The sequence below is a fragment of the Sciurus carolinensis genome, chromosome 7 (assembly GCF_902686445.1).
Source record: "Sciurus carolinensis chromosome 7, mSciCar1.2, whole genome shotgun sequence".
Taxonomy (NCBI): Eukaryota; Metazoa; Chordata; class Mammalia; order Rodentia; family Sciuridae; genus Sciurus; species Sciurus carolinensis.
The window spans coordinates 18,656,872-18,945,229 of NC_062219.1; the positions used below are offsets into that span (position 1 = coordinate 18,656,872).

At 33.9% G+C, this 288,358-nt stretch overlaps 1 protein-coding gene and 1 pseudogene across 1 annotated transcript; both read right to left on the minus strand.

Annotated features, from left to right (window-relative positions):
- Positions 1-4,718: 4,718 nt before the first annotated feature.
- Positions 4,719-177,928, minus strand: Stxbp5 (syntaxin binding protein 5). The gene is given in 27 exon segments (XM_047557634.1): positions 4,719-9,796; positions 11,519-11,739; positions 23,401-23,451; positions 23,454-23,511; positions 34,062-34,227; positions 34,523-34,892; positions 38,923-39,162; positions 43,578-43,628; positions 59,559-59,624; positions 67,674-67,825; positions 69,575-69,700; positions 77,778-77,956; positions 78,456-78,676; positions 79,680-79,720; positions 79,993-80,060; positions 80,354-80,501; positions 83,585-83,657; positions 84,938-85,092; positions 99,112-99,190; positions 110,746-110,869; positions 126,322-126,405; positions 127,858-127,921; positions 129,337-129,471; positions 139,811-139,911; positions 147,108-147,189; positions 175,986-176,083; positions 177,342-177,928. Coding segments are annotated over 27 exon segments (3,339 nt in total). The 5' UTR covers positions 177,486-177,928; the 3' UTR covers positions 4,719-9,754.
- Positions 177,929-201,946: 24,018 nt separating this feature from the next.
- Positions 201,947-202,449, minus strand: LOC124988081 (neudesin-like; annotated as a pseudogene).
- Between the last annotated feature and the right edge of the window lie 85,909 nt (positions 202,450-288,358).

Sequence of the window (288,358 nt, forward strand, 5' to 3'; positions counted from 1 at the left end):
AGTTGGCACTGTTTTTATGCCTATGTGACATTTGAGGGAAACAAGTGTTTAAAAAGATTTGTAATTTAAGGTCACATTGTTGGAAAGTAACACTAAGGGCTTTGGGTCTTGACCTGAAACCAAGTTCTCTTTTTCCTGCTAAATAAAAGCAGTCTGTTAGAAACTCCATGGAAGAAAAGGAAAACAACATTCTAAATTCAGAGAGTTTTTATATTTATAGACAATTTGTAAGTGACCTGTGTAAAATGTTAACTATGCTATGACCAAACACTGAAGGATATTTACTCTTTATAACCAGAGAGGAAAAAAAAAAAAAACTTGTGAATTTGAATGTATTTATTTAACAAAAAAACCCAACTTGAATGGCCAGGCACGGATCTGGTTACAGTTCTATGGTTCTATTTTGAAAGGCAATCACATGATGATTTTAATAAGATCTTACATCCTAATGATGGTCAGCAGTGAATGCAGGTTAAATATGCTCCCTGGAGTAAAACACAACAAAAATGAAATTTAAGTGGAATCAAAGGTGCTTATTAAATTCAGACACATTTTAATTCATTATCTTCACTAATTAGGACAATATATCAATGGTTTTAATCTCCATAATTGGATTATCAATAATTATCAATAATACTGATTTGCTGATCATGAGTATTTCCATATTCAAATATATTTCTGATTCACAGACTTTCCAAGGGACTAATACTTTTAAGATCATAAAGCCTTGTGTTTGTATGCTAATTGCTTTTCTAATGATTTTCAGGTTATTTAAATCCCTACAAGTACCGTGTGAAGGGGGTAAGGCCAATACTTAGATCCCAGTTTTACAAATAATGTGACTCAGTAAAGTAGAGGTTGAGTGATTTAGAAAAAGTAATTAGCATTGCTGGTAAATTTAGGGGCAGAATGCTGGTCTTGACATATAGCTTGATATGCCTGGCATCTGAAATGAGTTCTATACAATGCCCACTTTTAATGCACTTAAGTAAAACTCTAGGTGAACTGATTTTGCCTATTAACCAATAATCACACATTGAGTTTTAGTTATCAGGAAAATATGGAAGTTTCCAGTACACCATTAGCAAGATTATATAATACATTTTTTTATTACTTATGAGAATCTATGCAATTTTTATTGAGTGAATTTGTTGCTCTATTTATTAAGAGGATTTTTTTTTGTTGTTGTTGTTAGGAGGAACAGACTGGTATATCACCATTTGATTTGTGGGCTTTAGGCACAGAATTACAAAGATAAGTCTTGGCTCCTGCATTCACTGATTAGTTAGAAGACATGAATTAAATAGAGGATATGAATTTCCAAGAGGAATTAATGCAAAATGCACTCAAAATCCAAACTAGCATTTAAATATTTTAAACCTCTACACTTTCCGGTATATATGAGGGTACAGCATTTATGAACATGTATGTAACAATCCCATTGAATGCCAGCAGGTTCAAAAAGGATGGGTCCTTCTCCTGTTACACTCTGGCCCAGTGGTTCAAATGTTCAGGGGGGTGGGGCAGGGATGAGTGCTGAAAGGGAAGGGAGGTCAGAAGAAGGAATTACCCTAAAAGGAATGCTTTGGGAATTTGTGGAGACTCGCTTTTGTTCTTCTAGGGTGTAATCTCAGCACTTACATGTTGAAATACTTTGAAAGATTATCAATTGCTTTCATTTCATATATCTGGTATATTAGTTGACATATTGATTTTTAAAAATTAAATGCACCAGCAAACATTTTACCTATAATGTTCCAGAATAGTAAAGGAGACATCCAAAATATCTGTGAGAGGAAATGCTCCTAGGGTGGGGCTCTAGATCACAGTAGTCCTTGGACTAGCAGTTATCAGCACTGACATGGAACTCATTAATAAAACCCTCCAGGCTCACTGTACTAGACACACTGGGGGCATCCAGCAATCCACAGTTAACAAGTATTGTGTTACTAGATTTTGAGTCCAGAGCTAGAGAACCATGACTTAGTCTAATGGCATCAGTAGTCACATCATTGTTAAAGGGTCATGGAGGGTTTCACTTTCTGAAACATGATCTTCTAACTTTTACACTCATGCAATGCTGATTTCTTAGAATCTTTGATCTTGGAAGCTAAAACTCCATCTGGCTAAACAACCTAGGGAAGTGGGCTAGGACAAGAGCTTAAAGCTGCTGGCTGCGTGCTTTCTTACCCCATCACCCCTCCAGAGCTCCTTTTTAAGAATCACTGCCTCCGCAGTTCTTCCATGTGCTTTTTTTTTTTTTTTTTTTTTTTTTTTTTTTTTTTTTATTTTTTTGCTGAGATTTTGAACATCTGAGGTTACCAGGAGCAGGGGATGGCATTATTGTGTTTATAAAAATTATTTACAAATCCACCCAACATTTAGGGGAGGCCCTGAGAAAACATAACAATTCACTTTTTTTCCTCCCTCAATGCGCAGAAAGTGCTTGGTTGAAATAAAACTGAAGAGTAAAGAGATTTGCAGTGAGAGGCAAGGGGACAGGGGCAGAATTGAAATGGAGGGTACTAGGAAAGTGGGGAAGAGGTTCAGAGAAGAGCTGTCAGGGAGAGATGCTCAAGACAGCGGGTGGTCTGTTGGGTAGAACAAGCACATTCCTTAATAACTGCAGCTTGATAGTTAGATGAAGTTCTCAGACTTCTTTCCTTTGCTAGTAATATATATTCATTCCATCTTGTCTAAAACCTTGCTTTTATTAAATGTGCATCTTACTTTTATGTTGTTTTTGAAAGCAGTTATTTATAAAAAAAAGCTATGGGGTTTTGTTTTATAAACTAGTATAAAATTACATACAGTAACTAAAACCAAAGGTTAGAATGCTTCCATAAATTTTCAGTGATTAGAATGCAGTTGGGTATTGATGTTAAAATGAGGAACAAAATTTTTAAAAAAGTGATTAGTTTTCTTTCTTTAAAAGATGTCTTAGTCTCAACAATAAACATTTTATAAACTTTCATTAGGGTACCTCTGACAAAATACTTTTGTATAAAAACTGAAAACAGGACAGTGCAAACATTATCTTTAAAATAATGGAAGAAAATTAGGATTTTTCTATAAAATCCTGAGAAGACTCAAAATGACAAGTATATTTCTGTCTAAAGCAATGGAAGACACTGTATTATGTACACAAGACACACCCAAGGTAATGTTTTGAAAGGCATAACCAGACATAAAGACAATCTTTAGTTTTCAAAATGTTATCACTTTATGTCTATATATTTCTGAAAAAGTTTCTTTTGATAATAAACCAGATCACTCTTATCAACTGATTTATATTACTGTATAAAAAATTAGAATATATTGTTTCATATTTAATTGTTCAATAATTTTCTAGATAATGTATCTATCATGAAAATTAACCTTTGAAAGCCTGTGGTTATTCCCTTGTAAAATTAGATTTTTCTTGTTAAAGGCTCCCACAGTGAGACATGACTGCCACCGTGTGGAACAGGTATGCACCACAGCAGGAATGTGTGTGCATTTGTGTATCATTATTACAATTATATTATAAAATATATGATTGTATAATATGTAAGTTATATACATTCAAAGTCTAATAAACCTCAATAAGAAAACTAGCATAAACTTTATTCTAAAATACAGTGGAAACGACGACAAATAAATAGCTTGGTTTTCTTTCAGTTACATTATTCTAGATCCATTCATGGTGTTCATTTTTGGTGCAAGCAGTTGAACACTGCTACAGACATATCAACTATCAAAATGCTAATTATGGAAAGAATTTATAGCCTTGCTACTCAAGGCATGTTACAAAGACCATATATACTTAACCCAGATTTGCATTTTAACAACATGTACACATGGAAGGCCAAGAAGCACACATCTAGAACTAGTTGACTCCTATTCATCCCTTGTCCTTTCTACCCACCACAGTGGGAGGTGACTTAAACCAAAAGATGAAGACAGTTAAGAAAAATAGAGCTGGCCTGCTTGAATTACCTGAGTTACTTGATTTTCCCTTCAGAGTTGTGGAAATCTGTTATTATTTTCTTGAGTTAAATTGATGGGTTAATTCCACACAATGCAGAAAAATATTAAAACAAATTTCCCAGAAAAAGGGCTTGTTTAGTTTCAGGAGAGGTTAGAGTATTTTATTTTGCCCAATCAGAGCCCTTCAGCATAAAGAGACATACATATTATGAACATTTTCCAGAAACAATAATTTATGATACATTTTTTTAAAATACCAGCTTAATGGTATTTATTTACAAAAATATTTTATTACCTAATTTTAAACTTTTGATGTAATGACAGTTTTTTTTGTTTGTTTTTGCTGATAAAGTACAGGAATGCAAAATAACTACAAAGTTTTAACACATTGTTTAGTGTTTGCAGTAATTTTTTTTTTTAATGAACCAATACACAGATTTTTTAAAAAACTTGTTTCAAATGCATATTCCAGCAATTACCTTTGAGATAGTTACTGGGACTGAGCAAGATTTAAAAAAAAAAAAAGTGTAGCAACTGAAAACACCTGCTAGTACAGCTTAAGATACACACAAGCTAGAGCTCTATAGGAAGCATGCTTGCCCCTGACATGGACAATGTTAGAAATTAAATCTTGCTCTCTCTTATATTGTCTTTTGGTAATGCATTTACAAGGAACCAATAATATAAGTTAGAAAGCAAAATGTTTTTCTGGTTCTAACTACCATTATTGAGCAGAGATCACACCTAAAGAATCGCAGTACTGTTTATTTACAAAAAAATAAATGAAAGAAATTAAAACATGATTTATCTTCTTTGCATTGCTTTCCATTGATATATTGAGTCTGTTTCAACTCCTTACATTGTTTTCAGTTGAACAACACAAAACAGCAAAAGTATTTTAAAAAACAAAATTAAAATAAACAGAATTCCACTGCCATTAATATACATCCCTTTTCAAATGCCTGAGTCAAACGACCTACAATAAAGTAATACTGATGTATTTACACATATTATAAAATTTTAACTTAAACTATAAGCCTCACTGCAAAGTACTGGCAAAACTGACATTCATGATTTTTTTTTTTCTTGACGTAAAGAGAAAATTAAAAAGAGCACTTACAAGTAGTCCTAGATTACTCTATTCAATTTATAAATGAACCATGCCTAATAAAATTTAAGACTGTTATTAGTAACTAAAGAAAGCAGTATCATAACCCTGATATTTGGGAATTATGAAAATCATTTAATTCAATTCAGTTGAGAATGGTTAGTTTTCCCTTTTTTTTTGGTTGCAACAACTGTTTACTGTTCACAGAATCTTTGAAATTTCGGAGGCAGCATAAGATCATTAATATTCACAAAAAAAATAATCCTTATAGCACTTTACAAGAAATTGATCAGAATGATGAGAAGAGCAATGAACAAAAGCTGTAAACATATCTTCACATTCATTTTTAAATGAAAAAAAGAGACATTTTTGTGGGCATCAATTTCAATCAAAGAGTTCTCTAAGAGGAAAAAGAAAAAGAAAAAAAAGGACATTTAAGATACAGGAGTGTTCTTTTTCAAAGTAAATACAGATTTAAAAAGCCTAGGAATATTGATCAAGTATCAAACTGATAAGGAATAAATTCTATAAACTACAAAATAAAAACCTTCATTGACAAAAATACATAAACTCTGTTTTAATTTTTTGGAAATTTATTTTAAAAAAGGTAGAAGAAAATACCTGGAAAACTATTTTAAATATATATATATATCTATATATCTATATCTATATTTTAAAACAATAGGTAAAGTAGGCATCCAACAGCAAGCTGTAGCTATTGAGAAAGACCTTGAAATTATTGTTGTGGGCATTTTCCCCCAAAATAAAAATAATATTTGAAAATGCTCAATAGAGATTTGTTTTGTATTTTTAACCATAGCAATAATATCTTTCCTGATGTGTGAAGACTTTAAATGATGAATGATTTTTAAAATTAATTGTATCTCGATATGAGATATCAATATTTCTTATTATAAGCGTAAAACATAACTTTTTGTATGGATAATATACATACTTTTTAAGTACTTTGACTTAAAACTTAACAAGTTCACCATTTTTAAAATTAAAGAGTACATTTATAAAAATTCCATTTTAAAACTAAAAGTATATTCTCTAGCAGTATGTATAAATATAACATGTTACCATATGATTGTAAAACAAATCTGAAAGTGTTGCAATAATTTAAGACTAAGAACACTGAAACATACAGGAAATAATTTTACTTCTTTTTATCTTTAACTATATAAAACCCTATTAAATAAGGTTTTAAAACTGATCAGATTGTTTAAGGTGCAGTTAGCAGCATATTTATGATTTTGGTATTTTTTTAATATAATGGATTACTTGATTTAAACTGAGAAATGGATTAAATGATAATAAAAAATTTTCCTTACCTAAAAAAGTGCAGAAAAAAATTCAAGTTTAAAGTTCAGTGCTCTTTATTTTGCAGAAACAAATAAACAAAATCCCCAAAGTTAAAGTGTAAAATAAGTCTTTGCCACAAAAAATTTACCTTTGGATATAGCTTTTCTATTGTCACATGAGAAATGCCTTAAGCAAAACATATATGCAATATAGAACTCAGGGTAAAACTCTGAACTCTGTGGTATCTTCCACATATTCCTTTCCTCAGTTGTTTCTGCAGTATCGCCTGTAAGCTAAAAGTATATAACACTTTCAGACTTGTTTAAGACACATATCTTTACATGAAATAACTTCAGAGGAACCTACAAGAAGTTGTAAGTAAAGGAAATGCTTCTTTCTTTAAAGTACTATGCTTAATTAAATCACAACATATTTACACACATAACAGAGACATATAGCAGCATTGTTTCACATCCATTAAAAAATCAAATTAAGAAGTTAGTAATTAGCTTATTTGAATTTATAATGAATTTTTGGATACACTTCATATGATTAAAATGCAAACCAAGGGTGTTAATGCAAAATTTCAAAGGGATATATTACACAGAATTTGTTAAAAGAGTATAAGATTTTAAATGACTTTCTAAGCAATGTGTATGGATTTTAGTTGTGCAAAGTGAAACAAATTGGGTATGTGGTACTTAAAGGGGAAACCACTTTCTATTGACAAAAGCTCACTGATGAATACTTCAATGATTTTAGAGTCAAGGACAAATGCAACAAAACAATGTTGAAGACATGGAGAAAGCACACAAAAGTTTTTAATCTTTCTGTTGTTTTCTATTTTGACATTTTTTTCTTCTTTCTTTCCTTTCCTTCTTCATTTTTTTTTTTTTTGTTATTTTTCCTGAAATCCTGGCTTGCTGGTGACTACTACTTTTTGCATTAAAAAAATATCTCTCAAATTACAATAAATTCCCTGGGTTAGTTATTAATACAGACTCTTATCTACAGACTGAATCAAGTAGAACTCTGAGAAGTTCATTTCCTATACTTAAAAGTAGTTTATGCTTTCTAATGCTAAATGAGTCTCTAGTTTGCTGTGCATAATTTAAAAATAAAAAACTCAAAACACTGATTTAAGATTTTCTTATAAAATCCATCTTAGGTAAATCTATTTACTTTTCTAATTTGGAAATAATTACATGTTTGGTTCATTTTATATACAACAAGAAAAATAACAGTAAAAATGAAGCTGTCATACAAATAACGAAGAAAAACACAGCAAATAAAATAAAGTTAATATGACCTTCCAAATGGACAATCAACCAGTATATTAACTTACTTAATGCTTCTTAACTTTTTCAAATCTATAACTGATTTTATTGATGATATTCACCACCAAACTATACCTATAAAAATAATCTAATCTGTGACGTATGGTGAAACAATGGGTTTATTGAATAATATACAAATTAAGCAATTTGTAAACTGCTGAATGTTCACATACAGCTGATAGTAATTAAACAGAACTGTTATTCATCAGCACTTTCTACAAATCCAAACGCTTTTGAAAATTACTGTATTTTAAAAATATTTCTTTTGACTTGATTTATAATCTATATCACACATCACATATATTTAGTTCCTACCCAATGATATTTAAAGTAAACTTTAATGTAAACTTTTATATCCAGCAGTACATTATAAAATGTAAACAAAAGTTTTCTTAGTGAAAAGTGTAAAGAACATATGCATAACAGAGTGCATGAAAAAGATGTTCTACATATAGCTTTAATAATCATATGGAATAGAAAAACAATCATGTTCGCAGTCAATTTGTGCTCTGATAATCTCTTAATGAAAAAAATATTTAAAACATTTTTATAGAAGACAATATTAAAATTTCATTAACATTAATTTTAATGCTTCTATTTTGATCTTCCTTTGCCGCTTTAACAACCATCAATTATAATCTCAGATTAGTCTGTATTATTATATTACTTGCTTCCAGATCTATGGAGTAATTTTTTTCCTGTCTGTAATGCTATTCTATTGTCCACTGCTATCTCAATTTGCATTGTATTCCATTACAGAAATAATTTTGTTACCAAAGTGTAAGTATTTTCCTTTTCTTTGGCTTTTTAAAACCTTGAAAGGATATGTACAGATTTTTAGTATATTTATACAGCAAATATTTTGTAGGTCATCAGACTAGACTCTTATATAGATACTTATTGACAACAGATGCTTATAGTTTCCATGCGATAGCATGTGCACTAAGATTTAACTGGCTCATCACCTGAGTGTATTGGAACTGTTAGCAAGTAAAGGGCATTTTAAAAGGGGAGCTGAACATTTTACTGAAATAATGAAACTTTTTTTTTTTTTTAGCAATTTTAATTAAATAATGCAAAGGTACATTTGGTTAAACATTTTATAAAAATTCAAGCAAAATTAAAAACTTAGCCAATTTCAACTTTTCTACAAATTTAACCAGTAACTATTTTGGTCAAATCCACCTTTAGCTGAATTAATGAGAATGAGGACAAAGGACATTGAAGTATTCTCCTCACCACAATGGAGGTTTTTCTCACTTTCCACACTGCATAGCCACTACATGGAAACTCCCAGAATGATGAGCAATTCAGTCATGCTCTACACTTTTCTTTTCAATGAAAAGTGATGTATCACCTTGTTTTGCTTTTGACAAAGTATGAACTAAACACAAGTATATAATAACAAGAATCCAAGAGTAGCCCATACACAAGTCAAGTATGTGTATGATTTTATTATTTAAAGCCCACCATTCAGCTTAGTCTAAAGACAAGGAAACAGTTTGTTTCTTTTTCACTAATGATACTGATGACCAGTCAATTTAAGGGAGGGAAAGTCCAATACAGCTGTTTATAATCCAGTCCGATGACATAAACTGTTTCAGTTTCAGGACTTTGGACTTACTGCCTCTCCCCAAAACAGGTCAAACACTGATGGCAGATACAATGGCATGAAATCTTTTGGCATATGAAAGTTTAATACAGGAATGATCCAAGGAATAGTCCCTGCCATGTCTCCTCAGCTTCCCCCTGTGTTTCTTCATCTGTCACATGTGATCTGGTTAGAACCCAAATTGTCAACTCCAGTCTGCACACACCATATACTTCAGTTTGAGAGTGTGTGTGTGTGTGTGTGTGTGTGTGAAGACTCCTCAGTTAATGACAAGTGACTGAGATAAAACAGTGCATGATTGTGCTAGAAAGTACTCAGTGATGAACATCCCTTTAATGTTAACTTTCTTAAATCAATCAGTGAAATAAAAAAGGAAAATTTTTTTCCTTCTGGTTGAAGTTGGACTTAATTGGATTCTGGTTGTCAGAACTGGTACCACTTTTTATCTTTGTATTTCAACATCATCTAAAGAGGAAGAGAGAGAGGGGGAGAGAACATTTTTTAAATGCCATAACAATGGTATTTATAACAGGTTTCTATATTTTTCAAAAACATTATATCATTATGAAACATTCTCTAGTGTTACTATATAGGTTACTTCAAATCATTTCATTGAAAGTATTAAGTAAGAAATGTTCCATTTAGAGGAAAAAAGTGATTATAACCATTAAGAACTAGCCTAGAAGGTCTTCAAATTTCTTAAGAGATGTGACCCTAATTCGGCGACAAAGTTAGTAACAGTAAAAATAAGGTTATTTTCATGTCTCTAATTTGGACTAAAAATAATGAAAGGTTGAAATTCTACTACTATTGCCATTTCAGGTTTCCTGAGCACCTATTCTGAGCCAGGTGATGAATGGCAAACTTTCACTACTTGACTTCATTTGATCTGTACAATTCTTGGGTTACACATTAATTTTTTCCCCATTCAATAAATGAAGAACCTGAGGCTTCTAGGATTACCCAGGTTAATATAATGGTGAACCTGGGATCCGGGCTCAGGCAGTCTGATTCAAGAAGCCATGACTGTAACCACCTCAATGTATTATCTTCCTTAGACTCTCAAATATGACTGAAGAACATCTGGTAGAAGGGAAAAGCTATGAATTTGAGATTGAGCTTTCTGCTAACTATTTAGAGTGTGGATATATTATGAAATGGTCTGAAATGCTATGTGCCTTAGGGATCATATAGTCAGGTGGCAGAGCTCTGACAACAAAAATCTAGTCCTGGATTGAAGGCTACTAGGCTACATCTGAAATACATGTGGACACAGTACAAGTACTCCCACAAAGGACCTCTAAAACTCTTTGAAGTTCTGAACAAGTATTTCCCAGGTCAAGTTACCCCTTTCATGCATTCTAAATTTCAGCACTATTGAGGCAAAGAAGAGAAGACTTTTGATTGAAACATTTAAAAGAGAGCTATTATTAGAGATTTAGGTGCTGAAGTAAAAAAAAATAATTTTGATAAGGCTCCTTCACACAACAAACTCAAAATATCTTCAAGGGTCAGTCTAGAATTAAATATGGGAAGTACCACGTGTCAAAGCATGGAATGGCAGAAGTACAAAAATGAAAAAACTACACATTTTACATAATGGCTTATTTAAGTTCAATTTAAGGAGCACTATGTTAGTCAAAACACATTTCTCAGGAGGTCATTTAGAGATCCCTACTTTCTAGCATGTGTTTCTGAGCTCTACATGACTTCCAAAGTACATCAAGATGAGTTCATTGCAAAATGTATCTTGCTATCCCTCCATATTAATTGGTTTCCAGATAGACTTAGTATTGTTTATTTGCATCAAAATGTTTTCCAATTTTAATTATTTAGATTCACCTGGCAGAATCAAGGAGGCAAATGATTTCCTTTTCTAGGGCAAGATGAGAGTACGCTCTGAGGGATTAAGGAAAATTAGCATTATTATGCATTCCCTAAGAAAGAGCTGCAAAGATGCTGGCACTATTTATAGATTTTGAAGGTGAGCAGATATGTTTCAAATTTGTAAACTTTAGTAAGAAATCTAAGGTTACTGAGACATATTCTTGTAATGGTTCCCTCTGGTGGTACAAAGGATATAAGCAAATTCATGTGTGTAGAAATACAATAGCTATATAAAAACAATAATTCTCCTACTTGCTTTGTCTACGGTTTTTTGTTTAAATATATGTTGGACAGACATACCTCATGAGCATGTTTTGAAAATGAATCTGCACTTGATAACATAGCTGCCGTTCTTTCTTCTAAGTCACTGAGCTTCTGCCCTCTTTCATCTAAGGCCAACCTGGCTCGTGCTAATTCACCAACAACTCCAGAGGCTGCCCCTTTCACACCTTCAATGCCACCAGGGCCAGGGATATGCTGTGCAAGACTCCGTGAAGCCTTTCCTGAGGATGACTCTCCAACTGAAAGGATTTGATAAATGAAAGAGTCAATTCAAAAGCTGAAGATTTCTATTAACATAAAATCCTACAACATGAATTTTTCATTTGAGTGACAATATAACTGGAATATTTATATGTATAACTTTATCATTAATGTGTTTCTTTTATTATAAGTCATTTCTAGATACTTCTTTCAAACATGCAAAATACTAGGTATATTAATAAATACCATCCTCTATACTAGTTCATACAGCATGACTTGTGCAAAAAAGGGGTGGAATTTATCTGTTGAAATGAGCAATAGGCACACTGACACCAGTTTATACAATCAAATATTATTCTTAAGGTTGCAGAAAATTAGAGTATTAACTTACAGATATTTATATTCAAGTTCAAATATATAGATTATACATATACATATCTGATTTAGTTTACTCCATAATTCTTAGACTATCCTTAGTCTCAGAAGAAAAATGAATTTATTCAGTATTCTATTTCAGTCTCCAAAATTTGTAGATATCCTACATCCCTTTCTTTGTCTCCATTTTTCTTGTCATTATAAAACAGATCAAGTTTTTCCTTCAAAGGATCATTGTTTCCCTTTCCTTCATAATCCAGACCCTCATTATCTAATACTCAGATCATTAAACTCTTAAATTCTTAAAAGGCTTATTCAAGATTCTCTCCCTCTTCTTTCAGCTTACCTTTAAAGGTTAACAAATCAGTGATTTTTAGTTTATTCACAAAGCTGTACAACCATCACTACTATCTAATTTCAGAGCATTTCATCACTCCCAAAGAAGTCCCAGGCCTGTTAGTAGTCACTCTCTACTCTTCCAGTCCTTGTCAATTACTATTATATTCTTTCTCTATACATTTGCCTATTCTGAACATTTCATATGATGGATTCATATAGTATGTAACCTATCTTTCATTGAGAATAATGTTGTCAAGGTTCATCTATGTTGCAGCATATAACAGTACTTTATCCCTTTTAGAGTTGAATAAACATATTTTATGTGTACATCTTGCATACTGATCCATTAGTTAGTGGACATTTCGGCTGTTTCCACTTTTTGGTTATTATGAATAATGCTATCAAGAACATTTGCAGAAATTTTGTGTGAACATGTTTTCAATTCTCTTGGGTATGTGCCCAGAAGTGGAATTGTTGGGTCATACTGTAACTTGATGTTTAATTTTTTTGGGACCTTTAAGACAATTTTCTAAAGAACATCGGACCATTTCTCATTCCTATCTGCAACGTATGAGCATTCCAGGTTCTCCATATCCTTGTCAACATTTTTGCATGTGTTTTTTTGAGAGCCACTCCAGTAAGTGTGAAGTGATATTTCACCGTGCTTTGATTTGCATTTCTCAAATAATAAATGATGTTGAGCATCTTTCCCTATGCTAATTGATCAGCTGCACACTTTCTTTGGAGAAATATCTATTCAACGTTTTTCCCACTTTGAAATTGGGCTATTTGTCTTTTTATTATTGAGTTGTTACAGTTCTTTCTATATTCTGGATACTAGGTCTTACCAGATAGCAGATATATGATTTGCAAATATTCTATACCTCTCTGGATTGTCTTCTCACTGTTTTCTTGATATACTGTTTTGAAGCACTAGGTTTTAAATTCTGGAAATTCTTATTTATCTACTTTATTCTTTGGTTGCTTGTGATTTAGGTGTCACATCTGGGGAAACCACTGCCTAATCAAAGATCACAAAAATTGGTACCAGTGTTTCCTTCTGAGAGTTTATTGTTTTGCTCTTAGACTGAGGTCTTTGATCTTTTCTGAGTTTGTTTTTTATGCTGTAAAAGTGGGGTACAACTTCATTCATTTATTTATTTATGTGGATATCCAGTTGTTCCAATATCATTTGTTGAAAAATTCTTTTTGCCACTGAATTTTCTTGGCATTCCTACAGAAAAGTCCACTCTTTCACCATTGAATTTTTTTGACATCCTTGTAGAAAAGCAATTGACTAATTGACTATAAATGTTACAGGTTTACTTCTGGACTCTCAATTCTAGTCCATTGATCTATATATCTATACTTATGCCAGTAACCCTCTGTCTTGGTGACTAAATCTTTATAGTAAGTTTCAAAGCTGGAATGTGTAAATCCTCTAGCATTTCTTTTTTTTTTTGAGATATTAGTTTTTGTATGGCTATTTTGCATTCCTTGCATTTTCATGAATCTTAGGAATATCCTGCTTTATGCAAAAACTAAGTGTGACTTTGATGGGTATTGTGTTAAATGTGTAGATCAATTTGGGCAGTACTGATGTTGAGCATCTTTCCCTATGCTAATTGATCAGCTGTATATCTTAACAGTCTTCAGTATTCCAATCCATGAACATGAGATGTTAGTTCACTTATTTACATCTAACTTTCTTTAAATGATAGATTAAAGTTTTCAGTGTACGTCTTTTACTTCTTTTGTTAAATTATTTTCAAAGGGTTTGTATTTTTGATGATACTGCAAACGGACTTGTTTTCTGCTTTGATTATTTGCTGCTAGCATATAGAATGCAGTTGTTTAATATTGATCTTATATCTTTAACCTTGCTGAAGTATTTAATAGCTATAATTTTTTGGTGGATTCTTAGGATCTTCTTTATGTAAGATAATATCATTTGCAAATAAAGAGAATTCTACATCTTTCATTCTAATCTGCATGCCTTCTACACTTCCTTTTCTTGACTAATTGCCCTGAAAGACTCTCTGGTAAAACATTGAATAGTTTAATGGTGAGAACCCTTTGAATTTTTATGTAAAAGTTATGATCAGCCACACATTTTTGGGAGAGTATTTTGGTTAGGACTTATTATGTGTATATGTACATGCATACATGTGTATATGTATACACATTCAACCACATACATGCATATGTGTAGATACATATCTTACACTGCATTTTTCCACTGCATGAATATAGTATATGGATCCATTTATTTTAGTCTTCTTTAATTTCTTTCAATAGATTTTACAATTTTCTATATTCTCCATGGAGGTCTTAAACATTTTCTATTAACAATCCCTTCCTCCCTTTCCCTTTCTTTTTTTCTCTTTCCTTTCTTCCTTCCTTATTTACTTTTGGTGCTGGGGATGGAACCTTAGGCCTTGTGCATGATAGGTAAGCATTCTACCACTGAGCTACCACCATCTGCCTGATTTTTAAAATATAAATATTTGTGGTAAGCAGGAAAATGGTACCCTCCTTCTCAAAGATAATCACATTCCAATCCCTGCAATCTGAATATGTTACCTCTTAATAGAAAGGCAGCTTTACAGATGTGACTATGAGAAGGACCTAGAGAGAGAGAAAGAAGTTATCCTGTATATATTAGGTAACATTTGAGAACATGAGTCCTTAAAAGCTAAGTGCTTTTCCTACATGTGGGCAGAGATAGAAGTGCCTTCAGAAAATAGAGAAATGTGACATTGCTGGCTTTGGAACATAAGCCAAATATACAAAGCTGAAAGAGGCAAGGAAACATTTTCTCCTAGATCCTTCAAAAAGGAACTTGGTCCTGGCAACACCAATAAGATCCATGTTGACTTCTAACCTACAGAATTCTAAGATAGTAAATTGTGGGTTGTTTTAAGCCAATAAGTTTTTAATTTGTTACATCAACAATAGAAAACTTGTACAAATAGTAATTTTTAAAATTTCATTTTTTGATAATATAAATTTTACTTTTCTATAATGATTATATCCAGTAAGTTTGCTAAGCTTTTGTTTCTAACAATTATAGTGGAAGATGTTTTTGTATTTTCTAAACATATCATTTTATCAATTGTTTGCAAAAGGATTGCTTTGTTTTTCCTTCCCAATTACTAAAACTTTTTTTCCTTCCCTTCCCATACCCTCTAGGAACTTTAATACAAAGTTAAATATATGTAGTAACAATAGGAATAATGCCTCATTCCTGACATCAAAGTAAAATTTTTATTATCTTTTAATAATATGGTATTAAATGCATATTTGCTGTAGGGTTTTGGTAGCTAAAAATTGTACTATGTCTTGTAGCTACAATTTGTCAACTTAATTGTAGAAACCTGTGATGAACTGATAAGAAATTTTAACAATTTTCTTTTTTGCATTTTTTGGGTGGTCATTATTTTCTCTTTAATTTCTTAATGTGGTGAATTACTGATTGATTGTTTCTTTTTAAAAGAACAAATCAACTTAGAATTCTTCTGCTTGATATATTATCTTCATTGGTTAATGCTGGATTTATTACATTAACATGACATTTTGAATCTTGTGTATATATTCACAAGTGACATTTACCTTTATTTTTTCCTTTCTCAGATTGTTTAGGTTTTTAACTAGAAAGGCTGTGCAAAAAGAGCTGATAAGTGTACCTTCTTTCTTGATTTTTTTTGAAAAAGATTTTGTGGAAGTAATTTTTCCCCTAAATATTTGATAAAAGTTACTAGTGGAGCCCTTACTTGTGGAAGTTTGAAATGACAGTTTCAACATCTAAAATAAGTATAGTGCTATTTCTATTTTTTATTATTTTTGTCCATCTTTGTAAGGTATCTTTTTCTTAGAAATTTATTTCACCAAATATTTTCAAAAATTTCTCATAAAATTACATTTCATTTTCTCACTTTAAATTTTTACTTAAAATGTTTTATTAGTGCATTATGGTTATATATGATAGTGGGGTTCATTTTGAAATATTCATAAATGCATATAATATAATTTGCTCCGTTTCAATCTCCAGTACTTTTCCTTACTTTCCCTTCTTTTTCCCCTAATCCCCTTCCCTTTACTCTACTGTTGTTTCCTCTATTTATGTTTTTGAAATTGGTGGATTATAGTTATATATAAAAGCAGAGATCACTGTGATATATTCATACATGCAAATAGCATAATTTGGGCAATTTCATTTGAAAATGGTAATAATAACTGCAAAGATAAGCTGTTTTCTCCATCCCCTAGAGTGTACTTTTGCCTTTCTATATTCTTGCTTGGTTTATTCAGGTTTATCATCTTTAATACTTTTTTTTATTGTAAACAAATAGGATACATGTTGTTTCTCTATTTGTACATGGAGTCAAGGCATATCATTTGTGTAATCATAAATTTACATAGGGTAATGTTGTTTGATTCATTCTGTTATTTTTTCCCTTCCCCCCACCCCTCCCACCCCTCTTTTCCCTCTATATAGTCCTTCCTTCCTCCATTCTTACCACCCTCCTTAAACCTAATCCTAAACCTAACCATAACCCTAACGCAAACCTCTCTCACCCCCCATTATATGTCCTCATCCGCTTATCAGCGAGATCATTCGTCCTTTAGTTTTTTGAGATTGGCTTATCTCACTTAGCATGAAATTCTACAATTTCATCCATTTGCCTGCAAATGCCATAATTTTATCATTCTTTATGGCTGAGTAATATTCCATTGTATATATATGCCACAGTTTCTTTATCCATTCATCCCAGGACATCTAGGTTGGTTCCACAATCTGGCTATGGTGAATTGAGCAGCTATGAACATTGATGTGGCTGTATCTCTGTAGTATGCTGTTTTTAAGTTCTTTGGGTATAGGCCAAGGAGTGGGATAGCTGGGTCAAATGGTGGTTCCATTCCAAGCTTTCTGAGGAATCTCCATACTGCTTTCCAGAGTGGATGCACTAATTTGCAACCTCACCAGCAATGTATGAGTGTACCTTTTTCCCCACATCCTCGCCAACACCTATTGTTGCTTGTGTTCTTGATAATCACCATTCTAATTGGGGTGAGATGGAATCTTAGGGTAGTTTTGATTTGCATTTCTCTTATTACTAGAGATGTTGAACATTTTTTCATATATCTGTTGATTGCTTGTACATCTTCTGTGAAGTGTCTATTCATTTCCTTAGCCCATGTGTTGATTGGGTTATTTGTATTCTTGGTGTAGAGTTTTTTGACTTCTTTATAGATTCTGGAAATTAGCGCTCTATCTGAAGTATGAGTGGCAAAGATATTCTCCCACTCTGTAGGCTCTCTCTTCACATTGCTGATAGTTTCCTTTGCTGAGAGAAAGCTTTTTAGTTTGAATCTGTCCCAGTTGTTGATTCTTGCTTTTCTTTCTTGTGCTATGGGAGTCCTGTTAAGGAAGTCTGATCCTAAGCCAACAAGTTGAAGATTTGGACCTACTTTTTCCTTCTATAAGATGCAGGGTCTCTGGTCTGATTCCGAGGTCCTTGATCCATTTTGAGTTGAGTTTTGTGTAGGGTGAGAGATAGGGGTTTAATTTCATTCTGTTGCATATGGTTTTCCAGTTTTCCCAGCACCATTTGTTGTAGAGGCTATCTTTTCTCCATTGCACATTTTTGGTCCCTTTGTCTAGTATGAGAAAATTGTATTTATTTGATTTTGTGTCCATGTCCTCTATTCTGTACCACTGATCTACCTGTCTATTTTGGTACCAATACCATGCCGTTTTTGTTACTATTGCTTTGTAATAGAGTTGAAGATCTGGTATTGTGATACCCCCTGCTTTACTCTTGCTACTGAGGATTGCTCTAGCTATTCTGGGTTTTTTATTCTTCCAGATGAATTTCATAATTGCCTGCTCTATTTCTGTAAGGTACATTATTGGGATTTTAATTGGAATTGCATTGAATCTGTATAGCACTTTAGGTAGTATGGCCATTTTGACAATATTAATTCTGCCTATCCAAGAACATGGGAGAGCTTTCCATCTTCTAAGGTTTTCTTTAATTTCTTTCTTTAGTGTTCTGTAGTTCTCATTGTAGAGGTCTTTCACCTCTTTTGTGAGATTGATTCCAAGTATTTTATTTTTTTCGATGCTATTGTGAATGGGGTAGTTTTCCTAATTTCTCTTTCTGAAGCTTCATCACTTATGTATAAAAATGCATTGGATTTATGAGCATTGATCTTGTAACCTGCTACTTTACTGAATTCACTTATGAGTTCTAAAAGTTTTCTGGTGGAATTTCCAGGTTCCTCTAAATATGTAATCATGTCATCAGCGAACAGGGATAGTTTGAGTTCTTCTTTTCCAATTTGTATTCCTTTAATTTCTTTGGTCTGTCTAGTTGCTCTGGCTAGTTTCAAGAACAATGTTGAATAGAAGTGGTGAAAGAGGGCATCCCTGCCTTGTTCCTGTTTTTAGGGGGAATGCTTTCAGTTTTTCACCATTTAGAATGATATTAGCCATGGGCTTAGCATAGATACTTTTAAAGAATCAACATTTTTAGTTTTTGTTATAGACTAAATGTGTGTTCCTGCATAGTGCCTATGTTGATATTTAATCTCCAACGTGATGCTGGGTGTGGGGCTTTTGAGAGGTAATCAGGTCATGAGAGTGGAGTCTTGACGAATGGGATCAGGGTCTTATAAAGATCAGAGAGCTAACTTGCTTCTTCTCCCCCATGTGAGGACACCACAGGAAGACAGCTATCTGAAAACCATCAAGAGGACACTTGTTTCAGTCAGTTTTTCACTGCTGTGATCAAAAGAAGTGACAAGAACAATTTTAGAGGAGGAAACATTTATTTGGTGTTCATGTTGCCAGAGGTCTCAGTCTTTAGAAAGCCAAGTCAATTCCTTGGGGACTGAGGTGAAGCTGAGCATCATGGTGGAAGAGTGTGATAGAGGAAAGAAGGTCAGGATGTTGCACCCAGGAAGCAAAGAAAGAGCTCCCCTTACCACAAACAGAATGTATACTCCAAAATCACACATCCCCCTATAACCTACCTCCTCTAGCCACACCCTACTTGCCTACAGTTACCGTCCAGTTGATCCCTATTAGGAAATCAATGAACTGATTAGGTTAAAACCTCCTAACCCAATCATTTCCATCTTTAAACTTTCTTGCATTGTCTCACAAATGAGCTTTTGGGAATACCTAATGTCTAAACCATAACAGACTCTCATCAAGAACCTGGTATCAGATTTCTAACCTTCAGAACTATGAGAAATAAATTCCTATTGTTTATAAGCCATCTACTCTATAATATTATGTTATAGCATCCTAAACTAAGACTGCTTTGATATATATTTTTTGTATTTATCATTTCATTGATAACCTTAATCTTTTTTTACTTTCTTTGATTTATCTTGCTATTTTCTAAGTTTTTTGAGATGAATGCTCAGTTTAATCACATTGATGTTTTCTTTTTCTAATATTTAGTATATATTTAGGGCTATAAATTTCACTCATAAGTGCTACTTTGTATGAATACCAAAATGCAAAATGGTTATGAATTCTTTGACATGAGGGTTATGCAGAAGGATATATTTTTGTTTTCAAACATGAGGATTTAGAATTATTTTGTTATGGATTACAAGCACAATTGCAAGGTGATCAAATCAAATACTCAATAGATTTTAATATTCTGAAATTTGATTTTTTATAAAAACCAGCCTAACACATACATGGTCAACTTAAAAAAATCAACTTTTAAAATTGTGAGTTACAAACTCACATTATAGAAAAGTAAAGAGAAATGCATAAATAATAACATCTATACATCCATTATCTAATTTTGGTAATAGGTAAAACTGCTTCTATTACAGGAGTATCATAATGATAATTTACTCCAAAATATTAACTTGTATCTCTTACTTTCCTATAAAGAGAAGATATTTTATGAACATTCTGTATGTTTTTGAAAAGAATGTATATACTGTAATATCCTATATCTCTTCATTAGGTTTAAGTTCATTAATTGTGTCATTTATGTCTTCTATATATCCTTACTTGTTTTGTTTTTTGTCTGCCTGTTAGATCAGTCAATGGGTATACTGATTGGGAAATTATCTTTTCTAATAGTCATCGCAGTATTTGTTTTTCTTGTACTTTAAAGCCAAAATATTAATTGTACTCAAATAGTGCTTTAATGTCTAATTTTTTGACATTAACAGAGTTACACCAGCTGATTCCTCATTTGTATTGATGTTTTTCCATCTCTTAAAATTTCAACCTTTGTGTCCTTAAGTTTTAAAAGTGTCTCTTCTATGCAGTGAACATTTCTTTCATTTTAAATTCAATTTAACAATCCTTGTCTTTTAACTAAAACATTTATTTTACCTATATTTGCTACCATTATTTATTTTCATTTAAGTTAAATCTATCATCCTTTATATGCTTTGCATTTATCCCTCTTATTTTGTGTTCTTTCCTCTTTCTTGTTTTTCCTTTGGAACAACTGGTTTTCCTGTTGTTCATCTAGAAACCATGGTCCATTATTCTAGATTCAAGAAGCTACCCTAGAAACTATAACTAGTTATTATAACTAGTAAATTTTATTTATGATCTTATATGTCAATTTTTTCCCAATCATTATTTTCTACATCTATGACATTCCATTGAGAATAATTTTCCTTCTCTCTCAACACACCCTTTAGAATTCTCTTTCATGTGGTGGCAAGTCTTACTTATTACTCATTGGCCTAAAAATGTCTCATTCTTGAAGGCTATTTTCTTTGTGTACAGAATCATAGATTAAGTATCAACTTCTGTCAACATAAAGAAGACCATTCATTCTATCTGTTAAGTCAGGTATCAGTCTATAACTTGTTAATGGGTACCTATTATTTTTCTCTATCCAGTTTAAAGATTTTTTTTCTTTATCTTTAGTGTATTACATAGTCATAAGTCTATCTAGTTGACAATTTTTTAAAAAAAATAACTGGAATTCATTAGGCCTCTTGGATTTGTGGATCAGTATCATTTAAGAATTTTAAAAAAATTCTCAGACATGTCTTTACATATTGATTCTTCCTACTTCCTACTTGAGGTTTAAATATGTATTAGATTTACTCACTGCAACTTGTATTTTGGTAAGGCTCTCCTCTGTACTTTCATGTTTTTATTTCTTTGTGCTGTATTTTGGATGGTTTCTTTTGACCTAACTTTAAGTTATGTAATTCTTTCTTCACCTGTGCCTAATTTGCAACTTATGCCTAGTCTGAGTTTTTCATTTGGATTTTTCATCTTTTGTTCTAGTACTTATAGTTTTTTTTTCTATCTATGGCATTTTTATTTATCATTTTGAACATGATATAGGTTGACCATCCATAAGCCAACTATCCAAAATCCAAAACTTTTTGAGAGTTAACATGAGGCTCAAAAAGTTGCAGATTTTGTAGTTTTCCGCATTTCAAATTTTAAGATTAAGTGATATTCAGTTGGTAAAAATCTATGCAAACATTCAGAGACCCAAAAAGTTCTAAAGTCTGAAACACTCTGTTAGCAAACATTTCAGATAAGGGATATTCAACATGCATAAATACTTACTGCATAGTTTGTGTCTGATAATTTCAGTATTTGAAGTGCTATGATCCTATATGTTTCTTCTGTTTTACTTTTCAATGTTCTTGGTTATCTACGACTATATACTTAAAAACGTATATTTAAGGATTTAGACTATGTTACTTCTTTCAGAGAAACTCAAGATCCCTTTCCCAACCATTTGCTTCTGCTAGGTGCTGAGGAGTCTAGCAATCTGGGAAAATCTTAATGAACACTGAAAGTTTTTCAAGTCATTGAAGCTGTGCTGAAGTCTGTGTGTATAAAGGCTAGTTTGCTCCCAGTTCGCCCTTACTCTTAAACAGCAGTCCTTTGAGATCTTTGCAAAGACAAATAGTTCCGGGAGACTATCCTGTAAGCCCTAGCACAATTATATATCTCAGCCCTACTCCAAATAAGCAAAGTATTCCTGGGTAGATATGGCCCAGTGTTGCCAGGTTTAGCACTCTGGATTCTCATCCTTTCTCACATATACTATCCTTCCTACTAGAATTTGGAAAAGTTTGGAGAAGTGGGCTAGGGAAAGCCTATAATTCTGGAAGTGGAGCTTAACAGATGATTTTGGTGGGGGCTTGGTAGAATAGAATGCTGACAGAAATGCAGAGAGTAAAGGCTGTACTGATGAGATTTGTGATGGAAACGAGGACTCTCCTAGTAACTGGACTAGAGGCCACTGTGTTATATACATTTTGGCAAATATTTTTTCTACATTTTGTCCATGCCCTGAGATTGTGTGAGGTTGGGTTTTAAAGGTGACAGACTATTTAGTTTGGTGGAGGAAATCTCAATACAGCACAGCATTCAGTCAGTGCCATAGGTATTGCTGGATGCTTTTAGTCAGATTTACATTATGAATCAGGAGCAAAGGGCAGAGTAGAAAGAGTTAAAAAAGCAAGAGTTATGGAGTTATGGAGGTTTCTATTGAGATTAAAAAAAAAAAAAACAAACACTCCCCCAACCAATTAAAAAAAAACCCACAAAATCACTGCCACCACCACCACAACAATGACAAAAAACAAAACAAACCAAACCCTGGGCAATAAGGCAATGTGTGGCAGTTTTGCACAGAAATGAAAATCTGACTAACAACAGTTATCAACGAAAGGCACATTTAATGTAAATAAATACTCTTTAAATTATTCATGTAATTTGTGAATACTTTTTTTTAGCCACTTGAAACTATTTTATATTTAGGTTCCCTAAGAAAAATATTTCCTTGATTTGGGACAAAGTTACAAAATAATTTTATGTTTTCTCTTAAACTATGGATGTATTATTGTGACAAAGAAGAAAAGAGTGAACATAATTTACAAATGTAAGAAAAATTTACATGACTTGAATGTTTCTGTATTACAAAGATACATCATCCAAATTAAATAAATCGACTTACATAGTTCTTCTCTATCAAGGGACTGTGCACCACCTCCAAATAAGCCTTTAAGAATCCCCTGTTTGGTGCTTCAGGTGTTTCTACAGGAGTGAAGAGTTCACCCAACATTTCCTTTAAAAATCAAAACAAATTGTAATTGTTAAAGCTTCAGGGATACTAAAGTCTTTAATGTAAGCTTACAGCATTACCTGTTTAGGTTCACAAACAATCAGAACATTTCAAATGATCAAAGTACATACTGACTTATTCAACAGTAAGTTTCTAGGACTAAATTTACTAAGACTAAATTGCAGCTTATTCCTTTTACTAGAATACCTTATTTGCCCTTCAGGCAAAGATAATATTTCTGCTTATACTGAATGGAGATTTTAATCTTGAAGACAAAATTTTCACATAATTCTTATCAAGAATTCATAATTCAGTTTTCTTACATTAGGAAGAACATCATTTTCTACTAGTTGGTCAAAAATTCCAGTCTAAAAATTATGAAACACAGTTTTAGAATTACAAACTTGAGCTGAGTCAGAAAATTAGTAACTTATACATATTGGCTTCTTTTTTCATGAACAAATACTAGTAAGAGAATTATGCCAACATACACCTGGAATTTTAGAAAATTCTTCCAGGGAGATGAGAAGAGTTCCTTTTACATTGTGAGATTTTCCTGAAATTTCTGTCAATATTCTTCAGGGAACATTAATGGTAAAAGTCAGTCAGGAAGAGAGGAAAGACTGCTGACATGCTACTGATTGTGCTGATAATACATAAAGAGGGAAGAAGAGCTTCAATGAGAAATGGATGGTTCAACATTATTTACAGGGCAGCTATAAATGTGAATTAAAAATACACTGAGGTTTTGGGATCATATTTTTTCTCCATTAAAGAGAAGTAGTTACTTTATAAAGGCCAAGTACACTATGGCACCAGGCAGGAGTTTTGCTGTATTCTGGTATTACATTACAGTCAGGTTCAAAGTATGAATTTTCATGGTTTCCTCCTTAGGGTTAGGCTGAACAGTTAATAAAGGATGTACAAAAGTTTTTCTTTCAGACATACTCACATGAATGTTGTCTCCCAAGCCAGATGGCAAATGGGAGGAGATAATTATTAACAGTACATGGCATAGAGTTTCATTTATAATAGTTAAGTGGACTGAAGGCCTTCCATTTTAATTTTTTTTCCTTTGGAATTGAACAGATATTTCACAGAAGAAATATGAATGGTCAACAAATACATGAAAAAATGTTCAACATCTCTAGCAATTAGAGAGATGAAAATTAAAACTACACTGAGATTCTGTCTCATACCAGTCAGAATGGCAACAATAAAGAATACAAGTAACAATAGGCAAGGATGTAGGTGAGGATGTGGAGGAAAAGGTACACTCATACATTGCTGGTGGGACTGCAAATCGGTGCAACCACCCTGGAAAGTACTATGGAGGTTTCTCAAAAAGCTAGGAATGGAACCATCATTTGACCCAGTTATCCCACTCCTTGGTATATAACCAAAGGACTTAAAATCAGCATACTATAGTGACACAGCCATATCAATGTTTGTAGCAGCTCAATTCACAACAGCTAAGGTACTGAACCAACCTTGGTGCCCTTCTACAGATGAATGGATAAAGAAAATGTGGTATGTATACACAATGAAATGTTACTCAACCATAAAAACATATGACTTTATGACTTTTGCCAGTAAATGGATGAAACTGAAGACTATCATACTAAGTGAAATAAGCCAATCCCAAAATATCAAAGGTTGAATGTTCTCTCTGATATACAGAAGCCAACACAAAATAAGGTGGGAGGAAGAATAGAATTTCACTAGATTAGACAAAGAGGGATGAAGTGAAGGGAGAAGGGATGGAAATAGGAAAGAGAGTACCATGAATGGGGCATAACTTTTCTATGTTCATATATGAATATACCACAGTGAATCTCCACATCATGTACAACCACAAGAATGGGATCCAAATTAGAATAAGATATCCTCCATGAATGTATAATATGTCAAAATATACTCTACTGTCATGTGTATCTAAAAAGAACAAATAAAAAAGGAGAAATACAATTTTGTTTCCTTTGGATTTTTAAAGTAGAACAACACTGGAATAAAACATCATGAATTTAATAAATCAAACTTTTTATACACTACCATAGATATACTGAACCTATTATTATATGGAATTATATGTTAGACTCTATCAACATAAAGGTAATTTTAGGCCTATTTTCAACCTTTTTAAAATTCTGTTTTATAGATCCTAATTTACATTTAAACTTTTATACATCCTTTTAAGATTTTATAGATCTTAATTTAAATCCATTGTGTTGATATAACTATAGCAGCAATAATGGCAATACAACTGTTACTTGAGAGTCTAACATTAAATCCAGAGTAATATGATATATAAATAGTGATGTGCTTATATTTACCTTACTTTAAAATTATGGCTTATATTTCCTAACTTATTTGTGTTTAATGAGCTCACAATTTTATAAATGTAAAGTAGGAAATATGAAAAAAATTATAATTGTAGAGTCACTGTATTCCATGTAGTAGAATGAACATCAACTTTGAAAACAGATGTGGGTTGGACTCTTTGCTTTTTACTAGCAGAGGAAACTTAGGGAAGTCAGTTTCTTAAGGGAAATAATACCTGTCACTCAGGAATGTTAACAGGATTAAAGATAATGAACACGTAAATGCCAAAAACAGACATCAATGACATAAATACAAAAGTAGAAAAAAATCCTTTTGTACAGAAAGAATTCCTTCTTTCATGAGAGAAGAAATAAACTAGAAAATATACAGGTCATTTTTCAATAGGTAACATGAAAAGCAGACATCTTTCAATGAAGTTGGAAATTAAATGTTTTTTTGAGTCTATATTGTCCACAGTCTGAGAATTTGGAGCAAAAAACACTAAATAACATGTGTTTTCCATGAACTTAAATAAGGATTTTAAACTATGATTAGTAAATGGTGGAGAAATCTAAAATAAACTTGTCTTTTCTGTGGTATCTTCCAACATCTACACATAGTAAACTACATTTCCGGGACTTTTTAATTAATCTAACATATGACTTTATAGAAACAAATACACTTGTCCAATTTTTCACTCTTAGAACTTATTTGTGTAACATGAGCTAACAAGTTTATGTAGTAAAATTTAGGAAGAATTTCATGAGTGGATCAAAGTATGGGCTTTGGTTATCATTATATACTTTTTTCCTAGTACACTAAATAACATCAATTTTAATAATTTTGATTAATAAAAACCTATGTTATAAGAATATTGCATCTAAAAAATAAGTATCCCAGAGATAATCACAGGTATATACTTCATACCAAAAGTTGGTTTCTTTTTTGGTACGGGGGATTGAATTCGGGGCATTCGACTACTAAGCCACATCTCCAGCCCTATTTTGCATTTTATTTATTTATTTATTTATTTATTTATTTATGTATGTATGTTAAATTTTTTTTAGTTGTCAATGGACCTTTATTTTATTTATTTATATGTGGTGCTGAGAATCAAACCCAGGGCCTCACACATGCCAGGCAAGCGCTCTACCACCACAGCCACAACCCCAGCCCCTGTATTTTATTTAGAGACAGGTTATCACTGAGTTGCTTAGCACCTTGCTTTTGCTGAGGCTGGCTTTGAACTTGAGTTTTCCTGACTCAGCCTCCTGAGCCACTGGGGATTACAGGCATGCACCACTGTGCTAGGCTCAAAAGTATATATGTTTAAGAAAAGTTAATAGTTCAACTATAATCAATTTTTTATACTGAGTACTTGAGGTTTTATTTATAAATATTATTTTGAGGTACTAAGCAAAGGTACTACTTGTTTAATTAACTGATGTTTCACCTCTATGATTATGGTTTCATTTAAATTCAAAAAGGAATCAAAATAGTCTCAAAAAAAAACATTGTAAGCAGTCTTTGTGTTTTTGCTTTAGAACATTTCAAGTTGTCTTTGTGTTTTTTGCTTTAGAGTACAATTAAAATAATGCTACAGAAAGAAACTTAAGCATTTCAGTCTATAAACATGTACTTTGGTTAATTCCCTTTCCATGATAAAAATTCCTGAATCCATTATTTTTAAAAATATTGGGCTGGGGAGATAGCTCAGTTGGTAAAGTGCTTGCCTTGCAAGCACAGATCCCTGGGTTTGATCCCCAGCACCGCAAAAAAAAAAAAAAAAAAAAAAAAAAAAAAATATGTTTTAGTGGTAGATGGATACAATACCCTTTATTTTATTTATTTATATGTGATGCTGAGGATTGAACCCAGTGCCTCACATGTACTAGGTAAGTGCTCCACCGCTGGGCTAAAGCTTCAGCCCTCTGAAACCATTGTTTTTTTTTTTTTTTTTTTTTTTTAATGTTTTTAGTTATAGGTGGACACCTTTTATTTTTATTTATTTATTTTTATGTGGTGCTGAGGCTCGAACCCAGTCCTCACACGCACTAGGCGAGCACTCTATCACTGAGTCATAACTCCAGCCCCTGAATCCATTATTTTTTAAGCAGTTTTTTTTGACGTATTTTCAAAGTACAAAAATTGTACATATTTAAAGTGTAAAATTTGGTAAGCTACTTTATGTGCCCATGAAATCACTACCACAATCAAGATTATGAATATATCTGCCATGCCCAAATTTACTTGTATTCCTTTGTGAAAACTCCTCTCACTCCTCTATTCTCTATCCCCAAGTAACTGCTGATCTGTTTTCTTCACAACAGATTTGTATTTTCTTGAGTCTTCTACACAATATCTAACCTTTTTCTTTGCTTCTTTCACTCAGCATAATTATTCTGAGACTCATAAATATTGACTGTATCAGCAGTTTAGAAAACAAATAAACCCTGAACAACTAGGATTTTTAATAGGTATTTAATGGCATTTCTGTGAGGTTTTAATTTGCAGTTCCCTAATGGTGAAGGATGCTGAGCATCTCTCTGTGATGAAATGTCTTTTTGAATATTTTGACCATGTTTTTAATTGGTTTGTTTCTTTTCCTTCTGTTGAGATTTAGGAGTACCTTATCTATTCTAGAGATTCAGATATATGCTTTACTAAGATTTTATTCTAGTCTATGGCTTATCTTTTAATTTTTTTAAGGGTCTTCTAAAGAAAGACATTTTAAATTTTGTTGATTTATCAATTTGCTCTTATGAAAGCACTATAAAGATAGTGCTTTTAGTGCTGTAGCTAAGAAATCTTTGCTTAACTCAAGGTAAAAAAATTTTCTCTTAGGTTTCTTATAGAAATTTTATAGTTTTGGGGTTAACATGTAGGTCCACAAGCCAATTTGAGCAAATTTTTGTGTATAGTATGAGGTATGCATGAAAGCTCATTTTTTTTTTTTGCATTTCAGTATTCAATAGTTTTAGAATTGTTTATTGAAGAGGCAATCTTTTTTCACTGTACTGCTTTTCCAAAAATTAGTTGTCCATATATGTACATACACAGGTTTATTTCTGGATACTCTATTCTGATCCACTGACCTAATATGTTTATCTCGATGCCAATACCATGTTCTTTTGATTACACGGCTTTTTAATAATTCTTAAAACAAGGCAGTGTTATTAGCTCTTCAATTTTTTCTTTTTCAGAAATGTTTTGCCTATTTTTCCCTTGCATTTACACATAATTACAGCATGAACTTTTCAATTCTTAGAAAAAAAATTCAACTAGGGTTGTGATTGGATTGCCTTGAAAATATAGATCACTTCTGGAAGAATCAACCTCTTAATATTTAGTTCATGGTCAGAATCCATGAATGAGGTACATATCTCTAGTTTGGTTTTTAAAATTTTTCTTTCATTATTATTTTGTAGATTAGGTGGAGATCTTTCACATTATTTGTCAGTTTTATAAGTATTTCATATTTTTTGTTAATGAAAGTAAAAGCAATAATATCCGAATGTTCACTACTGATACACAGAAAGTCCTTTTTGCATAACTGATCTCACATAGTGCACCCCTGTAAAACTAAGTTATTAATTCTAGTAGCTTTCTGGGTAAATCTTAATAGATTTTCTACTTAGATGATCATGTCATCTATGAATAAAGATAGTTTACTTCTTCCTTTCCAATGGGGATATTCCACTCCACACATCTCACTTTCTGTTCCTTGCCTAAATGTTCAGGTTAGAACCTTAAATATAATACTGAATATAAATTCTGAGAGTGAACATCTCTTTCTAATTTTAGGAAGACGGAGTTCAGTATTTCATCACTAAGTATTATAGTTGGGTATGGGTTTTTCTTAGATGTTCTCAAAATCTTTCTATTACTTGTTTGCTGAGATTTTTATCAGGATTGAATGCTGGGTTATATCAATTGCTTTCCTTTTTCATTAGTTTTTTTATATGATGAATTACAAAGGTTGATTTGTGAATGTTAACTACTTTCCTGGGAAAAACCTCACTGGGTCATAATGTATTTTCCTTTTGAAATATCCTTGAATTGGCTAATAACACTTTTAGTATTTCACATTTACATCTGTGAGAAATACTGATTTATGTGTAGTGTTCTTGTTATGACCTTGTCTAGCTTTGGTGTCAAAATAATTCTTGGAAATTATGTAGAAATTATGTAGAAATGCCTGAAATGTTGACAACAGTGAAGTATTTAGGTAGGCCTGAAATTTTCCTGGTCCAAGGTTACTAATCTCTCTATTTCTTTAGTTGACAGATACAGGACTAGTCAGGCTATATTTTTCTTGAGTGAACTTTGATGATTTTTATCTTTCAAGGAGTGCACCTAAGTTTTTGAATGTATTAACATAAAGTTGTTCATCATATCCCATTACTCAGTTAATATCCATGGACTGTAAGTAATAAAACTTCTCTCATTACTGCTACTGAAAATTTGTAAACTCTCTCTTTGTAAGCAGTCTAGCTTGAGATCAATTTTCTCGTGTTGATCTCCTCAAAGATCTTGGTTTCAGTGATAATTTTGTTCCCCTGTTTTCTGTTTCACTGATTTCCAACTGGATATTATTTTAATCTGTGCACTTGAAGTTCTTATTTTTTTTTCAGTTTATTAATGTGGAAACTGAGGTCATTGCTTTAAGATCTCCTTTTATTAAATAGGTATTTTAATTCTATAAATTTGTCCCAATGTTTAAATATTCAGTTATTTTTCTATTGCTGTGCTTTCAAGTTCACCAACATTTTTTTCTGCCATGTTTAGTCTGCTGTTAATACCACTGGCATTATTTTTCATCTCAAATAACAGTTTCACATTTCCAGAACTTTGATTTTGGTCTTTTATTTCATCCATGTCTATAAGTTTCTAAAATATTTGGACAGTTTTAAGTACATGTTTTAATATCCTTTTGTGATAGTTCTAACATCTGTGTCTATTCTTTTGGTTTCATATTAATTGATGAATATCCTTATTGGGGATCATGTTCTTCTCTTTGCAGACTTGGTAATCTGGATCAGAGACCTTGTGATTTTTACCTTTTTGGTACTGGATACTTTTGCTTTCCTCTTAAGTTTTCTTGAGCTTCTCTCTGGTATATCAGGAATCATTTTGAGTCTTTTGGGTCTTGATTCTATGATTTATTAGACAGGTCTGGAACACTGGATGAATAAAGGCTACTCAAAGATATCAGGTCCTAATCCCTAGAAATCAAAAATGTTACCTTGTATGGAAAAATGACCTGTACAGATATGATTAAGTATCTTGTCCTGGGGAATTTATTCTGGATTATCTGGATGGGTTGTAAATCCAACTACAAGTATCATTTTAGAAGGGAAACACAGAGGAAATTGTGACACACACACACACACACACACACACAAAAAAAAAAAAAAAAAAAAGAAGACAAAGTGGCCATAGAAGCAGAGATTGGAGTGATATGGCTGCAAGCCAAAGAATAGCAGAAGCTACCAGAAGCTAAAGAAGTAAGGGATGGATTTTCCTCTAGAGTCTCTGGAGGTAGCAAGACCCTGCCAGCACCCTGACTTTGGCTCAGGGAAACTGACTTTATACTTCTGGCCAGAAGCATGAGTAAATAAATTTCTACTGTTTTTGGCTAGTTTTTGGCTACCAAATTTGTGGCAATTTGTTAAGCAGCAGGAAAAAAATGTACCCATGAACTATAAGTTTTTCCAGTCTGGCTGTTGTGAACAGGCCCTGTTCCTCGCCCTGGCACCAGGCATATTTTCTGCTAATCCCTTATTCCTTTCAGGTTGTTCCTTCCCAGGTCAGAGAGTTTGGATACATGCATAGTGACTGAACAGTACTCTACTGAATACTCTTAGAGGACTCCTTGCAGATCTCCAGGATTTGCTCTGTAGCTCTTTTCACTTTAACTTACTTGGTGCCCCCAAACTCTTAGTTCTGCCTCCTTAAATAGAGAAGTCTGCCAGGCTTTGCCTCATTATCCTTTCTTGGTGCCATGTCCCAGAAAGTCCATTAAAGTATTAATACAAAGGGATACTACCTTTGTTTCCTGTCTTTCAGGAACTATTTTTCTTCCTTGCCAGATATCTAGGATCTTGAAAACTATCATTTTATGAGTTGTACCAGGCAAGGTTGTTTCAGTAAGGTTGTTTATCTTGGCAGGAAATTCCATTAATATTTGCAAATGTCTGCATTTATTTTTATGCTTTTTGGGTAAAGTTAAATGAATGCACAGTATAAAGGAACATTCAGGAAACCAAGAAATAGTGTTTATAAAGTTCATAGGAGTCTTCATTTGACAAGTCTTACCCAAGGTATTTTTTCTAGGTACTGAAAATTTAGAGGTAAATAAAATGTTAATATTATCAAAAAAATTCGATTGTAATTCCTTGAAGAGAGTCCATTTTTCATTTCTCTTGTGTGTCATGAAGGCATTTAGAAGGGAGTTATTAAAAATGTAAGTTACTACTGAAAAAAAAAACCACTTCATTAAATACATATGTTTACTATGGCTGCTACTGACTTTAATTAAAAAATAAATAAATAAATAAAAAATGACCAAATAAGAGAAGAAATTATCTCCGGAAAGTAATGAAGTTTAGAATTTTGTGTAGTTAAGACACAACTCAGATAGAAATGAATTGAGAATGTATTCAATTGTTCATATTACTTCTTAATATAATAATGTTTTACAGATGAAAGAAAACATTAAAAGGAAAATTTTCTCATAAAAAGCAAAATTTTACTTCAAAGCTTTGTAATCTCTAAAAAAAAACAACTTTCACTCAATGTAAGTGGGAATTTAAATCTAAAACGTAAGCTATAATTTTCTTTTACTCTCAAGGTTTACAACAATATCATTCAGTATGAAGTTCTCAGTTAAGTACAGCATACTGAAATAATAACACATGACATTTATTAAGCACGCTATACCAGGCACCATGATAAGTACTGTATGTGTATTATTTCCTATAATCCATACTATACTGTCTTGGATACATACCATTTTTATCCTGATTTTAAAGATGAAGCTCAGAGACATTAAGTAACATGTTTAAAATCACGTAACTATTTAAAATTCAAGGGTGACGCAATGAAGAATGATAAAATTATAGCATTTGCAGGCAAATGGATGAAATTGGAGAATATCATGCTAAGTGAGATAAGCCAATCTCAAAAAACTAAAGGACGAATGATCTCGCTGATAAGCGGATGAGGACATATAATGGGGGGTGGGAGGGGTTAGCATTAGGTTTAGGGTTAGGTTTAGGGTTAGGGATAAGGAGTGTGGTAAGAATGAAGGAAAGAAGGACTGTATAGAGGGAAAAGAGGGGTGGGAGGGGTAGGGGGGAAGGGAAAAAAAAATAGTGAATCAAACATCATTGCCCCATGTAAATGTATGATTACACAAATGGTATGCCTTGACTCCATGTACAAATAGAGAAACAACATGTATCCCATTTGTATACAATAATAATAAAAAAAAATTCACGGGTGAACTTGAATTTAGTCATGTTCTAAAAATAGTAAGCTGCAAACTCAAATTTACTTTTGAGTAAGCTATGGCTAACTGCAAAGGCATTTTTGTAAAGTCCTGTTATACAGTATTGTTCCCTAAATATTAAATATCAAGAAATATTTAGCTTGATATTTCAAGACTTGTTTTAGAACATGAAGCTATATTGATTATTTCTAATAAATATGCAGACTAATAAGGCACACAAATACTAAAAAAGACAGTTTCTTACTTAATGGATTTGTTCACAGTCTCTCATAAAAAGATCAGTGAAATCACTCAGAGGAAAACTGATAGTTTTCTTTTACATATAAATATTGTTATATATAGAGTATATAAGAAGAAATCATACAATTGTCTTAAAATATATAATTATTTTCAAATTGAACTACTTCTTTAAAAAGGACACGTGTATGTATAATAGATATTAATTCTATGTGGGGAGCGGGTATAAAATATATATATTTTAGTATTTCTTTTCTATCCCTGGAAAAAGAAATATGGATCAATAACACGAATTCTCTGTATAAAGATGGTTTTATCATAGGTGTTTGAAAGCATGTGCTCTGAAAGTCTAACGAAAAGGTTTTGAACTTTCCCATGTAGGCTCATTTGTACTCCCATGAGAAAAAGGAACAGACAGTACAAGGGCCTTTAGAGAATACTTTATCTCTGAAGAAATCACAGTAAAATTTCTGTTATTTACCTGAAGATTTTCACAGGTCTCTTGACTATATGTAAGCCTCTGAATTTCTGTAGGTGAAACCAGATATAATGCTTGTCCATTGTTGGTGAAGCAGAATGTTCTGGCTATCCGCATATTGGTGAGAGGCAAGTAATACACATCCAACAGAGGCCTTAAACTTGGCAGACTTGAAAAAATTAAAAACTTATTAACAGTAAATACGGCAGGTTTTAAGTCATGAACAAAGTATTATAAAAGTTAAAAATGGCAGGGACTCGTAAATCTTATGATTTAGTTTATAAGCCTTGGCGCGAGTAAAGAATGACTTGTTTTCCTTATATACTTGGTCACTATTAACTGAATGAAAATAGTCAGTGTATGAGACTACAAACCAAAAAGCATTCCTTTTAAACTAAATATAATTCTGAAACATGATTTGATGAAGGAAATGCTGTATGTAGGTTCAAAAAAACATTTCTTACCTAAAAGTCATAATATGGCCATTAGCACAGAAACATGCAAGGCAGATGCTGTTATTCAATGCTACAATATCTCCACGAAGCACAAATGAGGTTTCTGTAATGTTTTGCTTATAAGCACAGTTCTGGGTTGGCAGTGAGATTACTTTTGCTTGCTTTTCAGAACATATCACTGCATATTGGTTTTCACTAATTTCCTGAGAAGAGGAGGGAGAAACTGAGACAGGCCGCCGTTTTTTCAATTTTTCTTTTTCATCCTTTTCTTCAGGAACATTATGTTCTTTCCAGGGTTCATATGCAGGTGGCATTAAGCAGCCTGTTGTATCCAGAAATGCCATTCTCAAGATTGCACCTTTTAATCTCAATATAGTACCTAAAATAAACAAGTTTAGTAAATAATTGAAATATTTTATTCCATAGAATAAATATGCTTATTCCAACTCAGTAGCTAAGAAGACATTCAAGAATATGCTGAATGAATATTAGACTGAAATTATGTACTGGGTCAATGATAGGATTCAAAATTCAAGTATGATATTTACGTTTGAAAAAAGATAACACTACATGGAAAAAGATAACACTATATGTCCCAGATAGATAAATGCCGCTGATAATTTATAATTTAATTAAACATGATGGATTTTGCAAACATACTTCTAACCTACAGATTAATAAACAAGGGTATGCTGAGTATCTGGAACTGTCTCCTTTAATACTCAGGTACGTGCACTACCAATGCATATGAGAACATGTTCACAGCACATGGCTTCTAGAGCTGTGTTGTCCAATATGGCAGCTACTAGACACAGATGGCTTCAGAACACCGGAACTGTTCAAACTGTGGTGCATAATTGTGGCTGTGCAGTGAGAATAAAACAGATGCCAGATGTGATGACTTCAGTACCAAAAAAAAAAAATCAATGCAAAATATTTCAGTAATTTAAAAATACTGATTATATGTTGAAATGATGGTATTTTTGATACACTGAGCTATATAAAATATTGCTAAAATTAATTTTACCTGTTTTTTAGTTTTTATAAATGTGGCTTCTAGAAAATTTAAAAGTATATATGTGGCTTCCCTTTCATTTCTAACAGCAATGAGAAAAAAATTTCACATATTTCTAAACATTATATATAAAATCATATCTTTTTAGATTATTTACCAGTAAGTGTCAGATATACTCAAAGTTTTATTTTGGTCAATTTATACTCTTAATTTTGGGGTTACACTGACTGATTTGTTTTAATTAGTGGCATCCTTTCCCCCACCTCCTTAAAAATGTACAGATTCGCTTTATGCTCATTTATAAGTAAGTTAAATGACAGCGTAAGTCCAATAGAATGCAGGATGTAGAACTGATTTAAGCTTTCTAATGTTTTAAAAAAGATTTTTCATATAGTATTACTTGTATTTGTTTTGTAGTCTGCAAAAATTTTTTCCAAATATTGTTTTCTATTATTTTTAGGAGGAAGAGCTCCTGAGCTTCTCTCTTTTTTTGGTAACAACTATATGTTAGCTCTGTAGTAGAGCTGTCAGTAGGTAGTTAAACTTGAATTCCAGACAAACAAATACTTTAGAAAAGTATGTTTCAAATACTACACAGGATTTGTAAGCACAGGAGCACACAAAGGATGGAGGTGGGAGAAGGGAAGCAAACCTCTGATCAGCAAGCTTTCCTTTATTCTGCAGTGGAGTCAATTCATCAGGCACTGGGAAGGCTCATTTTCTGGGTATGGAAATGGCCCCAGGTTACAGAAGGAGTCTGGGTTTTACAGTTTACAATGAAGGTGAATTAATCATTGGAGACTGCAGACAGTGCTGTTTGGATAATCAGGGACCTAGTTTTTCAGGTTAAAATTTTAACTCAGAAGGTAGTTATAAAAGGTTTGAAACTCATTGTCACTGGGAAAAGCTCACAACTTGGTGTTTACTGCTTATCTTCCTTCCTCTGGGACCCATTTTTACTTAAAGCTTCACTATTTGCTTTTCTTCTTCCAGAACTCATCTGCAAAGGGAAAGGGAAAAACTTCAGGGCCTGGCTTTTCAGTATTTGCCTTCTCCCTTCAGGACCCATTGTAGTTGGGAAGGGGTAAATGTTTGCTTTTAGTGGAGATGCTGGGGATGAACCCTGGAAGGGATGAAGGTTTGCTTTTTCCCTGGGGGCCCACTGCTACAGGGAAAGGATGTACTGGGAGAGGTTTAATGTTTGGCTAATTTCCCCTTCCTCCTCCCAAGTCATACTTGTCCCTCTTTTTCCCCAAGGAACTGTCTTGTAGGAATATTGTAGGAATATTATTTTCCATAACCCTTCAGGATTTACTTACATTAAAAAGGCATTTGTTTTTTTTAAAGTAAAATTTGACTGGGCATTCTATATTTTTATTTGCTAAATCTAGTGAATACAGTTTCCAGTCCGGGTTTGGTAAGTAGATAATTTAGTTGATTATTTTAAATAGTGTGGTAGAAAAATGAGAAATACAAAGAAGTTACAATCTTATAGTTTTAATCACTATTAACTAAAAGTATATTCTAAAGCTAGCTTTCTCTTCCCCAAGACCTCTCATTATTTACTATTGTTTACCCAAGAGTTCTTCCAGCTTTAAAGCCTTAATGAGGTCAGCTGAATTATCCATGTTAATTTGGGATCTGTTTTTAGCATATACATGTTTCTAGTATGTAGATTTTCTAGAAATGGCCCCAAATAACATTTAAATGGTTACTGTATTTGGCAAGAGTTTAGCACATTTCACAGCAAAGTAATGGACCTTTCTCTTAAAGAAAAAATGTGGGGAGGGGAAAAGCAGACCATTTTAGATTCATAATCATGGAAACCCATCTGCTTGAAAAATACTTCTCTTCACTGTTCTAATACAGAGAAGATGAGATGAGCATCACTAATATATTTAGAAATAGGCATCTTATTAAAAATAAAACAAATGGGAAGTAATGGAGAATGAATTGGAGCAAATAATGTCATGTGCATACATGAATATGTGACAATCAACCCCACTATTATGTATAATTATAATGCACTAACAAAAACATAAAGTTAAAAAAAGAAGAAATTTTCAGTTTCCTTTTTACACATGCATATAATTTTTGTATCAAAGAAACTTTACAAATAATTCAATTTTATTGCAAGTTGGAAATATATTGAATACTTTTGTATAGTTAATAGTAAATTATCTATTTTTAATCCCTCTCCTTGATTTGTGTTTACTGGAAACAGAAACAGATAATGTTTGCTATAGAAAATTTATTGAATACAAATTAGTAAAAAGAAAAACATAAAAATTATCCCAAGTTCCACTAACCAGAAGGTAATTCCATCTTTCGAGGTTTTTTGTTCCTGCATAAATATTTGTCATTTACTAGTAATTAGTAAAAATGCTATTATTATCTAACCTGTTTTCTTCAATCTGACAAGTATGTGTACATTATATAGTCAAGTACTTATTGAATAAATAAATCAAAATACTTATTCAATGTAAAGACAGTTTGGATGAACATTAAAATAACAATTACATTTTAATTCAAAATTCCAAGAACTGTAAAATCTGCTATAAAAATGAGATACATAAATTGGCAAAGTCATGATAGTCTCTAATAAGGTGAGCATTAAATAAGCAGTTAGAGAAACCAGATTTCTCAGTTTTTTCTAGACATAATAAACTACAGATATATTTGATAAAACCCAAACTAATTTTTAATACATAAAGATCAAATTTTTTTAAACAGTCTGTTATTAAGTCACTATTCCCCTAATTCTTTGAAGAATACTTCTCTAATTTTCACCTACCTTCTCTGTGGCCAATCCCATACCTGTCCCAACTCTTTGTCCTCATTTCTCTTGGAAATACACTTCTAAATGTTTACTGGACTTTCCCCCAGTATGTCACACTATGTAAAATCAAACCGTGTCATTAAATAAAGCACTAAGTTCTTCTCATGACACTCTATTAATGACACCTCTGTTCTCCTAAGGAAGAACACTTTAGAACAAACCGCAGTTCAGATTTCATACTTAGTGATTAAAAACAGTCAAGTATAGGACATTCAGAAATACACAGTACAGTTTTTTTCCTCCAAATATATAATATCTTTTTGCTTGTAGAACAGTATTTTAAGGTTTTAGAAATATCTTACTGTAAAGACATTTTATTATATACTAATCACTTAAAAGATGACCTTAGAATTTAAAAAATGTAAAACAGCTATATAATGGTATCTGAAATCTTGTTCCATGTATTTCTTTAGGAAAAACATAAGACTATCACTATCCCCATTTACTTTATATTTCAGAATTCCTAGATCAATAAGGTAAGCAAAAACTTCTAATTAAATAATAGCAAATCACACTTGTAATATAATTCTAAATGCGGCCTAAGAGCATACATACCACTTGGAGAAACAATCACAGGCTGAAGAAGTCTTTGCTCTCCTCCTGGGGGAAGGTTCAGTGCAATGACAAGCACCGTTCCTAGTGTTGTTCCAACCCATAGACTCGGGGAAGGGGATGAATCTGTCTTTCGAGTAAAAGTTTCACAGAAATGAAGAGCAGAGATTGCTTCTCGGGATTCTTTGTCTATGCTTGTTACACTTGAACTCCGTGATCTGCTGAAGGAATTATCTTTTACATCTGAAATGATTTAAATATTGTTGAGACTTCTTGTTACAAAATATCACACCTTTTTGTTACAAATTTAGTCAAATAGTTAAATCTTCAAAAAACCAAAACTACAACATATTTAGTTGTTATTTCCTTTAAATAGAAAGGAAAATAATTTACTTTATATGTTTATAAAATTTCCCTTTTGCTTAAATATAAAATATAAATGAATAAATCCACAGTTTTCAGAACGGAACTGGGTGAATCCCAATGACTTTCTGAATGTGATGTCCGGCACACCAGTTGCTTGTATAAGCTTAGCTCTCACCACTTCTGTTCTCAGGACTGTCTCTTCCTTTGGTAACGATTCATGATTAGGCAGAATCAGAAAAGTGAAGGTCTTTTCAATTTTCTAGATATTAGAAAAATATATTTAGAAGCACACTGAAGGTGAGCCTATTATTTTTTTTTTCAGTCTGCCCACATGAGTGTCTTTAATCAATAAAAAATTAGCTTCCATTTTTCTTGAAAGCCATGTTAAATATAATCAACATTCATCTATGGTATTTTTCTTCAAAATATAAACTTACATCTGGATCATACTTAATATCAGGCATATGTCTTTGACTCGGCTCTGTCTGTAATGATAGGAATATGTGAAAATGATACAAATAAACCCTCCCTCATCTTCAGCTCCTTTCTCTGTGGTCCCTTGGAAGCCTAGGCCTCATTTATAACGAAACTGCATTTACAAACTGGAAATCCATATGTAGCAGAAGGAAATTTAACTCCTATTTCTCACCCTGCACAAAATTCAACTCAAAAGTGAATCAAGAACCTAGGCATTGGACCAGAGAACATGCATCTACTAGAAGTAAATGTAGGCCCAATACCCCATTATGTTGGCTCAGGTACCAATTTACTCAATAAGACTTCTAAATTCAAGAAGTAAAATCAAGAATCAACAAATGGGATGATAACAAACTAAAAAGTTTCTTCACAGCAAATAAAACAATCAAAAGCACGAAGAGAGAGTCTATAGAATGGAGAAAATCTTTGTGGCTTTCACCATAGATTCAGCATCAATCTCCAGGATATATAAAGAACACCAAAAAACTCAAATAACCCAATCAACAAAGAGGCAAAGGAACTAAACAGGACCTTCACAGAAGAAATATAGTGAAAAAAAATAAAAATGTTCAACATCTCTAGCTATTAGAGAGATGCAAATTAAAACAACACTGAGATTCCATCTCCAGTCAGAATGGCAATTATCCAAGTAACAATAAATGTTGGTGAGGATGTAGGGAAAAAGTTATCCTCATACACTGCTGGTAGGACTACAAATTGGTGTGAATACCCTTGAAAGCAGACTATGGAGATTCCTTAGAAAACTTGGATGGAACCATCATTTGGCCCAGTTATCCCATTCTTGGTATATACCCAAAGGACTTAAAATAAGCACACTATAGTGACACCGCCACATCAATGTTTGTAGCAGCTCAATTCACAATAGCCAAGCTTTGGAACCAACCAGAGGCCCTTCATAGATGAATGGATAAAGAAAATGTGGTATACATACACAATGAAATATTAGTCATACAAAAGTATGACTTTATGACTTTTGCCAGTAAATGGATAGAAGTGAAGATTATCATGGTAAGTGAAATAAGTCAATCCCCCAAAACCAAAGGTCAAATGTTCTCTCCGATATGGGGCTGCTAACACATAATAAGCAGGGGGCAAAATAGAAGTTCACTGGATTCAACAAAGGGGAATAAAGGGAAGGGAGGGAGGATGGGAACAGAGAAGACAATAAAATGAACTGGACAAAACTCTTCTATGCTCATATATGAATACATGACCAGTGTAACTCCCTATCATGCACAACCACAAGAATGGGTATTTATACTCCATGAATGTATAATATGTCAAAATACATTCTACTGTCATGTAAAACTAAAAACAACACAAAATAAGAAAAAGTATGGTGCCTGAATCTGTTTGGCTTTCTGCCTTACCAAGTGATCTCTCCATCTTCAACACACTTCTGCCATGAAGCCATCTAACAGGTTGTGATATAACCCGAAGGCCCGTACCAAGCCAAGGAGACACTGGTGCCATGCTCTTGAAACTCTGGCACTTGAGCTAAATAAGCCTCTTTATAAAGTACCCAGTCTTAGACATTTTGTCATATAAACAGACAACTGACTAAACTACCTAAATAAAATGAAAAAAACTCTCCATAAATGGCTCATTACCAATTGAGTTTGCCGTATTGATTCCAAATATTTATTCCTTATATATTCTAAAGCTATTTAGTAAAATGATACAAATTTTATATTTATTTTCCAATGATAAATATATTTGTTACGTAAATAAGCATACGGACAAAAGGTAACTAGATATGTAGTTTTAGTTGTGACCTAGTGATTACAATGTAAAGTAATGATACAAGAAAATGTGATAATATAAATTTCAATGTAACTAACCTGTGGAGAAACTCTTACTGACCTTTACTAAGTAAATTACAACAGGTAATTTACAACAACCTATACTTTGAATGTTAACTCATAGGCCAAAGGAGCAATGTTTTAATTTAAAGAACTATTTTGACTACATAAAATCATAAACTGTGAATGTACTTTTATTATATGAATTATCTACAAAAATTAGATTACCAAAGAAACTCCTAAGGTTAGTTCAATATGGAAGGATATACTGAATAATAATTTAGACTTGGTAGGTATCAGTTGGTTATTTAATCTTCTATCTAAAACTGTTTAAAAGCACATCAGAATTTTTAGTAGTTCATGAATTACAACTTCCATTTACTCCTATTAAGTTAGATATTGTGAATCTGTGAATTTTAGCAGTTTGTAAGCTAAACAAATAGAATAGCATGCTTAATTTTAATAGTTCAAGGAAGCAGAACACAAATGAAAACAGTTACTCTGGAAAGCAGTGTGGAGATTCCTTAGAAAACTTGGAATGGAACCACCACTTGACCCAGCTATCCCACTCCTTGGCCTATACCCAAAGGACTTAAAATCAGCATACTACAGAGATACAGCCATATCAATGTTCATAGCTGCTCAATTCACAATAGCCAGATTGTGGAACCAACCTAGATGTCCTTCAATTGATGAATGGATAAAGAAACTGTGGTATATATATACAATGGAATATTACTCAGCCATAAAGAATGATAAAATTATGGCATTTGCAGGCAAATGGATGAAATTGGAGAATATCATGCTAAGTGAGATAAGCCAATCTCAAAAAACCAAAGGACGAATGATATCGCTAATAAGTGGATGATGACACAAAATGGGGGGTGGGAGGGGTTAGTATTAGGGTTAGAGTTAGGGTTAGGGAGGGGGGCAAGAATGGAGGAAGGAAGGACCGTATAGAGGGAAAAGAGGGGAGGGAGGGGTAGGGGGAAGGGAAAAAATAACAGAATGAATCAAACAACATTACCCTATGTAAATTTATGATTACACAAATGGTATGCCTTGACTCCATGTACAAACAGAGAAACAACATGTATCCCATTTGTTTACAATTAAAAAAAACAGTTAAAATTAAGTAAGGCTTAACATGTCAGATAGTGTCATCATATTTTATATTTATCATTTTATTTAACATACGTAATCATCTTGAAAAGTATTATCATCATAATTTAACAAACAATTAAGTAAAGAACACAAGAAGTTAAATGACTTGCCCAGGATGACAAAGCTAGTAAATGGTTGAATCAGGATCTGTGTCACTAAGTCTAAAACGTTCTATTGGACAACTATGCACAGCATATCACCAATATCACATTAACTGGAAGGTTATGGTTATTTTTGAGCATCAAAGTTTAGTCTTTAGATGCGAGAAAAGTACTTGAATATGTGATCTTTCTGGCATATGTAAAATCAGATTAAATTCATCATTAATAACTCTATCTAGTTCTAGTTGATAGAACTGATATCATAAAATCATTGCTTTCATGCTACCTGCCAGGCACTGAGAGCAATCTATTTGTATACATCACTCTCTCCTCCCTACACGGAACTTTATGCAACAAGATTTTTAATCCCCAAGTCAGAACAGTGCCATATGCAATAAGGATAAATAGGATATAATTATGTTTAATAAAAATTAACCTGGAATTGCACACAATTTTTTGTTTTATTTATTTCTGTTTAGATACAAAGTATGAAGGAGTGAGGAAATACACTATCTAGGTTAGACTGTATTTGTATTATAATGGTCATGATATACAGAGAGTACTTTGAAGATCACTCCATAAGATGCTTAATTCTCAAACATCTTACCCATTTTAAACTTTATTTCCAATGAAAATCTCAATCACAGTTTTTTAAATTTTTAAATCTTCTGATTTCCCTTTTTCCATTACAGAGAGTTCAGTTTCTTCAGATATCTATTTTACTTACCTAAATCAGGCTTCAGGTCAGTAGGCAAGCTTAACTTCCTTGACATCTTTGCTAAAAAATAAAATGCATTTTTAAAAATCTGAAAAATATTTGTTCTTCAATTAATACCAACTGATTTTCAAGATAGAAGTGAATACTTTTGTTACTAAGTCTAGATGCTACAATAATTAAAATAAGATTAATAATATTAGGAGTGGAAAGTAAATCTTACTTTCGACTTTTTAAAAGTTTGTACTTACTTGATGTAATATTTTTGTGTCCTTGAAACTCTTACTTCAAGGATAAAGCCTTTTAAATTTCAACATTTATTTATTGCTTAGGTTTACAGGAAAAGGTCATACTTTTCTAAGAGCAGAAATTCATTCCTCAGAAGGAAGATGTTGCAGATAAGGACAACAGAAGCATAAGACAAATCTTGGGTGACAGAAAATCTTTTCAGTTTCTCATCTTCATAGCTATTGAGCTCATTTTTTATTAAGGTTAATTTCCAGTATATAGGACAAAACTATATCTACAATCAAATTAAAGTAGTTGATTATATCATAAAATATGATTCAACTATCACTTGATATAAATTAATACTTCCATTCACATTTTAGTGAAAACCAAAAAAACCCAAGTTATGCTAAGTCTAAAATTATGGTATTTACATTTTATAAAATGTAAATTATAGGTATTTTATATAGTAATATAAAAATCAAAAGAAAGCTAATGCATAAACTTAGTGGAATTCACTTTCCATCCTCAAAATCAGTTATCTTAATCTGGGAAGTGGTTTAAAAGTTAGGAGTTGTCCAACATTATGTCTATTATGTTAGTGGTAGTGCATGCGTAACAAAATAGTGCTCCCTATGTGAAATTTTGAAAAAGCATGTGTTTGTTAATATATGAATGCACATATTGGGTTAAACTTTGGACTGTTAGGAGATATTTAAAGCACAGACCCTGCTAGTCCATAAGGGCGCCATGTAAACAAAGAGAAATCCAGTCATAGTACATAACTTCCACATCTAAAAAAATGACAAATCCAGTGTTAGGAAAGAGGCATTAGGCAGACTGGAAAGGAATGGGGTGGGGTGTGACATCACCTTTTTACTTCTAAACTTCATAATCTATTTAATATCCTTTAACAAAGAACAATGGGTCCAACTTATGCATCAGTCATCCCATTTTCAACAACTTAGTACCTTGCAGCTAAGGTAAAATGTAATATAAAGTTATAATAGCCAAATGAAAACTATGGTTAGTTAATCTCACATACATCATTGTTATTGTATTTGGCATACAATATAAGTTAAAATATTTGATATGTAATACCAAATTGTAATTGATATACAATATAATTTTAAAAAGATATACACCACAACAGTTCTTAAAAAGGCAATATTGAACACTGAAAGAACTCAGAGGTTTCTATCAAATGTAACAGGCCCAATATACATAGACTGATAATGTCTGTACAATGTATATGGCAGTTGAAGTAGAAAATCCATCTGGCACAAAGAATTTAGAACCAAATGATATGATGCCATCTGTGTAAACTCCTCTAAGCCTTTCAAAGTTGAACACGCATACCAACCACCTAGAAATCTTACTGAAATGCATTCTGATTTTGGACTTCTGGACTTGGGGTTGCGAGGCATTTCTACAGTTTGAGAGGCAAAGTCCCTAGACTATAAGCAACGTCAGCTAAGGAACCAAAACAAATTCATGAAGCCTAGTATGTACATATAGTAAGCCCACAAAAACCATTTCTTGAATAAGTTTTAACATCTATCTTGTAAAAATATGAAGTGTGGTGGTTAGAACTGGGTTTGGAATCAGCTGGCTGAGTTCAAATCTAATTCAACCAATAGCCCTAGACCAGTTACTTTGTTTCTCTAAACCTCAAATTTCCTTTTCTGTAAAATGAGGATAGTGTAAGAATTATATGAAAAGATGTAAGCAACTCAACATAATGTCTGGCACATAGAATGATTAATAAATGTTGGCTATATATTATTAATGAAATGAGTATGGATTTTTCATAAACTGTAAAACACTATAAAAAAGCTATTACTATGTTTGCAAATAAACTAATATTCCTTCATTTTAATTCTATGGTAATGCTACAAGTAAAGATAACAAGAAAATGGAAAAAAAACCCAAACATTTAGGGCAAAAGTACAGAATGAAATGTATCACCCTAAGTTCAACCTTTCAAATTTATTTCAAAAGCTAAATTCAGTAACTAGCGAAACAAAGAGATTTAACCTGAGTAATTTATGCCATAAATAGATTAGAATATGTCAAATGAATATTTTATCAATTAGATGCTTTGATTAATCAGATGTATTTCTGCCAAAAACAAATCACTAGCACAAAGTTTCCTTTTAAGTTTTGTAAGTATATACTTTTGATCTTTGTTAGGATTTCAACTGAAAACTTTATATGGATGCCTCCCAACAGAATAAAATTTTGTCTAGCAGTATATTTAATTTCATTATTGTATAAACATATTGAACACAAATTACCATCCTTAAATAATAGTTGTTCTCATTTCAACATTTCATTTATACTGAGAAGTTAAAAGCACACATATAATGACTAGGAGGATTTTTGGAATATTATTTCATTATGAATGTCACAAACAACATGTAGCATATTATTTCCTCCTGAAGTACTCTGCAATTAGAGACCTACAACTGAAGCCACTAATTCAAACAGTGTTCAAATGACAGAATTAAGCCATATTACAATTATTTGGATATAATTTTAAGGAATTTCCTTGAATACAGAACTTGAAATGGTAAATAATATTAAAGAATTCATCTTTGTTATCTTGTGTTAATTCTAGCAAGTAATGATTTAAAAATCGAACTGTTTTGATGAGGTGAGAAAAATTTTTGTTATGTCAAGATATGAACTTAGACATCCACATTATTAATTCATCCATTAAATATTTGTTGTGCCATGCCAACAAACTGCCAGAGGGCAAGGATATGCTTCCTCCCCACCAGGAGCTGAGTCAAATGGAAGAGACAACTCCAGAGAACTACAGTAAGTGCTACTCACTGAGGCAAGCACAAGGTCAGTGCACTGCAGTTTTTAATCTCAGTCTGGAACACTTATCTGAGACTGTGATGGGTGAAGGAGAAGCCACCTACAGTCTCAGCTAGAATTAATGATCAAAAAGAAAAAAATCCCATGTGGTCACAGTACACACTATGGTCACACTATGTTCAGATAGACCATGCTACTGGTGAAAAAATGCACTGTTCTTTTGCATTAAAAAAGATTCTTGCTGTCAGCATTTTTCTAAACATTCTTTTGCTGACATTTTTGTTTTGATGTAAAATTTACATAAAATATATAAATCTTAAATATATATTCACTGTTTTGACAACGTATATACCTGTGTAACTCAAGATTCTTACAGAATACACAGCATGACCATCATCCCCAAAGTTATGCATGCTGCTTCCCTATTAATTCCTGCTCCTGTCCTCCAAAATAAACTTTTCCACCACAGATCAGTTCAGCCTGTTCTATGACACACACACACACACACACACACACACACACACACACACGGAGTATAGCTGAGAAATCTGAAGCCAGAATGATTATTCCCTACTCTGAATATAATTTGCCTATTTCGCATGGATGTTTTGAGGGGTGAGAGAGATAAGGAAATAGGAGAAAGGAGGATATGAAGGAAGGGGAGATAGAATGGGAGGACACTTATATTCCTGGAGTTAAAACTTCTGCTAGGATGTGTTTGTAAAGGTTTTCCTTGAATGATAAGGCATTGAACTAAATGCTTGCTAATTGACAGGCAGAACTGTGCGGTATCTAACAGTCCTGTGAACGGCACTGCTGACTTGCACCTATCCTTATGTGATTTTATTACTGAAACTGATTGTTCTCTTTTTTCATTGATCTCATAAGTATTTAGTGTGAAAAACTTCAGGCAGCAGTTATAAATTAGACATGCATTAATTAAAACTAGATTTAAAAAAAATGTTTTTGTAAAAATAATTCTTATTAATCCCAGTAATGCAGAAAAATGCAGGTTAAAAAAAATCCAACATCCACCAACCAGAAATAACCATTAAAATCAGCTGAGCAACCTTCCGATATCTTTCTTTGTATAGAAAGAGAAAGACAACCACTGATAAATATTTGCAGAAACTGCTTCATTCCTTTTATTAAGTTGGAGTTTAATTTTCTTTTTCCAACTTCTTAAGATGAAGACTTAAGATCATTAGTTTAAATTGGTACTTTCCAAATACACATGATTAAAATATATATTTCCAGAATCTGGTACACAGATTTCTAGGAATTCTCTGAACAGTTCCTTTTTTTCTAGTACCCTGCCCTACAAATTCTAGTCACATCAGCAGCCTAGAATAGCTAATCTGCCTCCTTAGTGAGATTTCAACTCTACATAGGCTATATGCACCCTATACTGCAATAGGAAATGCTCTGTGCCAGACAGCTGGGGAGACTGTGGTGCTTACTTCTTGTTTCTCTTTTTTCTCAAGGATAATGTTCTAGAATACCTGTTTTTCAATATCTGAAAATGAAAGGTCTACATATTTCGAATAGTTTTTGCTGTTTTCTGCGGAAAGCTGACCTAAACTTAAAGTCTAAATTGAACTCCAGGTTAAAAGTTTATATCTTTTAATTTTTGTGACTTCTGGGAAATATACCTATTTTCAAGCCTGTTGGCAAATCTAGAAAAGACAGATCCACCTCTGGTCAGCCCTCATGGCTCATTCCCATACTTGGGTATAATTTTATCCAGTTTTATGATGCTCAAGAGCTGCCAATTCAGTTACCCTGCCAGCTGATTTCAGTGCATTTGTTAAGAAACTTCTGTGCATGCCTTGAAACTACTTGGGTTCCACTGTGACTTTTGAACGAAAGACTCAGGATTTAAATGAGTTCTTGGAAGATGAGTTATCTGTTTTTCTTTCCTTCAATGGTGTATTCTTTGACTCTCATCCCTGACCCTCAATATTTTCCTTGCTTTGAAATTTTTGTCACAGGAGAAATAAACTAGATCTTTTTTCTAAGCTTTTATCCATAGAAACAATGGGAATCACAGCAAAGAGGTTTCTTCGACCTGAGGAAAACTGACGTCAAGAGATATGTCTAAGCAGGTTACTAATCTGAGTCTCTGACTTCTTTTCTTATAAACCTGAACGAGAAGATCAAGTTGGTTGGTTGAGTAAAGAGTTGCATTTTCATAGCAGAAAATATGAAGTTATAGTTGATCATAATCAATCATGTCTGTAATGCAAGTTTCAATACTGCATTAGTCTGCTTTTTATAGCAATAACAAAATACCAGAGCCTGGGTATTTTATGAAGTAAAGTGGTTTAATTGTCTCACATTTTTGAAAGCTGAAAATCCAATATCAGGCAGATCCAGTGATTTGGTCTCTAGTGAGGGCGTTTGTGGCAGATGTGAGAGAAATATCACATGATAATTAAAGAGATTCACGGGTCATTCTCACACTTTTGTAACAACTCAATTTTGAGGGAACTACCCAGGGTCCCAACAAAACTATCTTTGTCTCTTTGGAGGGTGGCACCCCCAACAACGTACTTACTTTGCATTAATTAATATCATTTAAAGGTTCCACCTCTCTCAACATTGCCACACTTCCAACACATGAAACATTGGGGATACACTGAAACCATATCCAAACCACAAAAACAGGGAAACATGTATGATGTATGATGTCCAGAAGAAGCAAATCCCCAGGCCAGGGGACTGCTTGAATGATTATACTATAAATGGCAATATCATTATAGTTGATGCTTCTTTGTCCTTTACAACTGGGGAAAACTTTCTAAGCTTTCTCAGGTATGGTGATTCTCATTGTTTCTTTGAAATTAAACATATTTTATAATTTTCCTTCAGTTTTTCTATTCATTGTGTCCACATTTTAATTTTTTAAAGATTTCTCAAAATAAAGAAAAACAAACAAGAAAAACTTACTACTTTTTAGAATGGTACTGATAGTAAGAACATATTTTAACAACTACAAAAGGTAAATGGATATTATTTTGACAGAGTGATGAAGCTGTCAAAAAAGCAAACTAATTTTTGATTATAAGAGAGATTCAATAATTAGAATAAAACAATATCACTTTTCTCACCACCAGAGATCCAATGCTATTCTTTTCAAAGGGACAATGTTGAGAAGCACATGCATTCAATAAAACAAACAGGATATTAACAGGCCTAAAAAAAAGTTTGTAGGATGGCAGGAATCCCAGGGGGAAAGTGAGACCAAGAGGAAGAAGTTATTTTACCACTAGCCACACATTATTTTAATAGATAGTAGAACTAATCATATCAGTGTCTATTTCCCATGCTAGAAGATAAATTCCATGTGTTCAGAAATAGAATTCATTGCAAAACATTGCATGCACTTATTGTATGTTCAATAAACACTGCAAGGAATAAATAAATAAATGAATGATCAAAAATGGTCACTGGACCTTTATGTCTATGGAAAGAAGCTACCTTTCTTCACAAATGAAATAAATAGAAATAGAGTAAAAATTAAAAACAAATCTGCTAAATAAAAAGATGGTTTTTCAGAAATATTGAAAGAACACATCCATTTTATGAATTGGAAAAAAATTTTAAAGAGATAGCAATACTTGTTTGGTAAAAAATTAGCTATTAACAGTTCTTTTCATTCTTGTACTCCTAGAGCTTTATCAATTTCCTTTCTGCAACTTAATGTCTACTATAATACCATAGTTAATCTCTTTGCAACACCTCACAGAGAATGTTCTATAGAATAAAAAACATTATGTACCTCTTTGACATATTAAGTACCAATATTCCAAGTATAAGGGCTGAATTGTGTCTCCTCAAAATTCTTTTTTTTTTTTTTTTGGTACTGGGGATTGAACTCAGGCACTTGACCACTAAGCCACATCCTCAGTCCTATTTTATATTTTATTTAGAGACATGGTCTCACTGAGTTGCTTAGTGCCTTGCCATTGCTGAGGCTGGCTCTGAACTCGCAATCCTCCCGTCAACCTCCTGGGCCGCTTTACATAGAAGCTTTAACTCCTGATTCCTCAAAATGTGACTATTTAGAGATTGGGTCTGTAAAGAAGTGATCAAGTTAAAATGAAATTGATAAACTGAGTACTAATCCAATTTGACCATCATCCTTAAGAAAGGAAATCTGGGTAAACAAAAGACACCAGGAAGAAGCAAGGTACCATGTGAGAATACAATGAGAAGGCTACATACTATAAGTAAAGGAGAAAGATCTCAGGAGAAACTAAGTCTGATGATGCCTTGATCTTGGATTTCTAGCTACCAAAACTGTGAGAAAATAAATCTCTGGTGTTTAAGTCACCCAGTCTATGGTATTTTGTAATTGCAGCCCTAAAAAACTAATAAAAAAAAGTCAAAAAATAAATTATCATATTTATAGTTCTGCTTAAGTGATAGCTGATAAAAATTTATTTTATCACTAATATTAATTCAGACTAATTTTGTTAGGAAGCAAGCAGTAAGTAATTTCTAGGAAGATCACTGTACATTCTTATGTAAGATGGGTCTACAGAGAAAGTACATACACGGTAAGTATCAGAATATGAACAAAAAGATTTGAGCATAATTTATTAAGAAATTTAACAGAAAATATGTTCAGATATAAAATTAAAATCTGAATAAAAAATATGCCAATACTCTTCAGAGTTTAGTCATCCTGAAAAAGAAAAAGGAGTCATTAGAGGAAGTTTGATTTATATGATAGTTTTAAAGCATCTGCCTACAAAATTTAGTTCTTGACCAATTAAGGGTAATAATTTTCTTTCAAAGTCTGAAGTATCAAAGTTACCTGTAAAACAAACAGTATCACTGCACGCTTTATTCATTTTTTTCTTTCAAGATGAGTTTCTATTCTTTTAATTATATATGTTGTGGACAGAATATAAAGGTAAATTCTATAAATTTAGCAGCCACCTTTTGGAATGAATATTGGGAAATATAATATTAAAATATCAGCATTATTCTGAGTTTTATAATGAATTAATTATATAACCTAAAATAGGAATTAATGTACTAGTACATTCATATTGGCAACACATTCTAAAGGGGTCTCTCTGAATTTATTTTTCAACTTGTAAATATAAAAGAATTAGGAAAAGTGACCACAGAAAAAAGAAAAATCAGAGGCTTGAGTATGGAGTATGAAACATGACCTAGGGACATGCTCTTAGAGAACAAGAGCTAAAGCACCCACATTGGAGTCCTGAGTAGTTCATCACCAGAAGGAATTAATTTGGATATGCCACTTAACTTCTCTAAGATTCAGTTTGCTTTATTGAAAAATAAAGGGATTAGAAATGCTTTAAAACTGTAATTTAATGAGATAATGATTTAGAGTAAACTAACAAAGAAAAGGTGTGAGCTGTGTTAGAACACTTTAATTTTAAAAAGGAATCACTGAGGCTCATGTAATGAAAACTAACAGCATTTAGACTAATGAACAATATTATCTTCATTTAATCTGACTTCAAACATTACTTTAGTTTTTGTTAAGAAATTAATCATTACCTAAATAACTATCCTCTCAGAATTGGATAGATAAAGAGATCTTGGAGGTATAATCATCCCCATATTAACATATTTTTTTTTTTTTTGCTTAACAGTTAAGTTAGTATAATTTGGAATCCTTATTTATTACTTTCTCATATTATTTTCCCCTCATAGTATCATGTAATCAGGTGATTCAGTTATCATCCCTTCTACATGAAAATCAGTAATAAAAAGGAACATGGGCCAGATCAAAAGACTATGGAATCCAACTAGAAATCTGCTTTTGGCATGAAACTTATCATAATGAAATAGAGTAAGTCAGTAATCTTTAGAAAAAATTAATCATGTATTTCAAATGTAACAAATGATGCTAAAATCTAGACCATATTTTATTCATAATTATATCATGAAAAATTTGATTAATGCTTTAACAAATGTAAACATTTTAGAACTATTTTTATATTAACAAAATAAGAAACTTAGCAGAATTTCATTTTCACATTTTTATAAGTTACAAAAGAAGGGGTAAAAATTGATGTCCAATCTTACTTTTTCAGTGATTTATGGAAATTGCTAAGCATAGTTGAGAAGTTCCTGATTTAAAAAATATTGGTCATTAAGATTTTACTAAGAAATTAATTGTAAGGTATAAATAGGCAAAACAAATTACTATGTGTGTATCCCATCTATGTAAACTTTCCCTGTAGATGATGTAATTATATTATCTTCCATGCTTTTGCTATAAAACTCAAAGGACTAAAGTTTATTCCTTTATAGGCTGTTCTCCTCAAGTATGAGAAAGGAAGTCACTGTCAGACTCATTCACCTGATTTAGCCGTCCATCCGAAAACTAATGGAAGCCAGGCCCTTGGGTAGATGGGTTAGGATACTTCACAGTTTGCTCCAGTTATCTGTCTTAAGTCTGGTCTTTGAGGAAGGCAGATTTCTAAGCATTATATACTATGAATGGGTAATGGGTACCAAAGTGGATCTGAGATCTGATGCTAGCACAGAACTTAGCATAAACCATCTTTTTCCAGGTTACCACAAAGACAGAGCAGGGCCATACCAGATTATCTAGTTATGAAACACATAATAGATTTATTTTTGAATCCTTAGAGCTTTAAATTATATTAGGAGGTACTGTAAGAGACTGTTGGAGAGAACAGTCAGTGGAGTTAGACTACTTGGGTGTAAATTCTACTTTGTCATTTGCCAGCTGTATAACAGATATATAACTTATATTTAGTTCCCTGTTTGTAAAATAGGGAAATAACAGTAACTAGCTCACTGAAATTACTGAGTGACTAAGTGAGAAATATTATTTAAAAAGGGCTGGTACAATGCCAGAAAAATTATAATGACTAGGTATATAAAAAAAGAAAACAAAACTATTTTCCTCATCTATTCATTGGCTGTGGGAAACAATGAGGGGCTGACTGTGAAAGTGTAAATGGAATCTTGCACCACCAAAACCTCTTTCTCTCTCTGATAGCAGTAGTAGTTACTTTCAAAGAACAGGTGAAACCAAGGGACGAAGCCAGTTCAATCAGCCATCCACCCAAGGTGGTTCTTTTACCAATGCCCAATTTGTCATTTTTAGATCTAATTCTTATGCTCTCCTTAGTAAAACTCTTAAGTAAATGTTTGCATATTGAGATAGAGAGAGGGGATACTTTTATGAGGTTCAGGATATTTTTTAGCAAAAATGAGACTGATGATGGGGTAATAGAGAGTTCGGAACACTCAAGCATTCCTAGTACTTTACACAACATAGCATATCACATAGAAAATTCCAGTCTTGACAGAGGGCCTCAGAATAGCTATGAATTTTCTTCCAATATTTCACTGACACTCATGATTCTCAATAGCATATTTTATGCTAATTCTAATCACAAAATTAGATACTAACAGAGAGAGATAAATTAATGTGTCATTTTTTCCAACAACAAAAAGTTAAGTGTTCATTCAAAAAAAAAAGGAGAAAAATTCGAGGTATTTAGTTTTCCTATTACATACCAAATCATGAGATGAAAAACAAACAAACAAACAAACTGAAAGATTCCAACTGAAAACAAAATTACACAAAAAATTAGTGGTATAACATTGTTAGTGAGCATACCTGTTTCACTAATCTAATTTTGGAATAAGTTGGCATGATTCTCAAAATATATAGTTACAGAAGTTGCACAACAAGAAAAATCACCAATAACGTAAAAAAAAAAAATCAAGAATGCTATCAAAAAACTACTCTTCTAATAATATTCTCAGTTCTAACAAATTTGTTACTGAAGTCTTTCAAATAGTCAAAACTCAAGAATTCCAAGTTATATGTTCTATTTAAAACACACAAAAAATGGGAAGCTGGTCAATATATTTAAAAAAGCAACAATAACCTCCAGACTAAAAATCAGACAGATTTTTATTGAACAAATTCAATTATGCACCAAAGTCTCATTCATGAAAGATAAAACTCCTAGCTAATTTAGTTCTAAAAATTGTTTAGTACAATGTCTCTAGGAAAGCCCTTTCTAATTTTTTACATTATGTAATAATAAAACATCCTCTAATGTGTTTTTAAGATAGAATATACTAAAAAGGAAATTTGTTGAAAGGTACTGTGCTACAGTGCTAGCACATAATTCAATTATTATCAACAGATTCACGAAAAATACAAAGAGGTAAGTAATTTATTCCCCTTTGCCCACCTTATTTAGAAAATGACCAGAGGCCTAACATTCAGCCACCATTAATATGACTAAACAGGGTTCAATTTATAGCATGCAGATAACATGGGTATTAGTTCTAGGAATTTTTGAAAATTTAACCATGTAGTAAACATTACCAGTTGAGAAAAAGCAAAGATATTTCAGCTGCCTAGATATTCCTCTAATTTAACTGAATTCAAAGAAAGTAAGTAGAGGTCTTGAGGGGAAAATAATATAATAATTGTATAATAACTTTAGTTAAAATCAAAGATCAAATTTATGACCTATTTTTATAACTATTTTTTTCAGTCTTTAAAACTCTCCAGAAAACATTCAATTTTTGTTACCAAAAACCTCTAATTTGATTATGTCCCCCTAAATTTGATAATATATTTTTTCCTCAGTTTAAAATTTTGAGAACATTACACTGAGTAATTTATTTCAAAGTATATCCACAAAAACAATTGGAAGGGGTAATAAAAATCTTTTTACTTGTAGTGGGGGATAAGTAGAGGGGCAATAAAAAATCTCATTTAAGATTACAGGCTAAAAAGAGTCAATCTTTAGAAAACAATTTACTTGAACTTAGGGTCTTGAAAACATAAGGAACATGCTATAAAGGTAGAATAAAACACAAATGAAACCATGAAGAAAAACTACTTCAAAGCTTAACTTAATAGTATAAAATCATGCTATTTATGACATAAATTGAACCCTGCTTTATTTTAAAGTAAAGCAAAAAAAATTATTAGAATAATTCACACTGTAAGTTAGAGAAAGAACTGTAGCCCCAATTTAACTGATTTTTAATAATTATTGCCCCAATGAGTTTAGAAAAGACACAGCCCAAGAGATTATTATTTAGAATAGGAATAACAATTAATATATACAAAATGCAATGCATTGGATAATTTTCTGCTGTTGGGTTAGCATTGCACATAGCAAGGATTAGAAACAAAATAGAAATTTCTATTTCCTACCTATATCACTGGCTACCATCTTGGAAAACTTTCTGCTTTTGGTCTTCACTGAAAATAATATTTTGATATAAAATGTCAAAATCTATTTAAATTAAACTAAATGAATTAAACATAAGTAAAAGAAAAGACTATAAAATAAAGATACTATACCCTTTTCTATAAAATTATTCATTTTTTGTTCTTCATCTGAATTGTGTGGTGATGAAGAACCTACACAAACGAAGACAATGGAAGGAACAGGCACACAGTCAGTCAAAAACACTGAGTTACACAAGAGGAAAGCACAAATGAAAAAACCTAGCAACCTATAAAACAAGTTTTTATGTCAGTTACCATAGAAAAAGGACATTTATATAGTTAACAAGTCTGATAATATTACAGTGCAGCAATCACTAGTGCATAATGTTCCATGTAGGTCCATGTATATGTAAATATTAACTCTATAATCATTTTTCTTTCAGTAATAACAGTTTGGCAAAAATCTTGACTTTTAGAGAAAATAAGTCTCACTTTTAGAGACCTATTTTTTTATAGGTGCATCTCAAATGATATTTTCCCTATTAAATTTTTCACAAGTTTCCCAGTTTTAAATCACTTCCCCTCTTTGAAATCACATGATTTATCTACTTATTCTTCTATGATATTATCATTTAACATCCTATATTTTAAATTTACACACATAAGATCTTCTTCACTGAAATGAATTTTAAAAACAGTATCCATATCTGATTCACGTTTGTATCCCCTTTGTCATCAGTGGAGTGCTTCTCATGTAGGTGTCTCTAAGTACAATATTTCTGAATGAATGGAAAATAATTAGAGGTAAATATATAGGTTTCCTTCTGTGTTTAAAATCATTCCCAGTAAAAGTAGTGAATCTTAATGAATTAGGCCAAAATTTGACATCCTGTATGTTCCTCTTCCCCAAATCATACTTCCTCCTTTAGTCACACAGCAAATATCCTTGACATTTCTTACCAGGTAAAACCTGCTAACACTAGTAGGATTCAATGACTTCTATAGTGGTTTTACGTGATTACTTTCTAACAATCATATTATTGTTGCAAAATAGCATTTGTAGATCCACATATGTTCCTTATCAAAAAATACCACAAGTAACATTGAGCTCAGTGTCATTGCTATGAACAGAAATAGGAATAGCTGTTTTTCATGTACACATAATTCAGATTTAAGCATATTATTGTCATAGTATAGTACATGTATTTTAAAATAATACTGTCATCTCTGATAACAAATAGTCACTTGAATATACAAAAATGTATTACTAATGATAGTTTTATCTGATATAAGTCATTCACAGATAATAGCAGGATAACAACTATATATGATAATAAAAGATATAAATGTTTGATTTTTAAAAATATGAACAGGTAACTTAGGCTTGAAATGTAAATAAGACTAGCAGACTTATTTTTTTCCCTAACTAAAAATGCCTACTACTGAATGCCATAACCCCTATGATAGCTTATTAAAGTTCCAAATGGTATTCACTATATCCTACTTGAACAAATTTATTATAATTAAATAAAAACATAGAGCAATATCTACAGTTTGTTTTTTCTACAGCACACAAAAACTTATCACAGCAACAGTCATATAATGGTATATGTGGCCCTTCAGTTGAAAATAACCTGACAAAAGATTTTTTTTAAATGATTTTAATATGATTAATGTATACACACACACATACATATTCCCCTGCACACATTTATACACACATTTTAATGCATTATAAAAAGAAATCTGGGGCCTGGGTTGTGGCTCAGTGGTAGCCTAGCATGTGTGAGGCACTGGGTTTGATCTTCAGCACCACATAAAAATTAAAAAAATAAAAGGAATTGTGTCCATCTACAAATGAAAAAATATTTTAAAAAATCTATCAATACTACTATGTTCAGTGAAGCAATCTGAATCCTTTGAAATTCTTTGAATTAAGCCCATCACCTTTGTTTGCTCAGGGTGTATGTTTGTTAGGCAGAATTAACTTTCTATTTCAGAGAGACCACTGGTTTAGTTTTAAAAAATGGAAAGGAAAACTATATTTATTAGTGGTACTTTCTCATGATGTTCTGAAGAGAGTTTTGATACTGATTAAACAGTAAAAATCACAAACCCTGATTATGGGATTTAAAAGCTTTAAAAAAATGTTTCTCTTCATTTATATGAGTTACTTTTAAGTAAATACATTGGTTTTGATAAAAGGCATTATGCCTACTCTACATTTCCACCATACTTCTCTAATATTTATGAAAGACTTATTTTAACTTACAATGTGCTTTTATACATTTCTTCCTTATCCATAAATACCTTAAAAATCAATATTAGTTTTAACAATTATTAAAACACATAATAACTATTTTTATTTATTTATATCCTATCTCACTGTGAAAAGTATTTGAAGTTGGTAATTTAATTTCTAAGTTTCAGTTCAGGTTTTTTTTTCTTTTTTCTTTTCAGTACTAGAGATTAAACCTAGGGGAGTTTTACCACTGAGCAACATTCCCAGCCCTTTTTATTTTTTTCTTGAGACAAAATCTCACTAAGTTGCTGAGGCTGGCAATATCATAAAACTTTTTACAGTCTTAGATCTAATACAGTGCTAAACTGAAATTTGAGGGAGTAAAGATAGCCTTCTCAATATTTCCCATCTTTACAATTGTTTCTAATGTAAGAGAACTAGTTACAGAAGGACAAAACATATCTGAAAATAGTTACTTATATTAAGAACAATCTTTCCAGAGGAAAGCTATTGAAAATTTCTACTCAGAATAATTTAATAACTGTAACAGTTAAAATTAAGAAGTCAACTTTATTAAAGATTAGCAGTTTCAATACACTAAAATATAATAACAAATTCAAGATCTCTTTAATCTTGAGGGGTCTCAAAATATACTATAATTAATGATCCTTAGAAATATTAATATACACAAAGGTCACATGAAGATCCATTTGTAGATAAGAAAGGTGAACTGCTTTAATAAAACTATAAATATATCAGAAATTACTATGATCAAAAAAAATCTAGTTTACAATTATTCTAATTGTTTAGAGTCACCACTCAATTTTAAGTATCAAAAGTCTTTAATAATACTTAGGGACGGGCATGTAGCTCAGTGGTAGAGTGCTTATCTACTCTATGTGTACAAAGCATGTACAAAGACCCTGGGTTTGATCTTCAGGACTGCAAAAACAAGAGAAAAAACAAAACAAAACAAAACAAAAAAACCCAAAAAACCAAAAGCAAAACACACACAAAACAATACTTTTCATTACATTTAAATAGATATTATTTAAGGAATCCAGAGAAGCATATTACATTACTAATTTTTCTTTGATTCTACTCTGTTATTATAAATAATGCCAAGAGTACCTAGAGCCAAAAAAAAAAAAGATCATAGGAAACTGAAACATGTGATGTAATGGTAAGTAATAAAACATATTTTCTTTAAGATTATAAATATTAGAAAATCAAATAAACAATTACACAACTTTGACTATGTAAAAGCTATGGATATTTATATAGTAATATTTGTATTTATTCCTTTTTACTTAAAAAGAATGTAAAGAATACTTATGATTTTAAGAACAAATACATGAATAGTGTGTTTTAGGTATATTTTAAACATTTATCTATGAAAAGATATACTGATATACTGTCTTCCTTTATATAAAATCAAAATTATTAATTCAATAAAAAGACAAATTACCAGAAGTTGGAGATTTGCAGCGATCCTCTGGGACTACAGTCCCTTCATTAATATCACAGAGACCTGCTAAAAGAAGAAAACAACAACAAGAAATCACACCACGAATTTATATAAGTGAGCTTATCATCTATTTACAGCATAGATTTTACTACTATCTGTTTAAAAGAACTCAGTAAATTAACAGATTATCAGTAGTAATACTATGATTATGAAGTTTGAGACAGAAACACTTTGATATTAAACTATCTCAAAATAATATAGCAGTCATCAATTAAACAAATAAAAATATAGGCTAGAAACAGAATTTCCAATTGAGGTAATTTGTTATTCTTAAAGGACAGTAACACAATGCATGACTTTCTTTAAATCTGAAATGTGAGAGCATATTATGTAATTATTTTTTAATTCCTCAAGAGAGAATACATATATTCAAATAACTTTGGTAATTTTTACATCATAAGGACCTTCGACTCAAACCTCAACAATGTTTCCCCTAGGTATGTCTCAAACACCTACCTTAAATATTTCTGAATGAGAACTAAGAAAACATTTTATATCTCTAAACTTGCTAAATTAAGAACATTGCACATTACTTATCTTGTAGGGAATACCTCCGAAAAACTAATATCGTGGTTTTTAAAAATCTTTAACAAAATATTTTCTTTTCAGATATATATCTCTCTCTATATATGCAAGTCATCCATTTTATAGGATGGCTTAAATTCTTAGAAATTTTAGCAAGGTATTTTACTCTATAGACAAGAACTAAAAGCAATGGTGAAATATAAAATAAAAAACTAGTATGAACTTGTCTGATGACTGAAATGAAAAAAATTCCAGCAAATTGTTTAAAAATTACTTATAAATGAAAACACATCAAGAGTTTGAAGTAGCTGGAAAAGCAACAAGGGGCTTCATTAAGCCACACAAGTCAGGTGTCACATTAACCCATGGACATGCATAACAGGTATCCTTCATATTACACTGGAAAAAGACATGCTGTTACAATCTCCATGGTAACTAAGAAAAATTTTTACAGCAACATTTTCACAAAACCAAGTATTGAATTGGGTTTATAACAAATGTTTTCCAGTCTGAATTAATTATTATTAGTTTTCATTAGGCAGGAAGTTCTGGAATGAGAATCAATGAATTGGTAGTACATGTTTTTTTCTTTTTTAAAAAAATCTTTTCAAACTAACGGTTCTGAGAGAGACAACCCCCAGTTCTTACAGTTTTCAGATGATAGCTGTAAGAGATTTGCATTTAATATTTGATAAGATATTTGCTTATCTAAATGTACTTTCTTTTGAAAGAACACTAAGTTAGCAGGTATCTAAACAATAGTAATAATATACTCTAGTGATTACAATGTACCTAGTACTGAATATTCAAGAATAATACAGAATTTTTGTTAATACTATGCTAAATGTACTATAAATCCTATGAAATACTATAAAATGTACCATATGGTATGGTTATCATTCTTAAAATTGTCCAGGAAGAAATATTTAGGAAGCTGTATTTAAGAATGTGGTATGAGGTGACTTAATTTAAATATAAAATGTATTATAAATGAACATTAAATCAGTTTAAAAAAACCCCATTCAATGCCTTCTATCTCATTCAGAATAAAAGTCAAAGTCAATAGTACATGGCTGGTTCATGTAAATAATCCCACCATATATGCTATCCTCTCATTTCCCTGACTTTATTTTCTGTCCCCCTCCACCTACTTTTCCACCACTCTTACTCTCTCTACTCCAGACACACTAACTCCACACTGTCCTTTGAACTCAACATACATACTGCTTCAGAGCAATTTGTATTTGCTGCACATTGGCTATTCTCTTACTTTTCCCAGACATCCTCAGGTAATAACTCTCTCAATTTAAATCTCCATTCCAAAGTCACCCCATTACTCTGTCTTAAATTTAACACCCCCATCATGGATATTTCAAATCTTCCTTTATTTATTTTCCCCTTGGCATTATTATGAAACCTACTACACACTACTTATCTTCTTATTGCCTGCACTTTTCACTAACATGTGAGTTCCTTGAAGACAGAGAATTTTGTCTGTTTTAGTATCTATAATGGTGACTGGCACATGGTAGGTGCTCAAATATTGTCGAATGACTGAGTGAGTACGTGTAAGATAATTTCACAGTATGTAATCTAAACCATCTATTCTGTTACTGCTAGGATTCTTTCAACAAAAATTCCTAGTAGTAGTTTTCCAGGCTCTGCTCAAATGTACAGCAGCCCTACTTAAATAGCTATTTATATCCAGCACTCACTGATTGTTTACTGGATGCCAGATTCTTTTCTAAGTTCTTAACTCATTTAACCCTTAAAGAAACAAATGAGGAAGACAGTATTATCCTCATTTTATAGAAGAAAAAGCTGAAGTACCGAATGTTTAGGTATCTAACAAAGGGATAAAAACTTAGTTACTTCTGGAGATAGTTTGCTTCACTGCCACTATTATCTGGCAGAAGTTTCCACATATTATGCAAAAATTTACTTTTACAAAATGACCTGTTTAACAATGGAGAGGAAATAGAACATAAGCACATAGAAGTATTAATTTTAAATATTCTATATTTCTTACTTTAGCGTATTCAGCAGTTTTGTCACACTGGCATGCATTAAGTTGTAGTCAATAGAAATAAAACTACCACTTGAGCACGAATAATGTTCCAGTCACAAGATTAGATACATGGATTTCATTTAATGATTATATTAATTTTATGAGACAGTGATTTGTCTCTATCTTACAATTGAGGAAGGACATAGAGCCTCAGAAATAACTTTTCTAGTATCAGACACTTAAAATGAGGACTCAGATTTAGATTCAATTTTGCCCAACTGAACTAAAAAAATCTCCAAGTATGTTTCACAAAAAAAGCTATTCTTGAGCTAATTTTCTCTATTCTATACATATATAGTCAATTTTAATATATTACACAATGTACTTTATATTTGCTGATAAATTTCATTTCATTGGTTTAAGTTTACTGTTTCTACCTATAAATAACATTTTGAATCTATTCTGCCATCAAATTCAAGAATTACCCTTTAAATAGTGACAATTTTAGTAAGCACACCTTCTCTTTCAAATGTTCAGATAGGAAGCTTGATTTACTATTCATGATATTAAATAATCAAGTGTTATTCAACATAATGTATCTATTATCCAAGACACACAGATCAAAGTTAATGTTAAGCCACAAAATGACCCAGTAGATACCGTGGTTTAACCTGGGGGTGATGGCAAGCATTTTCTATAAAGGTGCAGATAGTAAACAAACAGTTCAGGTGCTTTAATCTAAAATCTCTATTGAAACTACTCAGCTCTAATGCTGCAGCACAAACACAATCATAGGTAACACATAAATTAGCATGACACTGCTCCAATAAAACAATACTTAAAAACTCAGGCAGTGGGCCAGATCTGGCCTGCAGGCAGTATTTTGCTGACTCGTGGTATAATCTATCTTGGAATCGTCAAACTGAACTAGGTATTTACCACCTGTCTGGTTCACAAAAGTATCACAGAATTCCTTATCAAATACCTATTAACTTCAGGAACTATTATGTCCACAAGCTGCCACAGCCATTAATGTAATTTATCAGATTTAAAAAAGTGATTTTGGTATGAGTTACTTTCAGTGAATGCCTGATTTCTACTGATCATCTCCACTTTTTATATGCACACAAGGCCTCAGTTACATAGAAACTTATTTTAGAATTCTGATAAAATGGTATATCAAGGTAACTGATTTATAAAATATGACTTTCACCCAGTTGAGGGTACCTTTTAAATTTGTGATTTTCCTTTATATCCTTTTATCATTGCTTAGTTTGTCTTATTTACATAAAGTAGCTTAGGCTTTAATTTCTGTTTTGTTCATACTTTCCAAGGAGTATAATTCATTTTAGTGGAGAACTGTGAAACAAAGTTATTTAGTTCTACCTTCTTTTTTTTTAAGTTTACTTCAGTTTTATTTATTTATTTATTATTTTATTTGTTCTTTTTAGATATACATGACAGTAGAGTATATTTTGACATATTATACATATATGGAGAATAATTTATTCTAATTAGGATCCCATTTTTGGGTTGTACATAATGTGGAGTTTCACAGGTGATGTATTCATATGTGAACAGAGGAAAGTTTTGCCAGTTCATTTTTTTAACCACCTTTTAACATCATCCCTAAGTCACAGTTCTAATCTTTCCATCACCATGTTATGTGAACAATGTTTTGTTATATTTCCCATTATTTGGAAATCAGTCTTAAAATTTGACATAGCACTTACTGATTTGTACAATACTTTTATACATTCTTGACTGTGTCCTTTATTTCACATAAATATACACACACAGCAGTCCCTCTCTGCCCACTTTCTAGGGTTTCAATTACTTGTGGTTAATTGCAATCTGAAAATTTAAAGGGAAAATTCTACAAATAACTCATAAATTTTAAAAGAGGTGCTGTTCTGAGCAGCATGATGAAATATTACACTGTCCTGCCCAGACTGTGAATCATTATGCCCGTGTAGTATATATGCAATCTGCTAGTCAGTCACCTCACATGTTTCTCTGTTATCAGATCTACTGCCTCAGTGTCACCGAGCTTGTGGCCAAATAACTTGCAAGAGTAGTGATGCTGGTAATTCACATTTGCCAAAGAGAAGCCACAAAGTGTTTCCTTTAAGTATTTATATCATCACAAGAAGAAGGATGAGTATGATAAAATAAGGTATTTTGAGAGAAAGAAACCATATATACATAACTTTTAATATAGTACACTGTTAAAGTCATTCAAGTATTAGTTATTATTGATAATCTCTTTCCATGCCTAATTTCTAAACTAAACTTTATCATAGGTGTGTATGTATAAGAAAAAAGTATTTATAGGGTTCAGAATAATCCATGGTTTCAAGTATCCTGCAGGAGTTTTGGAATGTATCATTGGCAGATAAGTGGGACCACTGCATATTTCTGCATATTTTTTCATTCTCTCTCTCACAGTCTCAATCTCTCTCTCTCTCTCTCTCTCTCTCTCTCACATTCTCATACACATACACACAAATTTTTAAATAGTAATACTGGGCACCAAAGCTATTTCTCCTATTCTATCTTACTGAAAATACTGAAAACTTGAAAATAATTTCCATTGTAGTTAAAACAGCAACAACAAAAACAAAAAGTAAAGCAAGAACAACAATAACAACAACAACAACAAAAACCCTTTTAGTTTCAGAGCTTTCTACTTTTTTTCAAAAAGGTCTTTGCAAAATACAGATACAGCATTTTGCTTCTACTGTCATTGACTTCAGAGAGTAAGAGCATGCACTTTTCCCCATGTGTCTGTCATTTCCACCTTACTGAATAGATCTTACTTGGGTTATAGAGATGTATTCAGAAGAAAGATTTCCCTAGTGTCCTTCACTTTCTGACTGATAAAATGAGCAATTAAAGAAGACATATATGATCCTATGTTCCAGTTTTAGTAGAATCAGAATTGTAGCGGACATACAAGTAACTGAAATTTATCATAAATTGTTCCTTTGATAGTTCTATAATATTTATCATGAAAACCCAGGCAACACTTTAGCCAGTAGTTCAACTGTACTGTATTATAGCTATAACACATTCAAACTTAAATAGTAATGTTTTGTCTTATAAATTAAATTCACTGATTCTAGATTCCTAATGAAAATACCTCAGTACCTATTAGCAACAAAAAAAGTCTTTATTCAATCAGACCTGTTAAAATAGAATGAAGGGTAGAGGTGGTGGCACATGCTTGTAAATCCTAACCACCTGGAAGGGTGAGGCAGGAAGACTACAAGTTAGAGGCCAGACTCTGCAAATTATAGAGATTCTGTCTTAAACTTAAAAAATTATAAGGGTTGGGGATGTAGTTCAGTGGTAAAGTGTCCCTGGGTTTAATCCCAGTGCCAAAAATAAATGAATAAATATTAAAAAATTTAAAGAAATAGATTGAAGAACAAGTTGATGCATTTGGGCTACACCTCAAGAAATACTAAGCAACATTTAATAAGAATATTATTTTTTAATACCAGTGCAAAGAATTTTAGTACCAATTATTCTACATTTAACTTTATTTGAAAAATAAATAAACACCTTTTGAAATTAGGGATGCAAATATTGTTGTAATGTTATTTTAAAATAATTCTTCAAATCTTTATTGAAAAAAGCCAAAATATTGAAGAAGTGAGGCATAATAAAAATGGGTAAATGTCTTAACACTAATAAGGAAAAGCTCTTAATAGTTGTTCTATGGCTAATACCTAATTCTTCAATATAAAATTAAGTAAATAATAAGTAATATTATGGAGTTTACTAGAGAATAAAGCAGAATGTGGTGAAATTTAAGAAAAGCAGATTTTAACTGCATGGTGAAAATGGCATTATCCTTGGATCAATTTAGACATTTAATTATCAGTAATTTTATGTAAACTACTAGACCATCTAAAGAAGAACAAATTAATTTTAGGACTAGTAAAATTTTTATCTGAGATTTAAAAAGGATTATTTAAAGTTTATTTTCCAAAAAAACCTTCTGTGATGATTATGTTCTAACTTTTTAACATTAAATATTATTTTCTCTACTTTATAAATTGGATTTAAATATAGCATTTAAATAGCTGTTTTCATATACATTTTATTGATGTGAACTAAGTAACAAAGATAGTGGTTTTGATAAAAAATGTTTTAATAGACTCTTAAAAATAAATAAATTAAAAAAAAAACAATGATTTTACAAAGAACAGACATGCCAAGACAAATAACTTACTTAAAAAAGAAGAACGGAGCTTTCTCACAGACTCAGAATATAAGCTAGATACGCCGCACATGCAAGAAGTCACAATCAGCATACCTTAGTGAAGCAAGAAAAAAGGGAAAGGGGGAAAAAAAAAAGGAGATAGAGATACTAGAATGGTATGGTTTAAAGAGCAATGTCTGCTGAAGAAATTATATGACAAAATGATTAGGCTCACAAACATGCAAAAGAAAAAAAATTTAAAAGGAGAAATTCAACTGTCAAGTCAAAATGATAGCAAGGCGTACATCCCTCAACCCCACTTTTATTTTTGCATAGTAAAATTGGCAATTTTAGCTGAATTACGTAATGAGAGCAACTAAAAAGTATATCTCAGGAAATGTTTTATTTATTTATTTTATTTTTAAAATTTTTATGGTGATAGAGATGAAATCTTGGGCCTTGCACATTCTAAGAAAGTGTTCTACCACCAAGTTATACCACCATCTCAGGGAGAATTTTAATTCAGAAAGACTGAGTTAGAAAGTATAGACCAAGAGTTTCTCAAATAGTACTCCAATGCATGGGGGTATTCTGCAAATGAATAAACATGCCTCAAAAAGGATTCTTCTCAATCCCTGGTCCTATGGACAGGCCTACAGTAAACTGAAGCCCACAGGCCAATTACAGCTGCAAATCTCATTAGTATATCCTGTGTATCATACTGAATGCCATTTACTGTGTGTTGTGAAGTTAAAAAAGTCAAAAAGTACTGAATAGTTAACTATATATATGTTCTATGAGGTATTAGTGTCAAAACTTATCAAGTACAAAAAAATGCTATAAAGAATTCTAAATGAATCTGGGCTTGTACTAAATCAAGATTCTCTGTGAATGTTATCTTTTTTAGAATTCAAATCACTTTTGCATTCAAGTATTTTTTTTCCACACGGAAAGGATTCCTGTCAATTAAATAAGTGAAACAATAAATTATTGGTCAAACAGAGACCAAACAACAAAAGGGACAAAATTTTGAAATTAAGTTTTTTCCTATAATAATGAGACAAATATTTGTTATTATAATTTATCTGAAGAAGTCTGTGGTTCTTTTTCATCATTAAATAAAATCCTAGCATATTAAAAGCAATGGTAAAACCTAATGACCATACAAAACAAAAACAGCACTGATGCCTTTTGTTTGTTTATTATATAGTCTAAATCAGATAATCTATTCACATCACAGAAGCAGTTATATAAAAGTAAGCCAACATTTACAGAAATCCTAAAACTCAGGACTTTTTCCTTTTCTTTTTACCTCCTGAAGGTTGACGAGATTTACGAGGAGATCGGGGTTCTCTGCGGTAAGGATCATTAGAGCCATATAATTCAATGGTGCCCAGGTTCAGCAGTACTGCTTTCTGGAGGTAGTCAATCATGGCAATGCCATTACAGTTGCCAAAAACCACCCTGGAAATAGAAAAAGAGCAAACATTTTAGCATAAAAAATTACTTACAATAAAATGTATTGTCATCTATAAGGTTGAAGGAGGAAGAATAATAGGTCTTTCAGAAAATTATTCTTTGAAACAAAAGAAAACTATAGGTATAGAAATACAGGTTACATGTGCCTTTTCCTGGAATTGTTCATATCTTCTGTGGACATTCATGATCCAATACCATTAAATCAATTATTAATATCATTTATAAAAAAATATTTGGCACAGGAGTTGAAATTTGTTCAGAGATATAAATCTCCCCATGAGGTAATGTTAACACCTATTTTTTCTGCCTTGAGGGTATTTGGAAGCTCTCAGAGGAAGACATCTCCTAGAAAAACAGGGGACCTTCACAGTGGGTTAAAAAAATTGGTAATTCTCTGTAGCCAAGAATAAAAAAAATTGATAGCATTAAGTCTTAGAAGACTTTCTCTTGAGGTGTTGAAAATGCTTTCTCAATTATGTCAGTAACTACAAACCAATCAACTATGAATAAAGGATTATTATTTTTTTAAAAGATATCTTAAGCCAGAAGTTGAAACCTGGTATGTACAAAAGAGTTACATAAGTAGCATAAGAGACCACCCAAGAACTGAAGAATATATGATGCATCTAAAGAAGAAAAACTCTAACTTGAGTCAATTGACTATTGCCATGCATGAGTGGACAGAGTTACCAGATAATTAGAGACTTTTCAGTTGAAGTTTTAAATATGAATTTAAAAATTATACAGTTTTGGCAACTAATTCAAATTTCAAAAATACACAGATGCCAAAAATGCCAAACAAAATATAACTAGTAGTACAGCAAGGCCTACAATCAATTAATTTGCTATTGTTTCTTTTTTTATTCCCTTTTTGTTTCTTCTTTGGGTGGGCAATAAAGTACTTAAAAGGATGAGGTTTGTGCTCTTAAAATTTATGGCAACAAATAAAAAATACCAGACAATACTAGCTCAGACTATAGCTAGTCTTAGTTGGATGTACAACTGCAAGAAATAGAAAACACAGTGGTAGCTCTAAGAACAAAAAAGATGAACAAATCTCTAGGGATAAAACCTAGGAAAAGACAGTAACCTGAACATGATAAACAGTTCTGGGACTGAATAGTTAGTAACTAGTTTTTTACACTGCAGTGCTGACTTTTGAAACAAATGAAAAATAACACATGCTTTATAAGCCTTCATTGTAAAAAAAAATTACATATAATAATTAATACTACATACTTGATAAATAAAACAAATATACATGAAGTGTAGATGAACACTTTATTAACCTATTCCTATCCCTTTCAAATTTGTAAAACTAAACTTTGGAAGTAGAAAGAGCAAATGACATAGCTACGGTTTAATATTTATAAAATCAGTTTATAACAGTTTTATCAGTTCATGCTGGTAAACTTCCAAATTGAGAATTATAAAAAAATATTTTTGGAAAATAAAGGAAGTTCTTCAGGAGCATATATAGGAGATGATACGTTGACTTTAATAATATAATTCACTGGTCCACGAGATATTTTCTTTATATAGGAAACCAAGTATGTATACCAGGATAAATTATCAGAACAAAATTATGCTCCAAATAAACACTGAGTTCAGTATGAAATTAAAGTTATATAACGACATTCCAGGTGACAAAAAAAAGATAGCCCTTTCTATTTCTAAAAATAAAATGGTATGTGGAATACAATGGAGAGACTAAGAAAAGCATTTTATACTTACAGTCCATAGGAAGAATTGACCGCCAAGCTGGTTATTTGTTGTGGTGGTTCTCCACCCACCCATACCAACTGAATAACTAGTTCTGTCTGATAACCTGGTGATTGTTTAAGTGGTGAGTTTTTAACTCTGAAAAAAAGGAAAAAATATTATACCTTTTTAACCCATTTTCAATTAACTTACTACCCTACATAATTTAAAAGTCACAAAAAATAATTATATAAAAATAACTACAAATGAAACTATAGTATTTTTTTAATGTAAAAATGAGAGTCCTGTCCTCTAGAAGCACTTAATCCAGTTAGAGAGACTAAACATGTACATAAATAACAAAAATTAGAAATTATATGTAAACTCTACACATAAAGTTAGGGAGGATGGCAAGGATCAAGGTGAAAGAAAACTTAGGGAGGAAGGAAAGGGAGAGAGGGAGGGAAGAGTTTCAGGTACGGGTGGGAACATGGATGAGGAAAAGCAGCAGTGCAGAAATAAATAGGAAAAAATAACATTAGAAAAAACTACAAATTCAAAAAGCAGACTTAAAACTTAAAAACATGTTTTCCCTAAATGAAAACTGATCAAACCAGATAAGAACAAATTAAAAGGAAATATGATGTATTTATTTGTGTGAATACTTTTCTATCAAAAAAAAAATAAAAAATAAAAAAACAAAACTTTTGACTGTGAGGTGACAGTACTTTCTGACTGCACATACTTTGCTGGTTAGTGTGAATACTGCCCTTGCAAAACATACACATACAAGATAAAGAAGCAGGAAACTCATATTTAAGGATTAATAAGTGTAAACTTGGTCACACTGGTATAGGTATGTACAGTAAAAGTGGAAATTAGTACAGCAAGATAGACGAGGGTTAGACTTTAGAGGGTCTTAAGTGGTAAAGGTTTTTTGTTGTTAGAGAGAACTCCCAGCTCTTGGAAAACTGAGTTCTGGCTCTTGCACATATCAGATGTCTTCTCAACTAGAGAGTGGGAAGAGTACTACATAATCATGGTCTAAGGAAACTGAGGTATATGAAAGCATTTTGTAGAAGGTCAAATTGCATAAAGTATATTTTCATTACTAAAAAATTAAAAACCAATGATAGCTTATAAAAATATTTTGGGAAGATTAAATTGGTGGACATATACAAGATGAAGTAGAATAGGGATATCAATTAGGAAACTTTTTTCTGATGTGAAAAAATTCTATAAGAGATAGTTGAAAAACACTATTAAATAAGAATCCAAAAGGTTTGCAAGTTTCAGGAAGACAGAAACCCTGCAGCTATTTTTAGCACAAAAAGGAAGTATTCAATATTGAATACGTGAATGAACTGAAGGCTAATTAGAGGTAGGGCAAGGGACAAAAAGAAGTCAGTGATTCTATAATCAAAAATAAATAAGTAAATAAAGATGTCAGGATGAAGAGATGGTTTTAGGAACTATGAAGTTTCAAGCACATCATCCGAGGTGATGGTAGGGACCTACAAGTTGAACTATTCAGCAGGCCACTGAATAGTATTCCGAAGTTCACCAATACTAAGTTCACGTTAAACTTATATTGGTTAAATTTGTGGTAAGCCCGTGAAGAAAAGGTTGATAAGAGCATGGGACTTTCTGAGGACTAAATACTTTGATACAATGACTATAATACTTGTATCAGCAAACTTTGGGTGGAATTGAAAAACACACTTTAAAAAATGAACAATTTATTTTTTGCATGTGATTACTTTTATTATAATCTACTATGATTTTAAGCAGAGTGCACAGTTTCTTTCCCCATGATTGTTCCATGAAAATGTGTAAAGGCTGGTATTTCAATTCTTCAACCTTCAGTTGTGGGGTGACAGAGTATAAAGAACAGCAGGAAGACTAATCGATGTTAATCTTCTCACACTGAATTCAAAGGTAAGAACACATTCGATTCAACTATGTACTTCTACAGTGAGGATGTCTATGACACTTCACCTTCTGATGACATGTGTACTAGCTCAGATGTGGGTTGTCCAGACTCCAGGGAAAAGGTGAATTGTTGATGTACTCCTAAGATGTGTTGAGCTACAGACACTTTTTGTTGTGCAAGTTTTGCCAGCAATGCAGTCAGAACTATACTGCAGTTGATGTGGAATTTCTAATTCTTTTCAGAGAAATACACACTGATTAGCTGCAGTTGTTGCTCTCAAGAGAGAAGTAATAACTGAAGCATTTCCTCTCTACCAGAGACAGTTTTGACATAGCCACAGACTGCAGAGTTGGAGTGGGCTGGTTTTTCCTTATATGAACTAGGAATAGAAGATAAACTTGAGAAGTGCTCCTGTCCTAGCAGATGAACTGTGCATATCAGATTAGGTACTCAAGAGCAAAAAAGGCCTTGCAGGCCTTTTTTGAAATTTTAGAAATGTATGTAAAGGCATATTTAAGACTACTTTTAAGTAGGACATGTAACTCATAGAATTTTCATTTTAATTAACAGAAACAAAATTCTCTTTAAAAAAAGTAAAAGAAAAAAGAAAAAATTCAAAACTGATGCAAAATTCCCCCCAGTTAGAAATGTCATAATATAGTTTTAAAATAGAAAATGGACATTGTTATATTTGATGTTTACAATGGTATATATGTAAGTTATCATTTTAACATTATTAACATATTCATTTACTTGTTGAAGAGAAGTTGTTGAACCTTTACAAAGAAAACCCTCTATTATTTGTACAAATATATTTTAAATGTTAAAATGTTGTTTGGAGATCTCACAGTTTCAAAATGCTCTTTACAAAATGACAGATAAAATACCTAAATGAAAACATAAAACACCTAAATAAAACAAAATGTTTTGGTAAAAAGAAAAAATAGCTGCTCTAAAAATGTTTCTTTAATAACAAAACCCGTGTCATTTGCAGGAAAATGGATGGAACTAGATAGAGATCATAATGCTAACTGAAATAAGCCAGACTCAGATATATTTCATGCTTCCCCTCATATCTGGAACCCAATGGAAAAAACAAATGACATCGAAGTAAAAGAGAAGCTATTAGAAACCAGGAAGGTGACTGGGGGAGGAGAGGGCAATGAGGGGTGAATATGACCAAAGAACGCTATTTGCATTTATGAAAACACCACAATGAAACCCATTATTCTGTATAATTAAAAATACACTAATAAAAATATTTCTTCAAAAATACAAATTATGTATAAAAGCATTTTATATAAGAAAATCTCAGTATTACATTTTTAACATCAATTTTTGTTACATTTATAACTTTTAAAAAGTTGCCTCTGGGGATACAGATTAAAACAATATAAAATTAATGAATACCTGCATTTACCTGAAGACTGCTAAAAAGTAAAAAATAAGGTATAACTCAATCTGTTTGTATAATATTAAAAAAATGTAATGATAACAATATTTTAGACAAATCTCTCAAAAAGTTTTATTTTATATCTTTTATTGATGATATAAAATTCTACTAAGACAAATTTCCCTCCCTGGTATGTCCCTGAATATAAGTTTCTTTTTTTTTTTATTGTAAACAAATGGGATACATGTTGTTTCTCTGTTTGTACATGGAGTAAAGGCATACCATTTGTGTAATCATAAATTTACATAGGGTAATGTTGTTTGATTCATTCTGTTATTTTTTCCCTTCCCCCCACCCCTCCGACCCCTCTTTTCCCTCTATACAGTCCTTCCTTCCTCCATTCATCTTATAGAAGAAAAAGTAGGTCCAAATCTTCAACATGTAGGCTTAGGATCAGACTTCCTTAACAGGACTCTCATAGCACAAGAAATAAAAGCAAGAATCAATAACTGGGATAGATTCAAACTAAAAAGCTTTCTCTCAGCAAAGGAAACTATCAGTAATGTGAAGAGAGAGCCTACAGAGTGGGAGAAAATCTTTGCCACTCACACTTCAGATAGAGCACTAATTTCCAGAATATATAAAGAACTCAAAAAACTCTACACCAAGAATACAAATAACCCAATCAACAAACGGGCTAAGGAAATGAACAGACACTTCACAGAAGAAGATGTACAAGCAATCAACAGATATATGAAAAAATGTTCAACATCTCTAGTAATAAGAGAAATGCAAATCAAAACTACCCTAAGATTCCATCTCACCCCAATTAGAATGGCGATTATCAAGAACACAAGCAACAATAATTGTTGGCAAGGACGTGGGGAAAAAGGTACACTCATACATTGCTGGTGGGGTTGCAAATTAGTGCAGCCACTCTTGAAAGCAGTGTGGAGATTCCTCAGAAAGCCTGGAATGGAACCACCATTTGACCCAGCTATCCCACTCCTTGGCCTATACCCAAGGGACTTAAAATCAGCATACTACAGAGATACAGCTACATCAATGTTCATAGCTGCTGAATTCACAATAGCCAGATTGTGGAACTAACCTAAATGTCCTTCAATTGATGAATGGATAAAGAAACTGAGGTATATATATACAATGGAATATTACTCTGCCATAAAGAATGATAAAATTATGGCATTTGCAGGCAAATGGATGAAACTGGAGAATATCACGCTAAGTGAGATACGCCAATCTCAAAAAACTAAAGGAGGAATGATCTCGCTGATAAGCGTTTGATGACACATAATGGGGGGTGGGAGGGGGTTAGTGAATATAAGTTTTGATTCTCCCTCTAAAAACTGGTCCTTTAGTGCTGGCAGAGCACTTTGCCTAGCATGTGTGAGGCACTGGGTTTGATACTTAGCACCACATAAAAATAAATGAATAAAATAAAGGCCCATCAACAACTAAAAAAATTGGTCCTTTAGTAAGTTATAGAAAAGAATTATCCAGACTGTAAAATAATTTTAAGAAAATGGCCAAAAACTCCAGTAAATAGAATTCTCATGAAGTCCAAATATTTATGATGTTACAACACATCCTCATGCTGGAATTCTAGTGAAAACCCAAAATAAGGGACTTAACAACCAAACTGTGTAAGCATAGTCATTATTTTATGATATGCTTCATTATGATTTATTTATACTGTTGTTTTACAAATTCAGATTTTGAGATTTTGAAGTATTATAATTAAAATTGATGACTTGATATACAAATAACATCATATATTAAAATCAGTATGAATTTCTACTCATATAACCATCAAAAAAATCAGACATAGAAAGCTTAGACACACACACACACACACACACATACACACACATACACACACAAAGTCAAATCAGTAGCATTGCTTCCCCACATCTGCTAGCATTTTTTTCTTATGAGTCAGTGGGACTTCTAAACTTCTCTCTATCCACTCTCTAACTCTGCCCTGGACAAGGTGAAATGCCTTATGAATCTGGAAAAGAAGGAAAAAATTAATGAGGCCCACTTATTTTCCCCTTGCATCTTGTCCACTTGAGAGCAAGTCTGCCCAGGGCTGCATTTCCTCCTCTGCTTCTGCAAAGGCGGTGTGCGTAAGGCTGCAATGACTGGCAAGACAAGGCTCTTCAGGATGTAGGTCACCTGACGTCAGCAAGCCCCTGGGGCTCTTCTGTTAGCTGTTATCATTCACCTTCATCAATAATTAAGGTAATTTTAGTCACTACCTGAAAATATTTTATTTTTTAATGTGCTAAAGAATATAGATTTGGAAACAAAAATATTATTGTAAAACTCCTGTAAGAAATTAAGAGTGATGAGATTTTGGCCATTTTATGTCTGTTTTTAAAGTTTAAACTGGTGGCTTTACTTAAAATTCCATTCATCTCATAATACTCTTATCTAATGTTAAATGCTGCTTCCAAAAAGAACTGTTAAAAAATTAATAATCTCAAAAATGAAAATGAATTTATATAATTGAACTACATAAGATGTTAATGTATAATAACAGCAATAGAAGAAAAAAATTGTAACAAGCTACTAAAAACTAAGTAATTGACCACACATCATTAGAGAGATGTGCTTCAAAGTTTAGGAGAAAAATGCAATACTATATTTTACTATTTGTGTAGTAGTTTTATCAAGTGGTAATTTTAATATTCATTTTGAACTTATTTTTGTAAGTAAATAAAGACAGAAATAATTTCAAGTTAACCAATTTTAGAAAAGTGATTGGGGAAGAAGTTAAAAAGTCAATTGATTACATTACAGAGTAATGTGAACATTCAATAAAAACTAAAGGTTTTACAGCTTTTTTCTTTAACTTTTTTTTCTAGCTCTTGTCACTGAGTGAACTACTATAACACACTGCTTATTAAAAATGATGTTGCACACATTTCTAGAAATCATATTTTGAACTCCCATTCTCTACAAAAAGGAACCAGGGCTTCCTGAAGGAAATGATTGCATGTGTGAGGGCAGAAAAATATGGAGAAATGCCTAGATTATCTATCTTCTTGACAGAAATCATGGATGGTCACACAAGTACTGAGGTGGTGTTGTAAAGACTCAGGCAAAAACTTGAAAGAAGCTCTCTCCAGTCAGCTGTGACATAGTCACAGGAATTTAACCAAATTCAGTTATGTTAAAACAAACTGCCCATCATACTCAAAAGGGGCATCCTATTCAAATCATAGACACATTAACTTTTTTAGGATTAAGAAAACTTTGTTTTTATGTAATTGTGTGTATATCCATGTATAAAAGTTAACAGTTCATGCCAACAACAAAAAAGAATCCTTCTCCCCCAAAATATCAATGGACTAAATAATGAGACTTTGTGGCTATCAAGGTTTCCTTGAAATGACCAGCTTAAAAGACATTCCTACATTAAGTGACACTCTACTTAATTATTACAGAAGGTTATCAGTTTGTCAACACTTTCCATCAGGTATGAAATGTCCTCTCAATAAGATGGTCATACCATAATTTTACGTCCATGAACAGTAAAAGAAACTCATTAATTCCAGAACTAAGTTGATATTATCTTTATATTGATTTGGATACTGCAGATTGGGCTTGCTGGCTAGTGGTTTTAACAATTGCTCTTGGTTGCTACTATAATTGTTCTCCTTGTTCTTTAAGTCGATTACAAAAAAAAACCCAACAAAACAAAACTGGAAAAATACAAGAAGAGAAAATAGAGATTCACCCACTGTGCCTGCTTTTAAACTTTTATTAGGATGCCAAGATAAGGGGCCTTGTAACTCTAATCTAATAGTACTGCTTGTCTTGTCGGTCCTATTTCCTCAAACCTATCTCACCATGGAGTAACAATGCATTGATGGTGCTTACTCTTCAGGTGGGAAAATCATTTAGTGTGTTCAGGCTGCTGGATCTGTAGTCACAAGCTTACAGACATTTGGAGGCTATGGCAGTTTGGATCTTAAATATTCCCCGAAACATGTTGTAGACTTATTCCTCAGCTGATGGTACTATTAGGACATATGAAACATTAGAAAGTGGGGGTTTAGTTGAAGAAGGTTGAGTCATTAGAGGTGTGCCTCTGAAGGGGATATTTGGACCCTACACCCTTTCCTCTCTCTCTTTCTTGCTTCCTGGTCACCATTAGGTAAGCAACTTTTTTTTACCTTGTGCTCTTGTCATGATGTTCTTCCTCACTACAGTCCAAAGTTATAGGGCCAAGCAACTAAGGACTGAAATCTAGAGTCAAAATAAACCTTTCCTCCTTTTAAGTTGATTATCTCACATTATGTCATAGTGATGGACAGATGACTTAATCAGAGACAGAAAATATAAAGTACAAATTAAAGTATTCTAATTTTGTAGATAATACATATTTATATGGAACTGTTATGTTAAATCATTGGTTCTGTAGTTAGTAAAACTGCTAAGGAAATATAGAAATATGTCGCAAAATAGTCAAAACACAAATTATACTTTACATGTTCATAAAATTACATTTAGCAAAGAATTGGAGAAAAACACATCAATATCAGAAGAATGGTCATTAATGGAACTTATACAAATTTAAGTTTAAATCAGTAGTGACTATGTAACAAAAGGGAAAAGTGAAGAATCCTGTATTTCAAGACTCATACTAGCTAAACATATGCTAAAACTGTAGCTAAAAGGACTATGTCCCTATGTACCAGTGGGAAGGAAGAGGAGAAAGAGGAGGGGCAGGGGGAAGTGAGGAGAAGTAAAACACAGGAAAAGTCATTCTTAGGCCATTTTCCTGTACCACAGGAAAATGTTACTGTAGTTCTAATGCTTACAATTTATCTAAATTAAAAGAACTCATGCAAAACAATTCTGCAGTTGTTTTTATAACTTACTTTAAACAAGGTACATTATCACGAAGTCCATCAGATGAACTGCTACTGGTAGATGGATGAGACTGAGGAGGAATGGGTTGAGGATTAGAACTTCCTACAGGGGTTGACAAAGGTGGTGGCTGCTCACCCTCTGGAGAATCCACATCATTTATCTCATATAACAATCGAACTTCAAGCATCTGTTGTAAAAGTAAGGCAGTTTACCTATTCTTAATAACTAATATACATTTTATTACAACTTGCACACCCACACCTAAAATCGAGTAGAAAAAATATTTTTAAAGGTAGAAGTTTAGCAAGATGTCCAAAGGTAAAGGAAAAAAAGTTTTCTGATACAGTTTTGATGTTTGTTTAAATGTGTATATGTGGAAAGCACACACAAAAATACACATATACACATATACATCATGATTTTAGACTTTATGACAACCCTGTTAGTATCAAATTAGAGTAGATCATATTAACAGTAGCTTTCCTTAAATAAAACTTGCAATGTAGTTAAGGATTTATGTATTCAATTAAAAGATACACAAAGAAAATGGTATTTTTCAAAGATGACAATGCAAACACTGAGGTGTTTTCACAGATTCTATACAAGCCTGCATATAGTCTCCTAAATCATTCACAACTTTAAAAATACTGGACACCTGACACTGAAAATAATTAAGAAACTATTACCGGAATAACTTCTGTAATCACTTCCTGTTTGCTGAATCTATAAATAATGACATGAGCTGAAACTCCAGCTATGCACAGCATTCTACTTTCTGGGCACCAGGAGATGATCTGAATGGCATATGGATCTTCATCTACAATGTCTGTATTTGGTCTGTCATCTTTATTTCTTGACTTTTCAAATACTTTAGATGTTTTTAGTTTATATAATACTTGTAGAGTTACTAGAAAAAAGAATATATAGTCATTGTAAACAAAAAAATCAAATATAACATTTAATTAATCATATTGCATAAGGAAAATAAGCCTATATTTGCCTAAACCATACTTTCATTTTTCAGTCTGCATTATAGTAGTTATCATACATTTGGATAATGAACATATTTGGTCAATGACTGAAAAGAAGATTTACTTGTTTTGTTCATTAAAAAAATAAATCCAGCTGGGGTGTGGTTCAGTGGTAGAGCGATTGCCTAGCACATGGAGGCAATGGGTTCAATCCTCAGCACCACATAAAAATAAATAAATAAAGGTATTGTGTCCATCTACAACTAAAAACATAAATAAGTAAGTAAGTAAATAAATAAATCCACCATCAGGATAGATTTAGATAAACTGAGAAAAATGAGTAACAAAGATATTTTTGGGAAAAAAATGTATAAACACACAAAAAAACCACAGGCCTTCTAAAATGATTTTTTATATATCTACATATTTTCTATAGAAAAGGTACCAGTATTATCAGGCATTCATACATTATGAAATATAACAAACCCTGCATTAACCGGATTCCCATAAATATTTGCCATATATGTTCTGCAAACATTAGTCATTAAAGGCATTTTTATCTTTTTTTCTACTATGCCACCATTAGACATATTTCATAAAGACAACACAGATTTTTGTACTAAGAGTTTAGAATCAGCCATTGAACCTGCTCTAAAATTATCTGTTTGGAATATATTCCTATTTTTTCTATTTCTGACTAAGTAAGAGAAGGTTTGAAGATACTTTGAAGAAAAAACTATCAAGAATTATTCTAATTTACTAATATCATTAAAATATCTTTACTCTTAAAAATTCTAAACTTATATACTTGATAAGTAGTAAACTAAAGTTATAGCCTACAAATGGCAAATTAAATGTTGATTTCACTTATTATGAAAGAGCATGTACAAAAGCAATAATGGTATAATATAACAAATAATAAACCTTCAAAATACTTACTTGCAGAGGCATCCCAGAACTTAACTGACCCATCAGCATGCCTATGAAAAGCAAATGAGTTAAGAATGTGATGAAGAAAAAATAAAGTTACATTTTTACTCTTCTTTACAAGTATTTATTTTAATAAGGTAGGCACCAAAATTAGTAAAAGGTAAAAATTGGGGTAAATTTGTAGGTTCTGGATAATGATTTATTTTTTATTATGTTGTAACAAAGTTTTAAAGCTCTACCTGCCCAGTAAATTACAATTCATGTAGTCTTAATTATATTTAGATATTATTGATTTACCTGGTGAAAAGAGACTTTTACTTACCCTGTAATAATTATTTCTGGGTAACTTTGAGCACCCAAGCCCCAATTACCTCCATTGATGGGCCATTCCTATAAACAAAGATCATGTATAAAGTAACTTGCAAGTACACTGCATATCTTCATATGTGTGTGTGTGTGTGCGTGTGTGTGTGCATACATATATACTATGTATTATGCAATACATATATACATATATAGAGACAGACAGATGTCTTATACAAAGCATATATGAAAACTTTGAACATATTTTGCTTCCAAAAATGATCTTCTACAGAAAGGACAGCAATATTATCAAACACAGCAAAGTGATAAATTTAAAATACTAAAATGTAACATTAAATAACGAAACTCATGTTCAATACCTTTTTGCTGTAACCTTGACGTTTCTGTCTAACTCCAACAGAATAAAGTGCAGGAATAAGATCCACAGGACAATCAGCAAAATATTCACAACATGTAACAGGGGACTCATGTATATTCAAAGGGTAGGGGTTTTCAAATATAGGATATCTTTAACAACAGGAAAAAGAAAAAAAAATTGTTAATTTAATGAATTATAATGTATGATTAAAAATGAAAACTTTAAAAAATATATTATTTTATTAGAGATTGAGTTGATTTTTATTCATTTAAATATGTAAAAATTGAGGTTTTGTATAATAGAAGATGCTAAAAATAACAATAAATCGAAAGGCTGCAGTTGCAGCTATATACCATCTGCAGTACACTATACTAGGTGCTATATATATATATATATATATCTCATTGACTTCTTGTACCAAGATATACTTCTTATACCTAGGATATAGACATTTTTCTGAAGAACAAAGGTTGAGACACAGTAATAAGTCGAAGGAATACCAGTTAGGAAGTATCTAAAGCAGAATTTAAATTGTGCCTTTAATCATTAGGCTATATGATTTTCATAACAAATACCTCATCCTTACATCAGCAAAACCAATATAAATTTTCAGTTCTTATTCTCTCCATCAATGTGATCCTTAGTCCAAAATTAAATCCGGAATGTTATCTTGTTTCAGTGACAATTTAAAATATAATTCCACCTTAAAAGTTTTCTAGATATGAAATTATTTTACTCAAAAAGCAAAAAATGCTTTTAAAATTAATGAAAGTAAAAGCCTATCTAAACACAGAGAGAGACATTGCTTATATTGAGAACAGTTACTTAAAAATATCTGGAAAAAACAGAAATTGGATAAAATATCTAAAATGTACAAAATGATTTATAAATACTAGTCTACTAATCAGCCCTACCTTGACAGTAAGTTTTTTAAACAGGAAATTTAAGAAAAGTCCTTTATAGACTACAGAATGAACCCTCCCCCAATAAGAAGACAAAACACAAATAAAAATGTGCAGTCAAGCAACTTTCATCTCTTTACAATATAGGTCTTTCTTCAGTTCAAGACTCTTCTATACATTTAGTCAATACTTTAGCTAAATAAAATGTCTCATCACAGGTTACTTGCATAATGTTTTCTTTGATTTCACTATATTCCATTAAGAGCTCCTGTGCAAAGTCTCAATTATTTTAAAAAGTTACCTAAGAGGGGGAAATAAAAGAAAATCATATTGATATGAAACAGACAGATGTAAGTGGTGGGGACATGAGGTTAAGGGAATAATTCACTTAATTGGGTTCTTGGGTTGACCCTGACATGCTTTCTATTTTTTAAAAAGTAATTTGCCTGCAGCCCTCTCTGGTTTAAGTCAACAGGATATGTTCATTCCTCAGTAAAAACCTGTTTTCTGCAGGAGAAATTCAGGCCCAAAAATACTGATCAAAAGAACACAAGTTACCCTGATGTGGGAGACTTTTGTGACACTTACACAGACTAGATCCTAGAACTTTGGGAGATAAAGATAATTCCCCTTAACCATAAAATCTGTAAGAACAGGTTCCAATTAGAACGGGGTGGCATGAGTGAAAGAGAGCTAGAGTGTCCTGCACAATGGGACCTTGAAAGCCTGATGATACCCTGCTGCCAGTCAGAAGTCAAGAGGTAGACGTGGGTATGACTCTGGAAATTTCCCTGGAACCCCCCAATAAAATCAGAGCACAGGAGGGCATGCCATTCTTCTCTATGAGAGGACCCCCTCTCTCCTTGGAGCGTGTCCCTTATTCCTTTTCCTACCTCTTTACTAAATTTATGTCAGCTACTCTGAGTGACATGTATGAAGGGAATGCCTTGGCTGTTCAGCTGAGCAACAGGCCCATGACCTGTAACAATATTAACAGAAGTTATTCTAGGACAGTTATATAGAAAAAATATTTTCAAATGGTCTTATTATTTCAAAAAAGAAAAATGTACTTTATGATTGATGTAACTATTACAAGTAGCAGGTACTAAACTGATGTAAAATTAGAACTGACTAGAAAATCAGATAAATAGTACTGTTCACCTATTTCAGGAGTTCCCAATCTCAATATTATTCACATTTTAGACCAGATAATTCCTTATCGTGGGAAACTATCCTGTGCATTGTAGATGTTCTGCAGCATCCTTGTCTTCTACCCACTATATACCAGTAGCACCTCACCTTCCAATAAATGTATCTTCACAGACATTGCCAAATATTTCCTGGGGAGCAAATTCACCTTTGATTGAGAAACACTGAAATACTTGATGAGTAAACTCAATCAAAACCAGGATTAATGATAATTTCTCCAGAGAAGTAGTAAATAATACAATGTGTTTCCAAAATCAACAAATGACCATCTGAGACAGAAAAAGTAGAATACAGCAAATGCCAGAAGAAGTTAAAAAGAAACTATGGTGGGGGACTTAAAAATCAGATATGATATATCTAGTAAAGGGAGGATAGAAAAAGATTTAAAAAGAAAAGAAGGTTGATTTTCAAAGTTATAAGTATTTTTTTTTTTTTTTTGTACCAGGGATTGAACTTGGGTACTCAACAGCTGAGCCATACCACATCTCCAGCCCTATTTTTGTATTTTACTTAGAGACAGGGTCTCACTGAGTTGATTAGCACCTCACTGTTGCTGAGGCTGGTTTTGAACTTGAGATCCTCCTGTTTCAACCTCAGTTATATGGATTTTGATGGTGGTAGAACAGGTGGAGCAGTTCTGTTACATAAGAGAAGATGTGAAGTGTGATATGTGTTTAACATAGAGCTCAGCTTTCCCCAGAAATAAGGCACCTGTGTTGAGGACAGAAGGATAACAGACTAGAAAAGATCTGACAATGGTATGAAAAATTGCAACAGATAGAAACAGAGACAGGGAGACTAAAAGAGATGATTTATTTAGACATAAATTGTGATGGAATCAATGGCAGGCTGATTTTGTATTACTTCAGAATGTAGAAGTGTGAGATTAAAACAAATTCAATAAACTTTGAATTAAGTGAAAATTCTATAAGATTAAATATAATAGAAAATTTGGCAGTAATTAGAAATGTGAGGCTGGACCTTTAAAGAGATCAAGGTTATGGAAAGAAATAAAGAGTTTTCGAAGAAATTTTAAATAGTATCTCTTTTAGCTAATCCTATACTAAAAGTAACCTTTTTTTGACCACATCCTGATGGAAATGCTCACTCAATTGTCTTACCCATTTTGTGCAAGGTCTATAAGTACTAAATCCTTTTCTAGAAGAACAACAACAGCATATGGTTCTTGAAAATCTGGAATAGGAAAACAATGCATGAATGATAGTTTTAAATATGCAAGAGGACAGCAAATAGGATATAAATATTTCTTACTTGTTTTTGTTTTGTTTCTTACTATTTAATATTCTGATTCTATGATATTTCATATAATTTAAGCCTTGTATGTTATATTTTAGATGAGATAAATCTATTTAATGATCAATTCAAAATTTTTTCACTTTTGGGGGCTGAGCATGTAAACCAATGATAGCTCCCTTGTCTAGCATGTGCCAGGCACTGAGTTCAACCCCAGTACCACCAAAAGACCAAAGATGCTTGAAAATTCTTTCACCTTTTTTAAAAGATGAATAAGACAAGGAGTTCACAGCAACTTACAGGGATGGACAACAAAACAAATATTTCAATCTGAATACCCAAAAAGAACAATTATCATTATCAGATATCCAAGTTAGCCAATAAAGTTCTACTATGATATATAGTTTAATATGTACCTGTTAATTATAAAATGCATGACTTCTTTACACCTCAAAGAACTTCAAATGAAGTAAAAAAGATCCAGATTAAAAAATTTTCTTCAATCATATATACTACTTGTGATGGTTAATTTTATGTGTCAACTTTTCTCAGTTGTGGTACTCCCAGCTATCTGATCAAACACCAGTCTAGATGTTTCTGTGAAAGTATTTTTAAATATGATTAATATTTAAATCTGTAGTCTAATCAGATGTAGGGCTTAAGGTTTCTGACTGATGTTTCCTAAAAGAGAAGTCTACCTCAAGATTTACACATAGAAATTCTGCCTAAGATTCCAAGTTGTAGGTTTCAGACCCAAGACTCCAACTCTTTCTGGAATTTCTAGTCTGCTGGCCTGCTCTACAGATTTTAGATTTGCTAGTTCCACAAATCCTTCACATATACAAATACTTATGTAAATGTGTTTGTGTGTGTTATTTCTTATTAATTCAGCTTTTACACACACACATCTTCTATTGGTTCTAGTTCTCTGCAGAACTCTGACTAATCCAACACACTAATATTCTAGAGAATTTTAAAATGCTTCTTAATATGGATAGTGTAACTTTCCAAGGCACTTACTACTAATGTACAATACCAAGCTTTTAAAGTTTGTTAAACAAAACAAACTGCTGAAATAAAATATGCAAGGTAATGAAGGCAGCATCTCTTCCTCAGAAAAATTAAGCAAAATAATTTAAGAAAAGTACTTAACAACACAGAGGTCTTTGTTTTCATTATTAATATTTTTGGGTAATAAGTTTTAGTGATGCAAAGTTTACCATTTGGGTATGGTGTTTCACATAGTGTTAGGAAGTCAACAATTGAATAGTCCATCTCCAGCACAGCAGTACTTTTCCCATGCATTACTGTTAAGCAAGGTCTTCTTCCCACAGTATCGTATGACAAACCTCCTGATAAAATAATAAAAGGTTCCCTGGAAATAAAATACATAACGAGGATTACAAACAGCATGGGGACTATTTTCTTGCTACCTCATAAATTTTATTTAGTGAAATATCAAGATCATAAATTCTACAATTTTTATTTGTCATATAACTGAACAGTCATGTGGCATTTTAAAAAGGATTAGGTTTAAGACCCAGGTAAATTCCAGAAAATTAAACTATAATAAAAATTGAACAGTGACCACATTTGACTCTTCTAGCTCCCCTGGGTACCTAAAAGATTTTTTTTTAATCCCCTATATAAAACTGTTATAAAAATCTCCTCTGGGTTTCAGTCAAATCTCTTGAGTGTATGGCTTTTATTTCTAGTCCTAACCAAGTTTACTTAACAGAAGTTCCCAAAGAGAATCTTAATGCCTTGATGTATCCACTTTAAACAATGAATCTACTTTTTAAAGATGTGTCAAGAATTGTACTAGCTATAAATCACCCCTGAGAACTGAGAAGAGTCACTCAAATAATTTCCTATAGGCCTTAATTTTCTTCTGGAACCTTGGCAGATGTACTTTCAAACCTTAGCTCCCATTACTCATTCTATCAGTTTCAATTTGCTACATCTAATTAGACTTACAAATCTATAATTTACCTTTTCTCTCTTTCTGCTAGTTGTTAGTAAAACTAACTTTTTTGGGGGGTAGAATATGTTTCTGGACATTGAACCAGGGGCACAAAAACTGAGCAACAACTCCAGACTTTTTTATTTTTTGAGATGAGGTCTCCCCTAAGTTGCTCAGGGCCTTGCTAAGTTGCTGAGGCTAGTTTTGAACTTGCAATCCTCCTGCTTCAGCCTCCCAAGCCTCTGGGATTATAGGCATGTGCCACCGCACTCAGACTATGGATGATTTTCTTGCATCTCTTTTTTTAAAAATTTATTTTTATTGTAAACAAATGGGATACATGTTTCTCTGTTTGTACATGCAGTAAAGGCATACCATTTGTGTAATCATACATTTACATAGGGTAATGTTTGATTCATTCTGTTTCTTACATCTCTCTTTTATGACTTCTTAAATTGGTCATGTTTACACTAAGGCCAGTATGTTTATCTTCCTCCTAGCCTATTTTTCATGTTATCCTTTTCTTTCCCATTCACTGAATTTTTAAAGTTCTTACATTTACAATAACAGTACGTAATAATGTTAACTAGAAAACCATTTAAATCTCATCTCTAGCTACTTTCTGTGTGGTTAAGTTTTTTTTATATCTAGCTTCCACACATAAAATGGAGACAGAGATAATTAACTTCAGACAATTCTTAAACTGAATAGTGCTTGGCCCACAGTCAGTCATCCTTAATAAGAGTTATCTTGGTTATTGTCAATATCACAGTCACCAATTGTAAAAATTTCCCTTCATGGTGTGTAGGGGGAAACACTTAAAAAATTTAAATTGTTTATTTTTAAAATAAGAATAAACTTCCACAAAATCAATTCATAGTTGTACAGATTTGTATTTTATAAGCAAATATAAATACTAAGACAAAAATTGAAATGATTTTAATTGTTAAATTTTCATCTTTTTAAAATATATAAAACAATTTTTTGATATTACAGTTTTGTAAACTATATTGCCATTTATCCTACATTCCATCCTTGCTTTATTTTTTCTACAAGATTTATCACAGAATTAATTTATCTATTTTGCTTAGTGTTTTTCTTCATCAAAATGTGTCCTCCACAAGGCAGGGTTTTTGTGTGCTTTATTTATTACTGTATCCAAAGCACTGCCTGCTGCATGGTAAGTACTAATTAAATTATTTTTTCATATGAATGAACAGAAATGTGTGTTGCACTAATCATTCTCTAGTGTATTATCATTTAGATTTTTCAACCCTAAATGCATTTCAACCCTTATGTTGCCAGCTAAATTGAAGTAAGGGTTTACATTTCATCCTCAATAAAGTGAAATCCATATATGTTCAGTGTTTCAACCTCTCAGCAAATTGTGATGATAAAGACTACGGTCAGGAAAGTATATTTGATTTAATTCAAAATTTTATTACATATAATGAACAAAAATACAGTTTTTCTATACCTTCAAATAACAATATATAACTGAATATAAAATATGAAGAGGGTGAGGAGTCCAACAGGGAACTAAACTTTTACAGAGTAGGATATCTGGGTCAGGTATTTTATATGTTAAATTTTTAAAAATTGATGTGTGGTTTTACATAGAAACACTGAAAAATAAACCAGTATTATTAATACCAGAACTATGAACAGAGTATAGCTGAATTATATAAAATGTCCAAAAAGTACTCATGGAGATCAACCTGGGTGAGAACTTCATACATTCTTAAACAGTGCTATGGCAATTAGGTAGATATAACTCAGAAGGTGAATTATTTTTGTTCTATGGCTCTACAAGCTGCCTGTATTTCCTTTTGAATGTAAATGAATAAAGGATATAGACTTAAAAAGGAAAAACAGTTTGAAAGAAATATCAATTGACATGTCACCAAGGTAATTGTTGTTTGCATAAGTTTGCCAAATCCAGCAACAAATACCATTTTTATACATATTTTTTAAACTTTTGTTAAATGCTGTTTATTTCAAACTGAAATGTCTGATTGAAGTAATAGTCACCTAAACTATGAACCTCCATATGTCTTTTTTTTTTTTTCATTAGAATGACCCAAAACTTGGAAGAGTAAACTTGGAGAATATTTGATGTTCTTTTTTAAAATAAAAAGGTCTTTTTTAAAAGATTTGTTGTTTTTAGATATACATGATAGTAGGGAGTAGTTAAAAGGTAAGCCTGAGGTTATAAGAAAGTATGGATGTAATACAGTTTTTACTCTATTACTTTAAAGTAGAATCCCTTTTCATAATATTGGATGTTAACTAAGACTCTTAGTTTGGAAGGCATCTAGGTTGGGGAGAAGTCACTTTAGAAGTTTTGTAATTCCAGCGGGTTTTTGAAGAGGCTAGGCACTTCATGGCATATAAATGCTTTCAGGTTCTGGTTAACCACAGTCTGGCCTTGAGAATTTTGGTTGAAGCTGGGTTTCTCCATGAAGTGTTCCTTGCTTAAAAGAACCACCTCTATCTAAAAAGCCATTCATAAGTAATATGCATAATTCAGTTCCATAATACTACTTATTTGTTCACTATTATTTCTTGAGTACCTTTGTTCCTGGGAATAAACAAATGCTCTCATGTCTAGTCTAGGCAGACATCAGCACACTGTGATAAGTACTTCAAAGAAAATAAAACAAGAACTAGTTATGGGCCGACTGCAAGAGTGGAGCCAGAGGGATTAGGGTAAAAGCATTAGATCAGAAGATGCAAGATGCTCTCTAAGTGATGACAGGTGAGTTGGTGACAAACGAACAAAAGGCAGTCATCAAGGAGCTTGGGGTGGGAGGAAGAAGAAGGTTCACAGCAGAAAGAGCAGTTCCTGCAAAGATTCCAAGTCAGGAATAAGCAGGGTGTGCCTCAGGTACTAAAAGGTCTGTGTGACTGCAACAGCAAGCAAGGTACACATGGTAATGAATGATGGACTCCAGATCTTATAAATACATTTCATCTACTCTATCAATTAGGATCTGCCGAGTTGATCTCCTCCTTTCCAACTCCACAATTACCTTAGTACTGGCCTTACTAGAGCATTTGGACAAAATGTTCACCTAGCATTTTCCTTTGCTTTATGTTCGACTAATCCATACTCTTCCTTAAAAATCAGTTCAATCAATATTTCCTCACAAAAACCTTTTCTAACACACCCACACTGACTGAGGTGGGGGTCCACTCCTCCATGTTTCTAAGCTCCTTCCACCAAACTCTATTCTGTATTTACCACAATGAATTGTCATTGCTTTGTCTATTTTCCTTCTGTAGATTTTACCTTTGTAGCTCCAGAGCCTAGCTAGGTGACCAAAATGGTAGAATGTTTGTCAAATACACATGTGAAATACCACTAAGCCTATAGCTGAGCTGGTCACGGCACTGCTAGACTTAGCGAATTAGAAATATTGGAACCTGGGCCCAGAATCTCAGGTGATTCCAACACATTGTCTAAGGTAGTTTGAAATGTAGCTGCAGCTCTATTGTAATACTCTCTCTGCATATTAATACCCCTACATGTATTATTTACTATCTCTGCATATATTAAAAATTGGAGATTAAGCTCTAATTGTCAATATCATATGCCACTGTCTACATTACTTATTGTTTACATTACTACTCTTTTAAATCTTCAACAATTTCTTTCAATTGCAAAGATACAATTCTCTTTTAGAAGGAATAATTACATATTGGATGAGTGAAACAGTATGCACTTTAGCTCTTGTAAGCTAACTGGTAACCAAAACCTAAATTTTACCACTCTGATCACAGTACTAACTAGCACAATGCCCAAAGACATACATATTTATTAAATGAATAACTACTTCATTTTTTAAAAGTTCTGTATCAAACTTCTAAGAGTCTCAGTTCAAATTTCTAATGTAAATATCAACATCTAGTTTGAATGTTCTAATGAGATCCATGCCCTTATATTTAGTATCATATTGTTTATTTTTCACAAAAACTAAAAGTTTAGATTTACTTTGCTGACCACATACCAATTATAGTAGATTCATGTACATACATGATGCTATAGTTTAGATAAGTGGCTCCAAAGGCTCATGTATTAAAAGGTGTGGCTCCCCAGCTGTGGCACTATAGGAGGTGGTAGAACCTTTAAGAGGTGGGGCTGAGGTCACAGGAGAGGCATGCCTTTGAAGGGAATATTGGAACTGATCTCTCTCTCTCTCTCTCTCTCTCTCTCTCTCTCTCTCTCTCTCTCTCTCCCCCTCTCTCTCTCTCTCTCTCTGTGTGTCTCTATCTCTCTCTGCTTCCAGGCTACCATTCGGTGAGTGCTTTCCTCCACCATGCACTCCCACCATGATGTGCTGCTTCATCACAGGCCCAACATGCCAAATGACTGGAATGAAACCTCCAAAATCATGAGCCAATATAACCCAGGTATTTTGTCACAGTAATGGAAAGTTGACTAACACACATGGTCTGAATAAAAAACAAACTTGTGAAGCGCACTAAAAAAATATTAATGAATTCCTTTTACTAGGCTTTGTGAGTTATAAATAAAATGTAATAATAAAAAAAGAGCTTAAAAAAACTGACTTTAAGAGCCAAGAAGAATAAAATAAAATTTAAAATGTAAGGAGAGGAGTTAAAAATACTTTCCTAATCATGTAATGTTACAGTCTTAAACACTGCTTTTCAAATTCTGTGGTCAAGAACTACTTCTTAAAATTTTTAGTTCATTGCAAATCAATGCTTTTGTAAAATGAACAATAAGTACACACGTGAACACACACACACACACACACACACACACACAATGAATATGCACGTAAATGTTGCAAGAATTTTAGACAATATTCAAGTTTCTACACTTTCACTCTTGATTTCTGTATGTATTTTGTCTCAGATCAGTTAGAATACTGTTCACAGGCCACACTTAGAGCACCACTAGTCTAGTACACTAAAAGCTGAGCCTTCTAATAATCTAATATGACCTGACTTAACCATCCCTATGGAGTGGTAGGGGTGAAGAAATGTTAACTGAAGATCTCACTGCAAGCCCCATATTCCCTTCACACTCTGTGGAGTTCAATCTGAAACCATAAAACTTTTTAGCTGGGAGCACCTGGGCAGGGAGGCTGATCCCAACAACAATTCTTTGACAAAAATAGAATACTGCTTAGTTATGATAAGTGTTCATCAGGGTCTGTTTTGAGTTGAAAGGGGCAATAACAGGTTAGCCTTAGAAACCATTATGAAAATAGGAGTGCAGCATGGAGAACATAACTGTTCAAATCCCAACTCTACTATTTCAAGTCTATGAGGACTGAACAACTTGTTTTAATGGTCAGCACCTTAGCTTTCTCTTAAATGATATTCACCTCAAAGACTGTGAGGATAAAATGCTATATTTATTACTGTTTAGTTTATTATAGTGCTCAGTAAAAAAAAAAAATTCTCAAAAAAGTACCTAACATTGTACTTGTGTGATGATAATATTTCAGTATCTTTTTAGTTCAGCTCTGTACCTCTGTGTTAGGAAGTTCATGCAGATTACTGTTGCTATCTTCAAAGCATGTTTCCTAGTTATCAACATTCATTAACACAAATAAAAGAATTTTGGTTTGGGGAAAAAAATAAAGGAATATATTTAGGTAAGTTCCTGTTCATTTAAAGACTAATTTTAAAATAATATTAATAACTTTGGTAGAGTAGATTAACATAAGTAGCATTTGAGTAAAATGTTAAAATTTTAATATAATCTTATGTTAAATGTTTTGTCAATATTATTTTCACTATGCTAAATTAAATTGTTAGTAGCAACTGGTCCTAATATGTATCTTTTAAGAATAAAAGAATTGGAATCTCAATACATTTAATTTTGCATTGCTTCTTATTGCTCTGCAGTATGCTATAGCAATGCTTAAAGGTCCATGAACCTCTACAGATTGCCAGGATCTTTTCCAGAAGTCTGTGAGGTCAAAAACATTTTCATTACGAGAGTAGGACATTTCTTGACTTCTCAGTTCTTAATATCTGCAATTATGGTCAAAAGTAATAGAAGGTAGATGAAAAATACCGGCATGAAAATGTGAATCAAAGCAGAGATGCCTAACTAAATTGGCATTATATTCTGCACTGCCACAGATTAAAGAGGTTCCCCTTCACACACACTTTAAAATGCCCCTGATTAAGAGTAACGTGACAAATTTTAAATCTTGACCCTGGTGTGTATTTTTAATATTGTGTTGGCAAAAAATATATGCATAAAACACTTATGTATAAGCAAACAGTTATTTACAGACCAGCACTTGTGCAATGATTTGGCTGAATCAAATGAACTTTTCCTTGAAAAAAATGAATTTGACAGATAAACTATCATTATTTAGGTGTAGGTAAATGACATTTTCTCAAAAATAAATGAAGAGAATCTGTCATTAAAAACAAAAACTAACATTTGTTTCCAGAGCTAAAATCTAGGCTTTCAGGTAAAAATCACAAATGTGGAAAACTTATCCACTACATTGAGTGTGATGGCTTCCCAATAAAGACTTTTAATAAGAGTGGTTGCAGTATTAATAACGTGAATTAATATTTATATCATATATGGGCTGAGGTTGTGGCTCAGTTGTAGAGCACTTGCCCAGTACATGTGAGGCACTGGGTTCAATTCTCAGCACCATATAAAAAAAAATAAATAAAGATATTATGTCCATCTACAATTAAAAATATGCAAAAAAATTTACACCATATAATACAATGTATCCTTTGGAGATACCGATTCAGTAAGTCATTCAGATTTTCCAATTCATAGTAACAACAATTAATATTAGTCCATTAGTTTGGGTTCATCTGTATCAAGAATTTAATTGTATAACAATTAGGCACAGTTTAGGAAACATAAAAGTAAAGTCTTGGGCTGGGGATATAGCTCAGTTGGTAGTGCTTGCCTTGCATGCATAAGGCCCTAGGTTCAATCCCCAGCACCACCAAAAAAAAAAAAAAAAAAAAAAAAAAAAGTAAGCTCTCTAATATAGTCTTTGCCATATAAAATTAATTTCTGATTAAATGGACTATATATGGTCTTCACAGTGTTACAGATATGATTTCAAAGTGCATCTTTAAGAACACATAGTTTTCAAAAGCATTTTACTGCAGACATTGTTTATGGATTTGACCCCTGCCTCTTTCTGACACAATCAAAATCATATAAACATATTAACATATATAACAAACAGTTAAGTAAAAGTAATAGGATAACTAGTGAGTGTTTATTAAGTCATTCAGTCTATGCACAGATCAAAATGGAGAGTTTTTTGGAGAGAAATGGGAAAAATGTAGATAAGATGAATAATGAGGGGGAAATTATTCTTAGATTAGTTTGAACAATAAAGTTTTAACAATATGCCAGAGGATCAACATAGATCATGAGGGAACAGCTCTAAAAGAAAATACAGGAAAGCTCAGAATGAAATTCAGTAGTAGAAAAAGTAGGATAATAAACCTGAGGTAGCATAAGCAGAAGATATTTGAAAAATTTAACAAAAAAGTGACAGTTTTGGAAACAAAAAATATGCTTGAATAAAACTCTCTTTTGATGAATTATATATATTTGAAAACTGTAGAAGGCTTTTAATTATATTTTATGATTTCAGAAATGAAAGAATTGTTACCAAGTGACTATCAACTACTACTCTGTTAATATATATGTTAAATTCATTAGTAGTTTCTAGACACAGAGGCACAAACAAGCATGTGGGTAATTTTTAGTTATACCAAAACATAAATGTTGAGCTGAGTGTTTGCCTGCAAAAAGTAAATTGTGAAGTTCCTTTGCATGCAGATACAAACAAACTGAACTTGAACCTGTATTTTCACACCAGGTTGACTTCTCAGGAAGAGCAGTCATTGTGGAGTATACAATGTAGTTGTAGTATTTAAGATAATTCTACAATATAAATACCGACTTTTGGGTAGTAAATTAACAAAATAAAAATAATCCTACACTGAAGATTTTGTGAAATCAGTATACTTTCAATATTCAGTTCTTTAAAGTATACAGATATTGTTGAAAACCAATCTGTCAAAGCCATAAAACTTTTTTCTTCAAAATTTCACCACTGGAAATTTGATCTTAAAGGAATAATTCCACAAAAGAGTTTCACTATTATACTATTAATAATATCAAAAAAGAAAATATGTTCACTACTATATTTTTACCTAGAATATAAAACAATGATTACCTATAATATAAAATATGCCAAATGTTCAAATCAAATGAAAGGGAGGAAGGAATATGTGAGCAGACTCACAGCTCTTAAGTTATTAAAAAAAGTAAATGGACCAAAATTGATAATAATTGAGACTTATTAAGTAGAAGAAAACATGTAAGTGAATATCTTATAAAAATATAATAAATGAAAATAGATATGCATCTGAAGAAAAGACTCAAGGAAAATAAACAATGAAAAAACTATTTAGAAAGGTGGAATTACAGGCCTTTCAAGAATAACAGTATAAACCAGATGCAGTGGAGCACACTCGTAATCCCACTGGCTAGGAGACTAAGGCAGGAGGATCCCAAGTTCAAAGCCAGTCTCAGCAAATGAGTAAGGCCCTAGGCAACTCAGTGAGATCCTGTCTCTAAACAAAGTATAAAAAAGGGTTGGGGATGTGGCTCAGTGGTTAAGTGCCCCTGAGTTCAATCCATGGTACTAAAATAACCCCACTCCCGCAAAAATAAGAGTAACAGTATGGATAAAGGTGGAATATAAATACCATTCATTCATTCAGCAGGCATTTACAAATTCTCTTTGTGCTTGTCACCACAGCAAAGGACAAGAAGCCTACTGTTCCACTATTCAATTCTTCCTGCTTCACTCCATCCATTCTCCTGCACACTTTCCCCTACTTTTTATTCTTATCATCTACTTTACCTACTTCAATATTCCATGCCAGGACCTAAAAACCTTAAGATTTTGGTACTATGGCCAGAATTATTTTCTGGAATATGTATATTACATGACAGCTCCTTTTGTACTTAAGAAATTTATCTTCTCTATCATCTGTTCTTTGGATTCACTCAAACTCTTTCAAAATTATTTCATTTTCATTTTCAGACTATACAATTCCAATGGCTCTTCCTGCCACTAATCATACTGAGATCTTTACTACTTTTAAAATAAAAATTAAAACTCATGTCTTACTCTTCATATGACACGTAATTTATATGTACCGTTGAACTCATATTCTAAACCAGCATATTATTTTGTGAATCAACACCTTTTTCTTCCTTTTAATGTTCTTACATTCTGGTTCATGTTTAAAATTATGCTAATAAAATACTCTCATGATTCAATCTTTCCTATAATTTATATCTTCTAGCCTTTCTTCTGTAATCAATCTTTCTGTAGCACCAAAGGATGCTTACTTATTCTCTCCTATGATCACTGTTTACTTAGCTCCAAGAACAAGATATTATGTTTAGTTAGTTTCTTTCTTGCTTTCTCAGAATTTTCTAGTCTTCCTTTATACTTCCTTATTTTGGTGCCTTTCAAGATAAAATACTAATGCTTGGGAGTTTGGGCTCCAAAGGGCTCTGAGGTGTCAGGGAACCATTTTTTCTGTAATTTTTTTTGTCTTATACTCAAGCAAACATAACCACCATTTTAGTAATCACTATTGTTTAAGTGTATTTCAAAGGCTTAATACATGCCAATTCCCAAACAAGTAAACTCTGCAAATGGTATCCAAATGTATATTTATGTGATTAATTAAATATATAAGAGTAGTTTGAATTTAATACTTGTTTTACTCAGCTTTTTCACTGTTGTGACTGAAAAAACCAACATGAGCAATTTCAGGGGAAGAAAAGTTTATTTGGGGGCTCATGGTTTCAGAGGTCTCAGGCAATGGACAGCTGGCTCCATTCCTTGGGGCTTGAAGTGAGGCAGAACATCATGGTGGAAGCATGTGGTGGAGAGAAGTGCCTCACAAGATGATCCGAAAGCAGAGACTTCACTCACCAGATACAAATAAATACCCAAAGGCATGCCCCTGATGCCTCAACTCCTCCAGTAACTCCCCACCTGCCTTCATTTACCACTCAGTTAATACCATCAGGTGATTAATTCACTGGTAAGGCTCTCATAACACAATCATTTCTTCTCTGAACCTTCTTGCATTGTCTCATGTGAGTTTCTGTGGGACATCTCACATCCAAACCATGACAATAGTAAAGATAAATTGCCTTATCCTTGGCTGGGGATATAGCTCAGTTGATAGAATGCTTGCCTTGCAATAACAAGGCCCTTGGGGTTCAATTCCCAACAGTGCTCCAAAAAAAAAGAAATAATCCTTTATGCTTAAAAAAGCAATATAGAAAAAACCTTAAAGTAGAGGGGTGGGATCTTAGCACTTGAAATTGTTAGAAGTAACAAAATCTAATCTGGGGTATATACTTATATAACTTCTACACAAGGTATTCCAATGTCAAGGATGGAGTTATCCATCTATTAAGATAGTTTTCTAGCTATCTTAATAACAAAAAAGTGATTAAGAAAAAGCAGCAGAAGTTCTGAATATCACTTTATGAGGTGGCCTGTTCTCTACCTTTGACCATTTACTACACGCAAAGTTATTTTCTAGTTTATTATATAGTGTAGAAAGAGGACTTTACAATTGTGCTAAGAAAATGTAAGTTAAATGTTATCTTAAAAACAAGAAAGTAGCCAGGTGGGTGCAGTGGTGCACATCTATGATCCCAGTGGCTTATGAGGCTGAGGCAGGAGGATCATGAGTTCAAAGCCAGCCTCAGCAAAAGTGAGGTGCCAAGTAACTCAGTGAGACTCTGTCTCTGAATAAAATATAAAACAGGGCTGGGAATGTGGCTCAGTGGTTGAGTGCCCCTGAGTTCAATCCCCGGTACTGCCCCTCTCCCCCAAATACAAGAAGGTGCATGGAACTTTTCCTAGATAGGTATGATGTTTTCCTAGATAGGTTATGAGTAAGGGTGGGATAAAATGTTCCAATTTTGAATGAATAAATATTATAGGTAAGTCTGGGATGGATTACAGTATTTCTATCACTGAAAATAGTGATAAAATAAAAATCAATCAACTTAAGATCAAAACCCTTTAGTTGACATAGTAAAAGTAAGAAGAAACAGGTGGGAAGGTTAACTAAGGAGGCATTTCAAATTTGAAAAGTTTAAAGACTCAAAGAGGTTATTATGGAGTTGGAGAATATCATGCTGAGTGAAATGAGCCAATCCCAAAAAACCAAAGGCTGAATGTTTTCTCTGATAGGTGGATGCTGATACATAACAGGGGCTGAGGGGTGGAGGGGGTAAGGGAAGAATGGAGGAATGCTGGATTGTGCAGAGGGGAACCGAGGGGAGGGGAGGGTTCAGGGGAAGGAAAGAGATAAACATCATTTCCCTATGTACATGTATGATAGATTACATGAATGGTGTGACTCTACATTGTGTACAACCAGAGAAATGAAAAGTTGTGCCCCATTTGTGTACAATGAATCAAAATGCATTCTGTGAAAATAATTAAAAAAATTTTTTTTTTTTAAAAAGAGGTTATTATGGTTTGCAGTATGAGGTGTCCCCCAAAAGCTCTTGTGCTAATGCAGGAATGATCTGAAGTGAAATGATTGGATAGTGAGAGTTGTAACCTAATAAGTCCATCCTGGTTTGAATGGACGGACTGGGTGGTAACCATGTATGGGGAGAGGGCATAGCTGGAGGAGGTGGGTCACTAGGGTTTGCTCTGGCAGGGTTTATCTTCCCTGTGATCCCTCTGCTTCCTCTTTCTCTGTTAGGTCACAATACCCTGCCTCATTTTCGGCCTAAAGCAATGGAACAGACTTAGCATGATCACAGATGAACCTCTGGGACCACAAGCCAAAATAAATTCTCCTTTAAGTTTTTCTCATCAAGTATGTTGGCCAGAGAGATGCAAAGCTGACTAGAACAGAGGTCTTCTCTCATTAGGTGCAAATAATTACAATATATTTGTGGATTTTTCCCAAATAAGCATAAGACTAAATGTTATAACTGCAAAGGATATCATACCATAAAATCTGAACCTAGAGTTCATCAAATTAAATTTAAATGTATAGCGTAGAAGTGATAAGAAGCTCTTGAGCCCTGAGAAATTGAACTAGTTATACTAAATTACCTGGCATGTTACAGGCAAAGAAAGATTTCTCATTTTCAGTTCACATTAGTGTGATTGGCTGTATATAATATGACTACAGTTACATTTAGAATGATCTGATTAAACAAATTTTAAAAAGTATTCAAGTTTTGACAAACTGAGTGACTTTTCAATATTAGGATGATTCTATCTCTAACCTGTGTTATCTATAAGAATATTCTGGAGTCAATCTGGGCTCAAACTCCAGTCCTGGCACTTCTTATTTGAAGTTACTTTACCTCTCTAAACTAAGTATACATATCCATAAATGGAGAAGATAAAAGTACCAATTTAACAGTGCTATTATATGGTTTATGAAAGATAATGCAGTGTTAGTAAACCGATAAGCCAAAAATACACCAGATACACCAGCTGTTCTAAACTTTAACGGCACCAGGATCTCCTGCAGTAGAATTCTGGTTAAACGGGATTGTTGCTCCTGCCCCCATGCTCCAGTTTCTGATTCAGTAGGTTGGAGAGAAGTGTGAAATCTGAGAATATGCATTTCTAACAAGTTCTTAGCTAAAGCTATTGGTCCAGGCCTACAATTTGAGAACCACTGCACTGTAATATACAAATTCACTCTCTTACACAGATATAGTAAATAAAACCACACGAGGACATAAACAAAAGAATTTCTCTGGGGTCACAGATATGGAATTCTATAGATTTTAAAACATTTTTTCCTATATATTTTTAAATATAATATTTAACACATACTGTGTATTTAAATTATAAAAATCACCTATTTCTCATATCAAATTCATAGTGACAATGTCTATAGTAATAAACTATAATAATAAATGTCCTTTAATAATAAACTCTATTTTCATAATGGTCAAATAGTCTTATTAGATATAATTCCTGAGGAATACACATAACCTTTGTAATTAACATATAATATAGATAGGTTAAATTTTAAATATTTTTTACATTGCTTATTCCACAATTTTTACTGGCAAATAAACAATACTGTTTCCAAAGACTAATGTAAGAAAATGTATGACATTTGACAAGAAAAATAATTCAAATTTTCCAGGACACATGGTAAAGGTACTAAAGATAAAACACAAAGTATATTATCCTAACATCATCAATTTTAATTCTTCTATTAAATAAAGAAAGTATAAAAATCTAAGACTGGAATAGACCATCCCCAAAAAAACTTTTGAAAACAATGACAAAATAGACTTCCATGGTATTTAAGTGATTATATACAATGAATATTAGCAAAGAAATAAAATCTTACCCAGATCTTGTCGTTTTGAACTCCACCTTGAGGATAGGTTTGCAAGGTTCTGGTTTCTTCCCATCCTTTAACTGTTTTCCTAAAATATATTTTCCTATATTTAATTTAAAGTTCTAAGTTACTCTAAATTCTTACATTGACAATTTATGAAGTGAAAGTGAAACATAATGAAATACACCATCAAACATTTCAAAGTGATTTTGAAAGACATATTTAATACAAACTAAGATACTTTTCAATGATCAGGCAAAATTGTTTGAAAATCACTGCTGAAAAGCAAGTAAAATCACATTTATGTAATACAATTCAAGTATGAAAAATGACAGTCTTCCCAATGTTCTTCATTATAGATAAGCAAAATAGAACTTTTTGTTAAATGAATAAAATTTAAAATAGCAAAATTTGAGAAAAAATGAATCTGTATTACATTTTTATCCAGGTATAGCAGGCTACAAAATTTAAAGTTATTTTAATAAATTCATTTATATTTATTCTCCTAAGTAAAATCTATTTACTGTAACATACAAATGCTGCTAAAATACACAAATCTCTACAAAATGTTAACTCATTTGATAAAATAATTTTGATATTTAAAAAATGTTTGAGATTCCAGTTATCTATTTGTACATGTTCATTGTAGAAATCATAGAAAATCATAGAAAATTCAAAAAAAAAAAAGAAAGAAAGATCTACTTCCCCTTTTTTCAGAAATACTCTCAACACTATTATACCTTTGGCAAATCACCAAACTTGGGGATTGCCTTGGGAATCCCTGACACATACTGCTACACTGACACTTCTTACTCTCTTTCATAGTTTTTTTTTCCTACCATAGCACTTATAACATTCTAAAACACTTTATAATGTTTACTCCTTTATTTTCATTTATTTATTTTTCTGTTGTTTGGCTAACCAGAATGTAAATTCTGGATAAGCAAAATGTTTTAGCATTGTTTTCCCTTGCTGTATCTCTGGTGGAATACCCTCTTTGGCATATTGTGGGTACTCCACAAATGTCTAATGAGTGAATAAATTAATGATTACTTTCTTGGGATAAATTCCCAGAAAAAGGATATTTGAGTAAAACTGTATTCCAGAAATGTGCCTATTTATACTTCCATTAGCAGTCTGAGAGTATTTTGCCAAGGGCCAATATATCAGAAAGATACAACAGTTATGAACATAATATGCACCAAAAATCATGGCACCAAGATGTATGAGACTAAAATGGACAAAAAGAAGAGGAAAAATAGATACAATGATAATAGTTGGATACTTCAACACCTTACTTTCAATAGTGTATAGATAACCAAACAGGAGATGAACAAAGAAAATCTAAACAACTTAGAACACTTAGATCCAACAGACACCCATAGAACATTTCACCTATCAAACACAGAATATAATCTTCGCAAGTACGTGTAATACATTTTCAGGATGAAATATATGCTAGGCCATAAAATAAATCTCAATCAAATTTAAAAGACAAACATATACAAAATAAGTTCTTCAACAAAAACAGAATGAAATTAGAAGTCAGTAGCAGGAAAAAATAACAGATTCTAAATATGTGAAAAGTAAACAACATATTAGTAAATAAACAATGAGTTAAAGACAAAAATCAAAAGAAAAATTGTGTTAGGGGCTACGGCATATGGCAGTAATTCTAGAAACTTAAGAGGCTGAGACAGGAGGATCCCAAATTTTATGAGAGCCTCTGCAAATTAGTCCCAGTCTCAAAATAAAAAATATAAAGGGCTGTGAAGTAGTTCAGCATTAAAGTACCTGAGTTCAATCCTGAGGACCACAAAAAGAAAAAAAGAAAAACAAAAATCAGGAACTACTTTGAAATGAAATAACAAAACTGACAAACATTTAGTTAAACTGACCAAGAAAAGAGGCAGAAAACTCAAATCACAGAATAAGATCAAGAACTGTAAAGAAATCTATAAACAACTGCATGTCAACAAATGAGATGCTTTCAAGGAACAAATGCACAGAAAGACAAAATTACTGAAACTGACTCAAAAAGAAATAAAAAATATGAATAAACTTATAACAAGTGAAGAAACTGAGGAACTAAAATAGTTTTGAGTTTTAACTGATCTGAGGAAGTGCATACATTTAAGATACAAAATATCATGAGTTTTGACATAACCATGTACCTGCTAGTTCTATGTATTGAGACTTAATTTTTTCCCATTGATATGAAATGTCACCTGTTTTATAATATTTTTATAAATATGTCTATACTCTGTTAGTAGGACATATAATCTTGTCTTAATTTAAGATCCTAGGAGATCACCACTTTCCTTCCTTCTGAAGAAATGATTGTTCAGTGGATCTTGAATATCCAAGAGGCAGCCCAATTTTCGAGAACCAAGACGTGATTAGTGGCAGCTAAGATGTAAGGATTGGAAAGGACTATAGGAGGAAAACTTGATTACTGAGGTGGGAAAAAAAATAGGAAAAAAGGTATAAAAAGAGAGAGATTGAAATCTGAAACGTAGTCCCTTGTGCTATACAAGGAACAAATTCTTTCTTTCTTCTTCTTTTTTTTTTTTGGTATTGAGGACTGAACTTAGGAGCACTCAACCACTAAGCCACATCCCCAGCCCTATTCTGTATTTTATTTAGAGACAGGGTCTCACTGAGTTGCTTAGTGCCTTGCTTTTGCTGAGGTTGGCTTTGAACTTGAGATACTCTTTTCTCAGCCTCCAGAGCCACTGGGATTACAGGTGTGCACCACCGGTCCTAGCCAAATTAAGAATTTCAATCTCTAATCTGTTCAGAAATGTGTACCCTTTCAGTAAAAGAATTTTAATGTTTGCTCTGAAGAATTCCAGCAGGCTTTTATCCTCCCTCTACCATACAAAGGTCTAACGGAAGTGTCAGGATGGTATAATTTGGAATTGTGAGCTAGGCACAGTGGCACATTTCTATAATTCTAGAGACTCAGGAAGCACAGGCAGGAGGATCAACAGTTCAAAGCCAACCTCAGCAACTTAGTGAGACACTGATTAAGACCCCATTTCTAAATAAAAAACACAAAGACCTGGGGATGTAACTCAGTGCTAAACTACCCCAGGTTCAATCCTCAATACCAAAATAATAATAATAAAATAATAATTTTAATTATTTGTTAATTACTATTATTTGGAACCACAGATCCAATTGTACATTTATTTTCAAAATTGTTATGTAAAATTTTGTTATAAAGTAAAACAATTATTCAGAAATAAGTCAATTTATTTTAATATTCAATGTTTTAGTAGCTAAATTTTAAGAAGGTCATTGAATGGTGTATTTACTAAACTCTTGCAAGTCTAACACTTGCATATCTTGAATATAACCTGCTAGGTATAAAATTCTTTTTTCTTGCTCAACAGTCTTCATGTTGTTCCCTTGTGTTCTAGCACTTAGACTTATAATAAAGTTGAAAGCCAGTTTTATTATTATTCCTTTAAAGTGAACATTTCTTTTTTTTTTCACTAAAAATATTCCAGTAATTTCATTATCTCTATAAATTAAAAAAAAAAAGTTGTTGTTTTAAATAGTCATCATTCTTTGCTAATTTTGCTTGGACAACAGTGAGTCCTTTAGATTGGGATACTCTGATATTTTTTCAACTCAGATGTTTTAAAAATCTTGTTACTAATTACTGCTTCTGGCCAGAAAGATTAAATTATTCATCTATATTCTCACACTAGCTATTTTGTAAACCAAATAATAAGGCATTAGTTGTGATTTTATAAGGCACAGATAAATAAAACAATATTTGGAAAATTATCAGATTTCATTCACCAGGTATCATTTTACTTAAGTGCTATGCCACCAGTGAAGCAAAAAAGGTGCTTTTTCTACCTGAGAACTGTCTCAACAAGTCACTGAAAAGATCTGATAAATTTTAAAATCTGACTTAATAAATCACAGAAATCTTTATGCCTCATACAATTTCTTCCTATTTTACAAATACCCTTTTCCTATGCCCATTTACCATCCACATGGGTATTCTACCACATGAACTGGTCTGAGTTCTATTAATTCCAGAATTTCAGTCATGAATATGCCTTTCTTCCCATTTCCTCTGTTATAACTGAAATCTTCAGTATTAACTGTATATTAATGTAAGAACTTCCTTATTGTACATCCTCTTCTGCCTTCAGGTCACCTGATGTAGTACCATTACAGTGATATTTTCAAGATGGTAATTTTGTATTCCTCACTGCAACTTCATTTACTAGGCTTCCATCATGAGGTTCAAACAATTTAGCATATTTTGATGTATCATCTTGCCTCCATGCATAATTCTGTTTTCATGTCCTGCTTTTTGCTCAAACAAATTTTAAACTCTGGTCATATTAGTAACATTTTCCCAAAACACCCTGCTTTTGGTTATATCTTTGTGCCTTTGTATCTTCTCACTAAAACAACCTTGTTCTGCTGTTTTCTATCAAATAACATCCCTAACCCCTTTCCTTAAGACCATTCATACGTCCTGAATTTGTGAACTATTACTATGCCCTTCACTCAAGCAGCAGCCATTACTTCTTTATTTCTACATCATATTACTCATGACCTCATCAGCACTTATCACAAAAGTTAAAATTTTATAGATCATTTTCATTCATTTTCACTTGACTATGAACTCTTCAAGGGCAATATACTTCCAGGATTTAATCTCTGGTACATAGAAAGTACTCAGTAAAATGTCTCTTGAATAAATGAAGATTGATTTAAAAAATGAATGAAGATCAATGACAAAAGCAATTACTAAGTTTTTTATTTTGCCAATTAGAACACAGGGCATTTTCTAACGGATACTGTTGTTATACTGTACTTTTGCTCTCAGTCTAGAGCATCTGTCCAAATGGTAGCGACCAGTCACATAAGGTTGTTGTGCACTTAAAATATGACTAGTCCAAGTCAAAATGTACTGTGAATATAAAATGTATACGAGATTTCAAAGACCTAATACAAAAACATTGTGAAACACTTCACTTTGTATGTTTAATTTCATGATGAAGTAATATTTTTGCATACTGGGGGTTAAATAAAATTTAAAATAAATAGATAATATCAATTTTAACCATTTAATTTTACTATTTTTAATATGATTACTAATAAATTAAAATAGCCTATGCAGTATATATTACATTTCTACTGGACAGTGATTTTCTAGAAAATATAATGGCAAATTGGAGAACCACACTGTTGATGTTAATATTTGTCTGAAATGAGGACAGGAGGGTGAACTTCTCTTAATGTACATGGAGACAGAGTTGATTTAAAGCTAGGGACTGGAGATAACCTGAATATCTGGTTTTTGACTCTCAGTTAAGATTTAAGTATGGTAGGATTTTTGATATAGTGTTCAAGTTTCAATACTCCCTCGGTAACTCAGGGAACTGACTGGCAAAGTGGATGGATCAGTTAAAACGCCTTGCTGAGTTTCTCCTGGAGCTATTCAGAAGCCAGATCTTGGGGATTATAGCTGGAGACTCAGCATAATTCTGGGTGTCAATAAGTGCCCATGGGGAGCCTGCATATAGGGGATGTTTCAGAATGCTTATCTGCATTCCTTTCTCTTGCTGTAATATATTCTTTGCCTTTAAATAAAAGCCTAATTTAAGGGTGCTACAGAGTGCAGTAAGTCCTTTCAAATACATAAACTGGCGAAAACTTTAAATTATATAAAGAACTAAGGTATGGATTTACTTTTATGCTTCAGGTGAATCTTAAAACTAGATGAACAAAATTCTTTGTATATTTCATCCTCAGTTGAATTTTTCTTAAATTTTCATTCTATTTTTTTCTTCAGTGACTCTTAATAGAATAAAACATTCCCAATCTTGGTTTACTTACTGATAAGTACATTGATTGTGCTGATGAATAAGCTCTAGAAACTAAATTTAAGATGTCATTTTCTATTCTGGACATGTATTGATTTTGACTGCCTAGCATCTTCATTTCCTTAGGGAATCATCAGATTCTGGCGAAGCTGACAATCAGAATAGCTCATTCTGCAACATATCATCCTCAGCCCAGGGCTTCAGGGGAGATCTTGTGGGGCACTGGCCCAACAAAACACATAACAAGTTGACAGCTTCAGGGTTAACAATAACCATCAAGTTATTCCTTCCTAAGTAATGAAAGTCTAACATCACAGGAGAAAAACAGACCAAAGGAAAGAAGCAGAGCCTAACCCTACAGAAATACAGAATCTACAGTACACCAAGATGAAATGACTTTGCAGAATCTACAAATAGTCACAAAAGTTCAAACCTTAAAATTTGTCTTTTTCAATCCTGTCATTTAACATATATTGAAACTAAGTCCCAGAAAACAGAAATTATCTCCACAATGTATTTCATATGTAACAGGTTAGAATTAGGTTCCAGGTTTCAGGTTTTCTGGTTGCCAGGGAAATGTTTTTTGATATTCATGGAAACTGTAATTAAGAGAGCTATGACTTTTTGTTTAAGTAGTCAAAAATTACCTATTGCATTTTATAGTGAAGAAAAATGTTCAACTTCAATTTATCATTTCTAGAACATCTTTGACAATTACATACTTCTTAGATCAAATGATTCATCAATAAGCAAACATAAGTAATATTTGTGAACTATATTTTTGGGAAGCACTAATCTATCCTTTCAGATTTATATTTACTAGAATCACAAATGTATAGCATCTAATAAATTCCAGGTACTTTTATTTACATATCACTTATATGATCCATACCTAGAACAGTACCTATCACATAGTAGAACAAATAAGTATTTGTTGAATGAACATATAAAATCCTCAGAACCACATGAAGGACTAGATTAACTTTCATTATTATCTCTATTTAGAGATGAAAATAAAGAGGTTCAGAAACATTAACCCATTTCCCAAAGGTCACAGAACCAAAAACTATGGAAGTAAGGCTGTAACTACATGTGTGTCTTTTGGCTTTAACATCCCTTTAATGTAATGTATTAATACATCTTGTGAACTCATTCTTCAAGGCTATCTTGACCTATTAAATATGAAACCCTGTAACAATAAACATCAAAGTAAAATACTAGGAGGAGTTTAATCAGTTCCTGGCTATCAAGGTAATACCATAAATGTTTTTCAAAACTAAGATACTTGAACAACCATTAGGTAGTTTAAATAAACAAATGAAAATGTAAAAAATTTTAAAGGTCTTATAGATTTAAAGTAACTTGCCATTACTGTTTGACTAAAAGTTAAGAATAGGAGATCACAACAGAAGATAGCAAAAAAAAAAAAAAAAACTAAATTTCAATTCATCAACACATAGTTGGTATTCTGAAAATTCTGTATCAAAATTATTATAAAGAATAGATACACACACCACAACAAGATATGCAAAACATATCTCTATACTTTACCATATCAAAAAAATGAACTTAGATTTGCCATGGAACTTAGTGTGAACATAAAATTGCTTTGGTAGGTTATATACCACTAGGAATAAGCTAAGAAATAAGTAATAAACAAGAATACAACTCTTAGGTTTTTCTGTCAACAAGTAAATTAATGTCTGCTCTGAAATTTCAGTTATCAACTTATACTTCCTTGGGGGGAAAAAACACAAATATCAGTCCTAGCAGATGTTGCATGTAAATTGGTAGCAAGTAATGACTACAACTCAGATGATTAAGAATTTGTAACAGAAAGTTCTGCTGTTTTAATTTTTCATATACAATTATGATAATTAGCACATTGTAAGACTAGAAACCTTTGTTTTTAAAGTTTATTTTTACTATATCTTTATCACTGTTTATCATATCAACATTGGTATCATAATGTAAATACTATACATTGAACAAATTAAATGTCAATTTTTTATTACTATAGTTCATGTTAATAGTGGGGTTTTCAGGTGTTTAGGAATTTCTGTGGTTAACATTCATTGCAAAAGACTAGATTGTGTATAAATCTAGAGTTGAATTTTAAGGGAGTTCCTAATATGTATACTATCTTTTTATCTGAAATAATAAACAAACTATGGTCTTGAAAGTGCCTGAAAAAAAAAAGAATACAACTCTTGGAAAGAATTCATATTTTAAAAGTACAATTTATATAAAATAAACACTATTTTATTTTATTTTTTTAGGATTATAAAAGTTATATTTATTCACCATGGTACATTTATCACATTCCTTTAGGAAAAAGAAGAACTGTTTTTGTACTCAATTTGTACATATAAAACTTTATACAAATTATGTGTAGCACATAAAGGCCTCTGGTACAACTAATATCCAGACACTACTATTTGGATATTCCTGCTTCAAGATCTCTAGTTTATCAAGTCTGTTCCATAGAAATAAACACAAGAGTTGGGCATGATGGTGCACGCCTGTAATGCTGCTAACACTTAGAAATTATTTTAAAATATAATAAAAATTTTCATTTACTTTAAAACTCAAAAAATTCTATAAGCTGGGAGTGAATACATATTGTTAACAATTTTAACAGACAAATTCACAACTTATTGTAGTTGGGTCTTTCTAAATTAAAAAAAAAAATCACCTTAGTTGTGACACTATCTTTCTAACTTGTGGCTGTTTCAGAAGGTCTTTATCAAAATATTTACCAAATACTTTCAAAAAATAATAATAATATTCCTCTTATAAAATAGTATAACAACTTAACGAATGAGGAAACTCTAAATGTCTTTGGCTATGCAACTAAAAGGCCATTCTTCCAACAAAATAGGGCATATTCACTTCAAAATCAACTATAAAAAAAGAAAGCATAACAGAAACATGCAAATAAATTAAACACTATTTTTATATAAATAACTAAATAATATAAAAGAAATTCTTACCGTCTACATTTATACTGCTATATTGAACAACAAAAGCTGTACTATGCTTACATTTTGCTTGGAATCTAATTCTGAGAAAACTTAGTAAGTAAAATATTCTTTCTCTTACTGATTTAAAAGTAATTTTTGCTAATGACTCTATTCTAACACACTATAAACACTGTAGAGACTGTTTTATATGACTTCCTATAGTCTGCTCTCAGAGACCTGTTTGTAGTATAAGAACAAATTTAGATAAAAAATTATTACTTGGCAATACTAGAGTAACAATTGAGCCAAAAAACACCAATAGATACCAAAACTAGAAGGAAAAAGTCTGATGAGCCTAGTATGCACATAATCTCAAAGAAACTAATTCATATCAAAATACTTATTGATAAATACAAATCAAGAACACTTAATTTCAAAGGGAAAAATAAGTTTCTAATAGAGACATAGCACACAGATCCCTAATCAATGGATCAAGAGATGAGTTACTGCCAACATGAGACAAAGAAAAAACAAGTTTGGGGGCAGGAGGTGGAGCTCAGCGGTAAAAGTGCTTGGTTAGCATGAGTTAAGCCTTGCACGCGCGTGTGCACACATGCAAAGTTCACTTAAGAAGATGTAAAAATAACACATTAATCTTTCTAGGATATGCTGCCAACAAAGTGCAATCTGAGTCTAATCATGAGGAAACATCAAACATATTTATGTACAAAATAATTCTCTATAATTTTTATAATTTACCAGATATGAAAGTCAAAAAAAGATTCAGTAAATTCCAGTTTTTAAAGATTGAAGAAACCAAATGTAATTACTATATAATCTCTTCTAATAAAAGGCAAAACTTGTTGATAGAGGAAAATGTTTGTTAAAAAAAAATAAACAGGGGCTGGGGATATAGCTCAGTTGGTAGAGTGCCTCAGCCCTGGGGGGTTCAGTCCCCAGCACCACAAAAAACAAACAAACAAATAAATAAATAAATAAAATAAAATAAACACGCACACACGCGCACACATGTGCACACTATGGAATACTTGGGGGTGATTGGGTACTATGAGAAATATTTACTCTCATGTGGTTTCAAAGAGAAAATACCCTTAGTACTTTCCTTATATTGCAATTCTGGGGATTGAACCCTGGGCTTTGCAAATGCTAGGTTAAGTGCTCTACTGCTGAGCTATACCTCCAGTTCAGTACTATTCTTTCAAAGAAAACCAGATCAACTTCAAGATGTAATAGCATTATTATATATGTCTACCATCTTTGATACTAGTTACATTTTCTTCTGAATTTGAAAGGAAAGGTGTGTTTCATATAACTGCCCCTTATTGCTACTTTTTGGGTCTTCGGGATTTGCAGGTCCAAGTGTGGTTGGGGAATTCTAAGATTTATGGGAATTTTCAAGAGTACCAACAGGATTATGGACATAGGCATTAATGAAAGAAAGAAAAAAATGCATAAGAAAAACTAGAATGCACTATCATAAAGGATATCCTCTAGATTCACTTATAAAAAGACCTGATGCAAATTTATAAAAGTAAGTGCTTTTCCCACAGATGATTGTTATAACATATCAGTGGTAAAGTATATCTTCCTATGTGAAATCAAGAATTGCTATTCTGACCAGAAAAGAAGCCTAAAAACCCATACTGCCACAGATAGATTAAATGTTTTTAATTTTATTGTTTAATATCTACATTGCAATAACTCAGAATTTTTAGACAGTGGTTATGCATATTTAAAGCAAGCAAATATTAGCAATAGCTACAAGGATTCTCTTTGATTATCATCAGTACATAGTAGTTTCTTTAATGTGATTTCTCTTCTCAGGAAGTATTCTCTTGGATTAAGAATGAAGAATACAGATTGATGCAAAATATACAGATTCAAAGTGAAAAGAGGAGTTAATTCAATTTTAATAAATAACCTAATAAAAATTTCATATAAGTTTTACAAATACTCTTTATACAGAAAAACAAGTTAATATAGCAGGCCAAGACTGCTATCCCTAGAAAACTCTACTTGCAACTTTGCCTTCTGGTGGGTGTTTGGGAGTTTGGTTTTTGAGACAGTTCCCATTATTACCTGTCTGATAAGGGTGGATCACTGTGCCTCAATTGTTGAACAAAGAATGTAGTTTATGTTGAACCCTACTTTCCTCCCAAGACTCTGGAATTTTCGTACATGCTAAATTCTACATGATGGACCCCAATAAAAATTCACAGGCTCAGGTGACTTTCTCTGGTAGACAATATTTTACACATGTAGTAACAACAACTCATTGCTAGAGCAATGAAGTATGTCCTGTGTAACTCCATGGGGAGAGGGTATTTGGAAGATTGAACCTAATTTTCTCCATACTTTATATATGTGACTTTTCTCGTTGCCCATTTTGCTCTATGTCCTTTTGCAGTAATACATCTCGGGAGTCAAATATGACTATATGCTGAGTCCTGAAAGTCGTCCCAATCAACAAACCTGGAATGAACCTGGGGACACTCAACACAAAACTTTAATGTACGAAATTCATCTTATAGAGGTACACATTTCAAGCACACTGTTACATATACATTAACAACTTGCAAGTGACAGCTTTAAGATGACAACAGCTTAAAAGTCCTTCCTCACTCAAAAGATCATTTACTTTTTGGGTTACTGAAGAAAAGATATTCAAAAGATGAAATAATAATACATTAAATAAATACAATAATCATTAAAACTAAACAAATCCAAACACAAACTCAAATAAAACAGTTTACTGTATATTATAATTTAAGAAGTGTTTAAAATCAAGGTATTCTTACCATGTGGTGTGATTGTCTGTACAGGCTTAGCAGGGGACCTCACATTCCATATGGTCAAGGTGCCATCTGAATGACTACAAATAAACTGTTTTCCTTCATGATGCCAAGCAACTGAGTGAATAGCCTATAGAAGAAGGGTGAAGAATTTAATTTTTCAAATTTATTTAAATATCAAACCAATAATAAATGGTTTGTAATGAATTTTAATTTTAAATTATTTTATATTTTCCAAGATGAAGTCAATGTTAACTTTACATTCCCATAATAATTTAGCCCTCTTGAAATAAAAAGAGATTTTATTTCATATTGACAATGTTTGAATTCCTTTCAATTATTTCACTTCTTAAGGAACATACAACAATGACATGTAGACTACTGACAAGTTCAGGAAAACAAAATGTATTCCTATAGTTTTTCAGAATAAATTGCCAACTAAATATAAACAAAGTTATTACAACAAATATCCCATTGCAAAAGGAGCTACATTGATATTAGAAATTGTTTTTAAAGTAACTAAAATCCAAAGAAGCAAAATGTAGATTTAAAAATAAGAGCAATAGGGGAGGGATCCAAGATGACGGACTAGAGGGAGGCTGTATTCCTTGTCGCTCCGTAACTCCGGTTTCAAGCAGAGGATATCTGTTTCTTTGTGAGGCAGTTTTTGATGCTTATCAATTCCCTGGTGTTTACCCCATCTGTCTGCTGTGATCACGTGCAGTATGCCAGCATATCGATGCCTTTTTTGAGTGCAGACTGCTCACTGTCAGGTGCCTATTATCCGCCATTTGCCTGCCTCCCGCCTGTCCATCGCCTGCCTTACACCTATCCATCACCCAACGCACAAGGTTCACCTACCGATCGTCCAACAGTCAGCAAACTGAACTAATCACCAACCGCCCGTGGAACACCAGCTGCCTGCTGTTGCCTGGAAGTTCTCTGTCACAGTACCTGCAGGTTTGGTTACACGTGGCTGCCGCCATTTTGAGACAACAGCCAGGCCCCGTAGGACCCCTGGCTGGACTGACTGAGCCCCATCTCCAGGATCCCTCAGCCCGACTGATCACTCCCTGCCTCTGGGGCCCTCACATCCACTGACTGCTCCCTGCCGCCAGGACCCCCAGACCAACTGACTGCGTCCTATAACCCCGACCCCAGACTGACTGATTGCACCCGGCCTCCAGGATCCCACAGCCACACCAAACACACCAGACCTCCAGGACCCTTGCCTGACCAATTGCATACTGCCTCCAGGACATCCAGCTGAGCACGGCCACACCCTGAGCTGCAGCTCACCATTTGCCAACACATTACGAAGCCAGAGCGGCCATCTTGGATAATCCTGGAAGCCAGAGCTCCAATCTTTAGGTGGGGCAAATCCCATCCTGAGATGCCTGCTGGAGGCTTAAAGCTCATCATCAGGTACCTCTCATGCATCAGGCTAATGAACACTGGGAGGCTTCATTACTATATGACTGTTATACTGTAGATTTTCTTTTTTCTACTTATAGAAAAATTTAAGTTTTTATTTCTTTATTTTTCTTGCTGTCTTTTCCTTTTGTTTACCTGTTCCCTCAGAATCTCTTTCTCCCTTTTTTGCATGCTAACATCCAATTTCTTTTGATTACACTCTCACCCTATTATCTAGAACTTATGTATAATCTTTTCTTATCCCATTAACAGCCACATTCTACATCCTTCTGCATCCTCTTTGTCCTCCATTAGAAACTGCAGACCTTATTGCAAATGTTTGTTTTATTGAAGATAATATTTTAACTCATTCTGTTTATTATGAAAATTTTGTTATTGTCCTCACAGGGGCTATTTGGTCTAGGATTGCATAGTGTCTGAATTGGGCACTGCTAATATTGATCTCCCTTTAAAGAAAGGGTTTTGGAAACCTATAGGGCCACTATACACCTATAGGGGAAAATCTGCAATATCCCAGATCTGCACTGCTGGAGGGGAAGATACATGAACAACATGAAAAAACAAGGGAAGAAAATGATCCAAACAAATCTAGATTCTATATTAATAGAATCCAATGACAGTATGTTAGAAAAAATGTTAGAAAAGGACTTAAGATTATACATGATTAAGATGATTCGCAAAGCAAAGGATGAGATAAGAGAACAAATGCAGGCAATGAATGATAATACCAATAAGCTGAAAGAGCACCTGCAGGAAGCAAAAGATCACTTCAACAAAGAGATAGAGATTTAAAAAAAAACAAAACAAAACAAATGGAAATCCTTGAAATGAAGGAAATAATAAACCAAATAAAAAACTCAATGGAAAGCATCACCAAAAGACTAGACCACTTGGAAGACAGAACCTCAGACAATGAAGACAAAATATTTAATCTTGAAATTAAGTTGTCCAAACAGAGAAGATGGTAAGAAATCATGAACAGAATCTCCAAGAACTATGGGACACCAAGAAAAGACAAAATTTAACAATTATTGGGATTGCGGAAGGCACAGAGATACAAACCAAAGGAATGAACAACCTATTCAATGAAATAATATCAGAAAATTTCCCAAGCCTGAAGAATGAAATGGAAAATCAAATACAAGAGGCTTACAGAACACCAAATGCACAAAATCACAACAGATCCACACCAAGGCACATTATAATGAAAATGCCTAACATTCAAAATAAAGATAGGATTTTGAAGGCTGCAAGAGAAAAGCATCAGATTACATATAGGGGGATACGGATAGCAGCCGACTTCTCAATCCAGACTCTAAAAGCTAGAAGGGCCTGGAACAACATATTTCAAGCTCTGAAAGAACATGGTTGCCAACCAAGAATCCTATACCCAGCAAAACTAACCTTCAGATTTGAAGATGAAATAAAATCCTTCCAAGATAAACAAAAGTTAAAAGAATCTACAAATAGAAAGCCTGCACTACAGAATGTTCTCAACAAAATATTCCATGAGGAGGAAATGAAAAACAACAATGGAGGTCAGCAAAGGGAGGAACTGCCTCAGAGAAAAACCACTCAAAGGAGAAACCAAGTCAACTTAAAAACCAAAAATAAGCCAAATGACTGGGTATACAAATCATATCTCAATAATAACCCTGAACGTTAATGGCCTAAACTCATCAAACAAAAGATACAGACTGGCAGAATGGATTAAAAAGAAAGACCCAACAATATGCTGCCTGCAAGAGACTCATCTCACAGAAAAAGACATCCACAAACTAAAGGTGAAAGGATGGGAAAAAACCTACCACGCATATGGACTCAGTAAAAAAGCGGGTGTTTCCATCCTTATATCAGAGAAAGTGGACTTCAAGCCAAAGTTAGTCAGAAGGGATAAAGAAGGACATTTCATACTGCTTAAGGGAACCATAAATCAGGAAGACATAACGATAGTAAATATTTATGCCCCAAACAATGGTGCATCCCTGTACATCAAAAACATAGACCACAACACAATAATTCTGGGTGACTTTAATGCACCACTGTCACCACTAGATAGATCTTCCAAACAAAAACCAACCAAAGAAACCATAGAACTCAATAACATAATCAATAACCTAGACTTAATAGACATATATAGAATATTCCATCCATCAATGAGCAGATTCACTTTCTTCTCAGCAGCACATGGAACCTTCTCGAAAATAGACCATATGTTATGCCACAAAGCAGCCCTTAGGAAATGCAGAAAAACAGAGATACTGCCTTGTGTTCAATCAGATCATAATGGACTGAGAATAGAAATCAATGACAAAATAAAAAACATAAATTACTCCAACATCTGGAGACTAAATAATATGCTATTGAATGAAACATGGATAACAGAAAACATCAGGGAGGAAATAAAAAAATTCTTAGAGGTCAATGAGAATGACGATACAACATATCAAAATCTCTGGGACACTATGAAAGCGGTACTAAGAGGAAAATTCATTGTATGGAGCGCATTCCAGAAAAGAATGAAAAGTCAACAACTAAATGACCTAACATTACAGCTCAAAGCCCTAGAAAAAGAAGAACAGAATAACAGCAAAAGTAGTAGAAGACAGGAAATAATTAAAATCAGAGCTGAAATCAATGAAATTGAAACAAAAGAAATAATTCAAAAAATTGACAAAACAAAAAGTTGGTTCTTTGAAAAAGTAAACAAAATAGACAAACCCTTAGCCACACTAACAAAGAGATGGAGAGAGAAAACACAAATTACTAAAATTCATGAGGAAAAAAGGAAATAGCACGACAGACACCACTGAGATACAGAACATAATGAGAAGCTACTTTGAAAATCTGTATTCTAACAAAATAGAATCTACTGAAGACACTGACAAATTTCTAGAGACATATGCTCCTTCCAAACCGAACCAGGAGGACATACACAATTTAAACAGATCAATATCAAGCAATGAAATAGAAGAAGCCATTAAAAACCTACCATCCAAGAAAAGTCCAGGACCAGACGAATTCTCAGCCAAGTTCTACAAGACCTTCAAAGAAGATCGCACTCCAATACTTCTCAAAGTATTCCAGGAAATAGAAAAAGAGGGTACCCTACCAAACTCGTTCTATGAAGCTATCACCCTCATACCCAAACCAGGAAAAGACACATCAAAGAAAGAAAATTTTAGACCAATATCCTTGATGAATATAGATGCAAAGATCCTTAACAAAACATTGGCAAACCGTATCCAAAAGCATATTAAGAAAATTGTGCACCACGATCAAGTGGGGTTCATCCCTGGAATGCAAGGATGGTTTAACATCCGTAAAACAATAAACGTAATCCATCATGTCAATATACTTAAGGATAAGAATCATATGGTTATTTCAATTGACGCAGAAAAAGCGTTCGACAAAATACAACATCCCTTCATGCTCAAAACACTAGAAAAAATAGGGATAGTAGGAATATACCTGAACATTGTAAAGGCTATTTATGCTAAGCCCATGGCCAACATCATTTTTAATGGAGAAAAACTAAAACCATTCCCTTTAAAAACAGGAACAAGACAGAGATGTCCTCTTTCACCACTTCTATTCAACATTGTCCTCGAAACTCTAGTCAGAGCAATTAGGCAGACTAAAGAAATTAAAGGGATATGATTAGGAAAAGAGGAACTTAAGCTGTCACTATTTGCTGATGACATGATTCTATATTTAGAGGATCCAAAAAACTCCTCCAGAAAACTTCTAGACCTCATCAATGAATTCAGCAAAAAGCAAGCTATAAAATCAACACGCATAAATCTAAAGCATTTTTATACGCAAGTGATGAAACAGCTGAAAGGGAAATGAGGAAAACAACTCCATTTGCAATAGCCTCAAAAAAAATAAAATACTTGGGAATCAATCTAACCAAAGAGGTAAGAGATCTCTACAATGAAAACTACAAAACGTTGAAGAAAGAAATTAAGGAAGACCTTAGAAGATGGAAAGATCTCCCATGTTCTTGGATAGGCAGAATTAACATTGTCAAAATGGCCATACTACCAAAAGTACTATACGGATTCAATGCAATTCCAATTAAAATCCCAATGATGTACCTTACAGAAATAGAGCAAGCAATCATGAAATTCATCTGGAAGAATAAGAAGCCCAGAATAGCTAAAATAATCATCTGCAGGAAGAATGAAGCAGGGGGTGTCACAATACCAGAACTTCAAGTACACTACAAAGCAATAGTAACAAAAACAGCAGGGTATTGGCACCAAAATAGACAGGTAGAACAATGGTACTGAATAGAGGACATGGACACAAACCCAAATAAATAACAATTTTCTCATACTAGACAAAGGTTCCAACAATATGCAATGGAGAAAAGATAGCCTCTTCAACAAATGGTGCTGGGAAAACTGGAAATCCATATGCAGCAGAATGAAATTAAAACCCTATCTCTCACCCTGCACAAAACTCAACTCAAAATGGTTCAAGGACTTGGAATCAGAACAGAGACCCTTTATCTTATAGAAGAAAAAGTAGGTCCAAATCTTCAACATGTCAACTTAGGATCAGACTTCCTTAACAGGACTCCCATAGCACAAGAAAGAAAAGCAAGAATCAACAACTGGGATAGATTCAAACTAAAAAGCTTTCTCTCAGCAAAGGAAACTATCAGCAATGTGAAGAGAGAGCCTACAGAGTGGGAGAATATCTTTGCCACTCATACTTCAGATAGAGCACTTAATTCCAGAATATATAAAGAACTCAAAAAACTCTACACGAAGAATACAAATAACCCAATCAACAAACGGGCTAAGGATATGAACAGACGCTTCACAGAAGAAGATCTACAAGCAATCAACAAACATATGAAAAAATGTTCACCATCTCTAGTAATAAGAGAAATGCAAATCAAAACTACCCTGAGATTCCATCTCACCCCAATTAGAATGGCGATTATCAAGAATACAAGCAACATTGTTGGAGAGGATGTGGGGAAAAGGTACACTCATATGTTGCTGGTGGGGCTGCAAATTAGTGCAGCCACTCTTGAAAGCAGTGTGGAGATTCCTTAGAAAACTTGGAATGGACCCACCATTTGACCCAGCTATCCCACTCCTTGGCCTATACCCAAAGGACTTAAAATCAGCATACTACAGAGATACAGCTAAATCAATAGCTGCTCAATTCACAATAGCCAGACTGTGGAACCAACCTAGATGTCCTTCAATTGATGAATGGATAAAGAAACTGAGGTATATATATACAATGGAATATTACTGAGCTATAAAGAATAATAAAATTATGGCATTTACAGGCAAATGGATGAAATTGGAGAATATCATGGTAAGTGAGATAAGCCAATCTCAAAAATCCAAAAGGCGAATGATCCAAAAATCCAAAAAGTCAATGATGACACATAATGAGGGGTGGGAGGGGGGCAAGAATGGAGGAAGGAGGGACTGTATAGAGGGAAAAGAGGGTGGGAGGGGTGGGGGGGAAGAAAAAAATTACAGAATGAATCAAACATCATTCCCCTATGTAAATGTATGATTACACAAACGGTATGCTGTTACTCCATGTACAATCAGAAACAACATGCATCCCATTTGTTTACAATAAATAAAATAAAAATAAGAGCAATAAATAAACTTCAGAATGAATTTCAAGACATATTCTCTAATTCTCACAGTAATTGCTGAGACAAATTGTAATTCAAAGTGACCATCACTGACCAGAAACTTTTACACTATTACATCACTATTTGGAAAATATTTTTATATAACTAAAGTAGACTATTCCTCCAGTTTTGCCCTATTATCATCATCATCATCATCATTATTATTAGTTTGCAAACATTGTTTTAAAAAATTACTTCTCCAAATCTCATTTAAATTACTTGTCATGTCAAGCAGATACATTTTCATTCTTAATAGTCAACTGACTTTAAAGACTGCCCTACTAAATTATCAGAACTGCAAAGTGCAACACAAAAACCATGCAACTGATACTTGATAGTTCTGTCTTGTATAAAGTCAACATTTTCTATCATCTTGTTCAATATTCATTTATTTGGATTCTTCATTTACTTATGGATTACATATTACTTAGATATATATTATAAAATATTTTACATTACAGATTAGACAGAAAATTTAAATGGTAAGTACAGAGAATTAACTATATTTCTTAATGTCAGTATTTAATATAATGTTTTTGATTTAAAGTATTTCTAACAAAATTCTAAATAGAATCTTAATAATTATCTGATTCTAAAGTATATACATATAATAGTCTAAAATTTCAGTCTTAAAATAACCAATCCCTTATCAGCTTTTACTTTTCTTTCCATAAAAAATATGTGCAGTTCTGAACAGCTACAAAGAAAACTCTTTAAATATTATTTAAAACCAGTGAGATAAATACAGGAGAGGCTTACAGGGCTGTCTGGAACCTATAAATAAAATCATTCTGATATCATATATGTAAATGTATATCATATACATAAATTTATAGATACAGAACTGATATTTCAATTTTGCCAAAGAAAGCAATATATTCTTTGTTTAAAAGCACCTTTTGTTTAAAAAATAATATAAAAGAATCAAACATGAACACTTAAGTACAATGAACTATTTTTTGTTCCTATTAATTATAAAATTTCCTCATCACAAACCCAACTTGGTACAAGATGTCATTTTTTTCCTAGGAGTCTCTAACACCAAGTACTTACTATGTATGATACATATAGTATTACATATATTTAAATTATACATATATAAAATATGCAATTTGGACTTTTCTTTAGTCTTCTTGAAAAAATGAAGTAGATATATGTAGAGAAAGTGGGAACAGTAATTTCTCTAATCAAATCTGCTATATCCTCAGAGTCAGAGTAACATAAGTTAAAAGCAAACCTGAATAATTCAAAGAAGATGTGAGACACAAAGTAGGAACATAAATTGGAGTTAAGGAATTTTGTATGTAGTTTCACTTATTTATTTTTCCAAAGAAAAAATAAAAAATTTCCAGGAGAGTAAAAGGTGATTTCAAAAAATTGAAAAGTATAGGTAAAATCAAATAAGAAAAACACAAAGGAAGAAAGGACAGTATCAATGGAAAACAGAACAAAAGCATAATAAATGAGAGATACACAAAAGTCATGAAGAACAAGATGAATTCAGAGTAGAGGCGAAAAGGAAGAAAGGAGGAGAGATAAAGAGAACCACTGGCACAATCCCAGAGGAACATTCTCTAAGGTGTTTAAAAGATGCAAGTTCTGACAAGAAACAGCTTTAAAAAGTTCATGAGACAGTTAAAGGATTGAGTTCAACATTGGTATTTTTCATTTTTGAAATAATTAAAAGAAAAGCAAAAGTACTTCCAGTTGTGGTATTTTTTTCTTTTAAAGGAGTAAAAGGGTGTGGTGGGTGTGGGTGTGGTGGAGCGCGCCTGTAATTCCAGCAGCTTAGGAGGCTGAGGCAGGAGTTTCCCAAGTTTGAAGTCAGCCTCAGCAATTAGCAAGGCTGTAAGCAACTTAGTAAGACCCTATTTCAAAATAAAAAATAAAAAAGGGATGGAGATGTGGCTCAGTGGTAAGGTACCTCTAGGTTCAATCTCTGGCACCAAAAAAAAAAACCACAAAGTAAAAGGAGTGACATCTAATTATCAGACATGGTAAAAAGTTTTAAAGTTTGTGATATCCTTACCAAATAAGAAGGTATCTTGGAAAGTTATTTTCTAGAAATATAGAACAGACTAGCTGTTTATCATATTTTTACACTAGCTCAAAATAGTGTGGAAACTGAATATATCACCTAATGGTTTTGGAAACCAATCAGTATTATTAGAATCACTTCACAGTAAAAGCTGTACATAAATCTTAGTCCAGCTGTTCTTACATTACACATATACTAATTAACATTTTTAGCAGACTTACAACAAATAATTTTTTCCTATAAAATATTGTTTGTTAAAAAAGCAGTACTGATTTCCAATGTAATTACCTATTATTGTCTTAATATTTAGAAAAATATCAAGAGAATGGAAGAAAATTTATAACAGACTTTGATTTTAAATGGTAACGACTGCCAAGTACACAGGAAGGAAGTACTAAAAATACATTCAATGTAGTTTTATTATTCTCATGCAAATAAAGTGAATACTTAGAACACTGAACAATTTATTTTAGTTCATTATTATCTATAAATAATATAGTAATAAGTAATAAATAATACAATGATAAGTAATAAGGCAGTTTCTGCCTTAGTATTTTAACTTACTGACTTTGCAGTGTTAGTTCCAATTCAAAGGGGAGACAACAGTAACACTGTACAAATGAATAAGGTAATTATTGAATCATAACATTTTGTATGTAGTTGATAAAAATTATTATATATTGGATGAACTTGAAATGATTCATAATGTTTTTCTCTCTAAAGATTTTAAATAACCATAAACAGAAAACACTGTTGTTTCTATTTTTATAAGGTGACCAAATTAATCATTCTTTTAAGTATTATTAGATCTTTGGGGGGAAGAGAGAGTGAGTGAGTATATATGTGTCTAAGTCAGCAGAAAATTAAGCTGTCTTAAAAGCACCAGTCTCAATATGGAAGATAAAGATGTTAAAAGAATTAATGCTTCCATTAATACCTGTATTATAAAAAAATTGTTTAAAATAATATTTGATGCCAATATTGCGAGCTATAAACATATTCTTTCAACATTCTTTTTTAAAACGGCTTTTGATAGTGTTGAGATACAAATGCACACCCAAAGCAAACAAAACTTAAACTATTTTGAATTTATGTTTTCTGAATAATTTTTCTGTTATTTTTCAGTCTACTAGGAAAAAACCAACATGAAATCAAAATATAAAAGCCACTGACATATAAGCCTAGAAATATGATAATGAATAACCACTAATAAAACATTCATAGCTGGGCATGGTGGTGAACACCTGTAATCCCAGACGTTCATTAGAATGAGGCAGAGGGACTGTAAGTTCAAAGTGAGACTCTGTCTCAAAATAAAAAAGAAAAACAAAACAAAAAAAAAAAAATAGAAAGGGCTAGGAGTATGGGTAAGGCTTCCCTAGGTTCAATCCTTAGTACCAAAAAAGAAAAGAAAAAAATATTCATAAGTATTTAAAACTTTCTTGCCTGCTACTACTGATTTCTACACAAAAAATTCTGATATTTTAATACTGTTATAGCCTAAAGGGAACAGTATATACATTGAAGAGATCTGACTGCATAGGATGAAATATCATATGTAAAAATATCTGTGAAATATTAAGAATACTATCCAAATATATTCAAAATCTATCACTTAGAATAACAGGGGAGAACAGAGTTTGTCAAATAAAGAAGTACTAATGATGATTACATAGCAAGAAAATCTCAAAGGCAGAAAGATGAGTTTCTGTTCTCTTTACTACCACCTATCTAAATCACCCCCAAGAAGCCAAGTGAACAACTAAAGCTTTAACAAGGAAGAATTATTTTTAATTTGTTTATTTTATTTTTTATTGTTTAGATTCATTGTACACAAATGGGGTACAACTTTTCATTTCTTTGTACACGATGTAGAGTCACACCATTCGTATAATCATAGTGTACACAGGGTGATGATGTTTGTCTTTCCATTGTCTTTCCTTCCCCCTGCCCCCTCCCCATAGTTCATTTCCTTCTACAGAATCCAACTTGATAACATAATGCCATTTCACACACTTTTGTAAATGTAATAAAGTGAATCTGACTAGAATAATATAACATTGAACAGAACATAAACATTGAGGAAGAGTTTAGGTAGTATTTTGATAAAGTTTTAAATTTTTAAGTCACTAATAATGAACAATTCTATATATAATAATTTCTAGAATGTCTAAAACTATACCCCTGGGTACACCTGCACTAAAATTCAACTACAAAATATTTTAACATGAACCAAGAGCAAAGACATAATAGCAAGAACTTATGGAAGTAAAGTCAGTTTCTCAGTTTACTGAAGAACAAATCAATTTAGAAGTTAGATCTTTTATCTTCAGTATTGTTACTTAAAACACAAGACTTATGTATATTTATATTTGTTAAGAATAAGATTACTTTTATGAAGGATACTGATCTGCAGTTTTCTTATAATTTTTTTCCTGGCTTAGTTTAAGAGCAATGCTGGTCACATAAAATGAACTGTCAAGTGTGTCTTCCTTTTCTGTTTTGGAAGAGTTTGGGTATGACTGGTATTATTTGTAATATTCACCAGTGAGCCTTCTGAGCCTTGAAATTTCTTTTTGGGAAACATTTTCAATACAAATTTAATTTTTTAATGATTAGAGATATATTCACATAAAGTATTATGCCATATATGACTATTTCTTTATGAGTCCCTGTATATTTTTTTAAAAAATGGAGTGATGCCTTCTTTCTTATGCCTAGTATGGGCAATCTTTGTCTTTTATTTTCCTCATTATTTTCACTATATGTTTATCAATTTCACTGATCCTCACAAATACTCAGCTTTTTACTCAATTTTCTCTATTGTTTTTATTTTAATAATATTTAATATTATTAAAATAAAAATTTTAATAATTTTTGCTCTTTATTATTTCAGTTTGATGGCTTATTTTGAATTTAATTTTCTTTTCTGATGTCACTCATAGGACAACTTTCTGGTTTTCTAATATAAGCATTTAATTCTGCAGGGGTACTTCAGTGGCATCCCATGAACTTCAATGCTAATTTTTTTCCAGTTCAAAATACTTTTAATTTCCCTTGAGTTTTCTCCTTTGACCTGTAGGTTATTTGGAAGAATGCTGTTTCACTTTCAATTACTTGTAGATTTCCCAAAATCTTTTCATAATTGATTTTTTATTTAATTCTATCACAGTAAAATAACATATGATATAGTTTAACCTTTTGAAACTAAATGAAATTGATTTTATGGCACCGAATATGACCCATGTTGGTGAATGTTCCTATCTTAGTCTATTGTTAATTTAGCCCTTTCATCCTTTTTTAAAATTAGTGCTAACATTATTTTTTCTTTCTTTCTAACATACCTGTCTTTAAAAATGGATTTCTTATAGAGTATATAGTTAGATCTTGCTTTATCTCATCAAATCTGACAATATCTACCTTTTAATTGGGGTATTTAAACTATTAATATGAATACTGATATAGCTGAGTTTAAATCAACCATCTTGTTATTTGTTCACTGTTCTTCCCATCTACCTTTTTTACTTTTTCCCTCTCCCTTTGCCTTGATTTGAATATTTTTAAAATTTCATTTCTTTTCAGTTAAACTTTTGAGTTGCTATTGCTGCTTTAGTTATTTCCTTTAGGATTTGTAATACATTTTTTTAGCTTGCCAGTCAACCTTTACATAATTACTATACCATGTCAAATACAGGATAATAATCTTACAATAGTATTTTGTCTTTTGACTTTCACGCTATTATCAATGTTTTAATTCTACATATGTCCTAAACTCTCTAATGCGTTAGTGTGGGAGCAGGATTTACGGTGATTGAATACAAGGATGCTTCTACCATTGAGCTTCATTTCCAACCCTTTTTATTTTTAACTCTTGAGAAAGGGTCTAAATTGCAGAGGCTGTCCTGGAACCTGTGATCCTCCTGTGTCAGTCTCCTGCATCACTGAGATAACAGGAATATGCCACTCTGCCCAGCTATAATGCATTTTTTTTTATATTTAATTTGAAAAATAATGACCTCCTGTAGAGATTTTAAAACTAAAGGAAGTTTTCACATTACCCACAATTCCTTTCCAGTGATTTTTTTCCCAAACCTTACACCTATTCACTAATCAAAAATCAAGACTAGGTGTGGCAAGCCTTCTGTCAATTTCTAAAACTCTCTATGCAGCTCTTTGCTCTCTGGTACCTTGCTTGTTTCCCTTGACTACAGAATCCTGTTCTACACGACCTGCTGTAAAACTGCTGAAAACTATAGTTCCACATACTGAGTTCAAGTACTTTGTTTACAAAATGAGAAGGTAAGTCTAGTTCCCATACTCAATAATGGGTTAAGAGATCACTATTTAAATTTATAAAAACCAAAACCAAAAAGTCAGTTTTAAAAATATGCTTTCAATTCTACAAGAAACTTTCAGAGAAATAATAAAAACTCTTTATTCAAATTTTTGTTTAAAATTTGAAGATCTTAATTCATGAGAAACAAATGACACTATGAATAAAAAGAGAATTACTTTTAGTCACCCATATTATGCTTAATATGTAAGCATTTAAAAAATATTCAAGGTACTGCTGTAATTACTCAATACAGTGTGTTTGTGCAACAATGTTTTAATATGAAAGCATAACACATTTTATCTTAAAATAAACAGATAAAACCACATACACATTCCTAGCAATAGCTTTATTCACTAAATTGAAAACCATAAATATTCCCAGTACCCAAATCAGGATGCTAGCTACTGCTTCATACCAAAAAAACAAACAAAAACACCAAACAACAACAACAACAAAAACCCCACCATATTTCCAAGGCAAAAGACCTTACTTTAAGTTTGATTGAGAATACACAAGATCAGTAGGTATATTTTATTAAATCAGAGAGCAAGGAAGCTATCCAAATATATAGAGTTATCACCAAGACAAAGCTTCACTAGCACAATTTGAAAAGCAATATGGATAATAACGTCAATGGACTAAAGTACATTATATGGCTAGATCATTAAGAACATAGTGAAAACAGAATTAAACTGCTCATCACTGAGATTCCTAGAGAATAATCTCTTTAGGGCAAATATATGTTGCTTATATTTTGTCTGAAATGCCTGAAACCAAAAGTGTTTCAGATTTGGATTTTGGAATATTTGCACAGATTTACCCATTGAATATCCCTAATCCAAAAATTCCAAATACTCCATAATATTTTGAATGGTGCTCAGAAAGCACCATTTTGGAGTAATTCTCTGGTAAGTGCATGACAATATATAATGATGGTGGGTGGTGGGGGGAAGAGAAGAATGAAGGAACTTTGGAAGATGTAGAGGGAAATGGGGTGGAAGTGGGTGGAGGACAGAAAGATAGTATCACCCAATGTATATGTATGATTACATGAATGGTGTGAATATACATTGTATACAACCACAGAAATGAAAAGTTGTACCCAATTTGTGTACAATGAATAAAAATGCAGTCTGTAAAAATAAAAAAGATTTAAAAAATTTAGCATTTATTCTAGTTCTGATATGTAAATTGTATCACTGTATAACCAAAAAGCATAAGAAGAAATGTCTTGTTTACTAAAGTGTCAGAGCTATAGAAAGAAACCCATTTTGTAACTGGTTATACATTAAAAGATATAGGTTTTTAGCACCACAGACTGCCAATATCACTAATGGTTTATTAAGGATCCAACTGATGGAAGAGTATGAGCATCATCAATGAAGCAGTCTTGCTAAAAATGAAAACTGAACCTGAATTTGATCAAGCTTCATAAGCCATTCAATTTATAGGTAATTTGAAAGGAAGAAAAAAAGTCTTTAAAAAAAATGTTAAAGACAATGAGGATGTAGACAGAACTGAGCATTTGGGAGACTAACTCATCAAAATATAAATGACTAAAAAGGAGGAGCAAAGGAAGGAAGGAAGGCAAGGAGTGAGCGGAGAGGCCTACAGATTACTGACTTAATTTAAAAGGCTTATAAATCAATCACAATCTTTATTCTATTTTTTATCATTCCGTTTTTGAACATCTACCATTTGCCTTATTTGGACTATAAAGCAAGCAACCTGTACAACAGAACAATTATTTATATAAGCGAAAAAATAGAATAAATTTATGAATTTACTTTTAAATACACATAAACTCTCAGGAAGAACACATAAAAAACTTATAATATGGTACCTGTAAGGGAATTAAGTCACTAAATATAAGGAGTGGAAGACTTTTATATCTTCTGATTTATTTGAACACTTTTTTTTTTTTTTTTTGCGGTGCTGGGGATCAAACCCAGGGCCTTTGAACACATTATCAATGGGAGAACAAACTGTACTTTAGTGCAATTATATAGGTTTTCTAAACTAAAATCAACAAGTTCTTAGAGGTGTTTTGAATTAGAGAAATGACAACAGCTTTTATTGCAAAAACAATGTTGTTACCTCATCATATGTGTATCTATAGTCGGCTTTCTTTGATTTGAGATCCCATAAGACTACTGTTCCAGATTCAAAACCAATCAAAAGCTATAATAAAAGAAAATGCCACATTACCCAGGGATGATTACCTATTATATAAAATATTTATTCATTGATAATAAAAGTAACTATAATCATTCATATCTTTCAAGTACAATTTATAAAATAACTACATTCCTTTATCACCATTTACTAATCACATAGATGGCAAACGAGAACACTGAATTGCATATTTATATGCCTTTGATAATTAGGAGTTTAAAATACATTTTGAAAAAGAAAAGAGTACATTTTTACTAAAAGCACACATTTTCACTAATGGATTTTAATAAATTGCTAAGAATAATTAACATCTGTATGTGCTTTAGAAATTATAAACTCTTCAAATTCTGCACATTATCAGGCAGTCTCGCTAGATCAATGTATTGATTAGTTCTACATCACACACAGCCTAGAATCTCTTCACGAGATTCAGATACTTATTTCCAATGATGACATCATCACTGATCTTCATTAGAACCTCTAAGTAAACATATCCAAAGTGAATTAATCACATCCTGCTCTTCCTAGTTCTCTGGCATTCCCTGTTGTCGGGTCTCTCACCATTCCTTATCACAACATTTATTCAGATGTTCTGGCCAGAAACACATGGATCATCTTTAACTCTAGTTTCTCTCTTAGCAGGTAAAATCACCAAGTAAATTTAGATTACATTCTATTATCTTTCTAAATTATATTCCTTCATCACCAGTATTTCCATCCTGGTTCAAGATACACAGATCTCCTTTCTGGTCTCCTCAACTCTTGCTCCTATTTTAATCCATTCCATATTGGAGCTAGAATAACAGTTAAAAAATGCAAATCAACACAGTAATGTATGCTTCTACTTCAAACCTTTTAATGGCCTTATTATTATTTTTAGGATAAAGTTCAAACTCAATAACATGATCTACTATAATGGTATGTCTGCCTCTTACCTTTCCAGCTTCATCCCTTAGTACACTTAAAAATTAAATACATTTCAAAAAACTCTCCTAATTACACAAAATTTAAATAACATTTCAAAAACCTCTCCATTATTAACTGGAATTATAAAGAAAATTTAAGGGAGATGAGATAAAAAAAATCAAAATAAAAAAAAAAAGCTTTTTTCCAACTTATCAGAAAATTAGGGAAAATATTTTGAATAAGTCAAATATGAATTAATAACTTAAATATATTAAACTATTAAAATCATTAAAATACTATTTAATAATTATTTGAATTTAATAATTATTAAATTTTACATATGCTTTAGTGTATCCTTGCTTTTTCAAATTACAAAACATTCTGATTCTTTTATTGTTTTCATAATGAATAACAAGCTCTTAAGTGCATATGATACACAATCTTTATTGGCAATCTCAACTCTTCAGTGTGTAGTCCTAGAATAGTTTGCATATTTAACAACACAGAAATAGTGCATTTAAATAATAAAGAATTTTTAAGATAAAATTCTACCTTTCCCTCATCCATTGGATTATCACTTATGTGGACAACAGGTCCTGGGTGAGATTTAGATGATCTGAGAAAAAAAAGAAAAGGTATGTTTCTCGAAAATTTCAATACAGTTACATATTCATTTAAGAATAAAGATTTACTTATAAAGTAAGAAAGCATTTCACTAAGTAGTCAGTAACATCCACAGAGTTCTTAATATGGATCAAAACAGGAACCAGGGCAAATATGCCATAAGTTACATTCAAGTTGATATAAGTCAAGAAAGTTTACAATTATATACACTTTTTATGTAGGAAAGAATTTTCAATTCAGTCAATTGTTATAAAGTTTATAATTAAATACATTTTTAGATGGGAAAGAATTTTCAATTTAGTCAAAGATTTCAGCAAAGAAAATCTATTCTCCTTAGAGAAACCTTAAAGCTAATATTTTAAAATAGTGCAGCATTTAAAACATTTTATTTTATGAGCCTCTTGTCGAGTTCCAAATTCATACCAGAAATTCTATTATATTTTTAAAAATTGACAAAGTAATGCTACCTATAGTTCTATCAGAAAAAAAGGAGTCATACAGATAAGAATACACCTGAAATGTTGATACATTAGGAAAAAGTATATCCCTGTTCATAAATTCTGTAGACTTAAGAAACCACTACACTCCACTGAAGTCTAAGAAACTGCAGACACCTGAACGAGGCCTGCCCACTAGATGTCATGATCAACTCAAAAAACCACCCTCCCAAGAAACTGATAAATGCTAATGACATTCCTGCCACAGGAAGGAAAACCAGTCTTAACACACTATTTCAGCTACCCAGACACACTTAGAGATATGTCACAAAATTATCCTTATATCAAAAGACAAATATTGTGGGATACAAAAAAAGACCATTTGTTTAAAAATGAACAATAAAAAAAATCTTGTTAATATCCTTAAACATTTATTTTCATGTCCAAACAACATAAGAAAAAATCTGTAGAAAGAGATAAGATACAACAAAAGCTTTAAGAGAGAAAATTAGCATGAAAGATTCTTAGGAACACACAGCTCAACCCAGTGATTTGTTAACATTGGTGAATTTAAAAAATCATCACTGAATCAACATTAAGTAAAACTAACCTCATAATTAACTCTGTAATACATTAACTTCAGCAAATATCTGCATTATAGTTACTATTAATAAATCCTTCATTTAGTAATAATAATGATCTCATTAAACTTGTTTTACAGTTTACATGTATGTGAATATATGTACATATAATGGTGTATGTTTATCTATTTAAATATATAAAGCATCTAAATTTACAAACTGCCATCCCAATAGGGTAATACTTAACAAAAGATTAATAAATTCTTATTTGATGTCTAGAAATCTGACACACACTTAATTTCATATGAATTTACTGACTGGCTATTTTATAATGATATTGTCAGATACGATACTAATACTTTAATATATTGAACATGTGCTAAACTCACAGTTCAATGGCTTTATTCCACATAATGACGTAGCCTGAGAGTGTGAAGGACTCCACATTGACAATATGTATATTACCTCGTTCAGTGCCCACATAGAGCCACTTACTCTGGAAAGGCAGATGGCAAAATGTAACCCTGCAAGAGAAAACAAACACAAAAAAGAAATAAGAAAAATGTCTGGCAGGTTTTACTGACTGCATTAATGAGTTAATTATGATGTATGCAATTCAAGAGAAGCAAAAATGACATACAACTAGATTTATCTACTCATTGTGATTAATATTTAATTATGCTAATTCAACTTATACAAGGCCATATATGAATGGAATGATTGAAAAAGGGGAGTTTTGAAGTTACAATGTTTCAAATCTGGTTACATCACTCACTGTGTAACCTTGAGCACATAATAAATTTAACCTTTAACCCACCAGCTTTAATTTCAGTACCCCTGCTGAAAATTCATAAAGATGATAATACAAACAATATACAATAATAATAATCGCTGTAAGATTATGAATACTAATACTATGCATTAGGCAAGATAAAATATACAGAACATACATATGACTGGAATTCTATTGGATTTATAGATTAATTTGGGGAGAAGTGATATTTTAATATTTGATTATTCTTTCCTATGAAGTCCTGCACTTCTTTAGAACTTCTTTCATCCTTCAATAAAACTATTTTCTCCACAGAGACCTGATGTATATTTTTTTCATGATCTGCATTTTCACCTTTTTCTTTCCATTTCCCTTCAAATTTTGTGTAATTATGCTTTAAGTTTATATATTACAGACATACATAATAGCTATACTTAGCAGTTTTATTTTATTAAGTTGTTAAATCCAATCTGAAAAATCTAAAAATTTTTTTGGGGGGTGGGTACTGGGGATTGAACTCAGGAGCACTTGGTCACTGAGCCACATCCCTAGCCCTATCTTGTATTTTATTTAGAGACAGGGTCTCACTGAGTTGCTTAGCACCCTGTTTTTGCTGAAGTTGGCTTTGAGCTTGCAATCTTCCTGCCTCAGCCCCCTGAGCTGCTGGAATTACAGGCATGTACCACCACACCTGGCTAAATCTCAAAATTTTAGTAGACAAATTTGGCATATTAACAATGATCTTGATTACTGATATCCTTGACCTTATTTCTTCCATTTTTTTATTCTCATTATTATATGTTTTGATGATTGTTACTGATTGATTTTCTTCATTTTCCCCCTCCTCTCTTGGTTCTAATATTTTATATTTTCTTTTAGTTGTTATTCTTACACTTTAAAAACACATGTTTAACTGGATAGTTTTCTAAGGTCTGAAAAAATAATTGGGAGTAGGGCATAAATGTTAGGTAAATGCTCTATTTTCTGAGTTCTTTCACAGGTGACAAAGTTGTCAGTGACTACAAACATAACAACAGATCCATAAGATTATTGTCTAGTGCCATCATCATTTAATATGAATGCTTTATGATGTTCATATTAGAATGAAATCACCTAATAAAACATTTGACATGACATATCCTTATCAATAAGCAATACATGACTGTATTTGTTGCAGTGATTTTCAGATACCAAATATGTATTACTTTGTTACTGCTCTGTAATAAATCACCAAAAACTTAGTGGCTTAAAATAATACTCATATATATTATTTTTTTTAAAATATGTTTTTTAGTTGTTAATAGACCTTTATTTTCTTTCTTTATTTATTTATACGCAGTGCTGAGAATTGAACCCAGTGCCTCATGCATGCTAGGCAAATGCTCTATCACTGAGCCATAACCCCAGCCCAACACCCATATATTATTCCACAATTTCTGTTGGTCAGATGTCCAGACACTACATGTCTAGGTTCTATGCTCAGGGACTTACAGGGCTGAAATCCAGGTACAACCAAATTCTATTCCTATATCCCTTTCTGGAAGTGCTGAGAAAAAATGAATCTATTCCTAAATTCATTCAAGTTGCTAGTAAAATCCAGCTTCTTAGTTATAGGGCTGAAGTCTTCATCTTCTTGCTGTGTTAGAGGGCACATTATCAGCTCCTAGAGGTTATTTTGTATTTCTTACTATGTGATCCTCTCTATCCTCAAGGTCAGCAAGGTAATATTCAGATCCACTGAATCCCTCTCACACTCTGAAACTTTTACTGGGAAGAATCCAGGACCTTTTGAAGGATCACTTGATTAAATCAGGCCTACTAAAGATAATCTCCCTATCTTAAGATCAACTAATTTGGGGAATTTACTTGCATCAGCAAAATTCTTTCACTTAGATGAGTGTTTAAATTATGAGGAGCAGTTATATGTATGCCAGGGGCAGGTACCTTGGGACTCATCTTTGAATTCTGCCTGGATATATGTGTAAGAGTGGAATTATTGGGTCATGGAATACAAGAATACTACCAAAAGATATTCCAGAGTGATTTTAAACTTCTCACCAGTAGGCTATGAAAAATTTGATGGCATTACACAATCTAGACAATATTTTAGTCACTTCTGATGTGTGGTTGTGGTTTTAGTTGGTATTTTCCTGAAGACTCACTTTTGTGTAAAAGAAAAAAAACTGAAAAAATCATTTTTTATCAATAACCTGTAAAATAGCATTCATTCATATTGTATATATCTGAGTCTTTAACTTAATGTAAGCTGTTCAAGTCATTTATCATCATAATCCCTAGTATTCAGCCAGTACTTAATGTTTGGTGAACTGAACTTAATTGAACTTCTAAAACTTTTTCTTTTCATTTTCAAATCTGAAGAACTACTTCCATTTATATTTCTTCTAAGCCAGGAAATAATGGTATAGGAATCAGTCCTTTCAGTAATCTAAGTCATAATTTGTCTAATAATGTATTAGTACAGGTGGAAGAATTATATATGCCCTAACAGTACCTACTAGTAATCTACTTCACTTTTTTGCCCTAAACATAAGAAAGTGTTTTCATTTATTCATTCTTTTGTTTGTTTTTTATAGGACTTAGCTTCTTAAACACAAGAAAGTGTTTTCATTTATTCATTCTTTTCTTTTTCAGGACTTTGCTTATTCTGTTCATTAGTAGAATTAAATTACTACCATATTCACCTTTGTTTAGATATCCCCTTTTCCATATAATCTTCTTATACTGTTAATACATTTTAAGGACCTTGAGCAACTAGTCCAGTCCTCTGTCCTCTTTGTCTGAATTTCTCAGTTATCATGGTTAATTATTCTAGAAAGTTATCTAAAACTTCTTGATCATCTTTACTTTTACAGTTGCAGTCATTAAATTGTAATTGTCCTTCCTCTGAATACTAAAAAAAAAAATTCTTTCTCCTTTTTAAACTTTGTCTGAATAAGTGCTTCTGTACATGCACAATTCCTTAAATGATTCATCATTTCCATATCAATAACTAATTCTCTTTCCAGATTAGAATAAGGCCAAGTGTAGTAAATCCTCTGTCTTCCTTACAGCCCTAGGTTTCACTCCACTCCTGTGTTTTGGTCTTTAATTTTGACTCATCACATCACTCTCACTTCTAATGCTTATACACTTGTCACAAAACTGCTTTCAAAGAAAAGTATTTTGATAATATAATTATTACCACAGAAACTGTAATTCTAGTTCTTAAATTTGTTCCAGTACTGTATTTAATTTTCTGCTTTCTTAATATGTGCAGTGAATTAATTCAAAATTTTGCTAAGACCACTATAGATTTTTTTTTTTTTAAGATTGGTATCTGGCCAAATTCTCTTTTATACCTATCTTAGTTTTGCCTTGTTTCATGCATATACTGGGCAACTTATAAGCTTTATAAAAATGCAAAGCACAGTATTTAGGCAATATTATAATAAAATAACAATATAATATGATCAATGAGTTTTCTTTCTACACTAATTTATTTATCCTACTAAGAAAAATCTGATGCTAAGGCAATTCAGCTAGTTCCTAAAGTAAGTTATAAGAACTAATTCTCCCATTATTGTTTGGTATCTGGATAGATTACTCCATTTGTCAATTGGCTGTATTTTCTTAAAAGAACTGTGAGCCTGGTGTGGTGGCACACACCTTTAATTCCAGTAGCTTAGGAGGCAGAAGCAGGAGAACACAAGTTCAAAGCCTCAGCAACTTAGGGATGCCCTAAGCAACTTAGTGAAAACCTGTCCCCAAATGAAAACTAAAAAAGGGACTAGGGACGTGGCTCAGTTGTTAAGCACTCCTGAGTTCAATCCCTGATACCAAAACAAAGAAAAAGAAGACTCAGAACATGAATGCTCCACTGACATTTAAATTATAAGGAAATTTTTATTATTAATAAATTTAAGGTAATATTGCATTTTTCTTTCCTTTAGAATATATACGTCCTTATTTATTCTCTAAACCTAAAATATATTATCTGTTATCAAATGAAAGCATCATATATAAACTTTAAATTACAGTATTATTTTTAAAAAGTCTTTAGAAATACATAAGACCTAGCTATTCAGGTGTTTTAATAAATTTACAGCGGAAAAATTCATTCTATAAAATTCAAAAGGAAAGTTTTTATGACCACTGAGAATAAATAAATTTTATGTGAAAGGATCTCATCAACAATAAAGAACTATATGATCAAGAGCTATAAGTATCAGACAATAATAGGTCTTAAATAGGAAAGTCTACATATATAATCTAGCCCTCCATCTTAAAATACTTTATATTGTTATTTCAAAACTTGTGCATAAATTTAACAAGGTTAAGAATATTAGTCATACTAACTTAAGGTGATGAAAAAAGACCAGCAGAGTTGTAATATCAATCCATGTCTTCTCCCTAATTAAATGTCCTTTAAAGGGAAAAAAAAATACAAGCCAAATGGAACATATTCTGATACTGCAACTACCAGAAGTAATTTTATTTATCAAATTCTCATTTTCAACCAAGTCAAAGAACTACTACTTCTTTATACATATAAATCCAGTAGGGCATAATAATGAGGTCCACCAAGATCAAGCAAGAAGAGGATATATTAGTTTTCTAGGGTTACCCATAACAAATTATCCCAAATGGGGTAAAACAACAGAAATTTATTCTCCCACAGTTCTAGAAGCTACAAAAAGAAGTTGTCAGCAGAGCCATGATCTACCTGAAGGCTATAGTGAAGAATCTGTTATAGGCCTCTTTACTAGCTTCTGAAACTGCCAGCTATCCCTGGCCTTGCTTGGTTTATCAATGCATTACTACAATCTTTTATCTATGAGGTTACAGGGTGTTCTTTCTGTGTGTTAATGGTATGTGTCTTCATCTCTTGTTATAAAAACACAGTCAGATTAGTACCCACCCTAATAACCTCTTATTAACTTGATTATATCTGCAAAGGACTTACTTCCAAATAAAATTATGTTAACAAGTACCAGGGGTTACAACTTCAACATGTCTTTTTGGGGGACAGAATTTGATTCAGAGCAGGGGACAAGGCAGTAAAGGCCAGATCTCCAAATTTCTCCACTAAGACAACCCTTTCAAACCATGAGGATTTAGATGCTATAGGTACTATTTATTGTTGGCAAATCAGTTCATGTGGTAAAAATTATATGACTAGCGGATCCCTAATAGGAACTGAGCCTGGCAATTGGCACAAAAAGCTACATGAAAATTGAGGAAATATAAACTTTTGTGTCTTTTGTCGACTTTCAAAATGTTTAGTTTTTCTTCTGTTTGCAGATTTAAAAAAATGATTCTAGCTTATATCCTGGTTGGTTTTAGCCTATTTCTCTTTTACAGCTAATATGTGCATACACACAAATTAAATGCTAAAGTCCTAATCACTAGTAACTAAGAATGTTACAGTATTTAGAGATAGTACCTTTAAAGAGGTAATTAAGTAAAATAAAATCATACAAGTGATCCATAATCCAATATAGTTTGTGTTCTCATAAAAAGAGACTAGGATACACACACACACACACACACACACACACACACACATGACTACATAAGGAGACAGGGAAAGATAACCATCTAACTATGAGCTAAGGCAAGAGGCCTCAAAAGAAATCAATCTAGTAACTGTAGAACTGTGGCAAAATAAATTTCTGTTATTTAAGCCTCCCAGTCTGTGGTAAAATTAACTAACTTCTAATCAGGGACAACTGGTTGGCTGTTAACCAAGGAGTAAATTCATAAGTTTGTTATTACTCAAATCAAAATCATTCTAGCAAAGTTGATACTGATCATTTACTTAGTATGAACAAATGTCATTTTTATATTGGGCATCTTAAGAAACTCAACTTGTCTTAGTTTTGACCAAGGTCTTAAGGGCAAGGTCCACATCTTTCTTGTTTATACTGTCAAATATATGTTCAACAGCCAGCACCAAGTTGTACATAAGTCATTCTATAATTATCTACAGAAGAAATAGGAAGAAGTGAATAAAACTGTCCTAACATGTAACAGAAATAAAATGGTAAAAATTCTAAATTTTAGAGGAAAAATTTCTGCAAATTAGAAAACCATCATATAAAGTAGTAAAGTAACTTACTCAAGTTCACATATTTTCTTCTTTTTTTTTTTTTTTTGGTGCTGGGGATCGAACCCAGGGCCTTGTGCTTTCAAGGCAAGCACTCTACTGACTGAGCTATCTCCCCAGCCCCAAGTTCACATATTTTAACCAAGATTTGAGACTTTTGATTCCTATATTTTTCCTTGAACATTTTAAAAATGAAATCATATCAAAATAAATCCATATTATGGGGTTGTATGTGAACTATATTCACATTACTGTATGCTTAAAAATTAGAATGGTAAATTTGATGTGTACTTTACCACAATTTTAAAAAAATCAAAACTGGAACAAAAAAATTCATGTGATTAAAAAAAATACAAATTTAAATCATTACATATATTTTTCTGTTACATTTATAGAAATTTCTACCAAAATAAAATCTGATAACATATGAAAATAAGACAATGAGTAAAACTTAAATTTAACAATTCTTCAGTTTTATTAAAAAACATGTTATAAGATTTTTCTACCTTATCAAGCTTTAAAGGTAAAAATGCAAATGGCATAAAAGTGAAACAGTAATTTAACCAAGTTAGCCAAAATCTATTCTGGAATGAGGGGAAACTATTTAGGTTATTGTTTATTGTCTTTCTATATCAACAACAAAAGTAAGCAGTGTGGTAGTCATTACAACCACTCAAAAATAACCCAGTGTTCTCTTTTCTTGTGTAAATTGCTGAAATCAGGAATGGTCATGTGATATGCTCTGGTCTTTGAAATAAGAGAGGAAAAGATGATCATCTCCAAGAAGAAATTTTAAGAGTCAATAAGTACTTTAGCATAATCTCTTTTTCCCTCTACTATGGTGACTTGTAATAAGTTAAAGATTGGCTGTTCCTCAACTAGGATTCCAGAGCAAAGAAGACAATGAGAAGAACAGTGTTCCTAGCAAGTCTAAAAGGACACACAGAGAAAGCAAAAATAAAACATTGTATTAAACTATTGAGATTGTGAGATACTGACACAACACAACACAGAATACTTCCTAACTGAAAAAGAATATAAACACTGAATATAAAGCAGTTGTATAAAAAAGGAAAATGGATTGCCACAAATAAAGAATGGAAGGATGGGCACGGATGACAGGATTCTCCCGTCCTTCTACCAGGGAAAGCTGCTCTGACACAAGGTTTCCATCAGACTTAGACTGCTGGGCATTACTCAAAGCCCTGAATGTCACAGAGCTCAGGTTAAGGGGCAAAACAAGTAATGTTACTGCAGGCAGGTTTGCAGAGCTGGGAGAAAGTCTTTATTGTACCCTTCCCCTTCCCACCTGCAGCCAACTACTGAGGAAACTAGACTCCTCTGAATGCTGACTTTATTCTTTCAGCCATGTAAAGAAATCATCAGTCTTGAGAAAATTTAACAATGTTTGTCAATGAAGTACCAGAGCCCATTCCTTGGCATTTTAAATTCGACCACTACCATACAATTTTCTATGGAGCCTCATAGAAAATTTCACCCAGAGGAGTTATTTAAGAATCAGTTATTACTGCTACAGTTTCTTGTTTCCTACTGCCTTCATGAAGACCAAAGGGGAGTTGAACTTTGAAAAGGACCAACTATTTGGTTTCTGCTGATCAGTTAGGTTACCATATTACAGAGCTCAAAACTGGGAAATCCATGAGCTCATTTCATTTGTAACTTTTAGGACCAGTACAAATAACAGCAGAGTTGTGCCCTAGCTAAGAGCAAACTAACCCCAAAGGGAAGTGGTGGACACCATGAGGCTTCATCCACTGAGAACAAGAGCCACTTTCCTACACTTCACAAAAAGGCAGCTTTTGTTTGCCAAGATGTGCTTATAGGCACCCAACAGACTGGATTCCTATTCCCCATCCATGTTTACTAGAATTTCTTGGAGATCATCTTTAGAGGTATTATTAAGAAGTACTCAATTTCTAACCATTATCAACTCTTGACTTTGGGTCTCCTTGAGGTCTGATGCTTCCTCTAAGAAGGTATACCATGATAACCTGCAGTGAGTAAGTTTATGAACTTGGACAACATACTGCAACATTCCTAGGCCCAGTGAGAAATATGGATATGTCTCTAAACAAAGAATCAAGAGTATTCTTTTGCTGCAATTCTGGCTCCTGGCAGAATCTCTACAGTGAAAAATAGTTTAAGAGAACTTCTACAGCATTACACTAAACAGATAACATCACTTTGATACTAATCATATTTAGAATCAAATAATTCTTTGTTGTGGTCACTATCCTGTGAATTGTAGCAAGTATAGCAGAATCCTTGGTCTTTACCCACTAGGTGTTAACAGCATCACTTTTGCTTCCCCAGCCTGTGACAATGAAAAATGTCTTGAGATAGCACCTGAATGCCCTGGAGGTAGAGTGCAAAACCACACCAGATGACTACTCTGCTAGACAGTCAGTTCCATTTCAGCAGGTGGTATGACACTGACAAGAGGGTGTGTACTAGGACCAAGAAGCCCATTCCATCCCCACATGCTCTGCTGCATTTGAGACTGGCATAGAACTTGCCCTGACATACCACTGGCAAACAAATTAAAGAACTCTGCCCATAAGTTGAGAAGCTGGCCTGACTCCCAGCAAGTAGAAGACAATTGAACTTTCTGCTTGCTTTTCTTCCCATACCACAACAATCTCTCCTTCTAATACTTCCCTTTCACTTCTGCCTTTCTCCTAGAAGTAGAAACATGATTCAACTAAACTCACTGAGATGATTTATCTTCCAAATCAAGATGTAAACCAGTAGCAAACTGCTACTAACCTGACTTCTTGCCACCACCCCATTCCCATAATATAAACATGAACTGGTGTTAACTGGAAAAATCTGAACTAGTGTATTTCCAAAAGTCTCTTTAGCTAGCCTAATTTAGAGGGCCACTGGAGGCAGAAGCCCATATTCACAGATTGACCTGACAGACTAGCTTATACTTTATCAAACTTGGAACATAGTCTGATTCTTAGCCAAAAAAGAAAAAAAGAGTGTACCTTTAATGCCAAATACAACTACGGAAGTATCACCCCCCCCACACATTAAAAAACTATGTCTCATAAACTATGGGGGGAAGGACTATATCCTTACTCTATTTCATGACAAAATAAGTTCCATATGAATCAATAATGAAGTCTAAAGAATGAAAACTTTAAAAGTTCTATAAGAACACATGTGGGACAATGCTTTTAAAAACTGAGTTAAAAAGTCTTTTAATCAATGCCCAAAGTTCATAAGTTATATTTGAAGAAATTTCTTTGACCAAACTATTACCCTCCTAAAAATTTATCTTATAGATATATTTGTATATATGGACGAAGAAATATGTTTAACATATTATTACAAAAAAGCAAACTGAACTGCAAATGATGTAAATGTCCACTGATGAAGACTGAATGAATAAATTATCTATACAACAAAATAGTACATAGTTGTAAAAATGACTACAAAATGGAGCTGGGGGTGTGGCTCAGTGGTAGAGCACTTGCCTGGCATGTGTGAGGCCCTGGGTTCAATTCTCAACACTGCACATAAATAGATAAATAAAATAAAGGTGCATGGATAACTAAAACACAGACTATGAAAGATTTAAATGTCCTAGTATAAGAGGATCTACCAGATATGTTGTTAAATGAAACAAGTTACAGAAAGACTGTAATGGCTTCCCTTTCATGCCAAAAAAAAAAAAAAAAAAAAAAAGGGAATTAAAGGGAGTTTTTTGCTTTTATATACAGACAGTATTATTTGAAGGACACAAAAAGAAATTTAAGTGCTTGCTTCTAGTAAGGAAGATGGATCTGGAAAGGAAGCAATCTAGTTTTCACTGTACATCCTTTAAAGTTTTTAAATTAGTTTTTAGATTGTGCACAAAGTTCATCACAAAAAAAATTGAAATGTAAGATTCAAATAAAATGCATCAAAATAGAATAGCAAATATCCTATATTCTCCTTAAGATGAGAGAATCCTTACCTTTCTCGGCAAAATTTAAGTGAATGCAGTATGGCAGGTCTTTTTTGACGTAAATTCCATAAGTGTAAGGTGTCATCAGCCAAGGCACTCACAAGAGCTCCCTTAAAAAAAAAAGTATATTTTATATATAAATACATTTTATAAACATTAATACTACCAAACAGTTGCCAAAAAACTCTCCTTTCACAACATTTGCCAACAGATTTGCTTCTAAGAAATATTTACACCACCCAAATTCTAAACAGCAGATGTTAAGAGTACACTACATGTGTGTGTATGTAACTTAATGTTTCAACTTCAGTAACTTAAAGTATAACAATATGTTACAAAACAAAAGTATAGTAGTAAATAGGATATATGATTTAAGATTTAGCTATTTAAAATTAAGAGACTGGATCATAAATTGGTGACTACAAAAAATATTTCTTGGAATAATAGAGCAAAATTTGTATGAAATAACCTTATTCATTTGGCTTACGGCAAATCCTTATGACCAGATCACAATACTATTGGAACGGTAGGGAAAACAAAAAACAGCATTTAGCATACCTTAACTTTAGTGTCTGGGTGGTTGATAAATGTTTTAATTAGAAACTTAAAACATCTGATGCTATTAAATACTACTATTTATGAGAAAGAAAATAACTGGCAGTATGTGAGATTCATCCAGGTCGTTCAGTCTCACCCCAGACACAACAAATCAGAATTTCCAGAGTAAGAACCTCCGCAGATATATTTTATAAAATTTCCAGCAATGATAGTGATGTGTAAAAGAACTTACCTATCTCTAGACTAGGGTTAAGACATGTAAATATTTTTTTCTCAAAGAAGAGTAATGGGTAGCTACCTTATCTGCTCTCACACTCTATGATCTCACAGTTTAGTCTTCTTTACTTGAGGATTTCAGAACTCTCCCATTATTTAAATACCTTGGCTAACTCTAATCTGATCCAAAAGTGCACTTTGATCTGCTAAAGTTTTTTTTACGCATGCCCTTTCCAGAGTAATTATAGCCATGTCATTTTTTTGGTCTTTGTATTTTTCTGAGCTCAAGTTTAGTTTTTATGATAAATTCACCTTTTCTCTTGAACCGATTTGTCTTGTTTTGTCTAACTTTCATTGCCCTCTGTTTTTCTTTCTGCTGTCTTTACTCAAAGGTCAGATGTTCAAGGGTTAACACTCAAATACACTAGAGAAAGAAAGAGATCATCTCCTTTGAAGAGCCCTAAGTGGGAAAATAAATACTGGTAATGGTAGGAGTAAATCTGCCTCCATGAAAGATGCAAAAGGTCAGCTAAACCTTTGACTTCAGCATCCACCAGAACAAGACTTTATTCCTAATGTTCCCAACTTCACAGGTTCTATTTTAATTTCTAAAGGGTTTAATCTGACAGTTTGTATAATAAACCCTTATAGCTCTTTTGTATCCTACTGGGAAAGTTATATCGAGCAAAAAGCTGTAAAATCTTTGTCTTCTGCTAGTTTTCAAGTATGTGTGTGTACACCTATGTATTTTAAGTTGTGTCTAAATGTGCTTCTATGTATCATGTACATGGAACCAAAAACTGGCATATACATAAAAAGTGCTCATACAATTAAAAACTGGATCCAAATACCTTCCAGGTTGCATTATTTAAAATGGTTAAAGAGATAAAAATTATTTTAAAAGGTGTTTAAAGTTACAAACCCACACATTTTTTTTTCCAGGTAATCAGTCAATGAAGGCTGTTGTTTTCTATAAAACGTTTAGAGTGTAATGTCCATTCTTTCTTCAACAAAAAAGAACGGCTTAAAATATTAACTGAACTTAGTTTTCATGGGTAACCTAAGTTAAAAATGGGTAAATGAGATTTAACATAAATGGGATAAACATTATAAATGTGTTTAATTGATGGGCAATAGAAAGAAGTTTAAGATTGCCTTGTTTCTGGGTCTTCACTAAAAGCCAGATGACAAAGGGTTAAAATTCTACTTTCATGTATGTTTTACACATAAGGATTAGAAGGAAAAAATAATCCTCAAAAGATAATAAAATACTATTGTTTTATTTGGACACAAGGAGCCTTCAATATTCTGACTCAAACTTTAGGCCCCCTCAAGGTCAACAGTCCTGGACTTCTGACTCCAAGAATGAAGCCATCCATGAGGGGAAAGGAGACTCTGAGCCAGCTGCAGTGACTCCACTCCTCACCTTCCCTGCATCCTTCACTATCAAATCCAAGAAAAAAACCTGTATGTGCAAGTTTGCCTGTTTTAAAGATTCCTGCCTGTCAGTCCTGGTTCTGGTGATTCTCTCTTGTCTCTGTTTTTCCTTTCTGTTACTGGCTCGTTAGGAAATGGGCTATATTACATTTATCTTACCAGTAGTCTCAAAAAAAGCTTGGCTAAATGGGCCACCTATAGGTATAGGCCTGTTTGAGAAAAGATGTTTCACTGTAATACTATCTCACTGTTCAATGGGTTTCTGGATAATTATACAATCTTACGGTTAAGAGTTTGTCCATCAGGGGTAAAGTATATAGAAGATTCTACATGTACAGATATTTATACAGTTATATGATAAGAAGTCTGAATAGTCACAAACTATGATGAAGGTGCCAAAAGGCACTGCCTCTGATATGCAAGGATGGCAGGACATCAAGAGAAAGGGTTAGAGAGTTAAATCCTTTTAACCCATTGCTGACGGTCCCAGCACTATTTCTCAGCCTGGCCCCAGGCAGCTGCAGATCACCTCACTGGGGCCTCCTTCATTGAATATCCATATGCCTTAAAGAAGAAAAAGGCCCAAAGAAGAATCTGGGCACAACAGACAAGGGGGAACTCACTCAAAGTTGATGACATTGTAAGAAAGATAAGGGAGATAGGCCAGGCTCAGAAATATCCTGTGGTCCAACCCTGACTGCATCCTGGGAGAAAAACATTAATAAGAGTTTTTGTATATACTAGATTGTCTGATCCTTCTCCTGGGATGAAATTTGATGTGTAAATTAAATACACAGATAACATTCATAAGGATTGTTTTATAACGTAAATTTAAGAAAGGGTCTGAAACTAGAAAAGATAAAGGAAAGTTATAGGTATGGAAATATATGTTTTGGAATGGAAAATCTGAAGGTAAAGGAAATGTTCTTTGTAAGAGAGTGTTTTGTCTGGTAAAGTAATATTCTTGTGCAAAAGTTCAAGATGAAAGAGAGGAGAAAATTAAGTAAACAAGCTGTAGAATGTCTAAGTAAGTTATGCAAAGTTTGTAGAGAGTGAATCTCAAAAAGTCTGTGTGTAAATAAGTTGGCTATAATTAGCACATCTCAAAGTTCGTGTGTAATTAAGTTAACTATAATTAGCATAATCAAATTTATTTAACTTTTTTTAAGGTCAAATATTAATGTACTGATATAAACCAAAATTTAATTCTCTGTGTGTTGAAGTAACAAGGGTTTCTTAAAACAATGGTCTGGTCTTCTATCAGGTTAATTTCTTGTGTTTGTTGGGTTTTATTATTTAGGGTAACTAATGTTAAAGGGATTAAGGTTTGTACAACTCTGGTTAAAAAAACAACTGTCATTTTAGATTATTACACTAATACTATGAATTTTACATTTTTCTTAAGAGTTAAACTTGGTTAATATAAGGACATCAGTATAATTGTGAAGCCATTACTGGCTTCTTTGTATATTAGGTGTATTCATTTCCCTAAAGAATACAAGTCTTTAAACATAAGGTTTAGGAGAGCACTTTACCAAGCTGGTGTTCTCCAAACTAAAGTTCTCTGTAACAGTGGTCTCTTGTAGACTTATATAATAATAAATTTAGTTAAAACTTACTTATGTCATTTAATATTTTGTAATTAGATAAAAATAATCTGTCATAAAGTTATAAAATTTTGTTATTTAGGTTGGGATGGGAACTTTAATGCATTTTGAAAGACAATAAGGAGAGACTGGCTTATTTAAAGGTTGACAATATGGGATATGAAGACATTTTGCCACTTTTCCACAAAAGGGTTTAAAAGTTCTCTAGCCTGTTTGATTCACGTTTCAGATCTATGTTAAATTATGTTAACTGATTCAATAGACTCAGGACATGATATATGAAAACTTTACAAAATAATATTTGAGGAAGAGATAAAGGTCATTTTCAGAAGTAAAACACCTTAACCTAAGATTTATCAAGAGGCCACCTCACCTGAATTAAGACTCTGCCTCTCACCTTAATTCCATGTTAGGATAACCACTCAAGTTCATTTGAAGAAAGTTCAAAAGATATTTGCTATAAGGATTTCTGTGAGTTTAAAATAAAAAGGAAATATAATATATAGCTAACTAAAGGTTTGGGATTACAAAATTTATATTTCTTGGTTCATAACTATTATACAAACTAAATATGTTTTTACTCTTGTTAAAAAAAAATCGATGGTCTCTATCTTCATCATCATATTATTTATTTTGTATTAATCTCATTCCAATACTCATGTTTTCTTATTTCTCCCACAGAAGCTCCTACCTCCCAGATGACTTTATAACCTGTTCTTTCCGAACCAGGCTTTTACCACAAAACCCTCAACTGACCCAAAACATTACTAAATGGGAAACCCAAATTGCTTACGCCATGTCACCCCCTGTCAGCCTGAAGCAGCCAGAGCAGTCATCACCCATTTCCTCTTGCAGTAGTAAAGGTTCCCTTACTCAGAGGACAAAGGACAGGTAGCTGATTATATATAATTTTTTTTTTTAAAGGAAATGGGGTAGATAGCACTCCCCATCACCAACGCTTTGACACAAAATACTTCAAGAGTCCTCCAAGATAGACTATTGATAATAAAGTTAAAGCTAAGTCAAATGCCTCAGAGGCTACTGTAGTAGTCTTGGGTGATTAGATATAAAGTCTTAAGGTCAGGCAACAATTACAGTACCATTTCGCTTATTAGTTTTTATTTGTGTAACACCTGTTACATACTATAGTTCCTAATGGGATTGGGAAAAGAATAATATGCATCTATTAAGAATGTGGAATCATGACAAGGTTAGTTGAGATGTTTTACAACTATACAGTGACATCCAAGTCATGTAAAAAAATAAGATTCCTATGTTATCACCTGCCAGTTTTACCAAAAAGCTATTAGATAATCTGAATGGTTTCAATCTTTAAAATATGCTAAAACATATTGCATGGCATCTCTTAGGACTTATTTCCTTCCTCTTTATTCTGTGTTGTTTTCTTGCAGTCAGCTATAAGCTCGTCCAAGCCCAGTTCCAGCACTTCGGAGTAGAAATGCATTGGTTACATTTAAAAAATTAAAAAGGGGAAGATGTGGAAAGCGATGACACGGATCATGTTCTCTGCCTGCCTCATGGCTGTGGCTGTGCTTGCAGTGGGAACATTCTATGTAAAGGTGCAGCATAAGATGCCCAGTTGCTATGGTGATGCCTTGCCTGAGGAAGCTCTATATGCCAAGGCATGGAACTATTATCAGTCTTGACCTTGAGCTCAGATACCAGCTGGCGGGGATAAGTATTCTGAGCATAACAAGATAACCACGATGTCTCCCAAATGCCTCGACCTTCAAGTCTGTTTGCTTTGCAGAAATTTTCCCACAAATAACCTTTTGAAAAAACCTATATAATAAACGTGCTATACTAGCTCTGGGTCTTTGTTCTTCCATCAGAGGACGGTGTCCTATCTAGTCCTAGCTTTCTCTTTGTAAGTGTTTGTGTGTCTTTCTTAACTCCCCCACTGCCATAGCCCCTCATCAGTTTCTAAGATTCAGCAGTGCAGGTTGAGGCAGAGTTAGATAACTTTTATATTAATTTTAAAAGATTTGTAATCCCAATCCTTTATGTTATTATGAGAAATCTTAAAATCTCCCCCATTTAAAACAAGAGTTCCTCATCCAATCCAGGAGGTTTAAAACAGCTATCAAAATAATATATACATCAAACCATCTCTCCTAGTCCTTTCCACTGTCAAAAAACTGAGGGCTACTCTATTGCTATAACATGACAACGGGAAAGCTGTCTGACATACATAAAGTACACACACTCTCCTTTTTACTCATCCTCTTCTCATTTTTTAACACATTTTTTAGTTGTTAATGGATCTTTATTTTATTTATTTGTATTTTTATGTGATGCTGGGAATTAAACCCAGTGCCTCACACGTGCTAGGCAAGTCCTTTACCACTGAGCTACAACCCCAGTCCAGACACTGAAAAAAAGTATACAATTACAAATTATTATGATCATAGTTTTAATTGTTTTTATATTTTCATCTTTAGAATCTTATTTCCATGATGCCTTTCTTAAATTGTGATGTGACTGTTTATCAAAATCTAGAGGTATTTAGTTATATGTTTTCTTATATATTACAAGTTTATTCCACATATCTTAAGGATTTAGGGGGAAAACAATGTTCACAAACTACCCTCATATCTAAGGAGTTCATCAGAGCCCTTTCTGGAGCAATTTCTCTTCCCTCCTTCTATGACCAGCTTTCCTTACCTGTTGCCACTTACCTTGAAGATCTATTCTCAGAGTTACTCATGTTTTGTTTTAAATCTGCAAGCACTGTGTTTCCTGTACTAATAAAATATTGTTTGCTCTATGTTTTTCTATATATTATATTCTTATCAAAAAGAAAGGCATAGGTGGCTGGGATTATACCTCAGTGGTAGAACACTTGCCTAGCATGTGCAAAGCACTGGGTTCAATTCTCAGTACCACATATAAATAAATGAATAAAATAAAGATCTATCAATATCTAAAAAATTTTTTTCAAAAAAGGCATTATTGATTACTTCAACAAATAAGCAGTACAACTTGAAGCAATAACCACTTTAAAATGAGAACTGGCTTTTTCCTGGTTGTATTTCATTAGGGATGGGGATGCAGCTCAGTAGAACATGGTCTAGCATGTGAGAGGCCCTGGGTTCAATCCCCAGTACCACAAAAAAAAAAAAAAAAAAGTCAAAGCAATCCATTAAAGTAATTCTGTTATTTATAATAGGCATATTAGTTTATAAATATTTAATATAGATTTAGTTATAAAACTTTATCCCTGAAATAAAATTAAATGCAGCCTCTAATACCAAAAAAAATTTACCTTATTCCATTCTGCTTGCAACTCTATTTTGAGAAATAGTTATGCAACTCTCCATGATGACTAAAAATGATGAGTTACCTCCAACCCACAAGAAATTAATTTTTGTTCAAATATTTAAATGTGAATGCATGCAAAAAATCTGAAAGACCAGATGTAGCCCAATTTCAAATATAAGTAGGAAAGATTAAAACAATTCACTAACCTCATTAATCAGGAACTGGAGCTGAATAACAGCAGCTCCACTGTCATGTTGGCAATAACATTCTACTCCCGGACGACCAAAGCTATGATTAATTCCATTAAGGAGTTTTTGATATGTGTGGGCCTTTTCCTTTTCTTTTTTTTTTTTAAGAAACTGATAAGTTATAACAAACTAATAAATATTCTGATAACCTGATATTTAGTAGTACAGGGCACTTCCTGAAGTGGAGATTTAGAGAGAGGTTTATTATACATTAATTAGTTTCTGTCAACAATCAGAAGTCTCACAGAATACAGCTCTAAAAGAAATAAGAAAACAGTTCCTTTTAGAAAAAAATGAAGTATTAAAGTCAGCAACATGGAAAAATAAAACAATAAATAGTTAAAATACCTTACTATGGCCCAAATTCTTTTTTTTCCTCTAAAAATAATAAAAGAACCAAAAAATGGTAATTGATTATACAACAATTTTGCCTAAATCAGCAAAGAACCTTGTAAGTAATTACATGTCACTTTGGAATACTACTTTTAGAAATAATAATCTTTTAACTGTTATTTTTCATTTCTGCAATGTCATCTTTAAGTAAGGGAAAACAAAAACAAAAAATACAAGAGGTCCACAATTGTGTTTCCAAATGCAGCATGATATATCTATCACCAATGAATGTTCAATACTTTACAACAGGAGCAGATATTATTTCAAATTTTTATATAATAGCAAACATTTATATAACATGCTTATGTGTCACCCTGTACTATAAACAAGTTACATATATTAGCTATTTTAATCCTCATAGCCCATGGAAGAATATATTAATATCCCCTATGATAAGGAAACTGAAGTACAGAGAAATTACATAACTTGAAAGTAGAAGAGATGGAATGCAGAATATGCAATATGGATCCAACGTGTATACTTTATTTTTTCAGAGCTGGGGATCAAACATAGAGTCCTTCTCATGCTAAGCACAAACTCTACCACAGAGCTATTCCCCTAGACTTATATTCATAATAGATAGGCTAATGAATAAAATGGAACAAAAAAGCCTATATATTCACAGAATTCCCTGTGTGCCAAGCAGTTAAATACATTTTACCTTCATAATCTTGAAATAAGAAGATGGTCATTTTAACATGTTAATACACTAATCCAATTTTCATTACTTAATAAATATTAATAATAACCAAGAAGACAAGTATAAAAATCTTTGATGGGATTTAATAAAATTATAACTATATATATAAATTCAAATCTAGAAATAGAGACATGTCATATGGTTCTGCTTAATGAAAAATTAAATTATAGCATAGATTCGATTTGTGTTTTCCCCTTTGGTTTCTAGACATTTTTCTGGGTAATATTTATTTTCAATGGATTTTTTTTCTATTTTACACAATTAACTTCTATTTTATAAACTAACAGACTAATTGAGTATGCTTAGCTTATACTAAAACCTAGAATTATTATTAGTCGTATTAATAAATTGTAGTAGTATTTGCCACACCAGTTGCTCAAATGAAACTACAGAAACTAGATTTCAAATTGCAAGTATTGGAACTATGCAAACCATACCAAAATTCAAAGATAAATATCTACATGTCTGTTCACCCATTTCTTTTCTCAGGTGACAAGACAAACCCATACAGTAAGTCCAACTCTAACCTTTCCAGCTAAATTATTTTTCCACCAATTACCATATTTTATCATTCTTTTTACATGAATCAAGTTAGTTAAATCTTATCTAAGCAGATCAGGATAACTAACATAAAAATTGTGAGCTATTGTGGAGAATCACAAAAATTATACTTACTTTAATATTATCACAAAATATACATCACCTTACTAATCTTCTGATATTTGCCCATGACCTTTCCTTTGCGTATGAATTCAGTTATTTCTCTTGAATAAAACATAGTTGTAACTACCTAAGTTTAAGATTTCCAATTTATAAGGAACCAGTTTAGGTGTCCATCAGTGGATGAAGAGATAAAAGAAAATGTGGTATACACACACAATGGAGATTTTTTCAGTCATAAAGAAAAATTAAATTGTCATTTGCAGGAAAATGGATGGAAATTGCGAGCATTATGGAAAGCAAAATATGCCAAACTAGGTGGTCAAGGGCCATGTTTATTTCACCTATGTGGAAGCTAGAGAGGAAAAGGAAAAAAAGGTTGGGCAGGGATCTCATGAAAACTGAAGAGTAGAGGAAAGGGACCATAGAGGGGGAGAAGTATAGGGAAAGGGAACATGCTCAGGGATGATACTGGCCATATTATATGATTATGCTGTATGCATGTATATGTAATAATAAATCCCATCATTATATAGAACTATAATGCATCATTAAAAATACAGAAAAAATAAAACACCCTGTATAAGTGGGAAAAATGATTTCCAATTTAATTTTTTAAATAGATCTTAAAAGATACTGACCATGAAATATGGGTTTGGCATTCAGAATTATGAATATACAGTTATGAATTAAATGGGAAATTTTAAGAGGCTGACTTTCATGAAATTTTCCAAAGTTCTCAGATTTTTATTTTAAAAAACATTTATTCTGGCATTTATATTTTCTCAGTTTACACAATATTAAGTTGAATTACTTGACTGGAATACCAAACATAACAGACAAAATAGATTTATTAATAAACAAAACTTGTAAAACAAAGAATACGCAAACAGCTCTACTAGTTTGGTCATTGTAGGAAGGAGCCCAATGATCTTGAAACTTGGATTTACCCAGCAATCAGTATTTTATCCACAGAGAATGTCTATAAGTCCAGGAAGTAAATCATATGGAAGTCAAGATAGATTTTTATATATGGACTTAGTCTAGACAAAATTATACTTGTATATGACATAATACTGTCACTTAACTTATACCTAGGATGATAAACATTTCTTACAACAAAATAAGAATCATAAGAATATAACAATACGAATTTACTGAGTATGGTGGAGCCCACCTATAATCCCAGCGGCTTGGGAGATTGAGGCAGGAGGATTTCAAGTTCAAAGCCAGCCTCAGCAAAAGCAAGGTGCTAAGCAACTCAGTGTGACCCTATCTCCAAACAAAATTCAAAATAGGGCTGGGGATGTGGCTCAGTAGTCCCTGAGTTCAATCCCTGGTACTTCCCCCACCGCCAAAAGAGGAATTTAGTGCGTATCTATTAAATTTTAGGCACTGTGACTTAAATACATAATTACATTTAATCTTCATAATAACTCTAAAAGGTTGATATTATCTGTATTTTACAAGTGATAATGCTAAAGGGTCCAATCATTAAAATGGCCCTGAATTGGGGGAAATTTTTCATGATAAATGATCTCTTCATGATAAGAAAAAGTTTAAAATTACATTTTAAAGAATAGATATTGCATGTAGTCATAAGATAGGCGAATGGGAGAACAAATTTTAGAGTACAGAGGTTTCAATCTTGGTATTATGTCAGAATTCTAGTCCCACTGCAAATGTAGTGAAAGTCATATTGCCAGAGAAGATGCCTGAGTCTGTAGGACTCTTAGTTGATTTGCTTATTTATTTTAGGTGCCACAGGAACATTGAGGCACAGTGAGAACTGAAGATCTCTAATTTCAAGTCAGTTCATATGCCAGTTCTGTCATTATCTGCTGTGATGTAAAAAGAATTATTGTAACTTTCAATTTTGTAATATTTGTAGACTTATTAGTCTAATTGCAAACTAAAGAATAAAACCACATAGAATGTACTCACCACTCACCTGATGGTAACCATTATTTATTAAAATAACAAACTCATTATATTAGCTAAAACTGTTACAGTACACGTAACTTTATAAGAAAATGTCAATTTTGAATATGTGATCATCAAACAGCATGTCACAAAACAAACATTCGTATCCTTTCACACTTATGATGATTACTGCTTCTGGTACACATGGTTCTTCCTAATATTAACATTACTGAGATTCAACATTCTTATCGGAAAATGATCAAAAACTATAAGAAAGATCTGCTTGGTATATTATTCCCATATATTATGGCTACATTCACAATTAAATGAAGAAAGAAAATGTCTTACATTAAAATGAAGACAAATCAAAAGAAGACTACACACTGAATAATGCTGTAAATGTATTTGTTAAATGAAGAAATATTATTCTGATATATGCTTTTTATTCACGTACAAATCAATTACAAGGGAAAGCTAACAATAAATCTTACCTTAGTAGCATTATCTCACCTTATAACTCTGAATTCCAATATATTCTTTTCAAAATAGTACCACCATCCTAAGATAACTTTGTATCCTCAATTTTTCTACTGCTTGCCTATTCAGAACTATGACATCTACCTAATCTTATTAGTCATCTTTGTTTCTGGAAACAACCAGTTAATTTCTCTGACCCATGACACATGGCAGATACTTTTTGCACAGGTAATATTTATGGTCCTTGTCCAGACAAGTACCAGTGATAATAGTCACATTTATGAAGAAGACATGCAGAAGGCAAAGTTAAAATATACTAGGAGAAGAGTCTTTGAATGGGAAAGGTTAGTTAATTGAGACACACAAACAATAGGGGAAAAGGAAATAATCATAGAAGTAAAAACACAATGAAATTAGCAATTAATTAAGAATCATCAGGAAGAAGTACACAGAATGGATAAGCACAAACAAAAACCAAAGCTAGTAACACCTTTTATTTACAGTACTACACAACAATTTAAACATGCATCTAATTGCCTCAATTGACTTTTATTGTTGCTGTTATGATGGTTGTCTGGTTAGGAAGGGAGGGATAAAAGAGGAATTAGAATATCCTTATATCCATCATCCACTATCATCATCATTGAGATTTAAGAACCATTTGCTATGTGTGAATAAACACAGATGTATTACTTCACAATAGGACCTCTGTGATGAGCTGTTTTTAGGAATGAGAAGACTCAGACACAACAAGTTTAAATGAAAAAAATGATTTGTACGTTAGTTAAGGAAGCTGGCCCCAGGTAATCTAATTTCAGAACCTACTGTGTAAATCACCAAGTCTTATATGAAAATGAAATGTATGTTAAGAGCTGAATTTCACATGTAAATGTCACTTCCTTATTGTAAGTCCTCTTAAAATTGGAGAATGAACAGAGGAAATAGATTTAAAATCCATATTTTATATCTGAGTTGTTAAAAAAGTCAGATTAGTCTAATGCTATAAAGCTAGACCAAATGTAACTTCCTAGTAGCACGTAAACATGGTAAACCAATTAAGTGATGCTAGAGTTTAGATGCTGAATGTTCTCCAAAAGACCATGTGTTAATAAAGGCCTCATCCCAGAGTAGCACCACTGGGAGGTGATGGGACCATTGAGAGGTGAAGCCTACTGGAAAATCCTTAGGTAACTGGGAACATGCCCTTGAAGGGGACAGTGGGACCTTTGTCTCTCAGTCTTTTTATTTTGTTTGTTTCCTGGCTTGTAAGATGAGAGGTCTGATCAGTCACACTCCCTGCTACTGGCCCACAGAAATGTGGCTTCTGAACTTGGACTAGACCCTTCAGAATCATGAGCTAAATAAACCTTTTTTAACTTAAAAGGCTCAAGTATTTTTTTATTGTACCATGAAACTCCTATGGGTGGTAAACAATATGCCAATCAAAAAATGATAAAATATTTTTCATATTAGTTCAGGGTATAATATTAAATGTTAATTTTAATAGCAAATCTATGTGTTCCATTAGGTTAAGTAAATGGAATTCTATAAGTCTAGTCCTAATTTTGAAACTACCTTCTTGCATATGCCTTCATGTCTCAATATTTTAGAGACTAGAGTCATGTGAGAGCAATAAGACTTGGCAAACAAATGTAGGTGGCTGGGGTTTAGTTCAGTGGTAGAACACATGCTTAGTATTTATGTAGTTCTGGGTTCAATTCTCTGCATCAAAAAAAAAAAACAGTACATCGTACATCATCTTACAAAAGATAATACAATATGTGTGTGAGAGAAAGAGAAAGAGATATGGGGGGTGGAGAGAAAGAGATATGAGAAAGCAACCTGATTTAAAAAACTCACAGGATTAATGAAATACACTATGTTAGCAGAATAAAGAACAATCTTATCATCATTTCATAAAAGAAAATTCTCAACAAAATCAATCCTTTTTCATGGAAAACCACTCAATAAAACCAGAACAGTAGGAAACTTCAAAGTAATAAAGGGCATCTATAAAAAAGTCACAGCTAAGCTAACATCATATTTAATGGTGAAAGACTGAATCACTTATCCACTAAGATCCATCCTATAGGCTAGTTAGCTTCTAGGGTAGTATCAGGTAACAAGAACATGGTAATCTGCTCTCTTTATTCTCCAAGAGTCTAGAAGTATATGGCACATAGTAAAGACCCAATAAATATTTATGAATGAATGACCTTTATTAAACATTAAGAAATATGTTTCTATCTAGTCACATCTTAGGTCTAATATTAGCACACTTTTCAGAAAAACAGTGGAAAGATGTTCCATCCTGCCTCTAACAGCAGATTGATCTAAATTGTTTCTAGGGCCTATTATATCTCCTTGATATAATACGTTTCTAAAATTCCATGAATCTATTTTTCTAACCCATTCATTTTATCTTCCAATCATTTGTCAGATTGCTATTACTAGTGATAGTTCCTCTTATTGCTCATTCTAGCTTCTGGGATTTACACTATACTGTCAGCAAGGTAGAATCAAAGAGTACTAAAAGAAGCAGGCAAAGGGACCAGCCAGTGATAGGTTCTGAAAGTACAGCTCCTGGGCAAGTTTTCACTGCTGTCACTACCACTATGTGTTATGAAAATGGATGACACACATATTTTGACAACCTCTACTTTTCTGCAGAATGTGATAATACAAGAGTGGTATACACTTAGTAAATTACTAAGATTTTTAAAGATTATATATTCAGAGTGTCTGTTCATCAGTTCCTGTCAATTGAGAAAAAGGCAATGAAAGCAATGGCATTATTCTAATCTCTACAGAAGTGACATATCCAATTTTTTTCAACCTAGAAATAGAAGATTCTAGTACATAAAAGTAGAAAGTAACTAGAAAACTTCTAGGCAGTTTCTAAAAATAGATGTTTTTACCCTGCAAAGTTTGAAGTCTAAGGATGACTATATTTTCCATGAATTGTCAAGTGAGTAATAAGGAGGGGGCAGGGGTATGAAAAATGGTGGAATGCAACAGACATCATTACCCTATGTACATGTATGATTATATGAATGGCTGAATCTACATTGTGCTGCACAAATATAAAAATGAAAAATTATACCCCATTTGAGTACAATGAATCAAAATACAGTCTGTAAAAATAAAAAATAAATTAATTAATAAATTATCCTACAGTATAATTCTATGAAGGTTACTTTGAAAAGATATTCTGTTTCCAAACCAAGGATTTTTAAGGGCAAATTGTTCCCTCCTGCCACAACCCAAGGGCATAATTTTAATCCATCGGAAACAAAAGTAGCTTCTGTTACTATTTCCTTCAGTACATTCTTATACTTTTAGCAAACTGGGTGCCTTATGCCTATTTAAGTATTCTAGTAAGCCTTCAAGGTGTTACTACTCTGAACTCCCTTACTACTCTGTAAATAAAAAGTCAGTGAATTTTTTTTTTTTTACTTTTAATGGTGTAAGTCTTGAAGAAATTTAACCATGTGATTATTTTTAAATTACAAAGTTAAAATAGAAATACCACTGTATATGGTCAAAGAATACTATAAAATTCTTTGTGAAGTCAGAAGAGGATGATGTGCTTTAGAATAGGACTAATGCTCTCATTTTGTGTGGACATAAATTACTTTAGTATCTAAAAGTTTTTATTTCATCTGCAATTTCAGTTATGAGAAATAAATTTAAAAAAGGGTAACACAGCATACATTACCTTACTTACAATCTGTTAAAAAATAAAACACTATAAAGCAGGTAGCCAGGAAAAATGTAAAGCAAAGTGATATGTAATAACTAAACAATCTATATGTGGTATAGTTTTCTCCACTGGTAAGTGACATCTGCCTTCTTCACCTGATCAGTATGATGATCACCTGCAAGTTTAAGACTAGATTTTTCAACCTCATAATAAGTCTACATGGTCATTCTGCTGCTGGTTCCCAGGCCGGCGATAAATTGCTAGCTAAGGGAAAACACAAAAACACAATCCTGGAACTCAGTTTCTTTCCAAATATTCCATACATCAGAGTTTCACAGTTCTGTCTCCTAAGGCAGTACAGAATCAGAACAAATCATCAGCATATTTCCTCACTCACCACAGGTCTCAAGATGGTGTAACTGCTCTAAAATAACATCCTTTCTATATGCACAATAATGAATGTGTTTCTTATCTACCAATTGCCTCACCAGGAATACTGCTACCCAGACTAAAACATTTAAACCAGTATTTCTCAATTCTGGTTCTATATTACAAGTATTCATAGAGATCTAAAAACAAAATATTGCAGATGTCATACCCCATGCAGACCCACTGAATCAGAATTTACAGAAAAGAAACCCAAGTACATGTTTGGCACTGTTTGTCAGCTTTGTATTGTTTTTCCTTTAAGTTCCACAAATGATTGTAATGTATGATGCACTCTGTTCTTTAAATAACACACACACACACACACACACACACACACATGAGATTCATGAAATTTCTGATTTTCTTTCTTCAAAGAAAATAATCATAAATTTCACTAATATCTCCTCAAAACTCTTTAATTCTCAAACTTCTAATAGATACCCACTCTTGACTTAACAGAAATATGCTCAAAACCATGGTTTAGTTAAGTCTTTGCCAAAGATTAATGAAGTGAAGATCATTTCATTTTGTGTGCTGAAATACTTGCCACACAAAGCCTTTGTGAAATAACATTTAGATATCATACCCCTATTGTATAGTTTCACCTACCTGAAAAACATCAGTTTTAAAACCTCTTTTGAGGTGGGTGTGTCAGTCAACTTTTCATCCTGTGACAAAAAATCCTAACCACAGCAACCTAAAGTAGGAAAAGTTTATTTGGGGCTCATGGTTTCAGAGTTTTATTCCACAGTCAGCCAACTCCATGCTACGGGACCAAGATGAGACAGAACATAATGGTGGAAGGGCATAGTGAAGGAAAAGCTGCTCAGTTAATGGTAGTCAGGAAACAGAGGAAGGAACAAGGGACAGATATAGTTCAAGGTCATACAACCAGTGGCCTAGTTTCTCCATTCATGCTCCACCTACCTGTAGTTACCACTCAGTAGTCCATTTAAATTACTAATCCACCAAATGGATTAATCCATTGATGAGGTTACAGCTCTACTAACTCAAACTTTTCACCTCTGAACACTGCTATACTGCCTAAAACATGAGCTCTTTGGGGGACATTTTTAGTTTTAAACCATGACATCAAGAATGGTGGCATCAGCCTGTTATTCCAGCTACCTGAGAGGCTGAGGCAGGAGGATCATTACTCTGAGGTCAACCTGGGCAACTTAACAAGACTGTCTTCAAAATTTAAAAAAAAAAAAAAAAAGAGGAGGAGGAGGTTAAAATGATTAATGAACTGAAAGAAGATCTAAGGAATGAACTAAGGGAGAAAATGAAGAATATGATAGAGCATTTCAATAAAGAGATAGATTCTGAAAAAAGAATGAAACAGAAATCCTGAAAATAAAAACTCAATAAGTAAAAAAAATTTAAAAATTTAGTTGAAAGTCTCACCAACAGATTAGATCACATGGAAAACAATTTTAGGCACTGAAGACAAGACATATGAATTTGAAAACACAGCCAGCAATAAAAAAAAAAAAAGAAAAAAAAAAGAAAGTACCATTATCAGAATATACAAGAACTGGGCCAATATTAAGTGGTCAAGCATAAGAATCATTGGCACTGAAGGAGGACCCAAGACACAAGCTAAAGATATGGAAAACCATTCCAGTGAAATAATTTCAAAAACATTTTCCAAGCCTTGTGAATGAGATAGACATATAGATACAGGAGGCATTCAGAACCACAAATATGAAAGATCAAACAAGAACTTCTCCATGACACATTATAATTAAAATGCCTAATATACAGAACATGAATGGAATTTGAAAAGCCTCAAGAAAAAAACATCAGGTGACATTTAGAGGCAAGCCAATCAGAATAACTTCTGAATTCTGAGTGAAGACTCTAAAAATCAGGAGGGCTTGGAACAATGTATTCCAAGTCCTGAAAAAAAAAAAAATGCAAAACAAGAATGCTATATCTAGTACAGCTATACTTCACAATTGAAGGAGAAATAAAAATCTTCCAAGATAAGCATAAACTAAAAGAATTCATGACTACTAAGCCAGCACTACAGAAAATATTCAAAGGAATACTACACACACAAGAAGTTAAAAACAAACTTCAGAGCTCCTAATGAATGAATTTCATTAGACAAGTAGCTAAGAAAATGAATCAGGATTGAAATAAACATTATAAATGAATCAAAATTGCAGGAAATAATACATAACTCTCTATAATAACACTGAACTTAAAAGTTCTCAACTGTTCAATTAAGACAGACTATCTAAATGAATTAATAAAAACTATCACTGAAGTAAATGTTGCTTGCAAAAAACAAACCTCACAGGCAAAGACAGTCAGACTCAAAGTGAAAGCATGAAAAGTGACATTCCATACAAATGGAGCCCAAAAGTTCATATTCAACAAAATTAATAAGAGACCAAGAAGGTTATTTCCTAACAGTAAAGGGAACAAACAAGGAAATGTAAGAATATTAAATATGCATGCCTCAATCACCAGTGCACCTAATTCCACAAAACAAATACTACTCAACATAAAGGTTCAAAAAGATTTCAACACAATAAAACCAAGTGATTTCAACACTCTCTATCACCAATACATGGGTACTGTAGATGTAAAATCAACAGACACTTTGTCCCTAAAAAATGCTATAAATCAAATGGATACAACAGACATTGACAGAATACTTCATCTAACCACAGCTGAATATAATCTTATCTCAGCTGCTCAGGAAATTTTCTCCAAAATAGAGCTTATTGTAGGTCACAATGCAAGTTGTAGCAAACACACACATACACATACCAAATTTTTAAAAAATCAATATAATTTCTTCATCTTATCAGTTCATAATGGAATTAAATTAGAAATCAATAGCAAGAAAAACTATAGAAATTATACTGACACATGGAGTTAGAACAGCATACTCTTGAACGATGATTAGGCCACAGAAGACATCAGGGGAGAAATTTTAAAATTATCACAATCAAATGAGATTAGAAATACAACATACCAAAATCTCTGGGACACAATGAAGACAGTTCTAACAGGAAAATTTATAGCTATGAATTCTCACATTAAAAAATAAAAAGAAAAAAAAACACCCCCTCAACAAAACACAACAATGAAAAAAAGAAAAGAAAGATCTCAAACAAACCTAATGGTGCATCTCAAGATCCTAGAAAAAAGAGAACAAACAAATCAAAACCAGTAGGAGGAAGAAAATAATTACGATATGAACTGAAGTTAATAAGTAGAGAATTAAAAACCACAAAGGATTGAAGTAACAAAGAGATTGTCCTCTGAAAAGATAAATAACACTCATAAAGCCTCAGTCAAACTAACCAAAAGAAAAAGAGCAAAGATTCAAATTAATAAAATTAAAGGTAAAAAAGGAGAAATCACAACAGACATCACTAAAATCCAGAGAATCACCAGGATTTTCATTTTTTGAATACTTACATTCCAATAAATTGGAAAATCTAGAAGATGCAGACAAATTTCTGGACACACATGACCTGTCAAAATTGAATCAAAAGGATGCAGAAACTCCAAACAGAACAATAAGAAGCAATGAGATCAGAGGAGTAATAAAAAGTCTTCCGACAAAGAAAAGCACAGGACCAGATAGATTCTCAGATGAATTCTACCAGACATTTAAAGAAATACTAAAAACAATTCTCTTCAAATTATTTCATGAAATAGAAGAGGGGGGGAGGACACTACCAAATGCATTCTATGAAGCCATGTTCACCCTGATACCAAAACCAGATAAAGATGCATCAAGAAAAGAAATCTACAGACCAACAGACTTGATGACCATAGTTGCAGCAATCCTTAATTAAAAATTAGAGAACTATATTCAACAACACATTACGAAGACTCTATATAATGATCAAGTTGGTCTCATTCAATGAAGGCAAGAATGATTCACCATTCATAAATTAATAAACATAATTCATCACATAAATAAAATTAAGGATAAAAATGAAATGATCATCTCACTAGATGTAGAAAAAGTCTGTGGTAAAATTCAGCACTCATTTCCATTAAAAACACTGGAGAAACTAGGGATAGAAGGAATTAAGACCACAAAGGCTATACATGACAAACCCAAAGCCAACACCATATTGAACGTGGAAAAAAAAAAAAAAAAACTGAAAGCATTTTCTATAAAATCACAAACAAAACAAGAATATTCACTCTCACCACTTACATTTAAACCAGTACTTCAAATTTTGAACACAGCAATTGAACAAGAGCAGGATATAAAAGGGATATAAAAATGAAAGGAAATCAAATTATCACTGTTTGCACATGACAAGACCCTAAAGTTAGAAGATCCAAAAAATTCCACCAGAAGACTACTACAGCTCATAAACTTATCAGATTATCAGGATACAAAATCAACAGCTCTTCTATACACAAATAACAAATCTGATGAAAAATAAATCAGTAAAATAATTCAAATCACAGTAGTCTCAAATAAAATGCCTAGGAATAAATCTTATCAAAGTGGTGAAAGACCTCTACAATAAAAATTAAGGAAACTGAGAAAAGAAAAAGAAGCAGACACTAGAAGTTGGAAAGACTCCCATGTTCATGAACACACAGAATTAATGTTAAAACTGCCAAAATTAATTTTAATTCATTAATGTTGTTAAAACTTACCAAAAGTCACTCAATTAAATTCAATTCCCATCAAAATATCAATGCTTTTCTTCACAGAACTAGAAAAAGATCATTCTAAAATTCATATGCAATAAAACACCTAGAATAATCCAATCAATTCTGAATAAAGAGTAATGCTTGAGGTATCACCCAATTTCAAATTATAGTACAGAGATATAGTAACAAAAACAGCATGGTGCTGGCAAAAGAACACATGGATCGATGGAATAGAACAGAAGATACAGAGACAAACCCATGCATATATAATCATATAAACTTTGAGAAAGACACGAAAACATATGCTGGAAAAATATAGCCTATTTAATGAATGGTGCTGGGAAACTAGCTATCCATATATAGAAAAATGCAAGTAGAACCCTGTCTCTCATGCTGCATAAAAGTCAACTTGAGGTGAACTGAAGACCTAGACATAAGACCAGAAATTCTACAATTACTAGTGTAGGAAAACACAGAGGCACTAGTTCAACATACAAGCATAAGAAATGGCTTCCTCAATAGGATTCCGAAAGTTCAGGAAATAATTCCAAGAATTAATAAATGGGATAACATCAAATTAAAAACTTTCTGCATAGTAAAGGAAACAAGCGTGTGAAAAAAGAGCCTACAAAATGGGCAAAAATCTTTACCAGTTACTCTCTCTACATAGGATTAATATTCAGAATATAAAAAGAACTCAAAAAACTTAGTATCAAATAAAACTAATAACCCAATCAATAAATGGGCAAATGAAGAGACAATTCTCAAAAGAAAAAATTCAAATGGTCAACAAATAACATGAGAAAATGTTCAATATCTTTAGCCATCAGGGAAATGCAAATCATAATTACACTGAAATTTCCATTTTATTCCAGTTATAATGGTAATCATCAAGAATACAAGTGATAATAAATGTTAGAAAGAATGCGGGGGAAAATGAACAGTTTATACTGGTGCAATTGTAAATTAGTATAGCCACTATGGAATTCAGTTAGGAGGTCCCTCAAAAGACAAGGAATCTTACTGCCATATGACCCAGCTATACCATTCCCCAGTATTTTTCTAAAAGAATTAAAGTAACACACTATAGTGAAATATACATACTTGTTTACAGAAGTACAATTTATAAGAACCAAGTTATAGAATCAGCATAGGTATTCTTCAACAGAAGAATGGATAAAGAAAATGTGGTATATAAACACAATGGAGTTTTACTCAATCATAAAGAACAAAATTATGTCATCTGCAGGAAAATGGATGGAACTGGAGAGCATCATGAGTGAAATAAGTCAAAATCAGAGTCAAGGGTGTTATGTTCTCTCTCATTTGTGGAAGCAAAAGACAAAAATATTTAAAAAGGGACCTCAGGAAAAGAGAGGTCAGTCGAGTTGAGAAAGGGAAACAGGTGAGATTGGATAAGAGGAAAAGAGGAGGTATTGGAGAATGCAACTGATCAAATTATGTCCATGTACAATATGTCACAAAGAGTGCCACTGCTATGTATAGTTATATGCACCAATAAAAAAAATATTAATTTATATTGCAAACTCTAGGGCAATTCCTAAAAAAGAAATAAACAAAGAAATGTATTAACTGCTATACCAAGAAAAGAAAATCATATAAAATGCTAGCAATCAAACACACTACATGTAGTCTGTGATGGCCTTAATAGCAGACCGAATACAGCTGATGAAACAATCCCTGAGCTTGAGGATATATCAACAGAACTTCCCCAAACTGAAAGACAAAGAGAATAAAATTGATAGAAGAATATCCAAGAACATGGGACGACAAATAACAGAACTTAAAAGCAATAGGAATACAAGAAAGAAACAAACAAATGTTTGATGCAAATGAGAATTTTCTCAAATTAACATCAGACACCAAATTATGGATTCAAGAAGTTCAGATAATATGAAGCAGAATAAATGGTGGGGGGTGGGGGTGAAAGGAGGGAGAGTAGCCCCAGACGTTTCATTTCAAATTACAGAAACTCAAAAGTAAAGAAGAAATCTTGAAAGAAGTCAGGGGGAAAAATATCTCACCTACAATTTAGCAAAGAAAAGAATGATTTTTTACTTCTTCTCAGAAACCAAGCCAGCAAGAAGACAGAGAAGTGAATATTTAAAGTGCAGAGAGGGTGAAAAAGAGACTTATCAAACTGGCACTCTACCCTACAAAATTAACCTTCTAAAGTAAAGCAGTAATAAAAACTTGTTAAAACAAAAATTGATGAAATTTGTTACCAGCTGATCTGTCTTATAAGAAATATTTTTTAGAGTTCTTTAGAGAGAAAGAAAATCATATAGGTCATAAGTTCAGATCTATATAAAGCAAGGAAGAACATCAGAGAAGGAATAAATAGAGATAAATAAAAACTTTTATATTTCTTACTCTTAACTGATATAACAGGTAATAGTTTATTCAAATTAATATATGCTTGCATATATATTCACTATGTATGTTTAAGTAAAATAAGAGATAGCAATGATAGAAGGAATAGGAAAGAAGAATTAGGTACTCATAATATCTCTGAAGCAGTACAGAAGTGGTGACAATGGATATCCTTACCTTTTACCGATTTTACAGGAAATGCTCTTAATTTTATCCTATGAGACGTGATGTTGGCTTTCTGGGCTCAATGGTGAATTATGCTAAGTCTCTATAATCTCCTTCAGAACTTATTTTATGTGGCCAGCATAACCCCCATATCAAAACCAGACTAAAGACATTATAAGAACACTATAAACCAATACAAATGCAACAATTATTGATAAAATTTTAGCAAACTGCATCCAACAATGTATGGAAAGAATCATACAGCATGACCAAATGAAATTTATACCAGGTATGCAAGACTGGTTTAACACGTAAAAGTCAACTAATGTGTCCTATTACATCAATAAGCTACATAAGCCAGGTATAGTGGTATGTACCTGTAATCATAATTACCTCAGAGGCTAAGACAGGTAGATTATAAGTCCAAGAACTACCTGGGCAACTTAGCAAGAACCTGTCTATGAAATTTAAAAATATATATTTTTAAAGGGTTTCGAGTGAAGCTCAGTGGTAGAGCTTTTGCCTAGCTTTTGAGGGCCCTGGTTCCATCCACATATTGCAAAACGAAAAACAAACAAAAAACCCTCACATCCTAATATCAACAGAAAAAGAAAAACCATTTTGACAAAATCCAACACTCATTTTCAAAGAAAAATTCTAGTAGTCTAGGAATACACAGGAAGATGATAAACTCAACTTTAAAAGAACATTTACAAAAAACCAACCACTAACATTCAATGATGAGCAACTTTATTCTAAAGTTCATCTGGAGACGCAAAAGACCCCAAAAGAAGAGCAAAAGTGATCTGACACTATCCAACTTCAATATTAAACATAAGGCTACAGTAATGACAGTATAGAATTGGTGAAAGCCAATAGATCAATGAATCAGACAAAAGATATGAAAATAGGGTCATATAAATACAGTCTAATGATCTTTGAGAAAGTAGTAAAGCAATACAATGGTGAAAAGATGTTCTTTTCAACAAACAGTGAGGGAACAACTAAACACCGGCATGCTAAATAAATCTGAACACAAATCTTTCCCCTTCACAAAAATTAACTCAAAATGGATCACAGACCTAAGATGTAAAAGGCAAACCTAAAAACTCCTCCAAGATAACAAAGCAGAAAATCTATATGACCTTGGATTTCGTGATGACTTCTTAGATGTAACACCAAAGACTCAATACATAAAAGAAAAAACTGATAAGATGAACTTCATTAAAATTAAAAACTTCTGCTCTCCAAAAAGCACTGGCAAGAAAACAAAAAGACATATCCTAATACAAAACTGTGTGCAAAGTACACAAAAGACTTTTAGAACTCAACAATAAGCAAACAACTCAATTTAAAAAGTGGGTCAAAGACGTTCACACATACCTCACCTAAAAGGATACCTGCAAGTAGTCAGGCACATGCCTGTAACCCAAGCTACTTGAGGCCTGCAATGGCAGGAGGCTGAGGCAAGAGGATCATAAGTTTGAGGCCAATCTGAAAAATGAGTGAGACCCTATCTCAAAATAAAAAAGGGTTGGAGGTGTAGCTCAGTGGTAGAACACTTGCCTAGCCTGTATGAGGCCCATGTTCAATCCTCAGCATAGAAAGAAAAAAGGAAAGAAAAAGAGAAGATAAAGAGGTAGCAAATAAACACACAAATCTGCAGACAGCCACTTTGGAAAACAGTTCAGGAGTTTTCTTATAAAACTAAAACACACTCTTACCATTAACCATGCTCTTGGTATTTATCTAAAGAAAGTGAAAACATATCCACATAAAAACCTGCACATGGATGTTTACAGAAGTTTTAAACACAACTGCAAGACTTGAAAGCAAACAAGAAGTCTTTCAAATAATAAATGGATAAATAAAAAGTGGGACATCAAAACAATGGAATATTATTGAATATTAAAAAGAAATGAGCTATCAAGCTATGAACAGACATGGAGAAACTTAAAGGTATATTACTAAGTGAAAGAAGTCAAACTGAAAAGGATATACTGGCTGATTCCAATTATATGACATTCTATTTTTTTTTATTTTAAACAAATGGGATACATGTTGTTTCTCTGTTTGTACACAGCGTGAAGGCATACCATTTGTGTAATCATAGATTTATATAGGGTAATGTTGTTTGATTCATTCTGTTATTTTTTCCCTTCCCCCCACCTCTCCCACCCCTCTTTTCCCTCTTTACAGTCCTTCCCCCCTCCCTAACCCTAACTCTAACCCTAACACTAACCAGTCCCACCGCCCATTAGAAATGGCAAAACTATAAAGACAGTAAAAGGGTCACTATTGCCAAGGTCTACAGGAAGGAAGAGATGAACAGGCTGTACAGAGAGAATTTTTAGAGCACTGAAACTATTCTTTGTGATATAACATTAGTACATAAATATCACCAAACATCTGTCAAAACCCTATTGAATGTATATCAATAGTGAACCCTGATGTAAACTATGAACTTTTGATAAAAACAACATGTCAATGTAGGTAGATTCATCAACCATTACAAATGTGTTATTTTGGTGGCAGACGTTGATAATGCCAGAGAAAAGAATGTGTAAACACCAACTATATGGGAACTATAAGCCTAAAACCGCTCTTAAAAATGGCCTTTTTTTGGTACTGGGGATTGAACCAGTACCACAATTGAACTTAACCACTGAGTCACATCCCCTGCCCTTTTTACTTATATTTTTTGAAATAAGGTCTCACTAAATTGCTTAGGACCTTGCTAAGTACTTAAGGCTGGTTTTGAACTTGTGATCCTTCTGTCTCAGCCTCTCAAACTGCTGGGATTATAGGCATGTGCCACCACACCTGGCCTATAAATTAATATATCAGGAATAAAAATTAGTAATAAAAATAGCCATGTCTTCATGATTATAAGGGTAGAAACTTAATTTTTACTGCTGAGTCATAATTCTAACATTCTGTTCTGTCATATGAGGGAAGCTATAAAATACACTATTTCTGCAGTAAAAATTTAACAAATGCTAAAAATAATCATGAAAGACGAAAAGATCAATATTTAAAGTCTACTTAACACAATATAATTAAAACATTTTACAATAAACTGTCCAATGATATTTTTAAAAATTATTACTCTTTTAATGAGAATCAAACAAGCACCAAAAAAAGTAACTATGACAGCTAGACCGTTATGTAATTACAGTATTAAATGGGTTGAAACAGGCCTCGAGTTACCCCTTTCACTATTAATTTTGGTAGGAACTTTTAAATGCTGTATTAACAAATTAGAGTGGTTGGATATACTCACTCTTATTCACTGTTTTGAAATGAGAATTGTCTCTGAAGAGTTCAAAATGAATTATATTTATTATCATAGGCTATTCTTTAGAATGGACTCTGATATACTTTTTTATTTTTAAATGAACTCAGTCTACTATAAAATGCCATCATAAATAATAGGGATCTGGGTTAAATGAACAGAAGGAATATACATTTCATATATAAGTAAAACTAATCATTTATCCTAGTATCCATTCTCAGGAGTCTAATGGCTATATTCTTTTCTCAAATATGGCAAAGTAAATTTTTAAAAAATACATAATTCATGAAAAATACAGCACAAACAAATAGATGCAAAAATCTGTTTCAACAGTTCCTCCTTTTCAAAAGACAAAAAGGAAAAAAAATACACAAAAGGAAGGCAATTTAGCAGAAAGTATTGCAGTAGCTGATGCCACCAGATTTATAGTCACCTTTGGCAGAGTACTGCTATGAAAAAGCAGAGGCACTGCTATTACAAGAACAGATTATGCACTTTCAAGAAAGGATAGGATTAATCACTCTTCAACAGACAACCTCACCTGGAAAAGTTTCAAGAGAGCTAGACTGCATTTATCTAAAAGAGAAACAAGACCAAAAACTATTATAAAAATATCTCCAATTAATTAAAAATGACTTAGTATTTAAAATAATCATATAATTTCTAAGAGTAGTCATACATTTTTCGTATAACATCATTGAATGAGTAAACCTTATTTTTCAAGTGATTACTATATAAACCAAAATTGCTGGTTATTTTTATTTAAAAATCTTTATATTCTCCCCTATTTTAAAGTAATCTAAGTTATTTCATGTTAAAATCATAGCATTAGTAAGTATAAAAATATATGCCTGGTACCATTTCATTGGTCATATGTAACAAATATAAATATATATGTACATACATATACACACACAAGCATTAATACTGATTAAAGAAATATAACAAGTAGAAATTAACTTTATTTACTGAATAAATTACATATTTACTGCTACTGGAGTATGATGAAACAGAGGGCAACTATAAAAATTTTTCCAAAGGTAGATACATTTTCATTTTTCAAAGAAAGTAACATACATATTCTTTCCAAAAGAAGCATGCAAAATATTTGATTCTAAAAAAGGTAATGATAACACCCAAATTTGCTTCTAGGAGCCTTACGATTTATGAAAACTACATTGCTCATTATTCAGGTTGTTCTCTTAGACAAATGAAAGTGATATTCTATCAAAATTTGTACACCTCTAAGAAATCACAATACTTAAATAAAATGCTTTTACTCATTTTTATCTTTAAAGGTAGCAATCTACATGTATCTGTACGTTTCTGTATGATACTAATTAAAACACTAAGAAAAAGCTACAAATGCAGATATATTTTAATTAAAATTATGAAATAAACGTCTCTAACAATATAAATACTTCAATAACAACTAACTACTCACAAAGAATGCCTAATTAAGCACCATTATTATTATACTAGTTATAATTCAACAGAATCAGAGGATGAAAAAATATTTATTTGAAAATAATTTAGCTTATACAGTTTGGACCTATCATTAAGAATTACTGATACTTTTTAAAAATGCTTTTTGTGAGTAAAACATTAAATTTCAACTGGTGTAATAAGTGTAATTTATAAAACTTATGTAGCAATATGTCAGTAGTAATTCTTTCCAGAACAGTTCTCTTTGCATATTCTTTAAAAAGGTAGCCTTTATAATCTAAGCAAAGGCTTAGCAAACTTTGGCTATGGGTCAAATCTAGTCCACTGCCTGATTTAGTAAATAAAGTTTAATTGAAGCACACCTCCTCATTCCTTTACATATTATCCATGGTTGCCTTTATGCTATCTCAGCAGAATGGAGTAGCTGTCAGAGATAAAAAGGCCTAAAATAATTTCTTATGCAGCCCTTTACAGAAAATGTTTGTTGATTCCTGAACTAAATGTTTAGGTATTACTTTTATACATACACACACACACACACATCTTCTAAATAATCCTTATAACAGCACATATTAAGTTGATCAATTAGGAATCTGTATGTTTTCCTGTCTTGACTATATAATACATACACGTCTTGACTATATAATACATACAATGAATACTAATTTCTAGACTCCTGATAAAGCAGAAGATACTGGCTAACTCTGCTGGTCTGCAATTTGGGGACTGCACTGCATCTTCTCAAATGCAGTAACATTCTTGACAGTTTATTTTGAAGGAAAATACCACCCAATACGATAGCTGTAATTTCCAAGACATCTATTTATACACACTTAATGTATACATGGTGATACTACTTATATATGATAATGTAGAAATTTAGGTTTTTAGATGCGGAACTAAGAAAGAGGTGGTTAAATGGGTTAGAGGCAGAATGAAATAAAAAATATACATCACAAAGACAAAGACACTAGTCTTTAAACAAAAGAATTAGTTAAACAGGGAAAAGAATATTGTAGAGTTAAGGAATCACTAAACACAAGGCCCACTGTGGAATAGGATGTACTAAGCAGTAAACTCTTATCAACAGTTCTGTTCCCTACCTCCTCCTCTCCACTTACCTTCTACCCATAGCCAGAGAGAGAGAGAGAGAGAGAAGTTACATGGTAAACAGAGTAAGTGTCCAAAAGAATGAGATAATAAAGCAACTGGAATTGCTAACTCTGAAAGTGGATAACAGCTATGTATATAAATTACTCAAAAGTACTAAAACTGAAAATTTAGATATGTGGAAGATCACTAATTTCTTTATTGATGCAAATATATAAGAAACATTCAAATTAAAGTACTAATTATATAATACAGAAGCTTGAATATCTTTATAATAACAAGTCTAAGTAGATCAGAAGTATCAATTTGAATAATTTATGTTGCATGTGCCTAAAGGAAGAGATATGTATCAAATACTTTTGTTAGTTTTTAATGATTACAATTTTATAAACTTTTAAATCACTTTGTTTTGCTTTCCAAGAAGTTTAATAGTACTAGATTATATCTAAAATTCATCTTAATAAAAGGTATTCAGGTCCAAAAGGAAGTATATAATGAAATACCCTCTTTATACCATTCTATTATATTCCTAAACAGGTAAACATCTGTTTTTGTTAATCTGCAGTCATCCGATACCTTCTGATGATGGTATATGCCAAATCAATTCAGAAAATTCTCATTTAAACATTACAAAACAAATCAAAACCTACACTCCATGAATTTTCTTCTTATAAATAACATGACCCCTTCAATGAAGCTGAGGTTAAATTAACGGCATAATAACCAAAGTTTATCTTTTATTGAGTCATACTCAACCCTATAGTCTAGTTATTTATGTGTATTCTCCCAGTTATTACTCGTCTAAACTACTATAGAATTACCAAATTAGCACTCAAATTAAATACCAGCAATTCAAGATAATTTCCATATTAAATCTCACATAAAAATTAATAAAACCATTTTTAAGTAAATTCACATGCCAGTCATTAACACTCAAGAAAGGAAAGTAAGTTTTGTTAAAGGTAGTAAAAAAATGCCCCAATTTCTTATGTCATAGTAAGACTATGACATAAAGAAAATGCTATAATCTACCATCTTAGTACTCAATATAAGCTGCCCTTTCAAGGAAAAATGACTTGTTTTTGTTCATTTACATACTCCTTCCTGATCTCTTTTGTAAACAAAGGATTACACTTGTGCATCTACTGAACAAGTAGGAAGCAGTCAATAGAAAGCAAAAGGAGCTACAATGGGATAAAGTCAATACTACCTTCTCTTTTACAGGTATTCAGAACTGTCAATCAAAAGATTATACAGACAAGTCAAAGAATTCTCAGGTCCTTCACAGAGAAGTTAGTCTGAAAATTAGAACACAAATCTAATAATGAATTAATGCTTCCTAAATTTCTTTATATTTTTCCTTTAGGATAGCAAAGTTAAATTATAATTTTCAAATGAATTATAGTAAAAAAACAAATGGAAAACAGAATACCAAATAGAAATAAAAAGCCAGTTTATGGCAAAATGCTAATTCAGTATTCATTCTTCCTTGTATGCAAAGTCCTCTTAAAGAGAGAGGTAAGAGTTGAAAAGTAAGTTTTGAAGTTTCTTGTTTCTCCTCTACAGCTATAACTCCACATGATTAGAATTCTTTTATGAATAAAAAAGGATAAAGGGACAAGAGTGAATAAAAGTCTAGCTAAACTTTAATTATTTCACTTTAAACTATTTTAAACAAAATTCATTTCCTCTTTTTTCAGTAGTATAATCATGTTGTATAAAAAATAATAAATGAGCTGCAAGTAATCTAATATTATCTTAGAAGTACAGTCATTAACTTATTTCATACCATGCATAAGAAACTTTTATGTATTTTGAACTTATGACATCTAAATAGCAATTCTGCAAATTTATAGTTCAGAATAACATGACTATTTAAAAGACAAACTTGAAAACAGTAATTTTCAAGATCTTTACTGCATCAGTTACAAAAATAAAAGAAATAGAGGCCTTCTTGCACAATATCTGGCACCTAGTTGCCTCTCAGTATTTGCTGAAATATATGAAGGACCTGAAAATTAAAACCACAGGAAAAAAATCTCATAATAATAACAATCAAATATGGAACATTCATCAAAATGTCCCTGCATGGTCTTAAAAGCTACACACACATATTATTATCTTTAACCCTGACGATAATCTCACGAGATAGGTAGGGCTTATTTACTACTTTTAAATTAATGAAGAAGTTAGGCTTACATGCAGTGACTCTCATTCAGGCCCACCTGTAAGTGTATGGGAGGGAGCCTTTGCGTTGCAACACTGGCATCTAAAAGGTGGGAGCCAGGAATATTAAATATCCTATAACATACTAGACAAATTCAACAGAATTACACTGTCCAAATGCTACCACTACTGAGAAACACTGACACAGAATTAATTACCAAAGCCAAAAAGCTAATAGTAACTTTAATATAAATTTAATAACAAAATTCAGGAAATCACCAAGGACAAGCCCAAAATGAAATCGATCATAAAAGTATTATCAAATTCTTGTGCTAAAATAAGAAGTCTAGGCTGCCTTTTCAAAATGGCATTGCAACAAAAGCAAAAGATGACATAATTTCAAACAACATTTCTTTGCCATCTCTTTGCCAAGTTTTCCATTTCTGTTTTATAATAGCTTCAATGCTTTATGTGCAAAATCTTATCCTTAGTCACTCCCTAAGATTGTATACAAACGAGTCATTAAGTTCTATAATTCTCATTCTTCCACATTTGCTTTGGGTTCATTTTATTACATATATAATTATCCGTTACCTATGAGGTTTTACTTGTTCTATTCTTTTCATCTATGACACAACTGCCCCATTAATTATGCAAAAAAAAATCACACTTTTTCTTCTTGTCAAGCATCTCCTTACATAACTACAATTCCTAACTGAATAGCATATAGAAACTTCGAGTTAACATTCAAGGTCCTTGACCAACTGGCTTCTTTCTCCCCCAACCTAATTAGGATCATTATTTCAACTAGTATTTTTTTTTTAATCCTTCAAACTACCACGGTGATTCTCTTTTCTATACTGTTTGCCTGCCTAGAATAATTCTCCTACTGCTTATTCCCTGCCATTCTGAATCCTTAAAAATGTGCAAAAGAACTCATCAAATGAAATAAATTTCAGTATTCTGCCTTTGTGTAATGCCAGTAAGTCCCTAAATAATTCTCCTCTGGTTAGGACTGGAAACCTATTGAAGGAAAGGATCACACCTTCATTTCTTCTGCATTACTCCCCCAGAACAATATATAGTTACTTGATATCAGAATTGTTTTTTGACTAAATCATCAACTATAGCAAGTTCATTTTTATAGTAAGAAAAACATTAATTCAAGGACACATAATTAGTGAAAAGAACCAGAATTCAGGCCACAATTTGTAAACTAATGCTGTTTGACACTTAAATGCTTGTTAAACTCCAAGATTTAAAAAAAAAAATCTCTTTGCAAGCAAGTACCCAGCAACACTGCACTGTAATTTAAAAGACAGTCAAGGCCTGGTGTGGTGGCACATGCCTGTAATCCCAGCAGTTCAGATGGCTGACTGCAAGTTCTAAGCCAGTCTCAGCAAAAAGTGAGGCACTAAGCAACTCAGTGAGACCATGTTTCTAAATAAAATACAAAATAGGGTTGGGAATGTGGCTCAGTGGTCCAGTGCTCCTGAGTTCAATCCCCCATATCCAAAATAAAAGAAAAAAAGACAGTCAAGCCTCGTCAAAGTAAAGATTGCCTCTTACACTGTATTTTCCACATATCAAAAAGTTTGTCTAGTATATTATAGGATATAGAAGATTCTTTGAGAATAGGTTGATGATTTTTAAAACCACAAACTTTTACACAAATTTAGTCAACCTGAAATTTCATTTTTCTGCTTGGTCCCTAATTTTTTTTTTTTTTTTTTTTTTTTTTGCAGGGAGGAGGGGGAATGGGGATTGAACTCAGGGTCACTTGGCAACTAAACCACATCTCCAGTCCTATTTTTTGTATTTTATTTAGAGACAGCATCTCACTGAGTTGCTTGGTGCCTCACTTTTTGCTGAGGCTGGGCTTTGAACTTGCAATCCTCCTACATCAGCCTCCCGAGCTGCTAAAATTATAGACATGTGCTTGGTCCCTAAAATTTTAATATATAAAATGCCGTCATTGTTTTTAGATGAAATTTGCATTTAACTTGGTTCCTAAAATTTTAATATGTAAAAAGTCCTTTTTTTGTTTTTAGATGAAATTTATCCTAAAAATAAAATCAGAGTAGCCCATGATTACATAGAGTATGAAATTATACTAGTAAACCAGAAGTTTGGATGAAGACAATGGCAACATCATTAAATATACCTTCACTTTTCAATTATGACCCTTTTTCCTTTTACTTAATCCATATGCAAATAAATAGTATGTTATTATATCCCCAAAAGTTCTGATTCTTGAGTACTCAAAAAAATAAAATTGTATGTATTTCTACATAGCAAAAAGAATTAAGACAATTAAATCATATCATTATTATATCACTTTACATATAAAATTTATAAAATTATGCTTCCCTCCATCTTATGAATAAGTACACTGCAATCCCATAGTCTCTCCAGAAGCCAAGATGACCATTAAGCATTTTTATAATATCAGTCATTTGCTATACATTAACTCAGTAAATACATCAAATCCATTCTGCATCATCACTGGTTACATATTCTCTGAGGACTCAAATTTTTACTAATCCTTATCTAAAAAATTAGATGTAACTTTCTCATCTACTTATTTGGGTCTGTTTTATTTTGTTTTGAAGTCAAGGTAGGCAGATCAGCTTAGTGTAGTCCTCCAACATTTAGGAAAATATGCTATCTGACAAATTAGAGTTCTGATCACCCAGTTCTTCAAAAAACATCTCCTGCTTTTTATGTCAAGTTAAGTATAGGAAAATATTTTATTTAGAATTGTATTTCTCCTCTTAAGATACTTTTTTGGGCAAATACATTTCAGACTATAAGAGTCTAACATGAGAAGAAAATGGAGACAGAAATCAAAAGAAATCAGAAAAACACAAAGGCAAAATCAATAAACTTAAATATGCATATTAAACCAATTTGGAGCTTCAAAATTATAATCTATAAATTTAGTTATCAAGTTTCAAAAATAACAAAAAAGAATGTACCGTGTATCTTAAGACATATGTGGACAATGAGAAAAAAAAGGAAAAGTCATTTTCTATAAATCAGTCATAATAAAGTTTATAAGCTTATCGGTTACTTAAACTGAACAGAAGGACTGAGTATGTGGTATTGCTGGTAGGCAAGCCAATTTATCACAAATCTCATTTAAAAAAAAGAAGAAGAAGAAGAAGAAAAGAAAAGAAAGAAAAAGAAAAGCAGAGAGGGATTTGGTAAAGTGTTTTCCAGACTTCATTGTAAATATAGTAAGGGGTTCTACAAAACATAATTTAGAATATAATTATAACCTGTAATTACAGGCTCACTTTTACTCATATAATATTTAAAAATTATGGACACCAAAGGACACATACAAGTGATAATCTTGGACACCTGATCCTTGCTTTTTAACTGGCAATTAGCACTAGGCCTAACATTTTAACTATACCTTTGTGTCCACTTTTTAATTATTCTAATGTATTAGAGTTAAATGTATTGGCTAAGAGAAATACTTGGTTTTGTAAAAGCAGTCTTGTCGGTGGAACTTATAATTAAATTATAAAGGGCCAGATTGGCTTTTACAAGAAAAACAATTATATGCTATGAAATTGTTGTGACCACACTGAGAAAACAGTAAAAACTGAACTCTTTTAAAATAAAAACAAAATAATCCAAAAATAAATGACTTAATTCAACTTTAATCCTAATTGAGTAATGAAATTCTTTTGTTAGAAGGGGAAATCTGCTTTCAGTTCCAAAAAATCCTTCTTTACAATTACCTAGGCTTGACACTACAGAGTTTTGTTGACCGCTGACAGAATTAACTATTCCCATCTCCACAAGACTAAAACAAAAGTCCTAAATTAGGAAGTCTTAATAATTGGGTTCAGAAATAAAAAATACCTAAACAATTGAAATACTCTAACCTTAACTACTTAGGCATCTGGGCAAGAGTGGTTTAGACATTCTGTCCTAGATATTCATGGATTCAGATGTAGCCTGATCAGATTTAACCATTTAAAAGATATATATGACTGTGCTACTAGTATTTACTATGTGTTGTGGACTTCACTTAGTAGCAAAGTTCAAAAGCCCATCTGAAAATTTTTATAAGCATTCTGAAGATAGTACACTAAAGCAGGAATGAAACTTGAGGCATATCCTGACACTATGTAGTACCTCTTTGAAATATTTTAAAAGATTATAAGTATACATGTTTAACTCAAATGCTGAAAAACCTGAAATGTATATAGGTAAAACTCTTCCCAAGGCCCCATTTTTTTTGTGATGACAGTAATGTCTTGTGAGATCATCTAGTAATTTTTTTTTCTATTACCAAAACAGTACCTCTGTAATATGTTGGAAGCAGATATCCTACAGATGGATAAACAAAGCTTCTTCTTTTTAAAATTTTATGTTTAAGTTTAAAAATAAGAATATTTAGCTTAAGTATGGTTAAATGCCATAGTAAACGCAAACACAAATTGTATTTCAAGTTAAATAGTATAAAAGAGGAAGTGAGAAAGTTTCAATTGTTCAGATTAAAAAAGGGATCTTGAAAAAATCATTTGAAGTATTTGAAAAACATTGCTTATGACAAAACTACTACAGTATAACCAAAAAAATAATTATTTGTATTCAGTGTTAATGTACTGTTATCCCAACAGCTTTTACATATATATAACAAATGAAGACTATAAAAGGGAAAACATTACCAAGAGAGTACATTTATCCCTATTTATTTTATAAGAAAATGCTGTAAAACTTCTTTCGTCTTCTGTTAATGATTTTCTAGATACATGTGGGAAACACATTCAAATCGAACCTCTAATCCAACAGAATAAATTTATATGATATATAAATAGTAACAAAACTTTCAAATTTTACCATGTATATTTTTTAAATCAATTAAAATGAGCACCATACTATTGCCTTTTAATCAAATCCTTAACAGACTCCACTCATTAGACCACTAGCATTAACAAATATATTTCCCCTTAGAAACTTCTAATTCCTTGCAAAGAAAGTAGTTATTACAACAAAACTTAGACCTGTATTCCAACACATGTTTAGGTGCTATAAACTGATAGCTAAGAGCTACCACATCAACGTACAAATATGAATATGAATATATATATACATATGTATACACACACACACACACACACACACACACACACTTATATATTTTCCCCTAAGGGAAGTCAACACCACATAACTTCTCATAATACATGCCCAATTATACCACGTCTTTTTGGAATTACACAGGAAAATTTAAAAAGTTTTGGAATTAGCAACACAAAAAGACTGCAAAATACAAAGCAACCATTAAAACAAAATTTAAGAAAAGGATACAGCCTTAAAGCACCAGTCTGAGTTCCCACTGCCAGGATCTTCTGTACAGGATCAAAGGCCAGGGCTGAAGGTTGATAGGGAAATCCATGTCGAACAGTCTAGGGATGGGCAAGTGACATCACAGCAACCACGGCAGCAAAGGATATTTAAAAATAGAAATGTCAATACAGGCTTTAGAATTTAGAAGTATACCTGGTGCAAAACATACACACCGCAGGTACTATTCAAAAAAAAAAAAAAGTGAAATCAACCATAGCAAAGTTATTAACATAGAACCTGAAATAAACAAAATCTATCCCAGTGTTATACTTCAATTTTTGCTTTTCCATAATATTGGTATTCTACAGAAGAAAATTTCCGATTAATATTCATACTATTATGTCTGACACCAAAGTACTAAAGTTTGCAGTGATCCAAAATTCTGTTAATTCATTTTAAAATGTGACTCATGCTTTATTTCATGAATAACTGCCTCATGGTTACATTATTTGAATGCTAAATGCAAGTACTTCAGGAAAAGTTGTCATATAATTCATAATTTTGGTCTACTTATTAGGAAAAGCAATTATCAACCTGTGCCAAACATTTTGCAATTGTAATAGAATAAATATGAGTACAAATGTTTTTGCAATTTACTATCAAGTTCATAATACGAGTATGAAGGCAGAAAGTGTATATACAGACTTTTAAGAAACTCTGACATGTGAACACTTGGATATTTATGAGGAAGGCAGGCATTAATAACGACACAAGCTTGTATTTCTCATTGAGCAGCTGGTGAATTAATTCGCTGCATCATTCTTTCTGAATTACAAAACGCTATGGCAATTACCGTGCCATGAACCGGCAAAAATCTCAGTACTAACTTTTAAACCTAACAAAATCATAAAGAATCATGCGATTTCGCACTGGAAGCCACTCAGACACGTTGTAAGGGAAAAGTGATGAGCAAAGATCTGGTTGAACAGGTTTGGCTTTCTGATAAACAATATTCATTAGACACTGTTTTCGAAGGAAATTCCGAAATGGATGAATTCTATTAAAATATTAGAATGCGAAAGCTTCCAGATTATTGCTGGCAGGGTCCGGGCATGAATTAAAGGGCAGATCATATGTTTGAGGAGCCTTGAAATGACTGCTCCAGGTTACAAGAGAAAAACACCGACGACAAGTAGGAGATCAATCTTCAAAATAACCTACCACAGAAACGTCTGCCAGGGGACGAGGGAGCCCTTTATGAGCGCTGCGTTAATTACTGGCGCTCAAGTCCCTGGTCCTACGGTGTAAATCCCGGATCGCCCCCTAAAAGGACCCCGGGTTTCAATGAGGGCGTCGCGGGCTGCGCGCTCTGCTCACCTTACAGAGCTGGAAGTGCTCGGACTGGAGCGTTTCCTGGATCTCGGGCTCCCGGTTCCCCGGCGGGTGCTGCTGCTGCTGCTGCTGCTGCGAGGCCGAGGAGCCGGCGGTCAGGCCGTCCAGCACCTTCTTGAATTTCCTCATGGTCTCTGCTGGGCTCCCCCGCAGCCCGGGAGCGAGGCACCCGGGCGCCCCGGGCGGGGGTGACTGGCCAAAGCCGAGGGCAGCTTCGACCCCGGACCCGGAGGAGTGGGTGTGAGGAGGAGGAGGAGGAGGAGGAGGCAGCTGGGGGAAGCAAAAGATAATCCGAACAGGAAATACTGCGACGACGAGCGAGCGGCAGTCACAAGAACACCGGGTGGCGACCCCTCTTCCTCCGAGGCCGCCGCGGCTGCTGTGGCGCCGCTTCAGGCGCCGCCGCCACCTCCTCGCCCCGCGGCCCGGCGGCAGCAGCCGTGGCCGGGCTCCCGAGCCCGCTCTGCCCAGCCTCACCTGGCCGCGGGCGGGCTCTGCGCCGCGCCGCCGCCCCGGCTCGCCCGCGTCGCCGCCGCCACGTCCATGGCCCGCGACCCCGCCGCTCCTCGCCCGCCCCGTCCCCCGGTCCCTCGGCGCGTCCTCCTGCCGCTCCTCAGCGGTCCGCGGCCGGCGCTCGGCCTCCCGCCGCTCAGCGCCGCCGCCCGCCCGGCATCGCACGCACGGCGCCCGGGGTGGCTGCCGCGCTCCACCGCTGCCGGACCGGCCCGCCCTCGCACCTCAGGAGCCCGGCTGCCTTCCTCAGGCTCCGCCGCCAACGCCGCAGACTCTCCCCGCCCGGCCGCTCCCTCTTGCCTGACAGGACGCCTCGGCGCAAGGCACCAACGCCCGCCCGAGCAGCGGCGGCAGCCGCGGTTACAGCGCCCGCCGAGACGGTGGCGGCAGCTGGGCCTCCGCGGAGCAGGGCTGCGGGAGTGCGCATGCGCACACGCCGCAGCCTGCCCCCGCCCCGGCCGGGCCCGGGCCCCCAGCGGCGAGGAGCTGGGGCTTAAATTATCCTCCGCGAAAATCCCAGACGGTGGTTGAATTTCTCCCACCACGGTCGTGTTGCCAGAGTATGCAGCTGCCTCTCCTGCAGCTGGCGTAGTAATAATGTTGAGGACCAACAAGCAGCAGGAAGCCTTGGCTTCAAATTCTGTCATTAAGCCGGGAGTTGTGCTTTCACCCGTTCACGGGGTGCCTGCTCCAGGCGGCTGGCTGCACCCTTATTGTTGTTGCCTTATTGATGGACTTTGTTTTGGATTGACTTGGATTGGGGTTTCTAAAAAAGAGCTTCTAGGCAACGATTATGTCAGTGGCAAAGGGATGACAGTCTTAGAAATGTTCTAGGAAAGGAGAGAAACCCATTGGGTTCGGAAACCCAGACTCTTCCCCGAAGCTGTACTGTTCTAAAATGATTCTGCCGGTGGCAGGTAGTTGGAATAGGCTGCAGAAGAGGAAAGGCTCCAGGGCCCCTGCCTGTGACACACGACTCGGATTTCAGTCGGCGGGCCACGGCGGGTGGGGATGGGGCGGGAGCGCCGGTGGCAGTGAACGCAGCGCTGCCACTCATCTTCAGAACCTTCAGTCCGCCCTACAGTCTGATTAGCGTCTTCGCTCTTCAGAGGGGTAAAAGGAGGGAAGTAACTTTTCGCTCAGATCTTTTATCTGTTTCATTGACCCCAGTCTCTCTTGGGAGCTTAGAGCCAGATGTCTGGCACAAGTTTGCACAGGTGGAGGGAGATTCTTGCGGAGGATGGGGAGGAGATTCTCCCCGAAAGTGCGCTCAACAAGGAAAAGGTGGCTGGGACGCAGAGGTGCTGGATTAGGAACGGTGTGGACAACAAATTAGGAAGGAGGCAAACACTTAAAGACGAGTCCTGGTTCGGATGGTAGGGTCGGAGAGGACAGTCTCCGGGGTAATAACTACCCACCCCCGCTGTGCTCTGCAAAATGCCACACAAGAGCTACAAAGGGGTTGTGCCGAACCAAAATCAGAAGTAGCCGCCCTCTCCTTGTGATTGGACGCCTCCTGCCGGTGCAGGACAATCTCGTCACAGTATTGGCAGATGTGACCTGACTTCAAGAAAAGTCAGCAAACCAACCAGGACTAGGGCTCACGGACCTCGGGAAATGTAGTTCCCGTGAAGCTTCCACATCCCAGGACCCATGCATTCCGCTTGGAACCTATAATTTGTTTTGTTTTGTGCTTAATATTTATTGAAGTAGGCAGTTCATTCATCAGGGGAAAAGGAACATTAAAACAAATTTGAAGACTTTTGAAAACTATTTCCAAGTGGCTCTGAACTTTTGGTTTACTAATTTAATTTAGTTTTTGGTTCCTGAAACACATTATTGTCCAGTTTGACTAATTGTGCTAAGTTCTAAAGTCAAACAAATAAAAAATGCAATTGTTCCTCTCAACAAGAAGCTCACCACAATCTCAAGGGGACATAAATAAGTAGTTGTAAAACAACGTGATTAGTTCATCAGAGAAGTAACAGCCAGGAAGACTGAAGAGGACCACTTAGCTGCCCAGAGAAAATTTCCAAATGGAAACTCATAGCCTATGCTAGATGAGTAGGAGTTGACCAGGGAAACAGGAGGGAGAATTACTATTGGAAGGCAACAGGGGAAGGGAGCGTCAAAATTACCTGGAGAACTTTTTAAAATTACAAATACTCCATGGGAAAACTGCAAAACAGGGAGATCATATCCCCTCAGAATTTATGATCTGCCTTTCTGCCTAGGTTTAAAATATATTTGTTGGATAACTTGTCATCATTGGATTATAAACCTCTTTGGAGAAATGATAACTTCTTGCCAAGAAACATTGTAGTGTAGTGGAAAAATCCTAGGCTTTGTTGTCTGCCAGACATCAATTTTAATCCATGCTCCGATAATATGTGCAAACTTGGGCAAATTCCTTAATTTTCCTAAGAGTCAAATTCTTCATATGTAAAATGAAATTAATACTAACTTCTTCTTAGGGTTTTCTGAGAATAAACAGGAGAGAGAATAAGAATATGAAAAGTGTGTACTACATTGCTTAGCACTCTGTAGGTACTAAAAAATGTCAGTTTTCTTTTCTACTATCAGAATCGTTTAGGTGAAAGAGACTTCAGGAGGTCACTAACGTAAGCAAGGTCCTATTTTTGACTTTAGACTCTTTTGACTTCCATACCTTATAATTCTCTGCTTATGAACTCATCCTGGCAGTCCCAAAACTGTTTTATTTAGCTATTAGAAGATAACTGTTTTATCAGTTATTAGAAGATACCTGGAATTTAAGATGAACCTAAGATAGCTTTTCAAAGTTGCCATTCATCTGCTCTAAGCTCAGGGACAGTAGGACATACCCAGAAATCCATTTGGTTAAAAATACTAATGTCCCCAAATAGCTACCTTTATAATAGCAAAGGTAAAATACTAGATCTTCAAACTCAAAGTATTTCTTGTAAATTTCAAGTGGTTACTTTGATTTTAAAAATTAGAACTGAAAATTTAAGAGTTCCATTTAAAATTAATTAAAATTAATTTCTCCACAAAGTTTTATGTATGTATGTATGCCTGTATATAAGTATTTAATGAATCAATATGTCAATTCCAAGCAATTCAATAGCTTTCTGCCTTTGGACAAGTGACATCCTCCCAAATGGAATTCTTTCTTACCTGATATTGAACAATGAACCAGGACGTGATGATGAAATAACATACCACTAGCAAGTGATACATAGATTACATTTAGTTGAGTCAGGGTGGCAATGAAAATACTGAGTTAAAAGAATGAAAATAGAAAGACAGATTTAAAAAATAAAAAGAATCCACAATCACAAAATGAAAATCAGTCTACTAAATTATGAGACCTGGAAGGTTAAAGACCAGAAATTCATAAAATTCCTGAATCTGCCATTCCTCTGTATATGGTTTAAAAGTTACTAGCACTGAGCTTGATCCTTAGCACCACATAAAAATTAACAAAGGCATTCTGTCCATCTACAAGTACAAAAATTTTTTTTTAAAGTGACGAGATCACAGGGACAGCTGGATGCTGGTGGAGATAAATAAAATAGAAACCAAATGAACATTTTAATGATAAGTTATGTATTGACAAAAAATTTCTATAAGGTAAACCAAATCTATCCAACCTGCTAGCATTCATCTTTATTGACATAATTTCAGTTTATTACATCCTGAAGGATGTGAGCATGACAATAACTGATTTACTATACCATTTAATGGAGTATTGAATTTGTGTTATTCATAAATTGCAATACTGCTGTTAATTACTTGGCCTAGTTCAAGCTGCCTTTTCTGAATGGGTTCCCCAGACCCTGCTGAACTGATGCACCTAGGGAATTGTGTTTTAATCAGGTGACCCTATATTCTGGTTCCAAATTATTGTACGAGAGGCAGGCATCTGAAATAAACAAAGCCTAGAGATCATCTTCTTCTGGGAATCTGGAATTGAATTATAAGGTTACTAATTGAACTCAACTAGGAGGAAGTCATGAAGAGGTAGGGGTGGGTGGAAGGTTTTACTTCATGTACACAACCTGAGAGTGCCCAATCTTAGATGGAACATGGAAGAATGGAGCAGACGCACAGAGAACAAATAGCAGTGACCATCAGGGATTGGGAGACTGGGAGACCAAAGAGCAGTGATTCCAGGGAAGTGGAAAAGAGCATCTCCATTCCTGACTAGAGAGTTCCATATGCCATCTGGATATATTTTCTTTCTTTTTTTGCATAAATTAGTTTGAATGGGTTTCCAGTTTTGCAATAAAAAATTCTTGACTGTAATTAAGACTGACTCCACCCCCAGAAGTAAAGAATGTAGGGTTATTGTCACCATTTGTCACCTGCCATTTTTTACTTTCTACTATCAATATCCTAAAGAAGGTACTGCAATAATTCAGGGAAGGGTTGGTAGGTAGTTTGGACAAGGATGGTAAAAAGTTGGAGTGGTATAAAGAGTGTTATTCAGATTTTGGATTACATTTTAATGGTAGAGCCAAAGGATAAAGTGGCTATCAGAGAAAGAAAAGGGGCAAAGATGATACCCCCAGTTTGGGGCCTGAACACTTCATAGAGTGGTATTGTAATTCAACTTTCACATCTGTGACTCGGGTAATTTCCCTTGACCATTTTGCACGTTAGTTGATTCAACAAACATCATCAGCTAAGTGAAGAAGCCTTGTCCAGGGAAATAAGCAGGACCTCAACTACCCTGTGATCTTTGTCAAGCTTTGGCCTTTTTAGAAAAACAGATCAAGCAGATGTTAGTGATCCTTCCCTCTCCCCACCTACGCATATTAAATGATACTTCTACAATGGGAATAATATTTGATAAGTAACTATGGTCTCAGCATTTTAAATTTCAGTGTCATATTTTAGGATGTAAATATAGTTGTAAACATTTTGAGCATTTTTCTAAACTTTTATTTACATGTTAGATTTTCTGTTACATGACTCCTTAAAATTGGACCATATGCAATTATTCGGTTAATATATCATGAATGGAATAAGTTTGCACAACTGTTTAAAAGTTTACATTTCTTCCACAGCGCCCCCTTGCTGCCTCCTTTCACTTCATCCCACAACCCACCCCACCTCTCAAAAGCAATAATAATAATAATCAGAAAACAAAATTTTCTGACTACAACAGCTCCCCAACTTATTGTTGGGTTATGTGGGATTAACCAATCGTGAATTGAAAATAGTGTAAATGGAAGAAGCGTTTATCACCCCTAACCCATCAAATGTCCCATCTTAGCAACAATGCACAATCCGGGTGGCTGGGCTGTTCCCAGTTGACTGGTAGTCATGCTCCTGGCCACCGCCCAGCATCCAGAGATGAACTACATACCTACATATCTACTGCAAGTCCATGCCCCGGAGCAGAAGATCCATGCTGGAAATTCCTAGAAGGGCTTCTGCTGAGTTCCTATCACTTTCATGCCATCATAAAGTCAAAAAAATTGTAAGTGGAACCAGAATAATTTGAATAACTGTTGGTCAGACTTTTGTACTTCTCAAAGGAATTCCCTAGGGGCAGTTCAAAATTACCAGGGGAGGCTATGAGGGAATTGTCAGGTCCCCATTTTTTTTTTCTTTTCTTTTCTTTTTTTTTTTTTTTTTATTATTAAACACTATTCAGCACACAAAGCAGTGTCCTTTATCTGGAAAATAGGCCAGTGAGGAAGTGCAAGCCTACCAACAGAAAACTGACCACTTTTTCCCCTCAGAGTGGCCTGACAGGACAGCCCAGTGAGATAGTGTCAATTGAGACCAGCTGCTGTGACAGGGCCTTTCCTTTTAGGCTCTGGGCAAGAGAGTGGTGTCATATCTTTCAGTCACCTAATAATAGGACTTTCAGATGCCAACTTGTTTTTCTTTCTGGTCAGCTCTTTAGACTACCACATTAAATCCAAAAAGATCAAAACAAAAGCCTTAACATCAGGAGAGCAGGAACAAGCCTCTCCGAGGACCCATCAGAGCCCAGAGAACTGTACTAACATTGAGAACATAGAAAGAATACTAATTACCGCTCAGAGGTTTCATATAGATGGTGGGAAAGCATAGTCCCAATACATTGGCTGGAGTCCTCAACTCAGGCACCTAGCTTTAAACTTAGATGGATCCCCTGACAGTGTTTTCACAAGCTTTTACACTTTTTATCCAACAACAATGCACCTGCAGACCTCTGACTAGAATATCTGCTTACAATTCAGTAGTTTAGTTCCAGTATGGCCCTTCAATATTTCAGAGAGAAAAATAACCTCCATGATATCTGGGCCACACAATTACTAAATGACATAAAGCAAGAGAGATACCGAAGACTATAGACGGTGCTCGTGCAACTTCTAGGATCTAGCATCTGAATCTTAGTCTTGATGTTTTATCTGTATTCTGTTCCATAAACAGTTTCTATGAGCCTACTGTGTGACAGGGCTTTGCTGAATGTTATGGGGATACAAACATGATACAGGATACAACTTAACTGAAACACTCAATAAGTAGGGATAAGTAAACAAAATTCCTACAAGAAAAGGCAAAAACCAATGTCAAAGTCACCTTCATTATTTTCCTGAGAAGTATTATTGTTGATCAGTTTACTGTCCCTAAAACAACACTAGACCATTTCTGTGTATTCATCATGGCATTTCATCCCAGCGGATGAGATTCCATCAGTGTGACACCTGAGGATGGGTGGAGGGAGGCAGATGGCGGGTAGAGGACAGACACTGGAATCATTCATTTCCCTAGTGTTCACTCCAAACCTCTAGGTTTCATTCTAACTAGCAAACCCAAATATTTCCACCAAGACTTGATCTTGTTCAACATGCCCCAGGTACAACTTCCCTTCTTTGATTTCCTCATAACCGTAATGAGGGTGTAACTTCAAGATATGGCTTCATATTGGGGGTACATGAAAGTTTTCACATTTTCATGTGGATTAATTCCTATTCGTCCTTCAGCATGGAGTTCTGAGCCTCTTTGTATTTTTGAAGTGATAAACAATGATCCTTTCAGTCTAGCCTTGGGGCGGGGTGGGGGTGGGGGAAGAGGGATACTAGTCTTTTCTTTATTCCACATTATTTTATAGCAGTTGGGTATAACTGCATGTTTGAGAAGCCAGTGAAAAAGTAGTTTGAGACTAGCAGTCAACCAAAAGAACTTTTTTCCCCCCTTGGAATCAATATATTTGTGAAAATAAAGGCAACTATGGTAAGGATTTTAGTGTCCCTATGGGTCACAACTATTGATGAGTAACATCCTCTGTCCCTGTGCTGTTTCAAATGATTCATGTGTAGTTTTCAGTCATAAAGTTAGTTTCCTGATTTAATGTAGGATTGTCCAGTGCCCCATAAGAGCATCCAAACTTAGTAACATGTAGTTTGCTTAAAATGCAGTACTGATCATTGATGCATGTTGTCCTTGCAAGTGACTGCCTCTTAGTCTGCTCTGAAACTAGAAATGTTCTGCTTGTTCATGATGAGAGAGTTTGCTGAATTCAGGAAACTGAGAAGGAAGCTTCATGAGAGCATTATCATAATTTACCAGTATAGGGTTTCCTTAAAAAGATATTTCACTGCAGTTGAAATTTAGAAAGGTACCCACCTGGTAACAACATTAGAATCAGTGGACAACCTAGTACAATTCTACTCCTTCTTTATTGATATCTGCCCATCTAATGTCCACTCTTTTTTTTATTTCCATTTTTTTATGTCATAGAATAACATAACAGAGGTTTCAAATCATGGAGACAGGCATCTTCAATCCTGTCCCTAGCAAAAGTACAATCAGACAAGTCACTTAACCCTTAAGTTTTTATTTCTTCTGTGAAAAATAGGGGTACAGCTGGGCAGAGTGGCACGTGTCTATGATCCCAGCGACTCAGGAGGCTGAGGCAGAAGGATTGCAGCTTTGAGTCCAGCCTTAAGAACTTAGTGAGAACCTTAGCAAACTAGCAAGAACTGTCTCAAAATAAAAGTAAATACATAAGTAAGTAGGTCTGGGAATGTAGCACAATGCGAAAGCACCCCAATACCAAAAAGTAGGAGTACAAATACCTCCGTAAGTGTTGTAAGATAAGAATATAAAATTTGTAGTTCAAAACTTGTCACATATATTGAAATTAAACAATAACTCTTCAGGTCGATCTCTTCAATGACTATAGCCTTTCTTTAGGTGATTCTATTCTGTTCTCATGACTTAAATATTATCTAAACATGGATGACTTACACATTTATATGTCTATTCCACACTTCTCCACTGAATGACCGATTCATTTTTAAAATCTCTTTAACATCTCCTTTCAGATATTCAGAAGGCATATAAAATTTAATATTTAAATTCTTCACTTCTGAAGAATTTAATTCTTTTAATTCACTTAAATTCTTCTGACTGCAAAGGATACCTTCCACCTTCCACAGCCTTTCTTACATCTGTTCGAGGTGATTCTACCCTCCCAGATGTTCAGGCTCACGCCAGTGAACTTTGACCACTAGGTCCTGTTCCCCCACCCACATCTCTCTCTCTCTCACACACACACACACCTCTATTAAGTCCCTTGACAAATCCTATCAGCTCTTTCTTTACAATAGATTCAGAATTTGACAAATTCTCACATCCTCCACTTTCATTGTTTAGTGGAAACCCGGAATCACTTTTCATTTGGATCGTTGTGGTTTATATCCAATTAACCCCCTCTTGTTTATTCTAAACAGAGGGATCATTTTAAAAGATAAGTCACATTATATCCCTCCTATAGTCAACATCCTCCAGGGCTGTCTTATCTCCCTCTAAGTAAAGGTCAAAGTTCTTTACAATGGTTTATAAAGGCCCTGCAGAATCCCCTGTCTGTATTATCTTCCCTTGCTCTGCCTTGTCCTCACTCACTCCAACACTGCTCCACTTGCCTTCAAGCTATTGCTTGAACACAGCCAGCATACTGTGCCTTATGGTTTTGCATAAACCAGGGGTCAGGAGATTTTTTTGTTTAATGGGCCGGATAGTAAATGTTTTCAGTTTTGTGGGTCACATGCTTCCTGAGATGCTACACCTCAACACTGCCACTGTAGTGCAAAAGCAGCCCCAGACAATTGTGAATAACTGAGCATGATCCCTTTCCAGAAAAAGTTTACAAGAACAGGTGGTGGGCTGGTTTTGACCAATTCCTGCCCTTTACTTCTCTTCCCTGAGATAGGTTTATGATCCAGTTCTACATTTCCTTCATGTCCCTGCCCAATTGTTTTGAATTGATAAGACAATAAGCCGACATAGATGTCACCTCATCAATGTGGCCTTCTTTGATTTTTATTCTCATAAGATTGGCATAATTTTTACCTGTCACACACAGGTTCTTCCCATCCTTACTCAAGTGCCTCTGTCCTGCCTTATTTGTCTCCTTAACTCTAACCACTACCTGAAGCACTGGATGTGTGTAGGGACTTTGTTTTCTTTTCTGCTATTTCCCTGGGGCATCAAACAGTTGATTGAGATAGAATGAATTAATAGACTCTGGGCTAAAAGGCAGGAGTTCCTTTTGCCTTCCAGTATAAGCTGATAAAACCTCTAAGCATGTCACTTAACCACTCAGTTTACAAACCTCTCTTACTAAAGTGGGAAAAAATAAGACCTGTTGTAGAAATGAAGTCAAGAAATAAATACCTTAAATAATCCTATTGAAAAGTGATAGAAATGTAAGTTTTGTGAGTTGTTGAATCCTAATTTCCTAGCACTCTTCAAATCAAAGAACTTTGATGTACTCAAAGTTCTAAAGAACTGAAGTGATTTCCTGCTTATGGTCATTTTCTCTGCTCAGCCTTTATATACTGAAGAAAAATGTAAGTCTTCAGGAATAATTAAAATCTTCAATGCAATTGTTTCCTTTTTTCATCAAACATTCTTTAAAAACCCAAGTATCCACTCTAGAGATCAATCACAGGCGACCATTTAGAACTCTATTTTATAATTTAAGTGCTAATGGTTGTTAAATTTTAATTAATTTAACCTAGAGTTGTGTCATTGACCCATCTGTTTCAATAATTTGATTTTCAAGTTATAATTTATACTTCAAATGGAAAGATCATATATTAGAATATTATTTGTCTACTGTTTATGATTTTCCATTCCTTGTGTTAGAAATATTGGGGTACCACAAGAATTCAGGCACATGCTCAAAAGTTACTCCTCCAGGCAAACTTTACTTCTGGAGAAGGATGTGCTACTGAACAAAGTCTGGCAAGCAAGCACACTTGGTCAGACAGTCTGCCCATTTTGTGCCTAACTTGGCAATATCCCTTGCTCTGATTAGGAGGAACTCAGGGTTATAATCTATGCCACTGGCCAATTTTAAAATTGGGGCAGGCAATGGGAAGGACTATAGTGAAAATGGCTACAATTGGAACTCACATCCAAATTTTACATTTAAATCTAATACTATATTCTGAAAATGAATCACTGGACTATTTCTCACATTTGTGAATTAATTCTAATATTTGCTCCTATTAATTCTAAAGTGACCAAATTTCAGTTTTGCACAAATCTCTGTCCAACTTCAAATCTTCTCCTCCAAACAGAAAACCTTGGCATCTCCAGATTATAGCAGAATGAGTGTTCCCTAGGCCTGGGTGAAGAATCTGGGTGCTACTGGCCAGGAAAGTAGCTTTCAGGGTCAGAACACTTGGAATGAGGGAGTGGGGCGAAGCAAAAAATGGAAGCCAAAACAATTCTGGCAGAGTAAAGTCCATTTTGCCTGCTGCCCCTGAGCATGAATTGTTATGTCCAATTAGCAAACATAGGATCTGAGATTTTCTTGGCTGCCATACAACTCAGATTGCTACTTTAGTGGCAGCCAAATGATTATCCAGGAGCACATTAGGGAGAAGGACAGAAATTCCCGAAAGAGCACATTTGAGACATTATTATTATAGTAGCAGGCATAGGGTTCAATGTACAAGTGAAACTTTATTTTCAAATACTAAAATTAATTTCTGAATTGAAGCACACCCTTCATTTTGTTTTCAGCTTGATGTAGAAAATTAGTCTTATTACATCAGGCAAGCTAAGAGATTTTTCTAGTCATTTCCAGTGTTTTTGTTTTGCTTTGTTTGGTTTGGTTTTGACTGGGGCTTTAACCCAGAGGTGCTTTACCACTTAGCTACATCCCCAGCCCTTTTTTATTTTTATTTTTTATTTCATATTTCATTGTGAGACGGGATCTCAGTAAGTTATTAGGACCTTGTTAAATTGCTGAGGCTGGTCTCAAACTTGGCGATCCTCAGTCTCCTGAGTTGCTGGGATTACAGATATGTGCCATTGCACACCTGTCATTTAAAAAATGTCCAGTTTGCAGTCCACTCATTTCAAGATATTTGCTTTCCGTGCTCTTTGCAATGCTGACATGGTAGGGAAGAACGGTGAGGTTGCTTTCTTAACCTTAATTTTGCTTTCCTAGTCTTCAGAATAGGTGTTAAGCCTCTATCCTTCAAAGGACAAAGAATTAGTCTTGGGAAGCTGAATCAACTCTCTGCAGCCGACAGGTTAGCTAAGGCGTAGCCATGGACTCAGTAGATTTCCATGAGGATATCTGAGTCACAGCTATCTCTTATGGCATTCTTTGTCCAGTTGGAGGGCAGTGAGCCTTTCACCAGCTCTCTTATGTCTACTGTTACACTGTTATTCTTTTCCCTTGACCAGCTGCACCAATGGATTGGAGTAGGTGATTTATTTTTCTCTGGGAAGCTGGCAGCTTTCCTGGACCTCACCTAGAACAGAAGGCACAGATTCTCTATTCATGGATCAACAAACTGACCTTGGCTCAGGTTTCTGTTCTGGTCCTTGGATACATTACATGAATCTCTACTGTTACCTTTGGCTCTGGACTCGCATTCTTTTGGATACAATTTATGGTCACCATGACTATAATTTAGAGACACAGACTGACCACCTGTGCTTCCTCACTTGCTGTTATGCCATACTAAACCTTTGGGACACAGTTACAGCTGAGTTCATGGAGTCATGATGTTGACGAAGGGGATCAGATCCATCATGATATAAGGAGAGTAACCTTTGGTTAACTGTAACACAGCTGGTATAGAGAACTAAACTATCTCTTACACCAGTCTAGATTTATTAAGCAGGCTACTTGTGTTATCTGTTGTTTGGGTCCACTGCGATTCCAAGTCTAGGCATATACCTGACTTGGGGCTGGATGCCCAGCGGACAGATTCCATGATGGACCATGGGTTGAGTTGGCTGCAAGATTCTGTGGACATAGGACTTGGTGGCTTGAGTATAAGGGGTGAAGCATAGGCTCAGGGATTTAATCCTACCCAAGCTCTACACAACAGCACTTTCTCTGTCACCCAACTGCCTACCTACCTAAGAATTTTAAAAGCTTAGCATAACAAAATGCAAAGCTGATGCCAAGATACTTTGTTATGTCAATGAAAAAGAGATAGAGAAAAAGAATAATGTTCAGCAATGGAAACTAAAAATAATACAGTCAATGTATTTCATTTGTATAGCACTTTACACTTTAAAAGCAAATTTTACTATCTAGTTAATATTTGTAACAATAGCTACATATCATTGCCCCTGTTTTACAATTGAGAAAATTAAGCTCAGAGAAGAGTGACTTGTTAAGTCACATAGTTAATAAATGACTGAACAAAGGTAAGAACTCAGCTCTTTGGATCTTCTGTTCAGAATCCTTTCTTCTGTACCACAGTACCTTTATGAGGAGTTCAAGTTATGAAATGACAAAAAACAGGAATTCAGGAAAAATGTTTTGTTTTCGCTTTCTCATAAAACATAGTCCCAACTTCGCACAAAATTTCCCCATTCTTCTGGATATCCTTTTCCTTGTAAATCTTTCTTTTAAGCTAAATCTGACTTAGCTGTAAAGTTTCTTATTTTCCACCTGCTAGATTGTCTTTTCCTGTGAAGTTTTTCTTTAAAGCCCATTTCATATGACTGTCTGAGAGTAGATTCTTAAATTGCATTGGAATATCTGAATTCAGGAATTCCATTTTTTATGTTTTGTCCTGGTCCCTGTTAATATTCAAAGTATATTAAACATGTTTTTTCAGTACTGGAGATTAAATCCAGGGTCACTCTACCATTGAGCTTTATCCCCAACCCTTTTTATGTTTTTATTTTGAAACAGGGTTTTCCTAAGTTGCTGAGGCTGGTACCAAATTTGTGATCCTCCTGCCTTAGTCTCCTGAATAGCTGAGATCACAGGTATATGCTACTAAGCATAATAATATTTTAAGAATGTTTTTATTGACACATAATAATTGTTGATATTTATGAGGTATGATGTGATAATTTAGTACCTGTATATAATACATCATGATTAAATCAAGGTAATTAGCATTTACATCTTTTCATTTCCTCTTGTTTGGAGTCTTTGAACTCTTCCTATCTAGTACTTCATAAGATAGAGTAGATTGTTGGTACCAAAAAGTTTCAGGGCCTAAAACTGTAGATAGTGCTGACTTCCTACTTGACATAAGGTATCTCCCTTATAGGGAATTTGTGGGGTTTAGATTATTAAGCACATGAAAAACACCCAGAATAAACCCTTGAATATAGGAGGTGGTTAATATAAATGTTATGGCTTTTGCTGTTGTCATTATTATGATTTTGCATAAAATGGAGTATGAGAAATGGATCCCTCTTGGGTTAGATTAAGAAGATTTAAAAATATATTTCATCCTACTTTTTAAAAATTAAACTGAGTCCATTTTTAATCTGATACATAAAATTATATATATTAACAGAGTAATGTGAAGTTTTGATACATATATACATTGTGTAATATTTCAATCAGGTTAAGAATGTTTATTGCCTCATTTATCATTTCTTTATGGTGAAAGTTTTCAATATGCTTTTGTCTAGCTTCTTGGACAGTTAAGTTCATTATTGTTATCTGTGGTCACCCTACTGTTCAATAGCACAACAGAATTTCTTGCCCCTAACTGTAACTTAGCAACCATCAATCAACCTCTCTCTATCCATCCCTCCCCTTCCTCTCTCTGGCCTCTGGTAGTCACCATCACACACATGAATGAGCTTATATAATCCTTGTCTTTCTGTGCTTGGTTTATTTCACTTAACATTATTATGTCCAGTTGTGTTCAGATTGTCACAAATGACAGAATTTCATCCTTTTTATGACTGAATAGTTTTCCATTAGGTATAGGGATCACATTTTTAAAAATTCAAGCATCAGCTGATGACTATTTTGGTTATTTCCATTTTTAGCTATTGTAAATAGTGCTGCAATAGAAATGAGAGTACAGATGTCAATATAATATCTATATTTAATTCTAAATGCGTATTATATTATGCCTGACTTGTATGAAATTAATGGCTTTATTTGGCTACTTGGCTATTTTAAAATGAAGATGACGATTAATCTTTAGAAGAATAAAAGTACTGTAGCTTTATAAAATTTTATTTATATGATACATTTTGCAAAAATCCCCTTAGAATGATGGTTTAAGTTGGTTGCAATCATAAATATGTTCACGTATCATAATTTTAGGGCAGAAATATTGTAGTATTAAAATGTTCTGGATTCTTTCAGAGTACTTTCTTAATTTTCTTGTTATTCAAGAGTTCTTCTGCTCATGCAGTATAGTTATCTTACCTGATATAGAAATGTACTTTAATTCCTAAAATATGCATGTTTAAGCATATTGTCATTATACTTGAAAATTATAAACTTAGAACAATGGAAGTAACTAACTCAAAGCCTGTAAGAATGTGTAGTAAAAGTGTGAATTTAAAATTTATTTCCATTTAATAAATTACAATATGGGGAATTTAATGTGTATCCATAACTTACAAATCCACTTAAGCAATTACTAATATTGACTATAGATATTATTTCAGTAGAAGCAGGTATCAAAATGCCTTCCCATTGAGAGCTGCAACTATGATCCCCACTCTACCTCAAAGATACCATGACTCCTCTCCCCTTGCAAAACTTATTTCTTCTTTCATTAGATTATCTCACTTCTCATAAGCAATTTTCAGGCTGTTTTTATTTTTAAACATGGGAAGTTCTACTAGTCCCAAAAACCCAAGCTCATCATTCTACAAATAGATGAAATTTTGTGTCCTCAATGAAGTTTTTCTTGATAGTTTGAAAGGGAAAAAACTATTTCTATATAGTCTCCATTTATAACTCTTTGAGTTAACTACTCCTCAAACTATATACTTTGATATATATGTATTCATTTATGTTTAATCATTTTAGGCTGAAGGCAGTTGTTTATATCAGTTTGTCATTTTATATCTGAAGTTCTGTTCTCTAAATGCTGTTGGATGATAGATTAATTAATGATTTTTATTAATTAATGATTTTTATGGAATACTTACCAGATGATTTCATCTAAATAAAGTCTGACTCTCTCTCTTTCTCTCTCTCTCTCTCTCTCTCTCTCTCTCTCTCTCTCTCTCTGTACCAGGGGGTTCAACTCAGAGGCATTTTAACACAAAGTTGCAACCCTAGTCCTTTTCATTTATTTATTTTTTAAATTTTGGGGCAGGGATCACTAAGTTGCTGAGGGTCTTGTTATGTTAATGAGGCTGGTCTCAAACTTGCACTCCTCCTGCTTCAGCCTCCCAAATTGCTGGGATTATAGGCATGTGCCACCATGCCCAGCTCAACTATGTTTTTAATAAATGTGTTTCTGATGCTGCTATAGCAAGATAGTTGATGGTGTATTTGTTTTTTCTTAACAGATGTTTTTAAATGCTCACTATATTCATTTTCAGCTCATTCATCTTCTTTGCATGTACAAGGACCCAAGCAAAACACCTTTCTGATCAGATGAAAGATACATACTCTGTCCTGCCAGTAGTCTCCAAACAGCCTGACCACAAGGAGATGGATAACTGCAAACAGAGGAAACAGTATTCAGAGCCAGCATCAGTTTTCCCCTGTTTCCTGGGAACAGGTTGTCCCTGAATTGCCAGGCCAATGCAGGTTGTATGGTCCCCTGATATGTGTACACACAACAGATCTAGGGGAGTTATAGTTCTTGAAGGCACCAGTTCTTCCATGTCAGTGAAAAGGAAATGATCCCAATAGCCAGCTGTCATCTGAACATTTCCACATGGATGCCACACAGACACTCCTAGTACGGCCTGTCTAAAACCGAGCTGTTCATACTCGCTCACATCCCGCATGGGCAAGGGAAAGGGTTCCCTTCAGAGGGATGGGCTGGCTGCGAAATAAACGTTAAGAAGTATATATATCAAAAATAAAGACAAAAAGCAAGAATATTTTTGCAGCAGGGGTGTGACTGGTTGAGCCATTCAGAGGGTCTGGCTCTAACAAAGATAGCTGGTGCTTGCTTTATTTACAGTGGTGCAGATCAAAGGGGACCCTCCTGTTAAACAGGATGGGAGCTGGAGCTAAGCAGGCGATTTGACTCTAAAGGGTCACTCCCATCTCCAGTGCCTGTACTGGTGCCTCTACTCCAACCTGAGTGGTGAGCTCACCCAGGATACCACATGACTCAGGTGTTCTCAAACAGTGGATATTGGACTGTGAGTTCCTGAGGCCAGGCATTCCTGGTTAATGGCTCAAAGTTCACCCAGTTCTCATAGGAGACATGAATGGCTCTCCGCAGTTCACCTCTTCCTTTGAACATGCTGCTTTTCTTAACTCTCTCCCTCAAGACTATTACAATTCATCTCTTCTTGCCATCTCCAGTTGGTCACCAAGTCCCAGAACTCAATGCTCAATGCTCTTATTCTGCTTCTTCCTCCTCTCCCAACTGCACCTCTTGCCCTAGTGTGGGCCCTTGCTATCTTCGCTCAGATTATCATAATATTCCTGTTTCTAGTATGGAAACTCTTCTTGCTACCCAACAATTATTTTTTCCTAAAATAAACATCTAATCGTGTTTTTTTTTTTATTCAAAGTTCTTCAGGTCTCCAGAATATATTTTTATTCTCTGCTATCTTCACCATCTCCAGTTTATCTTCTGCCACTACCCACCTTGCATTTCATCTCAGAAATATGGAAAACTTGTCTTCCCCTCCCTGGTCCTGCTTTGGCTTTGGCTTGGAACATTCCTTTCTGTTTTTTCATTCTGTTACTCTCAAGTTTGGTGTCATCAGATCTATGAAGACTTTGCCATTTCCTCAGATTGGGTGCTTAGTCACTCTTGTCCCATTGACTCAACCTTCCTTTTGTTTGTAAGTTTGATTAAACTGCTGAGCAATTCCAAGTTGTATCATTAATTCACTAGTCCACAAAATCAATAGTCCCTGGATTAAATGTAGTACCCAGCATGGATGTCAGTGGGGAGTAGCTTTGATTCTCTTTCCATGTCTACCTTGCTGATAGATTACATTCTCTTAAAGGATAAGAATTTTATCTCGAGTAGCTAGTACCAGTATCTGTATACTGGAGGGGTACATGTATATATATTCACTCCAAGTATAATCTAAATATATATATATATTCAACTATAAATATCTATCCACACACATGCACACTTGAGCACTCCTGTTTTCTTATTTTACTTCTTTCTAGGGAAAGTGAGTATAAAATATAGAGGAACATATTCAAATTTCAATCCAATTTAGTCCAACTAGATTAAACCTAAACCAAATTAAATTAATCTAATTTCAATGATTTCTTGGCTTAGAGTTGGAATGATTAGACAGTTGTGTTAGAATTTATAAGAAAACTGTTTTCATTTCTTTAAAAAATGTGTAATTAATCAACTTTATTTTTATAGCACTTTTTAGATTCATAGCAAAATTGAGCAGAAAGTACAGAGTTCCCATATACCTCCCCACCAGAGTCCTCCCACTATCAGAATTTTACAAAGTGGTACATTTGTTGCAATCAGTGAACCCACATTGACACATACATTGTCTTCCAAAATGTATAGTTTACTTCAGGCTTCACTCAGTATTGTACATTCTGTGAATTTTGACAAATGTATAATGTAGCCCCTGTAGTATCATATAGAATTATTCGACTGCCCTATTTTCATTTTTTTTTAAATTTCTGAATTCAAATACACTATTTTTGTTTTTTCCCTAAATGTTTTTAGAAACAATGGATATATCCTACTTTCACTGAAAATTTTTTTCATACTTAGAAGAGCAGCAAAGGTGTCATTGGGAACCAATGTGATTATGTTTGTAAGATCGACAATTCTCCCAAATCTCTTCCTTATAAAGTTTGTGACTGGGTGGGGCTCTTTCCTCTGTGTGGCTTATTTGATAATTATAGGCAAAGGGGACTCCAAATCTTCCAGGTTTTTTTCTCAGGTTTCGCTTGCATATTATTTTCCTTCATATCATTTTGAAAACTACATTTAATCTTCTCAGTGTTGCTTATTGGCTTTTTTTAATTACAAAATTAATTGAGACTAATATTAGAAAGTCTGAAAAATAAAGATAAGAAAACAAATATAACCTAAAGTAATCTGCAGTTCCAGTGATAAACATATTATGTATTAGCATTTTGATTTATTTGCTTCTAGTGTTTTTCCTGTATGTGGGTTCACATACATATAAATACTGAATATATTATATAGTTAAATATATTTGAATCATGCTTACTAAATAATTTTGTATTCTGCTATTTTTTTGTGAAACATAGTATGCATTTTATTGTGATCTTTGAAATTCTCTAAATATATATTGTTATATATTGAAGCAATTTTGATTATTTGACTTTTTTTTTTTTTTTTTTTTTTTTTTTTTTGGTATTAGAGATTGAACCCAGGCCTCTTAAACACAGTCCTTTTTCTTTTTTATTTTGAGACATTAAGACAAGGTCTTGCTGAGTTGCTTAGGGCCTTGCTAAATTGCGGACACTGGCTTTGAACTTGTGATCTTCCTGCCTCAGCCTCCTAAGCCACTGAAATTACAGATGTGTGCCATCATGTTCGACTTATTATTTTACTCTTAACTTGTTTTAAATATACTTTTGCCAGTGTGAATAATATTTTGGGCATGAATTTTGTTGTGCAAAGTAGATTGTTTCTTAGTGACAGATTTCTAGAAGAACCATATGGACTCTGTTGTGTTTCTTTTACCTGCCCTTCCCGAGCCAAGTCTTCCTTGAAATATTTTTGGTCTTTAGCGTCTTCATGTCATTCACTTAGTAGGAAAAGGGGAAAAGAGAACAAGTACTGCTTTGGGTGGTGCTACAGTGTTCAAGTTCTAGCTCAAATTTTTATAGGATGTGTGACCTTGGAAAAGTCATTCAATCTATCTGTTTTAGTTTGCTTGTAAAATTGGGATACTGTTATTTTCTTTGTAGGGTTGCTTTTAGGAATATAACTATACTAAATATGTGATATCTTTTAAAATTTGTCTAGTGACCAGTGGTGTTGAATTTAACCCTAAGGCTGTCATAGTTCATGATAATTCTCTCTGATATTAGCTATGGCAAAAGTGTTCTTCCTGAATATGAAACTGCCCAGGATACAGTGAATCTGTAGCACATTTTTGGCTTCTTAGCATCTATAAACATAATCTTTTAGATGGTTTTCTATTTTTCCTACTCTTGGAAACTCTGTTACTGACAGCTGACTACCTAGGAGGTTGCTGGATGATATGATCTTGCTAGTATGGGTTAAAACATAAATGATATCAAACAAGAGCACAAAGTTAATGTAAACAAAACAGTTCATGATCTTTTCCATTTTTTTCTTTTTACATAGCAGATGGAAGTTCCTACATTAGTAGATTATTTTGCATTGAAAGTATATACCAAATTCAATAAGCTATCTTTTTGCTAACGACTTGAGTCAGATTCATATCTTTTTAAGTTTCTAATTTTAGTATCACCCTTACAGAACAGTTGCAAAAGATATAACAAAGAACTCTATTATGCCCTTTTCCTAAATTCAATGATTCTTTCTATTTTGTCCCATTTACTTATTTGTTCTCTCTTCTTTTCATGCACAAATACATCAGGATATATTTTCTCAGCACCATATCTTACATAATGCAAGTTCTTCTGTCAAAACCAGGAAACAATATCAATACAACATTATTATCTAAGTTGTGCCTTTCTTTTAAATTTCACAGATTTTCTAGTAACTCCCTACTACCTTTTTTTTTCTGTTCCAGAATACAATTAGGATCACAGGTAGTTTTGTTAGCTCTTCAGTTTACTCTTATGTGAAACAGTTCTGCAGCCTTTCTTTTTCTTTCATGAACTTAATTTCTGGGAGAATAAAACCAGCAACTTTCTAGAATATCCATCAGTTCAAATTTCTTTTATATTTCTTCACAATTAGCTTCAGTTTTGTATTTTTTCTTGTAATGCCATAAAAGTGATTTTTGTGTCCTTCTCAGGGTAACCTATCAGGAAGCAAACAATGTCAATTTGTTTTACTGTTAGTGGTATTAGCTTTGATTACTTAAATAAATTTATGGTTGTCAGGTTAATCACTATAAAGTTACTGTTTCTCTCTTTGTAATTAAAAAGTAATTTGTGGGAGATTACTCTGAAATTACTTTGTAAATATCTTCTTGCTCTTCAAATGTGATTTTGTCGACTCGTTTTAGTATCTATTAAAGGGAATACTGTGTTTTTTTTTTTTACATGTTCTTATTATTATTTTAGCACTTTCTTACTTTTACAAAATGTTCCAGGCTAATTTTGTAGTTTTCTTGTCCCAGCCCTTGACTTGGCCATTTCTTTAAGAATTTCTTGTTCTTTTAAGTAAAAAAATAACATTTAGAAACAAAGGTCTGCATTTGATGTACTCATTGCTCTTGTGGGTTTTTGCTAAGAAATGTATGTGCATGTGTATGTGTGTGTGTGTGTGTGTGTGTGTGTGTGTGTGTGTGTTTGTACCTCTCTCTGTCAAGTATTTTTTTTGTATTCTACGATACATAATTATATATAATGAATTCATATTGATAACCTCCTATTCCAATTCAATACCATAAGGGTCATGAAATATCCTTGAAAAGTGGAAGAGATGAGCTTGATAATAATTTGATGTAGGGGTAAGAGAAATAAAGAGTCAAGTGTGAGTGTAAGGCATAAATACTAGAGTGGCATGCTCAAAATTCAATGTCAAATGTTTTGTACATCATTGTTTTGTCATGCGTGCCAAACCTACAATAAAGCCTAATATTGCATTACTTCCTTAGCAGCTGCATCAGAGTGTTCCTGAATATTGATCTTGTGGTCAAATAAAATTCAAGTTATTTTCATGTAGTCAAGTTCTTTTCATATTAACTGTTGTTGAGCAAGGTTTTCTACTTCTTCCCTTATGAATGTAATGTTTTAAAACTACATTGCTTGTATGCCTATGAACTTCTATCTTGTTAATCTTAGATCACCATCATCTCCAAACTCTGGTAACCCTTGGTTAGCTAACATACTACAAATTATCTATTATACCAATGTTTCATAATATGTCTTTTCTCTGCTTTGGGCCAGCTCTTCAGTAGACTTTGCAGAAGGTCAGGAGGGTCAAAGCTGCATTGTGCTTTTGGTGATGGGGTGATGACTTTGGATGAGTAAGTGAAATTGGGTCTATTTCTAATCAAAGAATACTATATCATTAAGCACAATGAACAGTCAGGTTACCAGATTGAAAAAAATGAAAAAGAAATGTAATTCAAAATTTAAAAGACAAGAGAATCTATAGAAGGGAGACCAGTAGAGTAGAGAAAGTGGACTAGGGGGAAGAAGGATGAGAGAGAAAGGGGAGGCACTGAGGAATAAAATTGGCCAAATTACGTTATGTGTAGGTACAAATATATCACAATGAATTCTATTATGCATAATTGAAATGTACCAACTTAAAATTAATTTAAAAAAACAAGAGAATCTAGAATGAAAGGACTAATAATATTCCAGTTCCATCCGTGGCCTCCTTTTCTTCTTACTTTCCATGTTCTTCCTAAGTGACTTTAAACTTTCCAAATACTACCTTAGGGAGGAATGCTACTGGTCATTCTCCCATAATAGTAGAATTTAAGCTGCTTGTTTCACGCAAACCAGGGATTGTGTTTCCTGATCCCATTGCAGTAGACGGGGACATGTGGTGGTGCTCATGTGTGGAGTATAATTAGAAAGAACCTTCACTTGCTCTAACCTCAAATTTCTGGCTTCAAATTTCCACTTTGCTCCAAGCAAAGACCCTAGAGAAACCCCATATTGAATATAGAAAAGCAATCACTGGTCTGGATGCCTAAATACCTACCTGGGAAGGAGCAATTCACCAACCTGAAATACCCGTGTTAGAATTTTATGAGTGAGAAACACTTTTCCATTTCATCTGAGCAATTACATTTTTTGTGTTTCTCTTGAGCACTTTCTCCTTCCCCCAGAAATTTCTACTTTTGTATATCACAGTTGACTCGATCCAACATAATTCTCCTCAATTCTTCTTTTATCTTCCCAGATGCCCAAGACAGACATTTTGAAGTTATTATTCACTACCTTTTCTTCCCTTTTGCCTGTGTCTGCTCTGAACAGCAAGTTCTTGTTTTTGACTTTTATATTCCCTCTCTATCCAGTCTTTCTTCTCCTTTTTCCTATTTACTTTACTGGCTTCGGATTAAGGCCTAGTCATCTCAGACAGGGATTAAAGCAGCAACAGAGTAACTATTTTTCAATTTCTCATCTTTTTTTTCCCCCTAAAATTCTGTTTTTATTATGGTTCTGTATTTACTGGTGTGATAATGTTGTCTGAAAAAATGGGGAACTAACAGTATCTATTTTATGGAGGGTGTTTTTTGTTTTGCTTTGTTTTTGGTACTGAGGATTGAACCCAGGGGCCTCTATCATTGAGATAGACCCTCAGCACTTTTAATTTTTTATTTTAAGACAGGGTCTTGCTAAATTGCTGAGGGTTCTTTCCAAATTGCTGAGGCTGGCTTCAAATTCACGATCCTCCTGCCTCAGCCTCCTGAGTTGCTAGGATTATAAGTGTGTGCTACCACATGTGGCTTTATGGGGTTTTGTAAGAATTAGTTGAGATATTGCCTGTCAAGCATTTGGTATGATGACGACGATAGATGGTAGCTCTTGTTAATAGTATTCTTAGCATTTTAACTGTGTTATAAATGCGATGTTGTTGTCCTATCAGTGTTTCATGTCATAACTCTTCTTAAATTTCCCCAATAGATTATAATTCCTTCTAGGATAAAAACCATATTCCTTAATGAACACGATTAATAGTCTATAATCTGATCCTTACCTAACTCTCTAGACTTATCTCTTGTTATTTCCTTGGCAACCTGTGAGCAAGTATATTAAAATACATAAAGTTGCCTCTAGGTATCACATTCTTCCATAACTCTTTGCACATGTTGATTCCTTTGCACCAAGCATCCTGCTTCATTATCTTTAGATAAATTTTACTGTCCATTCATTTTTCAATCTCATCTTGCATTTTATCTCCCTTTGGAACTTTTCCATGATGTTGTGTGGTCTATCATATGCACTTAAGCAATGCTTCCTTAACATCTCTCTCTCTCTCTCTCTCTCTCTCTCTCTCTCTCTATATATATATATATATATATATATATATATACACATATATGTGTGTGTGTGTATATACACATATATACATACATATATATGTGTATGTATACATATATATATATATATATATGTGTGTGTATAAAATTATGGCAACTAGGTCAATGTTCTGTAGACATTTACTAACCATAGACATATTTTTGGTGTTTACCTGACTCATCCTTTTTTCTTTTTATTTTCCTTTTCCAACAACAGGAAGTTTATTTTTTCTCTTATTATAAAGTACACATGGTCACAGAAGAAAACTTGGCAAGTATAAAAAGTATAAAGAAATGAAGGTCACCTCTCGGTCACTGTGGAGAGGGCCAACTTGACGAGCCCCACTAGGGCTATTAGCACCCTCGCTGATGTCAGGCAGGAATACCCTGCAGGCAGCACTTGACCAAGGACAATAAAAAGCATTCACTCTTCCAGGATCATTTCTGCTTTATTTAAAAGATCCAGGTGACTCAGAGGCTTCAGGCAGCACTGGTTCCCCAGCTTACTCTTCCAAGAACTTCCTCCAGAAGGTAGACCATCAGAACTCGTCCTTTATGTCAAAAGGGGGCTGATCTTCGGGTTTGAGGTCCAGTTGGGGCTACCGTCCTCGTTGAGAATTCCCCAGGCTGGGAGAATTTGACCTTACACACCCTGGTGAACACGTCATCCAGGGTTTCCAGCTCCTGGGCTGTGACACCCGTAGTATCATGGGTGAGGTCTGCAGGGTCCAGGGACATCTTAGCCACCCCTCTGGTGGAGTCCTTCCCAGTCAAGGCATTGTAGGCGGCTCCTCGTCCATAAAACTCCTTTCTGGAAGTGACGTCAAACACCACTCCTTTCACTGCCAAGTAGATGGGCTGATCTTGCTTCTCCCTGCTGTAGCCGGCCAGCTCTTCCTCGGCCAAGAGCCGCACGGGGCCCCCGCTTAGCGGGGCGCCGCGCCTGCAGGACGTGGGCTGCGGGCATCCCCTGGGCCAGCGCCAGGACCAGGGCCAGCGCTGCCAGTGGCAGCGGCCACCACCTGGGCGCTGGGCCTATCATGGTGAGGCCTCATCCTTTTTTCTCAATGGGCTTTGTTAGCATTATTTATATGAGTTTTCATACTGTTATCACATCAGATTAGAACATGCTCAGAAATTGAACTAAGTTGATATGTCTATTGAACCTTTGAATTAAGGTAAAATCTATGACTAGTTCATATGGGTTCTAGGCCTGTAAAGCATGGCGTTTTGGAGTCAGATTGCATGTCTTAGTAAAGAAAAATAAAGCATACAAACATAGAGTCACAGACCAAATTAAGAAAAACAGAGATAATAAATAAGCAGAAAAAGTGGATCTCCAGAGAGAGGAACAGAGTTGACACTGGGTGAGGAGGGAGCAAATACTGGTCAACCTGGCTACTGAGCATGCGTCTTGTGAACTTGAGCTGAGATTTATTCCTGTTGCTCAGAAAAATCATGGGAACAAAGAACCAGTTTCCACACTACTTTGACTTAGTTTTTAACTATATGAATTTACAGGAATAAATGACAAAAATGCTAATGATACTGACTAATAAAGTAACTGTATAAGAATTATGATGCTAGTCTCACTTTTGAACATATTCATCTATAAAAAGTAAAAACAGCTGAACTTGAGGTCATTTTTGACCAAGATTTTCTTTTCAGTTCAGAATGGCAATTATTGATAACTAGTAGTCATATATAAATCAATTCTTTCTGCAGTTAGCAAGAATAACAAGAGCAAGAAGTTGCAAAGTTGTTCTGTCTTTCAAAGATTATTATTAGGTAAATTATAAATTAAAGATCTAAGCATTGGAAGAATTTTTTGAAGACACAAACCCTAATATTCCAGAGAATTTTTTTTCTTTTATGTTTAAGATGTGGTTTGGAGCTTATTTTATCTTTGCTTTGATTTTCCACCTCATTTTTTTTTCAGCTTATTTTGAATTACACAGTTAATATGTTTAAAAAAATTAAATTCATGATTGTGGGAAGATTCAGAGATTGAATGATCAGAAATTTGAGGGGTACTTGAGGTGCATTCTGCTACAAAAAAATTGGATGAATCATCAGATGGCCAAGGTTCTGGACTCCTCTTGGCTATTATTTAATGATATAATTTGGGGTAAGGCAGTTGCCTGTTGTTCTCCTCCCTTCAGTTTTTCCATTCCTAAAGTAAGCAGCATAATCCTTTTACTGCTTACCTTGGAGGTGGAACAATCAAATGTGCACTTGAAAATGCAAAAGGTTTATATGTGAGAAAACCTTGCTTCCATCCTAGAATATTAGATAAGATTCACTAAAGGACTTGTTGGTTCAAAGATACACTGCTAGTCACAAGAAAGGACACTTCCAGTACAGTCATTAAAAGCACAGGCTCTTCTCACACTTTAAAAAATGGTGTTTAATAATTATACAAGCAAATGAGACTATAAAGAGTTTAACACAACTCCTCGTATAAATACAGTCTCAAAGAAAAAAATTGGTGTAGGAGTTAAGTGTTAGTTCTGTTCTTTGATCTGGAATGGAAGTTGGAGAAGGGGATCAATGATAAAAAGTGTGAAGTTGATCAGGTGTGTAAATGTGGTTTCAGGTGTAGAATTTCACAGCACCTCATCATTTTGCATTCCCAGAACATTCCATAGGTACAAAAGGATCTGGTTCCTCCTTGCATTTTCTCCTGAGAGGTAGGTTTTCGTTGGTTATTAATTCCTGCTGAATGTCAGTCAGATGGAATTTTTCTGGCCACCATTTTCTAATTACATTTTAGATATAGAATAGATCTAGTACAAATATAAGAAACGTTTATGCAGTTCTAGTTAGTTGAAGGTCTTTCAACAAATGTTTACAGAAAAATATCAATGAAACCTTAACCTAACCTATGTTCTAATGGAATGGTAAATAGATATGGATATAGCTTTGTATGACAATGTACAAAAAAATGCATGGGAAAAGTAATGAAAACGTGCATAATGACACTGCTTTATAAATGTACATAATCTTAAACGGACCTGGTGACGATGGTTCAGAAGAATAATTTTAAATTTCTTCAGCTCTCTACAACATTGTTAAATTAAATTTGGCTATTGTTCTGAATACACTAATGTTACCCATAAGATGTATTACAAGAACTTATAGTAGACATCAGGATTTCTGCTTGACTAAAAGGAGCAGCTGTCATTGAGAAAATTCCAATGTGGCAGTAAAAATAAAGAACTATGCATAGTATATTAGAAATGAAATAAGCAGGGATAGTTTACAAGAATAGAAACAGCGGAAGAACCATGTAATATATGCATTTCAGAAAACAATGAGAAATAGCTCTTTTGTAATAAAACATTGGGCATACATCCTTGGGGATTTATCAGTCATAATTGTTTTAAATTAATATATAGTGGGGTTTTTGGTCCTAAAATTGAATCTCAAGAAAAGTCCCAATTCACCCAGAGAGTGCCATTTAAAGGTACTGATGAGACATAATAGTTTAAGGACAAAGAAGAGTCAAACTCAAGTTAGAGTTCTGGAAGATTATCTATGGATCTTCTATATTTGAAATGCCTTTTCCCAATTCAGTGTGTCTTGAAAACTGTCAAACTGTCACATTTGTAAATTTGATATACAATTTAAACTTTAACTTATATTAGTGTTTAATTATGGTTTTCCTTTGAGAGTAAGGAATAATTGAAAGAAAAAAAAGATGTGACACAAATATATTATTTTTAGATGGTAGTATCTATGCCTTTCTTCTGACTTGAAGTGCTATAGCATTTACCCTTTGTTTCTTAAAGGAAACTTAAAGAAACACTATTAAAAACTGGGTGCACTGGTGCATACCTGTAATCCCAGCCCCTGGGGAGTCTGAGGCAGGAGGATTGAAAGTTCAAAACCAGTCTCAGGAAAAGCTAGACACTAAGCAACTTAGTGAGACCCTGTCTCTAATAAAATACAAAATAGGGCTAAGGATGTGGCTCAATGATTGAGTGCCCCTGAGTTCAATCCCTGATACCGCCCCCCAAATAAGAAACCCTATAAGGCTCAAAGGTTTCTGTTGTTTTCAAATGCCACAAAATACATCTCCTTACAGCTACTATAAGGTAAGTGCTTTCTTTGACTTCTTAGACTTATCCTTAAGTGACTCCTCAAGATTCAAACCAGGTGAGAAAATGGTCCTATGAAAAATTACTGAGGGCAGATGTGTAACGGCACATTTAGGATTTAGAGAAACTCCTCCTTAAAACATCTTAATTGCATATATTTGAGATTTTAAAGCATACCAGTTTTTGAGTAAATTAAGAATTTTTTTGTAGTCCAATAATTCCCCTTGTGTTAATGTACATGATAGATCCTGGATGTTAGTAGTTCTCAACATTATTGTTTATAAAAATCCCCTAAGTTTTGTTTTAAAACTGCATACTCCCCAAATTTTAAATCTCCTCTCCCTCTACCAGGTCTGGGATGAGTTCAAGAACCTGCAGTTTTAACAAGACCACAGGTGACTCTGATGCTGGTGATCTACCCATCATATTTGAACAACACAGAGAATTTTCAAATAACTATGAGAGGGAAAGCAGTTTATGTTGCAAATTCTGTATCTCTAATTTTTAATATACTTCCAGCAGATTATAGGCACAGTGCAGGATAAAAAATATTTTAATCAGTTGACAATATTAAATTTGAGCCCCAATGCACTCTGTTTTAGATTCTGTATATCATTTCTCTCTGAGCTTTGATCCTTTATTAAGTGCATATGTGTATAGACTTGATTATTTCTCCTGTGTCTTCCCATTCTATGTGATTCTGTGCTGTGCTTTCCTGCTTTACTTGACCCTGGATGGGATTTCACATGAGTCTAAGAGCATTTCCTAGCAGCACTGAATGGGGAGCAAGCAGAGTGAAAGACCTAATAAAATGAACCAGAATTGTTTTTGAGAGTTCGTGATGGTCTTTTTTTGCCTTGGAAAGGGAGAATTTGGCAGAATGGTAGCACAGTGTGTCTGGCTTTTTTTTTTTTTTTTTTGGTAGGAATACAGGAAATATTACAGAATCTTTAAAGGGTAGATTGTGTCTTGTACTTACTTCAACAATGAGCAAATATGCATGTACCTCAAAAGTGGAATCTTGTGTCATAATTTGCTATTTACAAACCAAGATTGTTTCAGGAAAATACATAAAATGTCATGTGATTCTCTTTTTTTTCTCTCTTTCTGGGCATTCAAAAAAGTTTGGGGTACTTTCTAAAAACATTAAAACCACCGAAGTAATTTAATGTGAAAATGAACTTGAATTAAATAACACAGCAACTTGTATCTAGCTCAAGCATCTGTCAATAAGTTTCCGTGCTTCACCAACCCATGAAAGAGGAAAATAAAAGTCCTTTGATTTTTCAGTCTTCCTACTCTGGAATGGAATGTCCCTAAATTTAAAATGGACAATCTCCAAAAAGGAAAAAAAATGAAGAGAGTTTGACATAGTATTAACTGCTTGAATTTTTAGTATTTCAGAAATTCACTTGTATATGTTCTTTCACTGAAATATGCAATTATGACATTTCCAAGAAGTGATGGCATCTGGTGTTAAGGACAAAGAGTGGGAATTTGCCACAGGGACCTGATTCTCCCACATATTCTGTCTGAATAAGAATGTTATCTGAGGCCACATATGGTTTCAGTTGCTGCCTAATGTGAGAAACACATGTAAAAGTTTGTTACTTTTCATTGGTGCTATGACTCGTGAATAATAACAGCAGATAATTATCATTAACTTAGATATTAAATGTTATATATGTATGTACATGTATATCCACCTAATTGTCATCATCTCTGTCTTACAGGTGGGGAACTGAATCATGAAGAAATTAAATCTCTCGTTCAAGGTTACATAGCTGGTAGGTGACAGAACTGGGATGCAATCCCTAAATATAATTCTTAACTTGTATATATTATTACCTCTCAACATAATATCAGTTTTCCTGCTGAGTGAAAATCCTAGGAGGCTGTAAAATTATTGCATCTATGTACTGAGAACATTCTTGGCTTTTCTTTAACATAATTGATTGCCGATAAATTAGAAGCCAATATAGACAAAGTGAAATACTCCCAATTGCTCAATCTTGTAATATAAAAGGGAAGTGAGCCATTCTTCTGGCTAGACACAGCCCAAAGATAGATTTGCTTTGGTCTGTGGTTTTGACCTTTATAGTGTTTAACATTTTAATTAACTACCAAAATAAGAACAGCAAAATTTAAAAGCCTCATATACAAATATGAATTTCTGCTCATTCAGAAAAATTTTTATGTGGGTTTATATCTCTAGTTCCCCAGAGTTCTTAGTATCTTGTCTCTGACCAATGGGTTGAGGGTCAACCTAGGGCTGAGTGCCATATCTGCATTCATTCCACTTCAGATGTACATTTTACCTTTCTGGTCCCTTAAATATTTGGTTTTATGACACTTGAGTAAATTGAACACAACAAGTATTGCAACTTGTACAAAGGGAATTCAGAATGGTAGGTTTTAGGTTGGAAGAACATTTATTCCTGCTGCATATTCATGAAGAATTAAAGTCAGTTTCTTAACTTTCATGAGGAATGGCATATTTTCTAAATTATAGGTACTAATTATACTATAAAACAGCATAAAGAAATATTTTTGTGCCAAGGTCACTGTGTACTAGTTCAGAGAAGATCAAAATCATTGTAGGACAAATGGACAAAATGGATGAAAAATATTTGATTCTCCAATGAACAGTATCCATCAGAGTAATCACAAGAAAAGAAACTAATTTAGTAATGTCTGCTTAGGTAAAAATGCACAAATGTGTTTTTCTAGTGTGCTGCTGCTAATTTTATTATGAAATGTGTTCACCAACTACCCCATATAGAATTCCATAACCAAATATGCTTTGATTGAAGTCTTGAAAATATTTACCTTTATCCATGATACGGGTTTAGTATTTTTTATCAGAAGTATTTTGTATTTTTCTGGATTTCAGAATATTTGCATATACAGAATAAGATATCTTAGAGGATGGGTTCCTAGTCTAAACACAAAATTGCTTTATGTTTCATATATATGAATACACATAGCTAGAATGTAATTTTATATAATATTTTTAGTATACCTGAATTTTGACTGCAACTCACCACATGAAGTCAGGTGTGGAATTTTTAACTTGTGGCATCAAACTAGCACTCAAAAAGGCTTTAATCTTGAGCATTTCAGATTTAGGATTTTAGGATTAAGGATACTCAATCTGTGCATACGAACTATTTTTTGTCTTGTTTTATCAGCAGTGTAAGGATTTGTGAAGTCATATACCTAAACCTCCAGTTATATGGTTTTTGATTCATTCAGAAGTTCATTTTCAAGTTAATTACTGAGTACCTACAATATGCCAGGTTTTCAGCTTCATGTAGTAAATTATAATCTGACCTGGGGTATGATTGGAACAGTGAAAGGTATTCAAAGTTATTATGGAGGATGCTCTATGTATTTTGAAGTTTGAATGGGGATACTGAAATTAATGAAGAAATAGTTCCTCACATTTGAGTCCCCAAATCAATAGCAAAGTAGCAAATATGTGCATATATGTTTTATTCACTTACACATTGTTTTCGATTTTACTTGTGACCCTAGCTTGTGGTATCTCCATAGTAGATCAGTATCTCTGCATCATCACTCTGCTAGCCTGCTAGCCATGTTGGGGAAGCCATGATGAAATTTTAATGAACTAATTATTTTTCCTTGTGAAAAATTATCATTTTGCTTTCCACTTTCTATCATTCCTCAAAGTCTTTCTTAGAGGCTTTGAAGTTCGGGACATTCTGTTTGGCAAACTATTTGATACATGCTGCCTACCCGCTTTCCCTCTCTTCCATATTCACCTTTACTTGGTATTAGGAGAACTGCTTTTCTTTTTTTAAAATTTTTTTTGTTGGAGACGGACACCTTTACTTTATTTATTTTTATGTGGTGCTGAGGATCAAACCCAGGGCCTACACATGTGCTAGGCGAGCACTCAACCACTGAGCCATAACCCCAGCCCAGGAGAACTGTTTTAAAGTCCAACATATCAAGGTTTCCTTCCTGCAATATGTAGATGATATCAGTAAGGTTTTAGAATATCTTCGATTCTTTCATTTTTGATTAGAAAAGGTAACCTGTGTTCTATTTAAATCTCTTGAGATTACAGAAATACAATTCAGCCAGAACCTTTAAGCAATTATTTATAAGCTTGCTTCTTTCCTTGCTAATGTTCAACTACAGTAAACAGCATCTCGGCCACTTGTACTCTGGATAACTGCAACAGGTTCCAATTCAGACTTTCAGCCAGAAGCTGTTAATGCCCTAATGAGAGCAATTTATATCAACTAGGTCACAAGGAAGACACAAGAGGAAAAGGTTAACCCTGCCAAATGGTGTCTTATTTCATTAAGGAAAATTGCAGTTCTCTCTCTCCCTCCAGAATCCTGGGTGAAAATTGAGATATAAACTTCATTGATTACAAGTGTCTTTGAATTTTGTTTGTTTTACTCTGGCTTAGCATATTCATTTGAAATCTCTCTTCTCTACTTTTATTTCAATATCAAAAAAGTTTCTCCTCTGATTCTGAGTGGAATATCAAGGTGTGTGTGTGTGGTGTGTGTGGGTGTGTGTGTAAGGGAAAGGAGTCCCAAAGAGAAATTAATCAAGAGAGCCCTAAAGGTCTCTCTCTTTATTTCCAACTAGTTCTACTAGAGTAATGCATGTTTTATTAAATATTTACCAAACTTGTAAATCATACAATCCATGTAATCCATCTAATTGGGTTCAGCTCTGTCGAAGACTATATAGTTGGAATTCTTTTAATGTGAAAACACAATTCGTAGAGATTTATTTTATTATCCCTGAGAAAGAAGAGTACATATAATGCAGTAGAACATTATTATCATCAACCACATTTGTGAGTACACTTGTATAAGGATATTTTTCTAGGCATTGGATACACACAAATAGACAATTGTCTGTTTTTGTTTTGTTTTCTTAAATTAAAATTTATGTAAGGAAACAGATCACTTACATACACAGACAATTAAAGATAAATGTGGTAAGTTATTATTGATAATAACAGTATAAGAAAGGGTATGGGAAGTTGAAATGGAACATTTCATGGAGAGTTACTAGCAATTTGAATTTACTGAGATTTAATGCTTTAAGGCCTGTTATCAACAGGAAATGACTATTCAAAAGGATTTAAGAAAGTCCAATGGACTGAAAGCACATTTAATTTATTTATTCTCAATTTCTCTACTAGACTAAATTACCTGTTGCCTTTTGCATAGTTCTAATGAATTGCTTTAGAGCAAGGTTACAAACTTTTCCTGTAAAGAGTCACTAGTAGACATTTTTGGATTTGTAAGCCACCTAGTTTTTGGCATAACTACTAAATGATACACATATACAATGAAAGCAACCATAGGCAATACAGTAAAAATGAGCAATACAGCTCAGTGATAGAGCATTTGCCTCGCATGCTTGAGGGCTTGGGTTCAATTCCCAGCACCACAAAAAGAAAAACAAGAAAAAAGGGAATGAGAGTGGTTGGAGCCCCTTAAAAACTTCATCATGAACACTGAAATGAGAATTTCATATAATTTCACACATCATAAAATGTTATCCTTCATTAGATTTTCTCCCAACTACTCAAAAAATATAAACTCACTTTTATAGCTCATGGGCTGTACAAAACTAGTTTGTGGTCAGGATTTGGCCCACAGATTATAGATTACTGACCCCTACATTAGGAGATTTGAGTATTAACCTTTACCCTTACTCCAGTCTTACTCTGCTTCCTCATCTGTCTCATAGACACTAGGTGCAGGGACTATGTAAAATTTAGATAACTTGGAATCTTCAAAGTATAAAATCAATATTAATATTTTCAGTAAAAAACTGATATTGCTTCTGGTCAAAAGAAGTCTCTTGGACATGTTAAGCATTAGAGACTGTAGTCCAGGGAAAGGTGAAGGATATAGACCAGAGGATAGTTGAGGCAAAACATACATATCCACTAATGATTTCTGCGTCTCCTTCTTCTGGGCCACTAGGTTTATACCCTCCAGGTGGAAACTGAAGAATTCCTCTTTGCAGAACTGGATCCCAAGAAAAGACTCAACGATAACAACAGTTGTGGACTTCTCAGTGGAATTTCTGCAGTGTTTTGGTATTATTTTGAAATGTGGAAATACATACTAAAAGAAATAGCTTTAAGTATGAAACAGATGCTTGAGAGAAACAGGGCTTGACATGGAGAGCGGTAGGACAGAGGTGTGTCAATTTTAAGTCTTATAATAATGCTTGAATTTTAAAATACTATATATATGGCTTTCTTCAATACAAAAATTTAGTTATAAAGAGGAAAAAAAAAAAAAAAAAGCAAGCAACTCTCTGTGCTCCCTATGCCTACCAAGCAGCTCCCACTCAACTCTTTGTCGTGTCGCAAGACACTGGAACTTGGGAATAATCTGCCTTTTTGGCTTCAACACAGTCACTCTGCAGCACGCACGTGCAGACTCTTCTGCCCAAAATGCTTTTCCATCCCTGCATTCTGGTTTCTGTTCATTTCTCTCGTGAGCATCCATTCCTTGCTCTCTGCCTGGTGAACTGCTTACTCATCAGAAAGCATCAGCTCGAATGGTTCATTTTTGTACCTTTGTTTCACAGAGTTCATAGGAAACATTAATTAGTTCATTATCTTTGTGCTCTCGGTGCTTTTGACATGTTTGCACCACAGCACTTAGCACACAGGATTATTTCCTTGTAAGTTACTCTGTGCTGGTTAGTTTGTGAGTCTCAAGGCAGGGATCCTTTCAGATTAACCTTTACCAATTATATAATAGGTGCTCAGGTAATGGATAGTGATTTAAAGATGGATCTGGCTGCAGTCAGATGCTTAATAAAAGAAGTCACACGATTAGTGACAAACTGAATTGAAATGTGAGGATAAAAGCAAAAGCTGACTCTTAATTTGAACATTCAAGTAGTTGGTAACTAAAAGACAGATGGTGCTACTGATAGAAAAAGGGAGAAGCTTCTATGGAAAATATATTGTTTGATTTTTTTTTTCCCCTGAAATGTGGATTGACAGTAAGTCACCTCATAAATATTTCTTAACAGAAGTTAGAGAAATTACTTGAATCTCAAATGCAAAGCCAAAATAATATATATATGTACATGTATATATTATACATAATCTAAAACACATATAAAGATATATAGATATGGATAGAGATACATATAGAAACAGATTATCATTAGAACATTATCTGTGAATCAAAGAGAGTTTATAAGATTTATGAGATAGATAATTGAATTAGATAGGGATTTCCAACTTTCACATATGCATAGACATCATTTGGAGAACTTGTGAAAAATGTAAACTTCTCAGGCTTCCCCCCCAAGTCTGATTCAGAAGGGCTGAGGAATCTGGCCTCTTAGATGTTTTTGTTATAGAGCTAGCCTATACTTTGAAGAGGATTGGCATAATGGGAAAAAGAAAAAGGTTGGAGAAGTGAATTTAGGAGGGATTTAGAAGGTTGAGAGAAGCAGGGTACTCAATGAAGGAGAGAGGGATAAACTGTTGCAATTTGGAAATGGCTTTGCTACTATCTGCAAAAAACCGAAAACACTGAAATTAGAATTTACAGGTTACTTTATCTGTCTTCAAAATGACTTCTTCTGATTCATGGTTTGAATTTAAAAATGTCTTCATGTCACAAACTTCATAAACAGCTTACTAACATGACTGAGAGGCTATCTGGGAACTCATGTCACTTTTCAACCTGAATTGACTATTAGAATTCTACTGCTCTAGTAGGACTCTGTTTTCTTCCTCTTACCAAATATTTCTGCACTAATAAAAAAAATTATATTTTCAGATTTGACATTCTTTTGTTAAGTAAATTATGTAAAATGGCTTTTTACAAATTATATAAAAAGGCTTTACACTGTTTTTTATTATATAAAAATCCCTTTGGTGATGACTCATTCCAACATGCAAAACTCAAAGAATTTATAATTCACTGCAGGAGTTACTATTGAAAAGTTTGCCTTCAGCATTGACTCTGAAAATGAATGAAGCCTTCTGAATGTTTTCTGTTAGCAATCTAAATTCCACTTTTACTCTAGCTATATCTAGTTCTATAAAGGAAATAAGCACAACTGAAATTTTAATGATAAAGTAGTAATAGCTACTAAATTATTTATTTAGTGGAATAAATTATAAATTAAATAACACATATTAGCCAAAGATATGTTAAATTTGCCAATGCCTTCATTACAATAAATGATATTAAGCATGAAAACTATCATTGCCTGCTACATGTGGAAATAAATGAGGATCAACAAATAAGAACAAGCCAGGACTATATATTCAGAGCTTAAGTCAACAGTCATCAATCATGTTTTGACAGACACTCAAAGGCAGGCAGAGAGTAGAAAAGCTTTATAGTGAAAAAAATGGAAAACTTCAGTTATCCCCTGATTTGGAGACTGTGTTATGGGGAAGCTATACTGTCTAAAGCGGGGCATTCACGTGGTTGCCTAGGAGTTCACACTTGGCTTTCTCTGACTGGTACTAAGTTGAAAACTTGGACAAAAATTAGAGAAGCTGTCAGTTATTAATCAGGTTCTAGTCATTTGGGGCTAGTTGTCACAGAGGTTATTATTTAGCTTCCTAGACTAGTTGCTAGAGAGAGTGGTTTAAGCTCTTACAAATTTGACCTATAGACTACACAGAATGGCATCCTGGGTTGGTTACTGCAGAGTACAGGTTGGTTTCCTCTGCTGGTTGCTTTAGACTGTGAGCGAAAAAATATGCCCTGGTCATTGTCCATTTATAATGTAGTCTCTCAAACACAATGAAATTTATTAGTTTTAAAGAAAATCATAGAGCTGGATAGAACTCCAAGACTCTAGAACAACAAAATAAGCTGAACATAGAAACATGCCATTATATTAAGTAAAAGGAAATTAGAAAGAAATAAAAATCTACTTAAAAATTCTGTAGATATTTAACAAAAACATGATGTTTAGTCAACATTAGATGTGAATGTGTATGTTTACCAAAAGATCTGGAATATTATACAAAAAGATAACATGTAAGGAAATCAAGGGAATCAAGGAGATATTGACTGAATACCTGAGTTGATTCGAGCAGCAGTTTTTTGTAGTGGAGCCCACATGTGTGTGGGGAAGCAGGAACCTGAAACAGCAAAGGAGAGGAGGAGGTCCATCTCCCTTGAAAAAGGAATTCTAAAGAGTTGGGATTCTGAATTTTTAATTATGAACTCTTAATTCACTGTTTACATGGCAATGAAGGAATATTGTCAAGGTAGGATGAAAGGTATTTTATTTAATATTTAATGAGGTCAATGTATAGGTTTAAAGTATTTCCACTCTTGGTTTGTGGGCCTCTGTTTGTTCCTCAGGTATTATCAGGGGAGGTCCCTGAGTGCCTCTTGTCCTGGTGTCCAGGGGAGGACTGAATTGATAAGGAGAAAAAAGGTGCTGTATAGGTTGTCACCCAGGTAGAACCTATTTTTCATTTCCCTGTCCCCATCCATCTGTCCAAACAGGGTGGTCTTTAAAGCACAAGAAATAAAAGCAAGAATTAATAACTGGGATAGATTCAAACTAAAAAGCTTTTTCTCAGCAAAGGAAACTATCAGCAATGTGAAGAGAGAGCCTACAGAGTGGGAGAAAATCTTTGCCACTCATACTTCAGATAGAGCACTAATCTCCAAAATCTATGAAGAACTCAAAAAACTTTATACCAAGAATACAAATAACCCAATCAACAAATGAGCTAAGGAAATGAAAAGACACTTCACAGAAGAAGATCTACAAACAATAAACAGATATATGAAAAAATGTTCAACATCTCTAGTAATAAGAAATGCAAAAGATTCCATCTCACTCCAATTAGAATGGCGATTATTAAGAATACAAGCAACAATAGTTGTAAGCGAGGGTGTGGGGAAAAAGGTAAAGGTTCACTCATATGTTGCTGGAGGGAATGCAGATTGATGCAACCACTATGGAAAGTAGTATAGAGATTCTTCAGAAAACTTGGAATGGAACCATCATTTGACCCAGCTATCCTACTGCTTGGCCTATACCCAAAGGACTTAAAATCAGCATACTACAGTGATGCAGCCACATCAATGCTCATATCTATTTATTGAAAGTGCTGTTAGAGAGTTTTGAGTGAAAGCAATCCCCCCACCCTACTACTCCCCACTATACCTCACCTCTGGCTACATGGGTAACATGACATGAATCTGTGTCAAATAGGAGGATGAATGATTCCACAAATTATATTTTTAAAATATAATACTTTAAAATATAAAATATAATACTTTAAAATCACTCCGCTCAGATTTTTTGTTTTAATTCTAGATAGAAATGAAAATTATTAGAGAATTCAGAGAAAGGGATTTTCACTATTCAATTGTTTCACTTTTCTTTATTGGAAAAAATGTTCATACTTACTGAAAAGTTGCAAGTATCCTACGAAGAACTTTTTTCTTCCCTGCCTCATTTGAAAGTAAGTTGCCCATATTACATCTGTTTTAAAAAAATTTTTTGGTAGTTGTAGGTGGATAGCATGCCTTTATTGTATTTGTTCATTTTTATGTGGTGCTAAGAATTGAACCCAGTGCCTCACACATGCTAGACAAGCACTGTGCCACTGAGCTACAGCCCCAGTCCTTCATATGACATCTTTAGCTTACATTCCCCACAAACAAGGACATTCTTCTATACAACCAGAATACAACCTTTAACCTTGGGAAATTAACATTACTATCTTTTAATATTGAGATCCCAGTTAGATTGTGTCAATTGTCCCAATAAAGAACACATGAGACCATGCATGATTTGACCTCCATCAATCTCCCCATCCTTATCTTTCATTATCCTCCTGGCTAAGGAAACTTCGCTACTGCTGTACCATGGGTGCATGGAGTTAATTTGCTCTGAGGCCTTTGCACATGTGGTTTCCTCTAGAACACTCCTTCTCTAAGACTTCACCAGCACAACCTACTCTTCTTCCAAACTATCTGTGTCAGGGAGGCCTTCCTTAACTTCCCTGACCTATATTAATACCATTCCTTCTAACAATGTTTTATTTCACTTGTTGTCATATTTGTGTGACCTAACATAGTGTCAAGCACATAGTAGATGCTTAGTGAAAATTTATTAAATGAAATAAATGAAAAAGTGTCATTTTCTGTACAGCATTTATGCAAATGAAAACAATATCTTGATTGAGTGTTCAATGGTCAAATCACAGAGACAAAAGTTTTGGACTTCTTAAAGGGAAAGATAATGAGAGAATGTGTTAGAGAAACAAAAGCTGATTTAATATTGGGACCTATATTAAAGGTAATTATTCCTTGGGACAAAGGAGTACGACTGTAAGTTTCCTTTTATACATTGGAGATGTGGCTATGTGTTATATGCATACTACCAGGGTTTATTTCAAAAAAATTCAAAGATGTGACTTGCAGTAAGTGCAGATTCCTATAACATGACACTGAAGAGTATTTTGTTTTATCTTTCTTTTCACATCCAAAATTATATTAGGGGCACCTTTCTAATGCACAAGATGTGTTCCTATGAAATTATCATAATAGAGTTTATGGTGGGACATTTTAAAAATGTGATACCAATTATAGTAAGCACTATAACTAAATTATTGAGAAAAACACTATATAAGCACTACCAAATTGTTTTGAACACTAAACTTGATTTTATATTTAGATTATTCTTTATATAAAATTTAATATATTTAATAAAAGACATTAAATAATTGTCTTTCAGAAAATGTTTTCTTAAAATTACAATGAATCTTTTAAAAATTTGGGGGAAATTTCATTAGCTGAATCCATTGAAATTAGAAACTACAATACTAACTGAATCATAGCTAACAGAAAGAGAATTTGATTTATTCTATTTTTAAGGAGAAATAGAAGTAATCTTTCATTTTTATTGTGTTTGTCATCATTGTGTATATAGTAAAAACATCTTCATCTCTGACATAAGGACATATATAAGACACACTGAATTGGTACTTAAAATATCAAATAATCCTTTTTCAAAATATAAAGTGCACAAGAATGGATATATTGATAATTTTCATAAATGAAGTACTTTTCTTCAATAATTTGAAACAAGTTAACAAAGCAGAAAAGAAAAACTTCTTTCTTACTCTACTTCCAAAGATAAGAGAAGTGAGTCACTAGGTTCTACTGCATTTTATAATCATCATAATGTACACAAACTATTAGTGACTCATACACAATTCTTTTTCTGAACTAAGTGTACTTGTTTACGTGGACTAATCCTTATAACCATCTACTAAAAGTAAAATGTATGCCATCATTCCTTATACAAATATGCTTTGAAAAGTAATAAGCTTCTCTACTTTCCCCCCAGTAACAAATTGAGTGTATTTAGTACAGTGTACATGTTCCAGAATGTAATGTGGGACATATACACAATTTTGAATTTTTTAGTAAATACTTATTTTTAAACTTATTTTATTTATTTTTTTACTTACAGATTAAATAAATTTTAATAGTGCATTTTATTCATTACATCTAAAATATAATTTCAACAAGTAATTAGTGTAAAAATTATTGATGAGTTATTTTATATTCTTTTTTAAATATTGAATCTTTGAAATCATGTATGTATTTTACAATGACCATACATCTCTGTTTGGGTAAGCCACATTTGATGTGCTCAATAACCATATATGAATAGTGGCTACCATACTCTGAAATGCAGGGATGTAATTTGTACAAAAGGGAGAAAAAAGAAGAAGCAGAAAAGAGGAAGGAAAGAGAAGAAAACAATAAATTGGGAATAATCCTTAAAATAAAAATAGTCTTTCAAAGATGAAAAGTAGCATTAATTGTGTAATTCAAGGATCTGAACTACAGCTTGGTTTCCTACTAATATCCTATTCTAAAAAGAATATGAAACATTTAAAAAGGGCAGGGGTTTTTCTTGTACGTCTTGTTACTATCAGAGCCTAAAACAATGCAATATTTTAGACATACGGGTATATTTGTTGAGTATGTGAATAAGTGAATAGATGGCAGTATTATGTCTTTAATAAGTTTTTTTTTTTTTTTTTTTTTTTTTTGGTTCTGGAGATTGAACCCAGGGCCTTGTGCTTGCAAGGCAAGCACTCTACCAACTGAGCCATATCCCCAGCCCCTTTAATAAGTTTTTTTAAACATCAAGAAAGCCCAGCCATATGAAATCAATACACATAAATCTAATGCATTTCTATTCATAAGTGATGAATCCTCTGAAAGAGAAATTAGAAAAACCACTCCATTCACAATAGCCTCAAAACAAAACAAAACAAAACAAAACAAAACAAAACAAAACAAAACTTGGGAATCAGTCTAACAAAAGAGGTGAACGACCTCTACAATGAAAACTACAGAACACTAAAGAAAGACATTGAAGAAAACCTTAGAAGATGAAAAGATCTCCCACATTCTTGGATAGGCAGAATTAATATTGTCAAAAGGACAGGTAGATCAATGGTACAGAATAGAGGACATGGACACAAACCCAAATAAATACAATTTTCTCATACTAGACAAAGGGGCCAAAAATATGCAATGGAGAAAACATAGCCTCTTCAACAAATGGTGCTGGGAAAACTGGAAAACCATATGCAACAGAATGAAAGTAAACCCCTATCTCTCACCCTGCACAAAACTCAACTCAAAATGGATCAAGGACCTTGGAATCAGACCAGAGACCCTGCATCTTATAGAAGAAAAAGTAGGTTCGAATCTTTAACATGTCGGCTTAGGATCAGACTTCCTTAACAGGACTCCCATAGCACAAGAAATAAAAGCAAGAATCAACAACTGGGATAGATTCAAACTAAAAAGCTTTCTCTCAGCAAAGGAAACTATTAGTAATGTGAAGAGAGAGCCTACAGAGTGGGAGAAAATCTTTGCCACTCATACTTCAGATAGAGCGCTAATTTCCAGAATCTATGAAGAACTCAAAAAACTTTACACCAAGGATACAAATAATCCAATCAACAAATGGGCTAAGGAAATGAACAGACACTTCACAGAAGAAGATCTACAAGCAATCAACAGATATATGAAAAAATGTTCAACGTCTCTAATAATAAGAGAAATGCAAATCAAAACTACCCCAATTAGAATGGTGATTATCAAGAACACAAGCAACAATAGGTGTTGGCGAGGATGTGGGGAAAAAGGTACACTCATATGTTGTTGGTGGGGTTGCAAATTAGTGCAGCCACTCTGGAAAGCAGTATGGAGATTCCTCAGAAAGCTTGGAATGGAACCACCATTTGACTCAGCTATCCCACTCCTTGGCCTATACCCAAAAGACTTAAAATCAGCATGCTACAGAGATACAGCCACATCAATGTTCATTGCTGCTCAGTTCACCATAGCTGGATTGTGGAACCAACCTAGATGTCCTTCAATTGATGAATGGATAAAGAAACTGTGGCATATATATATATACAATGGAATATTACTCTGCCCTAAAGAATGATAAAATTATGGCATTTGCAGGCAAATGGATGAAATTGTAGAATATCATGCTAAGTGAGATAAGCCAATCTCAAAAAACCAAAGGACGAATGATCTTGCTGATAGGCGGATGATGACATATAATGGGGGGTGGAAGGGGTTAGTGTTAGGGTTTGGGTTAGGTTTAGGGTTAGGGTTAAGGAGGATGGCAAGAATGGAGGAAGGAAGGACTGTATAGAGGGAAAAGGGAGGTGGGAGGGGTGGGGGGGAAATATTGTCAAAATGACCATTCTACCAAAGGTGCTATACAGATTCAATGCAATTCCAATTAAAATCCCAATGACATTCCTCATAGAAATAGAGAAAGCAGTCATGAACTTCATCTGGAAGAATAAGAGACCTTGGATAGCCACAACAATCCTGAGCAGGAAGCGTGAAGCAGGAGGTATCACAATTCCAGACCTTAAACTGTACTTCAGAGCAATAGTAACAAAAACGGCATGGAATTGGCACCAAAATAGATAGGCAGATCAAAGGTACAGAATAGAAGACATAGAGACTAATCCACATACAGTCACCTTATACTAGACAAAGGAGCCAAAAACATACAAAGAAGAAAGGATAGCCTGTTCAACAAATGGTTCTGGGAAAACTGGAAATCCATATGCAGTAAAATGAAATTAAACCTCTATCTCTCACCCTGCTGAAAACTCAACTCAAAATCATCAAGGACTTAGGAATTAGACCAGAGACCCTGCATCAAATAGAATAAAAAGTAGGCCCGAATCTTCATCATGTGGACTTAGGATCAGACTTCCTTACTCCCAAAACGCAAGATATTAAAGGAAGAATCAGTAAACGGGATGGATTCAAACTAAAAAGCTTTTTCTCAGCAAAGGATACAATCAATAATGTGAAAAGAGAGCCTACAGAGTGGGAGAAAATGTTTTCCACACACACTTCAGATAGAGCACTTATCTCCAAAATTTATAAAGAACTTACAAAACTTTATAGCAAAAATACAAAGAACCCAATAAATAAATGGGCCAAGGAACTGGACAGACACTTTACAGAAGAAGACATACAGGCAATTAATAAATATATGAAAAAGTGTTCAACATCTCTAGTAATTAGAGAAATGCAAATTAAAACAACTCTAAGATCTCATCTTACTCCAATTAGAATGGCTATTATCAAGAACACAATAATAGATGTTGGTGAGGATGTGGGGAAAAAGGCACACTCATATATTGCTGGTGGAGTTGTAAATTGGTACAGCCACTCTGGAAAGCAGTGGGGAGAATCCTCAAAAAACTAGGAATGGACCCACCTTTTCACCCAGTTATACCACTCCTTGGTTTATACCCAAAGGACTTAAAATTAGCATACTACAGTAATAAAGCCACATCAATTTATAGCAGCTCAATTCACAATAGCTAGATTGTGGAACCAACCTAGATGCCCTTTAATTGATGAACGGATAAAGAAACTGTGGTATATACACACAGTGGAATATTATTCAGTCATAAAGAAGAATAATATTATGGCATTTGCAAATAAATGGATGGAATTGGAGAATATCATGCTAAGTGAAATAAGTCAATCGCAAAAAACCAATGGCCAAATGTTTTTCCTGATAAGTGGATGATGATATATAATGGGGGTGGAGGGGTGGGGAGTGAGAGAAGAATGGAGGAACTTTAGATTATGTAGAAGGAAATGAGAGGGAGAGGGGTATGAAAAATGGTAGAATGAGACAGAAATCATTGCCCTATGTACGTTTGTGAGTTCACAAATGGTATGAATCTACATGGTGCACAATCATAGAAATGAAATGATGTATCCCATTTGTGTACAATGAATCAAAAAGCAGTCTGTAACCAACACCAAAAGTAGTAGAAGACAGGAAATAGTTAAACTCAGAGCTGAAATCAATGAAATTGAAACAAAAGAAACAATACAAAAAATTGACAAAATAAATAGTTGGTTCTTCGAAAAAATAAACAAAATTGATAAACCTTTAGCCACACTAACAAAGAGAAGACGAGAGAAAACCCAAATCTCTAAAATTCGGAATGAACAAGGAAATATCACAACAGACACGACTGAAATACAAAACGTAATTAGAAGCTTTTTTGAAAATCTATACTCCAACAAAATAGAAAATTTCGAAGACATCAACAGGTTTCTAGAGACATATGAATTGCCTAAACTGAACGAGGAGGACATACACAATTTAAATAGACCAATTTCAAGTAATGAAATAGAAGTCATCAAAAGCCTACCAACAAAGAAAAGTCCAGGACCAGATGGGTTCTCAGCCGAGTTCTACAAAACCTTTAAAGAAGAGCTCATTCCAATACTTCTCAAAGTATTCCATAAAATAGAAGAGGAGGGAACCCTACCAAACTCATTCTATGAAGCCAATGTTACCCTGATACCTAAACCAGACAGAGACACATCGAGGAAAGAAAATTTCAGACCAATATCTTAATGAACATCGACGTAAAAATTCTCAACAAAATTTTAGCAAATCACATACAAAAACATATTAAAAAGATAGTGCACCATGATCAAGTGGGTTTCATCCCAGGGATGCAAGGTTGGTTCAACATCAGGAAATCAATAAATGTAATTCACCATATCAATAGACTTAAAGTCAAGAATCACATGATTATTTCAATAGATGCAGAAAAAGCATTAGATAAAATACAGCACCCCTTCATGCTCAAAACACTAGAAAAAATAGGTATAGTGGGAACATTCCTTAACATTGTAAAGGCCATCTATGCTAAGCCCATGGCTAATATCATTCTTTTTTTTTTTTTTTTTTTTTATTTATTTATTTATTTTTTTTTACGTTTACATAGGGTAATGATGTTTATTATATTTTTTCCCTCCCCCCCACCCCTCCCACCCCTCCCACCCCTCTTTTCCCTCTACACAGTCCTTCTTTCCTTCATTCTTACTGCTCTCCTTAGCCTAACTCTAAACCTAACCCTAAACCTAATGCTAGCCCCTCCCACCCCCCATTATATGTCCTCATCCGCTTATCAGCGAGATCATTCGTCCTTTAGTTTTTTGAGATTGGCTTATCTCACTTAGCATGATATTCTCCAATTTCGACCATTTGCCTACAAATGCCATAATTTTATCATTCTTCATTGCGGAGTAATATTCCATTGTATAAATATGCCACAGTTTCTTTATCCATTCATCAACTGAAGGACATCTAGGTTGGTTCCACAATCTGGCTATGGTGAATTGAGCAGCAATGAACATTGATGTGGCTGTATCTCTGTAGTATGCTGATTTTAAGTCCTTTGGGTATAGACCAAGGAGTGGGATAGCTGGGTCAAATGGTGTTTCCATTCCAAGCTTTCTGAGGAATCTCCACACTGCTTTCCAGAGTGGTTGCACTAATTTGCAACCCCACCAGCAATGTATGAGTGTACCTTTTTCCCCACATCCTCGCCAACACCTATTGTTGCTTGTATTCTTGATAATCGCCATTCTAATTGGGGTGAGATGAAATCTTAGGGTAGTTTTGATTTGCATTTCCCTTATTACTAGGGATGTTGAACATTTTTTCATATATCTGGTGATTACTTGTACATCTTCTTCTGTGAAGTGTCTGTTCATTTCCTTAGCCCATTTGTTGATTGGATTATTTGTATTCTTCGTGTAGAGTTTTTTGAGTTCTTTATAGATTCTGGAAATTAGCGCTCTATCTGAGGTATGGTTGGCAAAGATATTCTCCCACTCTGTAGGCTCTCTCTTCACATTTCTGATAGTTTCCTTTGCTGATAGAAAGCTTTTTAGTTTGAATCTATCCCAGTTGTTTATTCTTGCTTTTATTTCTTGTGCTATGGGAGTCCTGTTAAGGAAATCTGATCCTGAGCCAACAAGTTGAAGATTTGTACCTACTTTTTCTTCTATAAGATGCAGGGTCTCTGGTCTGATTCCGAGGTCCTTGATCCATTTTGAGTTGAGTTTTGTGTAGGGTGAGAGATAGGGGTTTAGTTTCATTCTATTGCATATAGTTTTCCAGTTTTCCCAGCACCATTTGTTGAAGAGGCTATCTTTTCTCCATTGCATATTGTTGGAACCTTTGTCTAGTATGAGAAAATTGTATTTATTTGGGTTTGTGTCCATGTCCTCTATTCTGTACCATTGATCTACCTGTCTATTTTGGTACCAATACCATGCCGTTTTTGTTACTATTGCTTTGTAGTAGAGTTGAAGATCTGGTATTGCAATACCCCCTGCTTCGCTCTTGCTACTGAGGATTGCTTTAGCTATTCTAGGTTTTTTATTCTTCCAGATGAATTTCATAATTGCTTGCTCTATTTCTGCGAGGTACATCATTGGGATTTTAATTGGAATTGCATTGAATCTGTATAGAACTTTAGGTAGTATAGCCATTTTGACGATATTAATTCTGCCTATCCAGGAACATGGGAGATCTTTCCATCTTCTAAGGTTTTCTTGAATTTCTTTCTTTAGTGTTCTGTAGTTCTCATTGTAGAGGTCTTTCACCTCTTTTGTGAGATTGATTCCCAAGTATTTTATTTTTTTCGATGCTATTGTGAATGGAGTAGTTTTCCTAATTTCTCTTTCTGAAGATTCATCACTTATGTATAAAAATGCATTGGATTTATGAGCATTGATCTTGTAACCTGCTACTTTACTGAATTCACTTATGAGTTCTAAAAGTTTTCTGGTGGAATTTCCAGGTTCCTCTAAATATATAATCATGTCATCAGCGAACAGGGATAGTTTGAGTTCTTCTTTTCCTATTCGTATCCCTTTAATTTCTTTGGTTTGTCTGATTGCTCTGGCTAGAGTCTCAAGGACGATGTTGAATAGAAGCGGTGAAAGAGGGCATCCCTGCCTTGTTCCAGTTTTTAGGGGGAACGCTTTCAGTTTTTCACCATTTAAAATGATATTAGCCATGGGCTTAGCGTAGATGGCCTTTATAATGTTTAGGAATGTTCCCATTACCCCAATTTTTTCTAGTGTTTTGAGCATGAAGGGATGCTGTATTTTATCAAATGCTTTTTCTGCATCTATTGAAATAATCATGTGATTCTTAACTTTAAGTCTGTTGATATGGTGAATGACATTTATTGATTTCCGAATGTTGAACCAACCTTGCATCCCTGGGATAAAACCCACTTGATCGTGGTGCACTATCTTTTTAATATATATTTGTATGCGATTTGCTAAAATTTTGTTGAGAATTTTTGCATCGATGTTCATTAAGGATATTGGTCTGAAATTTTCTTTCCTTGATGTGTCTCTGTCTGGTTTAGGTATCAGGGTGATATTGGCTTCATAGAACGAGTTTGGTAGGGTTCCCTCCTCTTCTATTTCATGGAATAATTTGAGGAGTATTGGAATGAGCTCTTCTTTAAAGGTTTTATAGAACTTGGCTGAGAATCCATCTGGTCCTGGACTTTTCTTTGTTGGTAGGCTTTTGATGACCTCTTCTATTTCATTGCTTGAAATTGGTTTATTTAAGTTGTGTATGTCCTCCTCGTTCAGTTTAGGTAGTTCATATGTCTCTAGAAATTTGTTGATGTCTTCAAGGTTTTCTGTTTTGTTGGAGTATAGATTTTCGAAATACCTTCTAATTATGTTTTGTATTTCACTCGTGTCTGTTGTGATGTTTCCTTGTTCATTCCGAATTTTAGTAATTTGAGTTTTCTCCCTCTTTCTCTTTGTTAGTGTGGCTAAGGGTTTATCAATTTTATTTATTTTTTCAAAGAACCAACTATTTATTTTATTAATTTTTCCGATTGTTTCTTTTGTTTCGATTTCGTTGATTTCGGCTCTGATTTTAACTATTTCCTGTCTTCTACTACTTTTGGTATTGGTCTGCTCTTCTTTTTCTAGTGCTTTGAGCTGTAGTGTTAAGTCGTTTATTTGTTGATTTCTACTTCTTTTTTTGAATGCACCCCATGAAATAAATCTTCCTCTAAGTACTGCTTTCATAGTGTCCCAGAGATTTTGATATGATGTGTCTTTGTTCTCGTTTACTTCTAAGAATTTTTTTATTTCCCTCCTGATGTCTTCTGTTATCCATTCATCATATAATAGTGTATTATTTAGTCTCCAGGTATTGGAGAAGTTTCTGTTTTTTATTCTGTCATTTATTTCTAATTTCAATCCATTATGATCTGATAGAGTGCAAGGTAGTATCTCTATCTTCTTGTATTTACTAACAGTAGCTTTGTGGCATAAAATATGGTCTATTTTAGAGAAGGATCCATGTGCTGCTGAGAAGAAAGTGTATTCATTCTTTGTTGGATGGTATATTCTATATATGTCCGTTAAGTCTAAATTGCTGATTGTGTTGTTGAGATCTATAGTTTCTTTATTCAATTTTTGTTTGGACGATCTATCCAGTGGTGAGAGAGGTGTGTTAAAATCGCCTAGTATTATTGTGTTGTGGTCTATTTGATTTCTGGAATTGAGAAGGATTTGTTTGACGTACGTGGATGAGCCAATGTTCGGGGCATAGATATTTATGATTGTTATGTCTTGCTGATTTATGCTTCCCTTAAGCAGCATGTAGTGTCCTTCTTTATCCCTTCTGACTAGTTTTGGTTTGAAGTCCACATTATCTGAGATGAGGATGGATACTCCAGCTTTTTTGCTGTGTCCGTGTGCATGGTATGTTTTTCCCCATCCTTTCACCTTTAGTCTATGGGTGTCTCTTTCTATGAGATGTGTCTCTTGCAGGCAGCATATTGTTGGATTTTTCTTTTTAATCCAATCTGCCAGTCTGTGTCTTTTGATTGATGAATTCAGGCCATTAACATTCAGGGTTATTATTGTGATATGATTTGTATTCCCAGTCAATTGACTCATATTTGTTTTTGACATGATTCGGTTTCTCCTTTATTTGGCTATTCCTTTAGGCTAGCGCCTCCTGTTGCTGATTTGCATCGTTGTTTTTCATCTCTTCCTCATGGAATATTTTGCTGAGAATGTTCTGTAATGCTGGCTTTCTTTTTGTAAATTCCTTTAGCTTTTGTTTATCATGGAAGGATCTTATTTCATCGTCAAATTTGAAGGTAAGTTTTGCTGGGTATAAGATTCTTGGTTGGCATCCATTTTCTTTCAGGGCTTGGTATATGTTGTTCCAGGCCCTTCTAGCTTTTAGGGTCTGGATTGAAAAATCTGCTGATATTCTTATTGGTTTCCCTCTGAATGTAATTTGATTCTTTTCTCTCGCGGCCTTTAAAATTCTGTCTTTATTTTGTATGTTAGGTATTTTCATAATAATGTGCCTTGGTGTGGGTCTGTTGTAATTTTGTATGTTTGGAGTTCTATAAGCCTCTTGTACTTGGTTTTCCATTTCATTCTTCAGATTTGGGAAATTTTCTGTTATTATTTCATTGAATAGATTGTTCATTCCTTTGGTTTGTTTCTCTAAGCCTTCCTCAATCCCAATAATTCTCAAATTTGGCCTTTTCATGATATCCCATAGTTCTTGGAGATTCTGTTCATGATTTCTTACCATCTTCTCTGTTTGTTCCACTTTGTTTTCAAGGTTAAATATTTTGTCTTCAATGTCTGAGGTTCTGTCTTCCAGGTGTTCTATCCTATTGGTTATGCTTTCTATGGAGTTTTTAACTTGGTTTATTGTTTCCTTCATTTCAAGGATTTCAGTTTGGTTTTTTTTCAGTATCTCTAACTCTTTATTGAAATGATCTCTTGCTTCCCGTATTTGGTCTTTTAACTGTTGATTGGTGCGATCATTTAATGCCTGCATTTGCTCTTTCATCTCCTCCTTCAATGCCTGCATTTGCTCTTTCATCTCCTCATTAGCTTCCCTGATCGTTTTAATTACGTACATTCTGAACTCCCTTTCTGACATTTCTTCTGCTCTGCTGTCATTGGGTTTTATTGATGTAGTATCTAGGTTTGTTTGGGACATTTTCTTCCCTTGTTTTCTCATAATGGTCAGTTGTCAGTGGGACCCTGAGATATTGCAGTTTTCCACTAATGGCTTATAGTGTCCCAGTAGATTTCCAGTGTATCACCTCCCAGCCTTCAGTAGCCTGATGTCTTGGAGGAATCTGATAAAGCAGCTCATTCGAAGAATACTGCCCCTAGCCCCCTACTGGTTCCACGTTTTGGAACTGGCTCTGTGCGGAAATGCTCTCACTGTGGGCCTGCACCGTGCAGCTGGCCGTGTGGAAAGAGCCCACTGCCGGAGTGTGGAAGACTACCTTGGGAAGACTCAAGCTGCCCTGCCCGGCTCTGCTAAGCCACCTCTATCTGGGCCTGCCACCCGGGCCGAGCTTTACCCAGTGGGCAGACTCACCCGTGGCTCCACTTCAGTCCGAGTCTCTCAATGCCTCCCCTTCTTAACTCCTGGGTTCTGGAGCGACCGGGGGTGCAGTCTCCCTCTAGGCCGCCATCTTGGATCTCCCCGTGAAGAGAGCCCGCAGCCGGAGTGGGCAGTGCCGCCTGAAGAGGTCTCCTGCTGCCCTGCCCTTATCCCTGAGGCTGACTGCAGATCGAGGCTCTCCGCTGGTTCTTTGCAGGAGTACACTGCACTGCAGGGGCTCCGGGACTCGGAGCGTGCTCTGTTCAGACAGGCTCTCACTAGCGGGCCAGTTCCGTTCCGAGAACCTGGAGAAGCTGGCTGTCGGCTAATATCATTCTAAATGGTGAAAAACTGAAAGCATTCCCCCTAAAAACTGGAACAAGGCAGGGATGCCCTCTTTCACCACTTCTTTTCAATATCATCCTTGAAACTCTAGCCAGAGCAATTAGACAGACCAAAGAAATTAAAGGGATACGAATAGGAAAAGAAGAACTCAAACTATCCCTATTTGCTGATGATATGATTATATACTTAGAGGAACCAGGAAATTCCACCAGAAAACTTTTAGATCTCATAAGTGAATTCAGTAAAGTAGCGGGATATAAGATCAATGCATATAAATCCAATGCATTTTTATACATAAGTGATGAATTTTCAGAAAGAGAAATTAGGAAAACTACCCCATTCACAATAGCTTCGAAAAATATAAAATACTTGGGAATCAATCTCACAAAAGAGGTGAAAGACCTCTACAATGAGAACTACAGAACACTAAAGAAAGAAATTCAAGAAAACCTTAGAAGATGGAAAGCTCTCCCATGTTCTTGGATAGGAAGAATTAATATTGTCAAAATGGCTATACTACCTAAAGTGCTATACAGATTCAATGTAATTCCAATTAAAATCCCAATGATGTACCTTGAAGAAATAGAGCAAGCAATTATGAAATTCATCTGGAAGAATAAAAAACCCAGAATAGCTAAAGCAATCCTTAGCAGAAAGAGTGAAGCGGGGGTATCGCAATACCAGATCTTCAACTCTACTACAAAGCAATAGTAACAAAAACGGCATGGTATTGGTACCAAAATAGAAAGGTGGATCAATGGTACAGAATAGAGGACACGAACACAAACCCAAATAAATACAATTTTCTCATACTAGACAAAAGGGCCAAAAATATGCAATGGAGAAAAGATAGCCTCTTCAACAAATGGTGCTGGGAGAATTGGAAATCCATATGCAACAGAATGAAACTAAACCCATATCTCTCACCATGCACGAAACTAAACTCAAATGGATTAAGGACCTCGGGATCAGACCAGAAACCCTGCAGATTATAGAAGAAAAAGTAGTTCCAAATCTTCAACATGTCGGCTTAGGACCAGACTTCCTGAACAGGACTCCCATAGACAAGAAATAAAAGCAAGAATCAATAACTGGGATAGATTCAAACTAAAAAGCTTTCTCTCAGCAAAGGAAACTATCAGCAATGCAAAGAAAGAGCCTACAGAGTGGGAGAAAATCTTTGCCAATCATACTTCAGATAGAGCACTAATCTCTAGAATCTATAAAGAACTCAAATAACTCTACACCAAGAATGCAAATAATCCAATCGACAAATGGGCTAAGGAAATAGACACTTCACAGAAGAAGATCTACAAGCAATCAACAAACATATAGAAAAATGTTCAACATCTCTAGTAATAAGAGAAATGCAAATCAAAACTACCCTAAGATTCCATCTCACCCCAAGTAGAATGGCGATTATCAAGAATACAAGCAACAACAGGTGTTGACGAGGATGTGGGAGAAAGGTACACTCATCCATTGCTGGTGGGGTTGCAAACTAGTGCAGCCACTCTGGAAAGCAGTGTGGAGACTCCTTAGAAACTTGGAATGGAACCACCATTTGACCCAGCTATCCCACTCCTTGGCCTATACCCAAAGGACTTAAAATCAGCATATTACAGAGATACAGCCACATCAATGTTCATAGCTGCTCAGTTCACAATAGCCAGATTGTGGAACTAACCTAGATGTCCTTCAATTGATGAATGGATAAAGAAAATGTGGTATATATATACAATGGAATATTACTCTGCCCTAAAGAATGATAAAATTATGGCATTTGCAGGCAAATGGATGAAATTGTAGAATATCATGCTAAGTGAGATAAGCCAATCTCAAAAAACCAAAGGACGAATGATATCGTTAATAAGTGGATGATGACACATAATGGGGGGTGGGAGGGGTTAGTGTTAGGGTTAGAGTTAGGGTTAGGGAGGGGGGCAAGAATGGAGGAAGGAAGGACTGTATAGAGGGAAAAGAGGGGTGGGAGGTGTGGGAGGCAAGGGAAAAAATAACAGAATGAATCAAACAACATTACCCTATGTAAATTTATGATTACACAAATGGTATGCCTTTATGCCATGTACAAACAGAGAAACAACATGTATCCCATTTGTTTACAATTAAAAAAAAAGCAGTCTGTAAAAATAAATAAATAAATAAATAAAATAATTAAAGAAAAAAAAAAGAAAGAAAGCCCAGCCAGTCACTTACCTATTGGCAAGGGATTAGGTAGACTATGGAGGATTTCTACTTCAGGGATAGGAAGAAAAGTTATGGTTGGTACCTTGCTTGACCATATTTTGTGAAATTCATTTAGAGAAGTTGGAAAGTGTCTATGTGGCATGCATTTAGACAGTAATTTTTTCAACAGAAAGCTCTAAGAATTTCATCATTTCACCTATTTTTAGATACTCATAGCCAAGTCCCATAACTGAACAACTTGGTAAATACTTCATAATAAAATTTTGCATTGGAAAGATTGACTTTTAAAAAATGCAACCATATTTCCAGTTCATATTGTATTTTTATCATTTCCTTCTCTGTCTTTTATCCTAATGTATTATTTTTATCAGCACGGATACTCAAATTCTGAGAAGGATTGAGTTCCTGAAGAAGAAATCAAAACCACACTTTATGTTCAAAGAATCAAGCTGCTTGAGTTTCAAGAACAAGTGATGTATTCTACATTTAAAGGAAGATTTGTGGTGTTCTCATCTGCTTTGTTTCAAACTAATCAGATATCTTGTTATAAAAACAATTTCACTGAGTGCAACCTAAAGATATCTTCTTTCAAAAAAAATTTCTATTTTTTTGCAGTACTGGGGATTGAACCAGGCCTTATGCATGCTAGGTAAGTGCTCTACCATTAAGCTACATCCCCAGTCCCTGAAATGACTTTTAAAATAACAGTTAATTTTTTCCCTTTCTGTTGTAAAGAAAAAATTCATAATGCATTTATAGAAGACTATAAAAAAGAAAGTAACAATCACTCATAATCTCAGTCTTTAGGGACACTTTAATAGTTTAGTATATCTTTCTGAAAAAAATTTAGGAATATACATATGTTAATTTTATAAAAATTGACATTATACATATGCTTGTATGTCATGACATCGAAAGAATTTCATTTATCAATATTCTTTGAGACTATGCATTTAATGATTGCATATGATCCCTGAGAAGTTTACTATGTGTAAATGAACTAAAAGCGTCATTCACAGCGCTCCATTTTGTATGGAAGAAAACATGGAGAATTACTTGTCAAAGTATGCTTCTAGAATTTTCCCTCCTTCTCCCAATCCTAAGAGGTTTCAGTATTGCTGGTAGAAAGGTGTCAGTGGCATTGATCAGCAGATCTGAATGAGACAGGAGAATGTATTTTGTTATTCCCTCTTGAAAGGAAAGAGGATTGCAAGATACAAGGAGGCTAGTAAAATGGCAGAACGTGGTGTGGTGTGGATTTCTATTTCCTCATTCATTCTTCAATTAACGTTGATGATTAAGATCATCAGTGGATTTCTGGAAAACTCAGAAGTGTTTATAGTGGGGTATTATTTTTATGAAAACTGGTGATAATACTTGACCGTGAGGATTCCTGTCCAGGTTGACTCAGAGTGAGTTAAATACAGCATGAGTAGCTACCTGGGCTAGAGACGGAAGGTTATGAGAAGGTAAGCCCTTGGAATTAAAAAATACGATGAGCAGGTCTGGGGCTACTACCAGCCATAGAGTAGTTATGATTCTTATTTTTGATCTTGGGAATTTCTCTTTGGAATGGACATATCTGCAAGGAATGTGTTCTAAGATCCTCAGTGGATGCTGATGTTGGATAGTACCTAACCTTAAATACTGTGTTTTTTTTTTTCCCTAGATTTTTTTTTTCATTCATAACTATGATGAAGCCTAATTTATAAGGTAGATACAATAATAGAGCAGCAACCAAAATGAAAATAAAATAGGACATTTATGACTATATACATTAATAAAACTGCCATTATCTTATTGTTGAAATTTGGGGCTATTATTAAGTAAAATAAAGGTTATGTGAATACATGCATCAAGATACCATCAAGTCAGCTGATCTGACTGTTGGGTATATAGTATATACAGGCTGGATACATTGAACAAAGGGGTAACTCACATGCCAGGTGGGATAGAGCAGAATAGGGTGAGAGCTCATCATGTTACCCCACAATTTAAAACTTCTGGAAATTTCCAGAATTTTCCATTTAATATTTTCAGATCGTGAATGACTGCTAATAACTGAAACCAAGGAAAGCAAAGTCACAGATAAGGGATACAACTTTGTTTCTCTTGGATTTTCCCCCAGTTTTCTATCTCTTTGTCTTTCCCACTTTCTTCACATTCCCATCTCTGAGGCATATTGTCTTTGATCTTTCTATCTTAACTACTTTATGAGTTTTTGTTGTTGTTGTTGTTCCACAAGCAGTTCAAAACTTGGAAGAACCTTCCTGTGGGTGGTTCCTGTCCAAAACTGCTTGGCCAAAAGCTTTGGCTTCTCCAGGTTCTGGTTGTAACTGGATCAGGATTACTTTGTTTACTGTTTCTTCCCTGACCTAACAGCATACAATCCACCCACTGAAGCAAATTAGAGGCAGGCAATAATGTTTTTCAGACCTTGAGTCTCTATTTTAATCTGAATTCAGATTTGTTATTTGTCTCTGCCATGTCCTTTAAACTTATCCCTTCAACTTGGAAAATTGTTCTTAATTTCCAACATTTTTTGGGGTGATGGGAAGCAAATTAAAGAATTTACAGTGTGTAACAAGAGGAATTTGTCCCAGTTAGTGTGTGTGTTCATTTTATATTTTGTCTAGAAGAAGAAGGTTTAAGGGTTCATTTTTCAGTGCTTATGGTAAAAAATAAGAGGGTATTATGGAGTATCTATACCATCAGACTACCATACAGAAATAACTCACTTCACAAAATGGTTGCATGTTTAATTTATTCCTCTTGTTGCATTGTTCCTTTCTATAAACCATGTTGCAAGAAGCAGTTGAGTGTGGTCGGGGTAAGAGCCTGTTGTGCAGGACTCAGGTTACTTCATATCCCTTTCAAGTAGCTGTGGTGTGTTTCATCCAAGTGCTTTCTAACGACTTTGAGCAATGGATTTCTCCATACACCAATTTAAGGACACTTAAAGCTACTTGGAAATTAACTGCACAGAAATTGCTTCTTGGCTTCTAAAAAAGTAAAGAAAACCATTAAAAAAAAAAAAGTTGCCTCAATGCATACTCAGGTCTAGCTGTTTTCTCTGGATGCTTCTATTTATTTTACCAGAATATGTAAAAAGTTATCTATTAAGTCACAACTAGATTGAACGCTGAACTAGAAATCAGAAAAAAATAAGACAAATGAGTTCTTACTGTAAAATCATAGGGTTTATATGTATATGTATTTTCTTGGTATCTTAGTACTAATAGCTCAGCATTTAATTTTTCAAAATTGCATTCTCATTGCTCAACATGCCAGTTACCACTATTCAAATGACTTATAATGTGAGTTGGTGGATTATCTATAAATTTTCTTGACCAACCTGCAAATAACACATGAAACAAAATGTTTCCTTTGAGAAAACTCATGCACTCTGTTATTAGCATGGTCTTTCATGCTTAGAGCAAACAAATACAAAACAGAAAAACAACAATAACAAAAACCCTAAGGTTTTTAATTTTAATTTTCTGAAAATAATTATAATAAGTATTGAAGAAGAAATAAGCATCAAATAAGAAATAATGATAACACAGAACAAAGGATAACATAGGGTGATTTTCTAATAATGATTTTAAGGATTATTATATGAAATAAAATACTCCACTAAATATAAGGTTTAAGTGGTTATGATGTGCTGCATGAACAAAGTAATGTGTCCTTGAGTAAGGACTTTATCCTTTTGTGGGTTAGTTAGTAACATGAAAGACTAATATGCATGAAGTAAGCTCTTTGCACAAAAACAAAAACTAGAGTTCATCTCATATCTACCTAAAGCTCAAATTTTACAATTCGACTCTCTCCACACAAGATGCTTATCTATTAATACCCTGGCAATTGGACCTTTAGTCATATCACTTCTTATTTCTGAACAGCTTTGAAAAATGATCGATTAGCTTATCCAGCAAATAATTAAAATTTGAATTTGTGGCCAGTTATGCAAATTAATAAAAATGCAGTGTAACACCTACTGGGTTAGATTTGGGAAGAGGGCAAAAGTTGGAGACATTTAAGTGATGTCAAATGGTAGACTTCAGATGGTAGAAGAAACTTTCTATGAAAAGAAACATTTAAGGTTCAGAGTCTTCCCCAGTGTAAAGATCTTTTATAGTACTGAGAAAAACAAACAAACAAACAAATAATTCTAAGTGGAAAACAGTCTCATATTCTTTTTCCCAGACTTTGTGTTTTCTAATTTTAGTAAATTTTGAAAATACAATGCCTTATCTTTATATTGTACATTTTTTCCCAACTACTTTTACATATCATCTAATATGCTCCTCATGACAACCCTTCATGAAGACGGACCAATGTTCCCCAAAATCTGAGTGGAAAGTAGTTTATTAATAGATTGAGGAGTTGAGCTCCATAGTTGAAGTTCCTCAAACAGTGTTCTATAGGCTGGTCCTTTGCTTTAATTTGTACATTTCTTCTAGAGGGACAAGATAAATAAGAGGGAGAACTGATAATTTCTGTGGAATGTACTACCAAAACACAGTAGAATTTTCTTGCCCCACCTCAACAAACCAAATTCAAATATCTTAAAGTAATACAGAATATCTGAGTTAAAATTGCTGAGGAGAAATTCTTCTGGACTATAGGACTCCCCTGGCTCAAAACTCTATATAAAAACCTCTCCAGGAGCAGCTGAGGTGACATCCAGAAAGATCTGAAGAAGATGAAAATAAGTATTTTATCAGTTTCTTCTCAGCCTGAACCATTAGAAATCGATAAAGAATATTTATGCACTACTTCTTGTGACTAATTACTGTTTGTGTGTGTCGGGGTACTGGGAATTGAACTCAGGGGCACTTGACCACTGAACCACATCCCCAGTCCTATTTTGTATTTTTGTTTAGAGACAGGGTCTCACTGAGTTGCTTACAGCCTTGCTTTTGCTGAGGCTGGCTTTGAACTCTCGATCCTCCTGCCTTAGTTTCCCCAGCCTCCAGTTGCTGGGATTACAGGCTTGTGTCCCTGTGCTGACTACTAATTCCTATTTGATATCACATGAATGTTCCCAACTTTTGCCCTCCTCATGGAGCTCTCTGTTTCTCTTCCTTCTTTTTGTTCTAGAGAGAGTTTATTTCTGACTGATGTCAGAAGAAGGGTGAGAAGGCTTAGTGGGTTCAGCAAATTTGGAAAGTCTGTATGTGGTAAAAGTGAATGGAGGAGGAGAAGGAGATTCAAGCATTAAAAGTTACTTGGAGATTTCAGATGGGGTTGAAAGTTGCATGGTTTTCTCAAAGACCTTTTACCTAGTCCTAGCAGCCTGCCCCTCACCTCTCCTGAGCTGAACACCAACTAGAACTGGGGCAGGAAGGCAGGAGCTGGGTCTAGTGGTTTGACAGAAATGCAGAGCAATCTCCCCTTTGCAGAGGAACACAGTTTACAGTCAGTTGGGGCAAGGAGTTGAATGCAGAAGATTCTGAGAAGTTCCAGGTCAAAGATTTGTAGGTCCTCAGGAAGAAGATCAGTATCAGCCTAAATTGAATAAGTCTGCTGTCTCTGGCACCCAGGAACTGAAAAGGACTTGAACAGGTGTTCTTATGCCTCTCTACTCCTAAGGCTGACAGGGCAGACAGAGACTAGGAAGCAGAGGCTTTTCCTTGATCCTTGGATTAGAAAAGTCAAAGCCATGGAGTAAGGAATACTTAGTGTGTAGGTGTCTTCATATACATTATCACATTGAATTCAGTCTCCAACCTGGGTGATAAGTTTGCATGCCCTCCTCTCCTTATAGGAGAGGAGTCAGGGAGAGGAAAGGGATTTCCCTTTATCATACCTAAATTGCTTTTTTTGCTTATGTTTTATATGTATGCATTTTGGAGTTTATCTCCCTCTACTAGTCTTTAGCATCTTGAGGAACTGTATTCCTCCCATCATCTAGCACACTCCATTATTATAGAAGAATGAACATTGAACTTGCGAACTGTTCATGAATTTATTATCACAGTGCTATTGGTACATATGGAAAGAGCCACAGTGAAAGTGGCAGACATTAAGATTCCCAAATTGCTGCACCAGGCAAAGATTGTAGTTGTTACTTTTTGGAATAATAATGGTCAGGAAATACTTCTTAGTCGGGAGCCAGTGTTGGCAGTACTTGTTGCTCCATTAAAAAATGACCCTACTCAAAATTTATTAACTTGATTTATACTGAGAGATACAGTGAACTGTTTTAGAGATGAATTAGATGGAGACAATGCCCCAGGGTGGTGAGTTGTTTATCTTTTAACACTGTATTAGAATAAATTCAAAACTAATATAAGAATAGTGTTTTTCCTGCTCCTTTTACATTCCATTTAATATGGAAAGAAATGGAATTACATCGGGCTCACAGTGACGTGGGTCTAAACCTTCTAAGTCTTCAAGAGTTTTAAAGTCAATGTTATTGATGGAAAAAATATTAATAGACATGATTTCTTATCTCAAGTCTGGGCATTTTGGCAATTATGCATTGTTTTTCATCATCTCTTATGTACATTAGCTATTTTTCCTGTTATGCTGGAAGTAACTTGGGATAATTTTTATACTGTTTTCGTACTATACCTCACAGTACTTTTCAAATAATACAAAGCCCAATACAATCACAGTACAATTACTACAATTGTGTCAATGATACATTATTGCCCTCTAATCTTTAAACCCCATTCAAGTTTTGCTAATTCTCCCAACAATGTCCCGTATAGAAAAAAATGCATGATAAACAAAGAGATAAGTGATCTGACATCTGTCAATCTTATTTAACCACCTCTTTCTTGATTTCTATTCTATATGAAAACTAAACACTCAACACAAAGTGAATTACAGTTTCTAACCAAGTGTTCATCTTAATATAGAAGGTGTATACAATATGTTTAACAGGCACACCCCTAAAATTAGCCCTATTTATATTTGCAGTGAACAAACAGGGTCAAGTCACCACACATCAAAAAGAATTTTGGTAAGACAGTTCAAATAATCTTCAGGATGTCCCTTTGTTAGAAAGTTTCCATTTTGAGGCTATGCATCTACTCATGAGTATCATGGTGCTGACTGGAGAAAATTTATCAGTCTCAAGAATAGATTGCTCTAGCCGGCTGTCAGGTGTCCGCACACTGATTCTCCAGGGTGGCCCACACCTGGAAAAGAAGTAAGAATGAGTGATAGCAAGTAGACCCTGGGATTTGTCCTTCACCTTGCCCCTTCCATCTGTTACATTGTATGGAGGAACCTGTGGCCTTGTCACTAGAAAACACTGAATAATGTTAAGATGTTGCCTGTGTGTAAAATGAGAAGCTGAATACCAGCTCCCAGAGTGGAGAGAGCTGATGGAAGGGTACTGAATTGCTACCACGGGGTGAGGGGGCTACACATGGGCAGCAAGGTGAAATGTGGGTAGAATATGGGACATGGTGACCGCTTATGTCAATCTCTCTGCCTCAGAAAATGAGAGGAGACAGAATGGAGAACAACTTAACTTTCCATTCTAGTTCTGAAATACTGGCACCAGCATCTGACCAGACAGATTCAAGTTCAATTTTCAAATTGTTCCACCAGATTTCTTTTGAAACTACCTTGCTGAGAGAAAAACTTTGATGGAAATAGGTGTTTTTCTTGCCATTGGATTATATGTACAACCTTCCTCATTCTTTTCTTTAAACTACCTAGGTTACATCAGGAACTATACTCGATGATGGGCATCCAGGGTTGGAAAACAGTCTCTGTGCTCAAGAGTTCAAACAACCTGCTTATGCTAAGGAGATAGGGCAGGAATACAGGCGGCAGTAGGGGATGGGCAAGCATCTGGGCAGCCTAGAGACGGGGTTTCTAGTTTACCAACAGTAGCATTGCTCATTTTTACATTTCAGAATAATTTTTCCTTCTTGCTTTCAATGAATTTTATTAATTCATCAAACTTAAGAAATGTACTTACACTTTTTTTTTTTTTTTTTTTTGGTTTAGTTTGGGTTTTGTTTGTTTGTTTGTTTTGTTTTTTGGTACTAGGGATTGAACCTAGGGACACTTAACCACTGAGCCACATCCCCAGCCCTTTTAAATTTTTTATTTTGAGACAAGTTCTCGCTAACCTGCTTAGGGCCTCGCTAAGTTGCTGAGGCTGGCTTTGAACTTGTGGTCCTACTGCCTCAGGCTCCTGAGTTGTTGGGATTACAGGCATGCCTCAGCGTGCCTGGCCTTACACCTGTCTTGACTCTAAGGATCTAGTGTTTTCTCCACTTGGGTGAGGGCAAACTGACATACTACTTAGAAAAAACAGGTCTTCTCTTTCTAATGTAGGCCTATTCTTACTTGTGTAGTGAGAAAGCAGGATCTCTGAGCATTCCCTAGGGGGTGGTACAGTGTGGCCTAGCTGAGCTGGGGCTGGGACCCACAATTGGTTTGGTACCTCTCTGGCAAACTCCAAATGAGCCAGTTCCCACAGACCACTGAATGTGTGGCTACAGGGATATTGGAATTAGAGTAATCTGAGAAGTGTAATCTCAGGAGAGGAAAGATAAGAACTCAGCAGACAGGGCCAGTTTTCTAGAGAAAAATCAAATGCTGTAATATGCTGTAATATTGTTATCCAAAGAAGGAGGATTAGAGAGGAAGCTCTGGAGGTAGACTCCCTGTGTTCAAATCTTGCTTTCTCTTTTTTTTTTTTTTTTTTTTTGGGTGCTGGGGATTGAACCCAGGGTCTTGTGCTTGCAAGGCAAGCACTCTACTGACTGAGCTATCTCCCCAGTCCCTCAAATCTTGCTTTCTTACTAGGTGACCTCTTGATAAAATTACTTGATCTCTCTGAACCTAAATTTCTTTGGTGTAAATTATTTTAATTAGAATGTTAAATAGAATATTTAAGGCCCTTAGCTCAGTGTCTGCTTTCTCGATGACGATAGGAGGAGATGATGACTGTAAGAAAAATGAGGGAGAAGATGATGGTGGTAAGGAAAATGTGGTCATTTGTGAGGAATGCACACAGTGGCTAAATTAGATATGGTCTCTGGTCATCCAAAATGTATGGACAAGTGGGCAGGCAATTGCAGGGCAATGGAACTCACGCTGTAGGGGAAAGTGTTCGGAGAACTCTTAGGAGGGTCTCAAGTCCATTCTTGGGAGATCAGGGAAGACTTCATTGAGGAGGAGATATTGAAACAAAAGATTTAACTCTAGGTAAGTAAATGTAATGCAAACAAAGGAGAGGATTCAGTGGCAGAGGACAGGAGAGTGTATGAGGAGACGTGTAGTGGAGAGTGGAGTGAGCTTGGGGAACTAGAAGATGTTCTGGAAGGCTGCACTAGACCAGCAGAGGATGGGGAGAACAGGAGTGAGCTGATATGTGAAAGCAAGGACCAGTAGGGGGGCAAGGACCAGTGGGGGGCACAGACTTTGTACTGTACTCCAGCAGGTGTGGGAGCCCCTCTATGTTTGCAAATGAGAAATGACCAAATTCCCAGTTTTGAAAGCTTGCTCTGGTGGCATTATGGAGTTGCTATAAAGGAATGAGACTGAGAATAGGAATCTGCTTGGATTGTTACAGAAATCCAAGGGAGAGGTGGTGGTGGCTTGAATTCCAAAGGGATACTTTCAAGGCGGAATGGATAACACTTCACAATAGATTGTATATATGGAGGAAAAAAAGGAGAGAATTTAGGGTGAGACAATTGAGAATGAGATTCTGGTTCGGACAATGCACTGAATAAAATTGAGTTCCTGTTATAAGGAGAAAAGAACAAGGATAGATTTTTGGTTAGGCATCTATTTTGCTATGGCACCAGTAGAGGAAGAGCAGAAATCACGGGAATAATTATGAGTTTAAATTTAGATGTATTGCATTTTGTTCCTGGTCAGACATACAAATGTACGTATTCAGAAGGAAATTGTATATGGGGATGTGAAGCTGCAGAGAAAATTCTTAGCTGAAGACTACTTGGGAATCATAAGTTTAGAGAAAGGAGTCATGACCAAGGGTGAAATCGTCCATAAGGAGTATATACAGAGAAAAGAGGACAGTCCCTAGATCTATGAGGAAAATTGCAAATGAGGAAAGGAGTATGAGAATGGTGTGAAGAGGAGGCTGAGAAATATGGTCCTGAGAAGCAGAAGTTGCATTGTTAAGGAGGCCAAAGAAAAAGAATCTTATAAGGCAAGAATGGTCAACTCTTTCAAATGCTATGGAAATTTCTAATAAGTACTGAAAGTTGTGAATTGTTTCAGTGGAATGATTGGAATGGAATCTATATTTCAGTAACCAGATTATGAAGAATGGATACAGCAAGACAGACAACTCTCCACTGACATGAGACCCAATGGACTAATTTTTAAAAGAATTTAAATTTTTTTTATTTTTTAATTTGTTCTAATTAATTACACATGACAGTAAGAATGCATTTTTGACACATTGTATACAAATGGAGCACAATTTCTCATTCCTCTGGCTGTACATAGTGCAAAGTCATACCAGTTGTGTAATCATACATACATATGGGCTAATAATGTCTGTCTCATTCCACCATTCTTCCCACCCACATATCCCCCTCCTCCCTTCATTCCCCTCTCTCCAATCCAAAATTCCTTCATTCTTCCCCATCCCCACCCCCATCATAGATCAGCATCCACTTATCAGAGAAAATATTCAGTCTTTGGTTTTTTTGGGTTTGACTTATTTCACTTAGTATGATATTCTCCAGCTCAATCCATTTACTTGAAAATACCCTAATTTCATTCTTTTTTAAGGCTAATATTCCATTATGTATATATACCACATTTTCTCTATCCATTCATATGTTGAAGGGCACCTAGGTTGGTTCGATAGTTTAGCTATTGTGAATTGAGCTGCTATGAACATTGATGTGTCTGCATCACTGTAGTATGCTGATTTTAAGTTCTTTGGGTATAAACCAAGGAGAGGGATAACTGGTTCAAATGGTGGCTCCATTCCAAGTTTTCTGAGGAATCTCCATACTGCTTTCTGTAGAGGTTGCACCAATTTGCAGTCCCATCAGCAATGTATGAATACACTTTCCCCCCACATCCTTGCAACAATTATTATTGCTTGTATTCTTGATAATTGCCACTCAGAATGGAGTGAGATGAAATCTTGTGTAGTTTTGATTTGCATTTCCCTAATTATTAGAGATGTTGAACATTTTTTCATGTTTGTTGACTGATTGTATTTCTTCTTCTATGAAGTGTCTGTTCTTTAGCCCACTTATTGAATGGGTTATTTGTTTTTTTGGTGTTAAGTTTTTTGACCAGTTTCTAAAAATGAAAAATTAGATAGGAGGAAGTTTCCAAAATATATCTAGATAGGACAGATCCAGTGTACAGTTGTTGGAAACCTTTATTCAATTAATTAGGAAGGCTCTTTGGTTGCAAAATCATTTGAATGGGTAGAGGGAAGAGAGGAGGCATTTGGCGCTCAGCAGAGCAGGAATGAAATGGAAAGCGCACAGGAGCACAGCACGAACAGGAGAGAAGAGCAGAGGAGGGGAGGGGAGGGTGATACAGAATCTAAGAATTCCAGGAGCAAATTATCTAATTGAAAAGACAAACTTAAAACATGTAGAACTAATAGATACCTGAAAACAAAGATAAGAGCATGTTCAATCGTGTAGAAATTGTGATTGCATTTTGATTGCAGTCAGAATCTTAAGGATGAATCCATTGTCCTGATAGACAATCAAATTTTTAGTGGGGATGTATGCTATTTATCCTATGTAGAACAATTTAGAGGACAATGGTAATCTCCAAGTATAATCTAGAGGTTTGTGATGATATTATAGAAAGGGTTTGACTCTGTATACAAGTTTAAATTGCGCTCTATACCGATGTACAATCATTATGTGTATTTGCTCTCTGTACCCAAAAGTTACCAAATTAAAGTATCTTTTTCAATACTCAGTCGTCTAACTGAAGGAACCCCTTAGTCCATGCTATTTTAGACATACTTTATCATTCAGTTTAGAATTCTGTTTCTCTGAGAATAGTTCTTTTGTTGTTGTTCTGTTTTTAAACATTATTTTATTAGTGTATTATTGTTATACATAATATGTTCGCTTTGACATATTCAAAATTTGCTCCACTTCAGTGCCTAGTACTACACTCTTCTCTCTCCTCCTCCCTCCCCTTGAACCCCTTCTGCTACTCTATTGGTCTTTCTTCTATTAATTTATGTTTTTATTGGTGCATTATAGTTGTACATGACAGTGGAATTCATTGTGATGTGTTGATACATGCACATAGCAGAGTTTGGTAAATTTCATTCCACAGTTTCTCCCCTTTCCCATCTGTTCTCCTGCTCCCTCAATCCCATTGATCTACTCCTTTGCTCTTCCCTCTATTTTCATGAGATCTTCCTACTTTAAAAATTCCTTATTTTTCTCTTGCCTCTCTATATGAGAGAAAACTTTCAGCCCTTGACTTTCCAAGTCTGGTTTATTTCGATTAGCATAATGTTCTCCAGTTCCATCCATTTTCCTTCAAATTACATAGCTTCATTCTTTATGTCTAAGTAAAACTCCATTATGTGTGTGTGTGTGTGTGTATATATATATATATATATATATATATATATATATATATATACACCCATTTTTTAAATTCATTTGTCTATTGTCCACTTGTCTGGTCCACAAGGTGGCTATTGTAATGTGTGCTGCCATAAGAATTGGTATGCATTTATCACGTATGCTGAGTTTAGTTCTTTCAGAGAAATATCAAGAAGCATTATAGATGAGTCATATAGTGGGTCCATTCCTAGGCTTTTGAGAACTCTTCAGTCTGCCTTTCAGAGTGGTTGTATTAATTTGCAGTCTCACCAACAATACAAATTGTTGCAAATGAGTGTACTTCCCTCCCACATCCTCACTAGTATTTATGTTATTTATATTCTTGATGATCATCATTCTAACTTAAGTGAGGTGAAATCTTAGTGTAGTTTTGATTTGCATTTCCCTGATTGCTAAGGATGTTGAGCATTTTTTCATATAATTTTTGGCTATTTGCATTTCTTCTCTTAAGAAATGTCTGTTTAGTTTATTTGCCCATTTATTGGTTGGGTTATTTGTGATTTTTTTTTGTTAGGTTTTTTGAGTTATCTGCCTCATCAATTGCTGTGAAGACAGATGTGAAAAATATGATATACAAAGACCTCATTCTAGTCAGAGAAGACTGAATTTAAATAGAAAACTACTTGATAACTACTTGATAAATGGCAGAAAATACAAGGATAACAATATAATAATTAACAAATCAACTTTGTTTTCACACCTAGCATTTTCCGAGTTTGTTTCTGTCTTGGTATAGTATACTCTCAAATTTAGATGCTTTTGTGGTTTTACATTATGAATTCATCCTTTGTGTAGCAGAGATTTGACTTTTTTGTACTGTCAGCAAGTGAAAGCACAGTTACAAAAATATGTTGCTTCTTGGTTTCATCTTCTATCGTTAATCATTCTTGATAAAAGTTCAAGTACAAACTGAGTTTAATGTTCTTATACAGTCTTCTTCTAATAAAGAACCTTTACTTTCATTTTGGTGAATTAATACTACAAATAGAAATTCCTATTAATGTATTAACTCTATCTTTCAAAAGTTATTGTCCTAACTTTTAAATTATTGATTTATTCTTTTAGATCTTGGAACTATCATTGATTAGTGTTTCTTTCAAGTAGCCACCCAAATTCATGAATGCTCATATTGAATTGCTTTTCATATTTTCAGAAGAGATTCCTATATCATTACCTGTGGTTATATTTCATAGCCAAAATATCGAAATGCATGATTTGCTTAATTTATTTAATTTAACATATATTCATTAGAACCTAAGATTTCATTGTCACAAAATGAATGTCAAAATTGTCGAACTGACTTTACTTTATTAGTTCAATTTGGTAAGGTTAATTTACTGTTAAGAGTGGTGTGCGGTGAAAGTGGCATACAAAACCGTATCCCTCCATAAAATCAGCAACAGCAACAAAATCTGCCAAAATTGTCAGAATAAAAATTTTCAGAACTCTGGAAATTAGCCAAAGGTTTATAGCAACCCAGAAAGCATTCTTTCAAGAAAAAACTGTTGAAGGTTGGTAAGAACAGCAAGCTTTGTGTTGTTGTAACTTAACCTAGTCTCATGTCTTGCGGTGGGGAGAAGGAACCTGAATTCTCTGTAGTAGGTGAAGTAAACTGAGCAGATTTTTCAAATGTTCATTCCCAAAGAATTAATATTAATTGATTTGTCTGATGACCCAAGTGGAAATACTTGTCCTTATCTGACCTGACTCAAGCTTGCCCAATGACTCAGGCCTCTCCCCACAGAGAACATTTATTGAGAACATTTGCAGGCAGGTATTTTAACATCATATCAAAGGTGAGGGTTAACAGTTGGGAAAAAACTGTAGATCAAAAGTCTTATAGGAAACAACTAAGGAACTTTGAAAAGCTATGACACATTCCTGGAACTCTAGACAGTCATGTACATAGTAAGGGCTGTATAAACACTCAGGAAGGATCTGAGGAGGCCTTAAGCTCTGGGATCTGGTTTACCTCGAAGTTCTGAACAGGCAGGAAGTGGAAAGGAAGGCAGAGCTGTAAACTACTCCCAAATGCACACAAAGCCCCTGAACAAAGTCTGGGAGAATTATTGATTTTAGGCTTTTAAGAAATTCTATTAGCTGATCACTAAGTTAATTGAGTAGAAACCTCAGTGGCCATAGATGACAAAAGACAAAGACTCTACAGAATTAGTTCATCATTACTAAGCAAATAAGTGATTAATGGAGAATCCTGTCAATCATTTAAATGACTAGTAACATGAATCCTTAACAAAGTTTAGCAGGCAAGTCTGTGACTATTCACATCCTGAAGGAAGAGTCTGGCAGAAAGGAAAAACCCATTGTTTGAGCATTACATGATTAATTTTATGTGTCAACTTGACTGTGCTTTGAGGTGCCCAGATGTTTGTTTAAATATCCTAGATGTGTCCCTGAGGGTGTTTTCACAGGGGATTATCATTTGAATCTGCTGAGTAAAGCAGATTGTGTAGATGGGCCTAATTCGTTTTTTGGAACTCACAATAGAAGAAAAATTGGGATAAGTGGAATTCACTTTCTCTGTGTATGTTTATGCTGGCACATTGATAAACATAGATAAAAATTTATACCTTTGATTCTCTGGTTCTCAGACCTTCAGCCTCAGACTGGAGCTTACCCCATTAACCTTTGTACTAGGACTACACCACTGACTTTCTTGGGTCCCAGCTTGTAGACAACAAATCATGGAACTACTCAGGCTTCATAATCACATGAGCCACTTCTTCTATCAAATCTCTCTCTCCATCTCTCTTTCTCTGGAGCTGGTTAGTTTATCTGGAGAACTCTGACTTGTATACAGTTTTTACTCCTCTGCTTATATCACTTTTGCTAGTACTCTACTGTCCAAAGAAAGGAATACAGTCAGGCCCAGAGTCAGTTTAAGGAGGGACTCTCCAAGGGTACAGTGATGGATATTGTCAGCCATTTTGCAGTTTACCAAATTGGGTAGATTTCTTTTTTTTTTCCTCCATGGTAAATCCAATAATTTCTGAATGACTTTTCTATAGATGGTGGATGTTGCTTATATTGGTTGTTTCCCTGAAAACTGGGAGCATAATTTAAAATGTGTACTCCCGAACACATTTTAAAGCATAGTTGTTCAAAATATATTAAACAAATCCAGATTTAAGATATGCTTAGTTATAAACTGTGGATGACAATGGTCTTGGTTACCAAGATGGCAAACCTGAAAATTTGTAGCATCTAGGTTGCTTATGAGTTTCAGATAAACATTAAGTACGACAACCACACAGTACTAGCTGCATGAGTTACTACTAAGTACCAAAATAACAGTAACGATTGCAGAAGCAGCAGCAGTAATGATAATAGCACCTATCAGATTGACTGGTCCAGTTCACAGAAGCCTTGCGAGTTTGGTTCTGTTTTTCTCATTTGTAGGTAGAGCAAATGGAGACACAGAGGTATGCCGGAGGAGTGAAGAGGAAAGGGTTCAGTACTTTTGTTTACTACTTCAGTTTGTCCTGAAGTCACCCCATGAAGTTCTGATGTGAGTGCACCCATGGGTGACGCTCTCAGATTTCTGTACCATCCTTAGACTCAGTTGGTGCTCTCCTCTGATCTATGGTCCCCTTGTAGCCTTTCTGGAAGGTGGGCTTATCTAATCTTACCTTCAGGAGGCAAAGATGCATTAAAAAAATCTTGTTGAAGTTATAAGGCTAAACAATAAGCTCTTTGAAAAACATCTTGATCAAGCTATAAGGCTGAAAAAAGAAATGTCAGCCAAAGCTGTCAGCCAAATGGGACACTGCATGAACATACCAAGGAAGGGTCTCTGGCCCATGATAATGTCAAGGGCAGTAGACTTCTAACCGGAGGCGTTTCATCAGTGTAAAGATGTCCTATTGTTGTATGTTTTATTAGACAGAAAACGATTTGTCATATTTCTGAAATGAAAATATAATAAGGTGAAATACACTCATATTGAGTCATGTTTGGAAATTATTTAAATATTTATGACATTAGGAAAAGAATATTGGTCTCTCATTTTCACTCAGTCTTATTCGAGTCATTTCTTGAATTTGTGGATAGTTTTAAACTTAGAGTTTTATTGAAGACTTCAATCATAACTAAATTTAGAAATAACCCACTAGGATATGTTACTTTATGTATTAGTTTATGAAATGCACTGCAGTCTTACTAGAATGGACTTAATATAAAACAATTCTGTACATAGTTTCTTTCCAAGAAGGCTATAGCTGAAAATGAATATTTTCAGTGTGTTTTAAATGGATGTGTTATGCCTTCCCAGTTTTAATGAAAATTCAATTAGTATGACTTTAATAAGTATAGATAATTGCATATGGCTATTATAAAGAAAATCATTAAAACACATCAATGAGATAAAAGCATAAAATAGAGAAAGTAAGTTTCTGTTACATATAAATTTTGAAATGCTGCTTCTAAAAAGATCAGAGGCTAAAATCATCTGTAAATGGAGCACACGTTTCTTCAAATATAAAATATAGCATTGCATTCCAAAGTTCACTTGCATTCAGAAGAATTTAAATAATTGAAACATTTCAAATATTTACATATTATATATTTGGTATCACACTGCATACCTGAACTCTATTTTCCCAGTAAGGAAAGAAAATCCAAAGGCCAAAGTAACTGAAGAACGACATACCTATTTTAGAAAAGCAAATATATGCTATATTTGTTAAATTCCACAAGTAATACAAAGAGTTCAGCTTCAGTTTGCTTTAAGGTAGGGCAAGAAGGAGGGAAAGTGACAGAGCTCATGGGTAGGCCAGGCAGACACTTTTTCTAGAAGTCAAAGAAAACACTGTAGACAGGAAGCAAAAGGTCTACGTATTGGAGAGGTAAAGAGGGGAAAATGGAAGAGACTGTGAAAGGACCAAAGGAAAGAAGAGAGAGGTAGAAAGAGAAGGACTGGATGGGAGACAGAGGGAAAAAATATGGACAGAAGTAAAATAAAATTAAAATAAAAGAATAGTCAGATATATGTATGATTTCAAAAGGACTCAAATCAGATGCCATATAATCAGAAATCTTTCCAGACCACCTAATAAAATACTGTACCCAATTACAATTATTTAACCTCTTCACAGCACTTATTATTTTCCAAAGTGATCTCAATTGTCCATTTACATACTTATCCCCTAGATCTCCTCTCCAGAACTTTAAGAGCTTGTATTTGAAGTCAGGGCCATTACCTTATTTTCCCCTGCATCTAAAATGCCTCAAAAATTAATGTTTTTTGAGCACCTATTATATGACTTTCAAAGTTCCTAGCATTTAGTAGGTGCTCAATAAATATTTGATGACTGTAGACTAGAAGGACATCTGTATATTTACTTGTTTAATAAGCTGAAGTCTGTATTACTTAAACTTAGGGTTACTACAGAATAATTATATGTACAATGTCTGGAAAATTTGCCCATTATAAAGAGGTCCTCAAAATTTATTCCCATTAGAGTCTCTTCTGTGACTACCAGCTGCCCAATGTCCTTTATCTAAATCTAAAGGTACTGTCCTTGCTTCTGTTCAGTGATGACCATTTGTAGCAGACTTGATAACATCTTACTATTTTACTGAATTTTTACTAGCTATAATTTTATAAAGATAGTGTTTTAGTCAGCTATTTTGCTGCTGTGACTAAAAGGCCTGACCAGAACAATTGTGGAGGAAAAGTTTCTTTGAGGACTCACAGTTTCAGAGGTCTTAGTTCGTAGAAGGCCGGCTCCATTTCTTGGGGCTCTAGGTATGCAGAACATCATGGGGGAAGAGTGAGGGTGAAGGAAGCCGCTCACATGATGATCAGAATATGGAGAGAAAGAAAGAGAGAGAGAGAGAGAGAGAGAGAGAGAGAGAGAGAGAGAGAGAGAGAGAGAGAGAGAGAGAGAGAGAGAGAGAGAGGAGAGAAAGAGAGAGAGAAGACAACTTACCAGATACAAATATATACTCCAAAGCCATGACCCCAATGCCCCACCTCCTCCAGCCACACCCAACCTGCCTTCAATTACCACTCAGTTAATCCCATCAGGGATTAATTCACTGATTATGTTAAGGATATTACCCAATCATTTCTCCTCCAAGCCTTCTTGCCTCACACATGAGGTTTTGTGGGACACCTCACATCCAAACCATAAGAGAGCAATGAGTGTGGAGGTGATTGATTCCCTAAAAAAACTAGAATATTTATAACAAGTAAAATTTTAGTAACTACAAATTATATAGGGGAATAGGAGGTGAATGGGAAAAATAGAAAAGGATCATTTTGGTAAAGGGATTATAAGAACATTATTCACTGCTACATCTTAGAAGGAGTAATTTAGTCCTACTATTTCCCCAAGCACGGTATCCTGGCCTATGATTCATCAAACTACCTCCCAGCCAATGAATGAATTTTCAGAAGTCCAGAAGTTGACAGTCTGCAAACTTTTTCTTGTGATGAAGTAGGAGTCAACTTCTCAGGTTATACAACAAACAAAGAAAAATGCAATTGTTCTGTAAACTTATTATATATGACATAATTTTTTTAAAAAAAGGAGCTCCCAGCTTACTGAGCATTCCTCCATAATGGGTGAGTAGTTTTTTCTGTTTGTATTGGTTTGGGGCTTAACAAAAAGGTCCTACTCCTCCATGTAACCTTTGTTTTTATTTTTTTTCCCTTTCAATAGAGGCTTGCTCACTTCTATAATTACTTGTTTACTCCTAACACCACTTTGCTGGACCACTTTGCATGACATAGAAAACATTATGTCTGAAGAATGATGATTTTGAAGCTTAAAATGTTTAGACTGAAAGACCCTGATGATTTTTCAGATTTTTGAAAGTCAAGTGGTTAGTTCTGGAATCAAATCTGCAACACGGAAAGCGAATAAGTAAAGGTCACTTCACCTACTCAAAATACAGTCATCTATAGGCTGAAACCTACAAGACCTATAGAATTTTTTGGTTATAAAATTGAAAATAAAGGAGTTAAGTTACAACTGTGAAGTATACTTTGAACTGAATACAGCTATCCCTCATGGGAACTGAACAAAATACCATAATTAATAGCTACAAAATGGTGCTGGTAGAGGAAATAGGAATTCCACAGTAGTTCAGTCCTGAGACCCTGTATATAGATACTAGGTTTTTGGTTGCTTGGTTTGCCCTAAGGTAGACACATTTCTGAGGTTTGAGTGTAAAGTAATCTGCCTTTATTGCAAGAGGTATAGAATGAAGGTAACCAGATGTGGAAGGCCTCTGTGGAATAGAACAAGGTATCTTAGGCCAGATAAAATCCAGCTTTTCTGAGTTGTTTATGGTATTAAGCCAGCCCAGCTTTGGAGATGGGGTAAGGTGTTATGATTTGAGTGTTTATCTCCTTGAAAAATCAAGGTTGAAAAAATTTATTTATTTATTTTTTATTTTTTTAAAATAATTTGTTTATTTTGATTCATTGTAAACAAATGGGGTACAACTTGTTTCTCTGGTTGTACATGAAGTAGAGTCATACTACTTGTGTAATCATACATGTATATAATGTAATGATCTTTGTCTCATTCTGTTATTTTTCCTTCCCCCCACACCTCCCACCCCTCTTTTTCCTCTATACAATCCATCCTTCCTCCATTCTTGCCTCCCTCCACCCCTCATTATGTATCATCATCCACTTATCAGAGGGATCATTTGTCCTTTGGTTTTTTGGGATTGGCTTATCTCACTTAGCATGATATTCTTCAACTTCATCCATTTGCCTGCAAATGCCATAATTTTATTCTTTATGGCTGAGTAATATTCCATTGTGTATATCTATATCTATATCTATATCTATATATCTATATCTATCTATCTATCTATCTATCTATCTATCTATCTATCTATCTATCTATATCACAGTTTCTTTATCCATTCATCAATTGAAGGGCATCTAGGTTGGTTCCACAATCTGGCTATTGTGAATTGAGCAGCTATGAACATTGATGTGGCTGCATCACTGTAGTAAGTTGATTTTAAGTCCTTTGGGTATAGACCAAGGAGTGGGATAAGGTTGAAATTTAAGATGTGATAAACCCATGAAGGAGCTGCCCTATAAATAAGGACCTTTTGTGAGAGTGGATTATTTCTTGTCCTTCTGCCTTCTGCCATGGGATGAAACAGTATGAAGTCCCTCACCTGATCCTGGTGCTATGCTTTTAGGTCTTACCATTTCCTGAATTATGAACCAAATACAGTTATATTGTTTATACATTTCACAGCCTCAGGTAATTTTTTATAGCAACAAATAGACTAAGACGCGAGGTATCAACAGGAACCATGGAGGCAGTATAAGGTATGTTGTCTTCTGTACTGTCATCTTATGGTTTTGTGGCAATCTAGCATCTCAAATATCTATAATCTTATTTTTACTTTTGGTTTCAGAAAGGCCCATCTTAACTCTATCAAGTCCAGTGTTATTTGATAAAACCTAAAATAGCAGTTGTCACAAGTGCTGAGGTTGAAAGAGTTTGAATATAGGTTGAACAACCCTTATCTGAAGTGCTTGGGTTCAAAAGTGTCTATATTTCAGAGTTTTTTAGATTTTGGAATATTTGTATAGAATTTGCTGACTGAATATTCTGAAAATCTGACATCTGCGTTCTACAAAGTCCAAAACCTAGTGCTCAATCTGTACCCTAAAAGAAATTTCTTCCTGTGTGACTTTTAGATCTACCAAAAGACAAACCAATCCAACGCAAAACAAAATGAACCATAGATGCCAAATTTTCAGGTGCATTAAAGTTTTGTAAGACTTGTGAATGATTAAACTTATGTTGAAGAGTTACATGTTATGTGATTTGTCCCCACTTACTTCTTCCAAGGCTCTCAGAATACATACCCTACAGGAATTTTGGCAGGGTACAGTTTTGGTTGGAGGAAATTTTCGAGTGAGAGCTTTAATCTGGGTGCAAGCTTTGTGCCCTTTGTCACCAGAGGAAGACTTCTGAGCTGAGCACCAAGTTTCTATATCACTTTATACTTTATTATGAAGAGAAAAGAAAAGGGGATACTCATACTAAATAAAATAATGGCCCACACCCTCCAAAGGTAGCTTAAAGTTGCCTCAGGGTGGTGTGGACACAGGGACATTTGGTATTGGCAGAAGACTCACTAGCTTTAGCAATAGATACCTTGATTTTTAAACTCCGGTTCTATTAAATGGCTTCGAACTCTTGAAAAGTGAAATTGCTCAGTCTCATTTCATCTGTATTTCCATCTGATCAATTTAAATCTAGGGCCGTGCTGGCATGTGTTTTAGATCATTGTGAAGAATCATAAAATTCCAATGCCTATACAATGCTCATCAGAGTCTCCATATGTGAGATCCGAGAACAGGGACAGGGAGATTCATGGCATGTGATAGAATGTCAGAGGAAAGATGAGTGGGACCCAGACATTGTGGGCAAACAGTTCCTTCACACACGACATGCTAGTGGCAACTCAGCCATCTATCTCTATTGCTTCTTCTCATCTTCATCTTCCTTTTTACTCTGTAGCTTCTGAAAGTGCAGGCTTCACAAAAGACTTCGAGTCAGTAAGGTGCATTTACGGAGTTCCAGGGAGGGGTAACTTCCTGGGAGTATGTAGAAAACTGCCACATAACTGTTTTAAACCTATGAAAGTTTAAATCAGTATTTTAGCTATCCCTGTTGTAGTGTGGATTTTTATCATTGCACTTTTAAAAGTAAACAGTACTGCATAAATTCTGTGCATGATGAAGTTTATTAGAAGATTTATTTGAAAACAACCCCTAAATATGCAAATTCTGCTGTCAAAAGGCAAGGAACAAAGACAGGAGACATAAGTGACATGAAATCTTATTTTGATTTGAATAAAACAGTCCACGTGGATTTGTGTTACTGGGACATAAATTATAGAATCTGTGGCTTGGTTCTTACTGTTTTGATAGCTTTTCACTGACTAAAAATGACAACTTGATCACTGATCTATAAATCAAGTGCTGAAAAATGGAGTATTTAGTGTTAGGAACTGCTAATTGAATGCAGTACTCTGAACCCACAGATTTCCCTCTGCTTCATGTATCACCCATTACCAAACACCTCACAAAACTCTAGAAACCACTCATAATTTTACCAGTGCTATAGTTTTGACTTTTACGGAATGTCATGACTGGTGTTTTTCTTTTAAAGTATAATCGTATGCATTTATTAATGCTCTCCGTGCCCCATCGCCCCCTTGCCTGCTGGCTCACTGTACTGGGTATAAAACTCAGGGTCATGCACATGCTAGGTAAGAGCTCTACCACTGAGCAACGCCCTCAGCCCCTTGTATTTAGTAGTATTCACTGTGTGGGTTTCCCTATGCAATGTGCTCTTCAGATTGTATCTTTCTTTGTTCTCAAACCAACCATATGATGGCAGTACAATTATCATCCTTAATTTATAGGTAAGGTAACATAGAATGACTATGTACTACTCCTGAAGTTGTACATGGCTCATAAAAGGATTTTCAGTTTTAAACAAGGGCTATTTGGGTCTAAAACTTGTGTCTGACCAAAATGTTATATTGTGAAATTCACACAGAACTGAGAAAATTAGAAACAGAGTGCCTTCTCCAGAATGCTTCTTTAGTCTGTTAGACTTTAATAGTTCTCTGCACAAAACAATGGAACTCCTTTATAGCACCCAAGATGTATTATTTTAGTAGGAAAAATATGCTAATGCCAAAAATGAAGGAGGATGAAAGGCAGAAACATGTCAGGTTCAGGAATTTGTCCAGTGACTCTGTTAGGTTCTTCTAAAAGGGATGTATTACTCCTAATTTCACTTGCCCTGGAAAATTTCAGTCCAGTAGAGCACATTTGTTTATGAACTCCAATGAACGACATTGGAGTTTACATTAAGCAAGAGGCTGTGATGGTGTGACTCTAAAAACACAAGTTTCTGGAAAATTTATACTAAATTTGTCCATTGACTCACATGAAAAATGTAACTTTTATAAATGTTCAGGGGGACTGTGGTGTTCAACACTAGTATATTTTATTCACATTGTCAATTTACTCAATAAAATAGTAAATGTTTAAAGTTTTAGTTCTGTACATTCTTTGGTAATGTGGCTTTTAATGTAGATCTCAACTATTATTCATCCCATGTCTTTGTTTTCTTTACAAATATGGGTCTTCCACTAACTACCCATCAAACCCCTTAAAATTAGCCATTAGATGAATTATTGTTGTTAAAAATAAAAGAAACTTTTTAATATTTGAAAATGTCCTAATGTGAATTTAACTATGAACTGATGGAGAAAACAATCATTGTGAGTATTTAGATGTCTTGGAAACTGAGACTAAAACATTTGAGTGATCATTTAGGATTCTGGTGTGAAGTTTCTGATAGAAAGAAAAAGCATTCTCTCCAGAAAAAAATATTTTCATTTTCTTTTAAAGAGTGAAAGACGACAACATATTAGGAAACACAAATGGTAATATGTGTATAAAACCATTTCCAAGTGTTCCCCACGAGGTTCTAACATCACAGTTGGAGGCTGCATCATGTAGGTATTCTCATTGTGAACTGTAGCTTCACCGTGTATACAGGACTCACAGTGGAAGGGAGTGTTAGGCATTGCCTTCTTCCTTAGCAAGAGGCTTAAATTGTCATCAGATTTCTTGAAAATTATTGTATTAATTTTCTAAGACTGTCATAGCAAAGTACTACAAATTGGGTATCTTAAATTAAAACAGAAATGCATCACCTCACAGTTCCTGAACACAGAAGCTGCAGACAAAGGTGTTGGCAGGGTTGGCTCCTCCAGAGGGCTGTGAGGGAGAATCCGTTCAGGCCTCTTTCTCGGCTCCTGACAGTGGGCTGGTAATCTTCCTCATTCTTTGCTCTTTAGATGCTTCACCCTGATTTCTGCCTTCTTCATTGCCTTCTTCCTTTATATCTGCACACGGCCATCCCTCTGTGTATGTAAAGCTTAGCATCCAAATTTCCCGTTTATAAGGATAACAGTTATATTTATGTAGGTGTGGATTTGGAACCATTCTCAGGACCTGGGTTTAACCTGATTACCTTTGTAAAAGCCCTGTGCCCAGTGAAGTCACATTCTGAGGCAATGGAGGTTAGGAATTGAAAATGTCTACTTTGGGAGTCACAATTGGACCCATAGTAGTACCACTGAGATATCTGCTGCCAATGAACACCCCAACACCTATTCCAGACCATAACCATGTTCTTTTTTCTGGTCCTTCCCAATCGCTCTCTTCTCAAACAGCAGTTTTCCTGCATTACTTTGGCTGGGAGGATGCTTTGGGAGAGAACGACGTTGGAGTTTACATTAAGCAAGAGGCTGTGATGGTGTGACTCTAAAAACACAAGTTTCTGGAAAATTTATACTAAATTTGTCCTTTGACTCACATGAAAAATGTAACTTTTATAAATGTTCTCTATATCACACTGATCAAGAGGTCACACTCTGGATTTGGACCAGCTTGTTGAGAAACTAAATACACTGTTGTCTTGGGAAGATTATTTGTCATTTCTGAGTGCTAGAGCCCTCATCTTTAAAATGGGGATATTAATGTTGATATTTATTTCATATAATTGTTTTGAAAATTAAACAGGATAATCTATGAAAAGGGTTTAGGATAATGCTTTTCATACAATAAGCACTTAAAAATGTTATTTCATGTTATTCTTATTTATTTCTTACTATTATTATTGTCTAAAGCAAGGTATAGGTTTCACTCTTGAGGAGTTTGCATTTTATAAACTACAACTTGAAAATGGATATAAGATTTTATTCCAAGCTCAACTTTCTGTCCTTAGGATTTATTTCTTGTTTCTCTTTATCCTTTCTCCCTTAGAAATTTCAGTCCACTGCTTACAGCGTCACCTCTATATGTATTACTCTGAAATCCTTATCTTTATCTCAACTTTTATGATACATATCATATCCTACTGTGGATCAGAATTATTTATAAACATATACCTTTCACATTTTTGAGGAATCAAAATAATTATCTTTGTATCACCCGTAGTGCTTAATAGAGGAGCTGTCACATAGTAGATGCACAATAAGTATTTGGCGATCGATGTATGAGAGAATGGCTCGGAATTTAAAGTTAATCCAGATGATTTAGAACTCATAGCATCTTTCTGTCTTAAAAGGAGAAATGACTACTTTTACCATCCTTTCTTTCTTCTTTTGAAAAAGCACCTGATCCTTATCTTCCCTAAAGTCATGTGGCTCTGGAGGCACAGCCAATTAAGGTATCTCCTACAAATTTGGTCACAGGAATGGGCTTGTTCCCAGGCTGAATTATTCATAGTGCCCTTATCTCTGGCACAGTAATTTTTCAAATTTAGGTATATGACCTGTTCAGTTTGCAACAGCCTTCCCTGAACTTTCCCTATGGATATGGAAGGAGAGAGAAAATGAGAAGTAGATAATTACACACACACACACACACACACACACACATATTTGACTAGTGTACCCAATCTGGAAATTGAAACTGTAGGTAGTTTGTCTCTATTACACACAAGTAGTTTGTCTGCACCTATGCAGAATAAGGTGAACCCTCAGAACAAAGGAGAGTAAGATTTGCTAATACTTTTAAGTCCTCTGGATCCAGCTATGATTAAACTCAGATCTACCTAATGGTCATTTACATGAGCCAATTAATTACCTTTTGGTTTTGCTTATGCTAATTGCAAATTGTTTTTTTCTCATTTGCAAGTGGAAGGTTTGTTTTTTTTTTTTTGTACCAGGGATTAAACCCAGGGGCGCTTAACCACTGAGTCACATCCCCAGTCCTTTTTAAAAATTTTTTTGAAACAGGATCTCACTGAGTTGCTTAGGGCCTCACTAAGTTGCTGAGGCTGGCCATGAACTTTAAATCCTCCTGTCTCAGCCTCCCAAGCCACTGGGATTATAGGTGTGTGTGACATCATGCCCAGCAATTGGAAGAATTTTGATTAATACAAACAAGTAGTTTTATTTCTCACTCTCTTTGCTTAACATATCCCATTGAAAGTAATTTACATAGCAAGTAAATTATTTTCTCTATGTATTCAAGTAGCAAAATCTTTTTTAATGTTTGGTTTTTGTAGGAATTTTTAGTGAAACAAATGGATCTGAATCTTTTATGTTCAAAGAAAACCATATTCACACAATTAGTATTCCAAATATTTATCTTACACACTCTAAATAGCTTTTGTTGTCCTAGGATGTAGCATGAACAATATTATTAAGCACTATATATATATGTCTGTATATACTGTGGCAGAGTTAGTAGATGGTCTCTTTCCTCATGGAGCTCACGGTGTAGAAGAGAAGATAAGGTAAACACACACAAGTCAGCAAAATAGACCAGTACAAGTATCCAGTCAATAATTCATGCTGGACTCAGGAGGATGTTTGGAATACTAAAAGGTAAAAGGAGGTGGGGAAGAGGATTAGGAAATTCCAGGGTGACATGGCATGAGCGAAAGCAGACAAATGCAAAGTAAAATGCCAATGCATGATTTAGAGGGCAATGATTCACCATCCATTTGGCTTGGGAGGTGATTCCTGCAGGGAAGTGATGGAGCCTAAAACTGAACATTTAAACTGTGGTCAGATTTTAAGAAATGTCAGGCTATTGAGATTTTAGCTTAATGGCAAGAAGAGTGCTAAAGCATTTGGTTGACTGGAATTTCAGTGTGACTGAGGTCCTATTTCAGGTGTCTTAGGTTCTTGGTCTATAGTCATCTGCCCTAGGTACTTTCAGGGTAGAAGCTAAAGGAGAGAGTCATTCTAGGAGCTATTGAGACACTTGAGGTATGAAATAATGAGTGCTCAGATGTGCTTAGTGCCAAGAAAGGACAGGAAAAAAACACATGGTAAATTTGGAAGAATTTGGAAGAATGGATCAGACTGGATAAGTGACATGAGGCAATAATTTTGAGCTATAGTGAAAGGTAGAATTTAGGGAGAGAAGGGCAGAATTAGGAAATTTAGAAATTCTGTCTTTGAAGAACACTGATGCTATTGGGTATTTATTTACATTGTCATTTGATTAATGTCTTTCTCCCATTATAGGATATATACTCCTTTAATTGGAGGATCATTTCAGTATTTTCAATAGTTTCCTATCCATCATTTAACAGGGTGCCTGATCTATAATAGGGTTCAATAAATCCTATTCATTTGCTGAATGAATGAACATTTTGCATGATTTATAAACTGTAATTCAGTGTACACATTAAATTAGCAACATTTATTTGAGCTGAAAATAGTATAAAAGTTTGGAGCCTATTGGAATATTAAATAACTCTCTGAGAAAAGTTACAGAGCTAGTATTTTTTCTAGTCTCATTGAAGAAGTATGATTGACAAAATTGTACTCACTTAGGGTATATGTTGTGATGTTTATATATGTTTATATATATATACACATATATGTATGCATATATAAAATGTTTGTCATATATGTAATTTCTTATATGTAATGATTAAAAAGTGATTGTCATCATCAATCCACATTACATGTCCATTACCTCTGTTTTTTTGATGTAGTGAAAACATTCACAATCTACTCTTTTAGTAATTTAAAAAAATTGTCATTTACTATAGTCACCATGTTTTGTTTCAGTTCTCCAGAACTTATTTATCCTGCCACTGAAAACTTGCGCCTTTTGACCAATATCTCCTCATTCCCCCCACTTGGCCCCTGTTTACCCCCCTTCAACTCTATTTTGAGGAATTTGACTTTTTTAGATTCTACATGTAAGTGAGATGGTACAGTGTTTACCTTTCTGGTTCTAGCTTATTTCACTTAGCATAATGTTCTCAAGTTCCATACATATTATTGCAAATGAAAGGATTTCTCTCCTTTCAAGGTTATATAATGGTGCGCATGTGCTCGTACACAACCACATATAAACACACACACACACCCTCCACAACTTATTTATTTATTTGTTGACAAATGTTTAGGTTGTTTCCATATCTTGCCTATTGTGAATACTACTGAAGTGAATATGGGAGTCCAGAAATGTTTTTGAGACACTGATTTCATTTGGAAATATGCCCAGAAGTATAATTGCTGGATGATATGGCAGTTCTATTTTTAATATTTTTGAGTTACCTCCATGCTGTTTTCTATAATGACTGTACCAATTTATTTTATCACAAGCAGTATGCAAGGATTCCTTTTTCTTCACATTCTTGTCAACACTTGTTATCTTTTGTCTTTTTGGTAATATTCTTCTTACTGGACTGGGTGATATCTCATTGTGGTTTTGATTTGCATTTCCCTCATGATTGACAATATTGAGTAGTTTTTCATACACTCATTGGCCATTTGGGTGTCTTTTGGGGGAAATATCTATTTAGGAACTTTACCCATTTTCTAATTGGATTATTATTGTTATTACTATTGAGTTATATTAGGTACTTACATGTTTTGGATATTAACTGCTTATTAGGTATGTGATTTACAAATATTTTCTCCCATTCTGTAAGTTAGTTTTTCGTTTTGATGATTGTTCCCTGTGCAGAAACTTTTAAATTTGATACAGTTCCAATCTTCAGTTTTGCTTTTGTTGACTGGGCTTTAGGTATCAAATAAAAAAATTGTTGCTGAGGCAAATGTCATGGAACTTTTATTTCCTTCTAGTTTGTGGTCTTACATCTAATTTTGAAGTTTTTAATTCATTTTAAGTTGACTATTTTGTATTTACTGTAAGAATGAACGAGCCCAGTTTCATCTGTTTGTGTGTAGACATCCAGTTTTCCCTACAACATTTATTGAAGAGTATATATCCTTTCCTCATTGTGAATCCTCATTTCTAAACAAAGTAGAAAATATCTTAAGGAAAATGTTTCTGAAGTGCTGTTACAAAAACATAAAAGTCAAAAGTATTTATGAAGTCAACCAAAAGATTATAATTTGCTTTCTGCTCTGCTGAATCCTATGTCAAGGAATTCTTGCTTTATAAAATTATTGTGCAATTTTCAATCTTTTCCACACTGTGATACAGGGAATTATCCTTAGTTTCTGCTTAGACATCATAACATTTTGGAGTCACCCCTAAATTCAAATTCCAGCTGTCTTCCTAACTAGCTATGTGATTTCAGGCAAGTCACTTCATCCCACTGAGCTTCAGTTTTACCTCTAAAATGGGAATAATAGTGAGTACCTGCCTCCCTCCTTGTACTGATGTGAAGATTAGTGAGATATTGTATGTAGGGTTAGGCACGGTGCCTGGCACTTGGCAAGTAGTCAGTGAATATTTTTATTATCACTTGTGCTATTACTTCTATAATTATTAACTTCAGTCATGAACTTCCCATAGGAGGGAGTATGTCTTATGTATCTCATACCTAATGTCCAACTTATTGTAATCCCAATGCTTAGCACAAAGATGTTTGCAGAACTGAACTAAAATCTTCCTATTGAGGATGGAAGATGATAAAAATAAAGATCTATGGAAGAAAGGAGTTCTGTCTCTGTAACTATTCAGTCATGTGCTTTAATTCAGGTTAAACACACGTGAAGGCCAAAGGATCTTTCTAAATATCACCTACACAGGGAGGTGGATTTAACTGTTTAAATTGAGGTTCTGGCAAATATATTCTGAGAAAATAATGATGAACTTGTGCAATCAAAAGTAGATCTTTACTATTGCTTTGTTAAAAATAGACTTCTCATCTAAAACTGCCTACATATATTCAACTCTGAGAGACTTTTAAAAAATTCCTGTAATAGGAAAACTGGATTGGCATTATGCTATTATGAATTTATGCATAACAAATAATGCATAACATTACTTAGCTTATGTAATGACAAAAATGTGTGGAATAATTGGCTGTGTTATAATGAGATCCTTTTCTGCTGCATGCATCATGTGGATGTGTTATGTCAGAAGGTCAGTGTCATTGCCATTTCTATTGGGGAACTTTCATTTAAAAATAATATATTACAGAAATGATTTTCAATAATGACATAAAAAGTAAAATTGTTATGCATTAAAGGAATTATAAAACATTTTTTGTACCAGTTGTACTTTAGGCTGAATAATGCTAGTCATTTTGCTACTGTGCTGAAGTCCCCTTTTTTGAGCCTACACTGAACCTGTAATACTTATGGAAAGAGTAACCATGGCAACCTATATTGATGTCACAAGCTCAGGCTTCTGACTTCATTGCATAATGCAGTAGCTACTGGATTTGCAGCAGAAACACCCTGCTAAAGAACAAGTATCTTGGTACACAGCAAAGAGGACAAAGAAAAACAGCAAGTTGTAGGGGGTTGAATCCTGGATTGTGAGTCAGATTGCCTGAGTTCTTATTTTAACCCTGCCTCTCACTTGTTGCCTTGTTTTTGAGTAATCGTGTTTACATGTGTGCACTGAGATTTTAAGAAGGAAATCTCTTGTGTCTGGGATGGACATAGCAGAGAAAAACCCATAATATCTAATGTTTTGCATTTGATAGAGAGCTCAATAAAGCTAAACATCCTAAAAATAACTTGGAAGGAAGAAATTCTAATGCCTTGTAATAGGTAAATAGCTAGCTCATAAAGATAAAGAAGACACTTTGAAATAAACAGCATCTAGCTAGGTTTTCTATTTTTAGTTTTTGAAATAGTAATGGTAAAGGACAAGATTGACATCTCTGTCATGAATATGTTACTATATTAATATAGTTTATTTAAAGATTTTATATACTTAGAATAAAGTAAAAGATAAATCTGTTTCTATTAAAGGGTTTGGTACTTCTCATGTTTATACTGTATATATAAAATAATAAATGTTTCTTAATTTTACCATATAAATATTAATCCTTATTAGAAAATAACTGAATGAGTGAATTTGTTTTGCTAGTTTAAAATGAAATTAAAAAAATACTAATGATATACCTTATTTTTTTAAGAAAGACCTGATCTTTCCACTAAATTCTATAATCTACTAATTATTTCCATTAGTGTAGTTTTTTTTTTTTTTTACTATACATTACATTTTAGAATTGAGATATAAATATTTTGGAATTTGAAAATACATTTGAACTCATCAACTTCCTTACCAGAAACTAAGGTGAAAACATGATATAGTTCCTAATTTCCATTTTATCTAAGGTCACAAGTTTGAACATTTTGGTAAGGAGAAATATGACTCTTTCTACTCCTTCTATCCACATGTTCAATCATTTCAAAATATTAGCAAAAAATTTACCATGCCACAAAACTTCATTAGCTCAATTCCATGTTGAATAAGCCTCATAAAGATATAATTTGTTAAGTCTTAGAAAAAATTAAAGTTACTCTTAAAAACTGTAGCATGAGGTACAAGTTGTGGGAATGTTTATTTGAATAAGCACTTAAAGAATGCAACTTAGTTCCATATTTTAATGCAGCACAAGTATCTTTATGAGTCTTAAAATCCTTGTAAAATCTTTCAAAAATGGAATTTAGTGTAAAGTGTTTTGTAGTATATGTAAGCATGCAAATCAATTCTTTGATTATAGTTATCAAGTCTGTATTATTTTCAGTGCTTTATTTTTTATTTTTGATGGAGTTGGGGATTGAGTCCATGGCCTCACATATGCTAGGCAAGAGCTCCAGCATTGGGTTATACCACCAGCCTGTGAATTTTTTTTTAATACTGGTGAAAATGTGTGTGTTTGTGTGAGTTTAATTCAACAGGTTTTTTTTTTTACTTTAGTAATATGAAAAAGTCCTAATTATATGTAGCAAAATTTGTTAAAATAATCAGGTAGTTTCCTATATATTTTTTAAACCATCTTAGGCCCAGAAAGCATTATTGGTTACTTTCTGAATTGTACTTGGTCCTCATGTTACATCCCACCCTTTCCTAAACATAGCCCCTCGAAATAGTGGAGATTCAACATCCACTGCAAAATCATCAATAACAAGAAATCATAATTGTAGAAAGATCTTCAGTTTTTATTTTTTATCAAACTGGTCTGATAGATTTAAATCTTTTTCCCAAAGTTAATTGGGAAAAGAATTTAAACCTCAACCCAGTACTTGTTCTGTCACATCAGATTGTCTTGATGCTGCTTCATGGCTTCCACCCAGAATCACTTCTCTGCCTAATGTCAACATTTCTGCACCATCCATCCCTCAAGATCTGTTCTTTTGGCAAAATTTGTGACTATAAACTAAATTTGGCTACTGATAGACATTCAGTAAAATTCACTTAACATTCCAAAATGTCTATGCGTGCAAAGCCTTGTGGTATATAAAAAGTGGTGTAAGTATATTTATAAAACTTTGCTGGGGTGACATTAGTTTGAAAAGTAAAACAACTAGAAAACAAAATCAAGTTTATGGTAATGTAGTCACAACTGTGCATAAGAACTGAGGGGATTCCAGGAAGGGGAATAATCAAAGCAAGTCTGGGGTCACAGACTAAGACTTAGTCAAGAATATTTCTTAGTACAGGTAGCACTTAGACTGATGTTTGTCCTTCAAAGACTTTCTCTCCTGTTTTCTTTCTTGCTGACTCTATTGCTGTCAATCTCTTCTTGTTGCCATAAATCTAATTTATTGTTGAAACACTATGTAGAATAGTTGAGCAAAAGTAAAATAAAAGGATAATCCTATGATCAAGAGTAGCTATAGCATCTTTTGCAGATTCTTTCTCAAACATTTTAAGCTTATATGTAGGTTTAAATATTATCCTTAAAAATGGAAGTACTTTTTGCATATTGCTTTTATAACTTCTTATTCTTATGTGACAATGTTATGTGACTATTTTTCTGTATTTATAATTTGAGGCTTATCTGAATTTAAGTTACATAAATTCTATTGCATGGGCATACTATAATTTATTTAATCTTTATGCTATTTTTAGACCTTAGTCAATTCCCAATTTCTTGCTAGCGTAATATATATAAATTAGAATATACATATAATTAAGTGTACATATATACATACAGACACATTTATGCTCTTAACATTCTTACATATGCAATCTCGACACTTGCCCCAAATTTTAGTTGATTGAAAAAAAATTTCATTCAAATTTATTGAGGTAAAATGTACATATGCTGTTATTTTCTGATTGTAAAACCCTAGAAGTAGAATTGCTGGGTCAAAGTTATAAAGTGATGATAAATTAGTTCCTAGAAATATATCAGTTGATAATGTTATTAGAATGAGACTTATTTCCCCACTTTCATGCTACTACTGATTATAATTTTTAATCACAGCAAGCTGTTAGAGAAAAAAACAATAGTATTTTAAAAAATTTTTGTTTTTTTTGGGATCTTGTGTTGTTAACTTCTCATGTGTGAATTTCATTCAATTCAATTTTAAGTGCTTCTTTTAATTGCTTATACATGTCCTTCAATTAGTTACCAATTGAGTGTTGGTCTGTTTCTTATGGATTTATGTGGGTTACTTTTATGTTAAGGTCATAAATGACATATATCACGTTAACTTGTGTTATAATTAGCTATCTGTCTTTTAAATATGGTTTTCATTTGTTTCTTTTTTTCATGTTTTTATGTACATAATCTGTTAATCTATTTTACTGCTTCTGGTTTTGGTGTCATAACTCCAAAGATTGTATAAATATTTGCCTATTTTTCCTAATATTGATTTTCTTTTTATTTTATTGTTTTTTTTTTCTTTCTGGAGTTTGTATTGACTTAACAAGGTAAATTTTATTTGATATTTTTTCCCAAGGGTCTTATTTTTCTTTTCCTTGTCCTTAGTGTATATGTTCTTTCCTTTGATTTGCCTTTTTCTCTAAGAGTTTTATTTTTATTGAACTAGATGAGATTAATTATTTTTAGCTGCTAAATTATATTTGTTTCATTGAATGTATAATATTTTGTTACCTTATCTTCTCAGGAGGCATTTGGATTAGTATGGTTTTATCAAATGCTTTTCATTCATCTAACAAGGTGATTTTATTTATTTTTTTCTTAAAAGGTGAATGCAGTGAACTTATGGATGTTCTAATGATAAACCACTTTATTATTGCATAAATTCAACTTGATCATAACAGTATCTTTTTCTACACTGCTGGGTTCATCTTAATGGCATTTTGTTTAGGATTTTTCCATCTATTGTCTTCTCAGAGATTTTTCTTTCTCATATTTCCCTAATATTTGATGTCAGTATCATACTTACTTTAAGAAATGAATTTGGGACATCCTTATTTTCTTTTTGCCAGAAAGGAAAGTTTACTGTTTGTAGACTCCATCATTACTGGTAAAATTGTCTGTTAAAACTGTGGGCTTTTGTTGTTGTTTGGGAGAAGGTGTGACTCCTTGAGTTTTATGGTAGACTGTGTTCTTATCTTATTTGTTTTGAGGAGGGATGAAAAAATATTTAAATTACTGATTTGAATTTCTTTATAGGTCTACTCAAGTTTTCTTTCACTTTTGTCATAACCTTGGTCTAAGTAATCACAGAAAAAAATTCTGGGGAGGGTAAATATATGCCTTCTCAGTGGAACAAAGATCAAAGAAACAGTGACATCTTCATTTCATTCCATTGATCCAATATTGCATTTTAGCTTTCTATTTCAACAATCTGCTCTTTATTTCCTCCTTCCTCTTTTTTTACATTCTGTTGAGTCTCCTCTACACCCTAACTTCTTAAGATGGATGCCTATATAATTTTCGCTATTTCTTCTTCTAACAAAAGTAAATTCAATTTTTGTCAAATTATTGTTTACACTGACTTTCAAGTTTTAACAATATTTGTAATGTGCTTTCCATTCAGTTATGAGTAATTCTAATGATCTAGTATCATTTCCCCTATGACTTATGACTTATTTATATATGGTTTTTTAAATTCTAATCATGTAGATTATTAACAATGTAGTTGCATCCTGACAAATAAACAAAACTATGAAATAATCAGGAGAATTTGAACCGTGACTAGACATTTGAGAAATTTAAAAAAGATACATGATTGTATTGATATGTGATTGTGGCAATATCTTTTTAAAAATGCCTCCTTTCTAAGGAATTACAGACAAATATTTATGGATGAGTTTGTTCCAAAAAATGTGTATGGGAGTGAGTACACAGATGATTAAAGATTGGTTATGAATTCAAAAATTGTTGAAGCTGGCTGAAGGGTATCTTTGCATTCCATATACTATTTCATCTACTCCTGTATGTGTTAAAATTTCTTTGTAAGACATTAAATATTTACCTCATTGATGATAAGTCCTGATTTATTTGCACTGTGGTCAGAGAATATAGAATGTAATAGCACACATATAAGATATAAATGTACTCACACATATACATTTGGAGAATTGCTTTGTATATTCAATTTTGATAAATGTACCATGTGTGCCTGAGAATAATATGGAATATATTTATGTGTCTATCATCTATCTTATCTATCTCTTCAGATCCATTAAATCAAGTATGGTTATCTATACTTGTTATGTTTTAAAAGATTTTTTCCCTGGTCAAACTATTAGTAATTGAGAAAGATGTTTTATTTTCATAATATAATAGTTTGTTAATTTTTCTCATAGTTCTATGAATGTTTTGCATTGTGTAATTTGAAGTTATTCTTTAGGTTAATTTTACATAGCAAATTATTGTATGTAACTGATGATTTTAAACTTTAATCTTTAGATAGTGTGTTAGCTTCTTATTGCTATGACCAAGATACCTGACAAGAACAATTTGGAGAAGAAAAGTTTATTTGGGGCTGAAGGTTTCAGAGGTTCAGTTCATGGGCCTGAACATCATGGCAGAAGGGCATGGCAGAGGAGCACTGCTCAGAGAGAGAGAGAGAGAGGTGTTGGGGACAAAACAATCCCCAAGGGCATGTCCCCAGTGACCTACTTCCTCCAGTCACACCCCACCTGCTCACAGTTACCAACCACTAATCCATTCGAATTAGTAATCCATCAAATGGATTAATGCATTGATTAGGTTAGAGGCCTAATAATCGAATCATTTCACCTCTGAACATTCCAGCACTGTGCAGTACGAACTTTTGAGGGAACACCTCATATCCAAACCATAACAGATAATGTCACTCTTTCCTACTCATGTTTTTTATGTTGAAGACTATCCGAGCTTTAAGTTATTAATTACCTGGTATATCTTTAAATCATTTTTTGTCTTTAAATGTTAGGTACGTCATTTATATAAAAGCATATAGCTGAATTTGTTCAGCTTTTAAATTTTGTTTTAAATATGGTTTGTGACATTTTTTTATCCTTATTTCTATGACCTTTGTCCTTTTGTTTGTCCATTTTTTGCTTCTATTGCTTTTTTTGTGTTCTTTCTTTCCTCCCTCCCTCCCTACCCCCATTCTTTCCATTTCTTTCTTTTCATTGAGTTCACTTGTATGTTTTCTTATTCCATTGTCTCCCTTTCTTGATTAGAAATGGTATATTCTATTTTATCTTCTCTTACAATATGTGATGTGTTACTGGGTTTTCATTAGCTTAACTATGTTTAAATTTAATCAACTCCCCTTCCCTTTCTAAACACTATAAGGGTATTAGAATAATATGATCCCAAATCATCCTTCCCTAATTTCCATGTTATTACTTAGGTTTGATCATTTTAATTAGTTTATTAAAGTAGATATTTAATTATTATTTTATACTATAAGGTTTACTTAAATTAGTCAACAAGTTTATCAACTTCTTTTTATCTTTTTTCTTAAATCTTCTTGGATCACTTTTTTTTTCTTGAAGGAATTTTTAAAGAAATTGCTTGTGAAATTACATTGCTTCTGTGTCAGATTTTGTTTGTAAATATTTGAAATATAATTAGTTCTCAAACATGAAGAAATTTTCCTAAGCATAAAATAGTAGATTAACAATTATTTAATTTGTTAAAGAAATTATTTCATGGCTTCCATTATTGTATTGAGAAGTCTGCTTTCAGATCATTTTTTATGAGTGATCTGTCAATATTTTTTTAAATTGTTATTCTGCATTGATATCTTTCATATATATTTCTAGAGACTTGATTCTGGAAAATTCTCAAATATACATTCTGAATATTCCTGTCATTCATTGTACATATTGTTCCTTTCTGAGATCTCATTTGAGTCTTTCTCTTTCATATATTGCATCTGCTTTTCTCTCTTTGATTCATTCTGTAGTTTCTTCAGAGTAAATTTCTAATTTCCTAAGTCTCTCTTCAGCTCTAAGCTGCCAGTTAGCTCATTTACAAAGCTTTATTATATTTATTATGATTATTATAGTTTTCATCCCAAAACATTTGTAAAACATTTACTTGATTTTTTAAAAAAATTGCATCTTCTGCTCACTTTTTGAATTTCTTCACATATTTTATTTTATATTTTATATCTGAGAATTTCATAATTTAAAGTTATTTGGGGTTTAAATATGTTTTTACTTTTCTGCTGATTTATACTCATGGTGGACTGATTATATACTAAACCAGTTTTTATGATGTCTTCATAATACATGGTAATCCTTGAAGCTGAAATTGAAAATTCTGTTTTCCAGAAATAATTTGTTTGGCTCACTTAAATTCCAAGATTACTATTAATCTGGATCCATTCATTTTGTTCATAATCAAGGGCCTCAGTCAATTGTTGTTGATCTAAACTTGAGACAGATGCTTACAACATATTTTGTAGAAATTTGTCAAATTTTTCATTCTTTAAAGGTAATTCTGGGCTGGGGAGATAGCTCAGTTGGTAGAGTGCTCACCTCGCAAGCACAAGGCCCTGGGTTCGATCCCCAGCACCGCAAAAAAAAAAAAAAAAAAAAAAAAAAAAAAAAAGGTAATTCTTCCTTGTTTTCCAGTTTTACACTTAAAACTGTTTCTTTGGTTATTTAAGAGTTTTAGTAATAAGAGAGCCATTGAACACTTAGAATCAAATTGTGTTCAAATCAGAATCAAATTGGAAGCCCATAAATAGTGTTTTAAAACAGAAATTTTGAAGATGAAGTTATATTTGAAAAAATAGTATAAAATATTAAATAAAGTTAATATTGATGGATTGATAGGGAGGGTAAAAATGTAATTTATATTTATTCCCAAAGTAAAAGTTACCACTTTTCTTACAGAAAATATAATGGAAACTTGTAGAGAAAAATGGCAGTTATGAATAATATGAATAGAGTTAAAAGGCGACTAAGAACAGGAAGAGCAGGTTTGAATCTCTTGTTTAGTGAACCAGATATGATGTCAAGAGCGCTGGATTAGAATGATGAATAGGATGCAGAAACGAGAAACTTCAGCAGTGGTAGCATTTAGGCAGTGGAAGGTAAGACCTGGAAAGAATGTGCCAGTCGTAGTGATCTTGATGATGTTGTTATAACTACTTGGCGTCCAAGGAAGCAATCCTGAAGGTTTGTTTTCATGACATAATAATATTTTATATTATTTCCATGCCACTGATAATAAATTTAAGTTGGTAACTATCTTAACCTGAGCCAGCTGTGTTCATAATTATTTCCTATGTCCAATGCCTCTTATACAACAGTTCACAATCTTTCAACTTCCTGTGTCTAGTTTCAACCACTACTGTAGTAACCAGCTCTGCAGGAGTACAGAATGATTTCACTTAGGCAGAACTCAACAGCGCCTTACTCTAAAGACACACCATGTGACTCTCATTTTCCAACCTGGGACTTCTCAGTTGACATTAAGGTGTGAGTCACTTGCTTAGTACCCACAAATGCACAGTTGGAATTTTAGGGAAGTACTAGGAGAGAAAACCTTTGACCAATGACTAATAAGAAGAGTAGATAAATACCACTACTTTCCCCCCAACTTTCTGAAATGGCAGTTGATATGATTTTTCATAGCTCAGATTCATGATGTGAAACAGTCTAAATTAGTACTAACTAGTTCAGCAACATGCTCTTGACTCAACTCTCCCTTCTTCCCTATCTTGGTTCCTATTATACTCCCTCCAGACTCCCTTAGTAAAAATAGTGGCACTTAAATCTTTATATCCAGCTCTCCTTTCTGGGAAGCTCAGGGTAAAACGCCTGCCTACACCCCGCTCTGTGCTGCAGGGACATATTCAGGTCTGCATCAGGTCTGCATCAGGTCTCTCCTTCCCACTTTTCAGAGGAGAATTGACCAGGGATGGACATCTATTACAAAGGCTGCCAATGCGTTGTCTAAGCCAGTTATTCTACTCAATGTATGCGTGGAGATGGGAATCTGCTTTTTTCCAGTTCCACTTATCTCTTATGGATTATGAGCAGCTAAATAAATGTTCAGAATATATGTACGTGATTATTTTTTTTTTGAGACAACATGGGTCTCATAGTCTAGCCAGTTGAACTTCAGTTCAACTGAAGAATCAGCAATTATTCCAATAATAGATGGAAAATGGTTTATGCAGGCCTTTCTGAGAGGTTGTTCCAGTGCCATTTCTTCCTAAAGAATTTTCATAAGTAAATTGATCATATGAGAATTTCACCTTTAATTCTGACTTTAGAATCATGATGTAACCTGTGTATAGAGTTTAGGGATGTGAGAGAATTTCTGCCCAAACAAGTAAATGTTAGAATTGTTTAAGAAGAAAGTGTGACATTGAAACCAATGCCACCATGAATTGCCTTATCTTACTTTACTGTCACTGGAAAAGATGAGCAGACAATTCACAATAGCTAAGCTATGGAACCAATGTAGGTGCCCTTCAACAGATGAATGGATGAAGAAAATGTGGACATAAACACAATGGAATATTAACCAGAAGAATAAAATTATGAGAATAATTATATGAGAAGAATAATTTATGAGAAGAAGATTAAATTATGGTATTTTTCATTAAGGGGATGAAACTAGAGACTATCATGCTAAGTGAAGTAAACCAATTCCCCCCAAAATCAAAGGCCAAATGTTCTTTCTGATATGTGGATACTAACACACATTAGGGGGTGGAGGGAGTATAGAAATTCATTGGATTAGACAAAGGGGAATGAAGAAAAGGGAGGGGGATGGGAATAGGAAAGATAGTAGAATGAATTGGACATAACTTGTGTATGTTCATATATGAATACTTGACCACTGAAACTTCACATCAAGTACAGCCACAAGAATGGGAAGTTATACTCCATGTATGTATAATATGTCAGAAAAACACTACTGTCATGTACATCTAAAAAGAACAAAAACAAAAATGAGAAAGAACCCTCAGGCAAAGGGTGGAGGTGCTGGCCTTCAGATGTTGGGATAGAAGCAGAGAAAGTAAATTACGTTCTAGGAGCACCTGGTATGTGTAAAGCAAGATTATCATCTGAAATTTTTCTGTATTAAATATGATATAACCCATATCATAAATTGTACATTTCTTCAGTAAACTTCTAAAGTTAAAAAAAAAGAAAAGGTGAGTAGATATTGTCTGATGGAAACACACCCTGTTGGTTGAGGACCCATAACTTTTAAGCAGAGAAACTTCCTACTTTCCCTTTCAGTTAACTCCTCATTTCTGTAACCTAGGTCTTACACATACTTCATCTTTTGGTTCAGGTGAAAGCATTGAGAGCTAACTGTGTTTTAGCCATTTTGCTAAGGACATTATACAGTTTAATTTATGAGAAATTTATTACACTGTCAAGAATTATCATCATCTCCACTTTACAGATGAGGAAACCAATTCTACAAAGTGTAAACGTTTATTCAATGAATAAAATAAAGTGAAAAAGTTAGGTTTGGAATGCAGGTAAGTGCAACTATGAAGCCTCTTTGTAGCATACAATATCCTGTGTTTTAGTTTGCAGACTCTCTGGTCTTATCAGGATGTTTTGCTGTTGACTTGATGTCAGCACACTTGGTAGCCCTTTGAAGGACTGCAGGCGTTTCTTTTCCTCTTAGAGGAGAAGACTTTCCTAATAATCCATGAATTGTAAGAGTGCTATTATTTCCCATAGGCATTGCCAAAAGTGGTATCAGGTTATGGAAGCAGAAAGGACCTGGAGATAGGGCCCTGCTATGGCATGTCATCAATGTGCTCCTTGATTATCTATTGGGCTTCCTCAAAATCTTATAGTTTTGGTGGCATTTGGGTAAAGCTTCAGTAAGAAAGAGAATGGTTTAGTGTTCCTGATGGAAAGTTTAATTTAGCTCTCCAGCATGATGCTTTTAGCTTGTTTGTAGATATAATCGTTTACTTAATGAGGATGCATCCTTCCTTTCTGAGTACTGCCTTTAAAATGAATTTCCATAGATTTACATAAATTCCCTGGGGATCACTATAATATGAGCAAAGAAAGAATTGCCCAGCTGTGCACTTATTTAATGGAATTATGAAGCTTTAGGGTGTGGGTTCTGAAAAAGATATCTGAGGGAAATAGTCCCTTGAATTGTTGGAAAAATAATCCCTTAAATGAATTTGCTCTCACTTCAGTAGAAGGTTATTTTAGAAGTCAGCATCAGCCCAAGGTTTTAAAAAACTCATCTTAGGAAAAGCTTGTGAAATGCTGTACATTTCAGAAATTTCCTCAGTCTATTTGAGAATGGATGTTAATATTTTATTATAGCAATTTGGGGGTAGAGACTTTCAATTTAAAATAGTTTCATATAAAATGGAGAGAATTAGCAAATGCCCTATGTTTCATGCTGACAACACTCAAGACCAGGAACATGCTCAGATACATTTACCTTTAAACTTGTTTGGGGTCCCCGACCTTCTGTTGGGCAGAGTTCGTTGCTATGGTCTCTATGTCCTTCACACCTCACTCCCAATCAGTGATGGGAAAGACCTAAGATGATATCAGCTTCCAGGGCTCAGGGATTTTGCCATCTATCTAACTTTGAATCTTTCTTTATATGGTGGCATCCTGATTACATGATTTTATGCTCTGTGGCTGGTTCTATAGGTTGGGTAGGATAGCATAACGGCATAAGAGAGATCTAAGCTTCCCGTGACTTTGGAACATAATAAAGTGACATATTCTTTTCAAGATAATACTTCAGCCTTACCCATCTGTCTATGAATGCATATCTTTGGTTCAAGGAGGTTTATGCAGGAATATGAAGGGATTGGTGCTAATTTATATTCTGTGTTGGAAAAACAACCACTGATAGTCAGTATGTTCATTTTTATGTATGAATATGTAAGTCAGTCAGTAAGTATTTAGTAGTATATGCATAATGCCTTATGGGGAATGTAGGAAAGGAGATTTTTTTTTTTTCATGACACGGAAGAGTGTTTACCATCTATGTCAAAGAAAATAACAACAATAAAATAGCTAAATGTTTCATATATTCATCATGTGCCAGGTTTTTCCTCAGACTATCTCATATAAACCTCACAATGACCTTATACTTTAGGCATTTTGATGATCTCATTTTACAGAGGAGAAGACGGAGCATGAAAAGTGTGACTTATTTTACAGGCATCACAGTTAAGTGTGTGGAATATCTGGGGTGTTAACAATTTGAACCCAAACCTTATGCTATTTTTAAAATTCAATTTTAATTTTCATTGTGATAAAATGCACATTTTGTAGTTTTCCACTTTAACTATCTTTTGGTGTCCAATTCAATGACATTGAGTAGTGCAACCACTGCCACCATCTACCTCCAGGATGGTGTTCATCTTTCCAAATGGAAACTGACCATTAAACAACTCCCATTTCTCCCTTCCCTCCAGCCCTGGAAACCATCATTGTAACTTTCTGCTTGTATGAGTTTAAACTTTTTAAGACACTTCATACAGGTGGAATCATAGTATTTGTTTTGCAACTGGTTTATTTCACTTGACATAATGTTTCCAAAATTCATTTGTGTTGTGGCATTTGTCAGAACTTGGTTTCTTTTTATGACTAAATAATATTCCACTGTATGCATATGCTATATTTTATTTATCCATTCATCCACAGAGGGACCCTTGGATTATATCGACCTTTTGACTATTGTGAACCATGCTGAAATGAATATGGGCATTCACATGTCTATTTGAATGCATATTTTCAATTTATGTTGGTATGTACCTAGAAGTAGCATTGCTAAATTTTCTAGTAATGCTAGTTTTATTTTTTGAGGAACCTGCTGTACTGTTTTTCCATAGCAACTGCATCATTTTGCATTCCTTGACAACAAAGCACAACATCTTCTCCAACATTTTTTTTATAATCATCCTAATGGTATCAATTGTGGTTTTGATTAGCATTTCCTTAATGGTTAATGATGCTGGGCACCTTTTCCTGTGCTTAGTGGCCACTTGTAAATCACCTTTGGTGACAAAGTTGTTCAAGTCCTTTGCTTATTTTTATATGTTGTTTTCTTGTTGTTAACTTGTTATAAACTTGAGCGAGTGGGGTGGCATCTCTATGTCCTTTCCCACGTATTTCCTGGGAATTCATTAGGGTCGTGGGAGGTGCCTGGTGGTGAATTTTTTATCTATTCTGAATGTTAATCTTTTATCAGATAGATTTGTAAATATTTTCTCTTATTGCATGGGTTACTTTTTCACTCTGTCATAATGTCCTTTGATGGATAAAATTTTCTAATTTTGGCAAAATCTAGTTTATCTATTTTTTCTTTTCTTTCCTGTGCTCAGACTCCATGTTCTTAAACCAATACATTAAAGCATACAAGTAACGTTGTGTAGTGCTAAACTACTTGGTATCAGTCGGATCTCCTCATGAGACCAGGATGAGGGACAGTGTTGTCAAAAATGCAGAGAGGTAGCAGGGACACCAAGGCCATTTGAGATGGGTTAGTTCATGTTGCTTGATGAGATTTTAATTTTTCACAAGAATTGATTGAAACAAATAATTCTGAGTTACCTGTGTGGCATCTCTCTGCCCTTTCCAATGTATTTCCTGTGTGTTTATTAGGACAGGGGGAAGTGCCTGCTGGTGAATGGAGATACAGATGTCATTTTCTCAGCTGCAGGGACATTGCCAGGATATTTCTTGGCAGGAGTTTTATTACACCCAACTTGAAGAAGTGAGATGAAACCTTTCTGTAGTCTCCTTCTCGACTGCCACTGGAAGCTGCTTTCCCTTGGGCGTTAACCAAGACAGAAAGCAAAAGAGAGAAAACAATTCTTTCTCTCGCCTTTTCCTCTCTGCCAGGGGGAGCACTAACCACTGTCCTCCTGGAGAGGATGGTCAGAGACTGAGTCCATATTCTGCTCCTTAATCTGAAGATGATGTTCTTGAGCGCCTTGTTTCAATCAGAGTTCTTGGCCTCTAACAGCATACCTGCACTTTGTTTTCTAACTTAGCCCCTCTGGTTCTTTCTCTCATGATTTTTGAATTTGGGATATATATATAAGATGATTGTTCTTCTTTTTTTCTCCTTACTATTAGCAGATTATTAGTTTCATGACCCAGACTTTGAGTTGGGTGCAGATACTAGCATACATAACAGTGATTGGTGAAGTGTAATGAGAAATGTCCTCCTTCTCATCCAGTGTACAAATAAGCCTCAAGTATTCACCAAGTACTCACAGTGCAGGCACATGCTTGCTATAAGCTCTGAATGTTCTCTATGTGTATAGGAATCTTAAAAGGAATTTGCAAGTTTAATGGTGATTGTTCCGAGCTGTCAGGAAGTTTGCAGGAAGAGCCTTTGGCGAGCCTCCCATAGCCCCAGCCACCACATTAGGTGGTGTAGTTTTCTCTCTTTGCAATGGTCTGGGTAATAGGGAAGAAGACCATAAGACTGCTTGATTATGGGATGAGGAGTGAAGAAGGAGAGAATAAGGTGGGACTTTGGATCTCCCAAGCTAGGGACTCTGCAATCCAGGTATTGGATTCCTGTAATCCAGGGTATCCTGGCATCCTGGTCAGCTTCAGACTCCAGGTGACTTCATTTCACCTTCCCAGGGCAATTCCATCTTGACTTCACCCCACCTCAGGTCTTTACTTTATGCAAGAGGCCAAGTAGAAGATGCATTTTGCAAGATGACTTTAATGCTATTATTCATTGCATTTATACTATGTGTTAGGTGTTTATCTATTCTGTTGTATTCTGTAAACAACTTGAGGTAGATTTTCCTATTCTCCGAGGGAATTGAGGCTGAGGCGGGGAAGTGTGTTTGCTCATGGTAACTCCATTGTGGCAGGCAAAGCTGGAAGTTTGAGCAGGTCTCCCTGACTCCAGAGCTTATCCCCCTTCCTCTCTTCAGCACTGCCTCTTTCTAGTCCTCTCTCTCTGGCCTTTGATATTACTTCCTTTTAAACTCTCATTACAGATTCCAGAAAACAAAGGCAAAACAGGGATGCTTTTTATGGAAGGTGTTAACTGAAATTAGAAACAATTACCACCTTTCAGAGGAGAGAGCTGCTGTTGCTTCTGCATTTTAGAATGACAACATAAGGCCTGATGTAATGCAAACATTGGTTGATTGTCCTGTTCTCCTGATAAATGAAGCCAGGCACACTCTTCTCATGGTGTCATTGTTACCTCCTCATGGCAACTTCAGAGATGTTAAAGGCAGTTTTCATACTGCTTATGGAAACTGTCGGGTGAAAGAATTGCTGCACAGGTGGAGATAATATCATTCAGCTGCAATGAGGGCAATTTGCAAGAGAATTGTTCCTGTTCATGCTGAGGCCAACGCAGAGCCGTGGCTTCTCATTTCACACAGAAACGACTTCCTGATACATTATTTTTTTCCTTCTGCAGCTCAGTTGTTGGTTTAATCGTACTTGTTTTTATCAGAATAATGATTTTTTTGTAGTGTCAGTTTGTTACATGAATATTCTCTGCCAAATGCAGTAATTAAAAGCATTATTTATTGAGTTTTAGAGAGAATAGGTTTATTGTGCCTTGATTATTCTTGAGTAGGCTAATTTGATGTCCAGAAAACCCCCTTAGGGTCAGATGATGCCACTAGTAATATAGTTTGCCCAATAATTTAGAAAAAGTTATTTTCTTAAAGAGGACACAAACAGACTGGTATTCGTTTTCAGATGATGTTTATGAAACAGGAAGAAAAGACTCAACTTTACCTGCTGTGAACTAAAGCAGAGGCTCTTAGCAGCAATGGTGGCATCGGTTTTTCTGGGAAAAAGATGCAATTGGGTAGCTACCACTTAGTGGCTGTCCTCACGATCTAGGGGCAACCTTATGCCTGTCTGAGAGGGTCAGTAGGTGCAGGAGGTGCAACAAAGGGCACCTCCTCAAACTGCAAGGCATTTCTAATGTTGGTGCTTTGGGTGGGCAGTGAGCATGGCCTTTGTCATCTTTTTTTTTTTTAATTGTAAACAAATGGGATACATGTTGTTTCTCTGTCTATACGTGGCGTAAAGGCATACCGTTTGTGTAATCATAAATTTACATAGGGTAATGGTGTTTGATTCATTCTGTTATTTTTTTTCCCTCCCCCCCACCCCTCCCACCCCTCTTTTCTCTCTATACAGTCCTTCCTTCCTCCATTCTTGCCACCCTCCTTGTCACCGTTTTGCAATAGTGATGGCAAACACGTAACTTACCAAGTGGGAGGTCCTGTTCTGAGCAATTACAAACAGTGGTTCTTTAAATCCTCACAGCAAAGCATGGAAGTAGAAACTATCTACAGTTGAGGATACTGAAGCACAGAGTTTGCCCAAGATTTACACAGTGGGAGAATTGGAAATATATCCAAACAACCTGCCTCCAGAGATCATGTTCTTAACTACGACCCTACATAGCAACATGTATTGAGGCTAGTATCTTATCAAGGTACTATGACATGGAGGGATAAAATCCCTCAAGGGATTTACAGCCAGTGCACATAGATGCAAACGTATCTTTTCCTTGTCTTTAAGGTCATTTTTAAAGTTTCTGATGGCATGATAAAAAATTCCCCAATTGATTTTTGTGACCATTAACAAAGAAGCACTACTATCGTTGAAGGAAGTGACTCTTTGCCTCAAGTTAGATTGAAGCGTTAACATCAACTGCACCAATTACCACTTAATGAGTGCTTCCCTGAAGTAAGCGCTGTGCTGGATACTCACGTATGGTCTCACGGGAGACTCGAAGCGAATGAGCTAGGTCTTAATTTGAACAGCCACGGCTCCCATCGTCACCCCTGCACTTTTGCTTTGGGGTCAGTCTTGCTGGACTTAGTCTCAGGCAGTGTTCTGGCCATGCCTTTGAGTTACAGAGAGGCAAAGGATATTCCCTTGTTAGTTTTATATGGTTTCAGTTGTTTAACATCTCTTTTCACTTAAGATCCAGAAATCACACCTGGCACTCAAGCTAGTCTGATTTTACAAGTTCTCTGTGTGTGTATGTGTGTTGGGGGGGAAATCAGCTATTTTCCACACTCCTCTGATCCTGTAATTTTCATCATCACACCTTCCTGCATTCCTTTGTTTGAATTAGGACTGAAAACAATGTGCCAAAATTGCATGAGGATCTATTCTCAGAATGCTTCCCTCCATTGAGGAGAGACAATTTCTCCTCTTACTCAGAAAGGCAGGAGACTCAGTAGTTGATTGTCCATTTATTAGCTGGAATGGACCCTTACAAACTTGGCAAACTTTGTGAACCTAGATAAAATAAACCTAAGTTAAAAATTCTAAAGGTTTGGCTACTGGTCCATTTTGATTTTAGCAGCTAGAACTGTGAACTGTTAAGCTACATACCACTGGGTCATAAACATCCATGATTGTCACTTGAATTACTACTGAAGACTTCATCATAAGCCAGCCAGTTCAGTTAGATCCTATGAAAGTAGGCTGAAAAGGTCTCAATTCTGAAGACTCTCAATGACCCATCCTTAGCTCTTATAAAATTTCTATATTAGAATTTTTTCCCTTGGGTTTGAGGATTGTATCCAGGGCCTTTGCACATGCTGCTCCCCAGCCCAATCCATAACATTGACAATAAAGATTTTAAGAACATTTATTTGTCTTTATGTCCATCTCCATATGTGTAAGATTGTAGCACACACACACATGCAAAAGATAAATAACAAATGGACTTGAGGGATACTAAAAAAGGTAGGCATATTTGTATTTTATACTTTAGTGTATTATAATTAAAACTACATTTCTATTAAAAGTTATAGATAATTTTAAAATAGAGAAGTACATTTTCCTAGAGTGCTCAAAAGAAAAGAGACATAAGTCTCTTCCTTCTTCAGAACAAAGAATCATCTTCTCAGGGGATATTAGGCACTCCTTGGAGGCTTAACCTACACTTGAACAAGTGTCTACATCTGCATAGCCAGTTACTAAGACAATTCTCACATTTTAATGCAACCATTATTTACCTGTCATAGAACATGAAAAAATAGTTTTAAAGTGATTTCATAATTATACTTCTTTAATGCTATGCTTTTGCTTCCCAAAAGTCAGACCTGACAATCCAAAGCATATTTTATATTATTTTTATATGTAAGAAGAGACTAAAAATGGGTGATTTTAAAAGTTTGTCATTTTATTGTGTCATCCTTAGATAAATTATAGCTGTAGAATGGATGGGGCAGTTTTCAATAGCAGCATTGTGTTCTTTTTATGCAAATATGACAAATATCTGGATCATGGACAAAATTTACAAGAACAAAATAGCCTAAAGTCTTTGTAATCTTCTAATCAGATCTGTTTCTCATGATTGCACAAGTGCAAGAGCACATATAATATTTTTTTCTTTAAACAAAAGCAGTTATCTATAAAAAGTTTTGGTCTCCTCTGCCAATGCTGGGAGATGGCTGGTAGCTAGGAAATAAGTGAAGTTTATCTTCGTAGTACCTGTTCATTTTTATTTGCCCTTTCTTCAGTTTCTAGTTTGAGTATCTTTATGCATCTATGGTGTCTTTTGGAGTGCCTCTGGTACCCTCATTCCATTTAGATTCTCATATGTGAGGGCATGCTGTCTGTCCAGGGAGTGTGTTTTAAAGGGCAAGGATTACATCTTTAATGCCTGAATATTGAACATGGGAAACAGGAGACAATCTGGGAGAAGATCATTTCCCAATACTTCAGAAGCAATAAAATGAATATATTTTAGAGTATGTTTTACCTGTCTCTGATCTTCCCAGAGAATGTATTTTGTTATACTCTTAGGGGAAGAGTGTGATTGGATGTATCTTCTATGTATTACATTTGGGTAATAACATCTTTTGGTACTCTTCTTTCCTTATAATTTATTTTTTCTAATACCATTATCATCATTTTAAAGTTCAGGTTTTAGTCAGTGATACTTTATAATTGATCTGAATTTAAAGAACAACCAAAGTAGCCCCAAAACTATTTTATCTTGATATATTAGTATTTAAAACATTTCAAAACTTGGAATCACTGAAGCCACCTCTCTGCAACATTCGTTTGGATAATAATAACAAAAGTCTTGACCAAAATTAAGTGTGGCAAGCACTATGCTAAGTTCTCTTTATGTATTAAATTTTTAAAATATTTTCAGGACTCCTAGGCAGTAGAGACTAATTCTTCCTCTTTAGAGAGCAGGAAGCCAAGGTTAAGGGGCCTAAGCAATCGGTTTGACAGGCAAACTGGGAAGTGGTAGAATCAGAATTTGAGTCTCATTGTGTTTCACTCCACAGCCCTTCGCTCCTCATCATTGCACTGTAGATTTAATTATATGCCTTGCTTATCCTTATTAAATGCCAGCTGTGTACTGGGCACCGACCTTAGATGCTTACATACCTTTGCTCCCACGTTTAGTCATATTTAAGAGGACTCACATTTTGCACAACTTAGAAGGAGCAGAACTAAGGCTCAGGTCTAGGTCTTATAGTTTCATATTGAGTAGTGTTTCTACACATGCAGTTAATCTCTCAATCAAGTATTATATAAAATCAATTTTTAGAAATGGGCTCTTTGGTGTCAATTTACTCAAAAATCCTCTCAGGAATATTTTCAAAGCAAAGGAAACATAATTCATTATTTTACACTTTTGGGGTAAGGTATTGATTTAAAAGTATAACTAAACTTAATAGTTGTCATGCTTAATATCTAGTTAAATGATATCTGGCCTTTATTTTATAGTAGGTTAGAAGTAGTTACTTTGTTTTCAGTTGCTAGAAATTTATAGAATTCACAAACGAAACCCCTAATTGATTAAAGTGATGACATTAAAGTTGGGTCATTTGGGGTGTTTTGAATAAAGAAAGAGGATCAGGAATGTTGTGTGTAATGGTAGAATGAATGAAAAGTGGTTTTATTACAAGAGAAAGGATTTAAGAAAGGCAATGAACTTTTCTTGACTAAAGAAACTAGGTGGATAGAGATGGAAAATAAAAATATTGTAACAGGAGCAGATTGATGACCAAAATTATCTTGGTTGGGTCTCGTGAAGATGGTACTCATTCTCAGATCGGAAGACTGATGACATCTCCAAGTCCCCAGGTCTTTACATAATTCTGTCTTAAAATCCACTTGCTTTTCTTTTTTCATTTTTTCCTCCTTTATCCTCAGTTGTTCACTTCCACTTCTCCCAAAGCTTCAAAAAGAACCCTCACATCCACCCTTGTCCTTCCTAAGTAGGAATCTAGTATTATGCTGTATGCTGTCCTAATGGATCCTCTCTAGCAGCCTCCACTAGACTGTGATTGCTCTCAGACTGAGGAACAGGCAAAGCTCCTGAGTGGAAGAAGCTCTCCTTAAGAATAGGATGAAATTGGAGAATATCATGCTAAGTGAGATAAGCCAATCTCAAAAAAACAAAGGATGTATGATCTCGCTGATAAGCAGATGATGACACATAGTGGGGGGTGGGAGTGGTTAGCGATAGGGTTAGGGTTAGGTTTAGGGTTAGGGTTAGGGAGGGTGGCAAGAATGGAGGAAGGAGGGACTGTATAGAGGGAAAAGAGGGGTGGGAGGGGTGGGGGGAAGGGAAAAAAATAACAGAATGAATCAAACAACATTACCCTATGTAAATTCATGATTACACAAATGGTATGCCTTTACTCCATGTACAAACAGAGAAACAACATGTATCCCATTTGTTTACAATTAAAAAAAAAAAGGATAGGTGGCACCACTTTTGCATCCAGAACTCCAGATTTCGAATGATTTGATTGTTCAAATAAATTATATTTCCATGACACACTGATTCTTTCAACAAGTATATTTCCTAATGCACTTTAAACTACATTTTCCATTGTGTTTGTTTCCTATGGTGTCCCTAGCAAAGTACCAGAAATTGGGGGGCTTAAAATGACAAATTTATTCTCTCAGCTGTGGAGGACAATTCAAAATAAAGGTGTTGCATGTCCATGATCTTTCAGAAGGCTCTGTGGAGAAATCCCTGCTAGCATTTTCTAGCTTCTGTGGGGTTCCAGCAATTTTTGGCATACCTCACCATTCCTTGTCTTAGACCTTTCCACTCCAATCTCTGCACAGCTGGCTCTGCATAGCCTTAAACCCCGGGTCTATGTGAGGACACCATCATTGGATTTGGGGCCAGCCTAATCCAGTATGACCTCATCTTAATATATTCTAAGGTTCCTGGCAGGCATGATTTTAGGGGCACATTAATGGAGTCACTACAAAATGTTGTTCTAAGTCAGGCATTTGTCTGGTACTTGGGACACAATAAAGAGCAAAACCCAATGTGATTTCTGTCTTCATGGATCTTACAGTCTAGCAAGGAAATTAAGTATTCCTCAAATAACTGTGGATCGAGAATGTTCAGTGTTTTGAAGGACATGTCCTCTCTGAGGGCATATAACAGGAGAAATCGATTGTGTCTGGGAGTTGAAAAAGACTTCCTGGAGAAAGAAGTTTGAGCTGAAATGTGAAAGGTGAGTGTGGGGTAGAAAAGAAGGTAAAGAATGTTTCAGGCAGAGGGAATAGTGGAGGTAACTGATCTATGATGTACATTTAAAAAACTAAAATACAGTAGGTGCAGCTGGTATTTCTCACACTTGATAACATTAAAAAATCAGATTGTGCCCAAACCATTGTTTCTAAATACCATATACTCCCAAAAGGAGCCAGGGTACTTTAGGGAAATGTCTGCTTCCTGGATTGGAAGAGGAAATATATAACTATTTTGTTATACAAAAGAGTAAAGAAATCAGCAAAAACCTCTGCAATTGTATCAAAAAGATTCAGGAACCAATGTGAAAAGTCTCCAATAGTCAAAAGATTGAACAATTTGAACATAACATCAATAAGTAATTAATATAATATATTGAAACACACATCATATGTTAAAATCTATGAATACAAAATGATATTAAGAACTCATTTTTAAACTTTGGAGAATTCTAGGAAACTCACTTTTTATTCAAAAAATTAGTAAATAAGAGGAAAGAATCAAGCACTTATCTTGTTTTTCCTTTGTGAATTCTCTTCAGGAAAACCACAGAGTTCAAGGAAGATTTCTATCCATTGTTTTCATCTAATACATGATGAAAGAATGACAAAAATTACTAGATTCTAAACTCCTCATGAAATAATAGATCTGGGCATCAAGGATTGATGGACACAATATCACTGAAAGAGAGATAATCAAATATGTGAATTTATAAAACAGTCTACCTCAAATTTGAAACTGAATTAATTCATGCTTCTAGATTTAACAATTTATAGGAACATATCAAATGACATGATAGAGATGCAGTCGGTAAAATCTTAGAATATTATGAACCCTGTGGCAATAAATGTTCTAGTTTCCTTAACTAATAAATTGTTAGCAGAAAAATAATGGAGGAGGGACTTTTCAATGAAAAAGAGATAAAGAAACTATCAAACAAATGCAATATGTAGATCGTATTTGGATCCAGATTCAAACCAACCCAATGATTAAAACAAATAGGGGAAATTTGAACTCAGTGTGGATAGTTGATGACATTAAAGAATATTACTTTCTCTTAGGTGGCATAACGGATATTGTTTTCATTAATTAAAAAAAAGATTTCTTAATTTTGAGATACATACTGAAATATTTTGAATGAAATAATGCAATAGCAGGGATTGTCCTCAAAACATTCCGGTTATTATGGGGAAAGGAAAATGCAGATAAGCGAATAGGTAAAACCAGCAGTCTTGTGCCAGGCGACAGGTGAGTGGAACAATCACTCTCCTTTTATATTTTATCATTTTTTCAATGGAAATGAAAAGATAAAAGTCAACTAAGAAATAGTAAAGAGCTCTCCTGGTCGAGTGCCTGAGTCCTCTGTCACATGTGCTGCTGGTGTGTGACTGGGCAATGCCTCCCTCTGACATGCTCACCAAGGTAACCATCCTGTGGTGTGTCTCCCAGCAGGAACATGGCAGAGTAAGCAGGTCAAGCATCCTTTGAGATCTTTTAAGCACTGGATTACCAAGTGCCACAGGAAACTCTGAAAGAAGATGAAGACCACAGGAAGCTGTGAAGAAAGCTGTGTACCTTTTCCCAGTTTTTAAACAATTATTTTTATACTTCCTAAAGAAAAGACAATAGAGAGATCCAGCACAGGATGTGTGTGTCGTACTTGAAAACGGAGATCATGTTTCTTCTTTTCCTGAACATAGCAAATTTAGGTTTAAAAAAAAAAAAATCAAGAATTTAAACATTATTTGGCTTAAAAAAAAAAAACCCTCATTGTGTGGATGCTACCTTTGAGCGTGCAATGTTTGTTTATAACATTGCAATATTTTGAATGTTCCTGACCTGCCCTCTTCCACATTGCTACTTAACACTTTCATTGAATTAAGGTGAATATTTGTTTTAAAACCACTTGAGTTCCTTTTATATCATTTGAGGAATCAATAAGATATTAGATTTGTTATCATTTTAGAGTCTGATTATCTCTTTGTGGAAAAATTCCCTTGTAGGTTTATACATTCTACTAAAGACATTGGAGAGGAGGTGGTAAAAATATCAGTATCTACTCATTATTGCAATGTATTAAGTACACATGGAAATTATAAAAATAAAATCGTAAACTTATTAATCAAGATAGACTCTGGAAAATAATAAAATATAATTGTGGACATCAGTCAAGAAAGTACATATGCTGACAACACCCAAATATATTTTCAGCTTTAACCTTTCTCTTGAGTTCTAAAATGACAAATTGACTTCTGGACACTTCCACATGGGTGACCTTCCCACAAACAACTAAAAATCAATAAACTTAATTGAGTTCAATTCAACATTTATTTATTGGACCCCTTTCAGGAGATGTGTTAGAAGCTGAGGATACAAAGATAGCTGAGATCTAGACAGAGGATCCAGAGAGGTCACAAATAAAATGCAATTATTTTTCCACCAAAGTTCCCACTTCCTATTGAGTTCAGTGTCTTAGTAGATGGCAACACAATGTCCTCAAAGCTAGAAATATTGGCATTTTTGAAACCCCTCAAAACTGGCATTCACAACTGGCTTTTGACCTATTTCTAATTCCTTTTGATTCTACTTCTAAAAATTCTGATTCTGTTCCTTTCCTTTCTATACTTCTGTTAGGAGTTAGTTTTGTACTTTATCATCATTCTCCTGCAACAGGCTCCTAACTGGTTTCTCTGCTTTCAAATTGTCCCCTTTCTTCCCTGTTCGCCTGCCTCCCTTCACCCCTAGAGTTGCTTCATGAAATTAAAGATAGAATTATTTGCTTTCTTGCTTTAAAAACGTAGTGCATTGTGCATCTTTGAGGTCTCCATGACTTTCCACAGCAGCCACATGCAAGCCTGCAGAGGACACACAGGTGGTATAAGGAAAAGAAAAGTACAGAGGAAGACACTCCCTAAGGGGCAGAACTGCACAGCTCCAGGTCTGGGGAGTAAGAGACCAGTTTTGATTAAATTTTTACGTTTTTTTCCTCCTAAAAATCAGAGTCTTGATTTTTATTGCAATCTCTTGGATTTATAATATTGGTTTATATTTTGAAACTCCTTTGTGGTCCAGTTTGTGACCTCTGCTTTTGTGTTCTGAACCTCTTGTTATGAGGAGTATGGCAAACTCCTATTCACCTATTGAACACAGATCAAATATCCCTTAATCTCTGCATCGTCTTTAATCCTTCTCAAAATTAATAGCTCAGTAGTCTAAACTTCGATAAATCTTGACTAAACTCAAATTTAATAATAAGAAGCACAAAGAGTTTCAATTATAGATTTTTTTAATATAGTAAAAGCAATTTTATTGGGAAAAATGTAAGTTATTGTTGAAAGAAAAAAGAAACCTTTGATTTTTCTCAGCGTAGTCAATATTTATAAAAAACAAATGAAAACTTCAGAGTACATGTCATTTTGGAAAAACAAGAGTTTGAAATAGGTCTAAGGGATTCCATTTAACATCACAGAGTGAATCCATGCTTCAAATACCCGCTCTTCACCAAGCACACTGCAATAAAAGATACTACATAAGAAGACGAAGCAGAGAGAGAGTTGGACTCTCAGACAAGATGTATATTACTGTTGAGCTGAACTGGCACAAAATAAGGTAGGGTGAGGCTGAGCTCAGGGGCGGGCTGGTCTTTCAGCTTCCAGTAGGGAGTCAGGCTCCAGAGGAATGAAGAAGGCCAGAAGATGGAAGATTCAGCCAACAATAGATTGAAAATATTTGGAAAAAAAAAAAAAAAGAATCTGTATTGAACATGTGCAGATTCTTGTCCTTATTCTCAAAAGGACACAGAATAACAACTATTTATATAGTATTAGGTATAAGTAACCTAGAGATGGTTTAAAGTATATGGGAGCTTTGCATAGGTTATATGCAAAAAATATGCCATTTTATATAAGGGACTTGAGAATCTGAGGATTTTAGTATTCACAAAAGGTCCTGGAACAAATCCTCTAACCAGCCTCAGTGAAGGAGAAGCAAATACAAATATTTCAGACATACAAAGATTAAGAGAGTTTGGTCTGCCAATGACTCAGCACAAAACTATCAAAAGTTAAAGTGAATGCAGTAGTTAGGTATGGGATGTACAAAACAATAAGCACAGGAATGAATATGTTGGTTATCTTCATTGTTTCATATAAAATAATGAATTTAAAAAATTAGGCTTAAAGGAAGATGTTCAGGACTGCTAAGGTCAGAAGGAGATTGATAATACTAAGTAATTGTTGATTTTGATTAGAATATATAGAAAAGTATAAAATCTAATGTAAGCAGCTAAGATGCAATCTATAGTTTCTGTACTATTAGAAACAGAATAAGGATAATAAAAATATGTATGCAATGGAAGTCAGGAATGAAAATTTTAAAGTTAAGGGGAAAAGATGGTAAATAGAGGACATAAAATACAACAGTACATGTAAATTCAAATACATTAATGTTTATAGTAGATGCAAATAGACCATAGTCTTTGGCTACCATAAGTTTACTAAAAGGGGTTTTTAAAAATTCAACTATTATTTATGTTGTGCATAAAACAGAACTATACAAAAAGTGTGAAATACAAGCACAACAAGAGACATATCATGAAAATACCAACCTAAAGAGAGTTGATATAGCAGTATTAATATCAAATAAAGACAGAATTTAAGGCAAAGACATAGATAATAAAACAGAATGACTATAAATGATGATAAAAACAAACACCCCATCAAGAATATAGCAATGAACTTGCATATATGGCCTTGGGCAACAATGTGCAAGTTGATTGGAAAGGAGAAACTGAAAAATCTATAACCACCTAGATTATTTACATTTACATCTATTGGAAAGAGATGAAGCCTTCCAAAATTTAGTGAGTGTTGGAGAATATGAGCCACAAAGTTGATACCTATACAAATGATTGTGTACAATGGGGTGCCAGGGCCCATCCTTGTAATCCCAATGACTTTGGAGCCTGAGGCAGGAGGATCACAAGTTGAAGACGAGCCTGGGCAACTTAGTAATGACCTAACTCAAATTTAAAAAGGTCAGGGGACAGCTGGGTATGTTGCTCAGTGATTAAACACCCCTGGGGTCAATCCTCAGTAATAAAAAAAAAAAAAGATTATACACATTTGTACATGAAATCTTGTACCCAATATCAAAGAACATGCATTCTTTTCAAATTTTATATAGAATGCTTTTTAAAATTGAACCAAATCATAGAAGAAAGA